General features: G+C 41.9%; 17 protein-coding genes across 21 annotated transcripts; 10 read left to right on the top strand and 7 right to left on the bottom strand.

Annotated features, from left to right (window-relative positions):
- Positions 1-15046: 15046 nt before the first annotated feature.
- On the bottom strand, positions 15047-38511 carry PDILT (protein disulfide isomerase like, testis expressed). The gene is made up of 11 exons (XM_058035817.1): positions 38499-38511; positions 37249-37455; positions 34230-34363; positions 32364-32501; positions 31673-31825; positions 30575-30700; positions 29457-29654; positions 28077-28197; positions 26530-26711; positions 23945-24034; positions 15047-15373 (listed from the first exon to the last, which is right to left on the bottom strand). Exons 1-11 carry the CDS (start codon positions 38509-38511, stop codon positions 15047-15049), a joined length of 1689 nt encoding a protein of 562 aa, XP_057891800.1.
- Positions 38512-48782: 10271 nt separating this feature from the next.
- On the top strand, positions 48783-57707 carry LOC131090121 (acyl-coenzyme A synthetase ACSM4, mitochondrial-like). The gene is made up of 13 exons (XM_058035260.1): positions 48783-48983; positions 49753-49963; positions 50402-50609; positions 51421-51564; positions 52115-52271; positions 52827-52906; positions 53873-53996; positions 54297-54377; positions 54503-54604; positions 55279-55406; positions 55505-55604; positions 56235-56354; positions 56990-57707. Exons 1-13 carry the CDS (start codon positions 48783-48785, stop codon positions 57074-57076), a joined length of 1743 nt encoding a protein of 580 aa, XP_057891243.1. The 3' UTR covers positions 57077-57707.
- On the top strand, positions 57698-69975 carry LOC131090120 (acyl-coenzyme A synthetase ACSM3, mitochondrial-like). Its single transcript, XM_058035259.1, has 14 exons — positions 57698-57873; positions 62161-62426; positions 63207-63417; positions 63848-64055; positions 64457-64600; positions 65009-65165; positions 65620-65699; positions 66389-66512; positions 67235-67315; positions 67441-67542; positions 68449-68576; positions 68675-68774; positions 69373-69492; positions 69889-69975. The coding sequence occupies exons 2-14, from the start codon at positions 62226-62228 to the stop codon at positions 69973-69975; spliced, it is 1743 nt and encodes a 580-aa protein (XP_057891242.1). The 5' UTR covers positions 57698-57873; positions 62161-62225.
- Positions 69976-74969: 4994 nt separating this feature from the next.
- On the top strand, positions 74970-82780 carry LOC131090300 (acyl-coenzyme A synthetase ACSM3, mitochondrial-like). The gene is made up of 13 exons (XM_058035588.1): positions 74970-75170; positions 75952-76162; positions 76593-76800; positions 77202-77345; positions 77758-77914; positions 78370-78449; positions 79142-79265; positions 79987-80067; positions 80193-80294; positions 81201-81328; positions 81427-81526; positions 82124-82243; positions 82640-82780. The coding sequence occupies exons 1-13, from the start codon at positions 74970-74972 to the stop codon at positions 82724-82726; spliced, it is 1743 nt and encodes a 580-aa protein (XP_057891571.1). The 3' UTR covers positions 82727-82780.
- A 5017-nt stretch (positions 82781-87797) lies between these two features.
- Positions 87798-95548, top strand: LOC131090299 (acyl-coenzyme A synthetase ACSM4, mitochondrial-like). Its single transcript, XM_058035587.1, has 13 exons — positions 87798-87998; positions 88779-88989; positions 89428-89635; positions 90037-90180; positions 90593-90749; positions 91204-91283; positions 91976-92099; positions 92817-92897; positions 93023-93124; positions 94024-94151; positions 94250-94349; positions 94947-95066; positions 95462-95548. Exons 1-13 carry the CDS (start codon positions 87798-87800, stop codon positions 95546-95548), a joined length of 1743 nt encoding a protein of 580 aa, XP_057891570.1.
- A 1243-nt stretch (positions 95549-96791) lies between these two features.
- On the top strand, positions 96792-104162 carry LOC131090302 (acyl-coenzyme A synthetase ACSM4, mitochondrial-like). The gene is made up of 13 exons (XM_058035590.1): positions 96792-96992; positions 97449-97659; positions 98052-98259; positions 98375-98518; positions 98766-98922; positions 99210-99289; positions 100035-100158; positions 100670-100750; positions 100861-100962; positions 101317-101444; positions 102142-102241; positions 103070-103189; positions 104076-104162. The coding sequence occupies exons 1-13, from the start codon at positions 96792-96794 to the stop codon at positions 104160-104162; spliced, it is 1743 nt and encodes a 580-aa protein (XP_057891573.1).
- A 4382-nt stretch (positions 104163-108544) lies between these two features.
- On the bottom strand, positions 108545-112123 carry THUMPD1 (THUMP domain containing 1). The gene is made up of 4 exons (XM_058035496.1): positions 111908-112123; positions 111409-111589; positions 110832-111080; positions 108545-110266 (listed from the first exon to the last, which is right to left on the bottom strand). The coding sequence occupies exons 1-4, from the start codon at positions 112121-112123 to the stop codon at positions 109938-109940; spliced, it is 975 nt and encodes a 324-aa protein (XP_057891479.1). The 3' UTR covers positions 108545-109937.
- Positions 112124-113694: 1571 nt separating this feature from the next.
- ERI2 (ERI1 exoribonuclease family member 2) lies at positions 113695-119086 on the bottom strand. Its single transcript, XM_058035845.1, has 8 exons — positions 119003-119086; positions 118688-118827; positions 117860-117987; positions 117565-117721; positions 116934-117034; positions 115991-116072; positions 115246-115334; positions 113695-115035 (listed from the first exon to the last, which is right to left on the bottom strand). The coding sequence occupies exons 1-8, from the start codon at positions 119023-119025 to the stop codon at positions 113695-113697; spliced, it is 2061 nt and encodes a 686-aa protein (XP_057891828.1). The 5' UTR covers positions 119026-119086.
- A 129-nt stretch (positions 119087-119215) lies between these two features.
- Positions 119216-133721, top strand: REXO5 (RNA exonuclease 5). 2 transcript variants are annotated; one of them, XM_058035859.1, is made up of 19 exons: positions 119216-119332; positions 120954-121075; positions 121950-122076; positions 122924-123008; positions 123447-123596; positions 123725-123813; positions 124621-124736; positions 125493-125631; positions 126181-126275; positions 127585-127687; positions 128268-128404; positions 128719-128827; positions 129167-129277; positions 129402-129539; positions 130029-130121; positions 130597-130816; positions 131326-131519; positions 132047-132156; positions 133513-133721. In XM_058035859.1, exons 1-19 carry the CDS (start codon positions 119216-119218, stop codon positions 133580-133582), a joined length of 2325 nt encoding a protein of 774 aa, XP_057891842.1. In that variant the 3' UTR covers positions 133583-133721. The 2 variants fall into 2 exon arrangements, with proteins under 2 accessions (XP_057891842.1, XP_057891843.1); XM_058035860.1 differs by having other exon boundaries at positions 119265-119332; positions 120566-121075.
- Positions 133722-135193: 1472 nt separating this feature from the next.
- DCUN1D3 (defective in cullin neddylation 1 domain containing 3) lies at positions 135194-160404 on the bottom strand. The gene is made up of 4 exons (XM_058035658.1): positions 160324-160404; positions 150007-150082; positions 144836-145368; positions 135194-142912 (listed from the first exon to the last, which is right to left on the bottom strand). Exons 3-4 carry the CDS (start codon positions 145264-145266, stop codon positions 142429-142431), a joined length of 915 nt encoding a protein of 304 aa, XP_057891641.1. The 5' UTR covers positions 145267-145368; positions 150007-150082; positions 160324-160404; the 3' UTR covers positions 135194-142428.
- A 50-nt stretch (positions 160405-160454) lies between these two features.
- LYRM1 (LYR motif containing 1) lies at positions 160455-171131 on the top strand. Its single transcript, XM_058035847.1, has 4 exons — positions 160455-160544; positions 167961-168119; positions 169108-169200; positions 170792-171131. Exons 2-4 carry the CDS (start codon positions 167961-167963, stop codon positions 170906-170908), a joined length of 369 nt encoding a protein of 122 aa, XP_057891830.1. The 5' UTR covers positions 160455-160544; the 3' UTR covers positions 170909-171131.
- Positions 171132-175881: 4750 nt separating this feature from the next.
- DNAH3 (dynein axonemal heavy chain 3) lies at positions 175882-227695 on the bottom strand. The gene is made up of 60 exons (XM_058035785.1): positions 227597-227695; positions 226594-226798; positions 226301-226328; positions 225633-225813; positions 224943-225132; positions 224257-224452; positions 223221-223346; positions 222255-222450; positions 221825-222004; positions 221311-221447; positions 221045-221150; positions 220300-220478; positions 219821-220005; positions 218390-218513; positions 217669-217825; positions 215781-215925; positions 215289-215500; positions 214937-215028; positions 214403-214517; positions 213815-213931; positions 213456-213635; positions 212223-212359; positions 211384-211585; positions 210698-210790; positions 210281-210391; positions 209192-209306; positions 208601-208799; positions 207476-207584; positions 207022-207135; positions 205746-205922; positions 204639-204730; positions 203997-204216; positions 203070-203204; positions 201829-201940; positions 201047-201288; positions 200333-200433; positions 200149-200254; positions 198968-199097; positions 198252-198488; positions 197761-197864; positions 196450-196744; positions 195813-195992; positions 194671-194794; positions 194426-194582; positions 193836-193979; positions 192622-193288; positions 192345-192510; positions 191798-192014; positions 190691-190873; positions 189595-189793; positions 186556-188697; positions 185330-185555; positions 184694-184938; positions 183230-183346; positions 182278-182432; positions 181375-181542; positions 180448-180590; positions 179703-179907; positions 178396-178533; positions 175882-178218 (listed from the first exon to the last, which is right to left on the bottom strand). The coding sequence occupies exons 1-60, from the start codon at positions 227693-227695 to the stop codon at positions 177865-177867; spliced, it is 12111 nt and encodes a 4036-aa protein (XP_057891768.1). The 3' UTR covers positions 175882-177864.
- Positions 227696-231961: 4266 nt separating this feature from the next.
- On the top strand, positions 231962-236610 carry LDAF1 (lipid droplet assembly factor 1). Of its 4 annotated transcripts, none has more exons than XM_058035355.1 (5): positions 231962-232190; positions 233435-233564; positions 233953-234121; positions 234514-234652; positions 235774-236610. In XM_058035355.1, exons 2-5 carry the CDS (start codon positions 233493-233495, stop codon positions 235862-235864), a joined length of 471 nt encoding a protein of 156 aa, XP_057891338.1. In that variant the 5' UTR covers positions 231962-232190; positions 233435-233492; the 3' UTR covers positions 235865-236610. The 4 variants fall into 4 exon arrangements, with proteins under 4 accessions (XP_057891338.1, XP_057891335.1, XP_057891334.1 ...); XM_058035352.1 differs by having other exon boundaries at positions 233430-233564; XM_058035351.1 differs by lacking the exon at positions 231962-232190 and adding an exon at positions 232392-232457 and having other exon boundaries at positions 233430-233564.
- Positions 236611-240367: 3757 nt separating this feature from the next.
- Positions 240368-246119, bottom strand: ZP2 (zona pellucida glycoprotein 2). Its single transcript, XM_058035816.1, has 18 exons — positions 246079-246119; positions 245929-246002; positions 245673-245756; positions 245503-245597; positions 244561-244719; positions 244207-244251; positions 243804-243968; positions 243295-243391; positions 243031-243212; positions 242491-242620; positions 242171-242352; positions 242003-242094; positions 241793-241917; positions 241352-241541; positions 240962-241097; positions 240779-240875; positions 240606-240692; positions 240368-240516 (listed from the first exon to the last, which is right to left on the bottom strand). The coding sequence occupies exons 1-18, from the start codon at positions 246117-246119 to the stop codon at positions 240368-240370; spliced, it is 2130 nt and encodes a 709-aa protein (XP_057891799.1).
- Positions 246120-249811: 3692 nt separating this feature from the next.
- ANKS4B (ankyrin repeat and sterile alpha motif domain containing 4B) lies at positions 249812-254511 on the top strand. The gene is made up of 2 exons (XM_058035772.1): positions 249812-249975; positions 253437-254511. The coding sequence occupies exons 1-2, from the start codon at positions 249812-249814 to the stop codon at positions 254509-254511; spliced, it is 1239 nt and encodes a 412-aa protein (XP_057891755.1).
- A 1670-nt stretch (positions 254512-256181) lies between these two features.
- On the bottom strand, positions 256182-266850 carry CRYM (crystallin mu). The gene is made up of 8 exons (XM_058035160.1): positions 266550-266850; positions 266202-266352; positions 265099-265161; positions 262946-263047; positions 261927-262110; positions 259946-260067; positions 259006-259090; positions 256182-258341 (listed from the first exon to the last, which is right to left on the bottom strand). The coding sequence occupies exons 1-8, from the start codon at positions 266720-266722 to the stop codon at positions 258277-258279; spliced, it is 945 nt and encodes a 314-aa protein (XP_057891143.1). The 5' UTR covers positions 266723-266850; the 3' UTR covers positions 256182-258276.
- Positions 266851-267414: 564 nt separating this feature from the next.
- LOC131090061 (cytochrome b-c1 complex subunit 2, mitochondrial) lies at positions 267415-278281 on the top strand. Its single transcript, XM_058035159.1, has 14 exons — positions 267415-267522; positions 269099-269191; positions 269322-269471; positions 269906-269970; positions 270931-270987; positions 271350-271474; positions 272806-272903; positions 273324-273381; positions 273535-273630; positions 274472-274671; positions 274970-275050; positions 275616-275692; positions 277033-277186; positions 278035-278281. The coding sequence occupies exons 1-14, from the start codon at positions 267487-267489 to the stop codon at positions 278116-278118; spliced, it is 1374 nt and encodes a 457-aa protein (XP_057891142.1). The 5' UTR covers positions 267415-267486; the 3' UTR covers positions 278119-278281.
- Positions 278282-282910: the final 4629 nt, after the last annotated feature.

The raw sequence follows: 282910 nt of genomic DNA, 5'->3' as shown, positions 1-282910 counted from the left end.
ACTGATCTTCTGAATAAACCCATGATTCTGCTGTGCTCTCATAAATGAATAGTAAATGTATTTTCATAGGATGCTGGTGGAAAATAAGAACATCTTAAAATGTACTCAGCATTATGTGACACATCAATAGTACCAAGGATGTTTCAATCTGCTTTTTCTGAAGTTATTCAGGTCTTGATTTCAAAGGCTTGGATGTGTGCAGAACATTATTCACGGCTTGCAACAACCTGAGCAAAACCTTTTTATAGGTGGCACTTCTCCAGGCACAATCTGGCTTCTGAAAAGTGATGTTTTTCCTTGACTTGTGGTTATTCCCCTCTCAGGGTGTTGGTGAAGCCTTGGTAAATAATGCAGCTGCTATCTCCTGTTGAGAAAATGCTTCCTCTCATTTTCCCTGTGTACGCGGTGATTTGGTCCCTGCCCTGTGTCAGCTGTGCTGGGGAAACAAAAAAAGGAGAAAACACTTACAGCTGTGCTGGGCAAGGAGCAGCCTGAGCAGAGAGGAGAAGACAGGCACAGAGCTTGTCCCTTGGTGGAGGGGAGAATTTTATCTCTGAGGATCTGGGCAGTCTGCGAGTGCTGGGTGAGTTCAGGTCCCTGCTAAGGATCCTCTCAAAGGAAAGTTTTCCTGTAGCCTTCTGTCTAGAACAGGGTGTGGAAATAATTTGGTGTGCAGTAGGAATAGGTTGTTTGCATAGATTTTTAATGTGGTTTTTCACACATCAGCTTTTAAAGAGAAGATTTCTCAGAATTCTAGGCACTTTTTGACAGTGCTAACTTTCCAGGTAATTATTTGCAGAATGTCAAAAACCACTTCCAAAGTCAGAGGAACAGCAAGTACAGAAGAGCTGGCTGGAAAGGCAGAACTGTGTTGAAGTAGGCCCAACTCAGTCACTTAAAAATGCACTGAAGCCTACAGTTATCTAATTTTGCAAAGAACAGAATCTCCTGGTTCAGCTGACATCTCAGTGCTTTATCTTCATCTTGTGGCTCAGGTGAGATTTTTCTAAACTTCACAAAACAGTGACTTGGTTCAGCTTTTTCCTTCTGACTATATCCAAACTAAAATAATGTAAAAAACATCTTAGATCCATTTTACATATCAATTGGTAGTCATGGTAGATTAAAAATTAAGGGTAATAAAAATTTCCTTAAATTGTGGGCCTGTCCCTGGGCATGTTTACTGTTACCCTCTCTTTTTGGCACGATGGCATGCACTGTATCTTCATTGTATTCTGGCTGCAAATTAATCTGTGGCAAAGTAAATAATTAGTCTTGTGTATTATTAAAGGCAGTGAAAAAGCAAGAAAGCATTTTTGATTCTAATGATAGCTCCAGCTAGAAGTGAGTAGGCAAAGTGATGGAAAAGGACATGAATTTTGCCATAATTTTGTTAGAAATTGAAACTGGGGAGAAGGAGGGAGACACAGAAGGGGAAAGAATATAACAAAATGAATGATGGAGTTTTGCCACTCTGTTTTTTTCAATTCATACCTGCAGCCCTACTGACTGACTGATGATTTACAGCCTTATCAGCTGGATTTTAAATTCTTCTCACATTGCAGGATTTCAGTATTCCCACATGACTGCTCTGCATTAGTGCTGTAATAATGCTGCAATTTGCTATTAATTACCATCCTGCACTGTTTCAATGATGTGATAGATTTTGGTTTAGACTGTAACTGGCCATCCTTTTTAATTACCAAGTAGGGAGGGTGTATATTTCTCTATTGGTTTTGTTTTCTGATCCTGTATTGAAATACGCTCAAAGGTTATCAACAGAATGCTTAGTGAGAGATTGTGTCTTTTAAAGACAACAGAGAGAATGAAGGGAAGAATAGGCAACAGCCTGAAACAGTAAGAGCTGCATAATTTATTAAATATTTCTAACTCCTGAGACTTTGGTTCCATGTTACAAACAAAGCCTGTCTGTCCAGGACAGAATTTTGAAGGCCAGGGCTTTGGGGATATAACAATTTTCCAAGCTCTGCACACGAACCTGTATCTGCCTGCCAGGGTATCACAAGCAGACTTGACTCATATTGAATGAGTCTTAAATATCTATTGGCATTTTAGGTCAGCAACAACCTGGTTAGAATAATGACACTTTAACTTATCAATAACTTCAGTACTGGCAGCATGTAACAGCACAGTGAGCATGGTGCTTTGGTCTGATTACCCTAAAAGATTCTATCTGCTCCTTCCTGCTCTCATCAACTAATGGCCCTCTGAAATTAAAACTTTCATCTTTATACCTTTTGTGTAACTGGGTTGTCTTTGAATGAATCAAGTGTATTAAAAATCTGTTTCTTTAAAAGGTTTCCTAATTCACATTCATACATGGATTTGTGCTACCATCTTTATGAGGCTTGGGATGCTTTTCCTGTGGAGGTTAGAGAGGGGAAGGTAAGAATGTGTGCAATTGGGAGTTAATATGAGTGCCCCAGGTGGGAGGGTGTTTTTAATACACAGAATAAAGCACAAAGATAATCCTGAAAGGGATCTATTGATATGAACTGCAGAGAGGAGAGATAACAGGAGAATCTGAAGCAACAGCCAAAATTTCACAGTGACATAGAGGCTTTAAGGAAAGTGACTTCTAATGAGTCACAGAGCTAAATCACTGAGAATTATATTAAACACTTATCCTAAGGGTTTTATTGTTTCTCGACAAGGAACTAAATTCTTCTATAAAACCAGCTGCATTTAACAGCAACTATCATACTTTTATCTGTCACAGTATGTGATGAAATACCTGAGTCTTTAACCAAAACTGGGCATGACCCAGGTCAGTGCTGGCAGCAGCTCCTGCTTGCTCTGGGGCAGCCCCAAACTCCTCAGTGCCAATGCTGCACTGGTGGCAGGACTGGTGTGAAAAAGCTGCTTACACCAGCTAGCTCTGAACATCTTTATGTTAAAGTTAGCTCACAAATGCCCAGTTCTGAATGCTTCTGAGTGCCTGTGATACAAATTGATTTAATTTAGGGTTTGATTTTTATTTATTTATTTCCCATTGGAAATGGGATCTGTGTACTCAGCAGATGCTCAGCTTCTGTCAGGAACTGAACTCTAATTAATTTTCTGTATGTATTCTCTGAGTGGTTTTCCAATGTGGATGAAGCTCTTGAATTTAAAAACACTTGTAAGATCAAAATATCTGAAAATGTGCTTTTTAAAAATCAGCTGTTCTATGAATCAGCACTAAGCTGGAAATAAAATTAGATTTTTCAAGAAAAAAAGGATCTGCAGTCATTCTCCAGATTTATGTTCCTTCACAAATCTAGACAGAAAATCAGATATTGGCAGACTGGGTATAACACTAACTAAATCCATTAAATATAAGACAGGCAGTAAACACACATAAACTGCTGACAGAAAACTTGTTAATCTTCTGGTTTGACCTCAGATGTTAAAAAAAAGGCCTCGATTTCTTCAAATCATTGGGCAAATATATTGGAGAAAAGTAATACAGGAAACATCCTGGAATATCTCCCTGTATTTGTGGGGCCAAGTTCTGCCATTCAGCATGGCTGAATCCTCTGTTATCCCCTGGGATCAGCTCAGTGCAAATGTCTGGAAGAGCTTTGGTCAAGACTCCAGTTGTCCTTATTCAATTAAAGTCCAAGAAGAAGCAGCAGCTCTCCCAGCCCCCAGAGTGCTACATTTGCACAGCTTTGGGGTCTCCTGTTCCTGTTTACTTAACAGACACCATCCAAAAGCAGAAGGTTTTATTTTGGATTGATCAGTGTGTCCTGGCTAGGTGAAATATATACTTTATAAAAGGTTTAGCCCAGGAAAATGTAACACTTGGCACCTCATCCTAACTGAATGACGCATGGAGCCAGATAAAATGCAGAGTAGGAGCTTTTGTTATACCTGTGAATAAAAACACAAGTGTAGTGGGCATGAACCCAACTTGTGAAAGCAGATCCTCTCCTAAACTCATCCAAGTGTCAAAAAAAAAGAGAAAAAATTCAAGGGCTGCAGTTTTTCTTATATATTTGATTTACTGTCCTTTACTGAGGAAAAACAACCAAAGGAGAACAGGCTGTGGGAAAACAGAGGCAAGGAGGGTGCTGAGTCCTCTTACTGTAGTCTGATGTTGTTTTCCTCTCTTATTAAAGGTAATGAGCTTCTATGAGAAATGAACAACTACCAGAGAGGATTTTTGGCAGGGGACAGAGAGGGAAGTCCCCAGCCTGCCCTCCTGGAGCAGAGCAGGGCAGGCACTGAGTGCTGCCCACACATTCCTGAATTCAGGAATCAGCTCCTGCTCCATCTGAGCACATCTCCACCATTCCTCATTTGACAAAGCACATGAACACACTGCTTCGTTTCAGATGATGCAAATGGAATAATAAATGGTGATTTCAGTCAACTGACTGCCTGGTGTGAGAGAGGAGAGTGGCTGCATTATTCTCCAGTGCTCTGCAGTGATTTTCTGTGTCTCTATTATATAGGTCCCTGTATAATTCCCTACTAGTAATTCATTTGTCTGCTTTCTTCAATTTAAAAGCACTTTGAAATAGCAAAAAAGGCGTGCATTCTGAACCATATGTGATTTTTAAAATAAGCCAGGCAACAGCTTTTAAATCTACTGTATTAAGAATCATATTTTGAAGAGATGCTGCTGTTAGCCATGGAGTTGTTCTTTGTTACAGCAATTCACAGTCAACAGATGAAGTCAGATTTCTGTAACTGCAGTTGTGAGGCCTCTAGAAATGTGCCTGACATGCAGCTATCTGCAGCTGGTGCTGTTTAGGATGGGAAGCAGGGAATGCCATCAGGAAAGTGGCAAAAAAAGAGGGAGCAAAATTCCCACCTAACGTCACTCTCTTTATTTCAGTCCTCATGAAATATATTTAGGTACCATTTTTGTGGAGAAATTTGCAAACAATAAGCAGATAAGTTTCTTTGACTCACAAATCCAAAATCAAAATAACCATGAACAACATTTGCAGTAGAGGTAAATATTAAATTAGATGCAGGGACATTACAACATCTGAGCTTCATTTAGACCTTCAAACCGAAGGTCTAAATGGCTTAGAAAAAGAAAAACACAATTTTCATACTGAAGTAATGAAAGCAGGAAATGTTTAGTATTTCATAGGCAGTATATCTGTTTGCTTACAGAGAAAGTGATTTGCTTTAATGACTTCTTAGAGAAGAGCCTCTTACAATATTTCAGTAAACTTGGTTTTTTCCCAACAGGCTAAGGACTCAACATGTTTCTGATACAATATTAAAGCCAGAGCTCACCCAGCAAAGATAGGTTTGATCAGTCAGTAGGAAAGATGTTGTTAAAGTACTTAATATTGAATTAATAATGCAATACAATATAAGCATGGGTGGGAACAAGGAAGCCACTGACTACAATGGCATTGACTGCCCTAAGAATTAAAATCAGAAGAGAGGGTTTGAAGCAGCACAGATATTAATGGGCCATTGAAGAGCAGCTGTGATCAAGAGCACATTCCCCATTTCTTGGTGTAGCAGATACTGCAGCTGTGCAGTATCAGTGCCTCTCTCCTCCACTGAGCTCAATGCTGGCTGATGACCTGCAGGATGGTGATTAATATCCAGCTGTTATTAGCAAGGTTTGCATTCAACATGGAAAAACAAATTTAGGTGTTCATTTAAACACGGAAAAAATGCTCAAGAGTTTTAAAACTGTTTTAAATTGTTTTTAGACATGTACCCCTTATTTTAAAAGGCTTAGCCTAAATCTGTAAAGGTACAAACAAGACAAAGATAATGTCCTCTCCCTTAGCCCCCATTTCAGTTTCTCCCAAGTGTGGTGTCTGAAGGATGCTGCTGTAGCAGCTGTGTCTGGAAGAAGGAGGATGTTTCAGTGCCCAGGGAGCACAGAGGTGCTGGCAGTGCTGGAGGTGAGCTGAGGTGAGCCCAGGCTCCCCCTGCCCTGCCAGGACCCTGTGATGTTCTGTCCATTGACAAAGTCTCCATGCCACCACAGAGACTTGTGGCCTGTGTGTAGTTTTCCTGGAGCTGTTCTGGGTGTGATACAAAGCTTGCTGTGAGCTTGGCAGTGTGGCAAAACAGCTGTCACCTGCAAGAATCAGTCATTCCTAACTACTAGAAGTATCTTTTGAAATTGCCTTTGTAATTGCCCTGTTGTTTCATTGAACAGATGTGCAGATCAGAGCTGCTGAAAAGACTCTTAAATAAAGTAAAAAAAATGCACAACCAAAGAAATACATTCAAAACCACTGAAACAACCTTTAAAAACGTGATCAAATTATTTTTGAGCCTGGTTCCTCACTGGAATGGACCTGACCCAGTTTTCAGTCAGACAAAACCAGAACTCAGTGCTTTGATGCAGCCTTGCTCTGACCCTCTGAGCAGCACGTCTGTGTGTGTGTGTGCCTGCAGCAAGTGATGCAACAGAGTCATGCTGCAGGGCCACTTACAGGGACAATCCAGCCTCTGTGTTCAGCTTCAGGTTCTGTGCTTTCATGGGAGAGCTGTTCATGTGAGGATTTGGGTACGATTTCTATGCCAAAAAGAGATCTTGTATTTTTTAAGTAGGGAAGGAGATGGTTGCAGTGAAGTGAAGCACTTCTAGAAGTAAGGTTGGTTATTGGGATGATGTTCTGCCTCCACCCTGCAAGGAAAACCAGTCTGGGGTTAATGGCAATGGGAGTGAGTCAGCCTTGTTGCATCACATCACCCAGCTGCTCTGAGAGAGGGAAAACATGTGAGAGGGTTTTATATCTTGAGTTTCAGTATATGCTTACAGCATTGCACAATTTATAGCATTCTCCCTCCTCTAAACATCCCCTCTCAAGATATATATCTTCTACATGGGAAGATTACCACACGATCTGTTATAAGACCGTGCATCTTTAAAGTGTCACACTGCAATATCTTGGGGTGTAAAACTGTCCTTTATTTTGGAGCACCCTTTGCTACTCAAAATAGACAAGTTAGCAGCTTGACAAAGAGAAGCTTTGGGGTTTTGCTTTTATGAACTCGCTGCCCAACACCTCACATGAGCTGTTAATTTCTTTGGTCATAAAGCAAAGACTAAGGTGTAAAATGGCTTCTGGGCAGATGTTGTGTGTAATGAAATCTTAGTCTGTGGATTTATTCTTGGTTCATTATCCAAGGCTTGAATCTGATTCCTCAGATGTGGAAAATGTTTGGTGTTCCTCTTCACACCAGTGAAAGGTGACTTTCATGTGACATGAGATGTATTTACTGTCTGCTTGCCCCATTCACACTTTTGCTATTTTGCAAACACATTCTTTTCTCCAATTTCTGTTCCCCCTGAATCTGCAGCATGAAAATACATGATCTATTGTTTTTGATGCCCACTGTGCTCTGTAAACAATGATGGGAGGCAGAGTAGATGTGACCTTTCCAGGCTAATAAGTAACTCTGTATGTTGCAGTATCCTGGAAACTTTAAAATGCTTCTAAATGTGAAGATCACAGCTCATTCACATCCCTAATGAGAGTGGGAGGTTTTATGTCTTACTGTAATTGTTTTGGTCCCCAGCCTGCAGGCAGGGTTACAGCAGGTGGCTGAAACACAAGGAAGCAGCCTGGAAAATCAGCAGAACTCAGGGGTTCTGACGGGTCTGGCCCATCACAAAACCACTGGAGCAAAGCTCCATCATGTCACACCAGGCTGCATTTGTGTGTCCTTGGGCTTCCCTTTGTTTGAGGGCTACAGAACTGCCCTTCCCTGGAGTCTCCAGCACTTTTCTGACCCCAGTGCCAGTCTGTTGTCTCCTCCATACAGAAGTGGCTCCTAGGATGAATAGGAGCCTCATAGCCTGACTTTGGAGATGCTCCTTCTCCCAGCACTGATTTCCCAATCCCTTTGGGTTTATAGTTCACCTCTCAAAGAGCAGGTGTGCAAATCATGCAGGTTTTTAAGGATGTGCACTTAACGCAAGTTAAGACTGTTCTGTGCATTCAGCACTATGAGCAGAAGGCTTTGGAAAGGGAAAGGGTTAAATTGAATTTGCTTTGAGACTCATTGCTAGGGACTGCTGAGGGCCTGGCTGAGGCACCAAACACTGCTTTTAATTCCACTGACCAGGAGTCATTTGAGCTCTGTCCTGAGTTCAGAATGAGTTTCTCTTCTCTGTGCTCCTCACCACTTGAAGCCTTGCCTAAATGCAGAGTGCTGTCAGTGTCCCAGAGCAAGAAAACCTCTGTGGGCAACTCTGGATCAGCAAAAGTAGTACTCACATGTCTATGGAAACATCTGAATTTCTGGTTGCCTTCCAGTGCATTTCTGCAAATGGCTGATATTCTGCTTCAGAGCACATAAAAAATTTAAAGAATCACTACATGCTAAGTTAAAAAAAATACAATGGAGTTCTGTGCACTCAGGGAAATTATTGAAGCAATAAAGAATAATGTGTTTGCAGATGAGGCTCCAGAACAAGCAGTGCAGAGAAAATCAATAATGTCATACTTCTTTCCAGATTCAAAATACTTGTGGAAATAGCTATGGAGTGAGAGGGGGAAAGGTTTGTTTCAATCAATCATTCTTGTATAATGCAATACTACAGAGCAAACTAACTCACTTGCTAGGGACTTCAAGAGCTTGAAAAGCATTTAATCAAAAATGTTCAGGCATTGTTTATCCTGAGAACTCATTATAAAAGGAATATGTTGTGGATACAGGAAAGGCTGAACCAGCAAGGTCCTGCCTGACTTTTTGTCCAGAGCATCTCACTGCATGTTCAGCCTGTGAGTGCCTGTGAAAGAGAGGGAGAAATGCCCAGCTGGGTGGACCTTGCTTTGTGTTGGAACATTTCTGGTGCAATATTGCACTGCAGTCCAGCTGTGAGCCCTTCTCTGCTCTCTGCCAGCTGTTACAGGTACTCAGTGCCCTGTCTTGGGTAATTTACAGTTTGAGCAGTGAGTGTATGCTTGAAGTAGGTGACAGTTGTAATGAAATTAAATGCCCTGCTCAGGAAACTTGTGGTGGAACTGAGAATTAAAAACAGAACTCGTGAATCCAAATCTAAATCATCCAAATCTTTGGGGACAGCACCAAGTTAATGCCAACACAGAAATTTTGGATTAACATTTCTCCCTGGACCTTGATTGAGAGCAGCTCAGGTTAAGGTGTTTAGGGTCAGAAGAACATTACAAAATTATAATTATGATACAATAAGCAGGGAGAAATACCAGAGCTGTCCCCATAGTAAGGTCCAGGTTCAGGAGAGCCCTTGCAGATGCACAGGAGCTCTTCAGATGTAGCACAGCAAACAGTGCTCTGACCTTAAAGCTGCTTTATTTAAATGTTACCTATTTTGAAAGTGTCCATGGAACCTCAATTCACTAGGTGTGAGGTAAAACCAGTTTTGTAGCTTTCCTGTTTGTTTAAATAAATTCTTCATTTAAAAAAAGATAGAAATGTGGTAACATGATCTTTGCCTTCCACTGTACCTAATGATGTAACAGAAATGATGGTTTCTGTGGTACACACACTCCCTGAAGCAACCTGTATTGATCTAGAGGATGTGACAGTCTCTCTCTTTTTTGAAGTCAGTATTTTATTGATGAAGAGGCAGCAATTCTAATTTCATCCAGTTTTCATGTTTTGAAATACAGGTTAATTCTGATGTGGAGCAATATGAACCCTTTATTTTTAATGTGAATGTAGAATTGCCAAAATTTGTATTTTCAGAATAAAAGTCCATTATTTCTGTTGGATACCACGATGCACGTGCTCTCTCACTTACCCTCTAACTCACACACAGAGGTTCACAAACTTAGGTCCTTTTTCATCCCAGGTATCCCTGGCTTGGTCAGAAGAGGGAACTGAAATGGTGCTTCCCTTCATCCCATGATACAGCCATCTCACTCTGTATTTACTTTTTAAAAAAGAAAAGCTCAAACCAATTCATTGCCACAAAATATTTAATAAAAGAGTACACTTCCACAAGAACCAATTAAACCAAAAATCTTTTGATGGCTATAGTCAGACTGTCTTGCTGTTTTCTTGAAGGTCATCTCTAAAGGCTTGAAGCACTCCAGGTTTTGGAATGAAAACTGTCATCTTTATTCATTTTGAGTAATAGTGGAAGGAACTAGAATTATAAATTGAGATTCAGTTCTTCCTCCTTCAGCTACTGAATCAAAAAAAGTTGTATAAGATGAGATCCATCTTCTGATTACTCAGAACAGAAATTCCAGTCTCTCATAAGGCAGGTCAAACAATGCCCAGAAAGTTTCTCCTCCTTTACTTAGGCCATTAGAGAATTAAATTGATTGCATCATTTTCAGCATCATTTCACAACAGTCAATAGTCCATCTTCCAAATTGCATCAGTGCCTTGTACCATAATACCCATATGGAAAAAGGAGCAGCTGCCCCTTCCTGGTACACAAGGCATTAAAAATTCTCCTTCAGAAAATTATTCCAACAAGACAGTAAAATGTCAGCAGTTCACCATCTCTTTTCTCCTGCAAATAGATTGTGCTACAAGAATAAAATTTTTGCTGTTGTTCTTTTTCCTTCCCCTTTGTGCCTAAATTCACCTTTGTGTCAAGAAGTTCAGGTCAAAAGAGGAGAGACATGGTAGCTGTGCTGTCACGATCAGAGGCACTAAGGGAATAAAGCAAAGTCAAGGAGTCAGCTGGAGGAACAAATTCTGACAGGGAGGAACCCTTGGAGGCTGGGAGGAACCAATCCTGCCAAAGTGCTGCTCTGCTGAGCTGGGTGTCTTCTAACCTGGAGGTTTATTTAGTGGTGGAAGAGGGAAGGATGGCCAGCCAGGGAAGGATGCTGAGTGCCTTGGGAATGAAGCAGGAAAGGCAGGAGCAACTGGAAAAGAGTTTGATTGCTTCTGGAGGGATTTTTCCTCCCAAGTACGATGTTTTTAAAAACTGCTTCACAAAGGCCAGGTGCTGTGTTAAGGGAACAAGCTGGAGCCTGGAGTTGAGGGCATTTCATCTCCTCAGCCCACAGCTGTGTCCTGCAGCCCTGAGGGTGTTGCTGCAGCACCTGGTGCAAGCAGCTCAGGGTAACCCCCTTCTGCTTTTCTGAGGCTTTTCTGGTGGATTATGGCTTGAGGGACTCCTGAGCTGGGAATTTTCCTTTCCAAGTAGATCTACAGGATCTCCAAAGCAAAAGAAAAGCTGTTCACATCTGCTGACTGAAGACAAGGTGATGCCTATGGTAAGGGGGAGCTGCTGGCAGTGCTGAGGTGTGAGTGACAGGATTTTAAACAAAAATAGGAAGCAAATAACTTTATTGGGGGAAAAGGAGTTTTGGTTTTGGCCTTCTTTATGCTGGGCTCATTAGGAGCAGCAGTTAATGTGAGTGATAGCTGGTGTGTGTGATAAGTACCCTCACTGTCATGTCTGATAAAGAGGGAATGTTCTACTCAAACCATGCCATAGCCACGTGCAGATTTCTGTGCACCCCTCATGCTGTTCCTCTGCAAAACCTGTACTATCCAAAAGGGGCAAAGTTACTACTGATAAAGGACTATCAATAGATGCTCTTATTTCTGTTATATTCCTGTTACATTCCTTGCTTGCAATGGGGTTATTTCACTACTGCTGTTGTTATGGATTGCTCTTTCTTCTTGGACTCAATTTTGGCAGGGAAATGCTGACTGTACAGTGCCTGCATGACACATATGGCAGATATAGCCAGTGCTTGGGAATGTGATAATAAACATTTTGTTTCAGAGCACAGGAATTGTATTTTTAGAAGTTATTCTGAAAAATATGGATGTATGGATCTACTACACAATTCAGCCACATAAGTTTATGCTGAAGGTGCTGACCTGAACACCAGTTTGAATTTCTGTGTGGCTTTCTCAGCTGCTCTTTAACTTTTGCAGTGATGGAACAGTTCCCTGGGGCCAAATGCTGTTTGCACTTTTGTGGCTCACCCTAAAAGTCACAAGTCCTGCTCAGAACTCAGAGTAGAAACAGTGATGAAAAATGTGCTTGCTCTCCCAAAGCTGGAAAACTCTTTGTCCCCCTGTTGCCATGGTAACACCTCCATCCACATTCCTTCATCACTGCTCCCTATTACCTTGCTCTACCACTGTCTCCAAGCAATCATTGTCTTTTCCTATCCCTGTGCTGAAGCAAGGAGAAAAAATATGTAGAAACTGAAGGAGCAGCCATAAGCACACAGAGGCAGGCTCATTCTGGATAGAAAACCATCAAAGTGATCTGCCCTGAGGACAGGATAGTCAGAAAATGAAGAACAAATTGTTGATATGAAAGTGCAGCTCTGATTCTCATCAAGTAATACATTGCATACCTTATATGTTGATGGTCTATAGATCGTTCTGGGCATAGCTGCTTTTACTCATGTCCTGAAATGTGGGGTTGTTTAGGAAAGTGATTGCCTGGGATTTCTCTGCCTGGGTTATGGCTGACCACCTGGCCAAGCTAAAGGGTTTGTGACAGAAAGCAGCTCGGCTCAAGAGTGTAGAAACAATTGTGGAGGGGGTTGAGATGAAATGCCACTTCCCAGAGGCTCTGTTCTTCAAAGTGCTGCCCAGTAATTTCATTGAAATGGGCTGGAACTGTATGGTTGAGGCTTCAGTTTGTATCTGGTGATCAGCCTGGCAGACTTTCCTTGTAGGTACTATTTATGCCACCCAAATTAGTGTGTGCATGCTACTTCTCTGAGTGAAATGAATTTTACAGGAGTATGATCTTCTTCATACAGGTCTGTACCCCTGATTTTAGTGTTGCTGGCTTGAAGTGAAATGTTTTTGGCATGGCCCATGCAAATGAAGTGTGGGCTATGTCTTATTTTGATGCAAAGATTATCCCACATAATTGCAAAGTTCTGTACAGTTACCTACCTTTAATTAGAAACATTAGCTGTTGCAAAGTGGATAATTACAGCACTTCTAACTAAAACCCACTTGGCAGTGTCTTCTGGAATGAGAATGAGGGCTGTTCCCCCATTCCTGGCATGAACATTTTACCTCTCATGGCTTGAGTCAAGGATGGTGCCCTCATGGGATGTCATAATCTCTCAGCTGTGCTCAGTGTTTATCCTGACAACATGACAATGCTGTACTTGATTGTGCTTGGGAAATAACCCAGCACAGCCTGGTGTAACATCCCCACAGTGCATACTGCACTGCAATTTTAATGGAATCTTCACGATCAGAAGAATTTCAGGGAACTGGTTTTATATCGTATTGACAGATTTCACTTCAGCTTTAGCTGAAATGTTCCCTGCTGTCTGCCACTTTTCTGGGGTTCAATAAAAATGCACTAAAACTGTTTCCCCAAAGTAGAGGCTTTCTAAATCAAGACAAAATAATTCCATAGTGGAATCCAGAGGGTCTCTCAGCAATGGCTGAGGGAGGCTTGCATTGATAGTTGGTCTTGTATGTGTGAGTTGTATGAGGTACAACAGGGCTCTGTTTGGGACTGGATACAGAAGTAGCCAGCAGCTGAGCTTCTCCCCTTTTATAAAGTCATTTCTTTATTTTCTCCTTCAGTTCTTCATACTTATATATATCTCCTCTCATGACCTTTACTTCTCCTGTCCTACCTGCATCTTGTAAATTTCCTCCCCGTGGGAGTCCCATATTTAGTAATTGGCTTGATCTCTCATCAGGCCCATGGCATCTCCTCATTCCACAAATATTCCTCACCTTTCTCACCCTGCCTTTCCTTCTGTATTTATTGTGGCACTAGAAGAACATGGGATACAACATGATGAAGATAAGAGATTGTGTCTGTCACTTGTTATCTGCTTGAGCCTGGTGTAGTGTGTGTAGAGAAGTGTGATCCACAGAAGGAACAACATGCACAAAGCATACGTATTTCGTGTTGTCCTCTAAAAGATTCCCACTGAGAACCCACGAGACTGAAAGGATAGCAAAGAATTTAATCAAATTCATTCTCTTCTCTCTATAAGCAATGGATTGATAGCATTAAGCTTTGAGAAATGCTGAGTTCCCTTGAATGAGATGATCATTGTGTTTTGCTCCAAAGCCTCATCCTACTCCTAATGTTATATTGAGTCTGCTAAATATAGATGATTTTTCTGATATTCAGACATGAAGAGAAGGTAATTAGTGGTGTTTGTGTACAAAAAAAGCTGGTTTGTGCAGGGAAACACAAACTCTGCCTCCCTCATTTCCATGACAGGGAGCAAGTGTAAAGCTGTAACATATCCTTTTCCCCTCTTGCCTCCTCAGAGAGAGGGAAAAGCAGAAAAAACTGCTTTGTTTAATCAAAACTGTAGTCAGACAAACTGGAAGGGTTGATCCAACACAGCAACTTGGTCAACTTTTAATTAAGTGTGTTTAGTGGTCAGTCATGCTCATGAACAAATAAAAATTAGAATTAGGACAATATCAATCAAATTAAGTTTAAACAATTCTTTGACCCCCAATGTGTATCCATCGGCTTAGCTCCATGAGTTGATGAGCTCCTGTCTGATCCTGTTGCTGCTGTCATCAAATTCTACAACAGGAAATGAAAATCAACAAATCAATAAGGAGAAAAAGGAGCAACAGCAAGACTCCTGCTGCTCCTGAAAACTTCAAAAGTCTAGAGAAGTTTCCCACACATAGAGAAAAATGAAACTCTGGCACAAACTGGACCTCAGCTTTTTGCACCTACTTATCTATCTTTTAAGCTAAACCTGTCCCAGGGCCTCCTAAAGCTCAGTGGGGCCAGATGAGAATTCTGACTCTCTTAAAGTAAGGAGGTCATGTCAATTTTCATTTGACTGTATTTTCGGGCATTTTGAAGTTAATGCTTAAAAACTTTAAGTTCAAAATGCAGATCTCACAAAATTCAAGACGGTGAAGAAACTTTTCCATACTTTAAATTTCTTTTTGCAACTGGTTCGGGAGGAGAATCCTCTGCAGTTCCACAGCCTTGGTGCAGGAGCTGAGGTGACCAGAAAGTGACGTGCGTTAGGAAGAGCCATGGTGCAAGTCAGGGTGGTTGGGCACTGGACCAGGCTCCCAGGGAGCAGGTAGCTCCAGTACAAAGGATCCAGCAGATCCAGTGCAAAGGATCCGGTGGATCCTGTACAAGGAATCCAGTAGTTCCAGTTCATAGAATCCAGTGGATCCAGTATAAAGATCTGGCAGATCCATTCATTGTCCGCCCTGAGGCGCCGGGCTGTGCCCGTGCCCCTCGGGCTGCCGGGCCGTGCCCCGGGCGCTGTTTTCCCTGCCAGACTCCCGGTCCTTCGGCGCTGCCGGTGCCGTTCCCGGGCCAGGCCGTGTCCCAGGGTCCCGAGCCGGGCTGGGATGCCCGCACATCCCGGCAGGTGGCGGTGGAGCCGTGGGATGGTGCGGGAATGCGGGCCCGGCCGCAAGGCCGCGGCGGCGGCTGCTCTGAGCCCCGAGCCCGGCGCTCGGTCACGGCCCGGAGCTCCTGCGGTCACCGCTCAGGGGGCTCGTCCTGAGCCACAGGGACTCATTTCACATCCTGACCATATAACTTAAATATGCTGTCCTACTAGGCTTGGATAAATTAGTAGGAAGAAGGCTACAGAAGAATAAACATATTGGGGGAAGTATTTTGCATGTTCTCAATATAAATGATAATTCAGTTCAAAGAAACCCAGTGGCTCTTGATTGGAAGAGAAGATTTCAGGCTGCAAAATTTCAAAATGAAGAGATTCATTTATCACAAGGCATGTTCTTTTCGTGTATTGCAAATTATGGTTTGCTTTCACCAATGAGTGTTCCGTAGAAGAGCATCTTCCTTGTCTTGTATGAAGTCCTCTGGTTGCTGGGGGAGCACATCCTTCAAATTTCCACACCAGTGTGTTCTTTGAGGAAACTGTCCAAAGAATTCTTATGCCATGCAGTGTCATAGTCAAAGGGTTTCAAGTAGAAAAATACACAGACAAAACTACAGCAAAGATAGTCAATTAAGTGAACATTAATAAGTGTCCACTCTCTTCTTTCAGAGTCTTAATAAAGGATTACCTGGAAATTATCAAGGACTAGAACAGAAATAGTTTAGGGTTTGCTACATATTTAATGCCAGTTAGAAAGCTGTCACACCCCACACTTGGCTCTTACAAAGTCTGTAATTGCCACCCTAAAATCCAGCTATTCCCAGAGGCACCTCATGTGTGCAGCCAGGATAAAACAGAAGTATAGATTTTTGCCATGAGCTCAGACTCTTCCAAGCAAATGTGATTTCTGGGCAAATACTTTGGTCTGTTGAAGTTACAAGACTTTGGCCAAGAGCTGTTTAGGAAAAGGATCAGGGTGTGTGGAAGAGCATGGAGTTTCTTCCTGACTCAGCAAATAGCAGTGCTTTGGAGGCAAGGAGGGTGAGGCAAGGCAGGCAGAGACCCACCAGTGTCAAACTAAGTGAAAGGAAATGATAGTTAATAGTTTTTATGGACTTTCATCTGTTACTGGTCTAAAAGAACTGTTTTCCTAGCAAACATTGGTGCTGTGCCCTGGCACACAGAGGCTGGAGGGAATGCTATCCCAGGGCGCTGGTTTAGCACAGGACTGTGTTAGCATGTGTTGGGGGTGCTAAGAAATAACCAGCATCTTCTCAAAAATGACAAGGCCAGAGGAGGAAAATTTAGGCAGAATTCCCAGATTACTTCAGTCTATAAAATACAGGCTTTGAAAAGCTCAGCCATGATGTTCACATGTGTCCTTAGCCTCTGGTGACTGGTTGTGACTTACCTGTGTTGTACTTGGCAAGAAGGCAGCATTTGTTCAAGGGGGCTCTTGCCAGCTGTGCTGGAGAAAGTGCTTTTCAACAGGATTCCAATTAAATGCTTTATTAATATTTATTATTCACTGCTTCCAGTTATTGGTAACATGCATTTGCCCAGGACAGCTCAAATGCAATACAGCATGTTGTTTCTTCCTGGGGAGGAGGAGAAAATGATTCTTAAGCTGTTTGTGTTCACTGTGTGGTGTTGAAGTGGTGATGTAGTGTGTGAACAGTGAGGTCCCTGTGCAGTAAATTCCCCACCAGGGGCTGGTGTGGAGCAGCAGGCAGGCTCCGGGGAAAGGCAGCAGCCACTGATGTTTGTTCAGCAGCCAGAGGAGTGGGCAGCAGTGCTGGCACAGCTTTAGCTCTGTCAATGTTTCACAGAAAGCAAATACTTCCAAGGTGATTGTCAGAAGCTGCAAGCTGAGGGCACATTGGGCAATGTGTGACCCTGCTGCTGCAGCAGGAACAGTTTTGAAGTTTTTGGAGCTGCCTGCTCCAAAGCCAATGGCAGAGCTGAGTTTGGCTTGGCCCCTCAGCTGTGTCCTCTCTCAGATGTGGTGACTCAAGCACAAAACGTGAGCAGTGAGGTGGCCCTGGAAACCCTCAGAGCTGGACACAAGCTTGGGTGAATGACTGACAGCTTGGGTGAATGACTGACAGCTGGTGTGGAATGACTGACAGCTGGTGTGGTGCTCCTGATGCACAGCCACAACAGCGTGGCCACGAGCCCAAATGGGTTTAAAGCTTTTCCCAGAGCAAAGGTGCAAATGAGCACACGCTCCTTGCTGCTGTCACAGCTGGTTATACCAAGCATGGCTTTCAAATATCTGAGCTGGGTAATTTCTACTGGCCAAACTCCACCTGAGTTAACACAAGGAACATTTTTATAAATGTGTGATTGTTCCTTTTTGTTAATATATCTGCATTAAATCTTTGTGGCCTTGGAGCAAACTCTCCTCTCTTTGCTGTCAGGAGTGTGAGATAAAGGAAACACAGGAGTGTCAAACTTCCTCATGAGTTTGACAATACAATTCTCTGAATGAAATGCCTGAAATACTGGCTTTAGACCCCTCTCCCCAATCATCCCATCAGCCTTCAGGCATACAGCATGCATCTATTTCTACCAACAGGAGTTTCTGACCTCCAGACATTGTGATTTATACCAATTATGCCACTGCCACCCATCAAGGGGATTATTTTTGTTTTGAACAGTCGTTGCATTTGTTTTTTATTTGTATTAATCCCTTTTAATGTATTGTTGTTATGCTAATGCCATCTGAAAGTAATTCCAGGGAAATTAAGCTAGGATTAATCTGTTGTAAAGAGGAAAAGAATTATTATAGTTCTCATTAAGACTGATTTTTTTTTCTGTTCATCTGAGCACCTATGAATGATTGTCAATTCTGAACAACATTTTTCTTCTCCAGGATTTAAGAATAGAACTTAATGAGATGAATTTCTATCTGCAAGGTGCTCAAAGCTCGTATTTTAAGCAGAATAGGCTATCACTGAATAAAAAACCACAAGTCAGCATTTCTTCAGGATGGTTCAAGTTTATCCTTTTTTTGTATTAAACTTTGTGATGCTTTTTATAATTAAGATTCGTGGCTGAGAGTGTTGCTTCTGCTGCTCCATATTTATAACCAATGCAGATTAAAGCAGCTCCATTGCTGGTATGCATTCATATCTCTTTACTTAGTCCTCTCTGTCTTAATTGATAGGGCTTATTTATGGCCAGGAGGAGATTATTCATGTGAGTGGGGCATTCAAAATGTTGGTATTCATTTACAGAAACAAGTTTGGCTAATAAATATTGATTTTTTAAAATTTTTAATGGTTTTAAGTAATATTTAGAATGTCTAAGCACGGTTATAATGATGTACTCTTTAAAATTAAACAGATTCTCTTCATGTTTAGACTAAAATAAAAGAACTAATGTTTGACTTAGCAAAGCTTGAGGAAGCAATTGCATTTCACACACTTAGGGTTCAATTCTCCTTGTGACACTTCCAAATTTTTGTTCCAGGGATACATTCTGTAGCTGACTTGAGTCAGAGGGAGAGCAAGGTAATATGCCAGGGCACTTGTTGGGCACCATGGGCTCCTCCTGCCCTGGTCAAGACTTGGAGGAACACAGTCAGAAAAGCAGAATTTTGACCAATGAAGAGATGTGACTCAGGCAGGCTTTCAGCAACTTTTATAAAGTAGAATTGCAACTCTTGTCATGTGTCAGTTCATGGCATGTGAGTCTGCACTCAGCCCCTTGTCTCGACACCACATCTGAGAGTGGCTGGAACAAAAATGAGAACATCATTTGCTGAGATGTCACATGTTTTCATTAAAATGTAATCTTGCACCTCATAATAGGATAGATAGCAGTTTCAGGATTGAGCCTTGTATACAGTGGGTAGACACAGTGAAAATTAATTTTTTTTCTTTATCTTGAATGGTAAACCCATCTGCCAGATACAGACTGGTGCTGAACGTTGCTTGCTCCATTTTTCTGGAGGGAAACTAATTAAAAGATTATAGCTTCTGTGTTTAATAGTTGTTCAAAATATACTGGTGGCTCTGCTTGCCATTCAGATTTCATCATGTTGCAAGCAGCAAAGGGAAAGCACACTGACACTTCCCTCTCTTTGGGATTCAGTTCATCTCATTCTCTTCCTAATCTGATCTCCCAGGATATCAAATGAAGGCTTCTGTGTGTTGATGAATGCCCAATGTTAAATGAAAGTCAAATTAAACCCAATATCCAGCAGTGGTCAGGTTTACTTTGCCCAAGGTCCCACTGGGAGTGTCCCAGAGAACTTGTGTTTGATATCCAGAGGAGAACTGACTTCAGTGGGTATCAGAGAGGCAGTTTTGGTACACCTCAGTGGTCAAATAATTGTTTCTGTGGTATTTGTAAATGAAGTCCTCTTAACAAGGGTGCTGAGAAACTCTCACTGCCAGCTGCAACCCAACTGTCCAGCTGGAGCTTCCACCCACAGCAAACTCAGCTTGAACTCTTTAAACCATCCCGTCTTTGCCACTAAGTGACAGTATGGTTTGGTTTCTGCTGTATTGCAGTTATATAAAAATTTTACTCTGTATTAGAAACATGAGAATTAAACTTTACTTGTCATCTTCGAAGAAGAATTTTTCTTCAGATGGCAATAACTCGGCTGTGGCTCCCATCTCTCAGCTCTACAGAGCTGACTTTTAAGCTGCAGTTTTCCTGTGAAGCTTTCAGCTCCTTCTCCCCATGTAGGTGATGTTTCTGGCAGAAAACCTGAGTGTGTGGAGCCCATCTGTGTGGGAATCCACCAAATTAGAGGGCTTTGGGAAAGCTGCAAGATGCAGGCCTTGGATACAGCAGAACTGTGATTAGAGCTAAGCAGAAGCCATGAGATAGGTCAGCAGAAAAAGTATTTAAACTGTAGAAAAGCAAGGACAAATAGAACAATGGTTTGTGTATTAACACTTGTCTAGAATAGCTCTCTAAGCTGCAGAAAGTTTATCTAGCAAGATATTAGGAAGGTTAAAGCTTAATAATGGAGCTCTGTGCATTGTGTTTTAAGGCTTACAAGCAGGTATTGTATTCAAAATAAGCAAGCATTGTTTAACCAAAGGTATCTGTGCTTATAGTGGTTGGATAGAACTGCTGTCAATGTGCTTTTGCTTTGTGTGATTGGTCAAGAAGCTTATAAAGTAAATTGTAACATTAAGTTTTTTGGCCTGCTGCCTGGAATGTGAGCTGCTGGCATCTTCCCATTGTCATAATCATGTAATGAGACTGATGCTGAAAAATAAACAGCTCGGGGCGCTTTCAGCAGCAGCCCCATCTCATTCACATCTGCAAATAGCCCCCCTTGCTGGTGTCAATCTGGTCTTCACTCATTCCAGACAGTGTCAATAAACTTCTCACCGAACCAGGTCAAAACCCAGGTGGACCATGTATAGGAATGGTGGTCTAGCCCTGAATGTACTTCCACAAGAATCCTCTTCCACCACTTAAGTGAATTTAATTGCAGTCCCAGTGAACATTAATCCCAGCAGAGATTAAACTGTGCCCATGGGGAATCAGCATAAACTGTTTTCCTTTGTGTGTCTCCTTGTTACCTCCTCATCAGTGGAGACCAGCTGACAGCCTCCTGAGGTGTGCTGCATGTGGAGCCCTATTTATTTGCAAGAACTGTGGAGTAAAGAAGTTAATAATTCACCTTAAATCTCAAAATGTGCTTATTTAATTACATTTGGATAGCAAACAAGCCACCTGTCACAACCTGCACTTTTTAGCAAACCACCATAAAATGTAAGAGGTCCAGCACTTTACAACTTTCCCTCTCTTGCTGTCTGGTGTGACAGGTGAGGGTCAGGAGCTCTCCATGCTTCCTCTCAGCGCTGTATTCTTCACTGCAGTGATGGAGCCTTCTTCCATTCAAATGGATGTTCCTTCCTTTTCTAAGTTTTCCCCATTTTCCCCCTGCTTACATAAGAAAGTGATTATTAGCATTAACAATTTTGAAACAGAGATTTTGAACACCTGTTTCTGAAATGAAATTCTGATGTGTTCTTCCTTCCCTAATTGGGTAAGAAAAGGTTTCAAATTTTCAGAATAATTTCTGCTTTATCTGGTCCTTGCAGGAAGAAATTACTATTGTCCAGCAGTTTCACCTGTATCACTTTTTTAACATGTGGTTAAGGGACCTCACATAACTAGAATGTGAGTCATATTTGTGACTTTGTGTGTTAGCCATGGTATTTTTCTAACTGGAATTAAATTTTGTCTCTATTTCTGCATTTTTTACTACTTGATAATAAAAAAATAATGAACTGTTCCTTGCTGCCCCTTTGGGCTCAACCCCTAGCTTCAGTGACATTTTCTGGAGATCACTCTAGGTATGCTTTTTGCAGTGTTAGACCCTTCTTTTTGGGAGCAGTTAATCCCCTTTGAAAACAAGAGGGCTGTTTTGGAGAGCAATCAGCTGAAATCTTGCTGCAGATCTTGTTCTGCAAAATAGTGTGGGTTTATGTCTTGGTCTGTTTGCCATGGCATACACACCTTTCTGAAGAGTAGTTTTCTTAATAATAAAGCCACTGTTTAAGAAAAATTGACAGTATTTTAAGAACCCCTGAGAACTGATCCCAGTAAAACTAGGAGTTGAATTGGATTCAGAAGAGAAGTCACACATAACAAGCCATGGAAACTAAATTCTTTACTTTTTATTTTTTTATTCAGCTCTGTATTCACTTGAGATGAGTCATTCTTCCATTGAGCTCCTTCCAGGAAGGATTCCCCACAATCCTGAGAATGTTTCTCTTTCTCTGAACTATTAAAGTTCTTTCTCTGTTATTACAGTTTCCTTTTGGCTGAAATCCTCTTTGATTGCTCCCGAAGGATCCTTTTAAAAAAAGGAAATGCAAGAGGAAAATTGCTTATTATAAATTTTCACAAAGACTCTAGTAATTCTTAATAAAAAAAATTTAAAATTTAAGATTAGTTGAAATGCAGATTTTCATCTTTTCCAACCAAGGAACTTGAGGTCTTGTTAATGAGGTCAGAAATAGTACAGCTGTTGCTAAAATGCACTTTGTTTTCAAATCTTTTCAGTGGTTTATGGCAAAGCTTAGATGGAGCTTTGTGTGAAGATTTAATATGAACTTAGAATACCATGTGTGCTGATGGGCACAAGACTGTCTTTCTTTGGCAATCTCAAAAGAAACTCCCCTATTTATGTTGTGTGTTTGTCAAAGCCCTGAGGTGAGGATGAGGAATTACCTAAAGAGGGAAGTTCATATCAAGCACTGTACTGCAAATGGTCTAATATTGCAGTCTTCTGGGAAAATGTGGTGGGTGTCAGGAAAGGGTGGAAAAAGTGAACAAATGAGAAAATACCAATAACTTATCCCTTTTGCTACACAGAGCATGGTTTTGAGTGGTATTTTCTAAGCTGACTTTTTATATTTATTCTCTTATGGGAAATGAAGCATGGAGGAGTGATAGCAGAATATACAGAGCTCAAATATTGCATGTAAAAGCCTGTGTAGAACTCAACAGATCTGCTTGAAACACAGCACTAAGGAACATGCAAGAGGCAGACATCAGGTGTAGGCTTTGGGTATTGGAAAGCAGAATTTTGCAGTGGTTGGGTGTCTGGTCCTGCTCTGCAGCCTTCTGTGTCCCAGAACTAGTTCAGTCATCTCTCTCCAGCAGTAACTACATAATTATATTGAAGCACTGAATGCAGGAGAAAAATCAAAGCCTCTGCTGGAAGTCAGTCTGCAAACTTAAAACTGTTTCTCCACCCACAGCCAGTTTTCCTACCAGCTGAAAAGAGTGTTAATAACAATTGCTAGCCTGTGGTCCCACTTCATGCTGGGCAGAAAGGGCCCAGGATTCTTACACTGGGTGGACAGTGTCTCCATTTACACATCAGGATTTGTTCTGTTCCCTGTAGTTCTGTGTGGAGCTCAGTCTCACTGCTCACTTACCACATGTCTTTTTGCAGTGAAGGGGCTGTGATTAAATAACAGGCAGCTGTGGGACAGCTCTGATTTACAGTGCAGAAAAAAGGGTCAAGGAACTGGCAACAGTCACAACCAGACTGCCCAGAGAAGGGACATCCTGTGCTCTCAGCTGTGTCCTTGTTTTAGGAGGAAGAGAAGCTGCACTGAATGTAGCAGAATGAGGTGAGCAATGGGGATTTGAACAGCTCTGACTCTGACACAAAGCTGTGGCTTTGTTTTTTCCAGCTAAAATGGTGAGCAGGTGTTGCTGCACACCTGCCAGGGTGCAGGCTCCTTTGTGCTGGCTGCCAGGGCTGCTGTGTGACTCAGGGATGACACCAGCACTGGGGATGAGGCTTTGTGTGACAGCAACAGGGATGTGAGTGGGTGTGTGCCTGCCAGGCTGTGTGGTACATGCCTGCACCTGCTGTGGGGATGGAACCAGCCATGAACTGGTCAGAAGCACCCCAGCATCGGCACAAACAGGGACCAGCAGGGTGATGGGCTGGGATGGCACCAACCATGATTCAGTTGGCACAAACAGGGACCAGCAGGGTGATGGGCTGGGATGGCACCAACCATGATTCAGTTGGCACAAACAGGGGACCAGCAGGGTGATGGGCTGGGATGGCACCAACCATGATTCAATTGGCACAAACAGGGGACACGGAGGGTGATGGGCTGCAGCCAGCTCAGGGATGTCTCATAGCTGGGAACCTGCCTGGCTTGCAGCAGATCAGGTCTGGGTCAAATTCCTACCTCCTCTCCTGCTTCTGCTTTCTTCTTTCTTTGTTCTTCTAAGAATTCAGAGAATGCCTCCAGTGTGTATTCCCCAGTATAGGCCACTTCCTGAAAAAGAATCAAAGTATGTAACTCTACACAAAATTCTGGAAATAATGGCAAAATGGGGTGGAGGATTTGGGTTCTTTAGACTGACCAAACTCTAGAATTTTGTGCTCAGTTAAGAAAGCAAGGACAGAGGCACAGCAGGTTCCAACATTATATGAAAACTGAGTGTAAAGAAGACTGTGTATATTCCTTAGAAGAAAAGGATTTTTATACTAATCAACCATTATTTTCTGGTATTAGTTTGGGATCCTGCCAGGTACTGACATCAGTGGGGTTTTTTTGTGCTTAACAATAAACATTGGCAAGATATTCTGAAGAGCAGAGTCTTTTAAGTGTCCAGCCATGCTATTCAAAACTGTTCAAAGATTTTGAAGGAAATTCAAATTCTGGAATAGTTTTGAAATGCACTATTGCACAGCTTGAAAGAAGAGGATGAAGATCAGCAGCGACATTAATTTTCTTATACTGCACCTTAAATTGAGGATTTCCTGAGGATTTTCTTCTGAGAAAGTTTAATAAAAGAAGTAGTTTCAGTGTGTCGAGGCACCATATTGTATTTTAAAGATTCCTACCAAAAAAACCTTTGCTCTCTGGAAGTATCAAAGGGTTTTTGCACAAGTTTTTTAGAAAAAAGTTGTAGAAGTTCATGTAAGTGACACTGGGAATTGTCTGCTGTTATCTGAGTGTATTTAGAAAGAGGTGGAGACCAATTCTCAGCTGGGTTAAGTTCACTCCCACTGAGGCCAATAATGTTGTGTTACTTTACAGTGGCCACTCTTACACCTGATTTGAGTTCAAAGGACTGTAATGAAAAAGCCTCCACACTGGTGAGTTCACTAAAATGGTACATTTTTTATAAACTAAAATTTTGGTATTTCCATTCAATTTTAATATAAAGTGTGGCAGTTTTGAAACTACTTTTTAATGGTTTTAATGTTTGTAAGTTTAAGTTTCTTGAGAAAGATTGTTTTATTTCTCCAGAGGCAATTAACATTCTCAGCTGAGTCTTGATTTTATCAACTTTGATGATGGTTGGAACAGCAGTTTCTCAGAGCCTGAAGATCTGTAAAGCCAGAGAAGCAGCTGATTCCTGCAGTACTTACTGGGGATAAGTGTTAACACTTTTCATTGCAGTAATCTGAGCATGGGAGTATGTAAAAGTTATTTTTCTCACTTAACCCAGAGAAACAGACAGCTGCAGGAACCTGCACTGCTAGCCAAGCACAAGATGAAATCTCTGCACTTGAGGGAAGTAGTGCAAAAACAAGGTGCACAAGGAAGAACTTGACATTTCAAATACCCTTTAATTCCAGAGTATTTTTAATTATGACACAATCCCTTAATAGTTAATGAAAGTTAATGAAAGTAAACCAGTTTACTTTTTTGTTTTTGTATTTGGTTTTTTTGCAAAATGACATTTATTTTGAGCATTTAAAGAGTTTCTGCTTTTCTGCTAGAAGACTAAACATTGTGTGAGTGTGCAGGACTGCAGTTCAATTCATCGGAAGTTGTGCATGCACATCTGAGAGGAATATCTCTCAGAGATTAAATGAGGACATGGGTAAATGTCTTAGAATTTAATTTAAGTTTACTACTAAGAAGAAAAATGAAAAGCTTAGTAATGCCTTAATTATAGTGGTATCTTTTTTTTTACTTCAGCAATATTTTCTTTTTAATTAGATAATCTACATAGATGGAGAATGTAGCTATTTAATACTTTTTTTGCCTCCACTTTCAGCAGCATTTTCTAATTATTGTGTAACACAGCTGATTGATTAGGTAGCATACTGCAAAAATCATTGGTCTTGACAACAAATATTTATTACCAGTGGAGGCTGGGATACCAGAACGAAGTAAAATTACTGGCTTAAATGTATAGAAGAAAGGTTTTGATTTGGGTTTTGTGAAAATGTGGAGGAAAATAACAGGAGCAGTAGCAACATTTTAGAGACATTTATCATACATGCTCTGGAAATAACTGTCACAAGCACTTCTTTGAAAGAACTTCTCTTGTTGTGGTTTGAAGTAAAAAGGCACTGCAGTCATTGGGAGGTGTCTGTAAATTCACTCCAAGCTGAGAGTGTTGCCGGAACCCAACAGGCTGATTGGAGATGGTTAAACAGCAGGATGTGGGGCCCTGAGGACTTGTAGTGCAAGGGAGTAAATGATACCTGACATGAGACAATAGAAGGGTTTCCCCATATATAGGTTGAGAAAATAGAAGGGTTTCTCTCATATATAGGATGAGGCAATAGAAAGGTTTCTTTCCCTCATATATAGGATGAGATAATAGAAAGGTTTCCTCATATATAGGATGAGACAGTAGAAGGGTTTCATCTCTAATTCTGGTTCTTGGCAGCAATGCCTACTCAGAAGCCAGTGCTGAGCAGAAATGACCAAATCTTTCCTAGTGACAGGACTCCTTTCTCCCTGTGACACCTGTGCACAAGCCCCCTGCTTGCTGAGCCTCCCCAGTCTGCCCCAGAGCCTCTCACCTGGTGATGGGCCCCAGCAGGGAAGAGCGTGAAGAACGGGTAGCGGTCCAGAGCCACGGCCAGGATGTCGTTTGCTGTGACATCAATCTTTGCAATCATTATGTCTTTGTGGCTTTCATATTGCTCTCCCAGCTTATCCCAGACTGGCAGGAGTTTTCTGCACTCATGGGACCAAGGGGCATCTGCAAATTTAAGAATAAAAGTATAAGGACACAGAAGTGCATGTGGTGGTGCAATCACTGGGACCTATCTCGCCCTTCAGGTTAGCAGGGTTTGTGGCAAATATCTGCTTGAAACCATTTGCCCTTCATGAATTTCACGTTTCCATGTGGTGATAACTAGTTATTCACTAGCACATTTCTGATAGCAGTGCTGCTTTAGCTCTCTGTAGCCTCTTATGACTGTAACAAACATAGAACTTGGACTTTGCTAGAGGGGTGTGCCACATAACCAGTGCAACTCACCTGAAGCCTTGCATCATTCCCGTGTTGAAATACTTGTCAGAACTACAAAATACTCCTGCATAGTAAAATGAACTGTGCTATGCTAATAAATAAACTACACTATGTTGGCTCTAGGAAGAGGAGTTTGAGTCATGGTGCTGTTTTGACTCAGCACTGCACTGATGCAGGTCACCAGAAAAGCAAACTGCTGAGAACCCAGTGTCCCTTTAAAAAGCTCACAACACAGTTGCAGTCGCTCAGTCAGGATAACAGTGCTCACACTTGGTTCCCACAGAATTAAAATTTCAGGAGCACTTGACTGAATACAGTACATTCCCTGCCTTTCATTTCCAGAGGACTTGGTTCAGTTCTTGCTTAGCTCATTCAGTTTGTTCATGATACTGAAATGTAAAAATTACTCGTGTGAGTGACGCAGCTGCAGCCAGCAAGGAGGGTGGCAGGAATGTCCTACCTTTAGGAATTTCTGGAATTGAGAGCAGTACAGCTAGTTGTCTGTACTGCTGTTAATGTTGTGTGTTTGTTTTACTGAAATTACTGAGGCACAAACTAATCCCTGCTGGCTGGTACAAGGATAGGACAGAGGTTTCTTGCTGGAAAGAGTCATGTAAGGAAGCCACATCCCTTGCAGACAGAGGAGGAAAAAAAGAGTTACAATTTCCTAAACCACAATTCCTATCTGGGATTTAATCCTAGAGCATTATAAGCAGACAATCTCAGTTAACTCTCCCTCTGCCCTTGGAAGACAGCCTGTCTCATGCTGTGCAACACGTTTCCATCCTACAGCACAATGTTCCAGTGTCCTGTTGTCTTTCAACACAGAGATTTCATATGGCCTTGACCAATATTTACTGAAGAGATCCAGTGCTACTCAGTGCAACACTAAGTCAGCAAAGGTATCACAGCATTTCCACAGATATGACACAAATTTTTCTTCAATTCTTTCCAGAAACACTAAAAATTCATTGAGGTCAGATTCTGTAAAGTGCAAAGATCAGTTTGGTATATAAGCATGAGCTTTGAATTTTTCTTTCCAATTGATCATGTTATAGCAGTTTAAAATCTGAATTCAATGACAGCACTTACAAAACATAACAAATACAGTCATGGTCTTATTGAAGATGACACTGTTGAAATTCTTCCCAACAAGCACTTTGACAGGCATCTTGTCCCAGTCTTGCGGAATTTCTTCACTAGGGAGATGTTGCTAAGCAGAAAAAGAAACATTGCTGTGAAAGTGCAGGGAACATTGAGAAACTGTACTCTGGCTTAAGTTAATGTGAGTCTGATGGGACATTACCTAATGTGCTCTGTTGCTGTCTGATAACTCTTTTCTATCATTACATCCTGGTCAGCCATGGTTCCACCTTCTCTGCCTTGAGCAGGAGCTGGGATCTCACACCCCAGGGTGGTTGGTGCTCAGAACTATTTGTCCCTCTCTTGAATACAGACTCTGTAGCAGACTGTCTGAAAATGATTTTTGGAACACAGTTGTATTCCTCGTCCTGAATTCTGTTCCAATGTTCAGAAGCTGGACTACTGCACAGTTTATGTGTTGTGGGCTTTCAAAAGTGATGTAAAACACACCAGGAAGTGTTCATTGCTGCTTAAATCTCTGCCTTCACCATCAGTCATGGTCTCCACATGACTTCTACAATTTACAGAGCAGGAGCTGGGAATTTCTCTTCTTTAACACCACGGCACAGTAACAGAAAGGCACATGTGCCCCATGGAAGCAGATCTTGGTAAGAAAGAGGCCACATCCCCTCTGCTTCCATCCTTCTGCTGCCTTCCAACACTAAATACAGGATCTACCTACTCACATTTCTTAAATTCTGCCTGCTCTCAGACTGCTTTATCTTGTCTCCCTGTAACTCACCCTGAGGAGCACTGAATAAGCACAGCATTTTAATGCATTTTTCACATGAGTGTGATGATGCCTCATTATGGCAACAAATGCTGTATTTACCATTGGGAACGATCCCCCTGGGAAAATTCACTTTGCTAAACTTGCTTTAAACAAATACCAAATGTTAATCCCCTCTGAAACCATCACTTTTTGATTTACTGGATTTTCCTATAACCTTAAAATCTGTTGCTATGATTGTTTGCATCTCTCCCCAGCAAGGGAAAGGAAATGTCTCCATTATAGTATTGGAAAGATAGAGGCATAGGGATTTTTTAAACCACTCAAATAAAACAGCTGGCATCAGTTTAAATATTGGACATAAATGATCAATCCAAGATTTACATTGGAGGACTTGTAGTCCACCTCAGTTGTTAAATACAGAGGAAGGCTCTGTCAACAGCTGTAGATGGTAGAGGAATGAATTAGGGTGACAGTAGATTAATAAACCAGTGATCACAACAGGACACTGTTCTAATTTAAAGAGGGGGTGCTCTGCCAAGTTTTTGCTGTGTTTTAGCTGGTGCAGAAGAGAGCTGTCTCATTAGTAAAGGACATACCTTTGCTTTTCCATGTAGGTAGCTCTGGCAGAAGTCTTTCAGGTTCTCCACAGTCACCTCATCTGCAGGCATTTTGTACCTGGCCTCACTGGTGAGATTGAGGATCCTCACAGCAGGAACATCGATGTCCCTGATGCGGAAATACTCAAAAATCCGTCCATTCCTTGCTTCATCAGTATCCACCAAAACAAACAGCATCTGGTGATAAAGAGAGAATCATGCACCTGGTTGGGCCTTCCAGCTTTGGTTTAGCCATTATGGAGAAATGGACTGTGGAGCTTGGCAGTGGGGAAGGATCTAACCTTAAATTCAAGGAACTGTGTTGGATCATTTTTGGTCTCAGACCAAAACCCAAAAGCTCTGTGGATTTTATTACACCTTGATCCTAGTTAATAACAAATGCTAAAGCAGCCAAAAGTACTGAAGCTTTTCCCTCTGTCCCTTCACAGTGCTTTGCTATCACATCTTTCAGTAACACTTCTAAATTACCCCCCAAAGTACTTATTACTCTTCTTCATAAATCTTAACAGGACAGAAGAGCTGAAACACCTGTAATCCATATGGATTTACCAATATGTGATATTTTACTACAAGATGAATTACTATTCTTCAGTGTCTCATGTACCTGGAGCAGGAGTAGCACCATGGAAAACCAAAGTACTTGTGTATTGTGTATACTGCCTATAACTGCATATTGCACCTTGCAATATTCCACAGCTTTTGTAGCTCCGGCCTTTTCTTTAGGCAATATTCTGAGATCCTTGTGTTATTTCCTGTTGGAGCCAGAAATTACCAGAATTTTGCTAAAACTATCTTTGGTTGGAAGATGCTCCCAGAAAATTATATTTGTAAAATCTGAAACAAGCTAATTTGGAGCAGCTGGAATTACTGCTCCTCTTTGTGGTCTTTGTGTTTTAAAAAAATCACTTCCAAGTGAAGTTTATCTTTCCGCTTGTCCTTAACAAATTCAGATAATTGTTAATGAAACTGTTTTTAAATGGTTGGTAGCGTTAGAAGATGGACTGACAGCAGTGTATTTTTACCAGTAATATCGGTGAGTGATTTTCCACTGATCTTTTGGCATTCCCATTTGCAAATCTGGATTCAGAGTTACAAACCTTTCCTCTGAATTGTGCAGCAGCAGACTGGTAGTTTTCGTAAATCTCATTGAATGTCTCCGAGTTCATTGGGGTGAACAGCAGGATGTGATTTTCAACAGGGACATCAAAAATCTTCACAGATGTCTGGGAAACAAAAGACTCAACATCTGCTCCACTCTTTGTAGGCAGAACAGTGAATCAGAGGCTCAGCATATCAGTATCCCTAGGCTCTGCTATTGCAAATTTTACTTTTTAACTCAGTTCTCAGTCATTTCCATAACCATTGGATTTTGTTTCATTGTTTTAAAGCAGATAAAGTAAGAAGAATCAGCAGCTGCTGAGAGGGTTTTTTTTTTCTGTTCCAGGAGAAACCTCATAGTTATTCACAGATTTTTACAGTCTGAAGGGACTGCGATCTTTAGTCTGATTTCCTGTATAAAACACAGAGAAGAATTGATGCTGAAAGTAAAAGGTGGTGTTACCCAGGGAGGCCCAGCTGCTGCAGCTGTGGGGCAAGACCTGGCTGGGCACTCCCTTCCCTTCTAGGTGGCATCAGCAGCTGGGATCTCCTTCCCTGCACAGGACCACCTTTCCTCATGCCACCCTACAATCAGAGGCAATGGGGTGTCCCCCAGGCAAGCAGGGATTTCCATGTCTTTCCATTCCTACCCACACTAGCAACAATTTCTGCTGGTTTCTTTCCTTCTTGCCCTGGCCCAGAGCTCCCTGTGGCTGTGTTGGGGTGGAGTGTTTGGAGCCAGGATAAGGGGCTGACCTTCCAACCTCCCACCCCACTTCTCTGCTGCAGAAGCAGCCCAAGCCTTGTTGTTGGCCCCACAGGAGAGAGGTTTTTGCATGCTCAGAACTCACTGTTCCACCAGCCACTCTTCATCTTCTCTAGGAAAATACATCTTGCCAGAGAGAAGCATCATTTGGCCTGGGTTAGACCAAGGGCTGGGTTCTGCTGGCATTTTTAGATGTGTTTAAGAGTGGCCTTGTCAAGCGAGCAAAGACAATTCTCACTCCCTAAGGTGCAGAGTAGCTCTCTGGGTCTCTTTCTGCATGCATTTCTTTCCTTCTCCCATAGTTTTTGCTAACACAGTGAAATGCACGTACCTCAATGTTATATTCAGTTACCAAATCCAAGGTAAAGGTTTTGATTATCCTTGTCAGGCCCAGCTTGCTCTGCCTACCATCTTCAAGCACTTCATTATGCACAGGTTTTCCCTGGACAAACAGTGAAGTTTGTGAGGTTGTTGGCCTTATCAACTATAGGAACAAAATGACAGGCTTTAAAAGTGAGAGTTTTATGATCCTCAGCAACTGAAATTCCATAGCTTGTAAGATGAATGTCACAGCTAGATTGCAGAACAAGATTACAGCTAAAATTCAAGGTACAGCTGACAGTTTTAATTTGTTCAGTAATGTTGACATACTGAAAGATCTTTCCTACATCTGTACACACTATCTGTGAGATGCGCTCGCTCAGGAAATCATGGGTCTGACTACTACCTAGTCTAAATATTGCTGCTACTCTGTGTAGTTTTGGTTTTGTTGTTGGCCACTTCTGTTGTGGACTGGAAGAAATTTACTGGTCAAAAGCAACACACAAAGAAAGAGGTGAATGTCTGCAAATCTCACTGAACTTTGGCAGCAAATGTTGATTAGAATGCAGATTGGAAAGTAAAGCTTTTATATCCAGATCCTTAAGCATAAAATTTATATATAACCTGAAAAATTCCCAAACTGCCTTTCCAGAGCCCACAGCTGTCACCACACCTTACCTGCTAGACTTTTGTACTCCTACCTCCTTAAACACAACGAGAGAGTTCCTTTGGACACCGTAGTTGGCACAGACCTCCTCACTGGCTGTCATCCCAAAAGGCATCTCTGGCACATCTCTGGCTGTCTCACAGAAAACTTCCACACTGTCACTGTGAAGTTCCTAGTCCCAGAAAGAGTATTTATTAAGACTTTACCCTACATCCTGCCAAGATGTGTACAAGTCAGAGCTCCAGGTGAAGCAGGCCCCTAAAACCTTGTGAAGTAAAGAGCCAAGTGTAATTGTAAAGTGGATAAGGATTACCTCTAAGTGGGGTCCTAGGAGTGCTGAGACACAGCTTGTGCTGGCTGGCCTGGGTCAGCAGGGATGGTGAGGGGTCCCCTCTGTCCTCCCTGCCCTCCCCTGGCACTGCCACCCTCTGCAGAGCCTGGAGGGATGGTGCAGCTGCTGCCCTGCACAGCTGGCAGGAGGTGAGGAGTGACAGGAGGGCTCTCTGCTCTCTAGAGGAGCTGGCTGGCACATCTGGGGCTTTTCACTGAGTGCTCTTCAAGGCAGGGACCTTGACTTCTGCATCTGTCAAGCAGTCACTGTGCTGTCCACCCTCAAACTAATAGTAAATAAGCAGGATGAAAGGCAACAGCACTTCCAGATTTGATTTAATCAATTATCTCATGCTAGATGAATAGTAATTTGTATGCTGAGACCTTCCAACACATCCTGGCACTCATATTTGTGAGCAATCTGTGAGTAATAGAAGCCCAAATACGGCTCCTAATTTCCTTGGACACTGTTTTGTTGGTTTTTACCCATTAAATTTCTGACATGCCCTAGCTCATGCTCATCTGTTGTCATTTCAGCCCTGAGCAAAGCCAGTGTCCAGTCAAACACATCTACAGGCAATATCTGCTATCAGGGTGGTTCAGGGAACTCTTTGGCATCACTGTGATAGAAAGAGCTTCTCAATTTCCCCCAGTGCTGGAAAACTGCCTCCCTTCCTTCCTAAAAGGCTGCAAGCAGATTGCTGCAAAGCAAAATTCTGGGCACTGAGCATCTTCACAGTTTGTCCTGCTATGTTCCATGTGCTCACCAGCTTTGTTACTATGGGGCAATTTGGTAATGAATCCTGTTTTCCATATCCACAGAACTTGGACTATCTGCTGTAGCCAGCACATTTGGGATATTATCAGTTCAGGTATGAGTCCAGACATTGTGCTTTAACTAGGCAGAGAGATAACAGAATAAAAGTCTCTTTAGTTAGAGAAAATCCTTGATTGAATTTCCAGATATTAAAGATCTCAAGGACACATTGAAAAAGCAGGGGAAAGCTGTTTCTATTTTACTCACTCTGACAGCATTTCTATTGACTGCTGATCACTAGCATTCAGCCCAAATCCTAAGAACCTTATTCTGCTCTGGAAATTGGTAGAATTTGCTTGAGAAAGGACTACATGTGTTGGATCATATACAGTGGTAATATTTTCTGACTTCCCATCAATGCAGATTTGGCCTTCTTCACATCAGGAAAATTTGGGGGAGTTTGGCAGAAAGCCTTTCTCTGAGGATGCAGGAAACACTGCTGTGACCAGCCAGGACTGTGCAGACGCTGCTGGAGCACCCTGCTCTCAGAAGCAGATCTCAGGGTCTCTGTGCCCAGGTACTGGTTAAGGAAATGTGCTGTGGTGTAAGATTTCCTAATTTCTGCCTCTGCTTGTCTAAAAGTGTGAAAAAATAGATAGAGACTGTTAATTTTTTCAAATGTAGACAAACTGAGGGTCTGCATTTTTCTGGTGAGTTCTTGGTCTTTTGGATGTGTGGGCTCTGGTGGTGATAGCAAGCAGTGTATCCCAAAGCTGGAACAGAACCAGCCTTTTGAGTTTTCCAGATAATTACCCTAAAGAAGCCAATCACTGCTAAATCACCAGCTTTTATGATGGCTTCAGCCTGATCAGTAGAGTTGATTAAAACAGTGCTAGGTCCTGTTCTTCTTTTTACCCACGTAATAAAGGCTGAGGCTTTTCTGACTCCTGTGGAAGGAAAAGAGGGTTAAAATGAAAATCAAAATGAATGGCAGAAATTTCTGTGCAATCAGAACAGAGGCAGTGGAGGTGCAGAGGGATGCTGAATACAAATGGACTTGGGCTCCTTAGGACTGAGGTCCAAGCTGACTGAGGGGGTTTGAGGTATCCAAGTCCAGCCTCAGGTTCTGGCCACCATTTAAACTATTGTGACTCTAGAAGACCAAGAGTGGATCAGCACAGCTTTTTCTGAGACCTCTGCAAATGGTTTTATGTCCAGTTAAATGATTAATCACACATGGAGAGGAGAGATGTGGAAATTCAGACAGGTAGGAAACCTGTCCTGCAAGATTTCATGTGTCCCAAAATCACAGTGAGCTATAAAGTGCTATCGACCTAAGGTTTAATCCAGAATGACTTCAAACCAATTGCAGATTTTATTGAACTGTTTGTTCAATTACATTAGGTGCCAAAATTGTTCCTTTGATGCTGCAGGAGGGATCTGATAGGCACAGAGACGTGCTAAAATTCCTCTGTGGGCCCATAGCATCACTTCAGTTTAGACATAAGAAACAAAGCTGAAGTGTCAAAGTTGTCATTTAGTTCTGGATTGTTCCATCTTTTGGCTTCCAAATTACTACTACCAGTTTTACTGAGATTATAGTCAGTCTGTTTATTTGGTAAATTGTCCTAAGCTTTCAGAAGTTTTAAAATATTGAGTCTCTTTAAAAATTACATTTTTAAGCTATCGTGTTTTCAGAGGAATTTGAGGTAACAAACTGAGGCTCAGGCCATTAAAATCTTAGCCCTTTCATCTCTGTATGACAGACAGGCTTGTTGCACCAGAGTAAGGGTTAATTAAAATCATACATTAAAAAGAAAAAGTTAAGTGTTAGAGTCGAGATGTATGGTACAAGTGGATTATCAGAGATGCAAGTCCAGCTACTGTGCATTTTAGCAGTCTGACAAGACCAAAATTGAGTCAGACTCTTTTACTGCCACAATTTTGCAGCAGACAGCACCGCAACTAGTTTAAAATACTTCCTTTTTTTTAAGTGAAGCAGGCAGTCATCTGCTCTGGAGTATACAGGCTGCAGAACAAAGTGCAGAGCAGTATCTAGTGGCCACATCGTGCTTCACTTCTGCTGTCCAAAGGCAGAATCAAGGTCTTGTCCCTTATGTCAGTGCTGTAGCCCCTAAGCATATTTTCTGTGTGGTTAATCTTTCTATTCAGTTCCTTTACTCAGCCTGTGGACTGGCCAATTTCTGACCTTGCAGTTGTAACTGATGATTTCACAAAGCCTAGAATTTGGCTTTCATGTTATGTCCATTGCCAGGGACACCATTCAAAAATTCCATAAAGAGTTTAATTTATTTAATTTATTAATTTATTTAAGCGAGGTCTGCAGGTTTTTTGTGCCATGAAGTTTGTACCAAGTCCTGTATGAGAAGTCACTGGGTGGCCAGTGCACATTTCCAGTTGCCAGTGCTCAGGGGCTAAAAAGCCAAACATGTACTTTTTTTTTTTTGCTGTGTAAAACATGTTTTACTCAGTGTTGCACATAAGCATTTACCAGTGAACAAAATGTAATTTAAGCCATTGTTGGTGGCACATGTGCTCCTAATGATTGGTGCTGTCTGCCTTGGAAAAAGCACAGAGCAGCAGCCAGTTTCCCAATTCCTGCATCTTGCTAGAAAGTGTGCCTGAAATAGCAGCTCTGCTGCAGGGCAACTGTGTGTGTGTTTGTTACAATTCTCTGTTCTCACTGTTTCACACCAGAAAACCTGCCAGGTTCACCAGTTTAAGAGAGGTTTTCTTGTCAATGCTGTAGATGTACTGAGAGGCTGAAGGTGGGGGTTTTGCTTTCAAGCACCTCTAATACAGGTTCAGAGTGGCACATCACGCTCTCGGTGGCATTTGTGCAGAGGCTGCTGTTTGCACAAGCCTGGGTGCTGGGAACTTGGTGAGAAATCCAATAGCAAGGAGGAGCAAGTTGCTAAAAATACTGAGATCGGGTTTCAGCAGGAGCCACTGGGGGCTCAGCAGTTAAAGATATCTTAGCACTGGGTTGTGTACAAGTTCAGGAGGCAAACTTTGAGTTCCTTTTTTTGTTTGTTGTATTAAACTTGTGACTCACCTGTATGTGCTCAGAGTACACCAACAGGTGCTTGGCCAAGTCAAGCAATTTTTATCACCTCTGTAAAAGTTCATCATTTTATGAAAAACATTCTTGTATGTACTGAAAGTGAACAAAAATGTTTAATAAGACCTGGATTTCTGGGATTGCTCAAGTCTGTGGTTGCCTTTGCTTAACAACTTTCTGTAAAATACTTCAAATTATTCCATGTTTTATTCTAAACCACATATGAGCTCCCTCTGATGGCTAAATGGCAAAATTATTTTCCTTAGCTTAGGAAGTGGATCTGTATGTTAAGGACCCAGTGAATTCCCAGTTCTTTGTTAGATGAAGTGTTGCTCCAGCTTGTTTCTGTAGGCACACTGCCCATGGGAATTGTAGTGGACCAGCAGAGTAATGGAGCAGTTTGGGGACCCAGTTCTTGTTTGGCATAAGTCATTAATGTTTATTGTAATAACTGGGAGTCAGTTGTCTTGTTGGGGTGATTCTGTACTTGGTGGAAGAAAACCAGTAATTAATTGGACTGTGTGAACTTAATAGAGAGAAGATACTCAGTTATGCCCTTGGAAGATGAATTCAGATTCAAGTTCCTGTATTGGTACAGAAGCCATTGCATATTTAACACCATGGGCAAAACCAGCTTCCCACCTTGTGTATTTTTATCTGAGCATCTATATTTTTCTTCTCAGCAGGGTAATAGATGGGTACACCCTGTCATTACAGATCATTATCTTATCAGTGCATGAGACAGTTTACCTTTGCAGTCTATGGGATCTTCCCTGCTGCCATTCACAAAAAATTTCACAGTAGGAAAGGCTTGAATATTAAATTCTTTTCTCAAGTCATATTGGTGTGTCACATCAATTTTGCCAAACTGGATTCTTGGTGCTTCTTTTTTAAGCTGTCGTGCAGCCTCAGCAAATTCTTCAGATAAATTCTGAGAAGACTGAGATAAAGTAACATCTGGAAAAAGCCAATCAAAAGCAAATGGGTTACATAAGCCACAGTGTGAAGCTTTCTAGTGGAGGCTGTTGTGTCAAGTGGTAGCTGGAGGGTTTGAATAAGGTCTTCTATGACTCAGAAGTAAATGAGGGATTATATTTACTTTCTTTGTATTGATGCTGGTTTTTCACTACTCCATATGTCCTTGAACCAACCACCTTGAACAACCAGCAACATTTCAATATTCTTCTGTTGGGAAAATATGTGGAGCAATTAAAAAGTAATTTGACTGACTATGCTGGCTAGGAGTTTAACAGAGGTGAAGGATAGAGTTAAATATTGCTCACATTAGGACTCTGTGATCAGCACTTCACTGAGGCAAGCTTTTGTAATGCAGAAAGCACTTTACCAGATGAGAGATGGAGGAGGGAAAGAGAGGAGCGGAGTGTGGTGTTTGAAAGGTGTTTGAAACATTTTTCACAAATACATGTTTGAAAGGACAGGTATTCCTCATGCTGTCCTGTGTGCCAGCCCCTCTCCAGCTCACATGGCAGCTGTGTCTTTGGGGGAAGGAGAGGGGACATCCTAGGCTGGCACTGGAGCTGTAAAGTTACATTAACATTAATAAAGGGCAAGAGAAAGAAACCAGGCACACAGACTGCTCTGCATTCCAAGACAAGTAACAGATAAAGGCCTGGAGCTTTGCATTTTTGCAATTTGGGATGAAAAACCCAAATTTTGATTGAAATTGAGATACTCTGTCTTGTTAATTTTTTTTATTATAAAGAAAAAAACTTATTTCTTTAGATTATGCACATAAAATTTTTTGTTTCTTCAATATACTTTGCAAATAGGAAAAGATGAAGAACATGCAGTTAAACTTGGTTTCACAAAATTGTTTGTTCTTTTGTGTATATAGGGGTGTTTTTGTGTATACACATGTTCAGATATATAACTGCACAAGCACATACACAAACACCAAAGCTGTTTTGTTACATAAATGTAACAAAACAACTGTCTTTTGTTCTTTCACAAAATAGCAGATGCACTTCCCTAGAACATACCTTGTGAAGACATTGCCCAGTGTGGTTATAACCAAAAAGTAAATGGACATTTCTGTAAGAGTTCTAATACATGAAAGACAAATCCATATTCTAACTCAGTGCTGAGTTACATTCCTTGCATTATTCATCATTATCCTTGCTCTGAATCCCAGCCATCAGTCATTTTCTTCCACCTTACTGTTGCAGCAATGTGAAGATTAGCATCAAATAATGCTATTTTCTCCAAATATTGAAGTGATAGTGCCAGGCCCTTCCACATCCAGTCACAGACAGACCCATCTTGGCAGAGGCTCACAGAACCCTGCACTGGCAGAGCTGCTCCAGCTGCTAATATGCCAGAGGGCTCCTGTTACTAGAACAAAACTTGGAGTCTGCTCAGGGGATACTCAGACACCATGTGATGGAGAGAAGGTGCTTCTCTAAATAAAGTAAATAAGCCTGAAGACAGCAGTCCAAGCCCAAGTTGTGTTCTAATTGCTTCTAAAATTAGTGTTTCATCAAATAAGCTTATTATGATTTTTCAAAGAAATTTTACCCAAACTTTAATTTTCTATTTCCATTTGATAAAAATGGTCTTGCGAACCTTTCCCTCAGCAGGATTGTAATTTGTTATCTCCTAGCACTAAAAAAAGGGGAGGAAAAGTATCTCCAGTTGTACCTGAATGTGCTGTAGAGACAACAGCAGAAAACCTGCAATTATGACCTGTCAATGTAAGAAATTGCGTGTCTACCCTATAAAAATACTGCTGCTTCTAGGGACACTGAGTGTTGAGCCTTTATGAAGTATTTTTGCAGAAAATGACTGCAAAGGTGGGCTATTCAATAAGACATGGAGTACTTGCAGTGCAGTTTGAGAGTGCTGATACACAGAGACTGCAGGTGGCAGGGCTGGCCCAGAACAGTCTCTGGGCTCTCCCACAGGGAGGGTGTGTGGCCCTGGACAGAGTGGAGTTGGAGCAGTAAACCCATAGCAAACCAGGATCCAGCAGCTTTCTGCTAATTCTAGGTCAGTGTTTTACACCAGAAGCAATTTCAGTACAATGATTTTTTTTTTCCCAATAACCTGAGGTTGCACAGCTGTTTTACCACAGCTGGGAAAGTGGAAGCTGAAATGCTTTTTGCACCGTGAAATAAGAAGGGGCAGAATAAACTGTTGGTGAACTCTAGAGAGAGAGTCTGAAATTTTACTAACATAAAAGAAATATTAAGCTTAGACATTAGACATTTAGGTTGATTGTCTGGGGGGAAGAGGGCGTAGGATCCATTTTTCTCTGAAATATTTTTATTCCAAACAGATATTTTAGGATGCTAGTGATCTCTTTTCACTGAATGGCTTGAGCAGTCAGAGTTGCAGCTAACTAGAATGTAAGCAGCATGTCAGATAATGAGAGTTGCTAGAGTTGGCAGCTCTGTGCTGCAGCTGGGAGAAGTGCAGGACTCCTGCAGTCAGAGACAGGAGAACTTTAAGTACCATTAACCTGCTAACTGTGAGACACAAGTTCAGTGAGAGAACAGACAGATAAAAACTGTTTCCTTGACTACCCAGAAATCATGTGGAAACATCCATCATGCACCTTTCCCCTGCTTTCCTGAGTGATTAGACTCCTCTTCAGCTCTCCATCAATTCCTTTTCATTCCACTCATTCTCTGTTTGCCTCCCAGGTGCTTTATCTTTCAAGTCCTTTGAGTGTTGCAGGAAATCATCACTCCTTTTCTTTGGAGCCTTTTCTTGAGTTTTGTTTGGCTTCCTCTGGTTTAGACTTTTATTGACACCGATCACTTCAGGCCGTGGGATGAGGAAGCAGCTGCTGGGGCTAAGGTGGCATCACAGGCTCCCAACTCGAGGAGCATCAGCAGGGAACAAAGCAGACACAGAGAGGAGGCAGCAGAGCTGTGACAAGGTCACCAGGGAAGGCAGTGTGGGTGGCAGGACACCTGTGTTAACCAGTGTGCTGTGCCACAGCTGCCAGGAGCCAGAGGCCCTTCAAAGGCTGTCAGCTCAAGAACAGCATTGTATTAACATGGGACAATGTTTCCATATCAGTAGTTTTGTAAATAAAAACAAAGATAAAGCAAGGGTTTGGAAATTGAAAGTGGGAGGAGAACCAGAAATCCTGTATTTTGACTCTTCCCTCTTCAGTGCATTGACAACCTGAGTAAGCTGCTACTTCTTTTTCATTGTGCAGTTTACTGAGCTAAAATATATTGAAATGTGGACAGACAAATCTTTTGCTGACACATGAATGCATTTAATGACCCTAAAGAATTCTTGAAGTGGGTGTACATAGAAGCACAATGAGTTAATTTTCCTTTAGCTCGTTGCTGGTGTCCTCCAATCTCGTTATTCTGTCTGAACTGGTGGTTTAGGGATTGCAGCAGACATTGTGAATGTGCCTGTTGTCCTGCCATATACTGATTTCCTGGCTGTTCTTTTCTGACATGGTCACAAAACCCTTTCAGCAGTCCCATTTCTCATCTGTGCAGGCTGCTTTTACAGTTGCACTACAGATATATAAATTTCTCTGTAGAAGAGTCTTGAGATGAAGGATAGATTCATGTTTAACCTATCAGAGTAGAAGGATGTTAATCTTGCTGCAGTTGCAAGCTTGCTTCTGTGTGCTTCTCCTGTTCTTCCAGAGTGAGATACAGCCATAACCTCCTGTGCTGACCTCTCTACTTCTTAACTAAGGTTTGCAGTTCATTTGAGATTTCCTTCTATGTAAACATCAGGGTTTATTCTCAATTTGGGTTAGTGCAAGCATTCATTAAAATAACTATGTGAGAGACACCTCCATGAGGGACCCATGCTAGTAAGTAATTCTGCTGCAGGTAACTGCAATTTCTTCTTAATAACATCACCTTCAGCTTTTGTGCCTTAAAAAGGAGATGTTTGTCTTCAATGGTAACCCTCATCTTGCCTATTAAATGTCATTATCTCAGTCCCAGGTTGCAGGAGTACTGTGGCTGACCCAGTGTCTCACTAGATGTACAAATGTTCTGCCAGGAAAGGTAAACATCACCTTCTCATAAATGGGAGTGTGCTTAGCACACAAAGCAGCAGCACAATGTCTGCACCACTTGTGTGCTTGTCTTTAGGTTATCCCCATGTTTATCTAGGATCTGAAAACTTTTCACTGGAAAGAACAGCAGCAGGCATTCTCAGAAGCCTGTGGAATCAAGCATTCACTTGGGTCTGTGTCTTTCCATGAATTCTTCTGATAACTTGGGGGAAATGGTGTTAACATGTGCTCTGAAGGCTGTGCTTTTGGCAAGTATACAAACTTTATTCTCTCTGTGATAGGCATATTTGTTAGAGTGATTGAGTCTTTTTATGGTGCTTATTTGCTTTTCTCTGCAGTGAAAGTCAACAGAGAGACTTCTATTCAGGCAGTGTGCAGTGTAAACACCGAAACTCTCCCATGCAGGCAGCACTGATCTGAGGTTTACCTTCTGCTGGTGACAAGTGCTCTGAGTTCTCTATGCTCAGAAGCATTTGTGTGGAATTTAGATCAGTTCAGTGTGGATTGGGAGATGCCACAGCCTGCAGCAGCAGAGCACTTTCAATGGAGTGCTGAGATGAGGTGCTGGGCAGGACTCACACACTGCTGGGTGATGCTTGCATGGTTTTCAGACATGTTTTGGTGCACAGAACAGATAGGAGGAGAGAGGAAGAGCGCCGGGTTTCTGGGTCAATGCTTTGTTTTCACACTCAGCACTTGCCCTGTGCACTTTGCCCAGCTCCAGAGGGATCCATGCATTGCCTGGCTGAAAGTCAGCATGTATTTATAGCAACCCTTCCTGAAGGAAGGCAGACCTGGGACACTGTCAGGGTGGAACTGACAGGTACTAAAAGGGCTTGGGAGTCACTGGGTAGAAAACGTCAAAACCGACCTCACCTGACAAATACAGTGGGACTGGTAAGTAAATAACAATGCAACAGGGAAAGGTTTTCTTATCATTGAGAGGTGATCTAAGGCACAGCCTTGAATGAAAGTTTGTAGCTCAAATTTTTCTGGTGTTGGTGCAGCACCAGAAGAAATGCTATCTTCTGGGAAGCCTGGGATTCCTTCCCACTCTCTGTCTCTGTGATCTCTAATGAGTCAGGGAGAAAAAGAGCTCAGGTCTCACATTCATTCTGGGTTTCTGAAGCTGATTCCTGGCAGCCTCACAGATTTCCTGGGTGGTCTGGGCAATATTGTTTTCTCTCACATTACCAAAGTTTCTTTAATAGTTCCGTGTTAACACAGGTTGTTTATTTAGATAGACTTTTAGAAGTAGCATATAAAAGATATGGTCTTTATGGCTTTTCTGTGCAGGTCCCATCTTTAGTCTCCTTGTGCTGTGGCAATGCAATTATTACAGCAAAGGAATCAGCTCACTCAGCATTGTGGAGTCAGGTTTCCTACACCCAGGGCAGTGTCCCACTGCAGGACAGTTTGTCACTGCCCCAGAGGCTGTTCAGTGGCATGTCCCCAAAGGGAGCCACAGAGATTGAGGCCAGTGATTCCCAGATCATGGATCAGTGCTGTGGAGCTCATCACTCCTGGGAGTGACTCCATCATTCTGTCCAGGGACTGTGGATGCCTTTATGGCTGTGGGGGAAAGGCAATCCAGGAGTTTTCAGTAAGGCCTTTGATCCAAACCAGAGAGTGATGAGGATCACTGGAGCAAGGCGTGTTTGGGGAGCAGAGCCTCATCTCTGGTTTTGGAAGATGTGGTGGGGAAGGGAAGAGTCTGTTTGTCCTTCCCTCCTGAAGAAGCCAGGGGTGAGATCAGAGAGGTCCAAGACTGCTCTGAAGAGGGGCAAGGAAGCCTAGGATAGAGCCCCACATCCTTGGAGTGCCCAAGTCCCTGAACAATTCTTCCTCCATCTCCTGTCTCTTTCTGAATTCTTTCATGTCTGTTTTCTGCTCATACTTGGTTGCAATCCTGAAGGGTGTTGCAATAACTCCCTGTTGATAATCTCTGCCAGTACCAAGAAAGTTTGTTTACAAACTCTCCTCTGACCTGGTCACTTGGATACTGTGCTTTGAGGCAGCTCTTACAATACAGAATACAGAATGACTAAGGGTTTTTTCTGGTAAGTTATTTTTCCACCAAAATGATGCATCTTCTGAGAAATAAAACAGTACACAACTGCAGATTGAATTTGGCAAATAGCTTTAAATCCTCCACAATTAGTAAACAAAATCTTCCAAAATTTCAACACTTTCAGAAGTATCTAAAAATTTAAAACACTATTTTTAAAATAATTTTCTAAATTGATTATTCTGAAAGATTAAAAACACTTGAAGTTTTACAACCTTCTTTCAGGATTAATGAAATATTTGGCATGATCCAAACATATTTCCAGTTTCCTGAGTCTGTTAGTGTATTTTAGATTTTGTTGTTGAAAATACAAGTGCTTTCATTTCAAGTTGACCTACACTACATCACTATTATTATTATCTTTATTTTATTCATTATATTCTTTATTTATGTTATTATAAGTTTTATTGTCTGTTGCTATAGTATTATACTGTATATAATAATATATATTAATATTAAAATTAAATATTCTATTCTATATAACATGTTATTGTTGCTATATTATATTATATTATATTATATTATATTATATTATATTATATTATATTATATTATATTATATTATATTATATTATATTATATTATATTATATTATATTATATTATATTATATTATATTATATTATATTATAATATTATTATATTTTACTTTATTATAATTATATATCAGCAGTAAAATTCTCATTTGGTAGTGATGCAAAAGACCAAATTAGATGCACTTCTGCAAAATTAGGATATTGCCCTAATTTTGAATATCCCTTCCAAATATGAAACAGTTTGGGGGTTCAGTTTGTGCCTGTGTCTGACACCTGCTGCCAAAGGGGGTCTGGTTGGCAAGTGTTTGTGTAATTTTAGGTTAAAGTATGTGTGGACTGAGCTCAGGGAGTTTGGCTCAGCAGAACAAGGTCAAGCCCAAGCAAAAGAAATTAAGATTTTGCTGCCTTATGCTGATCAAAGGGTTTCTGCTAGCAGCAAGCTGCTGGCCAGGGCAGATCCCTGTTTGGGGCAGCATCTGAACTTTTAGATGGGTAACATCACAAGGATCTGCCTCTTGGCTTTTGCCTTTGCAATGTATTTGATGGCCAGACCTTATAACAAGGTTAGTTATTCAAAAACCCCACCAGTTTTGTCCTCCAGGAGGAATGAACATGAACCTAAAAGAAGGACCACAAACCTGCCTCTACCTAATCAAGTGCTCCTTTCAGGGAAAAAGAACAATATAATGTAACTACAGATATCAAAATATTGTAAAAAGACAATCCCTGAAGCCCAAATGCTCACAGAGGAGAGATGCCATCCAAAAAATCTCATACAAAGGGCTGATGAAATTGCAAGAGGGAGAAAAGCACTCTCTGATTAACTTTTGTTTTGTTGGGTTTTTTTTTAATATGTTTTACCCATCAGTGCTGTGAAACACACACTTGCAAAATTAGGCAGTGGAAGCAAAGAATGCCAACTCAGCACTGTCTTATGCAGCAGACTGGTACTTAACCACCCCAAAAAAGAATAAATTACTGTAGTTATGATCAGAAATAGATACATAGAGGAAACCAAAACAAACAAGGACTACTAGGGGACAAAGCAATGGTAAAACAAGCATTCTTGAGTGCCCCAACATCAGTCACTCTCTGCAGAGCCACCAGGGTGAGAGAGGGGAAATTGATACTCACAGAACTTCACCAGGAGGTATTTGGTTTCCTTCAATGCTCTGTCAAAGTTGCTCTTTTTCAGCAAGAGGACGTGGTTCTCCTTCTTTATTTTGGGGAGCTTGGTTTGCTTTAGCTTTGCTTCATTTGGGCTTATGCTCTCTGCTGCCAGGAAGCCTGTGAGAAACAACAATAGAAGAAGGGAAAATTGATGTGTCTTCATCTTGTCCTGCCTTTATCCAGATGCTGAGAAAGAAAGAAGCAAAGGAGCATTAAGCAGTAGGTTTTGCTGCTCAAATGTCTGCAGCTGTATCAGCCAAACCAAGAGGCTGATAAGGTTGATAAGTTTGCCACCAGAGGAGCCAACTGCACCTTTCCATGGGAAGATTAAATTAATTAAGTACTTCCTCATCTTTAGTAGCGGTTGGGGGGGTGGAGAAGTTGGGAAGAAGTATGGGGAAGTTGGGTTTTCTGTGTCTGAAAATAAACAACCCAGGGAGAAGGTGAGAGAGCACAGGAGGAAACGCCTGCCTGCAGAAGCACCAGTGGGTTCCAAGTGTGCTGGTGTAATCAAACACCCTTCTCTCATCAGGGCTGCAGACAAAGCAGCAGGTCAGGTCCCCGGCACAGTATTTGAGGGCTGCTCCTCTGCCTCATGTTTGCTTGTCTCTTGCACTCATGGATCTACTAATTGTGGGACAGAGAGTGTGCTGAAGTCAGGGGGAAACTCTCATTTCTTTGCACAGGTAACTTTAATGTCAGTCACTCTTTGAGGTCTTGTCTGTGAGGCTCCCTTCTGTACTTGAGTGCCAAGTTGTACCTCAAGTAAGATACTACTCTATGGGTTAAACCAGAAGATTGTGCCATTGGTTTTCAGTAGTAACACAGTTTTCTGTACAATAAATGGAAGGGGCTAAATGTACCAGTTCATCCTTAGGCTTGCTATCAGCTGTGCATGAGAACTATGAGGCCTCCCTAGACAGCCCTTTCAGAACATTTAAAAAAATATTTGACAGAAATATTGAGATTCTGGACTGAATTTATATGGGTTCAATTCACTATGGAATTATTATTTCTGTAAACACCTGCCAGTCCATAGTTGTAGTAGAAATATCTTTGACCCTTAAACTCTGATAAAATTTGTGAACTTTACCCCCAAAGCTGTAGCTGGTAGAGGAGACCAAGCACAAAGGACATAGTATTTCAGTGGCATGAAGGACAGAGCTGACTTGAAAACAGGTGGGTCTGGATTAGTAGAATCAAGAAGAAATTCCTTCAATAATGACTCTTTCTTCTTCTTGAGGAGTATCAAGAGATTCTTTGCACCTTGTGCCTTTAGCAGACATTTTATTTAGGAAAAAGAAGAAGGAATGTTCATAATGGGGTTGATGTGGTAGCCTCCATTTTCTGTAGATGAAGGATCTTGGGGGGCATATTGCTGCAATTTATTCTGGTTTTGAATTTATTCTTTTTATTCTGTGAGTGGGGCTGGGTTTCCAGCAAACTCTTTTCTATGAGGCTCAAAAGCTTTGTGTAGTAATGCACCTTGAGATGTGTTCCATTAGTACTTGCAGAGTGTGCCTAATGAAATCAGGAGCTGTGTATTCAGGCTGCTTGCAAGATAAGATCACACATAAATACAGATTCAGCAATCAGGTACTAAAGGAGAAAAAGAAGCAGAAAGATAAGAGTCTCTCATTTGACTTTGTGGTCTCTTTCTCTTCATAACAGCTCTTTTTCAAAGAGTCTTTCAAGCAACATACTAGCAAGGTTAAAAAGCATCTCTCAGAACTGCAGGTTAAAACTAACAAGGCCGGTTTGAGCTGGGCAGGCAGTGTTTAAGCTCAGAACACAGCCTAAGGTTCCCAGAACAAAGGTAGGATGGCAAAACAATTTGCTGAGAGAGCTGGTTTTCCCCCGTCTGCCGCTGAAACAAATAGCCATCAACTTAAATCCCTCCTGGAAACCTGCTACCAGGAAACAGGCTCCATCGTGGAGAGGGTTCCTAACCTCTGTGTCCTGAAAGGAAACTGCAGAAACAGGAGGATCATACATCTGTCTGTCCTGCCAGGACAGATTGGCAGTGAAGAAAGGAGTGAGATTTAGTGGAATTGAACTGGTGGAGAACAATGTTTTCTTTTAGACACAGAGCAGATAAGATCACATTCTGTGCATTTCTTCATCAGTGCTAGCTAGCTTTGGCTTTCTTTTTGTGCTTTGTGCTTTGAGACCTGTGGGAAATCTGCCCTCTGCAGAAGTTACAGTCCAGTCAGCAGGAAACACTGGATTCAAGATCAATAATATTCTAGAGCCTTCTGCTTAGTTACCACTCACACCATGTGGCCAAGAGCCATTGAGTCAAATATGTGGCCAAGGGTCATTGAGATGTGCCTGACATGTGCACCTCCTGTCTTAGTTTCTCTGGTTTGCCTCACAAATGCAGTGATTTCAGAGTGATGCCAGTTACTGTTATTTATTGGCATTGAGCACTGGAAGCTCTCACTACACCTACTCTTGCAATAAATAATGCAAAGGTGAAAGTAAGAGCATAGAATCCCTGGGAGACAGGTATGCACTGCTGGCTGTTAAATAATGACAACATCATGGCACAAAAAAAAGTTTAAAAACAAAGCTGTTTTCATAGAACTGGGGAAAAAATCCCTTAGATGTATGGGTACACCCTTAAGGACTTAATTACACTTAAAACAAGTTTATCTTTTTATTCAGCTCCTGTGAGTGAAAACCAGTTTTCTTGACTTTCAGGGTTGGGCTTTAAATACCTGTGGCATTATCAGTTCTGTCTCTTCCACATGTACCTGTATTTTGTCTAGGAAAGACTAGGAGAAACTGGAAATGTTGGCACTTTCTTTGCAAGTTTATTTTACAACATGTATCTTTTCCAAAACTGCGCAATTCAGCTGAAGTGCAAAGCAAATGGAAGTCTTTGGCACTTCACCTTTGCTCACCTACTGTCTGTTTTGTGTTTATTCCATGCCCTCAAAGAAAATAGAACTCATAAGAAAATAAATCAGAGATTCATCAGTTTTATCAGTGCATAAATTCAGTGTGACTCGCCATCTAGTGCAGGTTTAGGGCATAACATAATTACAGAGACAGTTTTAAGTCAAGGTGATTGTCTCCTAAAACACTTCAAAAGTAGTGATATTTCATTTCTGTAAGCAGGCAAAGTAACATAAAATTTACAGGAATCCAGACGTAGATATTGATAAAAGGACTGGCAAGTGAAATTTGAGACATGAGATATGGGAGTCATTCATCAGCTGACAAAGTAAAGGACAAATATTCTAATGAAAAGCAGTGCACAATCCCTTTACAAGAAAAGGAGGAACATAAAATAATAGGGAAAACACAGATGTGTTCAAACAACCTATTTATTCAAGCTGGTTTGCATTGGTTCATTCAGCATCAGAAACTAGACAGCATCCAATAACTGTCTGGTTTTAAATGTCTTTTCTTTCATTCCAGGTGACTGATTCCTTAGATGTACCCCTGATTCCTTCCCCTCACCATCTGATAAAACATCATTTATCATGAGAACATTTCTTAAATCCTGGATTCCTCAGTGTTTGTGGATTCTCAGGTCACCTTCCAGAACATTCCATGGAAACAACAGGCTTCTTACATTTCAGATTACTTCCCATTATGAATCTGTAAATCAGGGTAAAAAGGAAGTGCCAGAATATTTCAACTTTGCGAGTGATGTCTTGGATGAGTGGGCACGACTGGAAAAGGTAGTATTTGTCTTTAATTTTATAGACATTCAATTGTAGTTTAACCCCAGCTGTCAACTGAGAACCACAGAGCCCCTGGATCTCACACTCACACATCCACACACATCCAGCAGGATGGGGAGGAGAAACAGGAGAAAAAAAAGGTAAAACCCATAGGTGGAGGAACAAACAGTTTAAGAATTGAAATAAAATATAGTAACAAAAAGAATATTAATAAAAATTATCACTATTGTAGAAGTATTCGTAGAAATAGTAGTGATGAAAAGGGAGATAAAAAAAAAGAGAGAGAGGAACAAAGAAAACCCAGAAAAGATGAATGATGCCCAATACAATTTTCCACTGCCCTCTGATGGACACCCAGCCTGTCTCCAAACAGCAATTGGAACCTCTCAACCAACTTCCCACCAGGGTATCAACTGAGCAGGACTTCCTGTGGCTGGAATATCCCTCTGGACAGTTCAGGTCAGCTGTCCTGTCGGTGATCTCTCCCAGTTTTCATGCACCAACTTGTTGGCAGAGTGTGAAAAACTGGAAATTCCTTGACTTAGTTGTTGCAAAGCAGTGCTTACTCTATCCCAGTCCAAACCAGGACATGGTGGAGCAAATCTCAAATGATACCATTTTATTAATGGTACTGGATAGCAGTGGCACCATTTTGTTTGTCAGAAAGATGGGTATCACTCCAAGAGAGGAGTTGATAAGGGTGATTTATATTGAAGTGAGACCTTTAAAAGTTTGTCTTATTTTAATATCTGCTCACATGTTCTAGGATGGCAGAAAACCAGCAAATCCAGCTTTTTGGTGGGTCAGTGATAAGGGAGAGGAGGTGAAGTGGAGCTTTGAGGAGTTGGGCTCTCTGTCCAAGAAGGCAGCCAATGTCCTTTCTGAGGCCTGTGGTTTGGGGAGAGGAGACAGAATTGTGGCAATTCTGCCTCGTGTTCCTGAGTGGTGGCTCCTGAACGTGGCCTGCATGCGAACAGGTGAGTGACTCACGGACTTGGCGGCTGCAGACAGAAAGCAAACAGAGCCTACAAGCCATCTATTAGATGAGGGTGAAGAAAATGCAAACAGGAATATTCTGTTGGGGCCTCTACAGCTGCTCTTTTGGCTAGAGGGAGAATTGGCTTCACCCACACAGGAAGCACTGACATGGTCCAGTCAAAATCAGTGAATTCAGCCAGTGAGGGCTGAATGGCTGCAACCAAAGGCCACACTTGGCCACATACATTGGAAGGGAGCTGAATTTATCATGGAAGAACTTATATGATTGGAGTCATTTATAATTCAATAGATCTGTTTTGCTCTGCTTTTAAACTGATAAACATCCATGATGAATATAATCAGTATCAACAGAGAGACATAATCAAGTCATTTTGGGAAATGCTGAGTTTTCTCAATTGCCTCTTGCTTTTTTCCAGGAATTGTCCTTATTCCAGGAACATCCCAACTAACTGCCAAGGACATCTTATACCGACTCCAGGCTTCAAAGGCCAAGTGCATTGTTACCAATGATGCCCTGGCACCTGCAGTGGAATCTGTCCTGTCTGACACCCAGTTCCTGAAAACCAAACTCATTGTAGGCCAGGGGAGCAGGGATGGGTGGCTGAACTTCAAAGAACTCCTTGCGTGAGTATCCAGCTCTTTTCTTTCCAGTTCTTTGAGGTTTTGGGAGCTGTATCATTCAGGTGACATTGCTGAGGTGTGGGGGTAATTTTCAAAATACAAATAAGTTACATTTTTGCACCCGTCTGTCAATTCCTTAATTTGTGGCCATACTGGTAGAGGTTCGTCCAATCCAGGTTTTGGGAGCTTAGTTCACGTCCTTCAGCTTCACTTAGCAGCCTGCCAGTTTTTAGAAGCTCTCTGCTTCTACTGTGACCACCAGACAAGCACACAGAGCTCTAAACAATTGTTATAAGCTTGTCTGCTGGAGCCCATTCTAATGGCTCTTGATTAAGTGGGAAAATACCCATTGCCAGCTCTTGGTGCTCAGTTCTTTCTTTCCTATACGATCCTGGTAGCTCAAAGGATCTGAATTTTCCATCAGTCTCTTGAACATTAATGACCTATTATTTGTAATAAGATCAATGTACTTGGCATAATAACCTTAGTTATTGATTTCTAGTGGAGGCTGGTTTTTCCTCATTGGTTTCTGGTTGCTGTTCCATAGTCAGCACCTGGAGTGCCCTTGCTAAAACAGTTACAGACAAAGTCCTTGAAATATTCTGTAGGTGCTCATATCTTGAAAGTTCTGGCATACAGGGCATACTCGTTACAAGCAAAATGTGTTCTCTAACTGTTCTTACCTGTGTTACCACTTATTTTGTGAGATCGTTCACTTTGGGCAATTTTCCTGTTGAACTCCTAAGCTATAAAAATGCTGTTGCCCTGGTGGAAAACTGCACATAGTGACTGGAATATGTAATTTCTTCTGAAGGGTTGCATCTGCTGACCATCAGTGTGTCAAGACAAGAAGTCAAGACCCAATGCTGATCTATTTTACCAGCGGAACTACAGGCTTCCCAAAAATGGTGCTGCAGTCCCACAGCAGTTATGGCATTGGATTTGCAGTCAGTGGCAGGTATTACCTTGCAGTTCCCCCCAGGGTCCTGATTAAGTGCTGTGATCAGCATTGAACTGAACACGAGGCCATAACATTCCAGTAAATGCAGACATTTTATGACTGTAGGATCTTGCATCTTCCTCATCTTGAAAATTAAAGGATACTTTTCCCAAAGCATTCCGAATTGGAAGCTGGTGATCAAGGGGCCAGAAAAGTAACTTGTTTAGTTTCCTGGAGAAATGAGCTGTGGCTTAGCTGATGTCTCAACTGCACCAGGTGGGGAAAGCCAATTCCAGATGATCTGTTTGGGTTCTGCTCTAGATCCAGATTCTGCAACTCAGGACAGAGATGTTTTGCACTGCTCACAAGAAAAATAAATGCTCGAAACATTAAGCAGGAGGGAAGGAAGGGAAATCAGAGAATATTTAAGACTCTTCAACTCTCTCAAACTTTCTACAGAGCCCCACTTGCTGACACCACATCTTCTAATGGAAGCCTCCTGCTGTGACCTGGTCCTGACCCTCTCACATTCTCTGCAGCACTTCTTTCCTCTCTGCTTTTTCATCAGGCAATGGTTGAAATTGACTCCTTCAGATATAATGTGGAATACCTCTGACACTGGCTGGGTAAAAGCAGCTTGGAGCAGTGTTTTTGCACCGTGGATCTGCGGATCTTGTGTCTTCATACACAATATGCCACAGTTTAAACCAGAAGTTATTGCAGAGGTAAGCGTAACAGTTTATACTGTGATATTTATTTCCATTTTACAAAAGTGAAGGAAACAAACTGGAATCCAGTCCATGGGTACCATTGCTTAGTAGCAGCAGGGATAGTATTTCCCACATCCCAAGGAATCATCCTTCCATTTGGTACCCATAGGCTCAAGGAACAAGTGTTATCCCTCCTGGGTAGGCCCTGTGTCATTGTTTGAGTGTAGAGAACAACTGGACAAAGATGCAGGATATAAAGGTCTTGGGATCACTGCTGTGTTGCCCAATATTGAATCCAAACCTTACTTCAGGTATGGACTTCCAGCTGCCTTGTGGACAGGCTGAATATGGGCTAGTATTCACAATATGGCATAAACCTGTATTAAGGTTCTGTTTTCCTAAATTTTCAGTGAGTTGCCAGAGTGCTTATTCTTCCCTTAAGGCACTTTAAACAAATCAGCTGATTCATGCCCCTCAAAATTGGCCTCCTTTGTTAATCACCTGCACATTCACAAGGTCAGGCCCAGCATTACACTTTCTTTTCAGCAAAATAATTTCCTATTTTTCTAGACTCTCTCAAAATATCCCATCACCACCTTCTGCACGGCTCCCACTGCCTTCCTCATGCTGGTCAAACATGATGTGAGCAGGTACAGCAGGGAAGGGAGGGAGGCTGGGGTACAATGCTGGGACACCTCTGCAAGCTTAGTTCCTTAGGTTCCTTAGTTCTCTTTTTCAGTTCAAGGAAACCTAATTAGCAAAGCTTGCTTGCTCTCAGTAAAGAACACTCTCTGTTTTCAAATGTGAGAAGAATTAGCCACACCATAGGCTACCTGGGCTTAGGACTGGCTCTTTGAATAGACAGCACAGAGGAAACAAAGGAGATTTATTTTTTTTTAAGCTGTCACTTCCTCTGAATTTAGGCTTCACAGTTCAATTGAAGTCAAGGTTTTGGGCAGCATTGGATCAGGGAGTTACTGGTGCACCATGGAGCTGTTCTCACATGCTTGAGAATGAAGGGAGCAGTTAGAGGAGTTCCACCTGCTGAGAGCTACTTGGCAGCTGTTCTTCCTGACTTGTTACTCTGTAAAATACCCAGCTTGTGAGAAGTGGTTTGCAAGGGGTTTTCACATCTTGGTAAGGTACTCATTCTTGTCACATAGGTCTTTCATCCTACCAAAAGCCAATCCAGGTTTTAGCAGAGTTCAGCCTCCGTGTATCTATTTATCCTTCCTTTTGCTCTAGAAAATTCTCTGTGTTATACCAGATCTTAGATGTTGGCACATAACAGAGCTTTCCACACACATTTGATGTGCTTGCTCAGATTCCTCCTTTCATGTCAGCTCTCCCAAGGAAACGCTTTTTCTCATGCATTTTCCAGCAGAAAAACCTACTTCTATTGCCACAGAGATAAACCACATCATCTGCAGTGGCAACTCAAGCAGTCTAGCATTCTAGTCAAGGTGTGCATAACAGGGTGATGATAGTCATTTCCAAAGGAGCTTGTGAAGTTTTACGTTTATTTCCTTGGAAAGCTGAGGGAGGCTGTTTGGTTAAGTCTATATACTGTTCTTGCAAGAGTTAAGAAAATTATTTCATTTGCTGTTCCTCTTAAGCTACAAGTTCCAGAGTCTGAAGCACTGTGTAACTGGAGGGGAAGCACTCAATCCTGAAGTGTTGGCGAAGTGGAAAATCCAGACAGGTGTGGATATCCATGAAGGATATGGCCAGACCGAAACAGTACGTTTGCAATAAATATAATTATTGGTAATAAAATCTTCTACCATGTTTACTTCAAAAGCAAAACTAAAATAGATTATTTGCTCTGGGTATCAATTTGTCCTGTGTGAGGTTTTAATGAAAAATATCAAAGCAGCTCACATCCCAGACTCTGATGTTCTTGAGAACCACGGCGCTTTGGTCCTGATTCAGCCCTTGTCACAACAAAGTCACAAAAAGGAGTCCTTTCTAATGCAAATAATAAAATTTACAGGATACTGCAACAAATTTTTTAAAAGCTTTAAAAAATCTGTTCTGCAGGTGACAATCTGTGCCAATATGGAAGGAATGAAAATTAAACCCGGCTCTTTGGGAAAAGCTGTTCCCCCTTATGATGTGCAGGTATGTGGCAGTTGTGGGTAGAAGGGTAAGGCAGTGCTGTGTCTCTTCTGTGGCCTGCACTGAGCTGCAGCAGATGTTCCTGTGAGCTGATCAAAGCAGTCCTGCTGTGTGTGTCCTTTCTGCAGATCGTAGATGAGCAAGGGGCTGTGGTGCCTCAGGGAGAAGAGGGCACCATTGCTGTCCGGGTGAAGCCCAAACGGCCCTTCTGTCTGTTCTCCGAGTACTTGGTGAGCCTGACTTGCTGTGCCTGTGTCTGCTCAGGCACCCAGGAGACACCCAGGGCAGAGGTCTGCCAGGAGCAGAACTCCATGCAGAATTCTCAGAAAGTCTCCCTGGGTTACGTGAGGACTTTGAGCCTGATCAGTGCATAGTTTCAGGAACAGACTGACTGACTGTAGCTTCAAAATGCAATGTGAACCAGGGGATACCTTGTTCCAGATATGTGCCATGTGCTTCATGTTCAGAGCATCACTCTTTTCCCTCTATTCCATTCCTATCTTTGTTTGAACATTATTGAAGAACAGCCCATAAATTCTACTCTTACACATCAGAAGCTCATGGAGGCTTTCCAAGGCAAAGGTATTTTATTCCCTCATTCCACTATCAGAGGTACCCCCATTCCATCAGGCACTGCAGTCAGAGGAAACCTTTGTACAGATGCCTGTCACAGACAACATGTGCACAAGATCAACAGCACAAACACAAGCTACAGCGCAAACCCCTCATATGTAGAAGATCATATGGCTCTGAGGTAGTGACACCTCAGTGGAAATATAAAGCAGTACTGAACACACTCATTTTGAGTACAATTTTTTGTTCATTTTTAGCATCACTGCTAAGGAAATGCATTACAATTCACTAACAATAAGGTGACTTTTTGGAAATGTTTGATTGTTGCCAGGATAATCCAGAGAAAACTGCTGCCTCTGTGCAAGGAGATTTTTATCTCACCGGGGACAGAGGCGTTATGGACAAAGAGGGATATATCTGGTTTGTTGGAAGAGCTGATGATATCATTAACTCTGCTGGGTAAGGCATCTCCTGTTAGATCTGCCTGATGAAATGCAGCCTGGCAAGGCCAAGGACTGGTCCCTGCTGCTGGGCTGAGCTGTCTCTGTGCTCCCCAGGTACCGCATTGGCCCCTTTGAGGTGGAGAGTGCATTGATAGAGCACCCAGCAGTGGTGGAGGCGGCTGTGGTCAGCAGTCCCGACCCAGTGCGAGGGGAGGTAAAGCAAAATAGGGAAAAATGCAAAAGAAATACCCTTTCTACTAAGTATCAACTTCCTTATAAGTACCAGGCTTCCTTGGAATTCAGTGTTGCAAACTTTTGAAATTAGGTGGGCATAAACATTTTTTAATCCACACCTTGAGAGATCTTACAATATCAGAATTATTTCTTTGCAGGGTTTTATGTGGGGAAAAAAATTGGTTTTTCAGATTAATCATGTGATCTTTTTGTCTAAGCAAAGAAATTTTGATTATTTCTCATTTACCACTAAGCATATGGTGGCAATGATATCCACAGTGTTGAATTTTTGCTTTATATTTTTCCAACCTTGCAACGTTTCTTTGACCAACTGGGACAAGATTTTAATCTCTCTTTATTTTCTGTACTAGAACTTTTTGAAAGTTTAATAATGTATAAAGTTAGAAAAAAAGTAGAAAATAGAAAAACATTCTCTTCTCCAGAATGTGTCCTTCATAACACAGCAGTTGATAATAAACAGCTAGTGAAAAGGGAAATTAAAGAAAATTATTTGACATTCTGGAATTTTGACATTCACTTTTCACAACAAATGTATTCATTTATTGCCACCTCTGGAAGTTAATGGAACCCCTTCATTTGTGGTTCACAGGTGGTCAAAGCTTTCGTTGTTTTAGCTCCTGCTTTTGTATCACATGATCCAGAAAAATTAATTCATGAGCTTCAACAACATGTCAAGAAGGTGACTGCACCATACAAGTATCCAAGGAAGGTAAGTACAGCCCAAAATGACATTGTTCCAGAACTTGTGCATTTTTTGTCTTGCTTCAGCTCTTCTTCAACATCTTTCTGACAAACGCCCCAACCAGAGTTAGATAAAATAAAAGTAGATGACAGGGTCTGCTGCAGCTGCAGCCTTGGGTTGGCTGTGTGTGTTAGAATGGACCCAGGGGGAGCAGTGGTGGTGAAATTCTACTTCATGATGGCCCAGTCTTTCTTTCATGGAATGCTGGAGTGTTCACAGCAGCTCAAATGGGCAAGGCATTCCATTCTAACCAGTTCTACCTTCAGCCCTCCTCTGACAGACAGCTAAATCAAAGCAAAAGTTCCTGCTGGCATCAGTGGGTTGGAATCCATCTCTTCTCACTAGGAAAGCCACCAGGAGCTCCCTGTCCTGAAAGCTGCAACACTCAGCTCCTAGAGATGGTTGCACATCTCCCTGCAAGTACTGTCTGTGCAGTAGCTACAAGGTGTAGTAAGGAAATTCACCATTCCAGCCCTGGTTGTGCAGCTTCCCATCTGTTCCTCCCCAGCTATCCTATGCTAAAAGTGTTTGCAAAATCTTTTGTTGCACCTGGGAAATCACCCACAAGATCTTTGGATACAGGGAGCATTTTTGCCTTTCAGGTGGAGTTTGTTCAGGAGCTGCCAAAGACAGCTACTGGGAAAATCCAGAGAAAGGTTCTAAAGAACAAAGAGTGGGCAAAGGTGTAAAAAGAGCAAGAGTGATCTGGAAAATATGGAGAGAAATTCTCCATCATGTGTACCAGCCATAACACAAGACAGAGTGGGTTGTCATGACCCAGAGAAGAACAGGAATATCAGGGGAAAAAAACTGTGGAAGAAAAAGGAGAAAACATTCTTGAGGATATGTGGTATTGGAACCACTTCTGCCATCAACCTCCAAATTTTCACAAGGAAGGAAGTGCAAGTGATTCAAACTGTGGAATGGGAGAAAGACTCAGGTGCATACAGAGGTCTAATTTTTTTTACTACAGTTCGTATAAATATCTTACTTAAAAAACAAAATGGGTGAAACTACATGGCTTTGAGAATTACAAATAAATGAGAAATTAATAAGAAAATATGTTTGTCCTGAGGTGGGTATCAGCAAATAATTAACATCCAAAACCTACCACTGTAACATTCTCAAATTCTTTCAGTGTGGAAGGGAAAATGCATCTCTTTTTAATGCTTCTCTTCATCATGATGAAATTGTGATGTACTTAAATGGTTAAAGTTGAGGCAAAAGAAGACCCAAAATGCTTTAGGTTAAGGTGCAAATGACACACAAATAACAATGGTGTAAATGATTACACGAAAAAAAGTTACTCCACAGAAAGAATTCTGCTGCTTGGTCTGTTTTGTGCCACATTCTGTTCTCATTATTTCAGAAGAAGTAAAGTCAGAGGGGTTTCACTCCAAAACCTTTATGAAGGAGTTTCCAGGTTTCACATCTCCAGGGAACAGCTGATCTTACAGTGCCTCTTATGGGAAACATGTCCTAGCAGGTGAGTGAAATGAATGAAGAGGATCTCCCCCTGCAGCTCCTGATCTCTCCTGTCCACAGCAGAAAGGTGAGGAAAATGTTATTTATCTGCACTCTTCGTCTTGATGATCACTGAGCAAAGCAAATGGTATTAAATCAGGAGTAATCATTTTTGAGTCTCACTCCTCATTCTGAGACCTTTGCCATTACTGAATCTTTTCCTCAGTTTGCTGTATTCATTTTCACCTCTATATTTGCAGGTGAGAAAGTGCTAAAAACTTGAAGGTTCTCACAGTATTCTTGGAGGATGTTTCTGTACAGCACTCGGGAATCTCAAACTGCAAATGTGTTTCATCTTGTCAGTCTTGAACATCATTTCCCTAAATATTCCTAAATATTTTCTGTCCCTCCTCTTTCTCTCATAGGCTATTGTGTAGATTTTGTCATTCTAATGCTCTGGAATAGGCAAGTTACAGCTAAATCAGAGAATTAGAGCAGACCGAGAAAGGAGAAACATCTGCCTAAGTGATTAAGGATTGTTTACAAGTGGTCAGTGTTTCTCTGCACAATGTCCAAGGATTGTGGAGAACACCATGAATTTCTGCTGCTTTTGACAAAATATCTCTCTGGGGGGGAAATCTGCATCCAGACTATTTATGTTGGCAGACAGCACTGAAAAGATTGTGTTAAGTTCTGGGTATTTGAACTCATTTGCCTGATGGGCAGATTAAATAAGGTTAAATTAATCTGTATAAGGTTCTGCTAAGGAAAAAGGCAATAGTTCCAATGTTAAATAAGTAACTTTTCTTGAGGAATCAAATGTCACCAATGCTGAAATCTGTGCATCAAAGATGTGAGAATAAACAGCTACAAGTGAAGACATGGGACAAGGGGTAAAAGACATAGGCAGGCCCATGATCTGTTTTTTTTGGTTCCTGTGGGATTCCTAGAGATGAAATTTCCTTGTAGGAAATGTTTAATAACATCTTTTGCTGTTTCACCTTTGTGAGCAGAGGCAAAGATTGCTCCTGACAATCTTCTATGGAAACATGTATACATTTAAAGCAACCAAAAGACACATAATGGGTCACATGCTTTGCCAAATCTGTAAATTGTGAAGCCCTCCAGGATTTACTCCTGCCCCAAGAGACAGCAGAGAATATTTCTGGCAGTCAGGGCATGTAGTGACATCGTGTGTTAGTTTGTTTATTACCTCCTGTTAGGAATCCTGGCAAAGAAGAATGAGAATGTACATACATGACAAAATAAGGATGCTGTTCCTGAGAAAGGATAAAGATTAAAGTTTTAAGCAAGGAGTATAACTGGTCATTAGCAACTGTCTCCAGGAATGAATTTTCAGCTCCCTCAACAATACCTGTAAAATAAGCAGAATCAGCTACCAAATTAAAAAGTCATGTAACAAAACAAACAACAGGACTAATTTTTTATTAATTATCTTTATCAAATGTTTAACCTAATTAATGGTTTGTAACAGTCTGAGAGAGAATTTTAAGTCCCAAATATTTCTAGGGTGATGTTTGCTGTGTCTTCTCCTCTGTAATGGTCAGTCCAGCTTGTTGGGTGGCTGTGATGGTGACTTTCAAAGTTGAATGTAAAATGGATCATTTTTAGCTGCAATAAGTATATTATCCATATAATGATAAAAAACTGCTTGTGGATGATTCTGGTGAAGGGCTGCCAAAACTTTACCTTTATGCATTTAGGCATGGCTTACTAGGCTTTTGCTTTATATCTACGAAGTCTGGAGCAGGTGTGTTACCATTAGGGATTTGCATGAGTGCTTTCCTTGCTGCATTTTTAATATCATCAGGCACTGGCTTTGGGAGGTTTGCAGCCTAATCTTGGGGCTGGGTATGAGCTCCCTCCCCAGCTGAGTGTTCTAGTGTTAGCATTGCCTGTGCCTGGTCCTCAGCACTGTAAAGCAACAACTGATTCAACATGCAACAATTGATGTAACAATCTCTTCCACCCCCTTTCCCACAGGGTGAATCCAGGCGGAGACAGCAGCACAGTCATCACGTGCTGTATGTCATGAGGGGTTAAAAGATATGCAGTGAAAATAGCTTGCATTCGACTGCTGAAGAAAGGAGAAGCCTGTTCATAGCTTTCGGCAGCCTTACAGTCTTTGTATTTCCCTGTAGGCTCGAGGTTCCCATCTAGGACCAGCTCTTCCCCTTCTGTTCTTTACCATACTAGTCTGGCTCTTCTGCCACGGATCAGTGGAATCACTGGCTCTAGAAGGGATTAGGTTTTCCTCTGAGGAGGGCGGAGGATGCAAGCACAGTGTTGTTATTGCTGGAAGGGTAAAGGCAGAGCTGGTGCTCTGGCGCACGCACAGCCATGGAGACATTGGCACGGCCATGTTGGAGAGCAGCGCGTCGGGGAGCACGGTGGGCGTGGCTCTGGCTGCCCGGGAGGGGCGTGGCCCGGGGCATGCTGGGAGTTGTAGTCAGGAGCGGTGGGGTGCAGTTGAAGGGGACCGTTGAGGTAGCATGGTGCCTCTGGTGGCATAGACGTTAGCAGGGTGGTTAGCAGGTAATACAACACGATATTCAGATGGACAGGAGAGAGGCTGGGGTGGTGAGGAGCAGGAAAGGCGGGGAAGATCCGAGAGGGATCCCAAGCAGAGGACGCAGAAGGGAATGCAGGGTAGCTGAGTAACTTGTGTCGAGTTCCATTGTAGGGCAGTCTGCGGGAGGACAGGGGAAGGAACACGAAGGGGCAGGGGTTGCGATTTGCACTGCTTCTGTGTCTGGGACAGGTTGCACCCTGGCCTTCCATCCCCAGGGTGAGGGAGTTAAAAGCAGTCTCGGTTTGGGAAGGGATCCTGCACAGTGAAGTGGCCCCGGACCCCCCGGATTCCTGCCACACCAGCAAGGCCAGGGAGGGGCCGAGCGCCGGCAGTTGCTGCTCTTTGGCTTTGAGCGTTCTGAGAATCACACAGAAAGCAGGCACACCACGAGACGGTCCCCCTCGGTAGCTAGGTCATAAAGCGTGACGCCCACAAAATTCCAAAATCCCACAGAGAAGATTCCACAGTCCGTGCCGTGTTGTGCAGCGCCGCACGGGGCCGAGCCGGGGCTGCAGCCGGTGAGGCACAAGCGCCAGGGCTGGGCAGGGCCCTGTGGGCGGGTGAGAGCAGGGCCCTGGCTGCGGCAGAGCCTGGCACAGCGCTACTGGCTACAGTTGCCAGGAAGTTCCGAAACACCCAATTTAGAGGGCTTTAACTCGTGATTATTGGCCTTTCTTCTGTGGACCGCCAAGAAAAATTTAGAGTTATTGTATTTGTCCCTGTCTAGTCTTGACAGTTTCATTCCCATAATAATCCGGATTAGGTGGGGTATGCCCACCGGGTTGGGCTAGGAGCAGCAGGAATAAGTGTCTCTTTTCTCCGCTTACCTGCTTTTTCTGGCAGGCATCCAAAAGATCTGATTCCGGGGGTTGCTTGTAACCATGTCAGGCCTGCTGATTTAATCCACAGCAGAGAAAATAAAAGGTCCTTATGACTGGTAAAACCCAGTGAAATCAAACAGAAGATCCCTCAATATGAGGTCCCTGTTTGGGCGCCAGTCATTGTAGTTTTCACTCGCTGCAACCTGTAGTTCAACTTAGCCGGGGAAACTGACAAAAAAAGGGATGGGAATGATGGACTTGCCCAAAAAAAAACCCCAAAAAACTTTAATAGCAAAATAACAAACATGGAAACTGCAGAGTCTGGGGACATGTTCCAAAGATGGGGGGGAGGGGGTGTGGCAAATATTACAAGGTATAGGGATTTTCTAAGGACAAGGATCCAGTCAGGAATGTGAGCTCAGGACATGACCTTATTTGTAAAAGGTACTGAAACAACTGAGAACAAGAACCAGAAACCTGATCAAATATAGGATAGATCTATTAACATATTGGTTCCCATGACCCCACTCTTCTTGCCATGAGAAGTTTTTTTCAGTGTCCTGTTTCCCATGGCCTCAGGCTGATGCCCCCTGCCTATGCTACTGAGGTTAAGCCACCATTTATTCCAGCTGGATGAGATTCCACAGTTGTTGTTTTTGTTGCAGGATTCATAGCAACAACTCCGCTAATTTTATTAAACTCAAGGTGACTGTGCTTATTCTATATACCATAATGTTAAATATTCACGTCACAAAAATACAGGTAACATGATATAAAACGAGGATGTGTGTAAGCAACCTATTTATTCAAGATGGTTTGCGTTCGTTTATCCGACATCGTACATGGGACAGCCTCCAATAACTGGATTCGCTTAATGTCTTTTCTTTCATTCCAGGTGACTGATTCCTTAGATGTACACCTGATTCCTTCTCCTCATCATCTGATAAAACATCATTTATCATGAGGACATTTCTTAAATCCTGGATTCCTCAGTGTTTGTGGATTCTCAGGTCACCTTCCAGAACATTTCATGGAAACAACCGGCTTCTTACATCTTCCATAGCTTCCCATTTTGAATCTATAATCCAGGGTGAAAAGGAAGTGCCAGAATATTTCAACTTTGCAAGTGATGTCTTAGATAAGTGGACACAACTGGAAAAGGTAATATTTGTCTTTTATTTTATAGACATTGAATTGTAGTTTAACCCCAGCTGTCAACTGAGAACCACAGAGCCCCTGGATCTCACACACACACATCCACACACATCCAGTGGGATGGGGAGGAGAAACAGGAGGAAAAAAGGTAAAACCCGTGAGTTGAGAAAGAACCGTTTAAGAATTGAAATATAATAATAATAATCATCATATTAGTAGCAGTAGTAGCTCACTGTCCACTGGTTGATGCCCAGCCCATCCCCAAACACCTCCCAGCAAACTTCCTCCCAGGTTGTAAACTGAGCAGGACCTCCTGTGATGTGGAATATCCCTTCAGGCAGTTGAGGTCAGCTGTCCTGTCCACGATCTCTCCCAGCTTCTTCTGCAGCTCTTTGTTGGCAGAGTGTGGGAAACTGGAAAGTCCTTGACTTACAGTAAGCACTGCTTAGCAACAACTAAAGCATCAGTGTGTTATCAATACTGCACTGATCCTAAATTCATAAACCACACACTTTACCACGACATAGTAAGGGAATTGACTTCATTCCAGACTAAATGAGGAGACAGTGGAAAGAATGTCAGATGATACAAATCCATTTTCCTCATGGGTACTAGGCAGTATCGGCTGCAGAGTGGAAAGCATTATTTTATTTTGGTTATCAGAAATACAGGAGTCACCCTAAGAGAGTGATTGCCAGGGATGGTTTGCTTAGTTAAGCGTTATTTTGTATTGAAGTGAAACCTTTTAAAGTTTTTCTTCTTATTATGTCTTCTTATGTTTTGAAGGCGGGAAAAAAACCAGCAAATCCAGCTTTTTGGTGGGTCAATGATAAGGGAGAGGAGGTGAAGTGGAGCTTTGAGGAATTGGGCTCTCTGTCCAAGAAGGCAGCCAATGTCCTTTCTGAGGCCTGTGGTTTGGGGAGAGGAGACAGAATTGTGGCAATTCTGCCTCGTGTTCCTGAGTGGTGGCTCCTGAACGTGGCCTGCATGCGAACAGGTGAGTGACTCACGGACTCGGTGGCTGCAGACAGAAAGCAAACAGAGCCTACAAGCCATCTATTAGATGAGGGTGGAGAAAATGCAAACAGGAATATTCTGTTGGGGCCTCTACAGCTGCTCTTTTGGCTAGAGGGAGAATTGGCTTCACCCACACAGGAAGCACTGACATGGTCCAGTCAAAATCAGTGAATTCAGCCAGTGAGGGCTGAATGGCTGCAACCAAAGGCCACACTGGGCCACATACATTGGAAGGGAGCTGAATTTATCATGGAAGACCTTGGAGTCATTAATAATTCAATAGATCTGTTTTGCTCTGCTTTTAAACTGATAAACATCCATGATGGATAAAATCAGCATCAACAGAGAGACATAATCAAGTCATTTTGGGAAATGCTGAGTTTTCTCAATTGCCTCTTGCTTTTTTCCAGGAATTGTCTTTTTTCCAGGAACAACCCAACTAACTGCCAAAGACATCTTATACCGACTCCAGACTTCAAAGGCCAAGTGCATTGTTACCGATGATGCCGTGGCACCTACAGTGGAATCTGTCCTGTCTGACACCCAGTTCCTGAAAACCAAACTCATTGTAGGCCAGGGGAGCAGGGATGGGTGGCTGAACTTCAAAGAACTCCTTGCGTGAGTATCCAGCTCTTTTCTTGCCAGTTCTTTGAGGTTTTGGGAGCTGTATCATTCAGGTGACATTGCTGAGGTGTGGGGATAATTTTCAAAATATGAATGAGTTACATTTCTGTCAACTTGCAGCACTGTGATTGCACTGCATTAAGTACATCTTCATGCAACCCAGGTTTTGGGACCCAAGTTCAGGTCTTCAGCTTCTTCTTGCTCTTCACCCTTGTGATTCAGAGTATATGTGATAGGCAAAATGTGTTCTCTAACATTTCCCTGTGATATATAATGGATTTAGCAAGACCATATAATTTGAGGCAGCTTTCCTGTTGATCTCCTAAACATTAAAAATACTGCTTCCTTGGAGGAAAACTGCATGCAGTGACCAGAATACATAATTTCTTCTGAAGGGCTGCATCTGCTGAACATATATGTACGAAGACGAGGAGTAACGACCCAATGATTGTGTATTTTACCAGCGGAACTACAGGCTTCCCAAAAATGGTGCTGCATTCCTACTGCAGTTTCGGCATTGGATTTGTAACCACTGGCAGGTATTACCTTGCAGTTCCCCCCAGGGTCTTGATTAAGTGCTGTGATCAGCACTAAACTGAACACGAGACCATAACATTCCAGTAAATGTAGGCATTTCATCACTGTAGGATTTGCAGCTTCTTCATCTTTCCTCTCTCATGGTGAAACCCTTGTTATTAAAACCTTCTTGAAGGCCAAGGCTCATTATGTGCAGAGTTGTGTCACTTGCAGGGCTGAAAGCAGAGGAGCAATAAGGAGAGCATCCCTACAAGCACACCAGAGGAAGTCAAGTGCTCTCATGTTGTGTCAACCTTTCCTGAGAGCCAAAGCAACCTTGGGCTGTTTCATTATACCTTAAAAGTTACATCTGTGGCTTGGTGCTGATTTGCTTTCCCTGAAAGTCTTTTTCATCTCTGCTTTTTCATTAGGCGTTGGCTGGGCTTGGGTCCTTCAGATATAATGTGGAATACCTCTGATACTGGCTGGGTAAAATCAGCCTACTGTAGTGTTTTTTCACCATGGATCTGTGGAGCCTGTGTCTTTATACACCATATGCCAGTGTTTCAACCAGAAATTATTGGAACTGTGAGTAATCCCCGCATCCCCAGCAATCCAAAGGTACCAGAATGCCTATTCCTCTTCCCAGCTCTTTTTCAAAACCACTCAGCTGGATGATTCCCCTCAACACTGGCCTCTTGTGTGGGGCAGAAACCTTGACTTTCCCAAGAATACTGGAAAAGTTGTAGTAGTGTTCCCTATCTCAATCAGGCTTGAGCCTGGGACACAGACACCTTGGAAACCCCCCCAAAAAACCCTTAACTGGAACTACTGCTCTCACTGGTCCTTCATTTACATGAGTGACTTCTGTTGAACAGAAAGTTCCATATTGTGCAGGAGTTGGACTGCCTGGTACAGTATTTTTATTGTTTTTATCTTGCAGACATTTGAGCATGTAAATTGTGTTAATCACCTGCACATTCACAAGGTCAGGCCCAGCATTTCACTTTCTTTTCAGCACAATAATTTCCTATTTCTCTAGACTCTCTCAAAATATCCCATCACCACCTTCTGCACGGCTCCCACCGGGTACCGCATGCTGGTCCAACATGACATGAGCAGGTACAGCAGGGAAGGGAGGGAGGCTGGGGTACAATGCTGGGACACCTCTGCAGGCTTAGTTCCTTAGGTTCCTTAATTCTCTTTTACAGTTCAAGGAAACCTAATTAGCAAAGCTTGCTTGCTCTCAGTAAAGAACACTCTCTTTTCAAATGTGAGAAGAATTAGCCACACCATAGGCTACCTGGGCTTCAGGACTGGCTCTTTGAATAGACAGCACAGAGGAAACAAAGGAGATTTTTTTTTAAGCTGTCACTTCCTCTGAATTTAGGCTTCACAGTTCAATTGAAGTCAATGTTTTGGGCAGCATTGGATCAGGGAGTTCCTGGTGCACCATGGAGCTGTTCTCACATGCTTGAGAATGAAGGGAGCAGTTAGAGGAGTTCCACCTGCTGAGAGTTACTTGGCAGCTGTTCTTCCTGACTTGTTACTCTGTAAAATACCCAGCTTGTGAGAAGTGATTTGCAAGGGGTTTTCACATCTTGGTAAGGTACTCATTCTTGTCACATAGGTCTTTCATCCTACCAAAAGCCAGTCCAGGTTTTAGCAGAGAGCTCAGGCTCTGTCATCCTATTCTGCCTTTCCTTCAGTCTTAGGTGTACTTGGAAAGCCGAGGAAGTCTGTTTAGTTAAGGTTGCTCACTGCTCATTTTAGGAGTTAAGAGAATTATTTCATTTGCTCTTCCTCTCAAGGTACAAGTTCCAAAGTGTGAAGCACTGTCTAACTGCAGGTGAACCTCTCAATCCTGAAGTGTTTTCCCAGTGGAAAGCCCAGACAGATTTGGATATCTATGAAGGATATGGCCAGAGTGAAACAGTACGTTTGCATTAATTCTTGTAGTATACCCATTCAAAGGTAAGACTACTAGAGCCATGGTGTCCTTGATAAATCAATGGAAAAGGTTAGAATCGTTTACATTATTTAAAAAAAAAAGACTTTGTATAATTATGATTATACAATTCCAGAATCAATAAGCTGCATATTCTAGATAGTTTAGACCCCTGCAAAAACATTGCCAGAGACACTTCACATCAAATAAGTTGTAGGAGATCTCTTTCTCATCTTTACTTCAAAATAACCCCTGAACACACAATTTGCTCCAACTCTCCGTTTGGCCTGTCTGAGTTTTTAATGGCAAATATTAAACCAGCTCACATCCCAGACTTCTCTGTAAGTGAACATTAACAAAACTATTAAGAGCTAGATCTCAGGCTTTCTCTCATTTTGCCCTTGAAATGGTCCCAAATTAATTGTCCCAATATTGAAATAAGATCTGTAATAATAATCTGCTGTCCTGCAAAATAAAAGTCAAGAGTTTGCAGGACAATCCACTGGCTCAGACTCAACAGAACAAAGCTCTCACAGGTCTGACCTGAAATGCCTCTCAACCCCTCTGGTGTTCTCAAAAAACCACAGCGCTTTGGTCCCCATTTAACCCTTGTCTCACAAACTCATGGAAAGATGCCTAATGCAAGCAATAACAAAATTTACAAGATATTGCAACAATTTTAAAAATATTTTAAAAATCTATTCTGCAGGTGGCACTCTGTGCCAATGTAAAAGGAATGAAAATTAAACCTGGCTCTTTGGGAAAACCTGTTCCCCCTTTTGATGTGCAGGTATGTGGCAGTTGTGGGTAGAAGAGTAAGGCAGTGCTGTGTCTCTTCTGTGGCCTGCACTGAGCTGCAGCAGATGTTCCTGTGAGCTGATCAAAGCAGCCCTGCTGTGTGTGTCCTTTCTGCAGATCGTAGATGAGCAAGGGGCTGTGGTGCCTCAGGGAGAAGAGGGCACCATTGCTGTCCGGGTGAAGCCCAAACGGCCCTTCTGTCTGTTCTCCGAGTACTTGGTGAGCCTGACTTGCTGTGCCTGTGTCTGCTCAGGCACCCAGGAGACACCCAGGGCAGAGGTCTGCCAGGAGCAGAACTCCATGCAGAATTCTCAGAAAGTCTCCCTGGGTTACGTGAGGACTTTGAGCCTGATCAGTGTGTGGTGATGCTGAGGGGCAGGACATTCTTAAGAAAGCATAGACCCAGGCAAACTTAAAGACATTCTCCCCTGCAACTGAACTCTCATAATTAATAAGCTATCTATGTTTTTAATCCTTTTCTGAACCTCCATAATATTTGGATATTTGTAGCATACTCAAGCAACAACTTGTAAAATGTAATTGCTCACTAAGGGACAAGAAACTTCTACAAGACCAATACTATAGCTTCTGGTTTTCACTCTGTCTTCTGTTGTCAAAAAGTTTTCTTGTGTGACCAAGAGCTTACACTGGATGTAGAGGTCCTATAGGTCAATGCAAACAATGAAGTTTTCTTGCAGGTGACCTCATTTCAGTTTTGATCCTGTCAGTTAAGGGTAAAAAGTTTATTTTGACATGAGATTATTGTGGCAACCTCTTCCAATGATAAATCATCTCCCTGAACAGAGTGGGTTACACATTTTTGTGGGTCACACATTTGCTTTGATGGATGGGCATTTTGATAGAGCACAACTTTTCTCTCTAGAACAGAAATCTCTACATACATTCTTTAGTGTGTAGTGCTCTTTTCCACCTGCCACACACTTCAGGCACCAAACTGCTAATCAACATGGCTTTTTAGTTGAAAACATGAAACAGTACTGAACACACTTATTTTGAGAACAACTGAAAAAATTATTTTTGTCATTTTTTGCATCACTGCTAAGGAAATGCATTATGTTTCAGTAATAATCAGGTACCTTTTCTGAAATATTTGATTGTTGCCAGGATAATCCAGAGAAAACTGCTGCCACTCTGTGTGGAGATTTTTATCTCACTGGAGACAGAGGCTTTATGGATGAAGAGGGATATATCTGGTTTGTTGGAAGAGCTGATGATATCATTATCTCTGCTGGGTAAGGCATCTCCTGTTAGATCTGCCTGATGAAATGCAGCCTGGCAAGGCCAAGGACTGGTCCCTGCTGCTGGGCTGAGCTGTCTCTGTGCTCCCCAGGTACCGCATTGGCCCCTTTGAGGTGGAGAGTGCATTGATAGAGCACCCAGCAGTGGTGGAGGCGGCTGTGGTCAGCAGTCCCGACCCAGTGCGAGGGGAGGTAAAGCAAAATAGGGAAAAAATATCCTTAAAAGAAATACCCTTTCTACTAAGTATCAACTTCCTTATAAGTACACAAGGCTTCCCTGGAATTCAATCTGTTTAATATTTTAAAAATAAGCTAATTTTTTTTTAATCCATATCTTAATCAAACTTTCAATATCAGAATTATTTCTTTGTTTGCCATTTTTATGTGGAAAAATATTTTAGCTTTCCATACTAATTAAGACATGTTTTTGTCTAAGCAATGAAATTTTGATTATTTCTTGTTTTGTCACTTAGTGCAGTGTAGCAGTGACATCCAGAGTGTTTCATTTTTGTTTTACATTTTCAACTTTGCAACATTTCTTTGAGCAACAGAGTCAAGATTTTCATCTTAATTAGGATATAACTTAAAGGGAAATAAGAAAAAAATCCCCTGCTCCAGAATGGGTCCTTCATAGCACAGCATTCTCTAGTAATCAGCTAATGAAAAGGGAAAACAAAGACAAAGATCAAATTTTGGCATTCTGAATTTTGACATTCACTTTTCAAAACAAATGTATTCCCTTATTGCCACCTCTGGAAGTTAATGGAACCCTTTCATTTTTGTGGCACAGGTGGTCAAAGCTTTTGTTGTTTTAGCTCCTGCTTATGAATCACATGATCAAAAAAAATTAGCTGATGAGCTTCAACAACATGTCAAGAAGGTGACTGCACCATACAAGTATCCAAGGAAAGTAAGTACAGCCCAAAAAGACAGGTTCTCTCATTGTACCTGAAACTGAGCATTTTTTTTCCCACCTCAGCTCTTTTCAACACCTTTCTGACAAACACTCCAACCAGAGTTAGATAAAATGAAAGTAGATGACAGGGTCTGCTGCAGCTGCAGCCTTGGGTTGGCTGTGTGAGCTTGAATGCACCCAGGGGGAGGCAATGGTCGTGCAATTTTACTTCATGATGCCCAGTCTTTCTTTCATGGAGTACTGGGCTTTTCACAGCAGCTCAAATGGGCAAGGCATTCAGTCAGCATTTCATGCTGACTCTGCAGCTTCCCATCCTTTTATCCCCAACCATATTGAAAATGTGTCTTTCCTTCAGCTGGGAATTTAAACTGATGTATTTTTGCCTTTCAGGTGGAGTTTGTTAAGGAGTTGCCAAAGACAGTCACTGGGAAAATCCAGAGAAATGTTCTAAGGAGCAAAGAGTGGGGAAAAGCATAAAAAGAGCAAGAGTGATCTGGAAAACAAGGAGAGAAATATTCTATTACCTGTACCAACCATAAGACATCAAACATGGCACATGTTTATGACCTAGAACATGTGGAAACATGGCAAAAAACAAACTGTGGAAGAAAAAGTTGACAATATTCAAACAAAGTGTAAGTACAACTCTTAGAGACATAAAATTAAAAGAGAAGTTAATAAAAATAATCTTTGTCCTGTGGTGGCTATCAGCAGCACATTAATATATTCTTGTCAATAACTACCACTGCACCATTCTCAAAGTCTTTCAGAGTGAGAAAAAAAAACAATTTCTTTTTAATTCTTCTATTCATCATGATGAAATTGTGATGTACTTAAATGGTTAAAGTTGAGGCAAAAGAAGACCCAAAATGCTCTAGGTTAAGGTGCAAATGACACACAAATAACAATAGTGTAAATGATTACACGAAAAAAAGTTACTCCACAGAAAGAATTCTGCTGCTTGGTCTGTTTTGTGCCACATTCTGTTCTCATTATTTCCGAAGAAGTGAAGTCAGAGGGGTTTTACTCCAAAACCTTTATGAAGGAGTTTCCAGGTTTCACATCTCCAGGGAACAGCTGATCTTACAGTGCCTCTTATGGGAAACATGTCCTAGCAGGTGAGTGAAATGAATGAAGAGGATCTCCCCCTGCAGCTCCTGATCTCTCCTGTCCACAGCAGAAAGGTGAGGAAAATGTTATTTATCTGCACTCTTCATCTTGATGATCACTGAGCAAAGCAAATGGTATTAAATCAGGAGTAATCATTTTTGAGTCTCACTCCTCATTCTGAGACCTTTGCCATTACTGAATCTTTTCCTCAGTTTGCTGTATTCATTTTCACCTCTATATTTGCAGGTGAGAAAGTGCTAAAAACTTGAAGGTTCTCACAGTATTCTTGGAGGATGTTTCTGTACAGCACTCGGGAATCTCAAACTGCAAATGTGTTTCATCTTGTCAGTCTTGAATATCATTTCCCTAAATATTCCTAAATATTTTCTGTCCCTCCTCTTTCTCTCATAGGCTATTGTGTAGATTTTGTCATTCTAATGCTCTGGAATAGGCAAGTTACAGCTAAATCAGAGAATTAGAGCAGACCGAGAAAGGAGAAACATCTGCCTAAGTGATTAAGGATTGTTTACAAGTGGTCAGTGTTTCTCTGCACAATGTCCAAGGATTGTGGAGAACACCATGAATTTCTGCTGCTTTTGACAAAATATCTCTCTGGGGGGGAAATCTGCATCCAGACTATTTATGTTGGCAGACAGCACTGAAAAGATTGTGTTAAGTTCTGGGTATTTGAACTCATTTGCCTGATGGGCAGATTAAATAAGGTTAAATTAATCTGTATAAGGTTCTGCTAAGGAAAAAGGCAATAGTTCCAATGTTAAATAAGTAACTTTTCTTGAGGAATCAAATGTCACCAATGCTGAAATCTGTGCATCAAAGATGTGAGAATAAACAGCTACAAGTGAAGACATGGGACAAGGGGTAAAAGACATAGGCAGGCCCATGATCTGTTTTTTTTGGTTCCTGTGGGATTCCTAGAGATGAAATTTCCTTGTAGGAAATGTTTAATAACATCTTTTGCTGTTTCACCTTTGTGAGCAGAGGCAAAGATTGCTCCTGACAATCTTCTATGGAAACATGTATACATTTAAAGCAACCAAAAGACACATAATGGGTCACATGCTTTGCCAAATCTGTAAATTGTGAAGCCCTCCAGGATTTACTGCTGCCCCAAGAGACAGCAGAGAATATTTCTGGCAGTCAGGGCATGTAGTGACATCGTGTGTTAGTTTGTTTATTACCTTCTGTTAGGAATCCTGGCAAAGAAGAATGAGAATGTACATACATGACAAAATAGGGATGCTGTTTCTGAGAAAGGATAAAGATTAAAGTTTTAAGCAAGGAGTATAACTGGTCATTAGCAACTGTCTCCAGGAATGAATTTTCAGCTCCCTCAACAATACCTGTAAAATAAGCAGAATCAGCTACCAAATTAAAAAGTCATGTAACAAAACAAACAACAGTACTAAATCTTAATGATCTTTATCAAATGTTTAACCTAATTAATGGTTTGTAACAGTCTGAGAGAGAATTTTAAGTCCCAAATATTTCTAGGGTGATGTTTGCTGTGTCTTCTCCTCTGTAATGGTCAGTCCAGCTTGTTGGGTGGCTGTGATGGTGACTTTCAAAGTTGAATGTAAAATGGATCATTTTTAGCTGCAATAAGTATATTATCCATATAATGATAAAAAACTGCTTGTGGATGATTCTGGTGAAGGGGTGCCAAAACTTTACCTTTATGCATTTAGGCTTAGGCTTACTAGGCTTTTGCTTTATATCTACGAAGTCTGGAGCAGGTGTGTTACCATTAGGGATTTGCATGAGTGCTTTCCTTGCTGCATTTTTAATATCATCAGGCACTGGCTTTGGGAGGTTTGCAGCCTAATCTTGGGGCTGGGTATGAGCTCCCTCCCCAGCTGAGTGTTCTAGTGTTAGCATTGCCTGTGCCTGGTCCTCAGCACTGTAAAGCAACAACTGATTCAACATGCAACAATTGGTGTAACAATCTCTTCCACCCCCTTTCCCACAGGGTGAATCCAGGCGGAGACAGCAGCACAGTCATCACGTGCTGTATGTCATGAGGGGTTAAAAGATATGCAGTGAAAATAGCTTGCATTCGACTGCTGAAGAAAGGAGAAGCCTGTCCATAGCTTTCGGCAGCCTTACAGTCTTTGTATTTCCCTGTAGGCTCGAGGTTCCCATCTAGGACCAGCTCTTCCCCTTCTGTTCTTTACCATACTAGTCTGGCTCTTCAGCCACGGATCAGTGGAATCACTGGCTCTAGAAGGGATTAGGTTTTCCTCTGAGGAGGGCGGAGGATGCAAGCACAGTGTTGTTATTGCTGGAAGGGTAAAGGCAGAGCTGGTGCTCTGGCGCACGCACAGCCATGGGGACATTGGCACGGCCATGTTGGAGAGCAGCGCGTCGGGGAGCACGGTGGGCGTGGCTCTGGCTGCCCGGGAGGGGCGTGGCCCGGGGCATGCTGGGAGTTGTAGTCAGGAGCGGTGGGGTGCAGTTGAAGGGGACCGTTGAGGCAGCATGGTGCCTCTGGTGGCATAGACGTTAGCAGGGTGGTTAGCAGGTAATACAACACGATATTCAGATGGACAGGAGAGAGGCTGGGGTGGTGAGGAGCAGGAAAGGCAGGGGGGATCCGAGAGGGATCCCAAGCAGAGGACGCAGAAGGGAATGCAGGGTAGCTGAGTAACTTGTGTCGAGTTCCATTCTAGGGCAGTCTGCGGGAGGACAGGGGAAGGAACACGAAGGGGCAGGGGTTGCGATTTGCACTGCTTCTGTGTCTGGGACAGGTTGCACCCTGGCGTTCCATCCCCAGGGTGAGGGAGTTAAAAGCAGTCTCGGTTTGGGAAGGGATCCTGCACAGTGAAGTGGCCCCGGACCCCCCGGATTCCTGCCACACCAGCAAGGCCAGGGAGGGGCCGAGCGCCGGCAGTTGCTGCTCTTTGGCTTTGAGCGTTCTGAGAATCACACAGAAAGCAGGCACACCACGAGACGGTCCCCCTCGGTAGCTAGGTCATAAAGCGTGACGCCCACAAAGTTCCAAAATCCCACAGAGAAGATTCCACAGTCCGTGCCGTGTTGTGCAGCGCCGCACGGGGCCGAGCCGGGGCTGCAGCCGGTGAGGCACAAGCGCCAGGGCTGGGCAGGGCCCTGTGGGCGGGTGAGAGCAGGGCCCTGGCTGCGGCAGAGCCTGGCACAGCGCTACTGGCTACAGTTGCCAGGAAGTTCCGAAACACCCAATTTAGAGGGCTTTAACTCGTGATTATTGGCCTTTCTTCTGTGGACCGCCAAGAAAAATTTAGAGTTATTGTATTTGTCCCTGTCTAGTCTTGACAGTTTCATTCCCATAATAACCGGGATTAGGTGGGGTATGCCCACCGGGTTCGGCTAGGAGCAGCAGGAATAAGTGTCTCTTTTCTCTACTTACCTGCTTTTTCTGGCAGGCAACCAAAAGATCTGACTCCAAGGGTTGCTTGTAACCATGTCAGGCCTGCTGATTTAATCCACAGCAGAGAAAATAAAAGGTCCTTATGACTGGTAAAACCCAGTGAAATCAAACAGAAGATCCCTCAATTTGAGGTCCCTGTTTGGGCGCCAGTCATTGTAGCTTTCACTCGCTGCAACCCGTAGTTCAACTTGGCCGGGGAAACTGACAAAAAAAGGGATGGGAATGATGGTCTTGCCCAAAAAAAAACCCCAAAAAACTTTAATAGCAAAATAACACACATGGAATCTGCAGAGTCTGGGGACATGATCCAAAGATGTGGGGGAGGGGATGTGGCAAATATTACAAGGTATAGGGATTTTCTAAGGACAAGGATCCTGTCAGGAATGTGAGCTCAGGACATGACCTTATTTGTAAAAGGTACTGAACCAACGGAGAACAAGAACCAGAAACCTGATCAAATATAGGATAGATCTGTTAACATATTGGTTCCCATGACCCCACTCTTCTTGCCATGAGAAGTTTTTTTCAGTGTCCTGTTTCCCATGGCCTCAGGCTGATGCCCCCTGCCTATGCTACTGAGGTTAAGCCACCATTTATTCCAGCTGGATGAGATTCCACAGTTGTTGTTTTTGTTGCAGGATTCATAGCAACAACTCCGCTAATTTTATTAAACTCAAGGTGACTGTGCTTATTCCTTCTATATACCATAATGTTAAATATTCACGTCACAAAAATACAGGTAACATGATATAAAACGAGGATGTGTGTAAGCAACCTATTTATTCAAGATGGTTTGCGTTCGTTTATCCGACATCGTACATGGGACAGCCTCCAATAACTGGATTCGCTTAATATCTTTTCTTTCATTCCAGGTGACTGATTCCTTAGATGTACACCTGATTCCTTCCCCTCATCATCTGATAAAACATCATTTATCATGAGGACATTTCTTAAATCCTGGATTCCTCAGTGTTTGTGGATTCTCAGGTCACCTTCCAGAACATTCCATGGAAACAACCGGCTTCTTACATCTTCGATAGTTTCCCATTTTGAATCTATAATCAAGGGTGAAAAGGAAGTGCCAGAATATTTCAACTTTGCAAGTGATGTCTTAGATAAGTGGACACAACTGGAAAAGGTAGTATTTGTCTTTTATTTTATAGACATTGAATTGTAGTTTAACCCCAGCTGTCAACTGAGAACCACAGAGCCCCTGGATCTCACACACACACATCCACACACATCCAGCGGGATGGGGAGGAGAAACAGGAGGAAAAAAGGTAAAACCCGTGAGTTGAGGAAAGAACCGTTTAAGAATTGAAATATAATAATAATAATCATCATATTAGTAGCAGTAGTAGCTCACTGTCCACTGGTTGATGCCAAGCCCATCCCCAAACACCTCCTAGCAAACTTCCTCCCAGGTTGTAAACTGAGCAGGACCTCCTGTGATGTGGAATATCCCTTCAGGCAGTTGAGGTCAGCTGTCCTGTCCACGATCTCTCCCAGCTTCTTCTGCAGCTCTTTGTTGGCAGAGTGTGGGAAACTGGAAAGTCCTTGACTTACAGTAAGCACTGCTTAGCAACAACTAAAGCATCAGTGTGTTATCAATACTGCACTGATCCTAAATTCATAAACCACACACTTTACCACGACATAGTAAGGGAATTGATTTCATTCCAGACTAAATGAGGAGACAGTGGAAAGAATGTCAGATGATACAAATCCATTTTCCTCATGGGTACTAGGCAGTATCGGCTGCAGAGTGGAAAGCATTATTTTATTTTGGTTATCAGAAATACAGGAGTCACCCTAAGAGAGTGATTGCCAGGGATGGTTTGCTTAGTTAAGCGTTATTTTGTATTAAAGTGAAACCTTTTAAAGTTTTTCTTCTTATTATGTCTTCTTATGTTTTGAAGGCGGGAAAAAAACCAGCAAATCCAGCTTTTTGGTGGGTCAATGATAAGGGAGAGGAGGTGAAGTGGAGCTTTGAGGAGTTGGGCTCTCTGTCCAAGAAGGCAGCCAATGTCCTTTCTGAGGCCTGTGGTTTGGGGAGAGGAGACAGAATTGTGGCAATTCTGCCTCGTGTTCCTGAGTGGTGGCTCCTGAACGTGGCCTGCATGCGAACAGGTGAGTGACTCACGGACTCGGTGGCTGCAGACAGAAAGCAAACAGAGCCTACAAGCCATCTATTAGATGAGGGTGGAGAAAATGCAAACAGGAATATTCTGTTGGGGCCTCTACAGCTGCTCTTTTGGCTAGAGGGAGAATTGGCTTCACCCACACAGGAAGCACTGACATGGTCCAGTCAAAATCAGTGAATTCAGCCAGTGAGGGCTGAATGGCTGCAACCAAAGGCCACACTTGGCCACATACATTGGAAGGGAGCTGAATTTATCATGGAAGAACTTGGAGTCATTAATAATTCAATAGATCTATTTTGCTCTGCTTTTAAACTGAAAAACATCCATGATGGATAAAATCAGCATCAACAGAGAGACATAATCAAGTCATTTTGGGAAATGCTGAGTTTTCTCAATTGCCTCTTGCTTTTTTCCAGGAATTGTCCTTTTTCCAGGAACAACCCAACTAACTGCCAAAGACATCTTATACCGACTCCAGACTTCAAAGGCCAAGTGCATTGTTACCGATGATGCCCTGGCACCTGCAGTGGAATCTGTCCTGTCTGACACCCAGTTCCTGAAAACCAAACTCATTGTAGGCCAGGGGAGCAGGGATGGGTGGCTGAACTTCAAAGAACTCCTTGCGTGAGTATCCAGCTCTTTTCTTTCCAGTTCTTTGAGGTTTTGGGAGCTGTATCATTCAGGTGACATTGCTGAGGTGTGGGGGTAATTTTCAAAATATGAATGAGTTACATTTCTGTCAACTTGCAGCACTGTGATTACACTGCATTAAGTACATCTTCATGCAACCAGGTTTTGGGACCCAAGTTCAGGTCCTTCAGCTTCTTCTTGCTCTTCGCCCTTGTGATTCAGAGTATATGTGACAGGCAAAATGTGTTCTCTGACTTTTCCCTCTGATATATAATGGATTTAGTAAGATCATATAATTTGAGGCAGCTTTCCTGTTGATCTCCTAAACATTAAAAATACTGCTTCCTTGGTGGAAAACTGCATGCAGTGACCAGAATACATAATTTCTTCTGAAGGGCTGCATCTGCTGAACATATATGTACGAAGACGAGGAGTAACGACCCAATGACTGTGTATTTTACCAGCGGAACTACAGGCTTCCCAAAAATGGTGCTGCATTCCTACTGCAGTTACGGCATTGGATTTGTAACCACTGGCAGGTATTACCTTGCAGTTCCCCCCAGGGTCCTGATTAAGTGCTGTGATCAGCACTAAACTGAACACGAGACCATAACATTCCAGTAAATGTAGGCATTTCATCACTGTAGGATTTGCAGCTTCTTCATCTTTCCTCTCTCATGGTAAAACCCTTGTTATTAAAACCTTCTTGAAGGCCAAGGTGAGCTCATTATGTGCAGAGTTGTGTCACTTGCAGGGCTGAAAGCAGAGGAGCAATAAGGAGAGCATCCCTACAAGCACACCAGAGGAAGTCAAGTGCTCTCATGTTGTGTCAACCTTTCCTGAGAGCCAAAGCAACCTTGGGCTGTTTCATTATACCTTAAAAGTTAAATCTGTGGCTTGGTGCTGATTTGCTTTCCCTGAAAGTCTTTTTCATCTCTGCTTTTTCATTAGGCGTTGGCTAGGCTTGGGTCCTTCAGATGTAATGTGGAATACCTCTGATACTGGCTGGGCAAAATCAGCCTACGGCTGTGTTTTTGCACCATGGATCTGTGGAGCCTGTGTCTTTATACACCATATGCCAGTGTTTAAACCAGAAATTATTGGAACTGTGAGTAATCCCCGCATCCCAAGCAATCCAAAGGTACCAGAATGCCTATTCCTCTTCCCAGCTCTTTTTCAAAACCACTCAGCTGGATGATTCTCCTCAACATTGGCCTCTTGTGTGGGGCAGAAACCTTGACTTTCCCAAGAATACTGGAAAAGTTGTAGTAGTGTTCCCTATCTCAATTAGGCTCGAGCCTGGGACAAAGACACCTTGGAAACCCCCCCCAAAAAACCCTTAACTGGAACTACTGCTCTCACTGGTCCTTCATTTACATGAGTGACTTCTGTTGAACAGAAAGTTCCATATTGTGCAGGAGTTGGACTGCCTGGTACAGTATTTTCATTGTTTTTATCTTGCAGACATTTGAGCATGTAAATGGTGTTAATCACCTGCACATTCACAAGGTCAGGCCCAGCATTACACTTTCTTTTCAGCACAATAATTTCCTATTTCTCTAGACTCTCTCAAAATATCCCATCACCGCCTTCTGCACGGCTCCCACTGGGTTCCGCCTGCTGGTCCAACATGACATGAGCAGGTACAGCAGGGAAGGGAGGGAGGCTGGGGTACAATGCTGGGACACCTCTGCAAGCTTAGGTCCTTGGGTTCCTTAATTCTCTTTTACAGTTCAAGGAAACCTAATTAGCAAAGCTTGCTTGCTCTCAGTAAAGAACACACTCTGTTTTCAAATGTGAGAAGAATTAGCCACACCATAGGCTACCTGGGCTTAGGACTGGCTCTTTGAATAGACAGCACAGAGGAAACAAAGGGGATTTTTTTTTTAAAGCTGTCACTTCCTCTGAATTTAGGCTTCACAGTTCAATTGAAGTCAAGGTTTTGGGCAGCATTGGATCAGGGAGTTCCTGGTGCACCATGGAGTTGTTCTCACATGCTTGAGAATGAAGGGAGCAGTTAGAGGAGTTCCACCTGCTGAGAGTTACTTGGCAGCTGTTCTTCCTGACTTGTTACTCTGTAAAATACCCAGCTTGTGAGAAGTGATTTGCAAGGGGTTTTCACATCTTGGTAAGGTACTCATTCTTGTCACATAGGTCTTTCATCCTACCAAAAGCCAGTCCAGGTTTTAGCAGAGAGCTCAGGCTCTGTCATCCTATTCTGCCTTTCCTTCAGTCTTAGGTGTACTTGGAAAGCTGAGGAAGTCTGTTTAGTTAAGGTTGCTCACTGCTCATTTTAGGAGTTAAGAGAATTATTTCATTTGCTCTTCCTCACAAGGTACAAGCTCCTGAGTCTGAAGCATTGTGTAACTGCAGGGGAAGCTCTCAATCCTGAAGTGTTTTCCCAGTGGAAAGCCCAGACAGATTTGGATATCTATGAAGGATATGGTCAGAGTGAAACAGTACGTTTGCATTAATTCTTGTAGTATACCCATTCAAAGGTAAGACTACTAGAGCCATGGTGTCCTTGATAAATCAATGGAAAAGTTTAGAATCATTTACATGATTTAAAAAAAAAGACTTTGTATAATTATGATTATACAGTTCTAGAATCAGCAAGCCGCATATTCTCGATAGTTTAGACCCCTGCAAAAACGTTGCCAGAGACACTTCACATCAAATAAGTTGTAGGAGATCTCTTTCTCATCTTTACTTCAAAATAACCCCTGAACACATAATTTGCTCCAACTCTCAGTTTGGCCTGTCTGAGTTTTTAATGGCAAATATTAAACCAGCTCACATCCCAGACTTCTCTGTAAGTGAACATTAACAAAACTATTAAGAGCTAGATCTCAGGCTTTCTCTCATTTTGCCCTTGAAATGGTCCCAAATTAATTGTCCCAATATTGAAATAAGATCTGTAATAATAATCTGCTGTCCTGCAAAATAAAAGTCAAGAGTTTGCAGGACAATCCACTGGCTCAGACTCAACAGAACAAAGCTCTCACAGGTCTGACCTGAAATGCCTCTCAACCCCTCTGGTGTTCTCAAAAAACCACAGCGCTTTGGTCCCCATTTAGCCCTTGTCACACAAACTCATGGAAAGATGCCTAATGCAAACAATAACAAAATTTACAAGATATTGCAACAATTTTAAAAATATTTTAAAAATCTATTCTGCAGGTGGCACTCTGTGCCAATGTAAAAGGAATGAAAATTAAACCTGGCTCTTTGGGAAAACCTCTTCCCCCTTTTGATGTGCAGGTATGTGGCAGTTGTGGGTAGAAGAGTAAGGCAGTGCTGTGTCTCTTCTGTGGCCTGCACTGAGCTGCAGCAGATGTTCCTGTGAGCTGATCAAAGCAGCCCTGCTGTGTGTGTCCTTTCTGCAGATCGTAGATGAGCAAGGGGCTGTGGTGCCTCAGGGAGAAGAGGGCACCATTGCTGTCCGGGTGAAGCCCAAACGGCCCTTCTGTCTGTTCTCCGAGTACTTGGTGAGCCTGACTTGCTGTGCCTGTGTCTGCTCAGGCACCCAGGAGACACCCAGGGCAGAGGTCTGCCAGGAGCAGAACTCCATGCAGAATTCTCAGAAAGTCTCCCTGGGTTACGTGAGGACTTTGAGCCTGATCAGTGTGTGGTGATGCTGAGGGGCAGGACATTCTTAAGAAAGCATAGACCCAGGCAAACTTAAAGACATTCTCCCCTGCAACTGAACTATCATAATTAATAAGCTATCTATGTTTTTAATCCTTTTCTGAACCCACATAATATTTGGATATTTGTAGCATACTCAAGTAACAACTTGTAAAATGTAATTTCTCACTAAGGGACAAGAAACTTCTACAAGACCAATACTATAGCTTCTGGTTTTCATTCTGTCTTCTGTTGTCAAAGAGTTTTCTTGTGTGACCAAGAGGTTACACTGGATGTAGAGGTCCTATAGGTCAATGCAAACAATGAAGTTTCCCTGCAGGTGACCTCATTTCAGTTTTGATCCTGTCAGTTAAGGGTAAATAGTTTATTTTGACATGAGATTATTGTGGCAACCTCTTCCAATGATAAATCATCTCCCTGAACAGAGTGGGTTACACATTTTTGTGGGTCACACATTTGCTTTGATGGATGGGCATTTTGATAGAGCACAACTTTTCTCTCTAGAACAGAAATCTCTACATACATTCTTTAGTGTGTAGTGCTCTTTTCCACCTGCCACACACTTCAGGCACCAAACTGCTAATCAATATGGCTTTTTAGTTGAAAACATGAAACAGTACTGAACACACTTATTTTGAGAACAACTGAAAAAATTATTTTTGTCATTTTTTGCATCACTGCTAAGGAAATGCATTATGTTTCAGTAATAAACAGGTACCTTTTCTGAAATATTTGATTGTTGCCAGGATAATCCAGAGAAAACTGCTGCCACTCTGTGTGGAGATTTTTATCTCACTGGAGACAGAGGCTTTATGGATGAAGAGGGATATATCTGGTTTGTTGGAAGAGCTGACGATATCATTAACTCTGCTGGGTAAGGCATCTCCTGTTAGATCTGCCTGATGAAATGCAGCCTGGCAAGGCCAAGGACTGGTCCCTGCTGCTGGGCTGAGCTGTCTCTGTGCTCCCCAGGTACCGCATTGGCCCCTTTGAGGTGGAGAGTGCATTGATAGAGCACCCAGCAGTGGTGGAGGCAGCTGTGGTCAGCAGTCCCGACCCAGTGCGAGGGGAGGTAAAGCAAAATAGGGAAAAAATATCCTTAAAAGAAATACCCTTTCTACTAAGTATCAACTTCCTTATAAGTACACAAGGCTTCCCTGGAATTCAATCTGTTGAATATTTTAAAAATAGGCTAATTTTTTTAAATCCATATCTTAATCAAACTTTCAATATCAGAATTATTTCTTTGTTTGCCGTTTTTATGTGGAAAAATATTTTAGTTTTCCAGACTAATTAAGACATGTTTTTGTCTAAGCAATGAAATTTTGATTATTTCTTGTTTTGTCACTTAGTGCAGTGTAGCAGTGACATCCAGAGTGTTTCATTTTTGTTTTACATTTTCAACTTTGCAACATTTCTTTGAGCAACAGAGTCAAGATTTTCATCTTAATTAGGATATAACTTAAAGGGAAATAAGAAAAAAATCCCCTGCTCCAGAATGGGTCCTTCATAGCACAGCATTCTCTAGTAATCAGCTAATGAAAAGGGAAAACAAAGACAAAGATCAAATTTTGGCATTCTGAATTTTGACATTCACTTTTCAAAACAAATGTATTCCCTTATTGCCACCTCTGGAAGTTAATGGAACCCTTTCATTTTTGTGGCACAGGTGGTCAAAGCTTTTGTTGTTTTAGCTCCTCTCTATGAATCACATGATCAAAAAAAATTAGCTGATGAGCTTCAACAACATGTCAAGAAGGTGACTGCACCATACAAGTATCCAAGGAAGGTAAGTACAGCCCAAAAAGACAGGTTCTCTCATTGTACCTGAAACTGAGCATTTTTTTTCCCACCTCAGCTCTTTTCAACACCTTTCTGACAAACACTCCAACCAGAGTTAGATAAAATGAAAGTAGATGACAGGGTCTGCTGCAGCTGCAGCCTTGGGTTGGCTGTGTGAGCTCGAATGCACCCAGGGGGAGGCAATGGTCGTGCAATTTTACTTCATGATGCCCAGTCTTTCTTTCATGGAGTACTGGGCTTTTCACAGCAGCTCAAATGGGCAAGGCATTCAGTCAGCATTTCATGCTGGCTCTGCAGCTTCCCATCCTTTTATCCCCAACCATAATGAAAATGTGTCTTTCCTTCAGCTGGGAATTTAAACTGATGTATTTTTGCCTTTCAGGTGGAGTTTGTTAAGGAGCTGCCAAAGACAGTCACTGGGAAAATCCAGAGAAATGTTCTAAGGAGCAAAGAGTGGGGAAAAGCATAAAAAGAGCAAGAGTGATCTGGAAAACAAGGAGAGAAATATTCTATTACCTGTACCAACCATAAGACATCAAACATGGCAAATGTTTATGACCTAGAACACGGGGAAACAAGGAGAGAAATATTCTATTACCTGTACCAACCATAAGACATCAAACATGGCACATGTTTATGACCTAGAACATGTGGAAACATTGCAATAAACAAACTGTGGAAGAAAAAGTAGGCAATACTCAAACAAAGTGTAACTACAACTCTTACAGATATAAAATTAAAAGAGAAGTTAATAAAAATAATCTTTGTCCTGTGGTGGCTATCAGCAGCACATTAATATATTCTTGTCAATAACTGCCACTGCACCATTCTCAAAGTCTTTCAGTGTGGAAGGGAAAATGCATCTCTTTTTAATGCTTCTCTTCATCATGATGAAATTGTGATGTACTTAAATGGTTAAAGTTGAGGCAAAAGAAGACCCAAAATGCTTTAGGTTAAGGTGCAAATGACACACAAATAACAATGGTGTAAATGATTACACGAAAAAAAGTTACTCCACAGAAAGAATTCTGCTGCTTGGTCTGTTTTGTGCCACATTCTGTTCTCATTATTTCAGAAGAAGTAAAGTCAGAGGGGTTTCACTCCAAAACCTTTATGAAGGAGTTTCCAGGTTTCCCATCTCCAGGGAACAGCTGATCTTACAGTGCCTCTTATGGGAAACATGTCCTAGCAGGTGAGTGAAATGAATGAAGAGGATCTCCCCCTGCAGCTCCTGATCTCTCCTGTCCACAGCAGAAAGGTGAGGAAAATGTTATTTATCTGCACTCTTTGTGTTGATGATCACTGAGCAAAGCAAATGGTATTAAATCAGGAGTAATCATTTTTGAGTCTCACTCCTCATTCTGAGACCTTTGCCATTACTGAATCTTTTCCTCAGTTTGCTGTATTCATTTTCACCTCTATATTTGCAGGTGAGAAAGTGCTAAAAACTTGAAGGTTCTCACAGTATTCTTGGAGGATGTTTTTGTACAGCACTCGGGAATCTCAAACTGCAAATGTGTTTCATCTTGTCAGTCTTGAATATCATTTCCCTAAATATTCCTAAATATTTTCTGTCCCTCCTCTTTCTCTCATAGGCTATTGTGTAGATTTTGTCATTCTAATGCTCTGGAATAGGCAAGTTACAGCTAAATCAGAGAATTAGAGCAGACCGAGAAAGGAGAAACATCTGCCTAAGTGATTAAGGATTGTTTACAAGTGGTCAGTGTTTCTCTGCACAATGTCCAAGGATTGTGGAGAACACCATGAATTTCTGCTGCTTTTGACAAAATATCTCTCTGGGGGGGAAATCTGCATCCAGACTATTTTTGTTGGCAGACAGCACTGAAAAGATTGTGTTAAGTTCTGGGTATTTGAACTCATTTGCCTGATGGGCAGAATAATAAGGTTAAAATAACCTGTATAAGGTTCTGCTAAGGAAAAAGGCAATAGTTCCAATGTTAAATAAGTAACTTTTCTTGAGGAATCAAATGTCACCAATGCTGAAATCTGTGCATCAAAGATTTGAGAATAAACAGCTACAAGTGAAGACATGGGACAAGGGGTAAAAGACATAGGCAGGCCCATGATCTGTTTTTTTTGGTTCCTGTGGGATTCCTAGAGATGAAATTTCCTTGTAGGAAATGTTTAATAACATCTTTTGCTGTTTCACCTTTGTGAGCAGAGGCAAAGATTGCTCCTGACAATCTTCTATGGAAACATGTATACATTTAAAGCAACCAAAAGACACATAATGGGTCACATGCTTTGCCAAATCTGTAAATTGTGAAGCCCTCCAGGATTTACTCCTGCCCCAAGAGACAGCAGAGAATATTTCTGGCAGTCAGGGCATGTAGTGACATCGTGTGTTAGTTTGTTTATTACCTTCTGTTAGGAATCCTGGCAAAGAAGAATGAGAATGTACATACATGACAAAATAGGGATGCTGTTCCTGAGAAAGGATAAAGATTAAAGTTTTAAGCAAGGAGTATAACTGGTCATTAGCAACTGTCTCCAGGAATGAATTTTCAGCTCCCTCAACAATACCTGTAAAATTAGCAGAATCAGCTACCAAATTAAAAAGTCATGTAACAAAACAAACAACAGGACTAAATCTTAATGATCTTTATCAAATGTTTAACCTAATTAATGGTTTGTAACAGTCTGAGAGATAATTTTAAGTCCCAAATATTTCTAGGGTGATGTTTGCTGTGTCTTTTCCTCTGTAATGGTCAGTCCAGCTTGTTGGGTGGCTGTGATGGTGACTTTCAAAGTTGAATGTAAAATGGATCATTTTTAGCTGCAATAAGTATATTATCCATATAATGATAAACAATTGCTTGTGGATGATTCTGGTGAAGGGCTGCCAGAACTTTACCTTTATTTCTTTAGGCTTAGGCTTACTAGGCTTTTGCTTTATATCTACGAAGTCTGGAGCAGGTGTGTTACCATTAGGGATTTGCATGAGTGCTTTCCTTGCTGCATTTTTAATATCATCAGGCACTGGCTTTGGGAGGTTTGCAGCCTAATCTTGGGGCTGGGTATGAGCTCCCTCCCCAGCTGAGTGTTCTAGTGTTAGCATTGCCTGTGCCTGGTCCTCAGCACTGTAAAGCAACAACTGATTCAACATGCAACAATTGATGTAACAATCTCTTCCACCCCCTTTCCCACAGGGTGAATCCAGGCGGAGACAGCAGCACAGTCATCACGTGCTGTATGTCATGAGGGGTTAAAAGATATGCAGTGAAAATAGCTTGCATTCGACTGCTGAAGAAAGGAGAAGCCTGTCCATAGCTTTCGGCAGCCTTACAGTCTTTGTATTTCCCTGTAGGCTCGAGGTTCCCATCTAGGACCAGCTCTTCCCCTTCTGTTCTTTACCATACTAGTCTGGCTCTTCAGCCACGGATCAGTGGAATCACTGGCTCTAGAAGGGATTAGGTTTTCCTCTGAGGAGGGCGGAAGATGCAAGCACAGTGTTGTTATTGCTGGAAGGGTAAAGGCAGAGCTGGTGCTCTGGCGCACGCACAGCCATGGGGACATTGGCACGGCCATGTTGGAGAGCAGCGCGTCGGGGAGCACGGTAGGCGTGGCTCTGGCTGCCCGGGAGGGGCGTGGCCCGGGGCATGCTGGGAGTTGTAGTCAGGAGCGGTGGGGTGCAGTTGAAGGGGACCGTTGAGGCAGCATGGTGCCTCTGGTGGCATAGACGTTAGCAGGGTGGTTAGCAGGTAATACAACACGATATTCAGATGGACAGGAGAGAGGCTGGGGTGGTGAGGAGCAGGAAAGGCAGGGGGGATCCGAGAGGGATCCCAAGCAGAGGACGCAGAAGGGAATGCAGGGTAGCTGAGTAACTTGTGTCGAGTTCCATTCTAGGGCAGTCTGCGGGAGGACAGGGGAAGGAACACGAAGGGGCAGGGGTTGCGATTTGCACTGCTTCTGTGTCTGGGACAGGTTGCACCCTGGCGTTCCATCCCCAGGGTGAGGGAGTTAAAAGCAGTCTCGGTTTGGGAAGGGATCCTGCACAGTGAAGTGGCCCCGGACCCCCCGGATTCCTGCCACACCAGCAAGGCCAGGGAGGGGCCGAGCGCCGGCAGTTGCTGCTCTTTGGCTTTGAGCGTTCTGAGAATCACACAGAAAGCAGGCACACCACGAGACGGTCCCCCTCGGTAGCTAGGTCATAAAGCGTGACGCCCACAAAGTTCCAAAATCCCACAGAGAAGATTCCACAGTCCGTGCCGTGTTGTGCAGCGCCGCACGGGGCCGAGCCGGGGCTGCAGCCGGTGAGGCACAAGCGCCAGGGCTGGGCAGGGCCCTGTGGGCGGGTGAGAGCAGGGCCCTGGCTGCGGCAGAGCCTGGCACAGCGCTACTGGCTACAGTTGCCAGGAAGTTCCGAAACACCCAATTTAGAGGGCTTTAACTCGTGATTATTGGCCTTTCTTCTGTGGACCGCCAAGAAAAATTTAGAGTTATTGTATTTGTCCCTGTCTAGTCTTGACAGTTTCATTCCCATAATAATCCGGATTAGGTGGGGTATGCCCACCGGGTTGGGCTAGGAGCAGCAGGAATAAGTGTCTCTTTTCTCTACTTACCTGCTTTTTCTGGCAGGCAACCAAAAGATCTGACTCCAAGGGTTGCTTGTAACCATGTCAGGCCTGCTGATTTAATCCACAGCAGAGAAAATAAAAGGTCCTTATGACTGGTAAAACCCAGTGAAATCAAACAGAAGATCCCTCAATTTGAGGTCCCTGTTTGGGCGCCAGTCATTGTAGCTTTCACTCGCTGCAACCCGTAGTTCAACTTGGCCGGGGAAACTGACAAAAAAAGGGATGGGAATGATGGTCTTGCCCAAAAAAAAACCCCAAAAAACTTTAATAGCAAAATAACACACATGGAAACTGCAGAGTCTGGGGACATGATCCAAAGATGTGGGGGAGGGGATGTGGCAAATATTACAAGGTATAGGGATCTTCTAAGGACAAGGATCCAGTCAGGAATGTGAACTCAGAACATGACCTTATTTGTAAAAGGTACTGAAACAACTGAGAACAAGAACCAGAAACCTGATCAAATATAGGATAGATCTATTAACATATTGGTTCCCATGACCCCACTCTTCTTGCCATGAGAAGTTTTTTTCAGTGTCCTGTTTCCCATGGCCTCAGGCTGATGCCCCCTGCCTATGCTACTGAGGTTAAGCCACCATTTATTCCAGCTGGATGAGATTCCACAGTTGTTGTTTTTGTTGCAGGATTCATAGCAACAACTCCGCTAATTTTATTAAACTCAAGGTGACTGTGCTTATTCTATATACCATAATGTTAAATATTCACGTCACAAAAATACAGGTAACATGATATAAAACGAGGATGTGTGTAAGCAACCTATTTATTCAAGATGGTTTGCGTTCGTTTATCCGACATCGTACATGGGACAGCCTCCAATAACTGGATTCGCTTAATGTCTTTTCTTTCATTCCAGGTGACTGATTCCTTAGATGTACACCTGATTCCTTCCCCTCATCATCTGATAAAACATCATTTATCATGAGGACATTTCTTAAATCCTGGATTCCTCAGTGTTTGTGGATTCTCAGGTCACCTTCCAGAACATTTCATGGAAACCACCGGCTTCTTACATCTTCCATAGCTTCCCATTTTGAATCTATAATCCAGGGTGAAAAGGAAGTGCCAGAATATTTCAACTTTGCAAGTGATGTCTTAGATAAGTGGACACAACTGGAAAAGGTAGTATTTGTCTTTTATTTTATAGACATTGAATTGTAGTTTAACCCCAGCTGTCAACTGAGAACCACAGAGCCCCTGGATCTCACACACACACATCCACACACATCCAGCGGGATGGGGAGGAGAAACAGGAGGAAAAAAGGTAAAACCCGTGAGTTGAGAAAGAACCGTTTAAGAATTGAAATATAATAATAATAATCATCATATTAGTAGCAGTAGTAGCTCACTGTCCACTGGTTGATGCCCAGCCCATCCCCAAACACCTCCTAGCAAACTTCCTCCCAGGTTGTAAACTGAGCAGGACCTCCTGTGATGTGGAATATCCCTTCAGGCAGTTCAGGTCAGCTGTCCTGTCCACGATCTCTCCCAGCTTCTTCTGCAGCTCTTTGTTGGCAGAGTGTGGGAAACTGGAAAGTCCTTGACTTAACAGTAAGCACTGCTTAGCAACAACTAAAGCATCAGTGTGTTATCAATACTGCACTGATCCTAAATTCATAAACCACACACTTTACCACGACATAGTAAGGGAATTGACTTCATTCCAGACTAAATGAGGAGACAGTGGAAAGAATGTCAGATGATACAAATCCATTTTCCTCATGGGTACTAGGCAGTATCGGCTGCAGAGTGGAAAGCATTATTTTATTTTGGTTATCAGAAATACAGGTGTCACCCTAAGAGAGTGATTGCCAGAGATGGTTTGCTTAGTTAAGCATTATTTTGTATTAAAGTGAAACTTTTTAAAGTTTTTCTTCTTATTATGTCTCTTATGTGTTGAAGGAGGGAAGAAAACCAGCAAATCCAGCTTTTTGGTGGGTCAATGATAAGGGAGAGGAGGTGAAGTGGAGCTTTGAGGAATTTGGCTCTCTGTCCAAGAAGGCAGCCAATGTCCTTTCTGAGGCCTGTGGTTTGGGGAGAGGAGACAGAATTGTGGCAATTCTGCCTCGTGTTCCTGAGTGGTGGCTCCTGAACGTGGCCTGCATGCGAACAGGTGAGTGACTCAGGGACTCGGTGGCTGAAGACAGAAAGCAAACAGAGCCTACAAGCCATCTATTAGATGAGGGTGAAGAAAATGCAAACAGGAATATTCTGTTGGGGCCTCTACAGCTGCTCTTTTGGCTAGAGGGAGAATTGGCTGCACCCACACAGGAAGCACTGACATGGTCCAGTCAAAATCAGTGAATTCAGCCAGTGAGGGCTGAATGGCTGCAACCAAAGGCCACACTTGGCCTCATATATTGGAAGGGAGCTGAATTTATCATGGAAGAACTTATATGATTTGAGTCATTTATAATTCAATAGATCTGTTTTGCTCTGCTTTTAAACTGATAAACATCCATGATGGATAAAATCAGCATCAACAGAGAGACATAATCAAGTCATTTTGGGAAATGCTGAGTTTTCTCAATTGCCTCTTGCTTTTTTCCAGGAATTGTCTTTTTTCCAGGAACATCCCAACTAACTGCCAAGGACATCTTATACCGACTCCAGGCTTCAAAGGCCAAGTGCATTGTTACCGATGATGCCCTGGCACCTGCAGTGGAATCTGTCCTGTCTGACACCCAGTTCCTGAAAACCAAACTCATTGTAGGCCAGGGGAGCAGGGATGGGTGGCTGAACTTCAAAGAACTCCTTGCGTGAGTATCCAGCTCTTTTCTTGCCAGTTCTTTGAGGTTTTGGGAGCTGTATCATTCAGGTGACATTGCTGAGGTGTGGGGATAATTTTCAAAATATGAATGAGTTACATTTCTGTCAACTTGCAGCACTGTGATTACACTGCATTAAGTACATCTTCATGCAACCAGGTTTTGGGACCCAAGTTCAGGTCCTTCAGCTTCTTCTTGCTCTTCGCCCTTGTGATTCAGAGTATATGTGACAGGCAAAATGTGTTCTCTAACATTTCCCTGTGATATATAATGGATTTAGTAAGATCATATAATTTGAGGCAGCTTTCCTGTTGATCTCCTAAACATTAAAAATACTGCTTCCTTGGAGGAAAACTGCATGCAGTGACCAGAATACATAATTTCTTCTGAAGGGCTGCATCTGCTGAACATATATGTACGAAGACGAGGAGTAATGACCCAATGACTGTGTATTTTACCAGCGGAACTACAGGCTTCCCAAAAATGGTGCTGCATTCCTACTGCAGTTACGGCATTGGATTTGTAACCACTGGCAGGTATTACCTTGCAGTTCCCCCCAGGGTCCTGATTAAGTGCTGTGATCAGCACTAAACTGAACACGAGACCATAACATTCCAGTAAATGTAGGCATTTCATCACTGTAGGATTTGCAGCTTCTTCATCTTTCCTCTCTCATGGTGAAACTCTTGTTATTAAAACCTTCTTGAAGGCCCAGGTGAGCTCATTATGTGCAGAGTTGTGTCACTTGCAGGGCTGAAAGCAGAGGAGCAATAAGGAGAGCATCCCTACAAGCACACCAGAGGAAGTCAAGTGCTCTCATGTTGTATCAACCTTTCCTGAGAGCCAAAGCAACCTTGGGCTGTTTCATTATACCTTAAAAGTTAAATCTGTGGCTTGGTGCTGATTTGCTTTCCCTGAAAGTCTTTTTCATCTCTGCTTTTTCATCAGGCATTGGCTAGGCTTGGGTCCTTCAGATGTAATGTGGAATACCTCTGATACTGGCTGGGCAAAATCAGCCTACGGCTGTGTTTTTTCACCATGGATCTGTGGAGCCTGTGTCTTTATACACCATATGCCAGTGTTTAAACCAGAAATTATTGGAACTGTGAGTAATCCCCGCATCCCCAGCAATCCAAAGGTACCAGAATGCCTATTCCTCTTCCCAGCTCTTTTTCAAAACCACTCAGCTGGATGATTCTCCTCAACATTGGCCTCTTGTGTGGGGCAGAAACCTTGACTTTCCCAAGAATACTGGAAAAGTTGTAGTAGTGTTCCCTATCTCAATCAGGCTTGAGCCTGGGACAAAGACACCTTGGAAACCCCCCCAAAAAACACTTAACTGGAACTACTGCTCTCACTGGTCCTTCATTTACATGAGTGACTTCTGTTGAACAGAAAGTTCCATATTGTGCAGGAGTTTGACTGCCTGGTACAGTATTTTTATTGTTTTTATCTTGCAGACATTTGAGCATGTAAATGGTGTTAATCACCTGCACATTCACAAGGTCAGGCCCAGCATTACACTTTCTTTTCAGCACAATAATTTCCTATTTCTCTAGACTCTCTCAAAATATCCCATCACCACCTTCTGCACGGCTCCCACCGGGTACCGCATGCTGGTCCAACATGACATGAGCAGGTACAGCAGGGAAGGGAGGGAGGCTGGGGTACAATGCTGGGACACCTCTGCAGGCTTAGGTCCTTGGGTTCCTTAATTCTCTTTTACAGTTCAAGGAAACCCAATTAGCAAAGCTTGCTTGCTCTCAGTAAAGAACACTCTCTGTTTTCAAATGTGAGAAGAATTAGCCACACCATAGGCTACCTGGGCTTAGGACTGGCTCTTTGAATAGACAGCACAGAGGAAACAAAGGAGATTTTTTTTTTTAAGCTGTCACTTCCTCTGAATTTAGGCTTCACAGTTCAATTGAAGTCAATGTTTTGGGCAGCATTGGATCAGGGAGTTACTGGTGCACCATGGAGTTGTTCTCACATGCTTGAGAATGAAGGGAGCAGTTAGAGGAGTTCCACCTGCTGAGAGTTACTTGGCAGCTGTTCTTCCTGACTTGTTACTCTGTAAAATACCCAGCTTGTGAGAAGTGATTTGCAAGGGGTTTTCACATCTTGGTAAGGTACTCATTCTTGTCACATAGGTCTTTCATCCTACCAAAAGCCAGTCCAGGTTTTAGCAGAGAGCTCAGGCTCTGTCATCCTATTCTGCCTTTCCTACAGTCTTAGGTGTACTTGGAAAGCTGAGGAAGTCTATTTAATTAAGGTTGCTCACTGCTCATTTTAGGAGTTATGAGAATTATTTCATTTGCTCTTCCTCACAAGGTACAAGTTCTCGAGTCTGAAGCAATGTGTAACTGGAGGGGAAGCTCTCAATCCTGAAGTGTTTTCCCAGTGGAGAGCCCAGACAGGGGTGGATATCCTGGAAGGATATGGCCAGAGTGAAACAGTACGTTTGCATTAATTCTTGTAGTATACCCATTCAAAGGTAAGACTACTAGAGCCATGGTGTCCTTGATAAATCAATGGAAAAGGTTAGAATCGTTTGCATGATTTAAAAAACTTTGTATAATTATGATTATACAGTTCTAGAATCAGCAAGCTGCATATTCTAGATAGTTTAGACCCCTGCAAAAAGGTTGCCAGAGACACTTCACATCAAATAAGTTGTAGGAGATCTCTTTCTCATCTTTACTTCAAAATAACCCCTGAACACATAATTTGCTCCAACTATCAATTTGGCCTGTCTGAGTTTTTAATGGCAAATATTAAACCAGCTCACATCCCAGACTTCTCTGTAAGTGAACATTAACAAAACTATTAAGAGCTAGATCTCAGGCTTTCTCTCATTTTGCCCTTGAAATGGTCCCAAATTAATTGTCCCAATATTGAAATAAGATCTGTAATAATAATCTGCTGTCCTGCAAAATAAAAGTCAAGAGTTTGCAGGACAATCCACTGGCTCAGACTCAACAGAACAAAGCTCTCACAGGTCTGACCTGAAATGCCTCTCACCCCCTCTGGTGTTCTCAAAAAACCACAGCGCTTTGGTCCCCATTTAGCCCTTGTCACACAAACTCATGGAAAGATGCCTAATGCAAGCAATAACAAAATTTACAAGATATTGCAACAATTTTGAAAAATACTTTAAAAATCTATTCTGCAGGTGGCAATCTGTGCCAATTTAAAAGGAATGAAAATTAAACCTGGCTCTTTGGGAAAACCTCTTCCCCCTTATGATGTGCAGGTATGTGGCAGTTGTGGGTAGAAGAGTAAGGCAGTGCTGTGTCCCTTCTGTGGCCTGCACTGAGCTGCAGCAGATGTTCCTGTGAGCTGATCAAAGCAGCCCTGCTGTGTGTGTCCTTTCTGCAGATCGTAGATGAGCAAGGGGCTGTGGTGCCTCAGGGAGAAGAGGGCACCATTGCTGTCCGGGTGAAGCCCAAACGGCCCTTCTGTCTGTTCTCCGAGTACTTGGTGAGCCTGACTTGCTGTGCCTGTGTCTGCTCAGGCACCCAGGAGACACCCAGGGCAGAGGTCTGCCAGGAGCAGAACTCCATGCAGAATTCTCAGAAAGTCTCCCTGGGTTACGTGAGGACTTTGAGCCTGATCAGTGTGTGGTGATGCTGAGGGGCAGGACATTCTTAAGAAAGCATAGACCCAGGCAAACTTAAAGACATTCTCCCCTGCAACTGAACTCTCATAATTAATAAGCTATCTATGTTTTTAATCCTTTTCTGAACCTCCATAATATTTGGATATTTGTAGCATTCTCAAGCAACAACTTGTAAAATGTAATTGCTCACTAAGGGACAAGAAACTTGTACAAGACCAATACTATAGCTTCTGGTTTTCACTCTGTCTTCTGTTGTCAAAGTGTTTTCTTGTGTGACCAAGAGGTTACACTGGATGTAGAGGTCCTATAGGTCAATGCAAACAATGAAGTTTTCTTGCAGGTGACCTCATTTCAGTTTTGATCCTGTCAGTTAAGGGTAAATAGTTTATTTTGACATGAGATTATTGTGGCAACCTCTTCCAATGATAAATCATCTCCCTGAACAGAGTGGGTTACACATTTTTGTGGGTCACACATTTGCTTTGATGGATGGGCATTTTGATAGAGCACAACTTTTCTCTCTAGAACAGAAATCTCTACATACATTCTTTAGTGTGTAGTGCTCTTTTCCACCTGCCACACACTTCAGGCACCAAACTGCTAATCAATATGGCTTTTTAGTTGAAAACATGAAACAGTACTGAACACACTTATTTTGAGAACAACTGAAAAAATTATTTTTGTCATTTTTTGCATCACTGCTAAGGAAATGCATTATGTTTCAGTAATAATCAGGTACCTTTTCTGAAATTATTGCCAGGATAATCCAGAGAAAACTGCTGCCACTCTGTGTGGAGATTTTTATCTCACTGGAGACAGAGGCTTTATGGATGAAGAGGGATATATCTGGTTTGTTGGAAGAGCTGACGATATCATTAACTCTGCTGGGTAAGGCATCTCCTGTTAGATCTGCCTGATGAAATGCAGCCTGGCAAGGCCAAGGACTGGTCCCTGCTGCTGGGCTGAGCTGTCTCTGTGCTCCCCAGGTACCGCATTGGCCCCTTTGAGGTGGAGAGTGCATTGATAGAGCACCCAGCAGTGGTGGAGGCGGCTGTGGTCAGCAGTCCCGACCCAGTGCGAGGGGAGGTAAAGCAAAATAGGGAAAAAATATCCTTAAAAGAAATACCCTTTCTACTAAGTATCAACTTCCTTATAAGTACACAAGGCTTCCCTGGAATTCAATCTGTTGAATATTTTAAAAATAGGCTATTTTTTTTAAATCCATATCTTAATCAAACTTTCAATATCAGAATTATTTCTTTGTTTGCCATTTTTATGTGGAAAAATGTTTTAGCTTTCCAGACTAATTAAGATATGTTTTTGTCTAAGCAATGAAATTTTGATTATTTCTTGTTTTGTCACTTAGTGCAGTGTAGCAGTGACATCCAGAGTGTTTCATTTTTGTCTTACATTTTCAACTTTGCAACATTTCTTTGAGCAACAGAGTCAAGATTTTCATCTTAATTAGGATATAACTTAAAGGGAAATAAGAAAAAAATCCCCTGCTCCAGAATGGGTCCTTCATAGCACAGCATTCTCTAGTAATCAGCTAATGAAAAGGGAAAACAAAGACAAAGATCAAATTTTGGCATTCTGAATTTTGACATTCACTTTTCAAAACAAATGTATTCCCTTATTGCCACCTCTGGAAGTTAATGGAACCCTTTCATTTTTGTGGCACAGGTGGTCAAAGCTTTTGTTGTTTTAGCTCCTCTCTATGAATCACATGATCAAAAAAAATTAGCTGATGAGCTTCAACAACATGTCAAGAAGGTGACTGCACCATACAAGTATCCAAGGAAGGTAAGTACAGCCCAAAAAGACAGGTTCTCTCATTGTACCTGAAACTGAGCATTTGTTTTCCCACCTCAGCTCTTTTCAACACCTTTCTGACAAACACTCCAACCAGAGTTAGATAAAATAAAGTAGATGACAGGGTCTGCTGCATCTGCAGCCTTGGGTTGGCTGTGTGAGCTCAAATGCACCCAGGGGGAGGCAATGGTCGTGCAATTTTACTTCATGATGCCCAGTCTTTCTTTCATGGAGTACTGGGCTTTTCACAGCAGCTCAAATGGGCAAGGCATTCAGTCAGCATTTCATGCTGACTCTGCAGCTTCCCATCCTTTTATCCCCAACCATAATGAAAATGTGTCTTTCCTTCAGCTGGGAATTTAAACTGATGTATTTTTGCCTTTCAGGTGGAGTTTGTTAAGGAGCTGCCAAAGACAGTCACTGGGAAAATCCAGAGAAATGTTCTAAGGAGCAAAGAGTGGGGAAAAGCATAAAAAGAGCAAGAGTGATCTGGAAAACAAGGAGAGAAATATTCTATTACCTGTACCAACCATAAGACATCAAACATGGCACATGTTTATGACCTAGAACACGGGGAAACATGACAAAAAACAAACTGCGGAAGAAAAAGTCGACAACACTCAAACAAAGTGTAACTACAACTCTTAGAGACATAAAATTAAAAGAGAAATTAATAAAAATAATCTTTGTCCTGTGGTGGCTATCAGCAGCACATTAATATATTCTTGTCAATAACTACCACTGCACCATTCTCAAACTCTTTCAGAGTGGGACGAAAAACAATTTCTTTTTAATTCTTCTCTTCATTATGATGAATTTGTGATGTACTTAAATGGTTAAAGTTGAGGCAAAAGAAGACCCAAAATGCTCTAGGTTAAGGTGCAAATGATGCACAATTAACAATGTTGTAAATGATTACACGAGAAAAGTTACTCCACAGGAAGAATTTTGCTGCTTGGTCTGTTTTGTGCCACATTCTGTTCTCATTACTCCAGAAGAGGTGAGCAATAAAGTCAGAAGAGTTTCACTCCAAAACCTTTTTGAAAGAGTTTCCAGGTTTCACATCTCCAGGGAACAGCTGATCTTACAGTGCCTCTTATGGGAAACATGTCCTAGCAGGTGAGTGAAATGAATGAAGAGGATCTCCCCCTGCAGCTCCTGATCTCTCCTGACCACAGCAGGCAGGCAAGGAAAATGAGTAGAAAAGTCTCTATCTCAAACTTAGGGCCCACAGAATAAAGTGAAGGCTCTTGGGATTGATGTGGAGAATGGATGGATCAGTCAGCAACTGCTGGGGCTAAAGCATTGAGATTTTTGATGGAATTGGTTTGGAAACAAGCGGAAAAGAAAAAGGAATTGAGAATCAGATACTGCATGTATGAAGCAGGAATATTCTTCTAATGTAAAGAATAATATGTGATGTTTTGTTTTACTATGGAGAGTTGTGGGCAATTAATTTAAAAATTAAAAATATGAGGAAGGAGGATAGGGAACTTTACATTTAATTAGCATGTTAAAATCATCAGTCTGGTTCTGACTAGCCAAGTGACTTTAATGAAGAACTCATTAATTCATAACTGGATTGTCTTTGGATAATCTCAATATTATTTTTCTTTTTTTTTTTTTGCTGGTTTGGTTTTTGTTTGTTTGTTATTGCAGGATTCATAGCAACAATTCTTATATAGTGTACAGCATCTAGACACATAGTCTTCAGCCATGAAGCTGCTGTTGAAGTTACAGAAACTAAAACTCTTGTGGACTCTGAAGCCTCCTAACAGGACTTTCCTTGGACATCCCAGGCTGCTTTCCTCTGATGTATATTCCCAGTATGAGTCCATCAGACAGGGCAAACAGGAAATACCAAAGTATTTTAACTTTGCAAGTGATGTACTGGACAAATGGTCTGAGATTGAAAAGGTAGGTGATCTTCTGTTGTGCCAATGAAATACTTTAATTTTAAATTTCATTTGAAATAAGCTGGAACTTCTTCTTTATAAAAGCAATCAGTTGCCAAGTAAAATTTGCATTAGGAAATTATACAAAAGTTCATTGTTTCTTGCTTTATTTATTGTTATTTTGTAGGACCATTAATGCACAGTGAAAGGGTTAAACTGAAATAGGATCCAGACTAGGACTTGGGTCTGGAGACAATTAGGCTGGTAAACATTTCAAGTTCAGGAAAGGAGAATCTATTGGGAATAACTGAGCTTGATGAACAGCAAATCCTGATCCTTTAGGGACAAGAAAAAAAATAGCTAATATGCCAGCTATGTCAAATACTCAGATCTTCCGTAATTTGCAGATGTCTGTGCATTATTATTTCATGGTCTTTCAGAAGAAAATCTTTTATGTTTAAATTCCTATGTTTCATAGGCTGGAAAGCGACCACCAAACCCTGCTTTCTGGTGGGTAAATGGTGAAGGAGAAGAAGTGAAGTGGAGCTTTGAGGAGCTGGGGTTCCTGTCTCGGAAAGTGGCCAATGTACTGACTAAAGAATGTGGACTGCAGAAGGGAGACAGGCTTATCCTGATCCTACCACGAATTCCAGAATGGTGGCTGGTCAAGGTGGCTTGTATGAGAGCAGGTCAGTGAGGTCAAATGGTCATTGCAAATCAGTTGAGAAGATCAAGAATGGATATGGTTTATCAAGGAAAAATAGTGTAATAATCCAGTGAGTGGACTGGCTGCCAGGCAGTCCTGAAGGGTTTTCACCAGGGGCCATAGGAGAAGTAGCTCATGCAGTGGGCAAGAAGATGCCAGAAGGCAGGGAAGAGCCATGGAAGCCACCAGGCAGGTCCACATTTCATTCCTGACAGGAGAGTACAGACATCTGCATTAATCTAATCTAAGTGTTTGGCTGGAGAACACCAGGGCAAATCTGTATCAGAGATCAGTTTGGGAATATTTAATAGCTTACGTTCTTAGAAAAGAATCAGACATAGAAAAACACCAACACTAACTTTATCTGTCTTCCAGGAATTGTCATAATCCCAGGAACATCCCAGTTATCAGCCAAGGACATACTGTACCGACTCCAGGCATCCAAGGCCGCGTGCATCGTTACCACTGACAAACTGGCTCCTGCAGTGGACTCGGTGGCATCCCAGTGCCAGCTCCTGAAAACCAAGCTGATGGTGTCCAAAGGCAGCAGGGAGGGATGGCTGAACTTCACTGAGCTGTACCAGTGAGTGTGACTGAGTGCCACTGCAGTCACAAGGACAGAGCAGACCTGTTCCCACAAGCGCTCATTTACATCAACTGCAACCATTGAAATTTTAATTCCATTCTCCTTTTTACAGAAATCAATCTGCTGACCATTCCTGCATCAAAACAAGGATTCAAGACCCAATGATGATCTTCTTTACCAGTGGAACTACAGGTTCTCCAAAGATGACTCAACATTCCCAGGGCAGTCTTGGTTTCAGACCCCTTTTAAGTGAAAGGTATGGAAGAGTTAAGCCTGGTTGAACATAAGATAATTGAAGCTGCATAGTATAGCTATTGTAAAAAAGTACTGAATAAGAAATACCAGTGTACATCCCCAGCCTTTCTCCCTTTGAAATCAGAGTAAAAACTCCATCAAATTTCTAGGGACTAGGATCACCCCAGTGTCTCAATCTTCCAATTAATATCTCTTACCCTCTTTCTGGGTATATTTTATTTTTACTTTTTTTTTTTTTTCTCTATCAGGTACTGGTTGGATTTGACTCCCTCTCAAATGATATGGAACACTGCAGACACAGGATGGATACTAACTTCAATAGCATCTTTTTTTGATCCTTGGGTTTTTGGATCATGTGTCTTTATACATAACCTACCACAGACTGACTCAGAAGTTATCCTAAATGTAAGGGAAAAACTCATGGAAATGTATTCATCTGCAGAAGGCATGCCAAAAACAATTCTTGAGAGCATCCACAGATTTCATGGGAGTTGTGTTTGAGATATTGTATTTGTTGTGTAAAGCCCTACTTTCATTTTTTATTGTATACAGAAGGGAACAAACATGCAATCCATTCATACATTTTGCTCATAGCTGGTGAGCACGTGAACAAAACTCATCCAAACACAGCATTAAATGCCTGCCATTCACTCTAGTGCTTCACATGTCCTTCTTATTGTTTAACCCTCTAGACTCTCTGCAGATTCCCAATTGATGCCCTGGTCGGTGCTCCAACACTGTTCCGCATGCTGGTGCAAAATGATCTGTCCAAGTATGTAAAAAAATTATTTAGTAATGTTTAATTTATCCTAACTAAATTAGTCATCTCATATATCTAACTGCTTGACCCAAACTAGGGCAATAATTTAGTTGAAAATATCCTTGATGAGAATCCTTGACCATCATGCAAAATTTGAGTTTTGCTGAGGTTTTTGATCAGAGAAACTTGATGTTTTCCCTCATAAATTTGAGACTTACGCTACTGTACTTGTGAGTATGAAACTGAGAGTCTGTTAAATACTTTGTCATAATTTTTGTCTACCACATTAATTGTTCAGACTTTGGGAAGGACTTCATCCTAGAAAATGCATGTCAGCATAACTGTGAGGGAATTATTTGTTGTGGCAGTTGTACCTCACCCCCTGTTCCAGTTCTCACTGCCTGTCATTGTTCCTTCCTTCCTTTTTGAACTTTCTTGCTTGGCCTTTTGCAGAGGGTCAGCAATCAGGGCCCTGGCTCAGCAGAGCAGTATTGGCTTATTTATAATCCCAGCTGACTTCAGCAAAAATTTTATTTTTCACATGTTTAAGTCTGACTGCTACTTATGGAGAGTGTTGAGCACAGAGTGATATCCTTGTTGTATTGAGAGCAGAAGGAGCAGGGCCCCTCTGATTTCCCCACTTTGTGGCACTAACTCTCCCAGTAAACAGCTCTCCCATGGTGTTCACCCTTGCCTGCTCCTGGTCTCCCCCTCTAGATTTAAGTATTGCCTTTCTTGTTTTTAACTCCCTGTGAAGATACAAATTCCTGAGCCTGAAGTACTGCATAAGTGGAGGGGAACCACTCAACCCAGAAGTCATGGAGCAGTGGAAGAGCTACACTGGGCTGGACATCCATGAAGTGTATGGCCAGACTGAAATGGTACATCTGTAGAGACAATGGCCTATTAAATCTCTGGAATTTCTTTTTGCTGTAATGTTTGCTCTAAGAACACATTCTGTTTCCTCCTTCACATTCCAGTGAATGTTTCAGTAATTCCCTTCCCTGGTAACCCCTGAAAGAACTCCCTCTCATGACTCTCCTCACAGAACCTGCCAGGAACGTGAGGGTTTGGGAGGGAATGTGCTGTAATATTTCCACAAATGTCCTTAAGCTAATTCCAAGTAACAGTGTCAGTCAAGAGGGCAGAGTTTGAATCTAAGGGAAGAAGACTGGTTAGCAGAAGACAGGAATTTTTCACAGAGATTGGGAACAGGATTATTTCAGGGAGTTTTATGATTTTGTTTATACTTACCATACAGCACTGACATATAGGATCCTATAAATCTTAATTCCTTACTTTAGAATTAATCTAGAAACTACATTTTTGAATTAAGTGGGAATGTAGCACTTTTCTTCTGAAAATCTTTGGTTTGATTTTGATTTTTTACAGGGAGTAATCTGCTCTGTTTCTAAAGGAATGAAGATTAAACCTGGATCAATGGGGAAAGCAGCTCCCCTTTATGATGTTCAGGTTTGTTGACTGCTCTTTAGATTCTGTCATGGGGGAATTTTGTTTGGTTGGATTTGTGTTTGGAGTTTGTTTTTCCATTGGACTAAAATGAGAACTGTTTTTCGTTCTAGATCATAGACAAAAATGCCAATATCCTGCCTCCAGGACAACAGGGGGAAATTGCTATCAGAAGCAAACCTATAAGGCCACTTGGTTTTTTCTCTGAATATTTAGTAAGAACTTTATTTTATTCCTTACCACCACTACCAATCTCCCCAAAAGCTCCCCAATTACATAGTGGTCCTAAAGGCTGGACATTTTTCACCATTTTATTATTTATTACCTGACTAATTTGTTTATTTGAATTGGTGGGTGTTAGAAGATGAAAGAAAATAATTTAGGATCAAGTTAATTTTTTTCTTAAAGAATAGAAATTATTTTAAACCTATTTTATTGTATCTTATAGCAATATCAGTACATCCTTGACTGAAACATTAAGTTGCAGTGCACTTGTTATGTATGTTATAGCATAATGTATAGCAAATGCATGCTCAAAATCTAAACTACTGCTTGTAAACCACTTTAAGGACAACCCTAAGAAAACTGCAGAAAGTGAACGTGGGGATTTTTATGTCACTGGAGATAGAGGGACTATGGATGAAGAGGGATATTTCCAGTTTATTGGCAGAGACGATGACATCATCATTTCTTCAGGGTCAGTCTGCACACACCCATTCCAAACCTGCCATTGTATATCCTCACATGTTGTGTTGTGTATTCTTACATGTGAGCTTCTGGCATCATAATCCTGTGACAGGAATGTATTGACTTCTTGATTTTGGAATACTTGCTGTTATTATTAGCTTTTCACAGACCTGGAGTATCGTCTCTGTGATGACACTGTATCCATTTCCCCTGCAACATCTCGTGTGTTTCAACAAAGAATGAAGACTTCAGTTGGCAAAGGGGGAATGTTTATCTAGTTTATTTTTTGACAAAAATTTAAGCAACTTCTATTGGATTCAAAGAGCTTTTGAAACAATTTATTTTTAACATGTTGAAAGGAAAGAACTTGATATGGTATGATGTGATCCCATAACATGGCACAGGCTGCTGCTGCAGACCCCAGCCACAGGGTGGGATGGAGCTCCAGCCTAAGAGCCCCAAGGAGAGGGGACAGATGGAGAAGTACCCACAGCCCCAGCAGTCCTCTGCCACAAACACCACTATGAAATGCTCCTACTTCTAACCTAGCCAGCTCTCCTATATTGCCTAAAACTTGTATAGCTGGTTATTGATTTGTTGTGGCATTGGTTTTTTTTTCCTCAACATGAAAATTTAAAAACTTTTGGTACTGTTTTTTCCAGACAAAAAGCAAGAGCCAAACCTCATTTTTCTTTTCCCTGACCTAGGTATCGCATCGGGCCATTTGAAGTAGAGAGTGCCCTGATAGAGCACCCAGCTGTGGTAGAAACAGCTGTTGTCAGCAGCCCAGACCCCCTCAGAGGAGAGGTAAGGATGCTGAATGGAGGGGGAAAGCAGTGCATTTGTCCAAATATGCAATGATATCAAGGAATTTCTACTTTATTGAAAAACTTAAAGCTCTAAGGCAATAATGTCTTCTTAGAATCATGGAATTGGTTAGGTTGGAAAATACCTCTGAGATCATTGAGTCCAGCCATGAAGCCACCACTGTCAGGTCCACAAATACACCATGTCCCTGAGCACCACACCTACTTCCATCATGGATAACCCTAGTGGGGCTGACAAGCAAAATCCCTTCCCATTTACATGCCTTTGTTCTTCTGAGTTTTTTTTCATCCCAAGGTCTTCTCTGTGGAGAACACTACTGTGATGTTTACTTTGCCCTTGTTCTTAAGCATTTGTCTATACAATTAAATTGCCATTTATGACTCTTGGTGTAGCCAAAGTTCTACTGCACTTGCCTGAGAACTAGACATGGGCTGCAGGTGTGGTAAATGCACAGTCCTGTGTCAGGATAACAGTGCTTACTGTCCTTAGTTTGAACTTCAGAGAGAAACAAAATGTCCCTTAGCTTCAGAGAGAACTCCACAGAGACACATTTTACTGCCCCTTCCTCTTGGCTGCTGCTGAGAAGGGAAAAGGGTCTTATTTGTAATGAGGGCACAAAAACTGTCCTTTGAACTTTCCCTTCTGCACATACACATGCAGAAGCTGGCACAATCATTTCTTATCCTGTGCTGGTTTCTCTGTTCCTCATGACTGTTGTGACTCTGAGCAGTGCTGCTCTCTGGTAACTGCATATCAGCCCTTAAATAAAGATGGTGTCAGGTATCTTTTGTTAATTTTACCTTACAGGTTGTGAAAGCATTTGTGGTTCTGTCCCCAACCTTTCCATCCACTGACCTGAAGAGCTTAACTCGTGACTTGCAGGACCATGTTAAGAAAACTACTGCTCCATATAAATATCCTAGAAAGGTAAATATTTCTGAGAAGAAATTTTAAAACAGGGTACCCTTCCCTAAATCTCAGGAGAATTACCATTTAGATTTTCATGATTCACTTGAAAGAGACAGCAGTGAAGATTCATTTCACTGGCTCCAGAAGACCTTTCCTAAATAACATTAGTTTAGAATGTTTTTCATGAGTTTGTGTAAAGTACTTGTTCAAACTTCTCAGAATTTTCTAGGTTTTGTATATCCCAGTCAGATCTCCATGTTCTAAGTCAGACTCACAATCATAATTCTCCATTCTCCATTTTGTGTTTAACCTTCAAACAAGCACTTCCAATGCCTTTAAGGTAGCATATGACTGAATCTAAATAAGTTTTTATCTACTGATCATCACAATTAATAAACTGACACAAGGCCAAGAGGATACACTTGGTGTTTCTTGGTAATCCCAGCACCACAGGAAAAGATCTACTGCAATGCCTTGGCTAACTTGAGCAGAGCTCACAGACCTAAGAACCATTAAAGACTTTGGGGCTGTAATATCCTTTTATTTCTTCTTTTTGTCATTCATCTCTGACCTCTGATACCATTCAGGCATTTGCCTTTCTGCTGTGAGTTACTGCACTCAGTTTGGCCAGCTGAGAGGCTGCTGTACAGATGGTTGGCCAGCTGAGAGGCAGCTGTGCAGATGTTTGGGCAGCTGAGAGGCAGCTGTGCAGATGTTTGGCCATCTAGGCAGCCCCAGAGATGGTTTCACAAGTGGCACAATGTGCTCTTTGGTTTGGCTTGGATTTGAGGCAGGCAGCTCTTACTGATGGGAGCCCTCTCAGTTTTCCACATATGCTTGGAGAGTTTTGGAAAACCAGCTCTGCAGAACATGCTGCATTGCCTTCTCTCTTTATTTTATCTAGGTGGAATTTGTCAAAGAGCTGCCAAAGACAGTCACTGGGAAGATCAAGAGGAATGAGTTAAGAGACAAAGAGTGGGGACGGATATAGCATTGTTTGGAATTTAACAGAACTTCTTCCATTCCATTAGCACTATAAACATTTCACAACTATAGCTGCCATCATTCTGATCTCTTTTTGTTAAGTGCCTGAGCATTTAAAAAAACTACAGGTAACATCAAGATGTAATATTTGTGCCTGCTTGCTGAGTTTCCAATGTCAGTACCTGACTGAATTGTATTATTCTGGGTGAAAAATACAATTTTCAATAGACAACTTCAATAGCCTTTCCCTTTGATACTTCCTCACCATCCCTCTTGCAGTCCAGCTTCTATTTGATGTTATTCTTGAGAGACAATAAAAAATATAATGCCCACATTTGAAAAGGTATTTTACATCAAATATATTTTGATTCACTATTTCCTGAGAGTTTATCCTGACATCCAAAGCTTATGGAAAGGACGTGATGACTGGTATGATCACTATATGGGTTCCAAAAATGCAACATTATGAAGAGGTTGGAAAAGAACATCTTTTCTGGTGCCACTGGATAGTGGCAGTAAAAGTCCTAAAAATGCATTGTTACAGATGGGGGTAAGCAGCTTTATTGGATAGGTTCAAAATCCACATTTTTGGTGGTAGGATGAGAACATCTTTTCTTTTGCAAGTGTCTTGTCTCTTCCAAGCACAAGCCAGGAGTGGAATTCTCAATGCAAGGCTGGAAGTATTCTGAAATAGATATGAACATAAGATCCCATCTTTTGCTTTTAAGACCCCTCTGAGGTAAATGAAATTGGAATTGAGATTATGTTCGGTATGTGAGAAATACTAGATGATGCTGTTATGCATAATGAGAAATTATTTAGTTGTAGAAATTCACAGTATGTGCTTAATGTTGCACATATACCTATATATGGTATATGTAAATATATGGGGTTTGTATGCAGTTGGCACATAAAACTGCTATGCTTGCATTGGTAAGAAAGTTAATATTTAGTTTTATGTCTTGAAATGCTTAATGCATTTCCAGAATGAGTTTGGAACTTGGTCCTTCAGATTTTCTGGATTGTGATTTTTGTGACTTTGTTTCAGTTATTTTAGCCAGTTCATTGAGCAGGAGCATTTTATAAGTGATCTACAACTTCACTTCCTTTCCCACAATGCCAAAACTTGAAATTAAGCTTTAATGAAAAACAGATTGGCCTTTAGATAAGTTTGGGTTTAGTTATTTAAAAGGATTTCAGATTGTTGCTATAAAACCAACTTTTCTGCTAATACGTGATCTAGGTCTAAATAGTAAGAATAAAAAACAAACACAATTTATAAATGAAATGTACATAAGCTTATCTGTTTGAAAAGGGTTTGTTATTGAAAAGATCAGTAAGAGAAGGGGTAATTTGCCAAGTTTGGCCATCACACTCAAGTGTTAGATTTAAGATTCAGAACTCATCATCACTGTCTGAGCTTCATCAGCTGTGGCAGAGCAACAGAGCTCAGCAGCTGCTAATTTGTTAATTACAATCCAAATAAAGTCCTTAAAATCCAAAATAAAGTTATCTTCAAAAACAATCTCACAGGCTTCTAGTGAGTGTAAAAAATTAAATCCCCCATGGGAGCAAGTCGTTTGTTTAATGTGATTCTACCAGAAGAAAAGTGAACAAAATAATCTTGTACTCAAACCTGGCTGTAGCAGGGTTTTAAACTTCCCTTTCCCTGTATTACAGCTTTGTTCTGAGAGATTAATTTTTCTCTCCTTCATTCAGTCAGAACAGAAGGAAAGCATGTTGGATATTTTAAATGTAATGTTATATTTTAAATGTAATCCATTTTTGGACAGAATAACAAGAAATCAGATTAGATCTTTAAATGCAATCGAAAAAACATTGAAAAATGTGATTTGCTCACAGTTTCAGCATCTGATTCTTTTTAAGGGCATTCAGTTTTCAAATGTGAGTACTTTTTGGAAAAGTAAGCTACTTTGAAGTGAAGTAATCAGATTTTTAAAGTAATACATTTATTTCACGTAAGTAATACATTTTTAAATATAATCTAATTATGAACTTTGAAAGTAATTGATTGTAAAGCAAATTTAAAAGTATAATCCTGCAACACGTTTCTAGGTTTTTGGTATTGGTCTGCACTGGGCTTTGAACAGACCTGGCTAGACTTTTTTCCCTGAGCCCTGGTAGTGGCACAAATTGTTCATTCCAGCAGGGAAGGGCTTGTTCAGGAGGTTTCTCTGCTGCAGCACAGCCTGCTCAGTCTGCACATTGGGTCAGACAGACTTCACAACGTGTTCTTGCAGTTCTGCAATGATTACCTGAACCTGGCCAGGAAAAAAGGAAGAAACAATCTGGTGAATCAAAGCATTTCTGTTTGATGTGTGGGCAGGAGCCTTTGCTCTGTCACACTGCCCAGGGTTTCAAGCAAACACACAGAGCCCCTCAGTGCTACCAAGGCTGTGCTCACTTTCAGGGGGGTGTGTTTGTCCTGCACTACTGCCTTGAGGAATTACTGAGTCAACCAACTGATATTCCTTGTTTCTCTAAAACAGAACTTACTCTTTTTGTTGGGCACTGGGAGTGATGTGCTGTCTGCCAGCTAAATCCTAAAAAGAGCCTGAAACTTAAATGTGCAGGCTTGCTACAGAAAAGGAGAACAGTTTGTAATGAAACTGCAAAGTTGTGTTGTTTTTCTCTGTCCAGACAAGTGGGGGTTTGTTCAATAACTGTCAAAGATGATCTCTGGGAACATTCAGAGGAAGAAACTGAGAAACACAGAGTGGTGCTCTTTGCTGCTGAGCTCCTCACCAGAACATGCTCATCCTGGACTTCTGTGTATTCCATTTTATGTATTCCATCCTGATTCCTGTCAGTCTTAAGAGAACAGCCTTCTGAATAAGGGTGGAAGATCACATTGCTGTTCTGCTGCTTTGAAATATTTCTAAAGCAATATATTCTCTATAACTTTAAATGTACCTGGGAGAAAAGGTACTTGAAAATGGTGATAGAAAAGGGAAAAATTGACTAGTCCTTATTTTTTCTATCTGCAGTGCTTTTACTGAAAGCCACAATATATGTAACTCTGTGCCAAATATTATTTTGTGAGAATGTTTTTTAATATTGTTGGTGATCAGACTAGCCAGTACTGGGTTGCATAGAGTTTCAGGATTAAATATAATCAAGGATTTCCTGGGCTGAGGTGTCAGTTCAGACTGTGAGATATTTCCATAACAGTCAAGCTGTTCCAAGGTTATGGGAACAGCAGAGGTTTAGATCATCCCTGCTAGGTCACATCTCACATTTCGTGTTACCACTCTGTAGCCCCTGCACTTCACACCATGCTGCTACAGCACTTGATTCAGAAGATGTAAGCAGTAGCTGAACTCTATGGCAAAGGCTGTATTGAGCATAAAAACACCTGTGAACCAGAAAAAAAAGAAAAAAAAAAAAAAGCAGCAGCAGAGTGTTACTTATCTCGGATTTTCCTGGTTCTGCTGTAAGCCCACTACAGGATTAGCTGTTTTAAGATGGCATAACCACAGGGTGATTGCTCTTTGAATAGGAATATAATACAGGAAGGATTTTGCAGCATGATTCTTTTGGGCACAGGATATTACCAGCTGCTTCCAATCAGTGGGAGTTACTGGTGTTACTTAAAGATCTCCCCTACTGTATTTCACTACTGAAATGATAAATGCACTGAATTACATGTAAATTCATTTTTAATTACACAGCTGTGACCCTCAAGAAAGGCAAGTCAGTACTGGAAAACACCGAGGCTGTGAGATTGGCTTGTTCTTAAATTATCTTCAAGTTTCTCTAAACCAATCTGGGTTTTAATCTAGCACAAGAGGAAGAGTGAATCTCAGGGCCAGGGTTTCAAACCATCGCTGAGTTTCAAGTCAGCATCAGGACAAATTAAGTACACACATTCCACCATCAATGTCTCACCTCTTCAGCTGATGTTTGGGCACTGTAACATCTTTCCTCAGTACTGGCAGTGAAAGCAATTATTTGGCTTTTTATGTTAGGGAGATCATAATAATGTCTTATGGTTTGTCCATGAAGGTTTGAATTCCAAACACTGAAGCACCTGAGGGAACCACTGAGCCCAAAAGTGATGGTACAGCAGAAAAGCCAGGGAATTAACGTCTTAACAATGAACGTTCAGAAGAGCAAACTGTAAAAATCAGAAGTAAACTGTAAGCCCTGTAGGCAGACAGGTCAGTGAGAGAGAGGAGGAAAGAAAACTAAAAATCCCAGTTATTACCCTGAGTTTTGTCCTTAGAAGTCAAGCAGGCTGTCATGATTACCAACATCAGCCACCAATAAACACTGACACTTGGCCTTTGTGTCTGGTCTCAGATGATTCTTTCCTTTGTGTAACTCAGACATTGATGGTTTTAATCCACACACAAAAATCTTCAAAAATTTAAAGCAAACACCACAGGAGATAAGAAAGCAGAGTTTTAATAAATGGGCTGCAATGGAGACAGGACTAGGGAAATAAAAGTCTTCTTCATTTTCCAATTTCTGAAACAATTTTGACAGAAGAAGAAAATATAAATTATGAAAGACTTGAACATGTCCTTTTCATTAAACCAAGAGAAGTAACAAATTGTGTTCTTCAAGGTAAGTCTTTTCCCATTAGCAACACACAGGCTTTTATGCTAGAAATGAAATACTAAAGCTAGAAAGTTCTACAGGAGGCATACTCAAAACCCTGTTGGAAAGCAAGTTACAGCTGCACTGGTTTTGGGTGGTTTTAAGGGGTCACAGGGACAGTCCACTGCAACAATAGCACAACAATAGCATTATCTTCAATCTGAAACAAAATTAATACCAAAAAGTTAAAACTGTACCAAAAATTAAAATTTAATTCCCCTTACCTAGTATGGTATAATGGAGAGCTTCTTTCATAAGAAGCTTCCAATCAGTATTTAAATTCAAACTTTGAGACTCAAGAAAAAAAATTTAAACAAGAAACACTTTATAAAATCCCTCAAGGATTGAGTCTTTGGAAAGAGCAGCAAAAGGCTATCTGCAGGAAATTACTCAAAAGGATTCCATTCAGTGATTACAGCATTTACTATAAATCAGTAAGTGCTGCATACACAGCTAATGTAAACACACATGTAGTTTTTGATAAAACCATCTGCAATGCCTGCACCATACTATTGTTCTAAAACAGTCCAATCTTTTACTCTAAATCATCTCATAATATTCAAGTATTTATATATGTAACAGTTCTTTCCATTCAAGTCAAGACAGCATATCTGTGTATATATATAAATATAAGTATAAATCCCTCCATCAAATTATCAGATTTACCTCGTTCTGTTGTTCACACAGAAAAATATTACCAAGTTCTGCAGCTGTCAGCTCATTTCCTTCCCAAAATCCTCTGCAACCAACTCTTTTCCAGATCTCTCTCTGACAGTAATTGCTCAGAGCTGCCTCTGTGCTGCCTTTTGGCTTCTGTAGCCTCCAGATGTAACAAAGCAGAGTCCATACATGTCAGGGTGGCCACATCTACACATACATGCACAGACCCCTGCGTTGTGTGCCAGGCACAGGGAATGTAGAACAGAGCTGCAGGAGGAGAGCAAGCCTCACCAGAAAGGTGATGCACTCTTGAGCACCCTTACCTCTGCTGAAATGTCAGTTCCACCTGCAACGAGCATTAAAATTCTTACACTTGTGGATTTTAAAACCAGGACTTCAAAACAAAACCCCTCTCCTCTTTCCAATACCCTTTCAGAACTCTAGGGCAACTTTTTTTATATGTTTGGATTACATTTACCTTTCCCTTATATCACATTTTCTACACTATCAGAGCATCATTCCCCTTGGGCTCAGATTCTATTTCACTTTGATTCTTGTTTTCTTCTTTTATTTCTTTAGAGCTCTTCTCCTGCTCCTCAGTTTCTGCTTTAGCTACCTCTGAATTCTGTTCTTCTGTCACACTTGATGGGTTTTGTTGTGCATCTTCTTTGTTGCTCTTCACCACCTCCTGCAGATTGTATTTCCTGAACAGAACATAGTCCCTCACCACACTTAGGCAACAGACGGTTTTTATTATTTCCACCACAATTGTGTATTGTGGATTATTAAGATCAACCTTGTTTTCTGGGTTGAGGCTGCCCACAATTCCTGTAAAAGAAGATGCAATTTAAAAGATACTGGGAAAACTGTTTAAGAGCATAAGCATGTCTTGTTTCTCAGAAATTGCAGTGAGATAATTGTTCAGTTACTTCAGTCCTACTGGGGGTACATTTTGAGACTCCTGCTCTGCTCTGCCATTTTAAGCAATTACAAAAATAATTGGCTATAACTGAGGGGGATCTTGCCTCCTCTCTCTTAATTTTTATCCATTCAGTAAAATACTTGACTAAGCTGGAGCTTTTATATGAGACAAATATTGAAGAGAAATAGTAACATTATTTCAATACAGCATCCAGAGAGAAAGCCTAATAGCTGTCATTTCAAAGCACATATAACTAATACTGCAGATTATAATCAACATTGTTCTCTCTTCTGCTTATAGTCTCTTAAGACATCAACACCAACAAGGAATACTGATGTCAAGTTTTTTTAAGTGTTAGAGAAGCTTTTAGAATTCAACAAAAAATGTGTATGTCCAATATGACCTCTTTTAATAGTCTGACCCATGTTGCGCATGCAATCTTGTTCTGTTTTGTGTGAAAACCATACATACCTGCCAGTTCCTTAATTACTTCTTCCCTACTCATATGGCTGTTATTACGAGCTTTGTAAACAATCTGAAAAGTACCCTTGTTAGGGGCTTTAAACCACGGCTCAAAAAACGTTTCTGTGTATTTTTTCATATCTTCCATAAAAGCTTTGCAAGTCCCAGAAATGGGCAGCATGCGCAGAATGACTCTTGTTTTCTTCTTTTTAGTGGTGTGCATATCCTTCAGTATATGGTGCACCAGGTTCTCAGGTTCTACAAGAAAAACAGTTGGGTATGAGCAACAAATAAAAAGCATTATCCCTCCTCTTCCCCTTCTAAACAATAAGCTGGGAACTTGGCTGCACTGCTGTCAGCCTCGAATCCCTTTATGTAAAGAGTTGTTTTGCTATACCAAAACTAAATCAAAGATTGTTTTGTCATAGCAGTTTCCTCTACCTTTAGCTTCTTCAATAACAATGACATTCAGTGGCATGGGCGAAGGGAAGGGTATTTGTTTGATATACACGTTACTTGGAAGCCACACTCTGTGGCCTTTTACTAACACTTTGAGAGCATTACTCAGCATCAGCAGAAGCCCCACCTATGCCCTGGGTTCTGATGAAGACCACGTTGTTGGCACCACTCTCCACCGACTGGAACCGCCGCAGCTTCTGCTCCGTCGAGGCACGGATCTGGCCAACCTCCTTCTTCAGAGCAGCCTCGACATCATCCTCATCCTCCTCCCTGTCGCTTGCAGACAGCCTCTCCTCGTGATCTGAAAACTTCACACAGGCACCGTTTGCTGGTGAGCACCGAGCAGCAATGCCCGGCTCACAGCCTGCGTTGGGCTCGCCACACAGGGCACGGCCCGGGCCGGCAGCGGGGCTGGGAGGGGGCTCGCCCAGAAAGAACCTGGGGCATTCGGGGGCATGGCGCACACACGCGGCTCCTTCCACACACACGCGGCTCTTCCACACACACATGGCTCCTTCCATACACACCTTGCTCCTTCCCCACACACGCGGCTCCTTCCACACACGCAGCGGGAGCCGATACCTCGGGGTGCCGCTGCCCGCCCGCCCGTCCGCGAGCACACGCACCTGCTCGGGCCCGTAGAGCAGGTCCCCGTACTCGCCCAGCAGGCTGTAGGCCTCCCCCACGCACTTGCGCTCGTTCATGTTGCAGGTGATGAGGATGCCGCGCATGCCGGCCTCCAGCTGCCGCCCGGCGCCGCGGGGCCGCTTGGCCCGGCCGGCCCCGGCCGCGAAGTGCCCCTTGGGCCGCCGCTTCCGCGCCGCCGGCTCGGCCGCGGCCATCGGGCAGCTCCGCCAGCACCGCCGCGATGGCGTCAGCGCCGCGCCCGCCCCGCGCCCGCCCGCCCGGCACAGCGCCGCGCCTGGAGCGGCGGCCGCGGGCAGCGCCGAGCGAACCGCGGGACCGAGCCGCCGGGACCGAGACGCCGGGACCCGAGCCGCGGGACCGAGCCGCCGGGAGCCGAGCCGCGGGACCCGAGCCGCGGGACTGAGCCGCCGGGAGCCGAGCCGCCGGGAGCCGAGCCGCCGGGACCGAGCCGCGGGACCCGAGCCGCAAGGAGCGCGGGTCACCGACCCAGGGTAGCGAGCAGTCTGTTGGCGCGCTCAGCAAACTCCTAGCCCTTGATGCCTTCGCTTCCCCCGAGCTCCGGTTCCAGAGTTAAAATCTGTGTTAGTAATTCCGCAGCTGAGGAGAGAGGAGCAGCCCTCGGTCCAGCTCTGCAACGCCGCGTCCGTGCGCTCCACGGAGATGCTTCGGCCACTTCCACCCTGTCCGAGTCCCGAAGGTGTCACGGCGCAGAGGGACCGGCTAAACCAGAAACTTTGAACAGGTAAATGGAGGCTTGGAGAAATAGCGAACATGTGCTAACGGAACAGCTGTGGCCCGCAGCGTAGCTCCTAAAGGAAGATGCCTGTGTGCGTCCCTGTCCGTAAGAGCCGCTTCTCCCTGCTGTAGCTTTCAAGCTTCTTGGACAATTAAAGGAGTAAGAATTGTTACAGGTTCTGATCTGTGGAAAAAACTGACCAAGGCAGTTGATCCAAATTCAATATAAGGAAACCACCATTGGAAGCAAACTGTGGTAGAAGTGGGGAAAAAAATAAAAGTACTTGCTGTTTTTTTGCAGGATTTTTTACAAAGAAAGACATTGCAGATTTACACAGTAATATAAAGTGAGACATTACACTACATCCTTCTTCGTTTATATGTTGAATACATCCTTACCTGATTCCCATAATTTGTCTGTCCCAGGGGTTGCACTACAAGCTAAAGCAGACACTGATAGAAAAGAAATGGGAAACCCAGAGAGGCAAGAGCACAAGAGTAATGTGTTAAATAAAGCATTTAATGAAATATCAGTATCTTATCTTTATTATTACTTAAAGGATAAAAAAACTCTGTAAGAGTTTAAAAGACTACTATTGCTTCAGGAATCACTTTTGATGTGCAACATCTTGTAAAGAGATTTTAAAATCTTTCAAAAGTTTCAAAATTTAAAAGTTGTAGGCATTACAAGTATATTTAGGAAAAAAAGGGCAAATAAAATCTTAAGGACTGGACTAGTATTTAAAATATATGATAAAACAGAAATTCAAGAATTGTACCAACAGCTGCTCATACTCTAATTTTAGCACTTATAGTTTTGCCTGTTCCCTCACACTTTATTAAGGAGTTACTTTATGATCTGCTGATATTTTTGTGTGTTTGAGCAACTTTCCTTTCTATTTATATCAACCAAGAACTGTCCTTTTTGTCCCATTCTGAGAATATATATCTTACATCATTTGACTGTCCTGATTCCATTAAGCATGAAACTTAGAGAGTTTAGGATTCAGACAAAAAATTGTATCCATTCTCAAGTTCTCATAGAGGGTCTAAGACACCAATATTTTTTGTTGGAAGAGTTCTCTGAATTACTAGGAACAGTTCCAAGAGAGGTCACAGCATCTGCATTAAAGGTGAGACCACTAGATTTCTCTTTCAGAAGCGCATATTCCCACTTGAAGTATCCACAACTTTTCTTATTTCCTCCTTGCTTGCCAACAGGACAACAATAAAATGCTCTGCCATGATTTGGGCCAGCATTTGACACAGAGAGTTTTTTGGCTCTTCGGCCACAGTTACACAGAGGGGGAGTTGATTTTCCATTTCTCACAGCTCTCACAGGCTCATTCAGATTTACTGTGGAGTTCAGAACTGCAGGAAATACTCTGGGCAAGTTTGAACTTCTCAAAGGTAAGGAGTGATCAAAAGAGGAAGTGTTCTCTTGATATATATGAAAAGACTGCTTTTTTGCTGGTGGGCATGTTCTTGGACTAGTTGGCTTTCTTTTAGGAGCCTCTAACGGAGTAGAGTAATTTCCAGTTAATGCTGATTGTGCTGGAACAGCATTTCCCTTTGCAGATGGTAACTTGAAAGCTGAAAATTTTGAAGTCTGCCTTTGAACTGTCCCTATATTATAGATTGTAGTATCAGGACTTTTGTAAACAACAGACCTCCGGGGTTCCATGGGTGCCACACTTTCCTCCAAACTCTGATTATCTGAACTTGTCACAGCCAATTGTTTTGAAATAGTTTCTTCTTCAGACACGGTTATTAGACTGTTTGTACTTGAGTCATCCTCGAGCTGAACAGAGTCTGGATTTTGTTCATATTGAGATTCTGGTATCAAAGCAACATCTTCCCAGTCTGTCAGCAGAGACAGGCACTCAGAGCTGGTGCTGATGTCCCCAGTGGAGACAGTGACTGAGGGGATGGTGGTGGAGACCAGCACCAGCCCTGAGCCCTGTGCTGGGAGGCTGGGCCTGGCTGTCCTCAGAGGCTGCCCAGTGCTCAGTCCCTGCTGGATGCCTGCTGGTGCAGGGCTGGGACATGGCTGTGCCACACCCAGGGGAACAGGAAACCTGTCAGGAGATGCTGCTGAAGAGCTTTGGCATCGAGCATGGAATTCAGTCCTTGAGCTGCTGCTGGCTACAACACAGACATCTGCAGAGGGATCAGTGCAAGGGATCTGCTGCTCCCCAGCCTGGAGATTAGAATTTATCTTGTTTCCAGCAATACCCTTGTGTTTGTTCTCAGCCAGAGGTTTTGTTTCAACATCTCTAGATGTTTCAGATCTGCTCTTACTTCCCAGTGGAGTCTTGTCAGTGACATTTACAGTCAGTGTTCTGGAAATTAAATTACTCTTCTGATGTGCCTAGGGAGTCTGTAAACAAAAGCAGATTTTGGAAAGTGAATACCCAGACATTTTGGGAATAAATGCACAAAATTAATAAGCATATCAGCCTAAGGATGTTCTTTCCAAATCACAGTCAGGATGCTGGGTTTATTATTTGAATAGCTCACCTTTCATCTGTATTCCAGGCTACAAAGCAAGTAGACAGGAAGATACAAAGTAGTGACTAACCTTATCCAAAGATTTAGTAACTTTGAGCACACATCCATCACAAATCAGCCTCCAAGCAAGACGAGCAGTGTTCCGGGAATCATCCAACCCTTCAAAAGTATGGTTATATTAATGGCTTCTGTTTAACTGCTACTGGGAATCGTTCTTATTACTGGAAAAAGGTAATCTAGGTAAGCCTTACAGGAATGACAGGGAGTTACAGAACTGTGACACTTAGTCATCTAGTTCAAAAAAGGGAATGGAAGTAGAAAATTCCAAATAATTCTCTGTGCTGAAACATCTGAAGGATTATCCATAGAGCTGAATATCTATGCACAATTTTAAATATCCTTGCTCTTTTTATTAGTCAAGTAAAAAAAAACATATTGTGTTGGAATTCTCTCACTTTATCAGGATATCCAGAGCTATCAGGTAAAATCAAGTTTCTTTATCTTCTCTCAACCTCTTTTGCATCCCAGCAATTCAGAAATTGGTCTTATGAACATACATTCAATAGCAGTAGAAGAGATTTCAGAAATGAAGGATGAGGTTAGAAATAACAAACTGATCTCAGAGCACTTTGCCTTTCTTGTTTTGATGGACAGAACTTGTCTTGTTGGACAGAACATGGCATAACCTGAAACAGTAGTAACTACTCAAGAGTAATGACTAGCTGCTTTAGGTTAACTAGAGCTAAATAGTACAATTTAGCTTTATAAGATACATATATTTATATATATATTAAAATGAGGATCATCATGCTTACCAGAATGTTCCCGTCCTTCAAAAGCTATCCCCAAATCCTGCAAAGCCCCATTGAGCCCCTTAGGCTTTCTGTTATAGAAGGCCTAAGGAGAGAAATGCAGGTGCTTAACATGAAGCATTTAAAAACCTTTTCCTAGTGAAGCAAAGCCATTTCAGAAATATCCCCTTGCAAACAATAAATCTCACAATGCAAATTAAGCAAGTTGGGTATCTGCATTTTGGGATAAAACCATAAGTTACTTACCCTGTTAGAAATCAGAATGGAAAGAAATATGAATCCCTTCTCTCAGTCTTAAGTAAATCCATTCTGTCTGAGCTCTGGAATCATTTGTCTGCACTCTATGGCTTACTTACACTGATGAAAGTCTTAACAGACCAGCATTGAAGAATACAACTATAAATAATACCTTAAGATGCAATCAAAGGCATGGGCATGAATATATTTGGCATAGGTATGGAATTTTTTGTAAGTGAAAAAAGTGAGTATTACTTCTTGCTCCTAATATGAGTATCTGATTTGATCACTGCAAAGGGGGAATATTCACACTATTTGTCTTTAGAGACCTAATTCTGCTGTCTACCTGTGAGGTACCTCCAAACAGACTATAATGACAACTTGCTACACAGCAATATAAGGCAGCAATAGAAGCACACAAAACAAAAAAAGATAGGAAGCAAGGACAGCAAAACGTGTCAGGAAAGGAAGAGCAGCTCATAAATTCTCATAATTGTCATTCTTTTATCAAACAACAATCTTTTCCTAGCATTAAGATTTCTATTCAAATTCACACAGTTCTAGGGCAGTTGGTTATTGAGCAGTAACATCACAAAATAAAGCCAGGTTACTCTGGTCACTGGGACACAGAGCATTGCCTTGTAAGCCCAGGTGCAGTCAGCCTTTGAGGTGAGTGTGGGTAGAAATGTTTGTCTGTCCATCCTCTCACCCTGTAGGTCGCTTTGAGATCAATCCAGGAATTCAGAATGTCGGGTTTGCGCAGCTGCTTCCTCCTGCACTCGTAGTGCAAACACACACCCAGGTCCCAGTCTGTGCAGGGAGAAGCACAGTCAACCCACCACTGCAGAACGGGCCTAAAATCCACCTAGTGTGGCCTGTGTGTCCCTTTATGTGGCCTAAAAACCTACATAAAGGGACACAGCACCAACACACTGTCAGCACCCTGTGCTGCTGGATGGCAGGAGGCACAGGCTGTGACAGGGCTGTCCAAGGGAGACACTGGGGTTGCTGCAATGGGACACCAGAAGAAGCAAACCCCCATTAGTAATTAACTTCAGACAGAGATCCCAATGATCTAAAGATCTCTAATTAATTTAGATACACTAAGAATGATCATACAGTTCAAAAGTAGAAAAATGTAGCAGTGTCAGACCCTGGAGTCAAAGATGCAGCAAACATGTCAGGATTCCGTGGATTTCATATTTTCAGTCTTATCCCAATATTCCATGTTTTTAATACCTAATAATAGGATTTTGGCTGCATAGAAGTGATGACACAATCTCACTAGTGCCACCTAATGTTACTACTGTGCAGAAAAAGCAAATGAAAATGTTATTTACCTGTCCATGTTACAAAGGTACACGCTTTTGCTTCTGAAGTAGAATTACTCTGACTATCTGTACTGAACATAATTTTCTTCTCCTTCTGTATCTTCTGAATCCATTTCATAAACTGTGATAAGCAAATGTTGAGAGGCACCCCTTGGTCCACTTGATTCTTCAAGGAACAGAACAAGAAGCATGTTAGTTAGAACTCACTGAAATTCATTTGAGGTTTATTTCTTTATAGCCTCTTTAAATAAAACAGTAAACAGCAATTATACAATTATAAAACAATGTTAAGTCATAATTATACCTGTGTTATGCCAGTTAGTTCTTTACAGAATTCAGAGAGAATAGGATGCTCCTGGGGCTGCACATACATGTGGAATTCAGATTCAATGGCTCCTGTTGAGGTGTTTAACAGGACTGCTGGAAATTCAACTGCAACAAACATGGAGAAGAAGAAACAAAACAAACAAAACAGAACCAAAACACAAGGCCAGAAAGGTTAAAACTGTTCACAGGAATGAGACCATTTTCATATGGGTCTCTGCCAACTCAACATATTCCATGATGGTATTCCATCACACATATTCGTGTATATATATATATTATAGAATCGAGTAGATTTTATATATATATTTATATATATATATATATATACATAATTTTATATATAAAATTTAAAATAAAAATTAATTTCTATAATTTTATATATAAATGTTTATATATATTAAGTTTTTATATATCTAAATTTTTACTATTGAGAATTTTTATATATAAAATTTTATATTATTAAATTTATAGCGATTTAAAATATTTATTTATTTATTTATATGTATGAGCATAGAGTTCAAGCATGATGCTGATAAAGCCAAGGTTGTGGGTTTTATCCCTGTATAGATCACTCGCTTAAGAGCTAGAGTTGATAATCCCTGTTGGTCTCTTCCAGTTCAGAATATTTTGTGATTCATATATGTATGTATATATGTATATGCACAATATATATACACACACTTATATTATTTATGTATCTATTATTCCATTATACTGGGGCTGAAACGCCAGGCGTTAAGAAGACCCCAACACAAGGAGGACACACAAAGACGCCACAGGTTCAGAGCCAGCTGGGCGCACTCACTGATCTCGGGCCCGCGCCGGTCGCGGTCTCCCCAGCACGTGGCCTCGAAGTCCAGGACGATCAGGAAGGCGAAGCGCTGCCCCGCGCCCGCCCGCGCCCCGCTCCGCGTCCGTGCGCTGCTCCGCGCCAGCCCCAGCCGCCTGCGGACACCGACCGGGCTCAGCGGCCGCCCGCGAACACCGACCGGGCTCAGGGGCCGCCCGACACCGCCGCGGCCCCTCCGAGCCCGAGCCCGGACACCAACAGCAACAGCAACACCGCCACCGCCGCGGCCCCTCCGCGCCCGGACACCGCTGTCGCGCCCCGGCCCCGCACCTGGCCAGGCGCTTGGTGGCCATGGCAGCTCCGCCGCCCCAGCGCGCTGCCGCCGTTTCAAAGCTCCCGCGGGCCCGCCCCCATCGCGCTCTCGGCGCTCGGCTGCTCCGGCCGCGGCCCTGGCGCCGCCCAGCGCCATCCCAGAGCCCCCCGGAGCGTGGGGCCGTATCCGGCCGTGAGGGGCCGCCTGCTGCCGCCGCTCCCGTGCGGGCCATGGCGAAGGGGCTGTGCCTCAACGGGCGCAAGCGGCTCGGCGAAGGCGCGGAGGGGCCGCGGGCGGCGCGGAAGAGGCGGAAGGCGGATGGCGGCGGCCCGGGCAGGGGCCCCGAGGTGAGAGCCGAGCGCCCGGCGCTGCGCGGGCCCTGTCTCCCTCACGGCCGCTTCTCGGGGGCGCTGGGAGTCCCCAAAGCCGTGGACAGCGGCAGAGTACCGGGAGGGTCGGGTACAGCCAGTGCCTGCTGATAACAACGCAGAATGCCCTGAGTTGTTCGCAGGGCTCATCGGGTCCGGCTCCTGGCCCTGGAGCCGTGGCCAGTCCAATCCCGCCCCGTGCCTCAGCATTGTCCGAACGCTTCTCGAACCTGGGCCCGCCTGGGGCCCTGACCGCTGCCCTGGGGAGCCTGGTAATGGCTTGGATTCTGCTCCAAGAGATGTGGGAAATAACTCATTTGGAGTGCTCAGCATTACATTTAAGGAATTTTGTTTAAAAAATAGATATATTCTCCAATATAATCTTCTCATAAACAAAGCAGATCTCGAAAGGAGCATTGTGCGTGCTCGGCACATGCACTGCTGGAGGATGCAGAGCAGCCCCACGGGGACACCTCACCCAGGGCACACTGAGTCACTGCCCGTGGGACAGGAGCCGGTGTCTGCAGCCCGTGAGATCAGCCCTGTTTGTACCCGCTTAGAGACAAATTCCTGTGGCTGCCAGTACCCTCTCCTTGGTGAATCAAAACCTCTGCTCTTTGTGTGGGTTTTTTTGCAAAGCTTTAATTAGGCTGTATTGAAAACAACGGTGTCATTACTTGTCTCAGCTTGAGAGATGAGGCACTAGCAATTACACCAGCGTGTGCTGTTATTGCTAGATGATTCTTAACCACTGGAACCACGAACGTTGTCACCTTTCTTTAACTTCCTTACCCAGTGACAAATGTCCTGAAGAGCACACCAGCTCAGTCCCATGTGGGCAGGCTCTGACCAAATTACAGCACATGGCTTGTTAGTGTGTGGGGAAAAGAACTTCCAGTGGGTGTTCGTGCTGTGAGGTTTTACATTCTCTACTGTTGTGTGGTGTTTTTCCCCCTGTATGCCTTGATGTCTTTTCATCACTTATAATAAGAATCTCTTAAAAATTTTTACAGGAGCTTTTTGGAAGAGGCCATCTGGTCGGTGGAGGTCACCAAAATGCCACATTTACTTGCTAATTAGCCTTTAGAAGAATTTGTGCATTTAGACTTAAGGAACTGCTATGCAGGAATGTGTGGCACAGTCTCCACTCATCAGCTCAGTGCTTTCTTTCTGCGTATTCCTTGGACTTTACTGAAACGTTTTTCCCTGCAGGGGTCAGCAAACTCTTGTGGCAGAGCAGATCCCACACTGTAGATAGAGAAAACCTCCCATAGAGTGAGTCCTACATGTAACACTTGTAGAGATGTTTAAAGCTCTGCAGCAAGTGGGGGAAAGGGTCAAGAGACCAGAATACTGTGTTTGAATATCAGTTGTCTCCTTATTGCATACATCTGCTTATGTTAATCTTTGTTAAATAAATCTTCAAAGTTAGAGTACCTGGGTTACTGAAATGTTGAGTAAATGTAATATTAAAGTGGGATCTGAAAGGAAACTGTTGCCCAGGATACTGCTTGTATCCAAGTAGTTTCTTTTTTCTTCCTTCTTCATGGACTGGTGTGATTACCTGAAACCTCTCTTACCAGCATTTCCCTTTCCACAGGTGAAGTCCTGTCATTTGTCAGCAGCTCTGCTGGGTGAGGACTCAGAAATCAGCCAGGAGCAGCTGTATGAGCTGCTGAAATACGCAGCTCTGGGGAAATGCCACGAGGCAGCACAGCCCAGGTACTGCAGCCAGCCTGCTCTCCTCTTCTGCCCTGGTGTGAGAACATTCCTGCAGGAATATTGGCCATGCTGGGCTGGGAGCACTCACTGTGGAGTTGCCATAATGGCAGCCTGGATTGTGCAGATAAAATTGTTAGATTTGGCCAGGAAGCAGAATTCCTCTTCTGGCAGAAATCCTACCATTCCACAGTTTTGTTTCCTGCAGTTTTGAAAAACTGAATGACTGATGTAGAACTGAAGAAGCTCCACACACTGAGAAACAAAATACCCTGTTAAAATATTAACACAAATATTATTGCATTTCACATGAGATATAATTGAAACAGTGTTCTAGAGCAGTTTAGAAAAAACAAAACATTTTAGTCACTTCTCCCTTTCTGTGGACCAATTCTCAGTACTGGAAGGGAAAGGCTGAGGAGGGCTTATAACCTTGAATGGCAGAAATGAAATTAAATTAATCTTCAAATGAAACTCAAAGCAGAAAATACTCCACTTTAGATTTTAATAGTAAATAGAGAATTATTTTGTGAAACTTATTTTGATTCACTAATTCACCAGACTGCATGACTACAGTAGAAGTTGCTGGTATAGTCACATTCTGATGCATATGAATGAGGTATACGTGTCCTGAAATGCAGCAGAAATTTGCAATAACTCTTCTTTCTCTGTCTCCTGTACTCTGTTGCTTCCAGGAATATGTGGCTGTTGGAGATAAGCTATAAAGCCTCTTCTTATTGAAGTCATTTGGCACTTTGCCATTTACTGACTTTAAAGCTGGGCTGGTTCCAACTTTTTTTTTAAGAGTGCTTGATAATTGTTTTGCTTTGATTTATATATATATATATTTAAAATTATTGTTCTTTTCTAACTGCAGCTGGTGCCGTATTTATCACCAAAGCCACCTGGCTGGGGTTGTGGTTGTTGTTCTGCACGAAATGAGCCAACTCCATTTCTACAGATTCTATTTACAGTTCAAACACCTCAGGAAAGTGTTTCGCCATGTAAGTCCCAGAGCATCCCTGCCAGTCCTGAAAGCACATCCCAGGGACAATGGCTGCAGTGGAATTACTGCCTTTTCCAAGGATCTGGCCATCCTTGACAGCAAGTGAGAGCATCTGTTTGCATCAGTTGTCAGCTCAGAACAGAGGACAGGGCTTTGATATTAGGAACAGGATTTCAACACTTACATCTTTGAAGCTTTACCAGATGAAATGTTTATTGATGTTTCAGTCCTCTGACTGTTACATATCCTGCACCTACAGGTTGCCAATTATGATAAATTGTGATAAATATCTTGAAATAATTTCAGTAATTTGGAATTTACTGTGAGTGAGGAGACTCTATAGCATTATGCTAGTCTCACTGGTTGAAAAATATCACTTTTATTATTTGCACTTATGTCAAGTTTCTCCCATTTCCCAGAAAGATTATTAAAATAATTAATTTTCTGACTTACAACATTTTTGAAATAAGATAGAAAGAAGGACTTGAATTTAAGCTTCTAGAGAGTTCTTCCTGAACTGCAGCAAATGTAAATCACAACTTAACTGGAAAGACTGGAACTAGCTTTAGCTTCTATCAAAGAAGGTCTTGAGATTTGCCTTCTTGATCATATCAGGCAAGGCAGATCTGTCCTGTAGTACAAAGAATCCTGTGTCCTCCCTCATTGGAACAGGTTTGATTTGTGTTGGGTTTGTCTACTTGCTAAAACACCAAATGTATTTCCACTGTTTCTTTTTTTCATCCTCTGAATTTGGCTGGCTTGGGGATCAATGAACCCCTAATTTTTTTCTTATCTTTGCCTGTCTTTCAAAGTCACTAACACGTTTTCACATTTTCTTTTTTCAGAGATTCACATTAGCACCTTCTGCCAACTTCCCAGTCAGCCTGTATGGAGAAGGAACAAACCTGAAACCTCAAAAGACTCCACAAGGTATTTTGTTTGGGTTTGCATTGTCTCTTTTAAGACAGTGACTCACTTTAAACAGAGATTTATGACTTTGCATCCTTTGCAATCCCAGTGTGCTGCCATGGTAAACTTGTTTAGAAAGGAAGGCATACAATGGCTTAAACCATGAGACTTCTTACCCTGACTAGTTCAGTAACTCATGTTGGGCTGATTGTCAAAATGGATGCAAAATGAGAAAGATTTTAACATATTTAATCCCAATCCCTACTGCTTTACTACCCATTCCAAGATGTATGTAATCAAAGATATACGTTAGGTTTGAGCTAAGACCCTTGTCTTTTTCTCTGACCCTCTCTCTCTCTCTCCAGTCTGTTGTTCCAGGTAGTGATCTGGAATGGTGCAGCCTCTAAGTGTTGATCTGAAACAGAAACTGAGCTTGACAGATGCTTATGTATTTTACAGGCTTGACTTCCACCAGCAGTGAGTGCACTGCTAAAAGCTCAGACTTGCAATGTGATCCCATCATTCAGAGATATGGAGAAAAAAAACAAGGCCTTACCAGCTATACTCTGACTTTAGAAGAGCAGAAAAAAAATGACTATCCCATAGAAGGTCAGTTTTTGGGTGAGGGCTGTTTATTGTTTTGTTGTGTTGGGGGTTATTTTTAGTTTTGACAGTTTAGTGATATGTTTTGTCATGAGTTGTAGAAGATCTTATTCCCAAGCGTGTTTTCCCTCCAGGTTCCCCTGGATGCAAGGGCTACATCTCCACAGAGTGTGATCAGCAGAGGACAGACAACAGCCCTCTCTTTGGTCTGGATTGTGAAATGGTAAAAATCAGTGTGTGTGGCCTTAAAAAATAGAGTCAGGCACCCAGCTCTTATCAGCTCTTCCCAAGTAAGCTAAGCACTCTCTTAAACCACTTCTGATATCTTAATATCTGCTGCCAGTCCCTTCCTTGATGGTACCAGTGCTAATGCAGCCATGGAGAGGCCCCAGCAGTGGTTCTGGCTATGAGACAAAAATAATATCCTGAGCAAAGAGCTCAGTTCTGTTGGCTCCCAGAGCAGCAGCTGGATCTGCCAGGCTGTCAGCAATGCTGGAATGACCCATGAGACTGCTGTGGAATTCCTCCTCAGCTCTCTCCAAGGTTTGGGAAAGGAAAGATATGTGCCTGGCACACATCTTTAGCATCACAGTTCCTCTGGCAGCTGCTTGGTGAAGAGTTCTCCTTTATAGCCTTGCAGAGATGCCTGTTGGGCATCAGCATTGAGTAACTATTGATACAACCTGGGCTCTGCCTTTAAATTGTTCAGTGTCTCTGGGGCCGGTGCTGTCAGCGGCATTTGTGCAGTGCAGAGAGCACAGACTGGTTCTGTGAAATCAGCACTTTCTGGCACTGTTTTTCTGTGCTGTGCTTGCCTGTGTGTTTGCTGTGCTTACAGTGCACATTTAACAATTAGGATGAAGCACAGTAGAGTATAAACCCACCAGCTGTGAGGGGTGGATCTCCAAGTCAAGGAACTCCTTCACAGTGATGCTGCTGCAGCCAAAGCAGATGTGAGAGAAGGTTTTGGAGTGAAGATTTTGGATCAGCATGGTGCTGATCCCACAACTGCCTCTGCTTCTTCCTGCAGTGCCTGACTGCCAAGGGCAACGAGGTGACGCGCGTGTCGCTGGTGGATGCGCGGGGCCACTGCCTCCTGAACGAGCTGGTCAAGCCTGAGAGCAGAGTGTTCAACTACCGCACCAGGTCACTGCCACACACCTCCCTTCTCTCTGCCTGTCACAGCTGCAGCCCCTTCACATTCAGCTGTTACACAGGGCCTTCCAGAACCCCTGGGTTTGCACAGATCCTGCTGCATTTCCCTCAGTGTTAGGAATGCAGTTCTTGCTGTGTGACTAAAGTGACCGACATGATGTGTGCAATGTGGGGCTCCCAGGCAGAGCCACTGCCACTCTGCAGTGTCCATGGAAAGTTCTGTTACAAATTAATGACACACAGCACAAGTTACTCTTCACTCATGGTTATAAAATAAGATGGAGTCTGTAGCTAAATTTGCTCATATGTAAAAAATGCATAGAGCTTGTACACACCTTTAGGGTGGGGCTCAGGATTATAACAAAAGCAGGCAAAACTCAAGGCTTGTCTTCAAAACTTCACCTGGCTTTGTCCAGGAGGTGATGGCCCAGTCCCCTCTGCTTACTTGGAAGCATCTCCTTCCACCATAGACATGCAATATTTCCTTACCTGTGCTGTCTGGTGCCAACTGCATTATTCAAGAATACCTGGGAGAAATAAACTTTTGAAACAGATTTGGTAGCACTCTTAGCAGCTTAGCTGCAGAATATCCTCTGATGTTGGAACAGAAAACAGTAAATAGCATTCTGTGATTAGCTACACTGAGTTCATATTTCATATTCATATCACAGAACCTGCTTGCAATGTTTTCCAGCATACACTGCTGCTAATGTATTGTTTTTAACTCACCCAACTTTTGTTTTGAAGATTCTCAGGAATCACAAGGAAAATGCTTCTTCCAGTGAAGACAAGACTGTCAGACATCCAAACCAGGCTAAAAAAAATGCTTCCCCATGATGCAGTATTGGTGGGCCATTCTTTAAATTCTGATCTTCAGGCTTTGGAAGTGAGTATGTTTTTAAAACTGTTTTTCCTAACCCTGTGTTACTCATTTAACACCTGAAAACTTTAACAATTGCTCTTTTTATTAATGAACACTTGTTAATTGCTTTTTATTATGAATAGCCCTATGCTTGTAAGGATTAAAAGTCAAGAACTCTCCTTACAGCTATAAAATTTGCAAGGGGCTGTTCAGAACCCAAAAGAGAGAAGTCTGTCCAGACACAGATATTGTTGCAAGTGCAGCTTTACCCCTCTGCTTCAGCCAAATGCTTCTGATAGCTCTGTTATGGGGAGAACTAAATCTCTGTGGGTGACTTAACCAATCTAAAATGCTTGGGTCATAGTTAATCTTTCTGACTCAATCTGGATTTTCTCACTAGAGTGGGAAGTAGAAAGGAGAGTTGGATTTGTTTCATTATTTCTTTTGCTCTCTTGTGAATGAGGTATCTGTCAGGGAAGAACTGGCAACTGAAATTAAAAGGCAGAGGCACAGAAAATTGTGGAGTTACTGTCCTGTTCTTAAACTAAAGTGGTGATGATTTTTCTCCTCCAGATGATCCACCCCAGCGTTATTGATACTTCACTGCTTTTTGCCAGAAGTGAAGGTCGAAGATTTAAGCTAAAATTTCTAGCCAAAGCTGTTTTAGGGTAAGATTATTACTGTACTGTCATGGTGGGTCATAGGGTCTTGATTGCTGCTAATAGTATCAGAATTATTCTTTTGTTACTAAGATTCAAAAGAAAGGAGCAGGTTGTGGCAGTAAGACATGGTAAAAAGGAATTTACTGGCAGCATAGTAAATGGGCTTGTCTTTGAGCAAGCAGGAATGCTGTGACCCAACCAGATCTGAGTCCCAGCAAAACTCACCTTCCTGCAGGGCTGGAGAGCTGTATTGAATTGTAGAACAGCACAGGCACTCCTGTTCATACAGATGAGAGCTGCTTCAGTTGGCAAGAAAGAAATATTAACACATGGAAGTCTGATTTACTGACTTCAGTCATATTTCTCAGAGTATCAGCTACCCCTGGATGGTATCTTAGTGAGATAATTCTCCCCATGCTCACAGTGAATGGTCATACTCTGCAGTGCCAAACTTCCCTGAACTGGAGGCTGCCTTCCTCTCTGTGTGCAAATTGTGAGCTGGGCCATTGGTCAAGAAAGAAGTAAAATTTAAAAATAGTCGTGCATCAGAGTAGCAAGTATCAGCTCTGCTTCTGTCAGATTTCCCCTGTGCTTGGCACTGGTGAGGGCACACGTGGGGTGCTGTGTCCAGCTCTGGGCCCTCAGGTTGGGAAGGACCTTGGGACACTCAGGAATGTCCAGAGGGGGCAACGAGGCTGGAGAGGGGCTGGGAACACAAACCTTGAGAGGAACCACTGAGGGAGCTGGGGGTGCTCAGCCTGGAGAAAAGGAGACTCAGAGGTGACCTTATCACTCTGCACAGCTGCTGAAAGGTGCCTGTGCTGTGCTCAGGTGGGGCTGGGCTCTTTCTCCAGGCAGCACTGACAGAACCAGGGCAGTCTTAACCTGTGCTGAGAAAAATATGGGTTGGATATTAGGGAAAAGTTTTTTACAGAAAGAGTGATAAAGTTCTGGAATGGCTGCCTGGGGATGTGGTGGAGTCACCATCTCTGGATATACTTAATAAAGACTGGACATGGCACTCAGTGCCATGGTTTAGTAGAGGTGCTAGGGCTGGGTTGGACTTGATCTTGAAGATCTCTTCCAACCTAGGGATTCTGTAAATTCCATAAACCATTTTGCTCAACATTGCAAAAACATTTCTTGCAGTAACTTTTGGGAATATTTCACAAGAATGCTGCTGCACAGAACTGAAATCCTTTTTGGAGAGGGGAAAGCTCTTTTGCCTGAAAAGGACCCAATTTAGAAAAGACAGGATGTTGGTCAGTGTGGAAAAACAGATAACCTGCCTGTACAACTAATTTTGATGCCCTAGGAAGGAGATTCAGTGTGAACAGAAGCTTGGGCATGATCCTACAGAAGATGCCAGAGCTGCATTGGAGTTAGCTCAATTCTTCATTGAGCAAGGACCAACAAAGGTATTTATATCTAATTAAGATTTCTGTCCTAAACTACAGAACATAATGTTGTTGTGCTTTTGAAGAAAAAAACTTCCACTCCTGCCCATCCTCCTGTTGATTTAAAAGAGAAACAAATGGAGCTGTGATAGAGGGCCCAGTTTTACAGCTTGTTACTTCCAGCCTCTATCCAGGAACCTGAATAACCTGGGCACTGCCAGCAGCCAGCATTGCTGCTGATCCTCAACAGGGGCCCTGGCTAAAGAAGGACTGAGACATTGCCAGGCTGCAGGAATGCCTGTAATTTTTCTAGATCAAAGAAGAGAGACCTTGTGTGTTGTGGTAGTGATTCAGCTGGTTGTATGAGTCCCTTGTGCTGTTGATTTCTGAGAGAACTTTTCTGGAGATGACTGCCTGTTGATGCTGTGAGTGCTGCATGCTCCAAAATGACAACAGAAAATAATAAGGCAAGAAATTAATGTCCATGTTTCTTCACTGCTGGAGTGTGCCTGCATGACTCACAGGGAAAGCACAGGCTTTTTGTCAGCTACAATTAGCTGATGAGATGAAAGCCAGCTAATAATCTTCTTCCTTCCTCAAGGTAGCAGAACTAAACTTGGAGATGCTTCTGACAGCTGAAAAACTGGCTGAGGTCTCAAAGAACAAAGCTGTGCAACAGCCCCAGGGATGTGGGCTCCAGGAACAGCTGAATGAGCCTCCACCATTATCCAAACCATGGTAATAAGATTCTCAAATATGTATCCTTTTCCTTCAGTTGAATCCTCAGTAAAATCAAACAAGTGCCTTACATTTTTCAGAAGCAATCAGGATATTCAGACAGACACAAATAATTGAAGCACAGTGCTGAAAAACTTTGGGCAGTTTCATCTCAAATTTCACAGAGTATGTCGTAGGCTTCTTTTGATGATGTGGACAAGAATATTCTTTCAAATTTCTTAACTGCATTGTAATTCTCTGACAAGCATTTCTTGAAAGTTTTTATTCCAAATACTGAAAAGTATTGTGATTCACAGTGTACTTCTCTCTGCTAGTTTTTTAGATTGTCTGCAGGTGACTGGCCAAAAACCCCTCCTTTTGGGCAGACAGGGATCAGACTCTTCTGACCTGTGTCAGAGTAACCTGAACACTTCAAACAAACAGGTGAATGGACTTAGAGTGGGTTGGTCTAAGCATCAAAATAGTTCAAAGTTGTTCTTGTTCTGGGAGTGGGCAGATGAGTCCTATTTTAAAAGCTGACTGGCAGTGCTGGTAGCAATAGTGTTAATTCCAGGTTAGCTAAATCCATTTGAGCACTTTGGAAATGAGCTTTGATCCTCTGCATCCTCTCATGACTCACCAAGGAAGAATTTCTGCCCGAGGACTTTCTTAGACAATAATGAAAATTAAAGTTGGGAGTTAAATTCAATAGCCTTGGTTTTGATCCTCTGCAGTACAATTGTCTTGTACCTCTTTGAGCCTTGTTTGCTCTTGTCCCTCCAGATCCTTCAGAGAGCCTTGGAAGATGTTCCCCTGTCCAAATTCAGTATCATTCAGTTCACTTTGGGTCCAGGGTACCTTGCATCTCACCTTCACGCTGGACTTCATGAAAAGGTATTTTTTTTTGTTTGAGAACAGTCTTTGTGCTGAGCTTGCAGAGAGATGTGATTTATCAGGAGGCACTGAGTAGTTAGTTCCTTTGCTTTGTGAGTGCCTTCTCTAATCTGTGTTCCAACAGGTGAGCAGCAAGCTGACTGACATGCTGACAATTTACGCAGGTCCTTTTGAAGAAAACTTCTGCATCAAGTCTGTGAAGAAAGAATTTGGGAGGTGTGGACCAATCCAGTCCCTTACAGTGGTAACTGAAACATTCCAGGTGAGGAGCACTCAAAGGCTGCAGACAGGCTGGAAGGTCTGAGTAAACTCTTGGAAAGATACAGATTAGAACCAAAGACATACCAGTGTTTCTGTTTGGAAAGTATTTTGTGGTAGTCATCAACTACAATCATTCAGGGCACCTAAAAAGCTGCTCCACACAATGACAAGAACAGTGCAGCTCATGTGCTGCTCAGAGGACTTGGAGTGCTGGGGAAGCTGAGGTGATTTTTGTCCTTATAAAGAGAACTGATATGTTAAGGTCTTTAATAGCCAAAGATAAAAAAAAGGGGTAGCATTAATTGAAGAGTTAATTGGAGGAGGTTTTAAACAGCTAGACTATGTGGAGTATTACATATTTTACCCTCAAACTTTTTATATTATTCTAGTTTTAAAGGAAAGCAAAACTTTATTGAGACTTGACTTTTTACAAGGGAGGGCTAATGTGTCTCACTGCTAAACCTGAAGTATTTTACTCTGCTATTCCCAGCCCTATGTCTGTATCCAATATGAAGTGCTGGAAGCTGCCCAGCTTGCTGTGGAGTGCCTGAATGGAGCTGAGGTAGCAGGATCCTGCATTAAGGTAAAGGCAAACAGCAGAAGTTATGTTCAGCCCAGGCACAGCCTCCAGTGCATCTGAAACATCACAGCAGTGTGTCTGGGCAAGTGCCTGTGCTGTTACAATCTCCCTGTCCCTGCACAGTTCAGGGCCCCTGGCAGAAAGCAAGTGGCTGGATCCCTCTTGTTTTTCCTTTTTGCCTGTCAGCAGAGGGGAGTAAGAAAGAGTTCTGACCTCCAGCTGCAGCTTGAAAAGGCAGATCCAAGTAACAGAGCTATACAGAGCATGGCATTTTACTTTTATAGTTTTTCTGCATTACAAATAGGATCTCCCTTTATCATGACTAATTACGTTGGCCTTCATTAGTCATATTTATTTCAAGTGATGAAAAAGAACCTGTCTGCTTTTGGTAATGGGAGAAAAATACTTTAAAATAGAAGCTCAGAACACAGAGCAGTGTGGGCTGACATGCTTTTTATTCCTGCTGCATCCACCCCAGGTCCAGAGACCAGTCACTGCAGCAATGCTGGACTGCAATGTTCTGATTAAGGAATTAGAACTGGATGTAGAAAATGAAGGTGTGATTTATGTGGCTGGTCTGAAGAAGTCATTAACAGAGACAGAGTTGCAAGAAGAATTTGGCCAGTTGAAGCACCTGGAAGCACTGTTCCTGCCAAAGGATCTTCAGAGTGGAAAGCATAGGAGCTGCTGCTTCCTCAGTAAGTAGCTTCACACACAGCCTGCATATTTCCTTCAAATAATATTCAGCAGCCCTTGGGACTTTGCACAGACACAGCAAGAGCTACTGAAACCCAGCTAGGCTCCAAGGGATGGTATTTAAAATGCTCCAGTGGAAGCACATATTGTTTGGAGGAGCACTTTACAGCTAAATATTTAAGAGGAAAAACCACCTGCTTAAAAAAAGCCCCAAACATTTACTTAGAAAATTCCAGAGTAACTAATGGAGCTCCAGTACTTCCATGTGAGGGGTGGCTGCTGTGCAGCTTCACACAGCCCAGGAATCTCCTCTGCAAGGTGAGAACAGCTCAGTGGGTGCTGCTGCAGCCAGCTGGCATTTCTAGTCTGATGTTTATCTGTAGCAAGATGAGGATCTGCTTGCTGCAGTGATTTGTTTCTCATCTCCCTCCTGCTCCACACCTTTAGCCCTGCCTTGCAGGTGCCAACAAGGGCAGCAACCAAAGCTTGTTCCCTTCTCTTTGCATTTCAGAATTCCAGAAAACCCAGAGTGCTCTGGGTGCCCTTGAAGCCATGAATGGATGCACCATGAAGGGTAGTGAGTTAAGAAGTAGGAAAGCCCTTGCTCCAGGTCACCTCTGGAAATGGATTTGGCAAATGAATCACAGCAATGAGAAGCAAGGAAAACACATCTTCTATGAGAAAATGGAGCAGCTGTCTGACTCTGTGAGTGTGAGGCTCTGCTGGTGTTTGTTGCAGTTAGTGAGGAGGGACTGCCCTGGGAACTTGCAGAGGTAACTTTGAGCTGACTGAGGTGCAGAGCTCCTTGTGACAGAAGGGTGTCCTTGTGCTGGAGCAAAGGAGCTGCCAAGGATCAGTTCCCACAGAGCAGCTTGAGAGATAACACCACACGAGATAACGTGATGTTTGCAGGGCACTGCGTAACAGTGGAACCAGCCTAGCTGCACAGGGCAGGGGGTGCTGCTGCCCAGGAACTGAAACCTGGCACTGGAGAGCTCACAGGGGGCACAGGGAGGGGTGAGTGCCTGTGGGCTGCACAGCAAACCAGAGCTCTGGCTGAGAGCTCTGGAGGGGCAGCTCCCAGGTGAGCAGGCCCTGTGGTTCTCCTGCAGCTGGGCCAGGTGCCAGGCAGGAGCAGCATCACTGCTGCCCTCCCCTGTGCCAGCCCCACACACTCTGAAGGATTATTGCTGATGAATGGGGGACTTCATTGCTTCTATTCTCTTATGCAGGAGCAGGATCTAAGGAAAAAGGTGAAGAAGTTAGACCAGAATATCAGAAAGCTCTATAGGAGCCTGCAGAATAACACCCTGTGTGTTGTTCTCTTTCCTGGAGTGAACAGGTAACTTGCTACCTATTTTGCAAAGAACCAAGGAAAATACAGAGCTGAATATTTTTATCTTAATCTCTTAAAAATTAAAGCCCTGCACAAGGAAGAGAAAGCCCAAAAGAGGAAGACTGAAGCTGTTGTACTTAATCTGACTTTCATGTTGGGCCAATAAAACCTCAGCCCCAAGTTCTGCCCACAAAGCAGGCCTGAGTCACAGCTGATGGATCTGAGGGTCCAGAGTTGATTAATTGCACAGATCTTATCAGTTCCCCACCTCCCCCAGAGGATGGTTCATCCCCATTGACAGTGAGATAAGTTCTGTGTAGCTGTGAGAGAATCAAGCAGAGTTTCCACAGCAGGGAGGAGTTTTTGGGGTGTTTTGTTTCTAAAACCACCAAATTACTGCAGCCAATGCCTCACTGCCAGTTGTGTTGTGGTTCCCCACACTGTGCTGCAGCCACAGCTGATCAAGGAGGTGCTTCATGCCCCTGTCCTCATGTGATGGACAAAAATGAGAAAACCCAAATTTGTTCAGAGTCCTCCAGCTTTTGTAGGAAGGAGCAAGTTGTGAATTTGAGTTGGGCTGCAGCACTGCAGGTATCAGGGATCCTTCCCTGGAGTGGGCTGCCTACATTTCAGCCCCTGGGCCTGAGCTGCCAGTGTCTCACTGTTTAATTATCAACCAGAAAGGTTCAGTCTTTCCTAAGCAAAGCCCTGGGTACTGAGGACATGCTCACTGCAACAGCCTTCTGTGCTCTCACTGTCACTGATCAGCCAAATAAAGGTCACATTACCTTTCTGCTGCCTTCTTTGGGCTCAAACTGCATCTGGTTGTGCATTTCTGAGCAGTCATTTGCTTCTCTACACCCTGTATCACCTCAGGTGCCCTGCACACTCACCTGTCACCCCACAGGAAGGTTTGAGGCAGGGATGGCTGTGAGTTCAGTCCACACCACGTGTCCTTTGCAGAGTCACTGGGCTCAGCACGATCTTCCATCACCAAGGGTGGGAATCCCACCAGCAGAACAGGTGGATTCAGGAATCTGCATCCACAGGGAGGCTGTGGGAGCCCACAGGGCTTGGCTCACACTCTCAGGCTGCTGAGTGGGTTGGATGGGAGCTCCAGCTCAGGCTGGGAAGAGATTTCTTGCCAAGTGTGAGGTTCCTATATTACTGTTTCCCTGAGGACCAACAGTTCAGAGAAGGCTTCTTGATTAAAAAGGATGCCAAATGATTGTGGGGTGGAAAAAGAATTAATTTTTCAATGTGCTGACCTGGGGGGTTGCAGCCCTCACTGCCAGCCCAGCAGAGTTGTGTGCATGAAGGCTGCACTGAGCAGAACTAACACAGCTCTTGTTTGTGTTGCAGCACACATGGATCACAACCCGGCCTTGGTCTGATGGGAATAAAAGATGATGAAGGGAGGAGTGCTTGTTAAACTGCCAAGTTTTTAAGCAAAGTCTTTTGTTAAGATATTTTTAATTACTTTAAATATTGATGTCTTTGTAAAGATCTCTTACCATAAGAACAATAGGCTTTCACTCTGTATCTTCTAAAATGTCTAAAAATAAAAGCCATTCAGAGTCTTAAAGCACAAACCCTTTTCCATTAACCCTTCCTGCTGTGGGAAGGTCGGGCCAGGCAGGCCAGCTGGAGCAGGACTGGCCTGTGGGTGTCACTCCCTGCTGGTGCCAAGGTGCCAGCTGGGGATCTCCCCTGGACAGCCAGGCCATGAGCAGGCAGGGCAGGGCAGAGGCTGCAGCAGCTGCTCAGCAGTTCACAGCCAGCCCAGGAACTGCCTGCATTGCTGGAACTCAGTGCCAGCTCCTGGAGCCGCTGCCTCCTTTCTGGGAAAGTGCTGTACTGGGGCCATGGAGAGGAGGAATCAGTGATTCATACTTCTTGGACAGTCTCCACTTTCTCCTCCTGCCCTGACCACCCCCACCCTCCCCTCACAAGAATTTCCTTGTGGCTGTGGGAGGGGCAAGGGATGTTTAAGGAAAGCACATGGCTGTGTGCACTTTGCACAGCATTGCTCTCCACGGGGAGCTGGAAGCAGGATGAGGATTTGCAGCCTCTCCTTTGCAGCCACTGCCACTTGAAATAGAGGCTGCTTGAGCATCTCTTGTTAACATACAGAATTTCCAAGCACAAAGATGCTTAGGAGAGTTTTAGACAATCAGAAAAAAATTGAAAAATTAAATGTTTGTTAAAAGGTTTGACCATTAGATGAGGGATTTTTTCATGTGAATTGGAATAGACCAAGATAAAGGTGAAATAGTTATCATTCCAAAAGTTATTAAATACAGCTGATAGTATATTCACACCCTCCTAGTTTCCAGCCCTAAGTTCACAGGGCTGGGCTGGGCTCTCTCCTTATCTTGGGATTTGGAAGTTGGGAGTTGCTGTGTGGAGGAGGAGGCACAAATACAGAAAAGCAGGAGAAAGCCCAGAACGAGCAGTGAGCAGGCAGGAGATGCTCATGTCAGTGTCATTAATAACTAATTTAAACCCACCTGAAAATTATATCTATTATTCAGCACAATGAATGCAGCCAATTTTTTCTCACACTAAGGTACTGTGGCCACTTCAGGTGAGCCTGGCATTCCTTTGGCTGCAGCTAGTGCAAGCTGGCATAAACAGTAACATCAGTGCTGCCACAGAGTGTGAAGGGGAGTGTGAATATAATTTACAGTGCCTTCAGCAGCACAGGCAGCCCCTGCTGCTGAGCCAGTCCAGCAGAGACCAGGAGCTCAGGCAGGCTGACCCCAGCACTCATCCCTCTCTAAGGATTCACTCCTGTTCAAGCTGTTCACATCCAGCACCTCCTTGTTGCAAACACTTTCACTGCAAAGTTGAGAAAAAACCAGCCAGTTTTCCTTCCACACACTTGAAAATTTTGTGGTCACCTCTCTGCCAGGACTTAGTGAGCATCCAGGATCCTGCTGGAGAAACTGACATGACAAATAAAACTAGCAAGAGTCCTACTCATAGGCATGGAAAAATAAGTAATTTGTCCCTTTTTAATTGAAAAATGTAAAAAGGACTTCAGCTTTAAATAAGACATTTTGTACAAAGCTTGAGCACAAAAAAGTGAACACCAATGTGTCGTTATGTAAACACCACAAATGTTACTGGTTTGTTCAGTAACACAGAACAGCCTGGAGTTCCCTCCCAGTGGATGAGATTTCTGTAGCTGTTCCCCTCCCCTCAGACCTTACTGGAATACAGGAAACCCAGAAGCTTTGGAACATTTACAGGCTACAGTAGTCAGGATACATTGTGACTAAAGGATTTTTTTTTGTTGTTTTTTTCTTTAAGGGGTTGGTCATTTAAATATACAGAAGTACAATAATCTCACAGGTAAATGAATGGCAGCTTGGATTAGAAAAAGCACCAAAATATTTAATATACATCTGGCACAAATTTCACAAGAAGTCAGTAATGGACAAACCAATGCTTTGCTTGTAAGAAAAGAAAAACCTCAGACTGTACTTAATGCTCTTCTTCCAAAAGGGACACAACAAAAACATTGCACTCAGGATTGCTATCAAGTAAAGACAACCTTCTTATCACACCCTATTTGCATTGTGCCTTAGATTGCACATTCCATAAGATGCTGTTTCCATTCTGTTCCAGACACCAACGGTGAGAAAATTTCATGTAAGAAAGGTAACTGTAAAACTACAAACCAATTCAGTAGACTGGGATTCAGCAGATGCATTGCCCTGGAATTCTCCCAATTTTCCTCTAGATCAGGTTTCAAATATGGCTGCATCCCCTTGAAATAAAGATCCTACATGAAACAGAATTTACTCCAGCTGTTTTCAAGCATTACATTTACACAGCACTTCTGATACTGCTGTCCCAAAGAGGAACCACGGGGCTGCTGTGACATGCAACACATTCATCATTTCCCAGAGTGAGAAAACTGGCTCATTCAGGGTGATCTCCTGGCTAAGTCTGAAAAGGCAAAACTCCCCTGGGCACAAAGAGCAGCAGATGTGACCCTGCCCACCCTGGCTGGATTGCTGAGCAGCCCAGAGGCCCAGCAGGGAGCTGAGCTCACACACAGCACACAAAGCCCTGGTACTTCCCCAGTCACACTGAGTTACCTCTCTGGGAGCAAACACTACCAACACACATTCCTGCCACAGAGAGGGACTTGAGGCTCAACCGGAGCCTCAAGATGCACAAGAAACAACAAGGCTGCACCAACCAGTGCTCCCAGGCTGACCCTTCTCCACAGAGCCCATCAAGGCCTTGTGGTTGCTTCATGCCCTCAAGACCAGGCAGTGCAAACCCCAGCAGTGCTGGCTCGGGACAGAGCCCTGCCAGTGCCATCCATGGCTCCTGGAACTTGAGTTACTCAACAACTTACAGCACGAGGCCCTCCAACCCTCCTGCCAGCCCATCTCCTTGTAAAAGACTATTGCAAACTTACACAAGTGTATTTTCAAATAACTCTGTTTGGCATGACTAAAGAAGTCACAACTTCCAAATACGGAGCACTGATCTGTGAAGTCCTTTAACTGTAACACTCTTGGGAGCAGCAGCCAGCCTGCAGCTCCACTGATCCTCTGTGCAGGTGTGCCAGCTCTGGTCACACAATCTCCACTCTCACAGGCCCAGAGAAGAGCAAGAGTCAGCAGCTGTAACTGCATAAAATGGCAACATTCAAGTAAACACACTGCTTCAACAGTAGGCAACCTTTAGTCCAGATATAATTTACAGGGCATAAACTGAAACACTTTACAGCACAAACACTGGAGATGGACTTTTTTCCTGTGTGTGAAATGACACATTATCCAAAAAGGGCTTATCTGAAGAGTGCAATTATGCAAAGATAGAAACTTATTAAAAATCAAACAAAAAACAGTATTACCTACAGAACCTGTTGGATTTTCAGAGACTGAGGATTGCAATAGTAGCAAGGAACTGCTGCAATGTCAGTGATTTAAGGCAAGCTGTTAGGACAAGAACACACATGCTCTTTTTACCTGCTGTCTCACATGTCCCCCTGTTCTCTCAAAATAGATTCCCCTCCTGATAGTGCAAGAGGTCACAGCCCAAAGCAGCACTGGAGGGATCCTGCAGCAGCAGCAGCTGCCACAGCATTGCAGGATGTGGGATTTGCTGTGGCAGGAGCTGTGCTGCAGTTTGCTCTGGGGGAGGACAGGAAGGGCACAGATGTGTTGCATGCAGAAGAACACCCCCAATGCATCAATGAACACAGCTGAGCACCAAAGCCACTCTGGCATCTCCAGTTCTCTTGAGAACACTCCAGCTTCACTCAAGAACAAGGGTTTTATCCTGAGCAGGATTCTGACCTCAGGGACAAAAAGGATGCGTGTGGCCTTTGCACTTCTGCAGCTCCCATCTTTGCTGGGTGGTTACAAGTCCAGTCCAACATGGAACAAAACACAGTATTTTTGATTAAAAGAAAAATACACTCATGGCACTGCATCAGGTGGGTTCCTAAAGCTTTTCAAGGGCAAATGAAAAGGCTGATGGCTCCCTCTTGGGGAGCAGCTGCTCCATCTTCAATTCACTGTCAGTGCAGGCAGCCTGACCAGGGAAGAGGACGTGTGGTGCCAGAAGCCCTGAGCCACAGGCACGGAGCTCTGCTCAGCTGCTCTATTGCACTCCAAAAGTAGCACCCGGGAGGACCAACTCTGGTTTGCAGCTTGACCCGGCCCCCTTCCAAAGGGTCCTTTGCATACAGGTTAAACACAGGACACCAAAAACTATGGCAAAGAGATAATACTTAACTTGGGTCAATTAAAAAAAACAGATTACTCATCCAGGCATAAAATCCCGGGATGAAAGGATGGTAGCCTTAAACTATTCAAGTCTAAGAACAAGAGGTAGAGATACCTACGTACTTCATGGTGAAGGAGTTACAGCCTTCTTTCTGTCTTACAATCTCATGGATTTCACTTCAGTTCACACTATAAAACCAAAGGTTCAATCTTCAATAGACCAGAGAGAAAATGTTAACACTGGTGGGTTTGTTTGCACGCAACAAAATTTAAGCAGACGCTTTGCTTTAATACTTATTTGAAAAAATGTGTTTTTCTCCATATTGAAGCACTGCCCTGAAGAATTTTGAGTTTCAGGTTAAGCATCTTCCTTTTTAATATGAAAGGCTAAATTCACATGCACATACATTGAGCAGAGTGGGCTCAAGGGAAGAACTGGGTGCCCAATTTACTGAGGACCTTCTAGAAAAGCATCACACTGCAGAATGCAAGGCTGCAAGAGCCAGCAACTCACAATGACTATTATTTACCAAAGAATGGGAATGATGTAACCTCAGCCAACAAACTGTACCACAACTGAGGTGCCTATTAACTACATGGTGTTTCCTTAACTTTGTTGGGCTTTTTTTGGAGACAAGGCTCATGCTGACAGTGTCACACAAAGTCTAAGGTCACTGGTCAGTGCACAGGCCTGGGAACCACGGGTGACAGGCTAGTCCTGGATCCATGGCTTCTGCAGGCTCTGATGGACACACAGACTGAAATAATGAAATAAAGTCACCCAGCAGAGCTGCTGCTGCCCCAGCACTGCCCACAGGAGCAGGGGCTGCACCCTCAGCCCCAGCAGAGCAGCCTGAGCTCCTTCCACGCTCTGAACTGGGCCTGGCTGAGACCTGTCCTGGTTCAGAGCTGATCCTGCTGGGCCAGCCTGGGGGAAGCTCTCAGCCCCAGCTGTGTCTGTGCCACCTGCCAGACCTGGGCTCACCCTCCTGTGCTCCTTTCACCAGGATTGCACAGTACTAAGAAGCTGTATTTCTCCATGTAGAATAGCACCAGCAGCAAATAAACTCACAGTTTGGTGTTCAATTCCAAGTCATTGCCTCAGTCATGTTTTATGGCCAGGATCTTTCAAACCCTTACTTGAATCAATAGATAGTCTTTGACCTCAGAAATGCACCCACACAAGTGAAAATTAGCACAATTAAGCCTCCAGTTGATCTGGAAGCCAAATTTTACAGGTGTTGCAAGCTATAATGTGGTGTAGGTGGTCAGTGTTTTATTACTAGGGGCTAAAGTTTACAGGAGTTGTATTTCTTTGCATATAAGAGAAGGCAGTCAATTGCCACAGATTGTGGATACCAGACCAGTTTTCCAGTATATTACTCCAGCTATCTATATAGTTATCTATAGTTATTTATCCCAAGTTGCAGCAGATTCACTACATGCATAAAGTTTCCTAATGCATAATCTATTTTTTAAAAAAAACTAAACAGTTGCAATGGTTTCAAGGATTTCATCAGCATCACTGCTCACTTACAGTCCTGTGCCCTACACAATGAAGAATTAAATTATATAAAAATGAAGAATGAATGTATTTGGCCTGTTCCACAGATATTCACAGTTTAACCATTAAACAAGCATATTTTCAGAGGCTCCAATATTATTAAAGACTTCTCAGAGACACACATGAACCCCATTCCCTCAGCTCAGCATTACAGAGTCCATTTGGGATCACAAAATCACCAGGCAATCCAAGAGAAGGTCTGGCAGCCCCACTCTCTGCCAGCACTGCCCAAGAGCTGCACCTCCAGCTCCTGCTTCAGGAGTTTAAACTGACACATGTCTGGTTTGCATTCTGTAAATGGTAATTAAAGGACTAAAATTAGGCTAAAGATAAGTGATACTTCCCTAGATAGATCATTTGGCTATTTTTGCAAGCTCCCTGCCCAGTGGGTGGAGCTGCTCCTGCCTGGCTGGAAGCAGCAGAACAGGAGCAGGGCTGTCCCCCACACTGAACTCGTGGGCAATGGTATGTCCTTTCCCCAACAGGAAACCAGATTTTCCCTTCCTGTGTGTTCACCTCTGCCTTTAAAAAGCAGCTGTGTTACCTCGGATACCTTAAAATGGCTGAGCCTGGTGTGCTACAGATTGATTTCCTCACTGCTGTCCACATTCCAACCACAAGATAAACACCTTCCTTAAAGAGCCTCATCCTCTGGGGCTGCTGCATGCTGGGGTGTAAATCAGAAGCTGCCATCTGGTGAGCTACCCATTTGAACAGTTACTCCTCACACTCTGGACATTTTAAATTTCCTTTGGGGGAAAAAAAATTAAGTGACGAACAAAGCATTTAATAGCTGAATGAATGAAGAGCATCAAACTTACAAATAGAGTCTTCATTTACTATCAAATCAGTCTCCATTTGGAACTTTTCCTAACAAAGCAGCCTCTGTTGGGGAATTTATTTTAGTCTTTTAAAAATAACAGCACCAGCAAGTGTCTCACCATAAATTCAACGATTCCAGCAAGAGTGCTTTGGCTGCTTTGCTCACCAAATCAGATTAAGGTTTTGCTGCCAAACACTTTTGTGCCACAGAAAGTCAGAGAAGCAAGGACAAAGCTTTGGGTGTATTTACCCATAAAACAGCAACTTCAGGGCTCTGCTGCAAAGGGACAGATTCAGCTGCATCTAAAACAGCCACATTTGTTTTCCACAGCTTGTCTCCCAGCAAGAGCAGCATGGACCAAACTCTCCTTTTATTAGATGAAAGAGATGCTATCTGTGGCTTGTGGGTTTGTTTATAAACAGTTTGCATTACCCACATTTTGTTAGTGATTTATGACCTCCAAGCCAAGCCATTGCAGGGCTGCATACCAGCAAAGCCAGACCCAGAATTTGGGTAGATCCTGCTCCTCTCTCTGCTAACCCCTGTGGGGCACAACAGATGTGCAAAGCACAACACCCTGGACCCGTGACAAGCTCACCACTTAAAACCTGTTTCCCTTTAGTTTTAAAACCCTTACATCACAAAAGCCATTAGATGCTATGGATGACTGTCTAGGCTTTTGTTTTGTTTCAGTTGAAGTTGGTTTATGATCCTGAAATGCAGCTCTGAAAATAAAAGGTGTGTAACAGAAGTGTATCAAATTCATTAAGCCAGCACTTGGCTATACAGAAAGCCTTGGCAATCAAACCTTTTACCAAAAGGTGTAAAAAAGTTGACATACTAAAATTAAAAAAGGTAGCATCAATAACCAAAAAAGTTTCAACCAGTGTTAATAAAACTCCCTTTAAGTCACAACAATTTCAACAGGCAAATAGTCCCAATACAGGCATTGTAAAATAATAAATTGACTCCTATCCAAATATTATCAAATCAGTCTAAAAATGACTCATCTACACTGCTGTCATTAAGAACACATTAAGAATTCACTTTGTCATCAGATGCCGATATTGTTGCTCCAGAAAGTGTGGAGTATTAACTGCAATTTAGCAATTAAACATATGCTTTAAAAAATTGGTTTGTCAATATTAATGCAAAAGATAGTTCCTTACATAGAAGTACTGTGCTTGCCAGACAAGTAAGGTAATACTTTAGGTATAAATCAAACAAATTAAAGCAGAATTATACCACAGTTTTCCTTGAAGACTTAGTATTTGTGTGTTGCTTCTCTCAATGTTTAGCAAACTTAAGAAGCAGAACCTTTGGTTCTTTTAGTCAAGTAAAAATATTCTCATGTAACCACAAAAATACAACTTCCAGAGAAAATGGAAGTCCATCAACAAGTCCACTTTCAATAAAACTGAGGTAGTACTGCTCTTTTATTATGTGAATGTGTAAAGAGATTTAGATATAAATCGTCATCTACCACTCAGTTGACTGACAGGTACAGTAATTTTATAAAACAATCCCAACATTTAGTTTGAAAGTCCAAAAAAAGGAATGATCTGGACTCATTCACTAGGAGTTAGCTCAAAATGGGAATTAGCCATATTACAAAAAGCTGTTGCTTATGTTGGTTTTTAGAGCCTTATTACCCAGGATTAATGCATTTATAGTTAACACTGCTGTTCATCTCGGTATAAAACCTTAAAATTATTACAGCCTAAAATTTCAACAATGTAAACAGCACTACACACAGTACAGACCTGCCCTGACAGATGTAGTATGAAAAAACTTAATCTGGCACTGTATAATTTAGCAATGTTAATTTAACCTAACTAAAAAGATCTACATTGTGCAAGAAGTATCAGACTTACTTATACTAATCTGAAGTCTTAAAAATAAAATAAAATAAAAAAAATGCTTAACTTGTAGCCAGGGTCAAATATTTCAGGGCAAGAGTAAAAGGAATAACCAAAATTAAGAAAGTGCCTAAAACATGATACAGCATTTTAGAGCCCTTTCAAAGACAAGGCAGAAAAAGGTGTAAAGTAGAAAAATCTGGAGCCTCGGTAATTTCCAGAAACATCCAGAGTTTACATTGTGTGAAGGGCAAGGAGCTGCCTTTGTCCCTGCTGCTAGGTCTGTCCGTCCGCACACGGCCCCTCTGTGTCCGAGGACAGAACACTTTTGGTTTCCTCCTCCTTTTTCCTGCGCTCCATTTCCCACTCCACAAAGGTGTCAAAGAGGCTCGGCCAGGCCTCGTCCTCGCTGTAGTTGCTAAGGTCCGGTCCAATCACCTGAGTAAAATTTAGAAACATGTTCCACGTGTCCCGGGAGATTCCCTTGATTCCTGAGGGGTTCTTGATTAGGAAGTGTAACCACTGGTCCAAAATAGGGGGCTTGTTTTGGGTGAAGACTAATTTCCAAAGGGCAATGGCTATTTCCCGATGTAGCGACCTCTGTCCTTCTTCAGAGTCCAGGCCAAACTGGAAGGTGAAACGATAGAGATCCTTGAATTTATCCTCCTGCTTGGCTTCGTTTAGGAGGCTGGGGAACCTTGCACAAATGCCATCAATGCTGTCTGCATTTATTGCTTTGCAGCCTTCAAAAAACTCCTTCCTGTCAAGCAAGAGAAGAGAAATTAGGGAGGGCCCTTCCCACCAACCTCACGAACACGTCCTGTCTCCATCCAGCTACACCAAATCTAAAAGGAGCACCTGGACAAGACAAGGTGTACCCTCAGCCCCAGACAAGGTGCACCCTCAGCCCCAGACAAGGTGTACCCTCAGCCCCAGTGGCACACAGATTTTGGCAACAGGAGCCACTGGAAAGACAGCCAGTTCCAAGGCATTCCTTAAGGCCTCGGGAACCACGCACAACCCCCAGGTCTGCTGGGGTACTGCAAACATTTCAAAGATTCTGCTCTCTGGCTATTCTGGACACTTGCACAGCCTGGAATGCCTTTCATGTTAAAGAGTGAGTCTAATTTGCCACAGAAGAAATTCTACATGTTTGAAACTAACACATTTACCCCAGCTTGATTCAGTACTGCTGATGTCTAAATGCCCATGCTCTGGGCGAGCTGTTTGCAAGGGACAGAGCAGTTCACTTCTACTTTGCTGTGGTTTTTGGTTGTTCTTTCAGCCTGCAAAACCAATGGGGAGCCACTGGTGTCAGTCAGCAAGGCATCTGCTGAGAGCAGGGGAGGGAGCACAGCATCACAGGGGCTACAACACAATGCACAGACACTGCTTGAAGCCAAGTGGGACAGGTTTAGCTCCAGTTTCTCTGATGCTTGTTACAACCAGGTGTAACAACCAGGTGTAACATCCAGCCAGGAGAGCCAGCAGGCTGACACAGGATGGGCTGGAGGGAAGAGGAGATGGAGCAGCACTCGGAACAGACCATGATGCTTTCACTGATGCAAGATTCCATCAGCACCTGTGCCATGGAACGTGCCCTTCAACAAATATAACCTCTCACAACTAATTTGTCCTCTCTGAGGAAATTAAAACCATGTTAATAATATTCATGGTAGCTGTGCAGAATCACAGACACTACTTACAATTCCTTTACCATCTTAGCAAATACCTGGGTCATCAGCTCCAGTAAATCCACATTTGCATTCCAGAGTAACTCATCCCTTTGACACACACCCTCAGCCACAAAGACTCTGAAGATGCTGTCCAGTGCACAGCAGAGGCTTGGGTCAAGGCTCTGAACACCAAAGCAATAAGCTCAAGAAAAATAAGCAGCATTACTCAAACCAATCTACATAGGGCAAAATAAAAAATTCCTTCTCTCCCTGCCAGTCCTTGCAGGCACTGTTCCCTTGCTCTTACCTGGACATTGCTAATCAAGCTGGGGGACTCTGCTGCAGTTTGGGTTTGTCTGTTGCTTAGTGGGGGGAGTTGTAGCCATTCCATTGTGTCCTGTGGCATCACACATGCTGTCATTCTGCTGACTGAGGCCCTTGTCCAGAAGGGCACACAGTACTTCAAACAGCAATCATTTGTCAGCTAGTATGAAACAGCTACAAGTGTCAAAACCCTCACATTTCCTTCCCTCTTTATGCTTTAACAAGATTACTCTTGGAAAAAGACATTAAGTGTTACACTGCTTGGACAGGAACAATTTTGTCATTCTTCCACAGACTGTTAACAGTCAGTAGCAATTACTAAAGAATCTCACATTACTTTAAAGGAAAAATTAATTTCAGTGTCCAATCTCACCAAGATCATGTTGGATACAATAAATTGCTTCTGGTAAATCAAGAATAAATTAATGTCTACAGAATCTCACTACACTGTTCATCACTAGCAGCATAATGGCCAAAACCACATTTTCTAAAATCCAGTGTGATGGGAAGGGGAAAGAAGACAATACAAAGCTTACCTTCTGCAGTGGTAGGAATTAATTTGATCAAAATGCAAGTGTTAGAAGAAATAAGTAAGTGAAGCTAATGAGGCTGTCTCTCCAACATACTGCTGACAGGATATACTTTAACATATGAAAATAATTACAAGTTCTACAAGAACTAACCTTGTAAATTTGCACATGGTAGCAGCCTGGAATTTCCAAGCCAAAACTAGTACTTTAAATTCAGTGGGATCAACACAGAGGTCATTGCAAAATCGTTCCATTCCTTCTTCCAGTATGGCATCTTCCCGCTCGTCCTTATACCTCCTGAACAACTCCCCAATCCTCTGAAGAGAAGATTCCTCTGCACTGCAAACAGAGTCTTTCTTTGCATCTCCAGAAAACGTTGGAGGCTGACTGGACTCTACAGCAGCATCTGTTTTCTTTGTCCCATTCACAAGGATGTCTCCTGAAGCCTTCCCGCAGGCTGAGCCATGGTCGTCTTTGTGGACTGCACTTCTCTTGCTGTGGGATTTGCTGCCAGAGTCTCTCTCCCCATTTTTGCTGCCAAGGGTAGAAGAAGGGTTCTTGCACTTGGTGACACACTGGCCCATGGTGGTGCAAGCCCAGCTCCTAGCACGGTCCCCCTGCCCTCGGACACCCTCGCAGCTGCTCTTCAACACATCTCACCATGCCATCAGCAGCACTCAGCTAACCTGCAAAACAGTTCCACAGTCAAACTGCTGCCTCTCTGTAAAGAACAGCTGAAGTATTAAATGTGGGATAATACTTGCCATGAAGCAGCCAACTTCAGGATATTTAAGCTTTGCATACTGAAAAGGAGCAGTGTACACAAGGCTGGAATAGGCCATAAATTTCAGGCAATTTCAGCTGTTTTACCTAGAAATCAATGCAGCTCACTCAGTGGCCACACTATACTAACGGGTCCTAATAAAGGAAATTCCTAAAATTCTTACTGCAGCATAGGTTACAAAGAGGTTGATTCATGTACAGGCTTCATCACAACAGACTACTCCAACCCAGAAATACTTTAAAGGAAATGGTTTTTAAAAGTGTACCCACATTTTATATATAGAATATAAAACACTGAAACAAAGCAGGGAAAGGAGGACAGGGACACTGATGGGACAACCTGGCAGAGACCAAAGGACTGGATCTAGACTGTACCTCCAGCAAATCAGCAAAAGGGACTTCTCAGGGAGAGAGGAGGAGGGGGCTGGCTGTTGGCTGGTTTTAGGAAGGAGGAGAGAGAGTGAAAGTTGTGTGTTTGTTTTTAAACAGAGTTTGGAATCTAGGTTTTGTACTTAAAACATACACGGAGTGTGCCTGCAGAAAGGAGGCAACACTTCTTATGCAAGAGGGTATTCAGAAATGGTTCACTGTTTCAAGTGGGCTCCTCCCTTCAGGTAAGGAGACAGACAGGGGAGGGGGCCTTCTTAATGAAACTTCTTCAGACAGACACACATGCAGATAAGAAGTAGTAATTCCAGTTCAGAGGGGTTTTTTTAAAACAAAAATTAAAATGCCAAAATGGTTTCACCATACTCTCTTTTTATAAATCACAAAGCCCTGCGTATTTGGAAAAGATATTTTGCCCAGAGAAAAGGGTTCTCCAATTTTCCTTGTTAAAACCAAGCTAACACTGACACTGCCCTATCAGCAAGCAGCCACACCAAGGACAGTCTGTTTCTCAGAAATGTCAGCTCCAAGAAAGCAATTGCTTATCACAGTCCTCCTTTACCCACTAATTTGCATTTCACCTCTGCTGTCAGTGAGGCAAAAGCTTCAAACATAAAAATTGGGTTTGCTGAGACTTTGTGTACAGCTTCCAGTTTAGAATTAGAACAAGAAAGAAGAGAGATAAAAATTAAAAAATTAAAAAATACAATAGATATCATGTCAGTTTTACTGTATTTTTTTCTTGGGCAAAGCTTTACTGAGACTGAAGTCCTCTTTAAGGCTGTAAACCAACAGCAGCAACAAGTATAGATGAATTCTCAGATATCAGGATTACAAAAATAAATCTCTCAGCCATTATACCTGTTTTGACAAAACAGCACTTGTGCAGCTTCATGAGCAAAAAATTTTGCCAGAGGAACTACAGCAGCCAAGATGCTGATGTTGACTACCCAGCTTCCCTTTCCCTCCCCAGTCCCTTTTCTTAACTCACACACAAAACTAGTAAATACCTATTTTTTAAGCAGTCAAAGGAACAAAGGTATTATAGATTCTTTCATCACAAAGCTTTAATGATTAACTTTGCTGCATCATTTTTATAAGCAAGTAAAGTCTGATTTAATGTATTCAAGAAATTTGCAATAATTTGTATTTGAAAGGATGTACAAAAATATGCATGTCAATATAAATAATCCATAAGACAATTTCACTGGTCCTCAGTACTTGACAGCTCTGTGAGTTGTGAAGCACAGCCTGGCACTGATTTCTGTGCTGCCAGGTGCCTGAGCAACATCTACAGTCCTCTCCAGTCTACACCAGTCATTATTTCATTACACCAAAACAAACAGGATATTAGTAGGCAGTGTAAAAACTGCTTAGTGATTAACTCCCACATACCAGCTTTCCCCCTCTCAATCTTTAAATTCACCCAAATTCAAATGCTTAATCTACACTAATTCTTGTTCTTCCATCAGTTTCTCAGAGGCAGCTAGCACCACACTGGACAAATTTTTCTTTAGAGAGAAGTATGCAGCTGAAAGAACAGAATAAAAAAATCCTGAGTACAGACTATCATTAGAATTTAGGTAGTATAGAAAACTTTCTGCTCAAAGATGTAACAGTAGTTATTAGCTATTGGTGATTTGGAACAGCTTTTCCCTATGGGGGAAGGTTAAGGAACAGCTGCCTATTAGTGAACAGTACTTTCCTTTAAAGTAGTCAAATCACACACATTGCAATTGACAGATTAATCCAATTAACTTGAGGAATCCCAATTTGATTTTTTTTAAAGGCAGTTTGCAAGACTGACATCCTGTGTCCATCATTTTCCTAACAAAAGTGACTCATGCTGTCATGCTTCCTAAGCAACAGCTTGTATTATTGATGATAACAATCTAATCTGCAGGTTTGCAAAGTGACATCACCAATGTGATGAAACTGATGGGTTTTAAAGTCATTTGCTGTCACAAAGAGAGCACTACAATTCACAGAGGGAGGATCTGCCAGCATTATTAGACACCTGTATGTAAGGAGGTGTCTCACTGGCAGTTTCCAAAAACAGGCAATCCCAGTAGCATTAACCCCTAGATGCAAGTTATCCACCTCCCTCACATTGTACCCCTCTAACAAACACATTTTCTGTACTCCTACTTGCCTTACAAAGAGCTGAATGCTGCTCCTGAACAGCCACTGCATGAGCACTGCTCTTCCCTGCAGTAACAGAGTTCTTCCTTCCTCCTCCCCACCGAGGAAGTTTTCAGAGCACCATCCTACTCCTTATGAACAAACACCAGAAGATACTGATGTACAGTTGCTGCAATTCCTCACTTTTCTTCTACAAGAAACTTGATGCCATGTGCCAGATACTTAGAAGCATTCTACCCCAAAAATAGCAAAACCAGCTTGGAAAAAAAAAATCCAGACTGCATCCGCTGGCAGCTTGTGCATGTATCTGGTTTTGTAAGAGAAAAGTCTTCTGGCACTCCATCAGTTACCCTCTGTAAATTGCCTGTGAGCTGGATCCACTTCACTAACGAGTCACCTCCGCTTCCTACGTGACTCAGGTTTCAAGGCATGAAAGGAACAAGAGCCTTGGAAGGAGACAGAAACAAGTGGGAGAAGCCGCCGGCCCTTTTGTTATGGAAGGCTGGAGAGAGGATCTGATTGCAGCACCAGGAGCTGCAGGGAAGGCAGAGCTCAGGGAGTGGGAGAGAGCACCTCAGGAAGGTGAAGAGAGCTGTGTGTTCAGCTGCAGAGCAAAGTGACTGTCACACAGCACAAGGACCTGCACAGAGATTTCCCAGCTGGATCAGGAATTACAAGTATTATTGTGTACCCAAAGGTTAGCCTGGATTGGTGGCAAAGCATCAATTCCCAAAAGGATCAGTTCCCAAGAGCAAAATCACTACAGCATAAAAGCAAGACATAAAAGGCAGCAGTGACCACTGCTTTTGCTATTCTACTAAAAAGGATCAAGATTCAGGGCTAAGGTTGGAATGTGCTCAGTGCTGCAGGATGCAGGGCTCCCAAAGAAGTCTATTACTCAGAAAAGCATTGAGCAATAATCTCCAGTACATATGAATCACCAAGATGCCCATGAGGCCATCCTCCTCTTTCAAAGCAGAGATCCACAATGACCTTCTCTGCACCTTTCCAGAAAGGAGTCAGCAGCTGGGAACACAGGAAGATGAGTGCTGCTGGATACAGCCAGCTAAAACAAAGTCACCCTCTAAGAACAAAGGCTGTGCAGAGCCATATGGCCCCACACACTAAATGAAAACCTAGAGAAGATTACAAAGGCCTTGGCTAATGCTTGGGGGGCTTTTTGATTTGGTGGGGGTTTTGTGTGGGACTTTTTTCTAAGTCCTGTAAGGAATTTGCAGCATTTTTCCTCCATTTTCAAGTGACCAGATCACACATAACCCAAAATTTGAAGGGAGCAAAACAAAGTGACTCAGTAATAACTCTCAATCATACAAGCACACCGTGGCACAATTGAAAACAGCAGTAATGAAGAGTGGGGGGAAGCTGGCAGGAGGACAGAAGATGCAAAGGAGATATTTAAGTAACCCAGTATTTTTCTATAATGACTGATGTTATTGTAGTACTGGAAATTATTGCATATGTCCAGAGAATAACAAGCAAAACAAGCATTATGCTGTTTAATAAAGTGTTGCATCAGAAGGTATTTATAATGAGTTTCAAAACACAAAAAGTATCAAGAGAGTAGAGGAAAAAGCTTTCCATACATTTAAGAAGACCTCAAAGACAAATTTAGGAAATCTCATAACAAAAGGGGAAACAGCTCAGCCAACCATTAAATCCCTTTCCAAGGAGCATTTCACCAGCTAAGGCAAAGACAACATAACTAGAGCTTAAGTAAGCCTCAACCCAGCCTCAGCTTTTCACAAACACTTGAGCATAGTCTAAGAATTTTACAGAACTCTACTATGCATCATCTACCTTTCAATGGCTGGGGACACATGCTGAGAGTAGGGAACATCATGGATGCCCTGCCTGTTTGCAGCCCTGAACAGATACAGAGCTTCCCACTGGGGAGGCAGGAGAGGATCACTGCCACTGCTGAAGCAGAAGCAATTGCTGCTCTGACAATTGTGCTGGACAAGTGATCTTGTGAGCAAACATCTCATACTTACATAGCTTCAGCTACACAGAGAATCATTCCACTAGCTTCACAGCTTCCTTCAGGCTCCCTGGCTTCCACATAGAATGCTGGAAGACAAAAGACCACACAAATCTTTAGCTTTAGAAGAGGCTATGAAAACCATGAAATGCACCAAATCACTGAGAACCAACTGTGCATGTAATAAAACCCTTCAGAGCCAAACTCCACTTGTTCAAAGAGTCATTTTATGAAAAACTACTTCACTTTTTTGACTTACAAAGTAGCATTAACACCATTAACTCTGCATTGTCATATAAACCATAGAACAGGTACTGAAAACAACAGACAAATTCAAATGTTTGTTTGCAGTAAATACACACTTCCAGATACTTTCATGGCTTTCAGCATGGGAGAGTTAATTCCTCATTTGATGCACTCAAAGCAAAGCAGAGGACATGCTATCACTGTCATTGCATGTTAGCTGAGCACTGTTTAATCTGTGAATGCCAGACAGCTGCTACCTAGCAAAACATAATTTGGGTCTGGAGAGTAATTCTCTTTTTTCATCCTCTAGCACATTCTTTTCCATGTTTGTTTTCCCATGTTCAGTCGAGCTGGCTCCACTTCACTTCTCTTAAATTCCCAGCTCTGCTGTGTAAGGAGGAAGCTCTGAAGGGGACAGACAAAGGTATGTCTGGTTTGGGGAGCAAGAGCTGCAGCCCCCAGTCAGCACCTCTGTATCTGATCCAGCAGAAAAACACAACAAACAAGAAATCTCTGGCAAAGCTCCCCTGCTCTACCACAATAACATAAACACTAAAACATCTCGTTTTTACAGCTCTTAGTACATCTAGGGAGCAGACAGGTGATCAAAAGCTGCCTTGCTGCATACTTACCTTTTACAGGAGATTTACTTCTTAGGAAACAAGTAGAAACATTAGCTTGTTCAGAGCTTCCTTCAGCACAAAGAGGGGGGTGAATGTAGAAAGACAACCATGAAACAACATCTTGTCACACATGCCAATCTCCATGTGAGTTTTCCCCAAACCTGAATCCTATATGTGGATTAGGAAAATTTGACTGACACATAAAACCTAGTTCAGACCAAAGCTGTTGATAGAGCTTAAAAGCCTCAAGCATTTCAAAATGCCTGGAAACTCTGGAGTGGTACTTTCACTCATATACACACACAGAGCAAAAATATATTTCCACTGAATCATTTTTAGGCATTTACTGTTGAGATGGGAGACCAAAAAGTCTACTTCACACTGGGTTTATATAGTCTGCTCCCAAACCTCATTTTCCACACAGCCAACCACCCTTTTCCCTCCTCCATGGCTTCACAGCTCTTTCAGCAGACACTCCAGTGGGTGCACAGCCAACAGGCAGCTCAACATGCAGGGGAGCAGAGGAGTGTCTGCCTCTCTCAGGCTGGAAGTACCAGCTTGAATTTCTTCCTATTCGACCACAGCATCCCATGAATTTCAAGAATTTAAGAAAATGTAGCATCTGGCACATCTGTGTTAATTTCTTTTGGCCTCCTGCATCTAAATAATTCCTTTTATAAATCACCAGGGAGGAACACAGGGCACTGTGCAACCTCATTCCCCAGGAACCTGTTTAAACATTTTACAGTTCACATTTTGAAAAATCATTGTCATGGCAACTTTTTGCAATGAACTACTTTTCAAACATATCTGTATTTCTTTGGAAGAGATCTATGATCCCATGATCCACCAAATCTACATTTCCAGTTGACTTACTGCACGTACTGGAAGCAAACCCTAATTTCAAGTTCAAAAGAAGCTGAATCTGATGGAGATCAGCCTTACCCAGCAAAAGCCAAACTTTTTCATGTTGTTTGAAGTAATTTCCATGCTGGCTGACCTATACACACACACACGGACTGGAGCCAGAAATTTTAATATGTTAGAACCTCCAGCTACAATTCTTCCCCTTTCTTTATATTTAAATTCTTGCGAGTTGTCCATTTAACCTTTTCAAAATTTTTAATGTAGTAGAATGTGTAAACTTTGACAATACAATCATGGGCTATGGAACAAAAAGTTGGTATGGGTTAGCAGTTAAAAGGTAAAGCTCTTCAAGGCTGTATTTAAAGGCTGCCACAGCACAGCAATGCACTGACTTCATCCTAAATCGAGTACAGGGAGTGCAGCAGGGAGAGAAGCATCAGCACAGTGGTGGTGGCAGAGTTTTGGCACAGATTTTGGTTCAGTTCCTGGGCCAGAGCTGCAAGGTGTGGCTGTGTCACCAACAGCCCTCTCCCTGTGCTGCTGTGGAGCAGCCCCATCCCTGCACAGTAGCTCATGAACAGCCTGCACTGCTCATTAGCACCCCTCAGCAGCCATGGGGAGGTGAGGGAGTGAACAGTGTGGGCCCTTGGGATGATGGAGGCCTTTGTTGTGCTCACCCGGCTCCTTTCACACCTGTGCTAACCCCTGGCACTTGGCTCTCCTGAGGGTCAGTGCAGGCCCTGCACACCCCCAGCAGCTTCCCCAGAGGTAAGAGCAGGCAGCCCTCTCACCAAAGGCAACTTTCTTTGCTCCCCTGTGAGTCAGTGAAGGATCAATGGCATCGTTTCCCTCTTCAGCAGGCAGGAATTGAAAGGATCAGCTCTGTGTGGAAGCTTTCACTGTACAGTTCAGAGCTCTACACCACAGCACCAAGTGTTACAGCACAAACCAAACTTCAGTCAAAGGCAGCATGTTCCAGAAACTGCTTATTTCAAGTGTGAACCTGCAGTGAAGCCCTCTGAGTGCAGCACAATGGCCCATGATGGGCTCTCAGGAGCCCAGAACACAGCTCACCACAGCCCCAACCAGCGCTGCAGCAGCACCTGTGTCACCCGGATCTGCTCCACAAATACTTTTATGCAAAGTTACTCAAGAGGAAGTCAAAGCAGGAAAGTCTTGCTGCAATTAGTGAAATTGAATTATTAGTTTGTGAGGCTTCCTGCAGTTGAAGAACCTTTCAATGAATTGCACACAGTAATGGTTTGGTGGGCAGATACATGAGAACTTTACCAATCTGTTCCAAAACAAGATAACAAAACTATTTCTGATTAACCTCAGTCTGAGCTTTGGAAACAAAACAGCTTTAGAAATGTGATCAAACTTGAGTAAAATTTGTCTCTACAGAACGTGCCTGCACAGAGCAGAAGCTAGCTGTACAGACACCTGAAAAGGAACCATGCAGAGTTCCAGCTGCCACCTGGCAGTCCAGGGGAGAACCAAGGCAGGCAACAGCTCTGCTGGAGGCCTGGAGACTTTCTCAAATGAGAAGTGGACTTCTCTGAGAAAGGGCACACTGGAAAGATTTAACTACTTTAGAAGGGAAGGCCAGGTACAAAAAAAGAATCAGAAACAACTTCACCATATTTACAGTCCCTCATGCTGGGCCAGGTCTCAGGGCCAAGAATCAGAGCTATCACCAAATCCCCTCCCAGAGGAACCCCCCCATCAGCAGGACACAGGCAAAGGTCTCTTTACACCACCTGAGCCTTGACCTGGTGTGCTGTCACTCCAAGTCCAGAGCTCACTCATCAGAGATTTTTCCATTCAAGATGGGCAGAAGAAACCTGCTTGCTGCACTCTTGCAGAGCACCTGACTCTGCAGGCACCCACAGGGCATGACACCACAGCTCATGTGCAAAGTTCAACAAGTAGCCTCAAGAAAAAGTGGAACAGATGCTTCACTGTGTGCAGCCAATTGTGTAATGCTAGCTTAAGAAAAAATAAATAATAATGTGAAAAATGAGAGGCAGAGAAAGACTTAAGCACCTTACTACTTTTTCTTATGGAAAATACATTCCTTAAGTAGCTTTTTCAGCAGACACAAATGCATCATCCTTGAATCCCTCCCTTCCCTTTACCTTCTCTAACCACACAATACCTTACTTACCGATTACTTCTCATTGTTTTTGCACTTGGCCCCATTAAAAAGTTTTCAATTGTTTCCTATTATGTGCTTCATCTTTCTTTATTAGGTGGGTGGAATGATTTGTTAGGATTATTGTATTTTCAAAGAACAAACTCAAGTCCGGTTAGCTAAACAGAATATAATTTTAGCAGGGTGCCTTCAGGTGCTTTTGTAATGTAAATAAATTAATGAACTAATTCAAGCAGCAGCAGTACTTGTTTTGAGAAGTCTATTTAAGCTATGAGCAAGACAATGGGCAGAGGGGAAATCAAGACAGCCAAATAACAGAGCTGTTCAAGATCATGCCATCAGTTTTAAGTAAAGCTGAAACCAGAACCCAAATCAGATTCCATTCAATTCCCTACCTCATACACACTCAGACATGAACAGACTCATTTATTTCACTGCACATAATTCAATCACCTTCAAAAAACAAAGGTTCAGTCACTGAGCAATTTATCTCCATCCATTTTAAAACTACCAATATTCCCCTTCTCTCTCAGGATCCTTGTCAGAGGCCATAAAAGGTCCAGCATGTACAAAAAAAAGCAAATAATCTTCTAATGAGAGTTTGTGTGTTTCTTCCCTTTTCATGTGCAAAGGGTTGTAAAAGAATAATCCTTCAGTATTTTTCCAGGGTACACTGTAACTTTTGCACAGCATGACAGACCTTTAACACCTCAGTATGTATTATGAATAATTAAAGCAGTTCATGCCAGGGGAAGAGCTACTCTGTGCTGACACAACCAGCTCACACCTCTACAGCAAAACTGCAGATTATGGGACCAAAAAAACCACAGCCCCTGGGTATTTGACAGAGGTGCATCCCACTGAAAGCATCTGGAAGTACTGTGCTACAAATATTTACCTTACCCTGGCTCAATCCATCCTGCAAATTAACCTACAGAAAATTGCAACTCTCTGCAGCCAAACCAGAATAACTTTGAAAAACCACCTCAGTCTGCAATCTACTTGGCTATGGAAAGAAAAACATTTACTTTTAAACTGAGCTAAGTGTGCACAGATTTTCTTCTACGCTGAGTTCAGCTATCAGATTTCACCTTAAAGTGTCTGAGGTGCCTTCACCAATTACACTCAGCTGAATATAATTCAGATATATATAAGTGACTCCTGTAATAATAGGATATGCTTTAAACTAATTGTAGTAAGTGAATAACTTCACATTTCTTGCTGTTCCCAACAATGAAGAAAAGCCAGCAGTCACACAAGGAAAGGAAGCCCTTCCAGCAGCTCTGGCTGTGTGCAGCAGAAAGCAGCAGTGAGAGCAGTGACCCACACAGCACCTAACACTGCAGGGACGAGTCTGAAGACAAGAGCCAGACCACCTCATCAGATCCCTGCTGGCAGCAGATGCTCATAAGGAATTTACAGAAGGCCCACTGGCGTCTCAGGGAGTGTAACACAGTTTACAGGCTGCCAGCCAAAAGAATCACTCATTGCACAGTTGTGTAGGAACTTCAGTACCAGCTGACCACAGAAATACTGGAATCGTATCTAAGTTATGTACAACAAATTGTTCTAAGTGAAAGCACTGACATATGAAAGTGCCTTAAGAGCATATGCTTGGATTTTTAAACTGCACTTTCTAAAGCAGAAAATACACACAGCCACCTGCAGAAGCCTAATTCTCTCTCCTGATTTGATTTGCAACTTCCCTATTTCAGTGAACATCAACATTTCCCACTGTACCAAGGATGCTGCAGTGTTTTGATGCTGACTGTATCAGTAGCCTCAAAGGAGCTCCTCTGAGCACTCAGATTTGGTCAGCAGTTGTAACAAAGACTCTCACCTCTCCTTGAGAAATTTGGTGGCAGCTTCAACCAACACACACTTGTTTTTGATAAATTTTCACATATTCTTGATTTCTCTTGACATCCTGTGCCCACAAGAGACCAGGTGTGTACGTATCTATACTGTATCTATAATCACCAACTCCAAGCACAGGTAACTGCTGGAAGCTGGAATAAACACATCAGACCTTTGGCACTCCAGCCACCCATTTATTGCTGACCTAGAATACTCAAGGCTTTCTGTACAGATTCATTGGCAATGAAAATATTGAACAGTCAGCACATGACCAAATCCAAGAGCTAGGACATTTGTGTTTGGGAGTCTATTACTAAGCTACATGTGCCTCCCATAATCATAGGTGCTAAGATGATTTTCTCCCTCCCTTTCAATTTTAAAACAAAAGGATAAGTCTGACTGCATTACAAATTCCAAAGTTGCAGGAGAAAAAGCATGACACACAAAAAAATGCAAAGAAAGAACTAAAAACTGTCATTTTCTGCTACTACACGGATGCAAAAATAAGACTGGTGTATTTCAGGAGCACATAATCCTTTTGGTTAAAAAAAACCCACTTCTGTTCACTAAACAGGAAAAGTGAGACAACAAACAACTATGACTGTCATACTGTCTCTGGCAGTCTGACTTTGTGGGAATAACAAACTGTGACAGGAGGTCAGGAACAGCATTCTCACATTTTGCAAAGTAAGTTTTGTCTTTCACAAAACAGATGCTGTAGACAGAACAGCATTCATAACTATTCTTTCTGAGATACTAGAAGATTACACTAGCTTACTCTCTTTACTGGAATCCTGTCTCACCACCTATGTTTTTGCTGGCTTCTCTACAGTATTCCTACTTCTGTGAAAGATTTCTTTAATACTTACATCTAAGTAGTCCCCTAACTGTCATTCTTCTGACAACCTTTAACTAAAATCCACATTTTCTGCTTCCTTTAGAGGCAGATCATTGGACCAGAGAGCTCCCCAAGACACATGGATAAAATGGAGACCTAAATGGGTCAGGTCTCAGCTTATCTTTTAGGAAAGAGGCTTTGATTCCTTATTTGCTCTGTTATGGTGAGCACTGAGATCAGAATATACAAACATCACCACATCATCACACCAAAGCCACACATGATCACCACAGAGAGCACTGGCTCTTGTGCAGGGGCACTGAGAGCTGCCCTTGGCTCTCCAGCTCACTCACCCAGAGCCCAGTGCATCCAAACCCTCCCAGGGAAGGGGAAGCCAAGGTGCCAGTGAGCAATGGAGCAGGTCTGCAAGTCCTGGCTTCCCTGATCCCTCCCTGGGAAGGTTTCAGCCCAGATCTGTAATTACCTGACTCAAGGGAGAGTCAAAAGAAAGGGGGGGAGGAGACAAGAGAGATCTCTGAGTGTTTCAAAAGACAACTTACTGTACAGAAGACACTGAGAAAATCTGCACAGCCAGTTTACTTGTGTCACATGTTTACAGGGGGTAAATTGCAGTTGGCACTTTACCAGAAAGCAACATTTGCCTTGAACATTTGCCATGAAATTACCATTGTTTCAAGTCAAGTTACTATGTCATTACTGCTGGGTAACTTAAGAGTCAAGCACACAATTAATCCTTGTCACCAATGCAGATAGTCTGCAAAACATTACAGCCATTAATCTAGTATTTTTAAAAAGGAGGAAGGGTTAAGAGACAAAAGAACTTATTAGACTTCCAGTAACCAGCAGACAAAGCCCATTAGTCAGAGGCAAATAGAGGAAAGGAAGGCAGTGAGATAAGATGCAGACCCCTAGGGAGAAGCAGCCAAAGAGAAGGAGCCAGGCAGGGAATTGTGATGAAACTGTTAAGGGGGTTCCCCCTTATCTTCCTGTGACTACCAAGTCCCTCGAGTGTTATAGATTGTTCTCTCAGCCTTCCAAGAATTCTGGCTACCAATATTCAGCTCCTCCTGTAGTTTTGAGGATGAAAGAAAGGACTGTTTTTCTAATACCCCATGCTTCTATTTTTATAATCTCTTCTTACTCAGAGCAGAGTTTTCCTGTTACATTCACGTACAGACCCAAGTGCCTAATGGAACAATAACATTGTTTCTGCAATTTGCAAGTTCTTACAAACTGCCAAAACCCCATCATGATGGATTTTATAGGGTTCAGAGGCTCTAAATGAAATTTACCAACATTTCCCTGGCACCAGTTAAGAAATCCAAGTGCTTCAGCGTGGGGCAGATGTGAGCAGTGCTGGGGCACTCTCACTCCTCCTGACCTGCAGCTGTGCATCTCTGCATCCAAACTCTGTGCATTCCTTTGTGCCATGAGGAAATGCAAGTGTAGAAGCCAAGTCTGTTCCTTCTTCCTCCATCCCCTTTCCATCTCCTTTGCACCCCACTGCCCTCATACACACACCCAACACTGAGGATTTCTTCCTGTTCCTTAAGCTCAACCAAAGCAAGCAGCAGAACCAAGCCTCTTCCTTATCCACACACAAATTTGTCAGAACACATTTTACAAGTCTATCACACTGTCTGGGAGCCCTACTTGCTCAATATATATTTCTTCAATTAATTTCAATAAGGGTCTTCCAAAAGAGCTGTTCTTAGTTTTCTCTCAAAGCCACTCCTTCATGTGATTGTCTTTTCCCAACACAATTCATGCTAAATGGAAGCAAGATATAATTATTAACAAATTTCCAAGAGCAACAAATTATAAGAACTGCTGACACAAATCATTGAGAATTTGCTATGAACACAACAACATTCAACCTCAAAATAAAGCAAGAATCTGGGCAGAAAAGGCACCTTGAAGATCCTGATTTTATGAGCTGATTGCAGGTCATACTGGAGGCTGTCAGTCTCACAAAGAAAGCAGCCAAGTAGTACCAAAGCTGCAATTCCCCTGCTATTAGGCTATTAGTTGTGTTACTTTTTTTTTTCTTTTACAGAATTACAGTATTCATGCCTACATACAACTTGCTATTAGGAAATAATCAGTTTTAAAAATCATTACCAGAGCTGGTATTTGCAGTAAGTTTGTAAAGCCAGTTGCACTTTGCTAATCTGAACTAATTCAACACAGATCACAAGCTCTCCTTTTTCTGCTGATGTGCAGAACAGCTTTGCTTTAGACTGTGAGCTGCCTGTCATGTACAAGGGAATGTTTTCCACAACCACCACGACACACCTGTGTGGGGGAGACTGAGGACAGCACTGACAAGGACATGGGGGGTGAGATCTCTTCACTTTCACATGCAATCCTAACTAAGGGACTGTGTTTCCTGTTCTGAGGATTATCTTTCACCAGGGAAACACGCAGCAGTGCTCAGATGCAGGCAAGGGAAACAAGTACTCAGACACTTTCTCCTCCTATTGCTGTAGCCCAAATAAAGCACTAGTACTGTAGCTACATATAAACTGTTTAACAAAGAGGTTTTTAAACATGAAAGAATTTGTTTAGATAATGTTTTTGCTTAAAAGTTCTCTTAAAAACATGCACGCCATGCCAGTGAGGCCTGTGATTTTCAAAAAGGTAGAGCAGCTCTGTGCTTTCTGTTTGTACAGCCATGCCTCCCTTCTTTTCAGAGCACTTAACTCATTACCCCTTTAAATTATGTGACAGACACCGTCATTCAAAAAAAGTTACCAGCTCTGGATCAATGCTGTGTTCTGACACTTGGCATCAGCCTGCTCAGTTATCAATGTAACATTTTGAAGGGCAGCATATCAGCAGTGTTAACTATTTAGAAGATAATCAATGATTCTTTCCAGCAACCACAGCACTGATAGGACAGGCATATTCTTCCAACCAATATCTGCTCAAAACACTGATTATGCAAGTTATAATTTAAGTTGTTATGAGTAGCTTATTAGTACCACCACAGCCCCAGAGAGTGATTAATGCAGATTGCAGCTTGCACAGGAAGGGTAAACACGCTCAGGGGAGGGAGGGAGAGCTGAAGCAGGAAAAAGAAGCGGCTGTGCAAAGGGGGCACGTTCAGATGGCGAGAACTGCCTAGGAAATAAATCGCTGTACAGTTTATTTCTCTGTTTTCCCCTGAAAACACGGCGAACATTCACGTTGTGGCGCGGCACGTGAGAAGGCTGGGCAGGAGCGCACCCGAACAAAGCAGCGGCTCTGCCCGGCCCGGGGGCTGCGGGGCCGCCCGCACCGACCATGGCGGGGACGCTCTGGGAGCCCGCAGGCGGCGGACACAGAACGGAAAAACCCCGGAGAGCCCAAGCCCGGGGGGAGGCGGCAGCGCCGCTCGGGGCACGGCGATGAGCGCGGGTGGGCACGGCCCGGGGCACGGACCCAGCGGCACCGCCCGGGGCAGCGCCCGCCGGGACCGCCCCGCCCGCGGCACCGGCGCAGCGCCCGTGCGGCCGCTCCCGCGGGCTGTCCCCGCGCTGCGGGGCTGCGCCTCGGGGGGCCCTGCCGTGAGGGGGCGGCGGCGCGGGGCCCCCCGAGCACAACCGGCCGCGGCGGGCACGGACGAGCCCCGCCGCCCGCGGCGTCTCCCGGGCCGGGCCGAGCCCGGCCGAGCCCCGCGGCGCCCCCGGCGCTCCCCCGCAGCCCGGGCGGACGGGAAGAGCTCCGGTCCAATTCACTCACCTCCGCGGCGCCCAGCGGCTCTGCCTCCACCGCATCACTTCCGGGCGAGCGCTCAGCTGGCGGACGCGCCGTGACGCGCCGTGACGTAGCGCGCGAGGGGCGGGGCGCGCGGCGCCGCACGCGCGGTGAGGGCAGGGCAGGGAAGGCGGCGGCTCGCGCCTCCCGCGCCCACCGGAGCGGGGGCACCCGGCGGGGTGGGGCCGCGGCACGACTGCACCAAGGTAAAGCGGGGACGGGGGGGGGAAGGCGGGCGTACACGCGGGGAGGGCAGAGGGAGGGGAAAGGCCGGAGGCGCGTGCGGTGGGCCGACCCCCCCCTCTGCTTTGCGCGTTGGTTCCCCCGGACTGCGGGGCAAGGCCGCCCCGGCCGCCAGGGGGCGCAAGGACGCCCTGCACACCCGCAGCGCCCCCCGGTGGCCGCGCCGTTCCAGGCCGTGGGGAGCGGCAGCGCCATCTTGACAGTGGCAGCGGCTGTGGGGGTGTGTGCAGGGCTTAATGACCCACAGCGGTCTGTGACCCACAGGGCTCATTGGCCCACAGTACTCAGTGAAGCACAGGGGTCATTGACCCACAGCACTCAGTGACCCACAGCAGTTTGGGACCCACAGGGCTCAATGACCCACAGCAGTCCGTGATGTGAGCCACAGTGCTCATTGACCCAGAGCAGTCTTTGACCCACAGCACTCCAAGCCCCCAGTGCCCACAGTGCTCAATGTCCACAGGCCTTGGTGCCCTCAGCCTTCATCTGTGTGACCCACAGCAGTCTGTGCCCACGGGGCTCAGTGCCCACAGTGCTCTATGACCCACAGCACTCAATGCCCACAGCGCTCCCTGACCCTCAGGAGGAGAAGGCAGTGTCTTAAGCTGCACCAGTGGTTTAGTTTGGACATGAGGAAGACTATCACAGAAAGGGTGATTAGAGGTGGGAATGGGCTGCCCACTTTGGTGCTGGAGTGTTAAGGAAAGCCTGGATGTGCCCTGGTTGGCATGGTGGTGTTTGGTCACACACTGCACTTGGTGGGCTCAGAGGTCTTTAATAACTCGCCTGATTCACAGCCCTCCATGCCCACAGCCGTGCTGTGGTTCTCAAATAGCAACTAAAAATCATGTCTATCAATGAGTTTCATTGAGTGACCCTCAGAATTAAGCACGAAAAGGGTCAGGGAGGATTTTGTCTCTGCTAGCATTAATATTTATACCTGTTCTCGAGCTTGGGAGCGTTTCCAATGCTGGGAAATATTTCTATTCGGGCATTCAGTTGCATTTGGCTGGAAGCCAAGGTATGAATAAGGTGCATAAATCTATACTGGAGCTTGTGTCTATGTTGTTATATTTCTGTATGCTTCTATATTATATAAGCAAAGCCATCCAAGGATAGCTGAGAATTCATTTTCTCTGCTAAATTTCTCATTCTGCATTAAAATCTTTCTCTGCTTGGAAGTAATAGAGAACTAAACACATAGGAGAAGAAAATGGTATGAAAGCATGAACAACAGAGTTGGACAAGATTGGAGACACATTCATATTGCTTCAGAGTTTACCTGGACACTGTGTGCTTTTCATGAGAAAGCTCAGAAATAAATAAAGCAACTTTTTTCGTTTCCCTTCCCCCTTCCCACAGTCTAAGTGAGCATTTCTGTTCTTCCTGAGGCTCCTGCAGCACAGGAGGCACTCCCAGGGCAAGTCTGTATGTCCTACTAAAACCAGACAATGCATCGACCACCTCAGACTAAGAGAATGCAAACCCAGTGATCAAAAGCAACTAGTTAAGGGTTTCCATCTTCATTTATTCAAGTGAAAAAAATTTTATAGAACCTTAATTTTGTGCAAATTGGCTTATTTGAACTGACATAGGAAACAGTGATAAAATCCATGTCCTTGCTTTTACTATTTAATTATATTCTCTTTGCATGCAGTTTGCTTTTTCTGATCAAAAGACTGCTCCATATGCAAAAGCAAGCTTAAAAGAGATCCGAGTTCAGTCAGAAATCTGAGGCACAGATAGAACAGCAGAGTTCCCATCCCAGCTGATGAACAATGTGAGTACAATGACTTAGGGAGTCTGGTTCAGAGGTGTTGATCAGGGTTTCAGATCACTTCAGTTTGCCAGCAGAAAGACACTGGCATGAGAAAATCCTAAACCCTGTGAAAGTCACCTGCTTTTAGATACCATTACAGAATATCTTGGTTCAGTAACTTCATTCTTTTTCATCAAATCTGCATATATTTATGATTGCAAGTGTAGATGGAAAGAGTGAGAAATAAATCTTTGAGTCAAATTGATGGGAATGTCTGGAAATTTGCAGGTTTGTGTCACTGGCAGAAATGAGGATGTAACACCATCATGGAAGAACATGATCTTTCATTCTAGTCATTTGTCACCACGTGGAGATGGAATACTTTGGCTGTGATTGAGGTTTTGCTAGGATTTGGTTTTGTCTGAATCTTTTAAAAAAAGTTATGAATGTTCAATCAAGAATGAAAATCAAATGAAATCTTCATTTTGCCAGTACATGCTGCATCCATGTGTGGTCAGCGTTTGCAGGGTATTGTCACAGGCCACTGAGTCATTGATTTCAGTAAAAGAAGACAAAATTACTTCTGTGGAAACTAGATTTTGAAACTTAATATTGCTGGAAGGCATGTGACTTATCCAGCTATCACAGGAACCTGTGACCCCTTCTCTGCCCCCTGTGCCACAGGAACTCATTGTCTCAGTTGTTGTCCCTCAAGGAAATGACAGCCCAAGCACACTGCTGCCTGAGGAGCCACAGACTCATTGTGGCAGACTTGCATGAAAGATGAATATGGATTACTGACCCCTGTGCTGTGGAGAGCTCTAAAAGGAATGATTGATTATCTGCTGCATTAGCAGCAGGAGAGAGACTGCAGGTTACTTTTTAGCTAAGTGGAATCATTTAACTCCTTTAAAAATCCCCAGATATGTGAATTTTTCTGGATATCTTTAAATAAACATTAGCCAGAGAGGGCATTTGAAAATAGGAGCTGTAGATTGGCACACAGGCTGGATTGTGGGCACATGGTATGAACATGGGGCTGTTCCCTACTACAGTGTTGATACACCAGGGTCTTGAATGGCATCATTTACTTCAGTAACAGGGATGTGTGCACAGCTTCATTTGGAAGGCAGTCAGCCCAGCACTTTGTCACTGTGTCTTCAGACTCCTTGCCAGTAGCAAACCAGCTGTCAAATAGAAGTTGTGTTGCTGCTAAATAAAACATTTTACATCTGAGAAGCTCAAAGCTGCCTTTTCAAATTATTTCATGCAGGGTTTTGTTCCCCACCTCCCCTGAGCAAACCCAGTTTCAGCACCAGCACTAGGTGTGTTTTACTAACATGTGCCCCAGTTAGCTGGGGTGTGAAAGAAGAGATCAATTGTTTTAAAATACCCTTTTTTCCCCATGGGCTCTTCCTTTCAACCTTTATTTCCTAAAATCCTCTATGTACTCATTGCTGGCAGACTTTATACTTAAAATGAGTAGCTAATGCTTGATTTGAGAAGACAGGATGAAATAAAATAGACTTACAACTTCACCAAAGGAGCTGTGCAGAGGAGGAGGGTGCTGGACGTGTGTTCCCAGGCAAGCATCCCTGCTGGGCAGCAGCTGAGGTTCAGCTGCTCCTGGATCTGCAGTCAGTCCTGGTGCAGCCTGTCTGCTGTCCTGGCTGTGCTCTGACACTGCACTCTTGGGGCCATTGCAGAGTGCACTTGGCAGATTCCTTTTATTATTTTTATATGAACTTTTAGTGTAAATCCTAGACAAGCCTGCAAACAGCACAATAATACTGGTGTTTCATTGATTATTCAGATTACTGAACTTTTGGGTCAAGCATCTAACAATCCAAAGGATTGTTAGATTGTTTCCTGAAAGAAAATAGTCCATGTTTATAGTCTAAGGGACTATTTGTTTTAATTAACAGTGATAAAGTTTGCACGTTCACCATGCAGTAAGCCATTAAGTGATCTCCTTTGGAGTTTGGGTACAATGGGAGGTTTCAGGTGCCCGATTGATAAGGGGGTGTGTGGGACCAGGGGAGGGTCAGAGCCCCGCGCTGCCGGCTCTGCCCACACCCAGCGGGGCTCCTCTGGCTTGGCTCCTTCAGAGCCCAAATTCCAGCACTGGGTCCCGACTGCGGCCTCCTCTGTTCCCCTCCTTTGGAGTTTGGGTACAATGGGAGGTTTCAGGTGCCTGATTGATGAGGGGGGTGTTTGGGACCGGCTCTGCTCACACCCAGCGGGGCTCCTCTGGCTTGGCTCCCTTCAGAGCCCAAATTCCAGCACTGGGTCCCGACTGCGGCCTCCTCTGTTCCCCTCCTTGGAGTTTGGGTACAATGGGAGGTTTCAGGTGCCTGATTGATAAGGGGGGGCGTTTGGGACCGGCTCTGCTCACACCCAGCGGGGCTCCTCGGGGAGGCAGCGCTTGGCTCCCTCCAGAGCCCAGATTGCAGCACTGGGTCCCAACTGCGACCTCCTCTGTTCCCCACTGGCACAGCTCCCTCCGAGCTCTCCCGGTTTGCTTTGTGGCAGTGAACAGCCGAAATTTGCTCAGCTAATACAATAGCCCCGTGCTTTCTGCCAGAAACGCCTGTGGTTAACCTCTGTGGGCTGCACGCTGCAGTAAAATGAAGGGTGGCAGAAGTTAAACAATGGGTGTGACTACCACAAGATGGGTGTTAGTGGGAAAGTGGTGTAACATCCACTTAGCATTCCAGAGATGTGAAATATAATTATGATTTAAATGCCAAAGATGTAAGTTGAAAGATGAGTAAGTACAAGGACATGAAAGCCTCCCTTATCTTCCTTTCTATCCCACTCAGAATCATTTTGCACACCCACAAAACTAATACAAGTGGTGTCACTTGATGAAATTGCACCCGATACATGACTTGTACCATCACTTACATTTCTGTCAGTGTGGGCACTGTTTATACCAAAGGAAAAATTCCAATCTCATTTACAACATTTTAAGTTGGAAGTAATTTTGCTCTCAGTGGAATTACTCCCTATTTATACTCCCACTCAGATCAGAATCTGACCCAGGCTTTGAATTTTGTCTTATTTGCTCTCATCCTCTCCTATCATAGACAGAAGTCCTCAATCTGCAAAGGGCTCCTCATACCTTCATTTATGTATCTTTGCAGAAATGGCCTATGAGCAGGTCTGTAATGATAATTGTTGACTAAATGAGCCCTGGGAGCAGCTGGTTGCTGAGTAGAGATGAGTGGCTGCTTACTGTCTTTTACATCATCCAGCCTATGTGGGAAGGAGAGCAAGAATGCAGAAGGGCAGCCCATGATGAGGGGCTCCACAGTTCTGTAGCAATTCCACCACAGAGGAGTAAAGAAGAAAAGAGTGAGATGTAGGTGGGGGAGGGGGAGCAACCAGCGGGAAAAATAATTGTTGGTTCTAGACTTTTCAATAAAATCTTTCTGAACAGATTCAAAAATGTCTAAAACCCAAGGGCAGCAGGTGTAGTCAGCTCTGAACAAAGGGCATGTGCTGTCCCAAGCTGTCACTTTGGAGATTGTCTGATGCATAGATCAGAATTGAAACCTGCATTTTAAACATTTTTACCCCCAGCATTGTTCCTTTTATTTTCTCTATGGATTACATGAAAACCTAACCTGTTTTCAGCTTCTCAGAGGTGACACCTTCAGATAAAAGCAGAGGAGGGAAGTCAGGAGAGGCTCTAGGTGAGAACGGGATTTGGGACTCTGCGTGTGCTAAGTTAACCCTTGTAACTGAACTGTTTCTTTTTTGTACAAAATATGCACCTAGCAGGGGGAAGCAGTGATTTTTCAGATACAGGTACATCTGTGCCTTTGTGTCTGACTGATTTCACTGCCTGAAATGGAGCTCTAGAGTGGATAAAGTGAAGCACTTACTCCAAACTGTTTGATGAGCTGGGACTACCTAGTTATACTATTGTGGAATTCATTTCCTAGAAATACTATAAACATTTACTGGAAGTACTGTCTTCTGTGTAGGAAGAATAATTTTCTATCTGGGGGAAAAATATATGATTGGTTAAACATGTTAAAATACAAAGAGCAAAACAAAAATATTCGCTCTTAGGAATCAGAGAAAAATAGGTCTTGAAATGATGAAAGGTCTTTAGATGACAGCAACAGTTAAGATAAGGCTAGGAATTTATAGATCAGGATTTTTTATGAAAAAGAACCACGAGCCAAATCCTGTGTTCAGGTTAGCATCTGTAATTCCAACTTTGGTGAGGGAAAGAGGGTCAGGAGCCACAGGAGCTGGTTCTGGTCAGCCACTGTGCTGGAGCTCAAGAACAGCCTGAGAAGCCTTTGGCTTTAGCCCCTCTTTTACAACTCAGAATCCCAGGAATTGCCACAGACTGCAGGGATTTGAGCACACTGCCAAATTCTGGGTGCTGCATTAGGAAGCAGCTTTTCCTCGTGGCCAAGAGTGTGCTCCCTCCAGGGGGAAGGTCAGGCTGGCTCAGTTACTCTGCTCCAGACTGTCCATTCCCAGCACACAGGTCTGATTGCAGGGTAGATTCACACACAGTAATTAGAGCTCCAGGTTGGCAAATGGATCCTGATAGTCAGATAATGTCCTGTTCCTGACACTTGTCCCTCATTGCATCCATGTACTCACTTGGCAGTGCTGCTGCACCTTCCTTTGGCACAGTGAGGTACCTCTCACACTGCACTGCCCCTTGAGCACAAGTCATTGTTTCTGTTAATTTAATTCATTACTGAAATTCTGTCATCCAGAAGTGGATTTGTCTCAGGGATATTTGTGGTCTGTCATGAAATAGTGTAACCAGTTACATGATAAAATACTCATTTACATGAAGCAAGAATAAGATTTCATTCCTTCTTCTGACAAATAGTCTTATCACACCTGGAGGCTGATTCAGTGGGCTCAGCAGGTTCACAGCTCTCTGAAAATCAAGGCATTCAGGAGTTTCCTAAATCCACAGTTAGTCTGCCTCTCCTGAGTGCTTAGATAAAATAGCTTTCATCACCTTTTCATCACTTCAAACTCCAGCTGAATCATTACTGCCATGGTATCACAAATAAGCCTCTCAGCCCCTGGAGCCTATACAAGTTTTCAGCAATATTGTGGTGATTTTAACATGTATTTCATTCACAGATTTGCAAAGATAGGGTCAGCATTGGTACAACAGTGTCTCAGGAAGGGGGATGTGTAGAGTTTCGGTGACTTGCCCAATGTCTGTTGCAAAACATCAGTGAAACAGAACCCAGGCATTCTTGTACCAAGCTTGATTCAGCAAAGCACTAAACCAAGTGCTGAACTTTGAGCAAAAGCTCAAGCTGTTTGAATGGAGATAGATTTAAGTATCTACATAAATACTTTGCTGGACTGAGTCTTCAACTTTCCACAGCTAATTATTCTTTACAGCTATTTCAGGGTTTTTTCATATAGGTCAGTATATCTTTGGATGGCAGAAATATTTTTAAATTATTTAATAGCGTGAACAAATGTCCAAATATTCAAATTTCAGCACTGATTGGTTTGACCACAAACTCCCAAAACATTCACTTCCTTTTCACACCAGGCCTTTTGGCAACCTAGATGTTCATGCACATGTTGGGGGCTTTGTCTTGTCTTGCCTTTCTAGATGACCCCAGCAACTCGACAAGAAGTTCTCGGCCTTTACCGCAGAGTTTTGCGAATAGCCAGAACCTGGCAGTCGGCATCAGGACACACAGAGGACACCATGAGGGAGAAGGAGTACATCAGAAATGAGGCCAGAACATTATTCCAAAAAAACAGAAATGTGAGTGTCCTCATGGTGCTGAATTTCCAACTTACTCTTGTCCTGCTCTTTGCACTCTGTGGTTGGAAGCTGAGAGAGGAATGTAAGGGCTGAGTTCCCAAAAATTTCATTCACCTTAAATGCTGGTGCATTTGGGTTACAGTTTAAATATCATCCCTGAGAAAACTCAAACCATTTCAGCTCTTCATTAACTACTGTAGAAGTCTAAAAGGTCTTTTTTCAGTAAAAAAGTGCCAAGAAAAAATTAAATTCCAAAGATACTGCTTGTGTAATTGAAGCAGCTTTTGATCTTTACAAAGTTAGCTAAGTGTATCATTACCCATGCAATGGCAAACAGAACTCAGCAGCTTCTTTTTTTCTTTTCAAAGCAGCAATTACTGGCACTTCTTTTAAAAGAAGCACTTTATTCTTAAGGAAGAAATTTCAAACCCTGGTAATCAAAGACCCTTCTTGTAATTCAAGATCACAACACTTATTTATATCCTATATTGGTCTGGGATTAAATTGAAGTAATGCAAAATCAAAAAAATGAATTTAAGTCATAATTCACACCACATTTCTCACTTCAAAGAGAGTTTCTGGATAGGATGATAACAGAATATACACCAAGCAGTGTGTTTCCTTTCTTCCCTGGTGACCTTGCAGAGTGATGAACAGATGAGCGTGGTTTTTTCATAGATGTAGTGGTAGTTTACATCTCTATTGTCTTTTTACAGGGAAAATACCATATTTAGGTAAAAAACTCCTTCTGCAGCCTCAGTCCTGACAGGCTCTGGGCGTTGACATTCAGCACCATCAAGCCCAGAACTGCTGAGTCCAGGAAAATACCAATGGTGCCTTTTATGGGTGTGAAAAATACAATTCATTGTGTCCTTGAGTTTGCCAAAAGAAGCTAAGGAAAGCCACGTGCTGGGCATCATTTACACTTGAGCTTCCAGTTGCTAATTACTGTACTCCTATAAAACACTTGTTTGTCTGATTATCCCAGGTAACAGATCCAAAGCTGATTAAGCAGTGCATAGAAGAATGTGAGGCAAGAATAGAAATTGGACTTCACTATAACATCCCCTACCCGAGACCTGTGAGTATAAATCACAAAGCCTTCACTGATACCTGCTGAGCTTTCCCTGTGCAACAAAACCATCAGTTTCCATCACTCTCACTGCACTGCATTTTTAGATGAGCTGGCATTTAAATGTATGCTAAAGCAGAGCCAAATGTACATTGAGATGTTCTCTATCTTTCACTGTAAATTGGAGAATTTCTTCTCAAAATAAGGAGTCAAAGTCTAAAAGGAGTTGCATAAACTAATTCCCAAGGCCTCTGAATACTTAGCCAACCAATGAATATGGAGAAACATGGTAATGGAATCAAATAATAGAAGGGAATGAGAGAATAAAAATACCTAATTACATCTGCCATCGGTACAATGATTTTTTATAGCCTATATTACTGTTAACTGTTCTCCTGGTCACAAATCAGGTTTTATGAAATACCTCTCTGTGTTGCTGCCTGTGAAGAACATGTCCAAGATTACTGAAATGCTGGAATTTGCAGCAAAGTTTTCTAGTGCACCATTCAGTACAGTTTCCTCACTGCCCAGTTACCTCTGTCAGTAATTCTTTATGCTGTCTCCCATAGAGGCATCCTCTCTACTCCTGTTGATGAGTTTATTTTCACATCTACAGTTCCCTTATCAAGGCAGTCATGGTCCAAATTAAATTGTATCTTTATCAGATGCTTGCCTAGACTATGGTCACTGTTACCATCTGTTTCAGTATACAGAATGGCAATGCACAGCTGGCAAACAATGTTCCTAGAAATGGGCCTAAAATGTGTGCTCTGCAGTGGTTTCAAAATCCCAGAGGATCTGCTCTCTCAGACAAACTGGATGATTGTTATTTTTCAGATTCTAGAAATCTCTACTGCTGCTTTAGTCAGTGCTTTTACTACTATTTGCACCTAAACACCCATCTTACAGGATGACAGCCTCAGCAACAGTAACACCTGACTGCTGCCACCTACATTTTTCAGTCATTTCAGGGCTACAGCTGCATGATTCCCACTAACAGTCTTATGAAATATAAAGGCTTTGTCAATCAAAGGAAGAGTCTGTCACCTATTGCTCCTTCTGCTTATGGAGTCAATGACATTGAGTGTGCATTATAATGTGCCATATATATATAATCATGACAGTAAAAAGGCAGCCTTTCAGTACATACAGTTTGGGGTTATTTTGTAACTTGTTAAGTAGGTATGAATAAATCACACAGTGATTCAAGACATTACTCAAGAATTTTTAGCGTTTCTAGTTCATGCTGTTCTGGAACATTGTCAGCAATCCTGTTTCATCAGGTGTCATTGCTGTGTGATACCAAGCTGCAAAACAAAGTTACTAAGGCCTTGCATATATAGGATTTTATTAAGGCCTAAAATATATGGGATTTTAATAAACAGAACAATTAGTTCTGTCATAGTTACACCACCAATTAGTTCTGAAAGTTACACCACTAATCACTCTTCAGAGTGCTCCTCCTAGAAATCTAATAACCTGGCTCGAGACAATAGAGTTACCCTCTCCAAAGTGTGAAGAAATTATTTCAAACTCAGTGAAACTTAGTCTGTATTTTTCTTCCCAACATGCACCTAACTGGTGGGATTTTCTTTTCCAGATCCATCTGCCTCCCATGGGCCTTGCCCACAAACAAGGCCGTACATTGCGACACCAGGAAAAGTTAAGGAAGATTTCTAAGCCAATATATCTGAAATCCCATGATGAAGTTTCATAAGCCACCAGTTTCATTTAAGCTGTGATGTGTAATCACATCCTTTAAACTGTGAACTGCAATCCAGGTGATTTGTGTGCACAACTGTGAATGGTGTGGTCACTTGCTCACACATTTCCTGAAGCCAAAAAGCCAATTGATCCATTGTGTATGATGGATAAGGTTGGTTTAGTATTTATTACATTTCAACCACTGACTTGTCAATAAAAGTAACACTTTTTAAGGAGTGAGCTGTGATACAAAGATTACTTTGACATCAGGACAAACTGCAGTAGGATTTCAAACTCTGTTTGTCTGCAACAGGGTTCTCTGGGGGTTTGAGGGGTCTCAGTTGTGACTCAGGATTGTGCCTTGTGTAAGGTCAGCCAAAATTAAGGAGGTCTGGGACAGTCAAGCAGACACAGTTCCTCCAGAGCTTCTGAATGCCAGTGGGAGTACAGTCACTGCACCATGCACCTGCTCTCCTTCCTCCCTGCTGTCCCTGGAGGAGAGCTCCAGTTTCACACTTCCCTTATGGGGAAGTTTTGTTTCTGGACAGTAGAAGTGACAGCAGAAGTGCCATTATTCCTTTGCAGACTGCAGAGGAGTGGCCTAGACTCTCTATGTCAGCTCTTTTCTCTCTGGAGAGGGTGTGGATGTGAAATGCAAAGTTTGGAATGCTATTACACAACTCTTGAGTAAAACATTCAGTGTTGGGTTCCTCAGGTTCCCATGTATGGACTGGCTGAAAACTCTGCCTTCAGGGTAGCACTATGGGAACAAGCTTAGGATGCTCTGGTGTCCTCACTCTGTGTTTTCACATGGTCAGCTTTTCAGCATAATCAGCACACTGGCTTTCTCAACAATTATTTTAATTTTAGTGTTAGTTTTGAACTCTTATGTTATGGATAGAACCCCAACTTTAGTAAAAGAAAGTATCTACAAGTCTCCTAAGTTTGAGGGGTATTTCTGTTTCCCAGGTGCCTCATGAATAGAAGTAAAATGAAATTAATTTTCTTTTCATGGCCTACCAGTTGTTTTGGCTCCTTTGCAGTCCTCTGACTTTACCAGGCTGTTGACATGTTCTCTTCAGGGAAGTTGGGGTAGCCTTCCATCCTTCAGGCTTGAAATACCAGTGAGACCAAGTTTGGACAAGAGCCACACTGTACTGGACACTACCTAAGCACTGAAAGGACACCTATTCCAGCCTGACTTTAATAGTGGCAAAAAAAAAAATAAAAAAGCAAATTTGACACGTGCATGTGTGTATGATTTCCTTTTAAAGTGGGAGAAATCAATGAAATCTCATTTCTGAGCTCAGAAAGTTATTCATAACTCTCCAAGCTCTAATAAACAATGACAAAGAAATATTGCTGTCTACATGAAAAGTAAGTTAGAACTGGTCCTGTGCAGAACAGACTGACAGTCCCTCCCCAAAGAATGCACTTTTAAGAGTGAAAAAAGTACAAGCAGATGAGAAAAGTATAAGAAAACAATGAGAAGAGTGAATCAGCATGGCAGGTACTGGCTAGCCCAATTTCACACTACCCTTTATGGCTCCAGTCCACAAAGGCCTCTATTCCCATATAATTATTTCCTGGGAATGCCTCATGTGGGGAGTACCAGGTAAAATGCCACTGTTCTGTCAGTGGAAGCTTTGCAAATTTACTGCTGCCAGGAAGACACAAAACAAAACTCCTTTAGCCCAGGAAAAGGGGAATTGCATTAAAAAAAGAAAAAATATTAACATGATTGCACACACTGCTTAATTCTTCATTGAAAGAAGTCTAAATAAGGCTAACCTGATATCCTAATTGTGATGCACCAGTGGAGGGATGCATCAACTGAGCCCAGCCAAAATGTGCAGATGCAAGGGGTTTGCATGGAAGCTTAAACTCACTCTTTGTCATGAATCATTTGTATCTTTTGAATTGCTGAAGTTCATGTGACTAATGAAGGTACTGATGCTCTGACACATCAGGTGAACAAACAGCCATGGAAATGAGAGTCTAAATTTACTGTCTGTGTTACAGTCACAACTCTTTCCTAAGCACATGCTGTAAGATGTAGATTATTTCCAAAGAACAGCCCTAAAATTACAGAAGATTTACACCAAATTGAAATAACAACAGGAGTTTGAGTCTGCTTCTGAAGGAAAATGCAAAGAAGCAATTTTTAAAAGGTTCAAATACCCTCAAGTAACTCAAATAAGTAACCACTTTCTGAACTGAGAAACTAGCAAGTAACAGCATCACATTATTTGAGGTGCCTTAAAATGCTGGACAGCCTAATAATTCTTCAAAGGGTTTGAAAAATTATTAACTGGTGCTTCATCCTCATTACTCTCCATCACCAGAGGGCAAAGACTGAAATTTGTTAAAACTTCAGGCTGTTCAGCTGAAGGAAGGATTAGATCAGCTCTTTTTTCAAGTCTAGAGAGCAAACCCTCTTTCATAGATTAAGTTAGTCAGTATGGAAAGGAGAATCTAACTAGAATCCTTTGATTTTGGAGGTCAAACTGACCAATTACAATTTTGAGGGAGTTTCATAAAAAAAATTCATCTGCACCTCAGTGCAGCAGGTAGGCAGACATCTCAGCTAGTACTCTTGTATTAGATGCCAAGGCCCTTAAACTTCTGTCAAGAAGTATCCCAGTGATTGCCCAATATGTCATTCCTGCACATTAATTTTACTTGCAAAACCAGGTTGTCCTAAAATGCCTCTGCTTTCTGCAGAATTTGTAATGCCCTGGATTCACCCAGGCAGTGTACACTCTGTCCTGTACTTGCTGCACCTTCTCTTACTCCCCTTCCAGTAAATACTGTCATTTTCCAATTTATCACCCTAGTCAGGAGATGCTTTAGAATAATTTACAAGAAAATGATGACATTAACTTTATATTTTTCAGAAATAAAAGTTCTGAGTCAGTTGCATGAACTGTCCTGCAAGCCCACTGGTAGGCAAGGCAGTGATAATTTGTTGACACAGTATCTGGCCTTGAATACCTAAATAACACCTCCTTTCTGCAAATTCTGTCCCTAAATCCATCCTTACTGAGCCTGTAATTTATGAAGCTGTGCTCTTACAACATCAGCAAGCACACAACCTTTTAACAAGATGAACATGGCACCTCCTTACTGAATCACCCCCTCCATGTGGTCTGGGGTGAGGAAATGCTCATTTTGCTGCAGCAGCTCCCCAGGGCAGCATCACAGCACCAAAACAGGTAAGGTTACCTGATCCACCTTCCCACTAATACCAGCTGCCTCATGTAATACCTTTCAGATGGTAGAAAAAGAAAAAGGCAAGCTGGACCTTGCTGTGTGGGCCCTACAATGTACCCATCAGAAATGGTACCAGTAACATCCCTCTTTTATCCACAGACACTTATTTGATCATACCTATACATTCATTTCCAAGAATGCCAATTAGAGCAGAGACCTGCAACTTTCACTAGTAACTCTAATCCTATTAGGCACAATAGTCTAGCTGTAGGTGGAAAAATTTGGAGTCTTTGTATTGTCTTCTGCTTTTTCATTGTATAATGTTCCCTTTAACAGCCCAGCAGTGTTAAAACCCACAGGGGTAGTACTTTCTAAAAAGAATTTTTGTACAGATCAGAGGAAGGTTTCAGTCTCCTAAGAAAATGTACAAACCCTGTCTGTCTTACAGCATCCCTAGCTGGAAATCTGTCTCTGCTAAGGGAAAATACCTCTTGCTCTGTAATGCATTTTTTCCATCTGCCTTGAGTTATTACCAAGGCTGTAAATCTGCTATTTGAAGTAATTACAAGTGGGGTTTGTGGCTTATTTAATGAGTGCTTCTAATTAACAAATGAAAATTCTAAACCTGTCAATCCAAGGATTCTAATACTACTATTACAAGGTACTTACTTTGTCCAAAATTTTTTCACATTTCTATCATGTCCAACTAGCAGCTGAGTTGCTTTTTTCTTTTTTCTAAATGCATCTCAGCCAAGAAAGGCTGTGAATTCTAATGTTTAGCCAGTTTATCATTCTCCAGGAAGGTCTAGACAATGCTAAGGAAATAAGGTTGGGAAGCTCATTTCAAAGAACCACAGAAAATTATCTCTTAAGACAGATATCCCTTGACAATAAATTCCATTACTTTTCTGTACTAGGGAGGGCAGCCTAGGAAATCATGTAGTGCTGTAATCATCAGCTAAAGCAGGTCAGCCATGCCTGATCCCTGGGAAGGGGATGCACAAGCCCTCTCTCACAGACTCCTCTCTTACCTATATATTTTTTATCATGTCTACAAAAGATTAAAATACATCTGTAATGATATTCTAAGAGATGCCTTCATATCAAATCTAAACATCAGCACACAGGCAGCATTTAGAAAATCAACACGTAACAAGGACATTGCACACATGTCACAGCAAAGTCACTGTATATTCACAAGAACCACAACTGTGTCATTTAATAAACTATCAATTACTGTTTGCTCACAAAAAGGGGTTAACAAGCAACCCATATGGTAATCTGTTACACAGATTTTTAAGTTTAAAAGTAATTGATCTCCATAAAATATAATTTAGTTAGTGGATCTGACTTTTAAAAAATGGTTTAATTTAGATGACTGTTTGCAAGACATATCTGTAAGAGGACTGACAAACCTTCATTTTAGAGTTAATTGTGGCTGGCCCAGCCTCCCTTTCAGCAGGTGGGGTGTCACCAGTCTGAGCAGAAAGATCCTTCTGAGAGCAGGGACTGAGCTGATCAATCCATAGGGAAGGATTTAACAGCCAGGTCCTGCCCTGTGGCCTGCACACAGAGCTTCCACACCAGGAGGCTCATGATGGTTTGTGAGCTCTGACACCACAGTCAGCTAATTAGTGATCTCAACTGTTGATGCAATTACAACAATTAGATGCAGACATTCAAAAATACAGTAATCACCACAATGCGTTTTAAAATGTATAATACATTTCTGTTAATTTAAATTATATGAAAACTACAAATTATCTCTCTTATGAAGTCTAAGAAAATAATTTTTTCAAGGACCAATTTTAATTAATTTATTTATAGACCTACTGAAACATGATTCTCTTCTTAAAAACTGTTTTCTGTTTGGATGAGTGTGCTGTAACACTCATAAACAAGTTTTATTTTGGTATAAATGCCAAATATCATTTAGTCTAATTTGTTAAGAGCAATTTCTTCCTCTCAGTAATTTGAAACACCTGCACATCTCTGCCCCTTTTATTAAAACAAACATCCTTTAGGTGTCCTGGCCTGACATCTTTGCTCTACTCCCACATACCAATTTGCACCCAATGCCTGGTGCTGGGCTGTTAATGAGGTGTCAGGAGTGGTGCATGGAGCTGCTGTTTACCTGAGCTCCTTCCTGCAGAGCAGCACTGCCCAACACACCCCCAACACTTCTGCCTGAGCTTGCAGCACCATTCTTAATAGTTACTGTTTTATGAATATCTGCATAAAACAAAGCAGTGGTTAATAAAACAATAATGAACTGATTCCACCTAAGGACATCACAACAGACAAATTCCTGTGACAAGAATTGTGGCTTTTAAAGAGTTGTAGCAGCATCCCTTAATGCTTGGAGCAGGATACTGGGAATTGCCAAATGATGGCTGAATCTCTGGCTGTGTGAGGCCTCCAGCAAGTCATTAAAATGCTGCAATTTGGGCAATGAAAAAAAATACAAGACCTCAAATTAGTGGATGTCTGTTTGGTGCATGTTTTTTTTTAATGTTTGCCTTGATCTTTGTGCTTCTCTTGTCCTGTGTACACAACAAGTCTAATGATGCATCTTTAGTACCTTCTTGGCATGCTGTGGGGATTAGTTAATCACTGCACAGCTCTTTGAAGATGCTCAGGCTATTTTATTTTTAATTAATGTTTGCAAGCTACTTGGGGCTTCTCTGATGAAAGGGCTTAAACAAGTACAAAATTTCAGGCAGTTGTTAGTCCAGCATGCAAGAGAGCAAGATGAGGAAGTTGGGGTAGAGTCAGTTTTCCTCACTCTGGCTGGTATGGGGCTGTGTTTTGGATTGTGCTGAACACTGGACTGATAACACAGAGATGTTTTTGTTATTGCTGAGCAGGGACGGCACAGAGCCAAGGCCTTTTCTGCTTTTCATACTGCCAGGCTGGAGAGGAATTTGAGGGTATCTGGGAGGGTGGGAGGAGACAGAGCCAGGACAGGTGACCCCAAATGAGCAAAGGGACATTGCAGACCATGTGGCATCATGATCAGTGTGTAAAGTGGGGGAGGAGAGGGGGACATTTGGAGTGATGGCTTCCCAAGTCACCATTCCATGTGATGGGTCCCTGCTCTCCTGGGGATGGCTGAACACCTGCCTGCCTGTGGGAAGCAGGGGATTCATTGTTTTACCTTGTTTGTGTGCATGGCCTTTGCTTTCCCTAATTAAACTGTCTTTATCTCAGCCCATGAGATAGTGGGGGGTGAGTGGCTGTGTGGGGCTGGGCTGCTGGGAGGTAGTAAATGAGCCTGTGGGAGAAAGAAAACAGCTCCATGTGTCAGGTACCTGGAATGTGTAGGTAAATATTATTGAAAAGAAAAGTGACATGGCTCAAGCATACTGTTCTGAAAAATGGCAGCTCCCAATACACGTGCTGTGGAGAAGTTTTCCATGGAAATTCTGACACATCATCAAGGAATGACTACAGTTTTCTAATACAGCTTGGGGAGTTCATTCTGTCTGAGGATTGGAGGATTGGTCTCATATGTTGACAACAGAATATTCTCATCTCCTCCCTCCTTGTCCTACATACTCCTGAGACACAGAGGTGGTAGGCAAATCCAAAATCTTTTTGCAAGGGTTGTAAAGTAGATTCCCAGTAAAATCAGCATCAAAACTCTTTAGGCCCGATTTCATTAAAAAAAAAAAAAAAAAAACAAAAAACAAACAAACCAGCCATACAGCCATTGGGGAGTAAAGCAGATCTTTACAATCCCAATATTGCACCCTCTCAGTCATCCAGCTGGCACAGGGCTGCCACACCTCTATTTATCCAATGTTTCTGGGGCTTGTCAGAAGGCAGTTCAATGGACAGAACATAGTTGGTCGAGTGCCCAGTGGTGGATAAGACACCTCTTCTTTCACTTGTCTTGTACACAGGGCATGAATAGATGTTCTCATGAAGAAACTTGGAACTCTCTCCAGGTTTCAGCCATATTATGGGCAAAGGATCATAGAGGATTTTTGGTAGTGATTCTCCAATTACCAAGGATTCTCTATCCCATCGTGCACCTTCCAAGAAAAGGCCTCTCACATAAGCCCCATCTTCTGGCATTTCCTTCATTGTGAGCTCCTGTTTCATCACCTAGAACAATTAAACCATTGCTTGATTTTATCTGGAGTATACTAAATCCTGTAAGTGACAGTCTGAAATTGCTCCTTTAAATAAAATAACTTTTCATCTGAAAACTCTATTTCTTGCTGCCCCAGAACACGTTTCAAGCTGTTCATGAAAAACAAAATTCTTCTGCATTTTTCTTACCTCAAACTCAAAGCCAACGTGGTCAATTGGGATGGTGTATTTTCTGGCAAAGTTTTGTAAAACACCAGTCAAAAAAGACTGAGTGAAGAAGAATCCTGAGAGCCAAAAGACTGTGGGTGGCCCCTTGTCAACCCAATCCTGAATAAAGAGAGAGAAAACAAATGTAAGAAAAAATCCAATATATTTGTGGCTTCACTGTGCCAATTCACCAGAAAAGGATGTTTTTTCAGACTCCCTCAAACAGCACAATGAGATCTAAGCCTTGATGGGACCCTCTGCATCTTTCCATCAATTTTCTGGTTCTAAAACAACCAGAACTCAGTGCTACTAGAAAAATTTCAGAAAGTAGCATAAGTATGTTTTGTTTAGTCTAGATAGTGGCCTTTAAAAACAAGAGAAGTAATTGAATTTGGACACTTTTATCAAAATACTTTTTTTTACAGTCTTGTAAACACCAATTTCCTAACATGAAAAAGGCCAAATTCTTTTTCATTCTTCACTGATCAATATCTCTTCACTGATCACTGTGAGGGCACTCACTAAGCCTACACATCAGATCCTAGCAGAGGAAATCATTCCTGTACAAAGATGTCACACAATGTCCACATAATGCAGTAGGAAAAAGCAAAACAAGGGCAGAATGTCTTCACACTACTGTAGGTTATTTTGAGTCAAAATGCTCTGATCCAGCAAACAGGAAACTCTGCCATTTCTATAAATCTCAGACACTTCTTCCTAGCTTTCTCCTCTCCTGACTTCTATGGGGTTTCACTACATCTCATTAGCTGACTATTTAAGGTACACCCAAAATTTTAAGTAGTTTTAAGAGTGCAAGGGAAATAATGAAATGGCAAGTTAAAAATAAAATAACCTGTTCAAAAAGTGTGTGAAATGGTGTCACATTTTATGAAACTTGAAAGATATTTACAGACACATATATGAAATTTCATAGTGCCTTTTATGCAGTGGTTCTAAAGTATTCTCACACCCAGCTCACTGTCCTTTCAGCAAGGAAGTCATTAAGACACCAATTCAAACTAAAATGAACCTTCTAGAAATAGAAAGATGGAAACCACCAAAAGCATCACTGGATTAGCACCAAGGGATCACGATCCCAGCTCACCCTGGGCCATTGCCCAGCTGACTGCAGTGCTGCTAATGCAGAGTGTATCTGGCCAGGAGTGTGTGCGAGCAGCTCACAGCCTGGAGCTGCCCAGGGGCTGCTGGGCAAGGACTACACTGACACATCCTCCCCATCCACCTTCCAACTGCAGCTCCCCAGACCCCTCAGGGTCAGCTGAGCAGACCTGGAAGAACTCCAAGCGACAGAGGAGATCCGACACGTAACTTCCCAGAGGCTTCAGGGATGGATAGGATTTGGCAGCCCACATGGATGGCACTTTTCCTATTAGCATGCTGTTGAAAACATCTTCCAGCTCAGAAGACATCAACACTTGGCCTTTAATGGCTTTGCCTATATTAATGAGGCTGCTCCGAACAACTTCAGTAAGCCTTGAGAGAAAACAAAGGAATTGTCATTATTTACTTCTTATTACCTGGCTAAATACCCCTCAGTCCAGCTTGAATGAAGGGTTGATAGAGGTGGTAAATGTCCTGTCAGAAATTACTTATCTCACCGGTAGTTATCAAAATTCTTACGTAACTTTAGAAAAGCAAACAAATTAGAAACACACACGGAGAAATAAAAGACAGTGAAAACTTTCACTCTAAACAAGGGAAATCAAGTGACAAGACCTTTGTAGCACTCATTGTCATAGTGTGCTGTGAATATTGGGGCCTGGGTATCACATAGGCTGCTCTCCCTCAGCACAACAAACCCAAATGTGATTTAAGTTCATACTCCAAGAATACAAGTACTATTGCTATGTTCAGGTAGTCAGCTGCAGCTTTCAAGTCTTTTTAAAAGATTCATCCAAAGCAGAATCTAACATTTTAGGGAAAAAGGCTTGTTTAAGGCTTGTGAGCAGCTAGCACCAATGAACACAAGCATATTTCAGTTTAAGAAGTACTACACCAAACACTGAGCCATACCTGTTAAATCGAATTAGCTCTTGCCTAAGAACTGTGTTCATGGACTCTTCATAAAGTACTGGGTATGCCTTCATCACTTCTTCCATATCAAAGCTACTTGGTAGTTTGGATAGGATGTCCTGTGCCAACTCTTCAACAACTTCCTGAAGTCACAAGTTTGCAGTGAATAACAAATATTCCTTTTCCCCCTCCTATATTTATTGAATAAATTCCATAAACCACTACAAATTTTTTTTTCTGTAAAACCACATAGGTATTTTAGTCCATTTTCTTAAAGATACTGTGCTTTTATGCTCTTACTTTCAGCACCATTCTGTCTGTCTCTGCATGTGCCTGCTTGCTCCTTCCTTCTCAATAATTTTAAATTTGTTAGTAATTTCTCATTTGCAACAAGGTTTTCTAAGGAGACAGGCAGGAGAGCAGACAAGCACAATCCCTTTTCTGCCACAGTGAAGGACAAGACAAAGCATGCAGCATGAGCAAAATAAGGGGAAGACCCCATGAATAACTCATCCACAAGAGAAGCTTTGCTTACAGAATATTAGACATCAGAGAATATGATCACTAGACAAGCCTGCAGGAAATGAGGCTCCATCAATCCCACTTTTCAAGAATCCACTTGTGTATAAAATACAGGATGCCAAATCTGAGAGGCTTGAAAGGTTGTTTATGTATATCCCAAAGGGGCATGGATTTGGCAAACTGAGCTGCCAGGACTTGTGGTATTAATCTGTTTGAATGCAAAGTCATGAGTTTGTCTTCCATCTTTAAAGGTGCTATGCCAAATCCATCTGATTCTCTACAGGGACATTCCCATCTGCTCCCAGAGCTACACACATGAGATGAGAGGTTGGATTACTCTGAGACCTAGGACAAGCCAGGAAAGGGCCTTTTCAGAGTGCAAATTGATCTTTCTTCCCCAGTTACCTGAGGGGACTTGCCAGCTCCCCCTGCTTCTCTAGGCAAAGTCAGGAGCACTGCATGGAAAAGCTGGTTGGTCTCCTGGTTATCCTTAGTGATGTCTGCATTTTCATGAAGCCCAAACACTTCAGGGTGTGTTGTAATTGGCAAACTTCGTATGTACTCAATGTAAGACTGTAAAACAAACGTTCAGATGCCAGACATCATATAATGTGATAGTCATAAATGATCCCAAATGGGACAGAACCTTCCCATTTACAACTAAAGATGGCACTTCCCTGTTAAACACATCCAGGAATTGACTGACTCTCCATAGAGATAAATATAAAAGTTCTGAGTGATTCAAAACCTCATGGAGGAGTTGTTATTACCACCCTCATGTAAGTGGCAAGAGAAAGGAACATGAGAAATATCCAAGGAGTGCTGGTAGGAGTCACAAAAGGATGCTGGATGTGTCATCCCTACAACTGTGGGATCTGAGCACATTCATTATCTCTGTGCAGCTGTTAGAAGGGAAAAAGAGAATGGAAATTGAGTATACACATGCCATTCCACCTCTTCCTCCTGATTGCTGCTTCAAGGTCAGACTAGTTGTGAGAAAGTGCAGAAGTACCATGTGAATTCCTGCAGGCTGACTCCTACTGGCCTTCTAGAACTGTATTGGAAACCTGCACAGGGGTGGCTTCTCTCTTCATCAAAAATGCCAGAGTATTGGATGATCTCTACATCCCCACTGGGGTATGGCAGATATTAAGTACCAGATTCATATTTCATACACAAGATACATTCTGGCATGGCTTTATGATATTATGGGGTGTATTTTCTATTTGTCATATTCAGCATTATCCAAGCACAGTGTAGGTAAGTTCTTCCCAATAATTCAGAGAATTTACACTTGTTGTCTCTCACCTCATAGGGGCCATGTGGTGGTATGTAGTAGTCACCTCCAGCTGAGAGCATGTACTTCTCCTGCTCTATGTCCTTGTTGTAGACTGTGGAAAGAAGGGACAGGAGAAGACGCCTGTCTTTATCATCTGTCACTCTGCCTCCATAGTTACACTCCCCTGGAAAAATACAAAGAAAACCAGGACAAAAAAACTGAAATTAATGAACAAATAAAAATTGTTTTGCAACAAGGTGAAACTCTAGTAAGTTGAAGTTCCAAAGCTCCAGATCTTCCAAAGTTTTTAGGATTTATGCTTTAATTGATTCAATGAAAATTCGACACTTGAACATCTAAGGGCTAAATTTATGTGTCTTGATAATGGAAGGTTTAAGGAACACTATCAGCTGGTCTGAGAAACTGCTGCTGAAAATTCTTTTTCATAAAGCTAATCATAATATTAACAAAAATCAAGAATGACAAGGCTGACAAAGGAGGTGCCAAAAAGCAGCTTGTCTCCCTGGAGAGAGAGAGAATAGAACAGCCACAGCAGCTGAGTTATTTACACACATCAACACCTCCTGCTTTAAACCCCTGAGTGTTACCACATCCTCTGGTGAAGCCCCAAGGCTTCCTGTGTCAGTCTCACACTGATCAGCAAAGGTGAACCAGAGGCTCATGGTTTTATGGTTTTATTTGATGAGCATAAAGCAAAGACCAGGAGGTTTGCTGGGCCATCAGTAACTGTAGCCATATACAAGTCAAAACAACAGTGACATCTGAGGGTTTGGGATCCGACTCCAATTGCAGTCCAACTCCAACATTCATCCAATGACAATCCCATTGTTTGTGGAAGGCCAGTAAAACCAACCAGGGTGGAATCCACTCAATTTGTTGAGAACTCACCAGTTTATCAGTGTATCAGCTGAAAGTGCTCAGCAAAGTCAACAAACACGTGAGAGGATGTAATGTCTGTACCTGTTAGATAGGTCAGAGCTTCAAATGGGATCTCTTCATATTCATTCAGAAACATCTGGATCTGTTGCATGCTGATCCTGAGGTCAGACTCATTGAATTCATATGGAATATTCCAACCTGTTCAATTCAGAAGAGATACACAGGTATTGCAGTGGTGCAATGTACTGACAGCTGGGCTCAGGAAATGCTGGTGTTGGTACTACACTGCTCCTGCAGAGCTGAACATACAACTGCCACATAGTCTAGAAGCAGCCCAGAATATACCAGGCTGTTTATTAAACATAAGCTAATTCTGGCATCACAATATCCTGAATATTATATTTTACCTGCTTGGTACTTTAAGCTAATCTGTTGCTATCTGGAAACAATGAGAATAGGAGTTTTTAATTCATTTACTGATTTCAATTTTTAATCTGCCCATCTATTAATACTGTTTGCAGAGGACATTCACAGTAACATTACAATAAAACAAACAAGCAAGCAGGCAAACAAACAGGAACATACTCCAGATGAAAGAATTCTTCAGAAAGCCAAAATCCCTAGTGCAAACCAAAAATAGGGCTATTGATGCAACTATCCTTCTTCACCCAGATTGTTGGTCACATTAGCAGTAGATGTTACATTAGACAATGGCCTCTAGAAACTTCAGTTTTACTCTAAAGCAATAAATCAGTGTCTTCATACTGGAAGTTTCGTGCTTATTTAAACAGCTGACTATTAAAATAATCACAGTGGCTTTCAGTGAAAATTTAGTATTTCCTAATAGCAACCTGTTATGAGGAAGAGAGACTCAGCTGGAACGGAAGACTTCATTTACACAAGGGCAGAGAATAAATTTTATATAGTTATAAAAATGGATTCTCTAAGTCCATACATTTCTATGCTATATAGAAATTCTATAGTTTCCTACATATTTGAAGATTACAGAAAAAGCTGAAGCACAAATCTTATGAATACATATTTTTCATTGCTATGTTATAAAGAACACACTGCAGCTACACAGATTTGTTTCACACCAAGTAAATACATGCACTAAGTTTGATAAAACAAAGTATGCACATAAGTAACAAAAGCAGAATAGAAGACATATTTTTAATTATAAAAATTTAAAACAGATCTGAATTTGATTGTTACTAAGAACCACAGTAATAATTTAATAATTTAGTAAGCTATAATTTCATGTAACTACTGTATAATATATTAATTTGGAAAAATAGTACTTTCTATTCTTCCCCAGGGTAATACTTTTAACAGCTTCAAAAGTAGCTTTGGCTGAATAAGAATCCCTGCAAATAACAGCTTATAGACTTTATGATGTTCTGTGCAATGCAGATTGCACTCTTGTAATAGTGTTAACAGTATAACAATTAACAAAACTGCCTTTTTACAGAGAGACTCCAGCAATGCATTTCAAAAGCACAAATTGTGTTTTTGAAATTAAGTGCAAAATAATCTAAAACTTACCCAGTGGGCCAAAGTTTCTCCTTTCCTGCACAACAGCATGAAAAAAGCAAAGACCAAAAAGCAGTTTTTGCCACATTTTTGGCTTTTGGCAGCTTTTAAAAAACACAGGGTCGGAGATGGGATCGTTCAGGTAGGAGCGAAGGAGGTTCACTCTGACACCTTTGGGAGGCTCATTTGTCATTTTGATGCCATTCTGGAGGATACTAACAGGAAACTTTTCTGATGGATAACTAGTTAACCACAACCTAAAAAGAAGTTTGACAAGCACATAATTAAAAAATCATATAATAGTAAGAGTAGTAGTAATAATAATAATTTTAAAATCAGTAATATAATCCTGCATCTTGATCTTAAGAAGACTAAGTTTTACTACTTGCTTAACTATAAAGATAACATCTAAATTTGGTCTAAAATGCAGGCATAAAGTAGATTATATTGGACAGGTAGAAAAGATGACCTCTTAATTATGGATCTTTATTTTACCACTGCACATAAATCATATGAATGTCATGCACATAAATCATATGAATGTCATACTCAGGCATTCTTACAGAGGTATTTTAATTTCTTTTTAGTAGCATCTTCAGCAAACAGGAAATGCTCATATTAAAAAGTGCAAAATACTAAAATTCCTACCTGAACTTATCATGGGTATTCTCAGGCACTATAACTTCCTCACAGATTTTTTCCAAGGCAGGCATCCAGCTGGTTGCAAGATGGCAGTTTTGTAACACTACCCAGGTTCCATCAGTAATAGCTTGATAAATCATTTTTTCTGCTATTGGGCCCTGGCCCTGGCCCAGTGAAACTGTTTGAACACTTGAGCTTCCCATGCTAACATCATCAGCAAATTTTAGCAAACCTGTGATGGCAAGTTTTATACATGCAAAAAAAAAAAAAAAATACAAAGTCTATCAGAAAGTAGAATATGTTATATTCATTGTTTTTATAATTTAATTAAAGGGAGAAAATACAACAAATATTTTACTCAATTAAAAATAAAAAGAAAACACAAAAAAACCCCACCTCAACAACCCAGAAGTAGTATCATATGCTGTATCAGTCACTGTGTCTCTGAGGCATATACTAAAATTTAGGGGTATAAGGTATTAATTTAAAAAAAAAAAAAAACCAAAAAAAAAAAAAACAAAAAACAAAAAACAACACAAAAACCAGCCAGGTTAAATGGCTGACCTCTTCTTTGGCCCCAAGTGTTCAGTTCCAGGCTGCACAACCGCCCTCAACTCTATTGGATGGGTACAATTGTTTATGAGAGTTGAGCTGCAAACTGGATCTTTACATCTGGCTAAAAATAGACCTCCAGCTTTGCTATGAAAATCAGTACTTTCTGGAAATACATCCTTATGGTATGGCTCCATATTACAATTCTTTTGGCAGAAAACCAGATTTAAAAATAACCTGGGTGGTTATACTTTAAAGGACATTCAACAAATGTGTTTTTAAGTGTGGCCTATACACCATTTAATTAGTAACTGAGAGGGAGGAAACTTACTGGAGGAGGGGTTGCAATAAAGACTGGGGCAAACCTCCAACACCCACTGAAAGAACTGTAATGCAGGTACAAATTATAAACTGGTCTGAATGCTTCAATCTGTTAGATCCCCAAATTGCTGCTCAGAGACTGAGACATTTCATCACCACTACTTTCACTCCACCCCCTAACAATTTTACTACTGTTTTTTATATATGGGCAGATGCCAGTGTTTGATATTCCATCACTGCTGTATTGTACTTTAAAGACATTTTAAAGATCAGATGAGGGGGCCTACACTATTAACAGTTTAGTCAGACTCAGTGACATTTAACCAGACAAAAAAAGATTTTTTTAATACCAATCTCACCTGCCATAGGATCAGCACCAGGTGATAATATAAAAATCAAAGGGGCACAACAATTTGAGTCACTGTAACTTCTTCCAAGATCAAATGTAGGTGGTTCAATGAATGTTCTTCCCATGTTTTCCACGATGAAGGTCCGCACTGCCGGAACAATTTTGTCAGGTCGCAAACACCTGAGAATAACCATGCGATCCAACCCCGTCAGTGAGTCCCAGTCATCTGGCAAGGCTTCCTCATGGGGCCTGACAGAGTCATAGAGTGGCTTCCACTTGGAGGAATTGTCTCTGACATGTTCCATTAGTCCCTGCAGGTTGGTCAGGCAAGATGCACGCACGATCTCGGCCCATGATTTGTTAGACAGCCAGTCTGGAGCTGGGTTGGGGTGAGGATTATCGAGAGCAACACCTCCTGTCAGGAGGAAACGCCAAACTGCATCATCTATCTGGCCTTTTCCCTTCATAATGCCTATTGTTAGAAGGAAGGAGAACAACAACTTGTCCTTTTCAAACAATGAACGGCAGACATTATTGTAGATGCTCACTGTGAAATGCTCAGTTATATTTTTAATTCTCTCCTTTAAACGTCCACTCTTAAGACTTTTAGCAATAGATTGAACATACAAGTTAATGAACCAAATCAATGAATACTGGTACATAGGTTCAATGTTAGCCAAGTCAGAGATGCAGAAGAAGATAACAGCTGAATGAACAGCAACTGGCTTATATCCCATTCGAGTAGAATCTATTTCCTTCTCAGTTACAGAGGCAATTTGTTGCTTTTCAGAGATTTCTTCAGACAACTGCTTGGATGAAGACAAAATATTAATTGCTGTTTCATCCTCTAAGATGTTTCCTTCTGAATGGGAAAGGACCTCCAGGATTTTATCTTCTAATTCCTTTAGTTGTTTCTTATTGGCTGCACTTTCTAGAATGAGTTGGTTTTTCTTTTCTTCTAGCTCAGGCTTTTCCTTTGCAGCTACAATTCCAAGAAGCTGGTCCTGAAGACCCAAAGGTGTAATCATGAAATTGAGTAGACAAACTTTCACAGCGACTTCAGGATAATAATGAGGATTTCTTAAGTGGGTTGTCATGTAAAACCTGAAGTCTCTTGAATATTCAATTATGTTTTCCCCTAATTTCATGTATTCTACTCCTTGTTGTTTGAATGTTTGCTTTAATAAAATAGGTTCTAAGAAAGCATCTAATTCTTCACCAATATTTTCTAGCAAGACTGGTGTTCCAAGCTGAAGAGCAGTTTCTAATGTCCTCACATAATGTGTGTCAGATAATTTGATAACTGACAGTTTGTTCGTTTTCTCCATATTTTTTATCCACTTGTTAGCTTGCCTTTGAGGATCTATCATTAAAGCCCATCTTCTTGAGTTAGAAACAATTACACCATTGTCAATGGAAAAAGAATCAACTGGCAGTCCAGCAATCTGCCAGGCACGGATTTTGACTGGATCCCCTAATGTATTACTTAAGCTGAAATCACTGGAGCACGGAATGTTCTTTTCAATGCACAGTTCCTGCCACTGCTTTTGACATTGTAGGCGATAATCAACAGTAAAGGCTCCCAAATAAGCCACAGTTCCTGATGACAACAGCACATCCCCCACTAGATCTATGTACTGAATTCCTAACAACCGTGCAGCTTCTGTCCACCTGTCCTTCTCTCCACCCAGACCACTGATCAGCTGCTCAGCTCTCACCAGCTTTAGTGAACAACGTTCAATATTATTCTCCAACTCTATCTTTTTGTTATTCATTTCATCAAACTCATCTTGCAAAGCTTGCAGGCGATCAACAACCTCCTTGAGTTCTGCTTGTTTCACCTGCAGCTTCTGCATTTGAACGTCCAGGATGGCTTCAGCCTCCTGCAGGCGCACGCGCTTTGGGGCCACCACTTTCTGCACGCGGTCGTAGACCTCCATGGCTCGCACCCACTTGCACAGGCCTTCACAGGCAGACGAGACGTTTTTTACAACGTCTGGCTGAAAATCTGGGTGATTCATAAACTTCTCTCTAATTTTCTTCATTATAGGAGGAGGAATATTATCCTTGTCATAGGTCTTTAGTCTGTCAAGGAACTTAATATCTGAAAGAAGTTTCTTGGCTGGCCCCCAGAAGTCTTCAATCATTTTACCTATATGGCAAATAAGACTAAAATCAGGCTCAATACAGGCATGTTCAAATTGAAAAAAATACTTTGAAACATAGTATGAAAAATTAACATCAATGATAATGCAATGGAATTTTACTATGCGAAGACTATTCAATAGTTTGAGAAAATCAATACCTAAAGGAATTAATACAAGACCTTCAGCATAACTAACCAATGTCAATATTTATTAACTGCATATTAATTTTAAATCAACTAAGCACATTGAGGGTAACAAATTACTATACAGTCTTTCTTAGCATCATCTATTAGATAAATCTGTAACTGCAGAACTATTCTTTCTTAATCTAGATAAGATCATTTTTGATGAAAGGCATTTGTATAATTCTTATTTTTAATTGAAGGGTTGAACTGTATAGGCATAAGGTAGAAGAAAGAAAAGGGTCTCTTTCCTACCTTGCAAATCCTGCACAATCCCACAATAGCAACATAAAACCACACAGAAAAATCTCGTTAGAATAATGTGTGGCAGAGGTATAACCAGAATTCCCTCTCCCAGCATAACTGATAGTTTGGAAACAGGCATTACAAGGGGAAACACAGGCAGATGGTGCACAGCACACCTCCAGCACCCAGAGTTCCTCAAGGCAATGCAAATCTCAAGGTTGGGTCCAAGCAAGTTGAAGAGATGACTTTGTGCTGGTGTCTGGGATCATATTTACAAAGCTTGTACAACAGCGTCAGGCAAGGGCAGTATGTTAGCACGGCAAAAGCAGCTCTTCACTACTCAGTGTACTTGTCACTGCCAGCAAAATGCACCTCCAGTGCACACAGCTGCGTTCATGCCACAAGAACCTCACCAGCACACCACAGCAGCACCCACCCATTCCTGGGCAGGAATAACAAAAGCTGTGTCATTACCGCTGCCACTGGGGTCGGGTTTCCTCTCTGCCTTAACTGCCCTCATGACACAGATGCTCTCCATGACCAGCTTGACAGGACCAGGTGGATTCGTCATGGATTTCACAAGAGTGATATCAGAAGGATTCAGGGTGTTTAGAGCTGCCTCTGCTGCCTCCAGAGCTGGCATAGCCTCTGCAAGGTCTGCTTCACATTCGTCCTGTGAAAACATTGGACAAAAAGCTGTAAAAACCTTCACCCAGTACCAGGCCTGCAGCCTGATCACCCCACTACAGCACAGCCTCACAGAACCTTCTCTCTTCTTCAATACCCATTAACCAGACTCTTCACAACATTGTGTTTCTAGGAGAGAAAACTACTTGCACAATTTGACTGCACAGTTTAAAGAGGGAAGGTTTGTAGATAAACTAGTAACTTCCATAAACAGAACCGATAGTTGAAAAAGTCTTTTCAAGAAAAGACAAGCTTTCAAGATCAAAGTCTCTCTGGTTTAGCAATGAGAATGAAAATAAATATTAGATACCGTTGTTCTTATTTAAATCTCACACTGCTGATCAGGTGAAAAATGGATACTGTGTAGCTTAAATTCTTTATCATATATTCTGATCTCAGCAATTATCCATTTTAAATATCACTGACATTTCCAACTAACTACAGAAAAAATACTGAGGAATCTTGAGACTTCCCACAGGAAATTCTGTGTTACAGACATCTGGCTGTGGCATTACCTCTAAAGTTATTCCTTATAGGACTACATGCAGCATTTGCCAAATTAACTCAGCTAACTGTAAATTAACTGTCTTTGGGTCTGGAAATAGTTAAACTCATTATTCAATCTGCTGAAAATGAGACTATATTAGTAGAGAAATAAGAGCTATAGAGCTTTTGGAATGTGAACTAGAAAGGGAAGCTATGCAGGACTGTGAGATGCAGTCAGACTCCAAACAGCCTGAATTTACTGTGTTTCTATTAGGAGTGTCATTCATCATCTGCAATTTTGTTAGTCTAAGAGCTCGGCTCACCCCATCAACACATCATCACAGCTCCCATTTACTTGGAACCCATCCTGCTCCAGGCTCAAGCCCTTGTGCTCTACCTTAATACCCTGGGCAACAGCAGCTGCATCATTGGCCTCTTTTTCATCTGCTGACACTATTGCCTTTTTTGCATCTACTTCAACTGTTTCCTTTTCAATCTTGACCATCATTTTATCTGTTTCTGCAGATGTTTTAATCAGTTCAGGCTGAAGGTCAGTCAGTTCTTTCTGCATGTCTGCAACCTGATGAATACAACAGGAAATCAAGAGGAAATCTGTTCAAGCATTGCATGCATTTCATATCTTGATGTCTTAGGAAGAAAGATTGGAAACCCCTATAGTAATACAATCTAAAAAAGGATATTTGATTTAAAGAATTAGTTCTCTAGTTTATTTTTGCTAAGAGCTGTTTCATTTAACTGTTTAGATTTTAAAAGGTATATTTATCATCATCTATACAATACACTTGCTTTTTTAAGATTCATTAATGTCGATGATGAACATTATATTGATTAATTCTATTTTTCCCTCACAGTCACTTTCAGATAATGAAAGTTTAAATAATGCTTTAGTGCAAGGTGGGAAACAAAATCCTAAAGAAACCTGGAATGGAACACAGAATTTGTGACAGCAGCAGCTGCAAACTGGATCTTCTTCATCCAGCAAGTATCTGGCAGCCCCTTTAGTTTGTATCTTGGAAAGATCAATCCTTGGATCCCATGGGTTGAAAAAGGAATTATTTATCTGGAACCTGATCAATTTCCTACTTGGAATCTACTCAGAAATTAATGCTTAATATTGTCTTACCATGTTTTTCAATTTCTCCCCTATTTTGGAAAGGGTAATAGGTACAAGAAAGCTGAGGTGGATTCTCCATATAAGGTTTTGAGAACATAATTAAATTTATAACATTTATTCCTTCAACATTTAATGAGTACCTTAATTTTAATTTTATTTTCTATTAAGAGCTATAATCCAAGATCACAGTTTCTTCAGCTTACTAAGCAGAAAACTTTTCCTGCAGGCTTTCTACAGAAAGCTATCAATAGCATCATGAATATAGTGAAGAACAAATTAATAAATTTTCTTTTTGTAAGTTTCAACCATACAGACCCCACACTGAAGTATGCCTATGGCACATATTCAGCATCTTCATCTGAAACTTACTTGTGAAGCTGCAAAGTCGAGCTTTTCAAGTCCCACAAGATAACGAGTCCTCATCATGTCAACTTCCTCCCTTTTTCTGTTCAGCAGGGCCTTGAAGGTGAGAATCAGCTCCACGTAGGAAGTTGGTGTCACGTAGTTGTGTCTGCGCAGCGTCGCGTAGTAGCCAACAGAGAGGTCTCTCACACTTTCTTGGAAATATTTGCACACTGACACAACCCTAGGGAAAAATTTTCCACATTACTTTGAAATACAGTCTGTCTTTAGGTCAACTCTCAAAAAATTACTCTAAGCTTATGAAGTCATATTAGTGTTAGGGAAGGCAGAAATGTATTTTCCCCATTATTAGAAATATTATGGACTCTTCTCTAAGACTGGTGTGGTTTTGAGAAATATCAGATACATATGTCTCAGTATCTTTGACTTGCACTGAAATCCCAGAGTTGGCTTAGCTTTGTCCATTTATAAGGACAGATCAAATACACTGGGGGCACAAGGGACAGGGGAACAAACTTTTGCTTCACATGTCTCTTGAGAAATAAACTCATACTCTTTTCTAACGTCATCTTTGAGCTCAATATCCTCTAAAAACTTGTTAGCAACCATTTCCAAAGCATCTGTAGGCCAGGTTTGGAACCAATCAATGGTGCAGCAGTTTATCAGTGAAGGGAACATCCGTAATCGATTCCGAAATGCATCTCCAATAGGACTCATGGCTGCAAAAATAAAAACACGATCATTACCTAAGTTTCTTAGCAGCTAGGAAGCAGAAAAAAAAATAAACCTAAAAAAAAAACATTCTAAGAAACAACACATTGTATACAGACCTAAGACAATATGCAAATTTTTCTTCACCCTTTCAATAAAGAAGTTGTACATAGCAAGGGGCGTGGCTTCAATCTTCCTGTTCTCCATCCTTGCTGCAGCTTGCATTTTCTCAACAATTTCAGCTTTCTCATCCGCTGGAAAGATATTAGGCACGTCCCCAGTATTTAAAAGCATGTTGATATCTTCCACGAACGATTCATCCTTTATTTGATTATCGCAGAACAAAAAGGACAGATTGCTGTTACCAACACCTGCTTTCAGCATGACTTGTTTAATATCATCTTTCCATTCACTGATGCCATAGGACTTGGTGATTTCGATCTGGAAGAGCTCAAAGGAGTGCATGAAGGTGGCGAGCTTGGTGGCGCTCTGCCGGCCGCTCCCGCCAACGCCCACCAGCAGCAGGTGTCCATTATCCTGTTTCAGTACCCTGCATATCCTGGAGATGTGCTCAATGGCAAACTGGAACATGACCAGGGACATGGGGGCCTTGCTGATATTGTTGTACTCCTCAAGGTAGTATTCCATCACGCTTGTCAGCTGCTTTAGGTCTGTGATTTCATCATAAATTCTGACAGAAGTGCTTGGCTTTAAATAGTCTCCAAAGAACAGGGCACGAATATTATCATCAGTGACTTTTCCAGTAGGTGAGAGATGACCCAGTACCTAGCAAAAAGGCAAGAATCAACAGATAATTCTAGCTATTAGAGAATTATTTTCCTTAAAGTCATAATAATCCTTATCTACATAGCATTAATATTGCAGAAAGCACTGCTTTTCATGTTCTAGTTACAACCTTGGTCTGGAAAATAATACTGTAGGCTGACATGCAGGTTTCCATATATGCATACCTCACAGAGAGATCCTGCTGTCAAATATAACATAGTTCTAAAAAGACTTCTCAGAAAGGGACCTACTACACCCATTGGATCATCCAAGGAATTATCTTGGGTAAAAGCACAGATAAATGCTGTGCAAGACATTTATTCCACTCCAGGTGGTCCTCTCTACTAACTCAGAATCCCTCAGAAGTTATGAATCGTTCTGATATGAATAATCAATGCTGAATAGAAGATTGTCCAAACTTTTTAAATTCACTGATCAAAATACTGCAAAATGCCTCCAATACTGATTTAATCTCAATTAAATAAGCTTAAGTATTTCTGAAAATGCATCAGTATCATCTTGGTCCCAGCACATTACACAAAAATACCTTATTAATGTTCTGCTTGAAGCTATTTAATGTTGTCTCTTGTACCATCTGAAAGAAAACATTCTTGTCATCATCATCAACCAAGCGATCATAGAAAACTCTGTAGACCTCATGAACCCATAGTCTGATCAGTTTATCTCCATCCTGAAAATGAAAATACAAAAGAATGGGTAAATATAGCTCAGGCAGGATTTGTTCAAAGAGAAAAGGTTAGAAATGTCCATCTGGACCCTGCTATACCTTGTACTAAACTCAGTGGGAATCTTTCAGTCCCAAGCTATTCAGCACATGGCCCAGCATCTGCTAACTTACCTGGATTCCTCACCTAGTTACCATCCTGTCCTTCCTGCCAACATAAACCGGTACTTTCATGTCAAAGCACTTTTTCTCTACTGGATCAAATCAAATAGTATTAACAAAATGACAGCTCTCTCCCTCAGAGACAGACAGAAAATACATAACAAGGAATTCAGGGACTGCTCTGATCTTAAACCTTGCAAATCTATTGAAATCATAGTTCATGTATTATAAAAATAATTAACTTTTTTCACTGCTCTCTCCTACATCAACATAATAAAATTACAACTTACTTGCAAATGAGTGTGTGGACAGAGCAGAACTCCTTTAATAACCCTGGAAAAATCCCGTAGATTAAAGACATAGTGGGATTTTGAAGGAGTTGGGAGAAAATTATCAACTGCCAATTTATACAGCACTGACGTCGCTTGGACCATCATCTTACCCAGCCTTAAGAAGGAAAAGAAGTACAAATTTAACTTCTGCAGATAAATCACAGGGAAAAGACAAAAGTGCTACAGTAAATTGATCCCATTACCTTAGAAATGAAGCATCAAAGCCATTGCTGAAGTGCCAGTCAGTAACTGCAGTAAAAATCCTGGTTAAAATATCATCATTGAAAGCAGAGATAGAGACAATATTCAAGTGCCGTGTGAAGCGTCCTGGAACACACACAGAAGGATGCAGAGAGATTTAAATGGTGGAATATTTTTCCACTTTTCAGCTTTCTTCTTCTAGGATTGCCTGTCATTAAAAAACATTTGAATCTGGCACCAGCTTCATGATTTTGTTTCTGGCAAATTTCTGCCCTAGCAGTGAAGCAAAAGAAATATAAACTGGACTACATTTTCTATAAGTATTTAACTTAAAACAACTGTTTTGAATATGTAGAACATGAATCATCATTACAAGGCTATTACTCAATTTAAAATTTCAGCTCACATGAGCCTTTTGATTATGATGACACAGTAAAACTTTTACAAAGTCAAGCATCTTGTTATTGGCTTTCACCTAAAAACAATCATTCTACATGAGTAGATTTTAGAAATTTAGCTGTATCAGAAGACTTATTTTCATAAAGCCTCTAAGAACACACACAGTTATACCTGTATCACACTGTTTATAAGAAGCAAAGTAGCATGAAGTGCCCTATAACAATGCAGCTGTATATAGCCTATAATAATGAAACTGCAGGTACATTAGGGCATTTATTTACATAATTTTTTCATTAGAAAATATAACCTCCCTTATGATGCTGTGACAGGAATCATGGACTTGCAGGTAACATTCCTGTAAATAAATGCAGGCAGCCTACCTTAACATCAGGAGATACAACTTCAGAAGAGACTTTCCAGAGACATGGCAAGCAGATGTATTCCCTCCCTTTTCCAAATTACAGAAACCAGAAAAAATCTCCATCGCTAATTTTAGAATAACTTCTGTCATTCAGAGCTTAATCAACTCTAAAAATTGTTTCTAATGGTGATTAATCTCCCTCTGTTAGAGGTACAGATTTGAACTTGAACATAACAGACCTGAACTTGGAATAACCCACTCAGTGAATGCACCTGTAGATCCACCAGTTGTAGATAAATGTTGAATTTGCCATCAGCAAACCTGAACCCACCCTTTAACTTCAGTCTGCTAGACAACCACCTGCCATAGTAATGTATTTCCTACCTGTAATGTCATTCCTGCCTCCCCCAGGGGGACCCATAGCTGTGACAAGCAGGACATCTATGATGCTGAGGTGGGATGAATCCTTCCTGTCGTACCAGTGCCCGTGATCGATCCATTGCCTGAGAAGCTCAATAGCTGGCTGGGCTCCATATATCTCCTTTTCAGGCATGTTTAGGTCATCTATGGAGAACAGAGACATTGAATAAAAAAACCTCAGTGTTTGGGAATTCAATTTTTTCTAAGAAGGAAAAGTAACTGTACTAGAGGTTGTAAAAGGCTGTGTGTTGTTATTCCTGCTGCCCATTGAACTAACCAAAATCAAATACCATTACACCTCACAGGCATAATTAGGGTGATGGCTTAACTAATTGTGGCTGGTGATTTTATGTCATGTCATGTACCACTGCAACTCTAAGAACTATTCTGAAGACAACCACCAGTTAAACCTCCCAGCAAGGGCAGTGCTAATCCTTTGGTGATCCCTCTGGGCCCCTTCCAGTTCAGGAGATTCTAGGATTCTCTGGGTGCCTGAAAAAAGCACTAAGGTAATCCAAATTTACTAGTCTTGGTGAACCACTTCCTTTGCCTAAAACCAGAACAAGAATTATTTTTAAAAAATGAAATAAATATCTCTTACCCACAAAAATTATAGCTTCTTTCCCTGTTGGAGGTCCAAACAATCCTTTTCTTCTTCTGTCCAGCTTGGACATAATAATATCCTGGGTCTGGTTAGCAGATGTTCTTGCAGAGAAGTTGATGAAACTCGGGATGTATTTTTCCTTTGGTAGTTTCAGTAGAAAGTTGTTTGTTATAGCTGTTTTTCCAGTGCCAGTGGGACCCACAAAAAGCAAAGGGACATTATGATCCACATATGTTTGAAGAAAAAACATTTGTCTGGCAGTTTCCATTGTTGGAATGATTAGCTCAGATACCTGTTAAACAGGAAAGTAAAATAAAACATGAAAATCAAACATCTAATACCTTAATCAACATGACTATTTGCAAGCAACTACAGGAAACCTGTAGCACATAAAAAGTTGTATTTTAAAAAGTTCTGCGTTTTAAAAAGTTCTATTGTCTGAAAACCTAAGCTATAACAATGTTCTAGTAAATACCATTGCCCCACTTTCTTGTTCAGGGCTTATACAGTCAATAGCACAACCAGTATTACCTATATTATGGTTCACAGACATTATATAAAGCCTGGAGAACTACAGAGTTAAATATGGCCTAGTTCTGTTCCCCTACTGTGCAAAGGGAAAGGAACACTGGTATGGAAATTTTTTTTCTCTTTCTCATTTTTTACTTATAATTAGCAGCTGTGGATTTGATATCAAGGAAAGATTTTTGGCAGCAGAATGAAATGCCATCTTGCATCTCTCGTGTATCTAATAGACAAGACAATGGCAACTACAGTGGAATGAAAAGTTGAACAAGCTTAAGTTATCTTGAAATTTGATCTGCAGATCTCTGCTGTGCTTCCCTTCCATTCAGTTCACAGCTGCCATCAAAATCTGAGTGCCCCTATTTGGAATGGAGGGGATCCAGGACTCTCAGTACTGTTCCCCACATCCCAGTCTCTTTGCTTGCTTTCTCTGAATAATTCATAGTACAATGTCATGAGATCAACCACTGAAAACAGAAATGAAGGAATGGAAATTCAGGCTTTGGCTTTTTCCCACCATGGTTTCCCCAATATCAAATGCTGTCAGAGAACAAAGCAGAACCCAAATTTTAACCACCAGGAAACCTCAGGGCTCCATGTGCACCTGCAGTGCTGAACTTCCAGTGTTAGTGCTACCAGAATTGAGACAAAAGCATGAAAGGGAGCTCACAGAGACTAATGAAATGTTGCAAAGCAATCATCAAACAGCCTAATATAATTATTCATACCTCTAAATTATTTATTCAAATAATTATTTTGCATAATAAAGATAGCAATGTGCACCTTAGCCCCTGGGGCGATAACTTGCTCTTCCTTTGTGATGTAGTCTGTCCACATGGCCCACTGCCCATGGCCACGCTTGTTAAAATAGAAGTCAAAAACAAGCCCTGTTAATTGAAAAGCACAACATAGGAAAACCCACTGATTAAATTATAAAAATAAACTTCACTGATTTCAGTGTGAGATTTCCAAAACTGTGATGTAATGGAAGTTTTCTAGTACACAAGATACACCCCCACCCCCCCAGTCTCAGCCCCCAAGTGCCATTATCATCACCAAATTATTTTAGGTCAGATTCAGCCACAGTGTTTGAGTATAACTGGAGGCATATGCTACTCCAGGTTAAAAGAGCCAGGGAAGGGCACCCAACTGTGCAGCCCAAGGCCTGGCAGATGGTGGCTCTGCTGCAGACTAAACATCTGCCAGGCACACCAAGTGCCAAGCTTTCTTACTGCTTTATAAAAGGCCAGGTAAGCACAGTTATGAAGAAGCACCTTTTTCTGGGAAGATATTGCCTTTGTTAATCTTCACATTTTTAGGGCGTGGGTTTTGCTCGTTCATTCCATTGAGCAAGTTGCGATAAAATGAATCAAATTTTCTTCTGCTGTCTCCGTCGATGATCCCTCCAATTGTCCACACCAAAGCAAAAAGGAAAAGGCCCTGTAGCCATGAGGTGACCTGTTGAGCGGACATGGTTTCACTGTCGTCTTCATCACGTTCCTTAATTTCATCTAAAACAGATATTTTGAATTTTAGTTAAAAGCCAGTAATAACCAGAAATCCCAATGCAAAATGCAATTTTGCAAAAGTATCCTGAGACAAAAGTAGAGCTCTGTCTTCAGTGGAATGAAGCCAATCTACAAATGGAGGATATTGTCTGTGTAAGATACTGTTTACAAATAAAATTGAAATTAGAAGAAAAATAGCCCTCTTTTCTTCAGATGGCAGCAAACAGCAAGCAAAACACAGAACATACTTGCAAGATCATGTTTAGTTTTGTAATGACACAACTTTCCAAATGTGAAAGCTCTGTATGCAAAGAACTATTAATAATACTGATTAGTGAGATCACTGACTGTGTTATATGAACCCAACAGTTCATATACAGTTTGGTATTTCCTTGCATCTTATAGGCTGCATTTTGTGCTGAGACATGAGAGGGGAAAAAAAGAAAAATTGAAATAAAAACCAGGCAGCTTAGGGTACTTACCAAGGAGAGAAGAGTAGAGTTTCATCAAGCTGCTACTCAGGTGAAGAGAGGACGTCTTCACCATGAATTTGCAATGATGGTCAATAAAATCTAAACAGGGCTCAACTAGCCACATAAACAAGTCATCAACCTACCAGGAGAAAAGGAAATAGCTGTGTGACAATGCAGGACTTGCCACATTCCCCACTGTCCCTCAATTCACCCTCAGTCAAACATAAGGCATCAGAAATTGTCCAGGTTGGCAGAGAGATCAGGAAAGGGCTCGTGTGAGGTGGTACTGAAATGTTCACAACATCACACCATCACTGTCTGATGGTGAAAACAAGATGCTTGCAACACAGAGAAGTTTTCAGCAGGAATTCTGTTACCCAGTTACTAATCCAGACAGCAGAGCAGAAGCTCAGCCTAGAGAGACTTCTGTTTTGTTTAGGGAACAACAAAATTATTCCAACAGAAACAAAGGCAAGGGTTTCATCCTCCCTTAAAGAGAGGCCCCATACAGAGGAGCCAGCACAGATACTGTGCCACAGCAGAAATTCCAGCATGCTGGGGCTGACTGGGGCCTGTAGGAGTGCCACAGCATGTGGGTAAATACTGACCATGGCTGGTGATATCTGCTCTGTGAACTCAAACTGGAAAACAGGACAGAAATCTTGACCTAACCTTTTCCCAGGGACTAGTACTCAGAGAGATGCACTAAAGGGTCAGGCTATCTGTTGCTTAAGGAATAATTACTTTACTCTGATGAACTAAGAAAACTATGAATAAAGAGCTCTTTAGTCTTGGTACTTCTTTGAAATTTGATTCTAATTTCCTGCAAAAACTCAAAGCGGGTCTTCTCAAATCACATAAATAAATTTTTTACAGCTCCACTCCTAATATTATTCCAACTATTTTACTAGATTTGAACGACCAATAATAAGGATTTAAAATTTTCATTAAAAGCTGATTCTCACCAACACCTATTTTTATTTGCATCCACAGAAAACAGTAGAATACACAGCACGAAGAGCTGTCCTTCATACAAGCAATGAGGTGAAAAAGGCTTTGAAGACTAAACTGTTATTGGTAATAATAACAAAGTTTTGATTCTGCATGCCTGCCTTCAAGTGGGCAAACTGTGAATGTCACCTTATAGTTCATCTTCTAATTAGACCTGTGCAAAAAATGAAGTCTCGCACCAGCTGTCGGTGTTCTTCCTCCAGGTTTGGAGGCAGAGTTTTCAAATAGGAATCCTTCAGTGGCTTCCAACCCAACTGCTGTGGGTCCATATAGATCATACCACACCTGGGAAGAACAAACACCTGTGGTAAGGGAATGCATGTGCAAGGTGGGACAGCTGAACCTTGAGTGCTCTCACATTACCTGCTGACAGTTGCTGGAGATGCCTGCTCCAAGTCTGCTGGCTCAAAGATTAAACTCATTTTTGAGCTCATCTGAATTATTTCACCACTCATTAAGCATAACTGGAAGAAGAGCATCACATAAACATGGTCTAGTCATGTTAGTGCTGATCATACAGTGAAAGCAATGTCTGTCATAAAATCACTGAACTTTCCACTTAGTGTCACTTCTCATTCATTCATTTGTATCCTTACAATACATGATATTTCATGACCTTGTCTCAACTTTTCCATGTCTTACTGTAAGGCTTGCAGAGACACAGAGAACAATTAACTAACTCGAACTTTAAATAATTCTGCAAGAAAAAGCAGTTATGACCTGCAGCTTTTTAAAATTCACTTATTTTCGAGGTAATTTAAGCAAGTTCAGTTTTCAGTCACAGAACTGAGTCCATGTATTTCAGTTTCCTAAAAGGGTCAATAAAAAAGCCTCAATGATCAGCCTCATTTCAATAAAGAAAGAGGAAGACAAGGCTTCTAGGAAGAAGTAATAGATTAATATTATCTAATACCATCTAAACCCACTCACACAACTGGGGAAATAAAGCAGTGCTTTTAGGCACATCAGCCTTTCCTGAATTTCACACCTCCTTTGACTAATGCAATAACAATATTGCTACTACTAAAATTAAGCATGTTTATTCAAGGATGAGGGCAGGGGCAAAAATTAGGCTACCTTTTTATTATCATCCAGCACAGTGTTCATGTTCTCTATCCAAACTGCATCCACAGGGCCATCAAAAATAATCCACTTGCGATCCTCTGTGGTAGAAGATGCTTGTTCCCTGAAGGCCTTTGCAAGAACTCCATCTGACCACTCATGACTTACAGGATCAAAACTGCCATACAACTGCCCCATAGTAATGGCTTTGGGATTAATAACTTTGTACTCAACAGCAAACTCATCCATGGCGTTTGCTGTGTAAAAAGGCAAATACATGAGCTTGAGAATTTGATAGGTTAGTTTTATTCAATAGCTGAACAGGATGATTCCTGAGGATCCTACTCCAGCTGCTCAAAGCAAAAAACCCAGATATGTGGCATCTAGGTAGAAGTAAATAGGAAATTCCCTTACTTACACAAGGCAAGCAAGAAGCCTGCTGTAAAAAACACATATAAAAAGAAAAAGCACAGCAGCATAGATTTCATATATTCATGGGAGCTACTTACAATATCCTATCAGAGCTAATTTTTTCAAGAGTATTATGCACAAGTAAAATGTCTAAGAAAATGAAGAAAAGCATAAACACATTAGTATGGCTGACTGTTCCAGTAGATATAGAGAAAAATACTATCAGACAAATATGCCAGACAAAAATAGTTCAATTAATAGAAATTTTGCAATCAAGAAAGAAGAGTATAGGACAATTAACAACCTGGGCATATCTCAGCAAAGCAAAAATAACAGTCATAGAACTGACTTCATTGAATGAGAAGCTTGTGGCTGGACAATGTTACCTGCACACAGATCAGCCAGGGCTCCAGCCAGTACTTTGTATGAACTGGTTTTCCCACTCATAGGATCTCCAACAATCATGAAACCATGGCGCACCAGCATCATTTCGTACACCTGCCAGGGACAGGAGAGCCACTCCTTAGATGGCACAAAAGAAGTGTTATGTGAATAAAAATAGAAGTTTCCCTCCTGCATTCAGATGTGGCACAATTAGATCTCTGCACTCTGCTGGCTGACCAAAGCCTTAATCCAAATCAGAGGGCAGTCATGCTTTTATCGCAATTCTCACTGAAACTATTTGTTTTCCCCAGGCATCCTCCCTTTCCCCTTGCTAAATGTCATCCCTCAACTGCAACAGCACTGTACAGGGTGTGAGGGCACTAACCAGACACTGCAGATCACAGCCCCGAACTGAAATCAGTGGTTACCAATGAATCTGGCAAAAAAGGACTGAAACTACAGCTCTGAGCATCTGGCATATGGTCAGTCCCATAGAGGCTGATTTTGGACTGCAAGAGTGGTAACTTCTTTAGTCACCCCACAAGATCCTGTCAAAGCTCAAGTCAAAGCAAAACCACCATCAAGCAGACCTGTAATAACCCCTAAGCAGAATTTTTTTTATAATGTTAAGGCTGATTTTTCCTACTTTAACTTCCTAACCAGTTAACACTACCCCTGTTTAAATGAAAGATACAGTATGGTTTAGAAAGCAGCATAGGGCAAGTGTGAACATAAGGCATTTTTACTAGGCCACACATTTTTACCCTTGCCATTACCCTGTCACTAGGCTGCACAAGAAAAAAGGTTAAGTATTGTTTAAAAGGTCCCCAGCAGTAGTAAATAGGAGGCAGTGGGAACACAGGGCTGGAAGCATAAGCAAGGTCCCCTCTTTCAAGACTTCTCAAGGAGACTGTACAGAACTGAGAACAGAGCCTGACTCCCAGTCCAGAATTCTGTTCACTAGGCTACACTGCCTCTGTCAGTCACAGATTCAGTTTAATTTTCTATCCTGAGGCACAAGCCCTACAATGTGGCTGCACACATTAGCTCCTTCACAGACTGAATTACAAAATCACTATGACCAAAGCAGGCTTTTATTCCATGATTTGTACTCTGTAAAAATACCCCATTTGTAATATTCCATTAATTGGTAAGGAAACTATTAGCTATTCATCATGACATAGACAGTGAATGAAGAGTGTGCTCTCATGCTTTTCTTCCCCAGAAGTATGTGAAAATAAACCTGAATAATTTTTCCAATGAACCACGGCACTGGTTGAAGATTCATTTTTTCAATATTTTCAGTTAGTGCCTTGATAAATACATCATAGTCTGGTGTAGGAAGAACCACTCCAGGAAACAGGTCAGATATGATACCCTGTTAAGCAGAGACAGAATTGAACACTATTTAAACACAGGTTACACAAAGAGAAAATTCCTAAGTAAAACAATATTAATACAGATGACAGGGGCTTAAAACCAGATGTCCTCAGCTGGACAGAACTAACTTCTAGGCAAACTGTAGCCATGGAAGCATTCTGCACACATGAAACAGAGACCTGTGTCTGCAGTTTTCATGAACACCTTGCTATTGCTTTAAAAATTTGCCCCCATGAGGATTACACAAAATGATGTGAAAGTAGTTGAACGAATTTCAGTGATTAAAAGTGTTCCAAAACTTCAGAGCAGTGACTCTGGCTGTGCTTCTACCCTAGATTTTAGTCCTATTTACTGCTTTGTAACTTAATTAATTTGCTATGAAAGCAGAATGCAAACAGAAACATCACCATTTTTATTCTGAACTCAAATTTCTAAATGACCTTAACTTAATTATCCACATCTATTTTGGAGCACAAAGCCAGAAAACAAACTTCAAAGAACGATTTCTGTGAATGAAACAGCCCAAGATGATTTTTAACAATATATCATCTAAAACATTTCATAGAATAACTTTAAGGAACCATTGAAAGTTTGCTTTTTAAAATAATCCTAACAGAACTAGAGAGTTCCTCCAGATCAGTGGACTGAAATAACTCTACATATAACTCTACAAATAACGTGGCATCATCTAGATCAAACTGTTCCAAATTAAGATAATGACTGTTTCTCTGAGTTCTTATAACAGATCTCATCATCATCAAACCTAAAACACACTGGCCTGATACCTTACCTGAAACAATGGCACATCCTGGGACAAGAACTTGGCCAAATTAACATCCATCAGAGCCCGAAGCAACAGCACACTTTCATTTTCAGTTGGGTACTTCAGCTTTAGGTTCCCTGCTGCTGTCAGGACAGATTTCACCGCACGCATCCCATAATCGTAGTGGTGCTGGGACGACAACTGCTCCGAGCACAAACGGTAAGTGGCAACAATTTTCTGGGCAAGACTGTGGATAATAAAATATAACGTAGAGGGAAAGTATCTCACCATGCAAGGAAAATAATTCACCTTCCTATATACACCAAGTATCTGCAGTGATTCTAAGACACAGCAGCTGAGAAGGTGGCCCAAGGCACCTGGAAAGCAAGACTGTGGAAAAATGCCATGGTACAGGATGTGGGCATCATCTAGGAATTCTGTATCATATTTTGATACATTTTCCAAGTGATTCTGTGCATAAGTGCACATCTGGCAGAATGAAGTGGAAAATGAGAATTGACAAGAAAGCAGGAGATTAAAAAGTCCTTTCTAGAGAAACAAAATATGGACAGCCTTCCATATATGCCTCAAACGCCTCAAACACACATGCCTTAGAGAGGAATGAGGTATATCAGACTCAACTAAGGTAGAAAATTCAGCATGTCTTACCTCTTAGAATCCAGAAATCCCATTGAATAAAGTGAAATTTCCCCAATCAAGGCATAATCTGGGACCATCATGGCAACTGTTCGGAACAGCGCCTGTAAGGAAAAAAGTAAGATATCAACTTTTGACTGGGGAATACTGTAATAAATTGTGCCTGTTTAGTAAGAATAGCATCTCTCCATAAATTCATGAATGCAAAGAATTCATGAATCATCTGAAATCTGAGATTGCTTTAGAGTTCTATTCTATTCTGATCTTATCAAGAGGTTCAAGAGGTCTGTGCTAAGCACTGCAGTAACAAAAGCTTAGAAAGAGTCAATTCTAAAGAACTAAATAGAGGAAAAGGGAGGTGACATTCATCTCACTGTCATAACAGACAATCCAGAACATGATGTGGTTAATGCTTTGTAAAAGATCATTCAAAGAATTGTGGCAATGTCAGAAAAAGAATCAGGACCATAGAGTCTCAGCAACTCACAAAGTTATAATAAATTTAAATTGTGATTTGGATCACCAAACCATTGTAAACCCAGAGAATTTCCAGTTAGGGAAGGCACAGCTAAAGCTGTAAACTGGTACCAATACAATTAGTCTGAGACCTTTCTTCTGTGCATTTTGTACAACCCTAGCTGTTTACTAAAGCTTGGTGAAAAGCACAGCAGGATACACTTGAATGGGTTGTCAGTGCTGGTTTTGGCTGGGGTAGAGTTAAATTGTTTCACAGTAGCTGGCCTGAGGCTGTGTTTTGGATTTGTGCTGGAAACAGTGTTGATAATTCAGGGATGTTTTAATTATGGCAGAGCAGAGCTCACACAGAGAAAATGCCTTTTGTGCTCCTCACCCCACACATCAGCCAGGAGAAGGGGGATGCCCAAGGAGTTGAGGGGACACAGACAGGACAGCTGAGCCAAGGGATATTCCAGAGCACATGGGGTCATACTCAGCAGAAGTAGCAAGGGAGGGGAAATTCAGAGTGATGGCATTTTTCTTCCTTAAGCTAAGCAACCATTAGACATCAGTTTATAATCCAATTGATGACTTTTTTATTATTATAGACAAGAAGTCACAAATTCAGTTTAATTTCTACAAGAAAACAGGATTTCAGATTACCTTCAGATTATCAGGCAACTCTGCCCGTCCAGCATAGCCAGGATTCATGGTAATAAACACAGCACATGTGGGGTTAAGAGAGATCTCTGTCCCTTCAAAGATGAATTTTTTGAGTTTACGGATTATAGCTTGCTGGATGCTAAGTATCTGCTGGGCAACTACAGATAATACTTCAACCTAATACAGAACAGATTGGAAAACATAAGACACTTGGAGAATCAATATAAAATAGTTTTGTTTACATATTTTGATGGCTGTATTTGCATTCTTCCAGGGAAAAATCGCCCTGATTTTTGTATTAGCTGTCTATGGAAGGGATCCTCTGAAAGTTAGTGCCACTATTCTCTACTCAACTAACAGACTGATCAACAAGGGCTTCTAAAAGCCTCCTCAGGGAAATACCGTGTGCCTGAATGTAGTCATCTAAGTTAGTTGGACAGGAACTCCCTCTGGAGGCCTCTAAAAGCACTTTCCCTTCAACTCAGACACAGCTTAGGCTCTCCAGAAAAACTGATTCACTCAATGCCCAAAACTGAGGGTAAATAATAGCTAAGACTTGCTGATTGTTTGAAAGTATCAAGATAACAGAATATTGGAAAAGAAATGCTAATGCTTGAATTCACTAGAAAACAATCTGCAGCTGAAGAACAGAAAAATTAAGGACTTAATACTAATACATACAAAATAGAATTTGATGAAATTTCTACATTTACTAGTATGTACTTAAATGGAATTTCATCAAAGTAATGATAAAACTTATCCAAAGTCATCAGTGACCAAATTAAACAAAACCAAAATGACCAGAGTAAGATCAAGGGGAGAATAAGATATGTCAGTTTACACAGCTTGATAATCAGGTCACTCAGTTAGTGACACTCAGCTCTGGTTATTACAGGAATTCCTCCACTGGGATTTGTCCATCCTGTGCTGAACATAGACAAATGCAACTCCACACCTGTAGCTTGATTTCTCAAGGAGAAGACAAGAAATTTCTTTCCCAACAAAGGAGTAACACATACAAAAGAAAAAATTGTAAAGGAACATTTTTTCCAGCTAAATTGACCCAGAACACAACACTACTGCAACACAGCACAGGTGGGCATGTGCTTCTAGAGCAGGCAGCAGAATGCCTATTTCTGTGTCACTAATTATCAAAACAAAGAGGCCTCACCACAAGTAAAAGCAGAAAATTGGCAATAATGCTGTCATGTCTAAATCTAAAACTTCTTATGTCTTAAATTGAAGCTTTCTCATTTTATTTGAGTTAAAACATTACCTCAATTCTATTGAACTCATCAAAGCAGGACCATGCCCCAGCTTGTGCCAGCCCCTTAAAGAACTTGCCCATTGCCTTGTAATCGAGGCCATCAGAGCAGTTAAAGACAACACACTGCAACAAAAACACACAGAGCATTTCTCAGTATTACCACAAAAGTATTACCTCTATAAAATTCTTAGCATCTAAAATGGGAAGGGATTATTCTTGCTAATTTTGGATTAAGAAAACAGGATGCCATATAGACACAGTCCTAAATGTGAGCTTGTTACCAATATTCCCATGAATGAAGAACAGAATCCCAGAATCATTAGGCTGGGAAGGACCTTTAAGATGTTTGAGTCCAACTGTAAATGAATAGCTACAAAATAAGCAGCACTTGCTTAAGAATGGCATTTTAATATCTACATACCCAAACATAAACAGTAGAAAGCAAAAAAGGGAGTTTTGGTACCTGCTTAGCTATAGCTTTTGCTAGATCTTTGGTTGTTTCTGTTTTGCCAGTCCCAGCAGGCCCTTCTGGAGCACCACCAAGACTTAATTTCAAGGCACCCATTAATGTCCTACATTATCAAAAACACAGGCATTAGAAATAGCAATCTTTAACATCAGATTATTTCTGAATGGATTGACATGTACTTTCCTATACAGGCTCTCCTGAAAACAATTCACTTGTTTCTCTACTGACTTCACAGCTTGCCCTAAAAACCTAGTATTGTCTCATAAGTGATTCCTAATTGTGAAAGGTCATATTTGGCCACTTGGCCTAAAAGGAATGTCAAGGCTTTTATTACATGCATCCTCCTTGTATACCCTCAATTACACAAGCAAATGAACAGTGCCATGAGCAAAATGGTAGAGTCTACAAAAGCACACATTTCCCTCAAGTGACACTTGAACTGGCAAGAGCTTGAAGCTGGCTTTATAAATTCAGCCAATCTTTACAAAGCATAAAGCTTGTTAGAAAAATGGATGAGAAAGCATAAAGCTTGTTACAAAAACCTGGGAATCACATTGCTTTCCAAGTGAACATCCTACTAAAATGAGATCCCTGTTAATACTGGAGTGATCTGATTATTTTACAAAACCATAAGGCTTTGACTCATGTCTTGAGGGTTCACCAGAAGTGAAATATGAAATGCCTTTGAATATTTTAACCTTGAGGTCTGAAGTATTTCCATTAAATCCTCTTGCAAGCCAGTGGAGGAACAGGAAGCTAACTGCATTCGAGTATCTGTGAAGGGCTTTTTAATTACCTCATTTATCTTACAGGCAGGCATATCCAAACTGTGTGCCTTACTTCAGATAAATTAATTGACCAGTGCTACTGTAGAATTCTTTGCAGTTCCAATACCATGTGCTGCCACCTCTTTTCAGAAGCACCTTCTTGGATACAGTAGAATCTATTACTCTACTGGTGTAGCAGGCTATACATTGTAAATATTTTTACCATATTAGGGCAAAATCTACAAGAAAATGTTAGCTTCTGAGGTTCCTCCTATTATTAACAAGGAAAAAGGAAGTAAACACAGATCAATCCAGAAAAAGAAAGCATTATTCATAGACAGTATGTCCTTACCTGTAACATCGATCTGTCAGTGGGGTTATAACCAGACGTGGTGAATTGCCCAGGTACTCATAACCATATTTCATTTCTGTTGTGATCATTCTCACTGTCACATCCTCCTCTGTCCAGTAGTATCTCAGCTGAGAAATCCACTGGAAGTCATTCAGATCTGTGACTTTGTCTTCAACCAATTTTGAGACCACATCACGAGCTGCAGAGTAAGACACAGATTGTTTTAAAAAATCTAGACACTTCTGCTGAGGTAGTTTACTTAACTTATAAGTAAAGTAGCATTTACTTAGAGCTATGTATGAGTAATTCAACATTTAGAGGCTGGTTTTCATGTTAGAGAGGAATTTGTAATTGTTTTGCATAGGGAATCAGTTTAATTGTAACTAGATTCCAGTGTCTGTTCTAAGTAGATGCGAGACCCTTGTGCAGTACTGAACGACCCTCTGAATTTCCCAAAGAGCTGAGCAATAACTCTGTAAAGGCTGATTCAATTTAGAGAAAGCATTTTAGATGCTTCTCTCCAGCAGTCCACCCAGGTGCTGACAGCAGCACTGCCCCAGCTGCCCCAGGGGAGCAGCAGCTGCTCATTACCGTGCACATCAATGACAATGAGAGCCCCCAGGGTCAGCCGGGCTCCACTGGACAGCTTCCCTCTCACCAGCTCAACGATGTCCTTGATCTGGACATTGCTCTTCTCCAAGAAATCCTGCCACAGAAACAAGCACAGCCATTAATGGGATGCTGGAGCCAGCAGTTCCTAAGCCCCCGTGGGTGCAATCATTGGAGACAGCCTCTCTAACAAAACATATGAATGGTAGTCTGGGCACCATACAAATATTTTAAATTCTCTTTGGTATACTGGCATTTTATTTTAACATGAACACTTCAAAAATATTTATGGCCTGAAAGAAGGCTTATAAGCAGAAGGCTTATCTTTCTTCCTAATGGAAGTGACAAAACTGTACAGAGGGATAGGAGCAGATATTCTTTGTTTAGCTTCCCTACACAAGAAAGGATGGGCATATGGGACCAAGTCCATTAGCAACATGGTTTACTTTAAACTGGTGTTGGTCTACATGATGTCCAGAGGTCCCTTAAATTCTGTGATTCACTGTTCTGTGATTCCTTCCCTTTTTTTTTCAGCTATGGATTATTCAGGATACTTTCTCTGAAAGTAACAAACATTTTAGTTCTGTCTGGATATATTGGATAAAATCTTCATCTGGTGTTAAACAATGCAGGCAAGTTAAAGCTAAGATATTCAGTAAGGATACAGAAACAAAAAGGCATTATTAAAATGCACTATTGGATGTAAAGTTTATTAATATTTTTCTATTTCAACATTTAAAAAGCAGCCCAAACATTCTGTTGACAGACTTAATCTCCAAATAAATCTTCATCCACCCAGCTTAAGTAGGATCAAAAAAAAGCCCATTGAATTAAATAGAAATTATTTCCACTACTTGAGCATGTGTTTGAGTAAAGCCTCAGTGAAGTGATAGTTAAAACTGCTGTAATGACAGAGGCACCATGAACACATAAGAAAAGTTTCTTGCATGAAATAAAAAATTTGGCTGCTGCATCTTCCTCACCACAAGAGTCAAGCAATAACCAGAAAAATCAGTGGTTAATTAATCAGAGTTCAGTGCCTAGAAATAGAAAGTTAGAAGAAAATCTTACTTGTAAAGCTTTTTTCCTTATAGCCTCAGACACTTCTTCTGTCCAGTAAATGGATGAAACACAAATAACTGCCTGCCCAGGCCACTGAAGTACCCACTCTTTCCGAGGAACCTTAAACCAAAAGAAAAATTTCAGACACAAGATTTCATATAAACACATTAGATTATGGCACTGAGAAAAATTACTTTCCTCAAATGTCTTTTGTCTCATGCTGTAAATAAATGAGAACAGCATCTAAAGCTTTAATACTTTTTCTTCCTGAAATTCAGGACTAAAACTTCAAATTGGCACTATTGAACAAGAAGAGCTGGTTTCCACTTAGTTTCAAACATGTTTCCTTGGTTAAGAATTTGAGCAACCTATTCATGTATATTTGTTTGTGAAATCTAACTCATACCATAGTTTAGGAATAATTACCTGGCTATATCCTTTTATGCCCTCTTGAAGAACTTGTCTGACACTGGCCAACATCATTTCTTCTACTTGCAGAAGCCATTTTTCTACCATGCCCTTCAAGAAAGAACACTTAAGAGTTAATACACATTTCCTGACTGCTATCTTCTTCTTCAGTGACAAATTATTTGAAATGTGTTAGGCTTAAACATGCTTTCTTCAGATCTGGGTGTTGTATATAAAAAAGTAAAGGTTGAAATTATCCAAAATATGACTGGTGATACTGTAGTTTACACAGTCTCAATGCAGGTATATAAAGACAACCCAGTAAAGAAACTAGATAGGTTTCATATAAGCTGGATATGTTTCATATAAGCTTAAACAAAAAACACAGATTGCATCATCAGGTAAGCCTGCTCATTTTAACTCAGGGCATGCTTTATTCCTACAGGATTAAAGGAAAAGAGTGTCTGTAACTCACAACATGCCCCACCTTTCAGAGGAATTTACTGCAAAACTGGTATGTCTCACTCCTTTTTGCAGGAAATCCTTTTTATCCTAGAATACCAGTCTGCACTCTCATTTCCTGAACTCCTTTCATGATGTGATCCCAAATGGTTTAAACCTAATTCCCTCAAAAACATGCACTTTATGCAATGTATTATGTATGAATCTGATTTCATATAGTAAAATTAAAAAAAAACATTTACATTTGCTCGCACTGGATAGATTTTATCTATGAAAGGAACCACTTCTTTCTCAGAACTGATCATGCCTATGATCTCCAGATCTTCTGTGAACTCCAGTTTAGCAATTCCTTCAAAACACTTCTTCAAATGTGGCTGTACTCGAAGTGGATCCTTTGTCTCAGACAGTATTTCAAGCAGCTCATCATTAGACAGGAAAAAGAATCTGCCAGGAAAACACAATTACTTTCCAATCATGAAAATTTCCATTAATAATCTACTAATACAATTTGGTTTATTATTGCTTAAGATACCAGTGTATCAGAGAGGAAATTATTATCTCAAATCCCTTTCCTTAAGCAATTTTTAACATTATAAAACTCATCACATCTGTTTTTTCAGAATTTCAAAGCAAAGGAAGAATAAGGGTTCTCAAACTCAGGGAGGGAAGACCAGATGGCTCCAGCCAGCCATTAAGTACCCTGTAAAACCCATGAATCCTGCTCCTTGTGATCATGAACAACTCCCACACATCACACACCTCTAAAGAGGGTGGGGCAGGGACATAATTGCATATCAGCCATGGGAAGGCTCCTTCAAAACTACCCTGTAGGTAATAATGCCTTTCTAATCCAAGTTTACATTGTGATAGACAGATCATGCCTCCCCATCCCCACCTGTTCTGGCATTTCACAACTGAGGAAAATGAGTTATGTCTAGAGATGAGAACAGCTTTTCATTTTTTGCTGCATGTGACTGTGTCCCACATATGTTTATAAAATGAGACTTTTAAGTTCAGTAGAAATAGTTTGAAAGAGCTTATAGCTTCTTGTTTCTAACTTAGGCCTGTTTCATTAATTTACCTTGGGAAAAATAATCTTTTCGACTCCAGGTAATTATTCAGCCCCTTTTGAATGTCCTCTAAGAGAGTATTTGCTTCCTGAAGTCTGTCTAACATCTTGGGTTGTTCAGTTGCTACAAGTACCTTTGTGTCTTTCACCTTTATAAAAACAAACACATAACAGAAACTGCTTAAAATTGGCTTAAGTTCTACATTAAAATTGTAAGCATCAATCACATATACTGCAGGAGACTAAAATGCTCTAATTCTTCTCTATAGTATGCTTTCATGGTATTAAATACATTTGCATTATTGGATAGTTTTGCTTTTCAGATTGTCAATTTTACCAACTTGAAATTCATAGACATTAATGAAGGAAATGTCAACAAATAAGATCTTTGGCGCTTGCTCCTGTGTTGAGCTTGCTACATTGTTTTCCACTCACAAGTAAGTTTTATCAGAGACACAGCACATGACAATTATTCCCTGTTCTCTCCTTCTGATAACACTCCTCTTCAGAGAGCTCTGTTCCACTACAGCCCCATCATTCTGAGAGTCTGAGCTGTTGGACAGGTCTCAACGCCTACTTAGCTACACTGATTATTTCAACACCTTTACCATACAACCACACACTCCCAGTGTTTTTGACACACACCTCAGCTTACACCACCACTGTCTGGCCTCTTACTCCACTTCTTATTTACAGGAATTGAACAGGTTACCAAATTGCACTTCCTCTTTCCATTATCTTAACCTGAACATTACTGTGACAGTCCATATTCACTAAATTTTTGAATAACCATGCTAATAACCTATTACAGAATAATCACATTAAAAAATCCATTTAGTTGCTCCAAAAACATGTACACCCTGTAAGTCTAATGCAAACTCTCTCTGTATCCAGACAAAGCTTTGTACCTTGTCAGTGAAGCTATTACCACATCCTGAAAGCACAAATCATTCATCTTTCTACCTAATTCTGACCATTTAGCCATAAGAAAGCTAAAACATTTAGAATTCGTTTTCCTTGAGCTATGATTCACCCTTCAACACCCAGCCTGTACAGAAGTCTCAATAATTATGTAATCTACAATTTCACTGCAAGACTAGAATATGTTGGACTTTAGTAAAGGATTTTTCTCTCCTTCAATACAAATACTCAACAGCAGAAAAGAACAGTGTATGCACATGATATTAATAATCATGTTACCAGGTGTGCATAAAAATGCACAATTCATGAAATGTTAGCACTTACCACTTCTGTCATAATGTTTTTCCAGTATGAATCCACAATCTTAAACTTTCTGCCCTCTTCAGGCATTTGAGCTATAATATCTTCTGAACTAAAAATTGGTTCCAAATACAACCATGTTGCCTGACATTTTAACCAGCTATCTATAATATCTTGCATTAAACACAGCTTATCTTTCCAAGCCTGCAATGAAAACATTTAGTAGTTAAGCAAAATCATGACAACAAAAAAAATCAAAAAATATGAATATGTGTTCTTAGTTAACAACTGTCTAATGTCTTTTATCATGTCAAAATACCTGAAGCACTTGAGGAAAGCTTATTTTGAGACATGCAAGCTCAGTCAAACTGGCTTTTCCTTACCAGACATTCATCTTCTATTGGTTTGATGAAGGGAGAGCCACACACTGTCTGAGTCTTGACAATGTGATCATCCAGCAAAAGCTGGATGTCATCCACTGACGTCAGGATGTTGATGTCCTGTGAACACATATTTTGGTAAGTCAGATGGCAGTCACTGTATTCCACCACTCATCCTGCTTCCCCCTACTCTGTCATGTGAAGATATCACATGGAATCTCTTCTGTACACCTGTTTCAAAGGTCCAGACAGAGATTGTTTTGTGATAGGAAGCTGGTGCCTTCTGACTCAATCTTTTGCACTGTGACTCTTCTTTCTTCTGGGCAAGTTAAAATTTTGCTATTGTCCAGCTTTCCATGCAATACTAGGGAAGTCCTCAGACTCACAGATTTGTTAGGATGAGCATGTGAGATTACAAGCTCTCCAGACACTTAAGTTCACAGTGGGTTAAGTGCTCAGCTGTGGGTTAAGATACAACTTTCCATTGGGACACAATGAATCAGCAGCAACATCCCTCTAATATTTCTCAATTGGTATTCAGAGTCAAAGTAATTATTTTCAGATATATATATTGATTTAGTGTTTACTTACAGTATCCCTGTACTTGGACAAACCAAAGTGCACATTGACCCACTCTGATTTCATTTTCTCAATTGATTTCTGTAAGGAATACTCCTTACTTGCAGCTGCTCCAATAGGTTCTATTCTAAATTGAAAGGAAACATACATTTTAAAGGTTTTTGTAACATAGCTGAAGAGCAAAAAAAAAGCAGTTGTAGGTAGAGCTGCATGCCAGACTACCTTTCATAATAATTTCTTAATAATATCACAGACTCTTTCTTCAAGGAATATTTTTCCACTTTCAGCTTCACCAAATTAGAGATATTGACATTAATTGGAAGACAAATACAGACAGAAAATTCTAAATCAGCAAATAAAGTGATTTAGGAATACAACTGGATTTTTATCCCTCTGTGCTACAAGAACTGACAGTTCACACCTTGATAAATATAGCCGATTTTACAGCATGTTCTTACAGCACACAAAACCCCAAAAGAACTAATATTTGGTATCTGATCTATGAAATACAAAGTCTAACAAATGAGACTAGATTAAACTTCTTACTCTTCAATAAATTTTGAGAGTCCACGGTCCAACATGTATTTAAGGTTAGTGTTTTCATCTGGATTGATCTCACATCCTACGATTTTACCAATCTGAAAATAAAGTAAGAAATAAATCTATTATCAAGATGCCTTTTTGTAAAATACTTTCCAACAGCAAGCAACAAATTCCAACCAAGTATTAGTCCAACACCCTAATTTGCTTTTCTACCACAAATTATTAATTTAAAGAAGCTTTTGCCTGTTATGTTACAAATTTCAAAACTGCATCTATCATGTCACAGGATAAAAGATATTGGACTGACAGTTTCTATGGAAGAATATCTCCCCAGCTAAAGCAGAGTTTAAAGTACCTGCTGCCAGTGTCTCTCCTTCATTCCACGATTGCAGACAATGGACAGGACAGGAAGATGCTGTTTAAATTTATCAAGCTTGAATTTCATGGATTCTGCCATGCGCCTAGGCACAGGCACATCTGGGAAGCTCTTGCAGAGCTTGTACATGGTCCTCCACATACTTCCAACCTCTTCAGTAACTTCATCAGCATTCAATTGCAGAAGAGGTCCTGAATACAGCAGCATAAAAAAAGCACAGCAGGCACTTCAGCACAAGGAGATCCCCAGTGTGGTTTAATTACAGCTATTTTTCATCATTGTCCTTTAACTGGAAATCAACTGTGTTACAAAAAATTATCTTCATGCAAAATCCAAGTCAGTAACTCTATTTCACACTGCTTAACAGCATTTATTCCTTAAAATTATTTTCTCATGACTAATCAACCCTCTCAGCTTCTACTTAACCAACTGCAAATAACACGTTTCTTCAAATGAACATCAAAGCCTCACCATTCATCCATTCCTCAGATTTGATATGGAAAGCATATGCTGTTACCCAAAGCTGCTCATAAGGTTCTTTGGTTGTAATTATAGACTGCAAGAGAGGAAATTGACTCTTCTCCTGCCCAAGCAAACCTTCTTCATAAGTAATACCCTTTAGGGGGAAAAAGAAAAGTATGTTATTCCCATCAAAAATTCCTGTTGTTGTTTAAACTTCTGAACAGACAATACACAATTATTTGACATGTCACAGATCTGTTGATATAGGCCTGTGGATTTTAGGTGCATTAAGTAACAGTGTTCTTGAAAATTCCCCTGGTCCTTTCACAGAATCATAGAGGTATTTTCCAACCTAAACCCTTCTAAGATCAAGTCCAATGGTTAACTCAGTATTTGAGGGCATCTTTTACTACTCAAATAAATTTTAAAATACAAATCCATTTTAGAATACAATAATGTACCATGGAATTCAATGAAACAAGGCTCACAAGTTTCCAATCCACAGTGAAATCCAAATGTAAGCCCCTCAGCTAGAGAGGCTTTTAGGATTTTTTTGAAACTTGTGATTAGATTTTTTCTTTTACAGAATTATCTGGGAGCTCCCACCAAAACAGGTGTTCGTTGCTGTTTTTATTCATGGTAAAATATGGTCTTCATCCAAAAGATTTTACAGAAAAAATCAATGTGCAAAGATTTAGATTTTGTAAAAGTATTGCTGTCTTCATTTTACAGGTAGGGAGGTGAAGCACAGAGAAATGCTGTCTGAAATGTAGACACTGAATTCAGATTGAGTCCTGAGTCTGTGCTTTTATAATGCTAACAGGCCTTTCATAAAACTTGTAATCATTCAATATGAGCTGCAGGCACAAAAAACATAAAGATTCATATTCTCAGATAGTATTTAAATTCATACATTGACTGAGCTAATTGTCATGTCATTTAAATGGTGTGGATACACCTCTCATTGCAATCATGTATTAAGAAACTTGGGCTTAATCAGTTCTTCTGATCTACCTATAACAGCATATCCATGCTGTAAACTCACACTAATTAAATATACTAGATGCATTTAAATCAGATTAATAGTGTTGATGTGCAGGACTACCAGTTTATTTAAATTCTAAACTCAATTAATTGGTTCCATTTTTTTCTTTTGAGTGGGACTTAATTAAAATCTTGACCCTTATGGCTCCATATATGGAGAAATTTAATTCTCTCACTGTGATTTAGAAGATTAATTAAGCCTCACAATGCCTGTGGGATCTCTCAAAGACAGCCCTTCTAATTTCCCAGCAGAGTCACAGCTGAGACAAACTGTTCAACTTAGGATGATACAGTAAGTTGGAGAGCCCTAAATAAAATCTAGACATCTTGGTCTCCAGTTTGTTTTTTAGCATTTGAAATTCATGTTATGTGTTAAAATGTATATTTAATGCCAATCAGTGTTAAATAGAAATCATACAAACAGTTGAAATACATTTGGGTTTAATTAGAGAACAAGCAGAGGGGCTGAAAACACAGCTACAGTGCACAAATCATGATTCAGGAAAAATGCCAGCTCCCTTACATTCTGCCTCTGCCAACACTGCCAGAAGAATTGTTTTCTCTAGATAGCATCTTGGTACTACTGACTGCTTGGAAACACTGAAATTCATTATTTCAATTTTTAAAAGTCCCTGAAATACTTTTTCCCAAAATTTGCTCTTCAAGTCAGTAGTTGGGACAAACCAGCATATAGGCACATGAAGATATTTGCCACATCTTGGTGAATTTGGAAATTTTAAAGCCATCGTAACAATATATGGCCAGAACACTGAAAAAAAATCAGAGCAGGAACCAAACTTTTGCTCATCCAGTGCATTGTAACCCACTCCATACTCAATTAATAAATACTAACCTCAAATTCTGTCAGAGCATCAGCTATATTCTTATTTAACTTTTCCAACATCTGAGTATTCTTCCTCAATTCTTCTGCAGTCACAATATCTCCCCGCTTTTTGAAGCTTTCTAAGTCTTTATTATAAACTTCAAGAATTTCCTTAAACTGAGAACACCTAAGATAAAGATAGCTAAGGTAATATGATGTTGTGTTTCATTCATTCCTTTTCAGGCTTCATTTATTTTATTAATTACAACAGGCACTGTCACATGAAATCTGATTCAAACACAGATGCCAGTGACAGCCCACTAATCACTTATATCAATATTATGCAGTTAACAGGATTAGAATTCAAGGCTCATTTTCAACCCTCACAATTGATTTACTTTACTTACATTTGCTACCTCTACTACCTGGAGAAAATAAAGGAAGAGTGAAAACAATGTAACAAAACTATGTGTACTGCTGTACTAATCAATATATCAACATAAAATTATGAATATTCTGGACCAATCCTCCATTCCTCCTTTCAGATCTATTGAAGTGTAGGGATACTCAAATCCACCCTTATCAATAGTAATTTTCAGAAATCTCCATAATACTACAAGCTAGATTTATTCCTTACTTTCTCAGGTTTCTTCTAAGTTTTCCTTCTTTGAAATTATCTCCCTTCTACTCATACTGAGATATTTTTTTTCTTTAAAAATACCCAGTGAAAAAAAATTACTTAACACCATACCTTTCAAACAATGCCCTCTCCACCTCAGCCCTCCTGTCATTCAACATATTTTTAGTGTTTTCAAATATTTTCTTTATCTCATCAAGCCAAAGGAAAACTGCACTGTTCAGGTTTATGTCCTCATCTAAAATAAAAAAAATAGTCACCTTTAAGAAAATACCCTTTAATCAATGATTTAATAGAATGGTTATTATATAATAGAATGGCTACTAACAAGCAAATAGTTAAACTATATTTAGGAATAAGCAAAGAAACTGGTGGCTGGATTATCTTTACTGCAAAGAAACTCTTCCCTGAAACAAGTCTGATTGACAGCAAAACTGTAAAATCAAGTTAAGAATGTGAAATTACCTAAATAAGATGTTAGCTAGGCAGAGACAGTTAGTGAGAACAGGTATTCCAGAATATCAATTCCATTCAACTACACACAGTGAGACCACTCCTAACTAAATGTATATTATACCTACAAAAGTTGAATAAATGTTTAAACCATTTCTAGTCCTCAATCTGTAAATGCTGAATTATTCACAAAAGCTAGAGCATCACAACTACAAGGTGAGCACACATCTCCATATTCATACTTATTTGTTTGCTCAGTGCACTCAGGTCATTACAACTAATGTAGGACACATGTTTATAAACCCAGCTACAGAGAAAATGTGATTATCAAATACTTAATTGCAAACACTCCAGTCCAAAATGTAACAGAAAATTGTCCTGGCTTCCATAGGCATCCTAATTTTCATCACAAATAAGTCTAATAAACATGAAATATCCTTGTTATTTCTATCATTGTCTGATCCAAGGTGTATTCTGCTCAAGGAAACAGTACTCTCCTGACACTAAAAGAGGTCTGCATTCATTTAACTGCTCTCCCTTTTTAGGTGCAGCAAATAACAAACTGCATCTGTGAATTACATTTTTGCTTTGGATAAAAACATAAACTAAAAGTAACTTCTCCAGATGTATCCTCAATTTTAGAGAACAGCCTTCATATTAACTAAAAACAGCAAACCATGACAGCAAAGCAACTAAAGGCCTGTTCTGATCTAATCCTCAGCTGCAGAGATGCAAGTTCTCACACTTTCAACATGCTGTCATAGTGCCTTTGGACATGGCTTTTTGGATGGCTTTTATGTGGAGAATTTTTATTTAATAACACAGAGGTGTAACATCATTTGGCCAGATTACAGAATATTGACCTGATAATGCCTAAAACAGGTCAAAAAGCTCTGTATATGTGCCATTCCTCTAGCATTCCTTGCTGCACTGGTACATTTTGGCCTCTACTGAATTATTTTTATTTATTTTCTATCTCTTTTGGAACTTTCCACTAGCACCCTAGAAGATGCAACATTTAGGCAGGCAAAGCTCATTATTTATATATAAATATTCTCATATGGAAATTTTATATTCTGTAGTCAGACATACCAGAGAGATCAGCATAGTCCATGAGGACTTGCAGCCTTTGTGCTGCTTTTTCAAGATCCTTTTTCAGTTTAATAACAGTAACATCACTGGATTTCTTTAAGAATGCTTCAGATTCCACTAGCTGTTCAGTGCTCTGAGGCACCTCATTCATTCTCTTTGCCATAAAGTCAAAGTCATCACAAATTCTTCAACAAAAAAGAGAACAGACATATCACTGGGATTGTAAATGAAGAGAGAGGCAAGATCTAGTAAAATGATTTTGCCTTTGAAAAAAAAAAAAATTAGATTTCTTCATACATTGAACTTTTTTTCCCCCCTGTGAGTTCTATCCAAAGTTCCCTGCTCAGCCAGGCTGCCCATCTTGCACTTGTCTGGTCAGCACTAAAAGCCCCAGCAGATGAGTAAAGGTATCTCATATATATACAGATACACAGCAGCAATGCAGGCAGACACCAAGAAGCACCCATGCAAACAGGTACCTTTGATTTAACCGCCTGTTTTCCATCACTTCAAATTCAATCAATGTGTCTTTGAGATTCTGGGTCCGACTGCAGAGTTCCTCATTCAGTTGTAGAGCATCCAGACAGAACATGGCCAGAGGAACAGTGATATCCATAGAAGCAATCTCTCCTTTCAGTTTTGTGAAGCTGTCAATCTTCTAAGAACAGAATATAATAAATCTGTTATTTTTCCTGAAAGTCTACAGCTGAAAAATCTGACACAACTAATAGTTTCCATCCAACAAACTGGATCATTTATTATAAACAGAAGAAGGAAAAGTCATTTTTATCTTTCCAGAGACCTGAACTTATCCACAGATTCCAGGGCTGAAAGCTTTGCACAGTAATTTGCCATAGTAGGGAAGACCCCAAGCTGCCTTTGGGAAGCATTTATCCATATTCTAACTCAGGGATGCAAAGGGAAGAATAGTCAGGGCTGACTGAGGACAAAACATTTAAAAGACAAGCAAGCTGCAGATTGACCAAATACTCTGGGCAGCCTTTCTGCTAAGAAAGAACAACAAAACTGACAGAAGAAGGTTATAAAGAAACCTCCTCCTACACTTGCACAGCAGCCCTAAAGTAAGGGGCTATATAAATTGAGCACTCCCTAGTATTCCCAAGGGTGAAATAAGTGATTTGTTCTTGAGGCAATAAGTTAGGAAGTCATGTGTGATGTTTTAGCAGCTGTATGGACATGCTGCACTTGTCAGGAACACATTACCTCAGTTAAAGCATCTAAAGAAGGAACTTTTTCCAAAAATTTTGAGACATCTTGCCGTGATTTGTTGTTCAAAAGATTGCTGTACTTCTTGTACACATTTAAATACCTTAAACACAGAAGACCACAAAAACAAACATAAGTTTCTGATGCAAGGTTTCTCTATAGAAAGAAACATAAAATACACTCAAATTTTCTATTTAGTCAAATGGACAGGGCTATGAAACTGAGGGTTTGGAAGGGCAATGGAGTTACCAGCCAAAACTTACTTCTGTGGACCAACTATGTTGCTTTCATAGATTTTTTCAAGTTTGTTTATATACTCTAAAAACAATGACTCTTGTGGCTTGACTGTATTAAGAGTGAGATCACCTCTTTGTAATTCCGGAAATAGAATTTTCTCTACCTAAAGGAAATCATTACAAACACTGTAACAAGACACAGAATAGCAAAATAAATTTTAAAAAAGTATTTTATTACCCATTCCCCTACCACATTAAAAGAATCACTATTTGGTAAAAATAGTGCAATGTGAAAATGCTCTGATCCATAATTAACACTTGGTTACTCATAGTGAGAAAACTATATGAAAATCAAAGCAGTGCTTCAATATAACCTGAATCTGAAAAATGTCTTCTATAACCAAAAGGCTTGTACAGTTCATGATTCACAATCCTCATCTTTATCTTCTATGTCAGTCTTCAGCCTCATTCATAACTTTTTATATTATAGCTAGTTGTTATAAATATTGTATTTTGTATGCAGCTATAACTTATCCAGCACCTTTGGGAGCTCCTCAGAACTCTGCAGGATCTTCTGGAAGCAATGACTGATTAAATCCCAACATGCTGGCAAAGGTGGCTCAAAGACAATATCAGGCTCTTTCACACAGAGCTTCACTATGAGTATCTGAGATAGGAAGAACTGCATTCCTTGATATGGCTCTTCAAAGTCATTGCCACCCTTAGGGAAAAGAAGGGAAAATTTACAAAGAAGTGAGCTATAGGAATAAAATGAAGATCATTCAAGCAGTTCTTGACCATGCAAAAAATCCACTGAGTATAGAACAAGCCTTTGAAGGATACAGACATTTTTTTATGGAGGCAAGAGCCATTTGGGACATTTTACCCTTCAAAGAGCACTAGGATTTTATGGTTATATGAACTATCTCCATGTAAGACAGAAAACTATACATATACCTAAAAGCACATACCTTGTGGATCATAAAAAATGCAAGAAGATCTTCTAATGAGTTAATAACCATTTCACGCAATTGTAATGACATTAGAGCTGCCACGGAGCTAAAATAGCTTTCAACTTTCTTAGAGGAATCCGAGTCCCTTTGAGGAGCAAAAGGAAGCCACATATTTTTCTTATCAATAAAAATAGATGCACAAGTTGGAATCCACCTACAATGAAATAATACAAAGTTTTTAAAGGTTTGTTAGTCTTACTTTGCTCCTTGCAACGAAATCTAAACTCAGAAATCATCCAAAGAATGAGTAAAATCCAAAGGGTTAGAAGAGACTTCTTAGATATCAAACAAAACTATACCTTCCAGGACTTAGAGGAAACCTGAGTTTTAAAGCTAAGGATGCTTATTATAATGGACCACTATGATTTGTTTAAATTAATAGTAATAGAAAAAACAATAGTAAATTATATTGTTTTATTGATTGCGAAACAATATTCAATTATTAGCATTAAATGAGAAACAAGTTTGTAAGATATCGTGAAACAATATTCAATTATTAGCATTAAATGAGAAACAAGTTTGTAAGATATCTCAGGCAGCAGAATACAAATACTTTCCATCATGTATCTCATATATTCTCGTTCTTAAATTGACTGATTTCTGTAATTTAAAAAAAAGATTTTCCATCATCATTTTTACAGATATAGACTCCACTCCTCTCATGGCCAGAAACCTTCTGAATTCCAGTCTCCATTTATTCATAGTTTATTACTATTTATTCTTGCACAAGCACTCCTGCAGCTCCAAAGGCTCTGACAGTGTCCCAGTGTTTACACCTCTGAGGGCTATTCCCTGCTTTGCTTTGGCACCCTTTGGCTGGGGCTGCTGTCATCTCTGTCAAAGATCTGTTTTAATAATGGGCCTTGATGTAGGTCAGACCCTGAGATATTCTATTTATCTACAGCTACCAGAGCTGGCACTGACTTGTGCTGAAGGATGTCCCGAGCTTCCAGGCAGTGCCTCCGAACGATGCCCTCGAACTCCGTGGGCAGCAGTGGCAGGCGGCCACAGAGCACCTCTGCCGTGCGAACAAAGCGCAGGTGGCTGTACCTAGGGGAGGGGAGCACACAGCAGATCCTCAGGGAATAATGTTTAAAAAAAAAAAAACCATCCATGAAATATAGTCAGGAAGGTCTCAAGCGTGTTAGAAACACTAAAAATGTAATTTCATTTGTAAGTATCACTCCATCGCCAAGCAATGCAACAAGTGCATTCCTGACTGGGTTTTTTATCAACAAACATAAAGAGTTGCATAAATTTTTGTTGTACTTGCTGTATTTAAAACTCCTAATTCTTTGCTAGAATTGCTTTCTCCTTTTCCTAGATTCATTGGTGTATCCAGTTCTTAAAGAACATACAGAATGAAACCAACTGCTTCTATTCCATATTATTAAGTAGCTATCCTGACTACTCTATGGGGAAAAAATTGAGATTTCAGCAGCATGGCAAATATCACAGTATGTAACACACAAGCTTAAATTCCTGTGAATGTTTCTTAAATGCAAAACCAGCTCTCAGAATTACTAACAACCATCTTCCTAAGATAACACATCTCAACTTTCAAGTGTCCCCAGGACAAATTCAACTACAAATATTTGAAAGATACTCAGTTTTAAGAATTAATTTCGTTCATAACAGCAACCAAGATGAGAATTCCAAATCATCATTTACTTGAGCACTGGATCTTAATTTAGGCATAGCACCTTTTAACAAAGGGGATGATCTTTTCATATCATGTAAGACATGTTCATTCAGTGATTGCAGGAAACAATCATTTTATGCTGAAATTCTTAGAGGCTCAAAAAACAAGAACTATTTAGAAAATAGACATATTTTACCACTTTCTATCTAGTGGCTCCCCCAGGATTGTCTGTAGAGAAGTCAGCAGATGCACTCTAAGCAAATCATTAAAGAAAAACATGCTACATTTCATTAAGGTCCAATGAACAAGCCATCTTACTGAGAAAGCCAGAGCTCTTGCAAAACAGGCATCATTGAATTCACTATGAACAGATTGCTTTCATTCCAACTTTTTGATTCTTCGTAAGAGCTGTGCCATGGGACTGGTGCACAGATAATTCTCCGGGGAAAAGGGCGTGGGGTGCTTTGAATAGAAAGTCTCTTCCTCTCAGCTGGATCCAACAAGATATAATCAACTAGAACAAATCATATATATCAAGGTTAGACTGCATATGTAGCCAAAACCTACATTCAAAACCACTGTATCTTCATAGTTCAGGAAGAAGTAGAATTCTGCACATTTAAAACTAATATAGTCATACAGTTATTTGTATGTTTTTAGCATAAATTACACCACAATAAACAAATCACAAGTTTAACTCTAGAATTATTAAAGGGGGGGAAAAAAAAGATAATTGGTCCAGACTCTAAAAATAGGAGACAGGAGAAACAATTTTTCATTCCATCTCTCCACCTGATGGGATGTAAGGTTTCATAAACAGGTATTTGTTGAAATTGTTGAATGCCATATAGCATGAAAACAGGTTATTTTCTTTCTGAGATCTACTGTAGTTCTATTGACCCCAAAGGAATTCTCCATGGAATGCTAAGAATAGAAGGAGATTTGTTTTCAAAGTGCAGTAAATGTCTACACAGTTAGAACTGCTCAGAGATTGTGAGTCTTACCAATGGCTTTCATGATGCTGATACGATAATCATTCCTAATCTCTCCTTTTAAACGTGCCAGGTATTCCTCTGGCTCTGGGCCAGGAAAAATGTGAATTGGAAAAGGTTTTAAAATTTTTTTCACCACTTCCTTATCCTGAGGTGCCAGCATGTCTTCTCGCACTCCATTATGGATGTAGTGACAGTACCGCTAAAAAATGTTTAAAAGATTACACTTATTGTATGAATTTTGCGACAGATAATTAATTACTACAAAGTGTTTTTAGCTTTTTCTATCACTTTTCTGTAATTGAAAGATGTTTGAATAGAATGGATTTTGGGTATCTATCTATGCTCCTTTTAAAGCACTGACATCTTTTACAACACTTCCACTGGTGTTGATGCAAGCACATAGACCACTGGAACTCAGTTCAGCATATTAACTTACTGATCAAAAAAGTACTAGAGAACAACATGAAAAGTTAAAAAATTGGGAAGATACTTAACTTGCAAAGCCTTTACAAAAATCAGAGTAGCTACAAATGAAAGAGTTGACAATATTTAACAGCAGTTTGCTATACTGAGTATTTGCATCTCCTAATCCTCATGTACCGCCTGCTTTTCTCAGCTTCCTTTCAGTAAACAGTTTCTAGATATCTTTCAGATGATTACTGCTGCTACTTTCATCTTAAAAAGAAATTATATAAATACCTCTAAATCATCACTTGAAGGTATCTTTTCTCGCTTACTTATCTCCTTCTCATGTAAATCCATGAGAGCAAATTGTTCTTCTGGGGTCAGTGGCTGGTTGTTTGTATAATTTATGACATGCAGGTCTGGTGTATGAGCAGGTACACTCAGTGAAATGCGACTCACACTCTTTAACAAAGAACTTTTGAAAAAAAGAATACAAGTTTAGTCAATAAAGAAGCAGTAATGTATGACACAGATTATATAAACCACTTGTGCTACACTGAGGACAAGTATGACCTATGGAAGTATTTCAATTATTCAATAAAAAACTCTCATTAAAATTGCATAGTATAATATACTACTTTAACATAAAGGATGCAAGCATGCAAACCTCACAACTGCCCAGTATCACTCAGAGAGGCAGTATTTTATGAGCAGTTCTATCAGAGTCAGACATACTAGGACAGTTATTTAGGTTGCCCAATATCATAATGTATTTTCATGTGATTATCTTATTAAAATCTTGTGACTCAAAAGCCACTCTTGATGCAGGTACATTTTTTGTGGGGCCTTACCTTCTCATGCTTGGATGCTTAACACAGCATTCAGTAAAAAAAATATTAAATCACAACTGAAACCAGATTTACTGTAATAATCTGTATCTTTAAACCATTACAGTACATTACCTGTCAGAACTCCATCGCCTCTTTTTCCCTGCAGTTTTAAATCTCAGTTAAGAAAAATCACAGAGACATAATTTTCAAATAAGATATTTCATACTGGTGAAAAACAGAGCTAAGATAATTAATCACATAATGAAATAAGAAAAAAAATGCAATGTCACAGAGAAGCACTGTATGTGATTATTTGGAGGGATGAACCTAACTAGTAAATGTGAAACATTTATTGAAGTTATGAATGTATTGGCAAATTTGTCTATACTGACTCTGAACTTATAAACACATTCAAATATGGATACACAGTGAAGGCTGTGATATCTCTATCATTGAAAAGGACTTCATTTTTTTAATATGCTTTAATTTTAAATCCCGTGCAGTAAGAGTGTAGTTATTAGCTATGGAGTCACTGGGGCTTCGGTAGTGCGGCTGTTCTTTGAAGGGAGCTGCCAAAGTCCATGATGTCTCCTGCATCAAAGGAGGATAACGACTTTTCTCTAGAATAAGCTGAAATTGGAAAAACAAAAGGAAAAGTTTTACAAAGCACAGAAATTTAAAAAGCCTTCTTAGGGCTAGAACAGGATTAAACATCAATTAGTACAAAAACCAAATACATAGGTCAGACTGGCATTTGACCATCCATTCATTTTTAGATCACTGTGTTCTCCACATGAATAAGGATAATTTTACAGAACACTTCAGTCATACTCAGGGTTTGGGGCTTTTTTTTTGCATAATCAAGGTATTTTTTTATAAATAAGAGAGGAAGGTACATTATCTAGTTCTTTCTACTCCCCCCACATCTCTATCTTGCTTCTTTTCTTCTTATATTTGCTTAGATTTAGAAAATTCCTATTCCTTAGGCCTCTGTTAATTACCTATCTACTTTGAACACTCAGTCCTTGTAACAGCTGAAGAATAGTACAAGTTAACAAATTCAGCTCTTGTCTTTCTTTCACATCACAGTAAGGATTCGTAATAGGTTTCTTTTGTCTGTTCATTCCATGTTTTCTGAGGTGACTTATTGATGGACTTTTCATCAGTCCTGATGTCTGAACTTTACCAAGATAGCTCACAGGCAAGTGGGATGCATGTCTCAAAATACCCTCAGAGATAAAAGTACAAGAGATACAATGAATATAGCTGGAATCATTGGTTCATTAAGGCTGGAAAAGATCTCCAAGGCCATCAAGTTCAACCTTTGACCTAGTACCACCATACCCACCAAACCCCACTGCAAAGAATGGGAATTTGCCAGCTCATGGAATGTGTGCATACCCTGGCAGCAGGGGAGAGAGCACATACCTCATACAAGCCTGGAGTTTCATCTGAAGCAGAAGCAAATGAAGTTGTGCGCTGGAACGGTAATTTCACTGACTGCTTTCGACGACTCATATTGCACATGGAATTGTTTCCAGACTAGACAGAAGTGAAAAGCAACTTCAAAGATGTTTATGAAATACTCTGTTTCAAAAAAGATCCATGAAGAAGGAACAGAGTCCTTCAGTTTTCATTGAAAATTCCATATGGCAGCTTTTTGAATTTTAAGGAAACAGCCATTCTTTGTGGTGGGCTCCTCATCAAAACATGGTTTTTGCAGTCATTTTATAAAACTTCTAAACACCAATAAATGCCAGTTTAAAAAAAATCTTATTTTTATATCCCTGAAAACTGCTTAAAATTAGTTAAATACTTTAAACTATACTAAACTCCCCATGTTTGTAACAGTACAAACTCTGGACATTAGAATGGTAAATCCTACCAGACTGACAAATTGACAATGAATCAGTCCAAGTTGTGTGAACTCTATTACTGGGGAGGGGAAAAAAACCCTCTAGATTTTTTTAATGTCTACAAAGAGCCAATTATAGAAGAAGCTATTACCAGGATGGTGCTGGGAGAACAAATTGCTCACAAGTACTCTGCAAAATGTTGTACTACAAATGTCAGGATATCTGACATGTTTTAGGACTATGTTTCACCTCTTCAAGGTGACAATACTTTGACATGGCCTCCAGGATGCCATACAAAGTTCTGTCAGGATATATTCACAAAATTATTAAACCTCACAGTGTTTAAAATGTTTTTGGATGGCAACTTTCCTTAGTATAGGCCACAGCCTCACCCATAGTCTGTTCTGAGTTTCCTAAATTAAACTTGTTTAGGAGATTCCCAAAGAACAATTTCCTGAACACACAGTGACACTATGAGAAAAAGGAGGCGGAAGTGTGTTGTATCTGAACACGAGTGAGTTAAATCACCACGGAAGAGGAAGTTATTACCCAATACAATTATGTTTGAATAGGATATCATTTTTTTAAATTATTTTAACACACTTTCAGCACATGGTTATTGCTTTCTGATGTATCACTGAAAAACAAGGCTGCTGGAACCTAGTTTCTAGCGGACAAAATTGTGCCTTCCGCAAAGTAAAGTCCATTTAGAAATAAAATTTGAGCAAGGACCTATTTGATTTAACTCCTTGGTATTCCTCAGCATGCCTGCACACACACAGAAATAAAGACATTATCACTGCCAGACATAACTCATTAAAGAGAGCATGAATTCCTCTTGATTAATGACTAAAGGATTGGGCCTTAGGGTACTTTAAAATGAATAAATGATGCAGTTCATTAGGATATCCATTCATTCATTCTTAAAGGTAGAAGAGTCATTAAAAAAGCCATCGTTCATCCTAAAACAATCCTGACTTATATGCCAAGTAACATTTCAAACATCTAATATTTGAACAAAGAAATCCTTAATAAAAAGTATGTTATAAAGGATTAAGTCCAAAGAATATTTAACAAAAACGTGTGTCTTTTAATAAGCCTTCTTCCAATATCAAACCACTAACCACCAGTAATGGCCAACTGCATCTGAAGTTTTGACAAAGTTATTGATCCTTCACAGTCACAGCAGAAGGAACTTACCCTCAGGAGACTCGGGCTCTCTGTTGGCTTTATTTTCTTTTGATTTTTCTGTTTGCTTAGAATTTTTTGGTCCTCTTCCTCAGTGTGAACATCCTTGTTACATGCACTGAAAAAAAGAGGTTCATTTCAGGTACTACACAAGGTGTCCATCAGCTTCTATCCCAGTTGCCAGGAAGAAGAAAAATCAGCTCTCACATTCCTTGTTTACAGCAATAAGCTCCCTCTTCCTCCAACCCCCATGCTCTTTTTCTCACCATTCCTCTCAAGCTCACTTTTCACCTTAATCTTTCTAACTCCCCCCAGATATCCTTCAAGCAAGACTTTCTTAAACCCTGCCCTTCCCACTTTCTCCAACACCAGTTTCCTCCCTGCTGCCTGTTCTGTTCTAATGTCCCAGGGACCCTAGGCCCCCCAGCTGTGTTTTACAGCAGAACCACACATTAATTGCCAAGAAAAACAAGCCCAAGTCAAAATGAATGGGAGAGGAACACCTGCATGCCTCACCCAAGCACAGGATGCACAGGTGAGCAGGGTAAGGGCAGGTAGTACCTGCAGGTGCCCTTGTTACCAGTCCCTCTGCCTGTCACAGCCTGGTGAACTGCTCTGACACTGCCTTTCAGTCCTCAGCTTGGTTGCCCCAGTTACAGCATAGCTGGTGCTTGGAGACAGAATTCCCTCCTCCCCCAGCAGCGAGGAAACAGCCCCTTTCAGTGTTGTGCCAAGCTGTGGTCAGGGAGATTCAGTTGTGGAACAATGAGGAACTGTACAGGCTCCTTTTACCTCCAAAAGTTATGAAAAAATGTAGTCCTGAGATACCTGAGATATTCTAACTCTTGCATGAAAGCACTGCACAGAGCTCCCAGAGCAGTAAATGCTTTATAAACCCAAATTTTCTTAAGAAGAATTGGAAAAAATATTCAAGAGTCCAAACACCTCTACCACTTTTCCAACATTCAGAATCAAACTCCATGAAGATGTGAACACAGCAGGTGGGATAGTATCAATTCCTCTAAGCCTGTCTACATTTGCCTCCCACTCACAGTCATGACTACATCCTGAGTCTTCCATCACATTCTTCCACAAATGGGAATTACAACCATCCAACATGAAATCTAGCATAGTCTCTTAATAGCTACCCTCAAGAGGGCCTTGTACATCTTCTACCAACAGAACAAGAGTTCAATTTTAAACCTTTTCCCATCATCTTTGCTATTTTTCATCCAATTTTCTGTGAGCTGTGAGAATGGCTGACATCCCTGAGTTAACAGCACAGTTTTCCTTGTGCCTTGCCCTTATACCACCTACAAGTGGAACATTGTTGTTGGCCACTGTTCTTTAAACACGGGCCAGCAGTGTGGGGTACAAAATCAGCACTGCTGCTGCTGCTAATTGCTTGGTAATGTGTGCTGCAAGTCTCCAAATACTTCAGTGCTGGTTTGCAACATGAGTATTTTCCTGCTAATTGGAGCTGACACTGGCATGAAGACAAGCTCAATTAAGCAGCAGTTAAGAGTAACTACTGTTCCTCTGTGCACATCAACTTGGATGCTCATATATGCATGCCCTTCTAAGTTGAATAACTTATCTCTGCTGCTTGAAAAACATTAAAACCAGTTGTTTTTTATAGAGGAAGATTATATATGAATTTTTAGCAGTAGAGATAATTATGCATAGCAAGAAAATAATTTACTAAGAAGTATGAGACTATCTTCAAAACTGCAGCTTGAAAACAGCCAGAAATTTAAAATCTCCAGTATACTTTAAACTCAGCTCCATTAAACTTTATAGTGCCATTATCACTGAGTTATGTCACTCTGGAATTCTGCCAGTAAGTTTTCCCTATGTTCATTTTTTAAAAAGCATACAAACCAACAAATTTATTATGACATACCCTAGTGTACCAGGAATAGCAATCCACTATGCACTTTAATAATATATGAGATTAAGACAGTAACAGCTTAAGCAAAATACACTTGCCTTGACCATCCTCTTCTTGCAGGTATCTTGTGCTAGGCTTTTAAACTCCACACAGTCCAGATATGTGTTAATATGGAAATTCTATTCCCTCTGTCTACACAAATCCTGGTATCTGCAGAGATCATTGAAATCAGCACCTCAAAGACACAGAGCTCCAACAGTCTGATAAATCTAACCCCCCATACTTCATAAAACCTCTTTTTGCATTAATTTCCAAATGAAACACGCTGTTTATTTTGTTGCCTTTAAAAAAATAATCATGAAACCGTTAACATCCATTTTGTAATACCCTCATAGGTGGCACCAATTAAACGATTAAAGCTGGGATGAGAAACATGAATATTTCACTCATTTCTGATTGCACTTTACAACATGAAAAAAATCAGTGTAGCAGAAGCTGGGACTTCACCGAACCTCAGGCTTGCCTGTGCACACCCTCATGATGGCTCTGGAGAACAGCCAGGCCCAGCCATCGTGGGACACACCTCAGCGAGCATCGCTGCCGAAAACAGTCCCTGCCAAAGCCTGAGGCACTGCAGCCGCATTGATTTTGCTGAAAACCCGGCTGAATTCCTAACGCAATCGCTCCTCACATGGCTCATCTCCCCGAACAGGTTTGCCACGTGCGCACCAAAACACCCGGAGGCAGCAGGACAAGGTGGGACCGTGTGGGAACAGCCACCGGGACGGGGGAAGGTGGCGGAGCCGGGTGAGGCGTCCCACAGCGGCTGTTCCAGCGCTCCTCACGGCGCCACCGAGCACTCCCGGCTCCCTGCCTGCCAGCCTGGGGTCGGAGGCACTACAGACACCCACGGAGCGACTGCTGCCACCGGGGCCGAGCAGCCTCTGCGCGCCTCCACAGCGGCACGGAGACCGCAGATACCCTCATTTCCCGGCCTCCATTCCAAAAAGCTCCAGGCTGCATGTCCTAAACCAACACAAACCTCTAGGACGGACACTCATGAGGGTGTCCGGACTGAGCGGCTGAGGTAGGGCTGGGGTGAAGGGCAGGACAGCAAGGGGGACGCGATACGACGCCCGAGGGGCATCAGGCACCGCCGCAAGCACCAGCGGCTTTTACAGCCTGACCGAGCGCTGCACGCCCACGGCCGCGCTGCGCCGCCACAGGCGGGCCCTGCCCGGCCCCCGCGGGGAGGAGACAGCGGCGGGAGAGCGGCGCTGCCCCAGCCCGGCAGGCCCGGCAGCCGGGGGCGAGCGGCCGAGCGGGGCCGCGGCCCGGCGGGCGGCAGCCGCAGGTGAGAGGGACATTGCCGGGGCCGGCGCCGCCCCGCTCCGCCAGCCCGGGCTCCGGCTCTGCCCGGCTGGGCGGGAGGGCCGCGGCCCGGCAGCGCCGCGGGAGCGGGGCCGTGTCCCCCATTACCTGCGGGGGACACACGCCGGGGAGCCGCTGTTGGCCGGGGCGCTGGTTCGGGGGGTGGCTGCAGCGGTGACCGGGGGGTGAGCGCTGTGCCCTGGCCGCGGTGCTGGGTGCCGGTGCAGGCCGCGGGCGGTGGCGGAGGTAACGCCCGGGCTCGGGCGCGCCCCGCGGGCAGCTCCTGCTCGGCGCTGCCGGGGCTCACCCGCTGTGTGTGACAGTGTGTGACTGTGTGCCCGGGAGGGCCCGGGTGTGTGCGGGGGCACGGCAGGGGCCCTGGCTGCTCGGGGTAGCAAACAGCAAAATGCATCCTTTAACCTGCCCCTTGTAAGGGTCCTCCTGCAACAACAGCCGGAAATTTTCAGGGAGATTGAATGTGTCTGAAATTCCCTGAAACTGACATAACTCAATATGTGCAGAGCGTCTGAAAGATTTTGCCTTAATGCGCCGAGTTTTGAAGCTGTGTGGGGTATGCTCTCGATGCTGAGCACAAGGATACTCACAGAAATGAGTGTCATTAGTGTGTTACTGGTTTCCAGAACCCTTAGCAACAAATTGTCCATGCCAGTGGTTAGAAGTGATGTTTTTACTGGTAAGTGAATACCCTGACAGGTAAGCACAGGGTTAATGTTACAAAGGAAGAAGGTAAGAGTCACCTGTGTCTTGCTACTTGGCTGTGGGAGTTTCAGAAGAGCTTGCAGGGACAAGCCCGCTACATTAGATGTGCTTTTGTAAAAGTAATGATTTAGACTGAGTATCACTTCAGTTGAAACCTGCATTCTCTTTTATACAAAGGAAACGTTTTCAAAAAGCATCTGTATGAGCCTGTTACTAATTGTACCTTAATTTTAAGGGAAGTTGGATGGCAGAGTGAGAACTGGCTGTTCAGAAGAGGTCGTGGCTGAGGATTAATAACATGTCTAAAGAAATGCAGGAACTACAGAAGCAATGGCACTCCGTGGTGCAGACCATCCACAGCAACGCAAATGTGGGTCTGGATTGTAATTTTATATGTTTATAAAGCTCTTCCTTTTGTAACTGTCAGGATATCACACCCTGGTTTATTTAAATTTAAATCCCTATTTTTTAAATGAACACTGTAAGGCCAATGGGAAGGCCTGTCCTCCCACACCTTCAGTCAAGAAAGAGGAAAGCCTGTTTTGCATTTTTGTGTTTTACTGGCATAACCCTTTGAGATAGTAGAGCAAGGCCTCATGCTTTTTGAAGAGAGGAGAGAGGTGCTCACTATTCCAGCTGCAGACTGACAAAAGATCTATCCTGCCTGTGGTTCACAGATCACTACTGCAGCAGTGATCTGTGAAAGGTATCTGACAAGATATTTTAGAAAATCTAAAATGTTTTTCTTTCATCTGCAGGTTGTTGCCTTTATGAATTCTCGTGTTGGCCAATATTTAGATGACCATCCTTTTGTTGCCTTATCACTCCTGATGTTTATTGCAGTGTCAGCTGTTCCTGTTGGATTTTTCCTGGTTTTTGTTGTTACAACAGCTGTAATGGCCTGTATTGGTGTGATAGTCATGGAAGGTACTGTATACATTCATGGATGTACTTACCTATTCCCTTTTAATGCATGTTATCTTTTTCCTTTTTATTTTTTCCTTCTGGAAGTTTGAGTCCTAGCAATTGAGGATTTCTGTGTGTAGTCCCTAAGTCTCAGCAGTAGTAAAACCCTTAATACAAGAATAGTAATCTAATTAAGTGTAGTCTATACAGAGGAAATCCTATTTTCCTTTCTAATCCCAGCCACCAGGATATGCCTAAACCAGTTATTTTGAGCATGCATAGCTTTTAAGGAGGCTACCCAGATGAGTGAGGAAGATAGTTTTCCCAAATTGTTTTAAATTGTGGTTATGGTAGTATGTCAGCTCCTCTATTTGTATATAGACTTGTTTAAGTAACAGAGTGATGTTTTTTAGGTGTTGTCATAGCCATAGGGGGCATAGCCCTCCTGTGTGTGCTGTGTGGCCTGGGAGCCCTGTCCCTGGGAGTTTCTGGAGTGCTGAGTGTTTCTTACGTTGCACTTTCAACTCTGGTCAACTACTGGTGTGCATCAAGGTGAGTATGGATGTCCTTAATCCATGCTTGGATTTCACACTCTGCATTCATTGCTTCATTTTTTTTTCCTAAATGAGCCATTGTTGCTTAATTTACCAATGTTTCTTGAATGCTTTGAATCTTGGGCTACCCTCATGGCTGAAAATGCAGCATGCAGCTGTCTGGTCATTGAGAGGTACTCAAATGAGCATTAATTCATGCCCTTTTTCCTGTTTGGTACAGAAGAAACAAATGGTCTTTAAATGTGACCGTGCTAACAAAACATGACATCAGGCAGTAAAATACACCTTTGTCTCACTCCAATGTATTGCTTTAAACATCACTAAAATCTACTGCCAAGTTGAACCTTTTGCAGTTTTTCCTTCATGATGACCCAGGTATCTCTGCTTACCTGCATTTGTAGAGTAAGGGAGCAAAATTCATTGTAGATTCGGGATAGGCAGAGGAGCACTTAAAAAGGACAGTGTGGCCAAAATAAAAATAACAGGTTTTGTAGGATAGTGCACTGTGTGAGTTGCCAGTTGTGCCTCTCAGGACTTTGGAGACCTGTTTCAGTCAGCATTGGCTCAGCCAGGCAGCTGAGAGCAGGAGGCAGCAGCAGCAGGCTGTGCTGGAGTGCCACCTGTGGCCCCTGAAATACCTGCCAGGGAAAGAATCACTGTGCCATGGGGTAGAGCAAGAAGAAAAATCCCAGCTGCTGTCTTGTAGGCTTCCTCAGTTAGCTCCTTCAGCACAGATGTGTTTGCACAGCTCTTGAGGACACACAAAGCTGCCTGAGATGGCAGCAGAGTGCCAGAAGCATGGTGCAAAGCCCAGTTTCAGGGCATGCTGCCACATCCACAACACTGCCCACCAGCTCCAGAAGATTTCTATTTTCCATAGCATATCCAAATGCTCAGTCCATCCTACACACCAGCCCCATTTAACTACAGCTTTGATGTTAAACCAGGTAACACCATCTATTTTTTGTTCCTCTGTCTTTTGAGAGAAGCTTAGGTGGACCAGCAGCAGAGTAAAACTGTCTGGGACATCTCAAAAAGCTCTGCTTTTTTGAGCAAAAAAATTAAAATATAATCTTAGGGAGGACAGACAATTAAACCATTCTTTTCTCATGTACACAGGGCTCAGATGAGGAAGCAAGATGCTAATGGAAGTTTACCACAGAAGCAGCCTGGCTTGGATCTTTCTGCCAATACTGCAAAGAGTGAATAAGTAGATTTCTCCCCATTTTATAGGCACTTAGCTGTACAAGCTCAGCATTTGCTATGTAATTGTTTACTCATTAACCATTCAATCATTGTGTACTCCTGGAAAGTGAGAAAAATCAATGTACATCTTACACTGGCACTGTAAAAGGGATCTTAAACATAACCAAGAAGCAGCAGTGCAGTGGTAAGAGTATGTGCATGATGGAGTGTTCCACAGAATTTGGTAAAGGGATGTAATAATAGTTGGCACTGTTAAGTCAATGGCAAGGTGGACAGAGAGGGGAGGGAGATATTTGGTTTCTCAGATACTGGAGTTCTGAATGTACTCCCTTTAGTACATAGCAGTGGTCATTTTGATACAAAAGTATCACAGTTCAGAACAGTAGAAACACATTTTGAATGTGGAAAAATATTTGTAAGCCTTAAACTTTGTTAAAGTAGAATGAGTACACCAATGCTTTATGTTCATTATAAAGGGAAAAGTGGGTTTGTCATATGTCTGGTCTAAGCTTTTTTTCCTCCCTTTAGATGTTTTGTTATTCCAAAGGGATATTTTACTTATTCTTATTACCTCATCATATCAGGGGTATGCTTAGATCTTGTTTAGGTATTTGAATTGCCTGGTTTGCTTCTCAGTTGTAACTTTGGGTATGTTATTTAAACTTTTTCATTTTTGCAAATATTATTATATTTTTAAGCATAAAGTATCTAACTATTTTAGTTTATTAAAGTGCTGTTTGTTTAACCAAATTGTCTTATTAGTCTGGTTTATTCTACAGTAAAGATATGAAAAAAATTGCTTTGTTTTAGGAAGGCTACAGTTGGAGCTAAGTTTTCTTAGCTCCAGTTTTCTCTTTGAATAAAGTATTTTATATGGCCAACATTTCTAAGCTACAAATTGCAGATTACTCCCCTTCTCATGCCTATAAAGGAAATGCAGATGTCTAAGGTCTAAATTAGTTTTACTTAGTTTTGCATGAACCAACCTGCTGCTTGACCAAAACATGGACTCAGAGCCTACCTGAGCTGTAATGTGCTTCACATTAGTAGTGATGGTAATAGTTTCAGCTCTTAGGCTAAGCTGGCCCCACCCTTCAGCTGTAGAGTGAAATAATCCCCAGAAGATTTCCAGGAGCCCTTTCTTTTAATGGCACATTAATTCAGCAAACAGCACAAAGCCTCAGAGCCAGCCTGCCCTCAGGCAGCTTTCCAGGAGGCACCTCCAAAGGCAGAGCAATAAAGCCATTGCACCTGCCTCAAGTTACAACACAAAACCTTGATAGCACAGCTCATACACAAATACACAGCTGAATCCTTTCCCCTCATCTTCCTTTATGCCCTCATCTTCTGAAGGGAAGAGGCATTACTTAATAAAATCAGCAGACACTAAAATAAGTTCATCCAGTCCCACTCAGAGTCTGACCCAACATGAACCATTTCCCTCTGCATTGTAAATGTGTTTTGCTTTATATAATTCCTTCTGTCCTCAGCACTTAGCAGGAGCTAAAACTGTGAATTCTCAGCTACCTGCAGGTACACTTGGAACTGTTCTGCTCCTGCTGCCCTGACCTTTGCATGCTTATCAGCCTGTCATTTCAAGGCTTCTTGCTGTGTCCTTGCACCAAGAGCTGCTTTTTTCTGCAGTGCCAGCAGCAGAGTAACATTTTCAGTTGAGAGATGCTGAAGAAAAAAACTAGGTCAGCATAGAGTAGGTGTTTTACTGGAGACAGTAAGGCATCCCTTAAAAGGAGGTCAGGGGTTGTTTTCTTCTTTGAATTATTAAAGACTGCAGTAGAGATAAGAAGTCCTTAGCAAGACAGGATCCTGCCAAGTCCCCTTTTTCTCAGTTGCTCTCAGCTTTCTGCAGAACACCACCAACCCCACAAGAATCTGGCAGGAGACTCCCACCCCATGGCCCCATTCCCAAGCAGCTCCTCAGCCTACTCAGCTCTCAGATCTGGTTCCCTGGCCCTTACTTTAGGCATGCACATGCCTTAAGAGGCAGCCACTCTCATGGCCCTACAGCCTGGGGGCCCCCAAATATCCCATATCTAAGGAGATTTGGGGCAACCAATTGTGATATGGCTCCTGAAGCAGCTGCTTGAGCTCAGGCTGCGGAGTCAATACTGCCTCCACCTGCAGCAGATTCCCCAATTCCTCTGCCTTCTTGTGCAGCACCATCATCCCCACCTCACCCTGCCCTGTGTTGGAAGAGAGGAACCTCTGCCTGAATGCAGCAAAGGAATAATATGTACTTAAACTTTGCAGATCACTCTTGAATAGGGAGCAGAGAGGCAGCAGCACACAGAGGAAGAGGGAAGGAAAGCATGTGGCTGGGCTGTAGGGGAAATTATGTACAAAATAAGGGACACAGTCCTGTGTTTTCCTTGATTTAAATTAAGGGGCTTCATCCAAAGCACCCCTGCAATGTCCCTAAAGAGCATTAAATGAGCCAGCCTGAGAGAACTATAGTTAACCCTCCCAGAAACCAGGGACAGGTCTCCTCTCACATGCCACATCTGAAGTCTTACCCTAGGCAAACAATATCAGCCAGGGGCAGAAACCAGGCAAGGACAACCTTCCTTTTGACCTAGATGGCTTCACCACATGCAAGCTCCTTGTCTCACCTCCTCAGGCAGTAAAAATAGTACAAAATACTATTGTATTCAAAGAGTCAAGGGAAGTCAAAAGAGCAAAAGTAAAGCTCTTACTGCTTCCCATTCAGAAGGTAGCTGAGTTATTTTAAATACCTTCATTAGTGCAAGTCTGAAGATTCACATATGTAAGATATGGAAAAAAACTTAGCTTATTGGAATGTTAACTAGCATATTTACATGTCACTGTAACATTTTTTAGTAAACTCCAACGTCCTAGAGCAAAGGTTCAAACTCCAATAAGAAACAAGAAAACTTTCCTACCTGAACACACACAAAGATCTTTTCCCCGCCCTTCAGAACAAGAAGCATGGAGAGAGGGAATATTAAGATCAGCTCAATTAGGGTCAGAAGAGCTAAACAGCCATACAGTGAAGTACAACATACATTTAAGTACATAAACCCTCTTCATCAAGGACCACTTACCTGGCTTTTGCAGAAATACTTCATATTCCAGCCAAGTGCTAAGTCAACAAGACTTAAGTATAGCAGGTTGTTTGCTGGACAGTAGCTTAAGTAACCCTTTCAAGCCTAACTTCTATCAGGCCAATGACAGAAACTGACTTTTATTTAAGTGGCTCTAATGTGAGATTCATAGTTTCACTGTTTTTATATCATTATAATGTTGATTAAATACTAGCATAAGGTCTAATGACCATGTTCATCATGGTCTCTACTCCATGCTCTCTTTGCATGAAATATACATTAATACTTGGAAAATGCAGCCTGAAGTCTACTGCATTAATGACAGCTCACTAATAATGCCTAAGTGAAGCAGGGGCTGTGGCAGACAAGCCCACAGCCTGTGCTGTTTGTGCACAGCATGTTGGACAAGTGTCAGGGTCTGGCCACTGACTTGATCTGAAACTGCACACTGAGAGCACAGAGCTGGACTTGTGATGCTCACTCTCCCTGCTCACACAAAGTTACCAGACAATGTTTAACCTAAGGCTGTTACACTCCTACTACAGCAAAGCACTTTCACTCTGTCACATGCAATTATATTTTATGCCTCATTTCCTTGACTATGCAAGGCAACATGTACAAAATACAAAATAAGAACTGCATGAAAAGCTCCCTCACCTCAGGTGGCAGTGTTACAGCTACAGACAGTGCTGTCAGTATTGCAGACAAGACAGCTTTCGCTGTACTCACACTTTTCCTCCCCCAGTTTGAGGGAGGAAAATTTGTCACCCCAAGTTACACACTCCTGGTGCTCCTATTAAGTGACCAATGGAACTTCCAGCCATCAGAAGACCAGCTCTGGCAGCAAGAAATCTGTTCCACTTCAGTTTTTCTAGTATCCTTCTGGGCTGCTGTACACAGAAAAGGGAGGCTTTACTGTATATCTTCTTCAAAGACCTTTTGTAATTATCTGATTCCCATAAGGGCAAAGGAGTTTAGCTTGGTTTTAACAGTAAAGTTTTAACACAAATTCTGGGTGTTGCTAAATAATGTCAATAAAGCCAGGTTTTACTTTCCAGGTACAGTGCAGGGCTCATGTTTACAAGAGCAGCTGGAGAAGCTACTGATCCTGCAGATACTGGCACAACATGGATTTATAAAAATCCAATTAAATGGAATCACAATTGTGAACAATGATAAGCAATTCAAGAAAGGAAATTGGCTGCAAAGTCCAACAGGAATTTAGCATAGCAACATTCTGTTGCAGAACAAAGATGCTCAGGAAATTAAGTATTATGGCAATTGTTAAGGACAAACATACAGTAAGGGGACATTCAGAGGATGAACAGTGTTGACTTGCATAACTAGATACAGGAGAGAGAATACATGACAGACAGAATTCACCAAGATATTCACCAGAATACTCCAATTTTATTTGGAAATGCACACTAATGTACCACAGTTACCATGTATGCTCTTCTCTTTAGGCATTTAAGAAAAGCCAGAAATAGCAGCATTGTGGCCAGAGAGAGAACAGCAATCATTGCAATGCCAGCCCATGCCTCCTTGCTCAGGAGAGTGCTCAGGAGAGTGCTCCCTGCAAATCAAAGGGAAGGGCAGTTAGTGAGGATCTGTCTCCACAAACTAAGCCCAAACAACACCCCCCAGCACCCTCTGGCTCAGTACCTCGGGCTGCAGGCCACTCTTCTGGCACAAGGAGGACAGGGCCTCCCAGGCTCACCACAGCAGAGTTCATAGCTGCCATCCCACTTTCTGCAACAGAAACACAGCACAGGTGAACCCTGCAGTGCAGGGGGTTATCTTGGATCAGTACAACCTAAAATCCTCTCAGACATTACCTCTCTTGCTTCTGGATGGCCTTGGGCATCTTGGGATGCACAATGGGGAGTCTGGGTGAAAACGGTGGCAGATCAGAACGCTGCAGTGGAAGTACACCTGGGACAGAATGAGAGGAATGAGACACCTCTTCCTTTTGAAACAGCAGCTGCTCTTACTACTGTTCCAAGTCCAATGTCACCTACCAGGCCAGAAAGGGCTTTGTCACCAGAAACAAAAGCAAAAGTCTTCACTTCCAGCCTTTGGCGATAGTTGGCATAGCTGACACCACGTCCCACAGGGTGGAACACAGTCCTGTAGCTGTCTAGGTCATACTCACAGCTGCCAATAAATGCAAACCCAGTCAGAACATCAGGGTAGAGAAGATTTGGGTTGTTGGTGTTGACTGCTTTAAGCAGCAGATTGAAGTTCAAGGCTGAGGTGCTGCCTTCTTCCTACAAATTCCAGCATTCCAGGGCAGCACTTAGAAGGCCCTCACACTTAAGGCTCTCTTACTAAAGAGGGAGCAGGGGAGAATTCGGGACTCCTCACACCCACTGCCAAAGGTGCTTTCACTTCTGTGGTGGGGCACTCACCCATCTACAACAATATTCCACTGGGGCAGGGATCCTGGCTCCTGGGAGGCCGTTGCCCAGCAGTCATCCAGCACCAGGTGCAGGCTGGGGTCATTGCGGTTCAGGACCTGAACTTCCAGGAAGATGGGCTGGCGCAGGTACCTCACTATGGGATACTGATCCTCACGGTAGGGCTGCCTGTACGAGTCCTCTGCAAGAGACAAAGTCACTCATGTTAAATAACTCACGGTGCAAAGAGGGTCTCAAGGTCTTCAACATCAGCTGCTTGAACAGCTCTGTCCAAGGGCCACAGATTTGGGGTATCTGCTTCAAGCAGCATGGATGAGCAGAAAGGAAGCACACCAGGACAGAAGTCCATACACCGGAAGAGTTCACTCATCCACCCTCCCCTCCACAAGCTCCAGATACTTCCCAGCCAACTGAGCCCAGAGCCAGCTTTACCTGGGTAGCTTAGAAGAACTAAGGAGAGGGAGCCTTGATTCACTGAAGGAGGTGGAGGAGAAAGGTTGTCTACTTTTACAGTGAGGGAGGCATCACCATTGCTGAAGGAGCAGATGACTGTTAACCTGTAACAGGGAAGGAGCAGGTAAGTCATGTACTGTTGTGTGGGTAATACAGTACTGGATGGGCTAAAGATGCTTCCAGACACACCTGAGTTCACTGTCCCTTGAGATCCTGCCCAGGGGAAGGTCTGCCCATGATGACCTCACCTCATTCTCATAATGAATCTGCTCCCCATCAAACTGCAGGTAAATGACAGCATTAGTGAGGGCATTTCCTATGCCTGAATCCCACCCCACCAGCCCTGGCCACACTCACCCAGTGCCTGGTCCCACACCCGTTCAGGGGGACGTGGAACCGAACCCTGTCATTCAGAGGTGACCTGTAGGCTGGCCTGCACACAGGATCCCTGAGCCTGAGTGTATCCAAATCCAGCAGTGGTGTGGTACTCTCAGCCAGGATTTCAAAATCCATGTAGCCATCCTGGGTGCACACAGCAGCTGTAACAGAGGTTCACAGAAGTTGTCATCGAGTCAGTGACAGCTCTGTCTGCCAGGAGCTGTTGGTAAGGTGACCTAATCCAACACAAAGTGTAACAATGAGCCATGTTGAGGGAGCTGCAGGAGTCAGTCTCTTACCTATTGGTGTGTGCTTCTCACAGGGGCACTCAGGCTGCATCACCATTGCCACAGTCTCCCCATGGAAGTGAAAAGCCAGTTTCAAAGAGGGCATGTAGTACTGAAGTCCTGAGCAGCTCTCCCCACGTAGCTGAAGGACAAGAGAGATTCCCTTAGAGTGTGACAAGAGCTCTTTTTAACACATCCACCTGTTGGAGCCAATTAACAAATAAACCAAGCCTGAAGAGCACTCTGGCCACAGGGGAAGCTCATTTGCATTGCTCCAGGCATGCCAAATACCTTCCCCCTCCAAGAAGAATATTTTCACCTCCATCTGTTTTTGCCAAAAGACTCCAGGAAACCCAAGTTACCTTGCATGATGCTTATCTATTACAAAGCCAGTTTGCATTCATCTTAAATCACACCTGCCCTCAGCCAGCCACAGGGCATGACTGGCTCAACTGATCCTTAGTCATGGTCAAAGCCACTGTGCCTGCGAGTTTCAAAACACCAAGGAGGTGTGATCACACCAACACCTGTGATCAAAGGATCAGAACTCACCCTGGACTTTAGGATTCCCTTGCTAATATACAGCCTGATCCCTCTCTGTGTGTCCAAAGTGATTCCATTTTCCTGAAGCTGATCCATGGGGATGGTCTTATTCTCTACATCCACATCCATAAGGATGCCTGGAAAGGCTGGGATGACAACAGTCATGTGTGTTGCATTACAGACTGCTGGACCTGCAACAACATCTTGGATAAATATAACATCACTTTCCCTGGAGCAAAGTGGGGTCAGGTTCTGGCTTTTTCCATGCATTACCTGGAGCACAAAGCATCCTTGACTCCACAGTCAGCCTATGCTCAGGAGGGCCGTATGTGAGCTTGAATGCCACAGTGTGGAGCACCTTGTCATTGAGCTGACAAAGAAGATGGAGCTCTATTAGACAGTGCTGAGCTCTGATCCATCACAGGACCAACCCCAGAGGGCCACACACTGCATCAGGTTCAGATCTACAGCAGCAGCTTCTTCCCACCTCACCCTTTCTAAAAACAGCTGCTGATCATGAGACTGCCAGTCAGATATTCCCAGGACTGGCTATAGCTGGAATTCTGCTTTTGGAGTCTCCCACTCACTGTGCTGCTGTCTGAGGGACACACTGTGCCTTCCCAGATCCTTGTGCCAGGCAGTTCAGGGACAGCTTTGCCCACACCAGCTCAGCCCAGCAGTGCATCAGCCTGACAATGCTTTCCACAGGTCTACAGGAGGGAGACAGTGCTGCCCAAACAGGGGCTGGGTAACACCTCAGTGCTGATTCCCCATTCACATACCTTGTAGGACACAACTCCAGTGGCAGCAAAGGCCACCTGAAAGACCAGGTTGTGGCCATCAACTAGAAAGTTATAGCCTTGCTGCATTGCTTGCCCCAGGCTTAGCTGATGTATTCTGGTTCCATCATCAACTGACAGATTCCAGGGCATTGAAGTTGCTGGAAGCTGCAAAGCAGGAAATCAAAAGGCACAGAAGCATCAAAGCATTAGATTTCTCTCTGCAGGGCTGCCACCTCCCAGGCTTTACATTCAACCCTATATTGACAGGGCAGAACTAAGCTTCCCAACAAGATGCAAGTCCATCAGAGAGGTCCCTGCCCAAACTTGGAGATATCAGGCACAGCTTATCCCAAAACCCCAGGTACTCCCCCCCAGCTCCCTTCACAGGGTGGAAGGAACATACCTTATGCTCATCACTGAGACTTGAAATGAGTCCTGGGAAGGTAACCTGGAACACAATGAGAATCAGACTGCAGGAACTTGCAGGGCAGTAGCCACACACCAAAATCTCCACTACAGCTTCCCGAAGTAAGCTGCCAGCATCAGCTGCCCCTGCAACAGGGCTGGAGCCAGACTGGGTGCATCATTAATGCTTTGCAAACCAGCTCTCCAAAGAGCCAGCAGCCAAGCCAAAGTGAACCTGCAGCCAAGAGAGCTCCTTGGAGCTACCCCCAGATCCCAGACAACTCCAGGAGACAGCCACCCTGCTTTGGAAGCCTCAGAGCAGGACCTAGAGCTCTCCCACCCCTCTACTTACTGCCATGAAGTCTTTGGTGCAGTTTGTAGCACCAACAAACACAGGAGCAGTGACTTCATCTACAGGAATGCTGTCACAGTGAGTGCTGTAGGTGATATTGGTCTCCTCTCCCATTGTGTCATTCACCATCAGCTTCAGCCAGAGCTGGTGCTGACCATGCTACAGACAAGAGACACAAATTAGAAAGAGGCTGCAGAAATCACTGCAGCATGAGGGCACTAAAAGCCATTGAGCCTGAACTCTAACTCCAGAGCTGGTTTAGGTGTTTGCACCAGGACAAGGTGACTTCTTGTTTGAATAGCCCAAAGGAAAAGTATGAGCTCTTTAGGAAAGCAGGGGGGCACAGGGTTAGGTTGAAGAGCAGAAGATACAAAGATAACTGCAGAAATCAAGGAGAAAACTCCAAGGAGTAGCAGGATTTAGTGCCAGAGTCAGCTGTCCAAAAAAAACTAAGCTAATAAACAGCAGAACAGAGTCCTGTGGTATTTCAAATACTTAAAAGCAACAGATACAAGTAAAGCATCTGGTTCTGGCCTCCCACTGACTACTCTACCTCAACAGCTATGATCAGCATATGGTGTTAATTGTCTGTCAATACATTTTAAATAGATTGGTGCTCTGAAACTCTTGAACATGGTCCATCTCCCTACAAGAAAACCTGTCAAGTAAATCAAGTCCTCTACAGAAGAGCAAAACATTTATGACAGGCTGAGGGATTTAATGCATAGTTGAAACAACAAGAATTTCAGTAGCTTCAGGTTTGGTTTTCTTTTTCATTTTTGGCATGAAGTGTTCTTCTATAAAAGTTTCAGATTATCAGAAGTGTAAGTATCCTCAGTCTTGAGGAAAATTAGAAACATTATTAAACCCAGTCCTGTCCAGGGAAAAAAACTAAACCTCTAACTCCATCACAGCAGCTTCCTAGGATGAAGGCCCCCTTACCTGCAGGCTGGTGCAGTTGACAAACAGGACACTGAGTGTCAGCCTCTCATAATCCACAGTGTGCTCACAGGACAGGATCTCCTCACCTCTCACATCTAGGAGGGATGGGGAAGGTTAGCCCTGCAGCAGGCAGGTGTCAGCCAAAGGGCCAGGGCAGCAGCAGTACATACCAACAACACACACATGCCAGGAGTAGTTGCTGAGCTCTCTGGAAAACTCCACTTCCATCCCATGCCTATGGCAGGTCACATTCTCTGCAGAGCAAAGGCCACCATGAGCTCCAGCAGACCCTCCTGGAGGCACACACCCTGCAAGCCCCAGCCTGGCAGCCTCCAGAGCCCTCCCATGCCAAGGCAGAGGGCAAGCAGCTCCAGGCAAGCCCAAACCCACATCCCCACCACAGCCAGCCCAGAGAGAGCACATTACCCAAGAGATCCTGGACCCCCAGGCCATCAGCACAAGGGGCTAAGCACAGCAAAAATCCAAACAGGAGCAGCAACCTACAAGGAAAGAGAATCAAGTTTGAGAGCAGCAAGGAAAGGACACAGCTCCCTTTGTACCCCAAACCGCACTCACCACATCCTTGAGGTGCTCCAGCACTGCTGCTCAGACCCCATCACTTCAGGGCACCACAAGCTTGGCCTGGAGCTGCTCAGGGAGGGTTTTATAGGCCCTGGGTCTGGCTCACACAGGTGCCACCTCTCTGCTGCCCAGGGAACAGAGCACTTGCACCTGATGCTCCTTGAGTGGGGGCTCACAGGAGACCTTAAGGTAATACTGAGTCTTTAACAGGGGTTGCTCTATTTTGAAAGCATCCTTTTCTTGCGCTGATAATGTGTTCCCTTTATCCCCATGTTGGATATTTCATGGAAAAATGCATGTCTGTTTTGGTAGTTATTTTTTTAATGGGGTTTTCTGTGCCAGCATGACAACATTTGAGACACCAATGAGCTCAACGGGGCTTTCCTTGGGACTATTTGAAGCACTGGTGAAGATATCATGGGGGAAGAGATTTCTGAAACCAAGGAAAATGTTTTAACAAAGCAAAGAGCCTGAATGCCAGGTCAGGACTTCTACTTTTGAGCACTCACAGCAAAAACTGCAAAAGTCTCTGTGATACAACAGATAATGTCACTGCTCCCAGCCCTGCTGTGTGCAGGCTCTGCAGGGGATGCCCTTGGACCCAGAGCAGAGCAGCAGTCACATCAGGTTGGTGTCACACTGAGCCTGGCGTGGGTGACCCTCAGCCTGGTGTGGGAACTGGCTGCTCAAGAGGACATCCAGCAGCAGCGTGTCCTGAGGCACAGAAGTTTTCCCTCCCTAAGAAGTGAAGAAATAAACTCTTATTTTTGCTTAAAATGTTGTCATCATCTCTGAATTGTGTAGCCACGATTACCCAGTGTGACTAATTCCATTCTTCTCTGAGCCCATTAGCTCCAAAGATCTCATTAGGCCAGCAGAGCCTTCCTTGCCTCCCCTTGCATGGCCTTTACCATACCACATTTGGTGCTTTTAAAAGTTGCAATGAGGAAATGTTGTGCTGGGAAACACCTCATGCAAAACAGATGGCACAACAACATCACTGTGCAGGTTTATGCTCCAAGTTATCTTCAGCAACATAACTGGTGGTGCTGCAGCCTTTCAATCTAAATAGTTTGTTTAACTGGCAATATTTTATTTGAGACAGTTCTCAAATAAATAGAGTATAACCATATATACAGTGAAATCCAAAACCAAATCAAAGCTGCTGGTTAAGTAATTCATTAGTTTACAACACCATGTAGCATCACAACAGAGTTTCTCATGGGCCTGGTAAGACATGTCAATTGGAAGTGGAATGGTTCTGAAGTTCTTTTCACACACAGAAAGAAAAGCTTCATTCTAACTATCCAGGGAGTTTTAAAAGTTCACAATTTTGAGCTTTAGTCTGAAAAGAATAATCTCCATTCAGGCTGAGAAATTTACCTCATTTGATGTTGAATCATTTATTCCATTTCAAGTTGAGGTTTTTGGATGGGACAACAAAGAACAAGTACCAGGAGTTTAGAAACAAATGAAGATTTTGTTTGGTCTTTTCTTTTTTCTTTCTTTTTTTGTGATGCCCACTTTTATGTCAGAAATAATAATAAAGCTGGCAAAGTCCTGCAGCTTCTCCCCAACTGACATGGGTTTTGCTTCACCTCTAATTAAAACTTGCAGCAATAGTTTCCCACTTAGCATTGTACTGGGAAAATTTAAAATCAATATTTTCAGATGCTAATGGCAAAAATCACTCTGAGATCAACACTTTGTGTGCTGCATTAATTAAGAGAAAAGCAAGTTAAGGTACTTCTGTAGTAAAAACTAAGGATCTTGAAAATTAAAAGGACCCTTCTGCCACCAAATCACTTTTCATGAGTGTATCATGTTTCCTTTCTCCTACCAGGCACTGGTGATAAAGCAGTATGTGAATGGTGATCATTTTACCCCTGAAAAAAGGCCAAGTAAAAGAAATAAAATTCAAAGGCAATAATAAACAGCTGATCTTTTATATATATTTACATGTATTACCTATCTTTGTTCTGCAACAGCTAGGTTTTCTTGTAGCTGTAAATTTAGCTGTGTGCTGAGCCTGGTTAAATAGAAAACAGAGTAAATGACTGCATCTAATAAAAATTTTTATTAGAAAAGTATTAATGCAGTGCAGGGAAACTGAGAGTAAAACTGTCTTCTAAAGTGGGGATGGACACTGGCCTGGGTGAGGCACAGCCCATCCTGACTGCTCTGGGAGGGCAGGACAGCACCAGGGACAGTCTGGGTGACACAAGGGACAGCCAGGGCTTGTCTTTACCCTGACCTGGAGCTCTTTATTCAAAGGTTCGAACCATAAGGGACAGACAGAGCTTTGCTTTACCCTGACCTGGAGCTCTTTATTCAAAGGTCCAAAACTGCCACTGGCTCTCCTTGTCCTCATGGGAAGAAAAAGGTTGGTACAAGTTCATTCCTGAAGAGCTCTTCAATGCCTGTCTGAGAAAATAATGAAGAGAGAAAGCCCATTTTGAGAGGTCTCTGGTGTGTCACAGGGGCAGAATTATGGGATGTAAATGAGGTGGCAGAATTCCATTTGGGGATTGCACCAACTCTGAGCATGGAGCTGGTTTGTGATTCTCTAATGGGGGCACAAAAAGCAACAAAACCCCACTGCTAATTGCTGAGGGTAGAGTCTCTGAGATTCAGGTTAATTCAGTGAGTCACAGAAAACAGCTTGGCAAAAAGTGATGTTTGTGTGGCAGCTCTTGTGAATGTGGCCAGGAGAACCCTGAGCTCACAGCACTGCAGGAAGCTGCAGCAACCTCTTACCAACTTCTCAGCTGCTGTCTGAAAACTGGCTTTTTATATGACTTGCTCTTTTTAGTAATTCTTTTGAACTTTAAGTTAGAATTAGTCTAATTCAATAAGTTTCTGGTTGTAGAGGTAGCCCTTAATGCCACTGAACTCAGGGGAAGTGTATTCTAAACCAAGAAATCTTTGTGATGGGGAATGGACCATCTATTCCCAGGCAAGGACCACAGTGCCCAGCTGGGGCAGTGGGTGCAGACCCATCATGTTTCCTTTTCTGGAATTCCTTGTGGTATCCTGAGGAAATCCTGCACAATTCTGTGTCTAAACAGAGATTACAATATCTGTCAAAGAGTTTTATAGTTGCCAATTTCCTGAAGATCTCCTGATGAAATGTAACTCACACACTGGTTTTGCCAGCTGTGACTTGCAGAGCTGTTGGGGGTTTTATCCAAACATCACCCTGTGCATCATTTACAGTCTGCATACACAAAATGGTTCCATGGAAGTGCCTGGTTTGTCAGGGGAGTGACTTGTTTTCAAATACAGCATCCCAGTAAAAGACGGATTACAAATGGCTTCACCAGGAAAGGTAACTGCTCCTGCTTTCCTCCCATCAAACTCAGGGATACTTTATTCCTTGGCGTGAGACCTGGTCACACTGACAGTCATGGCCTTTAGAAGGTTATTTTGGAAGTCCTTTTGCAATTCCCACAGAACAGTCAGGCAAAAACACTGAGAAGATGACTGGATCCCCTCTCTAAGGAGTCCATTATGCAACAAACTGAACATGGCAGAGCCACCTTCCAGGAAATGAAAGCATTCCCCACCCACAGCTCCAGACGAAGAGCCTGCAAGGATGAACTTTGCCTCCCCATTCCCCTCCTCACAGGGATGTCTCAGCTTGTAATCATTAATCAGCTCTCCCGTGATGGAAGAGTGACTGTGCAGCCTGGATATTGCTCAGGAGCTGCTTTGGGAGCTGCTGAAAATGTCGAGCAGGTACCACAAAGCAGCGGCCGACGGCAACGTGGACCTGCTGAAAGAGGCCACCAAGAAAGACCTCAACACTTCAGATGAGGATGGGATGACTCCCACCCTCCTGGCAGCCTACCACGGGTACCTGGAAGCTCTGGAAGTCATTTGCAGGAGGGGGTAAGTTCAGCCAGCCTCAAAACTGCAATTCCTGCCTCGTGTTTCCAAGGCCCCGATGACCTCCGGCCCAAAAGGCCGAAAGTCACAGGAATTCCTTTAAGGCACTGCCAAGGATTGTTTCTTTAGAGGCTGTGGTTTAGGTCCAGAGCCTGCAGGGAGGTCTCTGTTGTTTCTCAGACAGGGGGTGAGGAGCCCTTCAGGTGTCTGTCAGTGAAAGCAAATCAGCATCCACAGGAACACATCAGGTCCTGCAGGGCCCTGGCACCTTTCCTTCCTCACTGGAGAAGGTTACCAACAGCCTTTGAGGATATCTTGAGACAAGATTCACAGAGAAATTCCTAATTTGAAACAATTTCAGCAAAAAGATATCTCCCATTTGCTTCCAAAGTGCAGTTAGTAGGCACTTGTGAAGATTTAATGCTGTCCAGAGGTGAGTCACAACAGACAGCCTTGAGGCAGTAACATCTAAAATGGTTATTTCTGTGCTTTTTTAACAACCACCATCAGGTTAAAATGGAGAATACTGATTCAGAAGCCGTGATAGGACCTTTGTAAACCATAAAAAAAAAAAAAAAAGAAAAAAAAAAGAAAGGAAGGTTTTCTACAGGTTTATTTTCTAGTAATAAAATGTCTGAATCATTTAAATGTCTTACATGGTTAGAATGTGTTATTGAAGTGGTAATTACCTCTCCACCATCAGTACTCTATTGCTCAGAGCCTACCTTTTAAGCTGTGGTTCTGTAATAACATCTAATTAAAGAAAATCTGCTCTTGTGTAGAGATAGAGTTAATAAAATGTTCTTTTCCATAACAGTGAACAGATTGCAGGGAACAGCTGAATAACTATTTGGATGTATCTGAGTTTTCTTTTATTAAAAATTGAGTTGAAATTTTTTTTTTTCATAGATTTGCTTTATAGCTCATTGGGCTCAGGTGTGGCTGTGGTATCACAATGAAAAAGACCTTTGGACTGCGTGGTTGTTGCCGTGTCCTCAGGAGAGGCAAAAATAGATTGAAAGTTTTTCAACTTGTGCAATTCAGGCAGCTCGCAGGAAATACCTGTCAATAATGTTTGTCCCTGAACACCTGCAAGCCAGAACAACTAGATAAGGAACAAATAGAAGAATTTTCTCCCACATAAACTGAAAGAAATCACAGCAGATAACACAACGATCAAAATTTCTGTATATTTGTTATTTTGTGTATTTCTAAGTATTTTTCTTGGTAGAGGACAGCTTTGGAACAGTATCGCCTCAAAATCTTCAAACATATGTGATTACCTCTATTTTAATCTAAGATTTCTTGACACAATCAGGAAGATGTGTGTGTCAGAGGTATGGCTGCATTCTCATTGTGTTTTTGGGGAGAAGCTGAGTTTTAGAAGATGTTTGAGCTCTTCTTCAGTCAGTTAAGTTACATGTTTTCATGTAAGTTTACAGTTAACAGACACATGTTTTCTTGTGAGAAAGTATTTTAATTATTTTTAACAAATTCATCCTTTCCTTGAAGAGATTTCCTGAAAGAGGCTCTGAGGCACAGGGCAATTTTCTTTAGAGTGGTTACAGATTTTAGGACTCTCAAGCTTTAGCCCTTGGAAATTTAGCAATAAACCCTTTTCATCTTGAAATAATTTATCTTCCTAGGCATCAGGAGACATTTTCTCTGCTTGCCTTGCAGGTACATGAATAAAGGCAAGACCAAATAGAAGAATCTGCTTTGTTTTGTGTGAGCCTTCTCCTTGGGCAAGCAGGGAGCATGAGAAGCCAGAGCAGATGCCAAACCTTGTGTAAAGTCCCCCTGGGCTGGGAGCAGCCCCTGGAGTTTGTCAATTGTTTGAGACTCAGAGGCTGGCAGGTTCCAGGGGGAGCAGAGACCACAACCAGCTCTGCAGGGGGATGGATGACCCGGCCCTCCCCAGCTCAGGGTGCCCAGGCAGATCACAAATGTGGGAACTGAGGAGCCCAGCACGCCCAGCCACAGCCAGGCAGCTCCCCAGGCACAGCCAAAAAGCAGAAATACGAACACATGGCTGCCACATGGCTGAGAGGAGAAACTCTGATCCTCAGCTGCCACCTCCTCGTGGCCAAGCCTGAGCAAAGCCAGCTCTGCTGGACCCCTGAGCTCAGCCCTGCCTGGGGCAGCTCAGGCTGAAGGCTGTGCCCAGACCTGACCCCCAACAAACCTGGCAGTGCTTTGCTGCAGAGCCCCAAAGGTAGAGATGATGGCTGGAGGACATTTTGGGACAGGATGTACCATGTCTTCCACAGTACAGCTCGGAGTCATTGAAATGCTTGAACTCCCAAGAGTAGAAATTTTCCTTGCAAATCTGATCCCTGGCTCTGAAGTCAACAAAGATTTTGGGCTTCTGTGGCCACCCCATTTTTTGGTCACAAGAGGACACAAACTCTGTTCTGAGCATTGCCAAAGCTGACCTTGTCAAATGTGTATCTAAATATTCAAGCTGATTCTTGTCTGCAGGCAGCAGTTCAGTGTGAAGTCAGTGCAAGAGTTAAAAATCAAGCAATACTTTTCACTGGCTTTAAATTCATTTGAAAAATGTGGCATTTTATTTTCAAATGAACTTCTGCCTTTCAAACCACCATGAGTAAAAGCAGCTTACAGAGAACAAAGGAGTTGACAAACAATGGCATCTATCTGGGCTTAAACTAATACCAATGGAGACAAATGGGTAATCAGGGCTTTACTCTGGATCATTTACCTATTACCTACCTAAAAAGTTACTGCAGGAACTCATTAAGTGTGTATCACTGTTGCCAGTGAGGAAACCTTCTAACATTGCCCTCCATTTGACATGCAAAAGGAAAAAAATCAATCCATGGAAATGTTCTTGAAACAATTTTGCCAGTAATTCCAGTGAGAATAAGTCAAAGCCTGAGCCCACTTTTGGTTGCCAGACCCTGGGATGACAAAGGAAATGCCCTGGCTCCCTTATGGGGAGATGCAGTCACAGACAGCCCTGGGAGCTTGTGGAACTCTCAGGTCAGGAAGGAGAGCTCATGGCACACTCACAGGGCAGGAAGGAGAGCTCATGGCACACACACACAGCCACACTCAGGGCAGGATGAGAGCTCATGGCACAGACACAGATCCACATTCAGGGCAGAATTAGAGCTCATGCCACACTCAGGGCAGGATGAGAGCTCATGGCACACACACAGATCCACACTCAGGGCAGGATGAGAGCTCATGGCACACACACAGATCCACACTCAGGGCAGGATGAGAGCTCATGCCACACTCAGGGCAGGATGAGAGCTCATGGCACAGACACAGATCCACACTCAGGGCTTGTGGCAGGGGGTGCAGCCCTGTCCTAGCAGCTGGGGCCAAGCTGAGCCATTGTCCCTGGGCTGTTCTCCTCAGAGCAGAGCACAGTGCCACGTTTGGTGTCAGAGCTCAGTGTGAGTACCCAGCTCACTGTGTGCTGTTTTCCCTGGCAGGGGTGACCCTGACAAGTGTGACATCTGGGGGAACACGCCCCTGCACCACGCTGCCTGCAATGGCCACATCCCCTGCGTCTCCTTTCTGGTGAACTTCGGGGCCAACATCTTTGCTCTGGACAACGACCTGCGCACCCCGCTGGAGGCAGCTGCCAGCAGGGACCGCAGGGAGTGCGTGCAGATCCTGGACAGGGCTGCCACCGAGCAGAACCTGCTGAACCCAAAGAAGGTCTCCAAACAAAAGGCACAGGCCCAGAGGAACGTGGAGAGACAAATCAAGGAGTGTGAGAAGCGCCAGGAGAAACACCAGCAGGAAATGAACAGGAATTATATTAAAGAAAAGGTTGGCACGGTGAATTCTTCCAAAGGAACGCACTCCAGGGTAAAGCTGCCTGGGCTATTTGCTTCAAATGCCACAAGTACTTTAACCAAAAACCTGAAAGATACCTTGAAACTCAAGACAAAAAAGACAACTGACAGCACAAGAAAGCAGGAAACACAAAGGAATGACCAAGAGGATGATATGGGTAGGAAAAGTGTGATGCATTTGTTTGATGAGAAAGAGGAGGATGAATTATTGAATGACCTTGGAGAGAAAAACCTTGCTGATAATGACAGTCAGCTCTCCATTTTTCAGCGGCCAGGTCTTGGCAAGATTGTGTTTGGAAGGAATTTGGCTGCCGAGGTAAATCCTGAAACTGTGTCTTCTGAGAAAGAAGGTATAAGAGATACAATAGCCAGTGAGCTCTTTCAGTATGAAAACACTGAGAACGGCAGGGAAGGTGATGCCGAAAACAGTGCTGATGTCCCTTGGAATGAAGAAGAAGTGGTTTGGGATGATGAGGAAACAGAGAATACACCCCTTGAGGTATTTCTGGCATCACAGATGCTGGATGAGTTTCTTCCAGTCTTCATGAGGGAAAAAATTGATTTAGATGCCCTGATGCTATGTTCTGATGAAGATCTACAGAGCATTCAGATGGAGCTTGGGCCAAGAAAGAAAGTCCTGAATGCTGTGAATAAAAGAAAAAAGGCACTTGAGAACCCTGGAAAAACTGTAGATACTTGCTTATAAATTATAATATCTGTTGTTGTTACCTACACACTGATTCATTAATTTTCCCTTTTTCCAGTGTTTAACTCTTTTCAGAAGTCTGCTAAAGCAAAAGGCAGAGAGGTTACCAAATGCTTTGGGAAGTACAGAGGGATAACATTTTTTCTCTCTGGATGAGTAGTTTTGGTGAACAGCACATTTTCTGCCAAAAAGCAAGAATGTGAAGTTAAAAACCAAAAAGCTTTTTCTCCCTGAACTGTTTTTGTGGATTGGATTTCTTTTGGTCCAGATAATTTCAAATACCAGTGAAGGCCAGGCCAGCTGCATTCCTTAATAAAGCCCTTCCTTTCTTCTCCAAAACCACAATGCAAAGAGCATTCTCAGAGCCTGAGAGCTTTGAGATTTCTCCATTTGCTTCTGAAGGATCAGAAAAACCTCTCTTCCTAGTACTGGTGTATGTTAGGAAAGGAATCTGAATCTTGATTTTAGCTCTGGTTTATTGACTCTAATCACCTCTGAATTAATGTAAATAAGACTAATTCACTGTAAGCTTCATGTATTTGTCAGTAAAGTTTTTACTTCTGTATTGACAATAATTTAAAAATACACAAAGTAGCTTCCCAAGAGATGTTCAGTGTGAGTTGTATATTCCTTTCTTGTCTCATTAGACTGGATCCAATTGCCAGCACCCATCATGTCCTAAATGTCATTGAGGCTGCAATACTTTTAACTGCAAGAAACTGAGGTTTAACTTTCAAAATCTTCGATCTATTTTGGTATATCCCCAGCTTGGTTCCTATAGGCTGCATTTTCCATGCAAAGTCCCAGAAATGAGGATTCATATCCCACACCATTTTCTGTGGGTTGTTGTCAGCCTTAGCCTGAGAGCTGTGCATCACACACAGCTCATAAAAATAAAAAAAGAAAATGAGCTGTGCTGCTGTGGAAGCTGCTGCTCTTCCCACTCTATCTGGAGGCATTCACAGCAGGGTTCCTCAGTTCCCCTGGGAAGCCAGCACTATCAGATATAAATTAAGCACTCCTGTTGAGCTTTGTGAATCTAATAAAGTGCTTTTAGCAGCCATGCTATGGCTAAGATCACAGATTTTGCATGCACATTCATTAGCAGAACATTTATCTTTAAAGCTCTTTTTATATCTTTCCATTAGCCAGCTATGATTTTTTCCTTAGGGCTCTGCTGCATTTGTGGATGCTAATCCTGGTTAATGACCTGGTTTTTTCATGTTTCTTCTTTCCACTTCATTTTGTGACTGTGATTTGTATATTACATCTTTTATTGGATGGACTTTATACTGCATTCTTCCATGCTGGGATTCCTGCACACAGAAGGTTGATATGTTCTTATATTAAGCAATCACATCAAAGTCCTGTTCTGTGCAACCTTCCATGATGGCTTTTTGCACTCATGTGCTTTGCTGTTTTCAGATTTTACCAACCCCTTTGCTTCCTTTAGAGTTTGGGAGCACTGGAAGCCCAGCTGTGACTCCTTTCAGTTCAGCTGGAGAGATTTTATGTGCCACATGTGCAATCCTAGAGCAGAACCCAAACCCAAACCATACACACAGGCAATCTCACACAACACTGCTGTCACTGCAACAACTTGAATTCTTTCTTTCTTTCTTGTCATCAAATAAATCAACCACAAACTAGAAAAGAAATTGACAATAAAATGAGTGTCAAAGACAAACAGCAGTATCTATTTAATTTTAATATAAATGCAAGTTACACAATTTCATGATCCATTAGTTTGTAAGAGACGGAAACACAGAAATTGATGCTAATATTTCCCCTCAGAAAATCTAAAGGTGGCATCCAAGCAATTCCCATTGTAGCTGAACTTCATAACATCAGAGGTACAATACTGAAGCCAGGCTCCCAAAATCTCCCACTGCCAATGAAGCTGAGAACAATGTGGGTTTTCAGAACCAGGTCTTTGGACTGGCTCCATTTATTTTTTAAAGTGCATAGTCTGTAGGGGAGCACATGTGAAAATAAACTGGACTTATCTTCTTCCCAAACACTACATCTCACTTCAAATTACAAATCTGGTATAACACTGGCCCAGAACTGGGATAATATTGTTATAATTATTAATTGCAAGTTTCTGTGGAGTCATTGAATAATGGAGCATCATCTGCTTTCATGTTTACCTCAGGTTAGTGTAGCTCTGCATGAAGGAACCAAGAAACTAAGTCAACACAAGCTTCTGAACACTTCAGAAATGACAGAGAAGAAACAAGACATGTAAAAACAGAAGGGTAATTTTGCTACAGTTAAAACACATAAGCTCACAGAGAAATTTCTGTTGTTTTTCCTGATGGAATAAACAGGATCAGTGGAGTTCAGTTTGGATCCACACCAAACATCCCTCAGGCCTATCAGTGGTCTGGTACCTTTCTATGCTACCTCTGCCACTTAGTACATTTTCCAACCTGCTTACACCAGGCTTACAACTGGGAGTATTATTTACATCACACCTGCACTGTACTCATTAACCTCTTCTACACCTACCTATGCATCCTCTAGGGCTTTAATGCCAGCTGCTCCTGACCCTGCTTCCTGTTGCTCTGCTCTATTCTACTGGCATGTTATAAAATGTCATCCTACTCTTCCACAGCAGGAAGAAACACTTAATAGCCTGCATGAAATAATGTGAAAATGGAAATAAAATTTCACAAGGCACAACTTGTGAGCCTGAGACAGGAATTTGTTTCCAGGGCAATAGCTGTTTTTCAGCAGATGCTCACTCTTTTGCAAGGCAGTTGCATAACAGCACAAAACTGGAACTTTTCCTTATGTGACTGGGCTCCTCTGCCAGGAAAGGATAATGAAAATTCCTGCCCCAGCTAATATCTGTGATAATACAACAATTAACAATTGAAGCATGGTACAGCCAAACTGAAAAGATTTGCCTGCACACTTGAAATCAGTTTGTGTGGTTCCAGCCTTCAAGAAGCTTAGCAAAGCAACTCAGAGGCACCATAGATTAACAGCAAAATCTCCCTACAGAATTGATATAAAAGTTAAATCAGAACACATATTAGTCCTCACATTCTGTGTGACTCCTTGCAATGTGAAAATGGCAATATCCAGTGAGGCAGGTACTAAGGGAGGTACTAAGGAGAAACCTAGCAGTAAGGAGGTATTATTTTATTACCCCCACTCAGAACTGTGCCCTCAGTGAAAAACCACTGAGGGCAAAGGAAGGTGGATTGCAAGGGGTGAGAAAATGATGACTTCCAGTGAGCTGAAAGGGAAGGTGTGTCCAGGAGCCAGAGGAGGGCTGTGTGCCTTGGAGCCTGAAGACAAAGTCACTGTCACGGGAGCACTGAAACCCACAGCTGCATTTAAAGTACCCTCACAGGTAAATATGATGCCAGAGCCCATTCTACAAACTGATCTATTTTACACCAGAATGAATTATCCCTCTAAAAAACCACAAAATCTACACACAGGCTTCTGCTACATAAATAATTAGAGAGGAAAGGCATTGATTCCAGAAAGATACCCTTGTTAGTATCACTGCAAACATCTAATATTTGCTGTTACAAAAGAGAGACATTTACTAACAATACTGCAAGTATCCAATATTTGAAATTAGAAGACTTTAGAAATTAGTCTATTGCTGAAATTTTACTTTTCCTTCTTGAGTGTTCTAGAAGGGCCACATGTAGATAGGATTGGTGCCTTTCTTGTTAGCCAGGATGCATGGAAACTAAGTGCAAACGATTTTCTTGGCCTCACTGGCATTGTAGTCTTCTCTCTTTAGTTACCAGCTGACCAGGCATCATAAACAAATTTTGCTGCTACTGTGTCTTCAACTGCCATCCCTGAAAAAGAATTGAAGTTACCTTCAAACAGCTATTCAGCTGTACAAATTTTGCTTCAGAAGGGAACAGGAAGACTCAGGAGATGATCTAACTGGAGAGGAACAGGAATTATTTCCCATCCCAAACACCTACAGTGTGACATTCAAAGTCCATAGCCATCATGCGGTGTTGGGTGTGTTGTATGAAGTTAATGTAACAGCAGGAATCTAATTTCCAGTGTTCATATCACAACTGGGCCCTTTTGGAGATGTCATGTATCTCAGAGCAATGCAATTCATGCCCAGTGGCACCCTTTCCCCAAGGCCAGCCCCACAGGACAGTGTCACATTGTCCCAGGTCAGACAGACCCCACGGTGGAACAGCGGGGCAGTCGGGCTGTGCTCTGTTAATAAATGCTGCACTCATGTCTTCAACAACTGTGAAATGGAAAATGGACTGCTATTGTTTGCCTGCTTTCCTATCACTTTTCATTACATCAATCCTGCTAGATAAACAAGAAGGGAAATAAAAAGGGAAAATGCAAATCAGAGTCTACTTTCTTGTGGACAGTGCAGTGCCACAGCGGTTCTGAAGATGATCAGCAGCTTTCCCACGCATGGGGGACCTAATAAAGAACAAGGCATTGTTTTCTGTCAGACTTGGACACAGGAGGGGCTGTTCTTACCCAATGATTTAAACACTGTTGTTTTCTCAGGCAGGGCTGGTTTTGTACCCTTCAAAACCTCCCCCAGCTCAGCAAAAATCTCCGCCTGTGAAAAAAAATACATATTTATACAAAAACATAATACCCACACATACATTAAGAGGGAAAAAACCCTTTTCTTCTGAATGACTTCAAAAGAAAGAACTCCTCCAGTGCTGCATCCCAAAACTGATTACTTTCCATGGTGAAGCAGATCAACATTCAGACAAATTATATAGAAACTGGACAGAAATCAGAGGAGCAGAATGGTTTTCAAAGAAAAACAGCTGGCAGACTTTCCTCAGTAAGTTTTTTTACAGAGGACAGCTTGTTACTTGTCCAACAAAACACATGGGATTCCACACACATTACCATATCTGGAGCTCTTATGTTAAACCTCAAAAGTGTAAATCATATTTATTCTGCAGACACATTAAAAGAGAAAAAGAAAACTCCACTGAAGCTCAAAGAGTCCCTGCTGGCAAATCTGTGCAGATCATTGTCTGCTTGGCTTGTGTGGTCCATTCTTTGGGCTGGTCCATTCAGTGTCAATCACACTGAAGCCTCAGGGGAAGAAAGTTACAGGTTTTAATAAATAGATTTGAAGAATATTTATGATGACCAAACACTCCAGGAAATGTAAGTCTTTCAACAACAATACATTGTTATCATCAAAAGCCAGTGCTGAAAACATGCTACTGTAATATGGTGTCAAAATGGCAGATACAGAGGTTGCATGGTTTGGTCACAGACAGAGCAATTGCAGTTTTTAACCAGTTTATCCTTCAACCCCTGCCTGGAAAGCATCAACAATTACATTTGATGCCCTAAAGGTTTCAGTGCAGGTCATCATCAATACCAACTCATTTCAAATGCAAGCCAATTGCCACAAAAATAAACTCATAGTTTCAGAAAGCCTTACCCCTGATAAAATAACATCTCCTGATTCTGTAAGAGCAGCATCTCTGGAATCCACAAACAGAACAGAATTCTTCATCAGCTCATCATCCAGTTCTCTCCAGTCTGGTCTGCTTGCTCCAACAGCTAAAACAACAAAACTGATGAACTTGGGAGCAATGTTTCAAACAAATTCCAACCGCATTTTGTTCAAAAGACACGTGTGAAGTAACAATCAACATTATTATGGAAATGTAATGTACAAAAATTCCAGTGTTAGCCTTGGAGAAATACTGATTGATAGGACAACAAAAAAAACCCATTCAAGATTTGATATGTCAGTAAAACAGCTTTGTCAGAAGAGTCTGAGTAGCTGAGGCAAAAGAAAATCCTCTCCCTTTGTCTGTTACCTTTTATAATCAGATCATTACCAAAGGAATTTTTCACACCTTAATTAGATTACCACTTACCCAGAGAAACTGAAAACAAATCATGGAGCTTAATTTTTTTTACACAGCACCAAGATCATCATCAACTTGTTTTGGGCTTAAAAAACAAGCAAACAAGAAACCAAACAAAAGCTAAAAGGACTACCCAATTATACTGTATTCAGGTATTTTTTACATACCCAGCTGTTAAGGAACAATAAATTTGCATTTGCCACATTTGCATTTGTTGCTCAAATGCCTCTCCAAACAGTACAAATGCTTCAATGAAGGGTAAAAAAGGCAAGGAAAGGAGAGAGGTCTTTGTGTCTGTGTTGCCTCAGTGGACCTTAATTGATTTTGTTCTACTTCTGACTTCCATGCAATGACACAACAACTGTCAATGACAAAGGACTAAATTGAGTTTGAAAAATTGGTAGGAAGCTGCTGGGATGTGGGACCTTTCTTTAAATTGCTCCCTTTGAGAACTTGCTTTTGTCTTATTACCAGGCTATCTGGAAAGTGCACAAGGTCATCTGAAAAAGACCCACAATTAATGAAAATAAACAAACAGAGGCACATCCAGAGACTCCAAACAATAGTGTGGCAACATCATTACAAGGCAGGCAACAAAAAAAGCACCACTCCAAACCTCACTATAATTAGAGGTTAAATTATGATGTTCTTAACTCAGTTACTGCATCTTCATAACTCAAGTAAAAAAGTAAATTGGTGTGATCAACTCCAAAAGAAACAAATAGAGGAGATTACAAAATTGGTGGAAGAAAAGATGACACCACCAGGGTAATGTAACAATGAGCAGAAACTACTTAGAAATAAGAACATTTGTATGGGTTACTTAAATAGAGAGGAAGGTGAGAAAAATGACAACATGAGAACAAAGATGATGCGCCACTGTCATATTTTCTGGAAAAATCCCCTTGCCCAGGATTCTTCTTCTGGGAAGCTGAGAAGCCTTAGAGAAAAAAGGAAAACAATATTATCTCATTTGCTTCTCCTGTGTTTTGCTGCTTTGGAATGTGGTTTGGACGTTGTTGACCAAGAGGTGATTGTGTCATTGGTTTCATGTGAATTGTTTTAACTTAATGACCAATCACTGTCCAGCTGTGTCAGACTCTGAGGAGAGAGTCACAACTTTTTCATTAGTATCTTTTAGCCTTCTGTAAGTATCCTTTCTCTATTCTTTAGTATAGTTTAGTATTCTTTAGTATAGCATTCTTTTACATAACATAGATCATAAAATAATAGATTAGCCTACTAAGAACATGGAGTCAGATTCATCATTTCCTCCTCCATCTGGGGAACCCCGAAAATGCCACAATGATGCACCACTAAGAGAAAAGAGCACATGGGAAAAGAGCAAATCCCATGCTCTAGCAAAAATGGATTATGCAGGCATTCTGACTCCAGGAGGACAGGCCTGGGAAAAGGGGTCCTCAGTAAGGTGGAAAAGTCAAAACGTAAAGAACATTCATTCCACGGAGCACAGAGAACAGCTCCTCAGCAGATGGTGATGCTAAACAAAGTGACAATAAACACCTGCTGTACACAAGAACGTACCATTGATGTGGGCACCTGGCTTCACCCAGTCCCCGCAGAGGATGGGAGCCGTTGCCATGGTGACTGTCACGATGACATCGGCCCCTGTCACCGCCTCCTGGGCGGAGGCGCAGACCCGCACGGGGCCGCGGGCAGCGCCGGCGAACTGCACCGCCCTCTCCTTGGTGCGATTCCAGACCCTCACCTCGGGGAAACACAACAAAACACACACAGCTCAACCTGCAGAACTTCTCCTTGCTGAAACAGAACACTTGAATTAAGTTTTCACTAGATAGTTAAACATCTCCTAAAGGCTGGAGTTTTTTTTCCCCTTTAATGTTCTTATCATACAAGTGATTGAATTCCAAGAGTGTTCAGCAACATTTGAATGCCTGTCTTGTGATGCTAGAATAACATCTCCTTGTAGAGGAGATTATTCTTATAAAATGCAAATATTTCTGAAAATTACATTTAAGCGAAAGTCACAAAAAACTTATCCAAGTATGGCATATACAGTAGGATCTTCTCAGACAAAAAGCTATCTGAAACAACTTTGATTCCAATTTTTTTTCTTTTTAAATATCAACATTTGAGCAAGAAATTCCTCCTGCTCTGACTATTCTTGGGTTCTGCAGAAACAGAACCAAAATGTGGTTAATCTTAACTTTTATGGTGGATTGACCATGGCAGGACACCAGGTGCCCACAAAACTGTTCCATCACTCTCCTCCCCAGCAGCACAGGGAGAGGGAAGAGAAAACAAGATGGAAATATTACTGGGTCAAGATAAAGGCGGTTCAATAGAACAGAAACAAATGTTGCAGAGACAGCCTTGATGCTGTGTGAGCACTGCCCAGAAGCAGCCAAAACACTGGGGTGTTATCAGAGCCCTGAGCTGCCAGTGCACAGAATTGTGAAGGCTGCTCTGGGAACAGGAGCTCCATCCCACCCCAAGCTGATACAACTTCACTGGCTGTACTTTCTTTACAATGAATCCTGCTAGAGAAAAATAAATGTATCTTCTTAAGAAGGGTCTGTTACCTCTTTAAATGTGAACAGTTCTGTGAAGATATCATAATGGCTGTATGCTTGAACACCAGCTCCCAAAATGCACAGCACTTCTGCAAAAGGTGGCATCAACAACTGAACAGGATCACAAATACAAAAAAAATCAAAAGAGAATACGTAAGGATAATATATTAACAGGCATTACAAATATATATCAAAATACTACAAAAGAAAGCAGTATTGCTAGTCCTTTTAAACAATAAAAAAAAGTATGTAAACAAGTATTCAACAATCACCATATATATTGTGCCTTTCTTTTAATGCACAAGCAAGCATCAGTAGCACCAAAGCACATCTTGGCTTAATTCCAGCGTTGAATTGTCTGACTTGAAATTCAGATTTAAGATGCAACAGCATGAACAGCAAGTTCTGGGGCCTCTGCACACTCCAATATTAACACACCCATGTGGCTGACTAAGTGTAAAAGCACAGTGCTGGTGTTCTGCACTGGCTGAAAGCAGGGCTCAGAACCCCCAAAACCATCAGGACTGAGAGTGGCAGCTGCACAGGTAAACTGGCCCTGGCAGCCCCACATCAATCCCCCTCTTTGCATTCACTGGAGCCATAAATCACACCACAAGCATATCCTGGCACTGCAAGAGCCATAATACAGAGACATGGTAAAAGTAGGGATGGTTCTGAGGAACAAATAATAAAATTCAGTTCCACAATTGTTTTTGGCTCTCTGTTTTAGTTCTTGTCTGTGATTCACCAGTACTTGGCAAAGAGGAAGACAGAGCTGCTGGAGCCCAGCCCTAACTATCCTTGTGTCTTCTTTATGCATTTGCTGTGGCCACTCACTCCTGCCTAAAAAGCTTTAGAATTGTCTAGGCTCTCAAGGTTTATTCTGCTGCTAACAAATGGAGAAAAATCTCATTGATGCCATTTCCCAGTAGTAAGAATTTGTTTTAATGTGCCTTTTAGAGGCTGTGAAGCCCAGATTTCAAAGGTCCTTTGCGTAAAAGGGGTCTGTGAAAAGCAAATGCCATAAAAACAAGATGACAAATATGAGCTAAACTCAAACACTCCTGAAAATTTCCAAAAGAACACATGACAATGAAAGACCTGATCTTGAAGTATCTTCAGCAGCCAAGCTCCTTTGAAGCCAGCATGCACTGCATAAAAACCATAGAACTGACCAAATACAGAATGGCCAAAATGAATGAGGTCCTGTAACCTCCTGTCCAAGGAGTTCATTGTAAATCATTCTGTCCTTTGGTTCAGGAGAAGCTCCTGGGGACAGGTCCTTCACTCAGTTTTATGCCAGTGTAGCTCCATTGCCATGGATAGAGTCACCCTGGCATGAACTGCCCCTCACAAAACAGTGAGATCAGCCTTCATTCTGATGCAAAGCTGAGGAGTGACAAACAACACTATTTTTCAGCTCTGGCTCTCTTCTTACTGCCTCAGGCTTTGAGGTGAAGGCTCAAACCCTGCTGTGCAATGCATGGCCATTTGCTCTCTTCCTGATGTTAGCAGCCCAACCAAAAACAGTTTTTCTAAAAGAAACCCAACACAAAAATTTCCAGCTGAAATGGCAGTGACATAAAGCAATGCACAGTCAGATACAGCTCACCTGGCTTTAGACACTGAAATGTATGGCCATGGTCAGGGACAGTCATCTGGACACCTTCCAGTGACAACAGAGACACTGACAGACACCTTTTAGACAAGTTATCCATCTATACTGGGCATCATCTATCTTAAAAGAAATGGAAATGTTCTTTTCCCCTCTTTTTACAGGTCCAGTGCCACCCACCTGTCCTGTCCTGACAGCAGAAGGCATCTATCTAAATAAAATTCAATATATCACCACAGCTACATCACTCAAAGCTATAAAGGGGCATGTTAAAACACAAACAAAAGAAAGAAAAAACAGTGAAAAACAGCTCAGTGAATTCCTAGAAGAGGAAGTCACAAAAATATAGCTCAGGTTCCTTCTCCAATCACACACAAAGTGTAAAAGCCAGACACGACTGACTCAAAACAGTGAATTTAAGTTTTCCCTCTAAGTGCATATGTTATGATAAATCTAATTTCAAGCTGTATTGGATGAAAAGACATTTGCATAATTTGTTCTAGCTATTTTATAATTCAAATCCCCACTTAGAGAACAGAAGACACACCTTGGTAGCAATGGCAGAAACTGCAGCTGTTCGTTTTGCTGTGATGACACTGCCATCCATGACCTTTAAAAAATTCAAACAGACTGAAGTGAACACTGAAAAATGAATAAATACCAAACTCATCCAACTTGGGAATGATGTGATGTTACAGATATAAAAGATATACACATGTAGAAGTCAGCAATTATCATAGGCAACCACAAACCATACAAAGTCACATTTAAATTGGACAGCTCCTCTGTTTATCCCAGTTCTTCCACATCATTCCATCAGCACAAAAGGAGTGAAAATGATCAGAGAAGAGCCACCTCTAACTCACCCAGCTCCTGAGGCACTGCACTTCCCTGGCTCTCCAGCACAGGGAACACATGGATGCGACTGAAACACTCTGTGCTCCAGGAAGGGAGCAGTGCAAGCTGGCAGTGATTCCCCATTCTGTCCTGGTCTGTACAGAGGGGCGACAGGGAACCATGGAATTCCTCAAACGTGCATCACACATGGGACACTCCCGCCTCAATGTGCATTAGCTACTGCATACATATTAATTATGAGGCAAAAAACTCAAGGGGTTTGGTAGAAGAACCCAAGATAGTTTTCTTGACCGGTTTTGTCCCTGATTAATAAATGATTAATGAATCATTTATTAACGATTAATAAATTATTATTACTAAATTGCAATGCAAATAATCACTATTCCTTAAAAAAATCTGAAATTATCTAAAGAAAAAGTAATCAGACTCTGAATACTAGTCCCTGCAATGCAAATTGTAGATCTCTTTCAATTTGAGACATAAGATGGTTCAAGATCTGTTCTTTGCCCAGCAAGGTGGGGGGGGGGGGGGGGGGGTATTTTTGCTTTCAAATGCAAGATAAATTCTTCTAGTAATTTCTCCCTCCCAGTTACACTCTGAGCAATCAGATTCAAATCACAGGCTTCAGTAAATAGCACAGAGAGTACAGTTTAACAGAAACGAAATATAGACAGCTTTAAGCCAAATCCTGTTGGCAAATTCAGGCCAATTTACACCAGCTCCAGCTTGCAAGAAGCAGAAGTGAGAACGGACAGCATGAGCAGAGGAGAACGCAGGACACACGAGACTTACAGCTTTCAAAGTGCCATTGCTGGGCTCGAACAGGAGCACAGTCGCCTGGTGGGAAGGCACGGAGGAATCCTTCAGGTGCTCATAGAAAGTCACCAGCTTGGTTGTCAGCGCGTCGTCCGCAGCGCTGTACGCGGGCATGACTCCGAGGTACCTCGGGGGAGAATTTCCTGCGTTACTCGCGCACCGCTACCACGGGAGCTCACAGCCAGCGACCGTCACACCGCTACCGGCCGCTCAATCGGCAACTCGGTACCGAGGGCCTTTTCGGATGCCCCGAACCCGCCCGCCCGGCCCCTGCCCCTGCCCCCCGTTGCCGCCGTCCCTCGGGCAGCCCCGCCGAGCCCTCACCCGCCGTGGCGGGGCACGGGCAGCACGGTGCGCACCGGCTGCACCACGCCGCCCGCCGCGCCCTCGGAGAAGTTGGCCAGGGCGGCCTCCAGCGCCGGCAGCAGGAGGCTGGCGCGGTGCAGGTGCTTCTCCACCTCCTCGGCGCCGATGAACACGGGAGGAGTGGAGCCCATGGCGTGAGCCGGGCGGACGGGACAGGACAGGATGGGATAGAATAGAATAGGGTAGGACAGGACGGGACGGGATGTCGGGACTCCGAGAGTGCGACACCGCACACCGCCCGCACGGCCGCTAAGAACTCGCCGGGGCGGCCCCACTGCCGCCGGCCCCGCCGCGGAACCGCCCCGCGGAACGGAACCGCCCGTCCCGGCTCCGCCTCCGCGCCCCACGCCCCTCACGGGCGCGGCGGACACCGCGATGTCCGCGCTGAAATCCGGCTCGACTGTGGCTTCGGTGCCCTGGGCATTGTTGTACCCGCGGGCACCGCCGCTGTCCCGCCTCACCCAGGCGGCGCTTGGGGGGAAGGCGGCTGCGAACGCCACGGAATGGCCCTGACATAGGTTGGGCACAGCCAGCCTGGGGTCCCGCGTCCTGAGGGACAGCCAGCGGCAGCCCGCGCCCCGAGGCATGGCCCCGAGGGTCATTCCGGGGCACGTTCCCGGGCACATTCCCGAGGGACCGTCGCACCGAGACCCCGCGCGCCGCGGGGTGTCACGGCCCGCAGTGCCCGGGAGGGGGCGACACCCCCGCAGGTTCGCAGCCGCCGGTGCCCGCGCGGTGGCGCTGTTGCCGCCCGGCGCGCCGCCCGCCGGAGCAGTCGAGTTCGGGGTGCGCTCGCTGGAAGGTCAGCGCGGCGCAGGGCGTGCCGGGAAGGCGGGGTCTTCCTCCGGGACAGCCATCTTGTCCTGGCCGGGGCCGAGGCGAGGGTAGCGGGACGATGAAGGGGTTTCCGGTGGCCGCACGCTCTCTCTCGGTGAGCAGGATCCGAGCGCGTTGTGCGCGGCGCGGGAGAGGCGCAGCTGGCAGTGACAGCCGTTGTCTGGGCCCGGGGGCTGCGGGCGAGCCTGACCCCGGCCAGCCCGGGGCGGTGAGCCGGGCGGGGGGCGGCGGGTGGCGGTCGTGGCTGCCCGGCTGCCCGCGGGGTCGGTGTGGGCTCCGGGGCTGGGGCCGGGACGGCGGGCGGGCGGCGCGGCGGGACGGGACGGCGGCTGAAGGTCAGACAGGCCGCGGGCCGGGCCTGGAGCTGCGAGCGGCGCCCCGGGCTTTGGCAGAGCCGCCCCGGCAGCGGCCCACGAGGCACGGGGAGAAGGGAGGTGAGGGGGATCCCGGTGCGCTGCTGAAGCTTCAGCTGCCTGGGATGAGGTGGTGCCCTTGGCATTGGCGCGTCCTGGAGGTGAGCAGGGGCAGAGGGCTTGTCCTGCCCAAAGCTCTGGCAGAGCTGGCGGACAGCTGGGTGGAACTGTGCTGGATGTGCGCTGGAAATGCGCTCCAGCGGGACGGAGAATGACCTCTGAGTGACAGCGTGTCAGTCAGTTTTAGATATGCGGTAGTGGTTCATAAATAAACAGACTTAGAGTTTCAAACTAGGTGTCTTACCAAACCCTTGGAGGAAAGGTTGTTTCCTAGATTCATACAGTGAGCAGTAAAGCAATGGGAATTACATCACTGGCATCCGTACAGCCCAGTGCAGTGGTGTTCCTGTCACTCGGTTTTCACCCTGAGATGCATGGGAATTAAGTTATCTTCTAATGTTAAAACAAGAGTAACATGTAAATATACTGGTATAAGCAACTTCTAAAGTTCATGGAAAGTAATAGCATTTCAGATTTGAAATCAGTAATCTTGTCATTTCTGTTGCCAGCTGCTGAATGCAGGGCTCTTGTGGTGTTCACCTCTTTCCTGTGAAGGGCTGCTTCTGGTTATTAAAATCCTGGAATATTAGAATCATGGAATGGTCTGAGTTGGAAGGGACATTAGAGATCATGTCATTCCAGCCCCCCTCCCATGGGCAGGGACTTCTTACACTAGACCAGGTTGTTCCAGGTGCTATCCAACCTGGCTTTGAAGACTTCAAGGGATGAGGCATGCAGAAGTTCTCTGGACAACATGTTCTAGTGCCTCACTACCTCACAGGGAAGAATTTCTTCCTGAAATCTAATGCAACTCTATGACAGTTTAAAATTATTTCCCCTTGTCCTGTCACCATGTGCCTGTGTAGAAAGCCCCTCTTTATCTCTTTTAAGAGCCCTTTAGGGTACTGCAAGGCTGGAGTGAGGTCTCCCTGGAACCTTCTCCTGGCTGGAGACCCCAGCTCTCTCAGCCTGTCTGTGTAGCAGAGCTGCTTCAGTCCTTTGGTCATCTTCATGGCCTCCTCTGGACCTATTTTAAGAGGCCCATAGTCTGGGGACTTGCCTACATGCCACTGTTTTTACTCCAGGGTTTGAAGTCCTTAATTGTATTTCTACTTTAAAGTCAGATTCTTTTTCAGTATTTAAGGAAATGTGATGAACTAATTAAGGGAATCCATTCTCTTATGCTTTCTCCTTTAGAAGAGATTTTACTCACTGAAAGTAGCTCCTAAAGTTTCATCTTCACCAACTGCAGCAAAGGTGAAATTATGTCCAGACTCCCAGGGTCTTGAGGTCAGTATAAAAATACAGGTTGGTTTAATCCTCCCTCTGTTTTAAATTTATTTTTTAAAACTCAGTCAAAGCAGAGCTGTGATAGTACTTCCACTGAATGAAAACAAAAGTTTTTTTCTTTTTAATACAGATCACAAAATTACCAAATGGCTTAGTTATTGCATCTCTGGAAAACTTTTCTCCAGTTTCAAAAATTGGTGTGTTTATTAAAGCAGGCAGCAGATATGAAATCAACAGTAACCTGGGAACTACTCACCTGCTTCGTCTTGCATCTAATTTGGTAGGTGTTTATTGCCTTTGTTATTATGTTGACAGTAGGTGAAATGGTTTATTATTGCAAAAATAAATGGTGTGATAAAATTTAATGTAAGAGATCTTAGGAAGTGGAGAACAATGTAGCGTGGTACTTGGTTATGTGGTTCAGTGCAGGAGAAATGATAGTGTGTCCTGGAAGATGGGAAGTAATACTCATTTATAATTGTGCTTTCCTCTGGGGTCTTAAACTATATATATATACTATATCTGTGTCCAAATATACACATAACTAATTCTATTCAAGCTGCAGTAATAATTAGTTCAGGTGATTGACACAAACTCAGTTTTGTGCATGTGTGGAATATTTCTGAGTAGTTTCTCTTACTGCTGCCATCAACTCAATATCTGTGTTTTAAACAGCTAGAATTGTAAGTTGACCTTTTTTTGTTTGTTTAATAGACTACTAAAGGAGCTTCCTCCTTCAGGATCACTCGTGGCATTGAAGCTGTTGGGGGCAGCCTGAGGTTTGTACCCACATAGAAGGATAATCTGTGTTACTGAGATGCACAGGAGCTCTGGGACTGAAGGAAACATAAGACAATAAACACAAAATATGTAGGTGGATAAGCTCAGCAGGGTACTTGAATAGTGAATGTTGCCAAGGAAGATCTTTAACTTTTTGTTCTGTTAAGCTTCAAGGATGAACTCATGATTTGTATCTTAGAAACACCTTTCAGTAAACAGAATATAAATATTGTGCTCGTGGAAGAAATATAATTTGTCTAGGAGCTTAATTTTCTTTCTGCCTTTGCAGACTTTGAGAATAACTTTCCTAAAGTCAGTAGATTTCTTTTTTTCCCCTCCATCTTTTGTGAATAGATTGCAGCCTTGGGAGCAGTACAGACAGTAGTTAGCTTTTGTGAATTGGGGGTTTTAAGCCTAGAAAACAAGACTTAAGAGGAATAAAAGAGGGATTGCACTGTACCTGCTTTATTTCAGTGTATCTTGAAATAATCTAGAAAGATCTTTTTATCTGTTTGGTCAAAAATAGTGTTTTATGACTCTACCCTTTTTCTGGTCCTGTCAGTAACAAATATGTTGAAGGAAAAGGACAGGGTCAGCTATGTTTTCTGCCCAAAGAAAGTAATTTCTAAATCACTTTGTTTAATACATAGGCACTTTTTTCCCCATGTTTTGCTGTTCAATCTTATTTGCTATTTTACCTTGAATTATTGTGATACCTTAAATTCTGATGGTCACAAGACACTTGTTATTGCTTGAATATTATTACTTGAATACTGAAGATGTGAATTTTAATTGAGTCTGTTTCTGCTCTGTGTGTGTTTAAACAGCATCCCAGACAGATTTAAGGTTAAGTAGTTACTCCAGTCTGTACCTTGATTAATTTGATCAATGGAGAGTATGTGTGAAAATTCACTTCTGTGTTCTTTGCTGCAATGGATTTTGGTTTTTTTCTCATGCAGTGTGCACGCAACAAGGGAGAGAATGGCTTACTCTGTTGAGTGTCTGCGAGACCATGTGTAGGTATCTGGGTGGGCTGGAAAGGGAATTACTGCCTTCTTTCACACTGTTTGGTGGTGAAGACCTGTCATTTTACAGGGTGGGAGGAATATCTGTTCTCATGCTTTTGTAAAAAATCAGTAAATTACTATATTAATATTCAGCTTCTATGTCATGTTACTGAGCATACAAATGCTACAGAATTGAATTATCCTACAGAATTGAATTATCCTACTTTGTACAGCAGTGCTGATAATTGCTCTGGCCTGAGTGATGTGTTTTGTTGTTGATGTGTTGCTTGCAGATTAATTTGAATTGCTTTCAACTGCAGAAGAAGCACATGTTAGTTTAGTTTAATGCCTTTGTACCCTTTTTTATCTAGTGATACAGTGATGGAATATCTCCTGAATGTTACCACAGCACCGGAGTTCAGACCATGGGAAGTAGCTGCTCTTCAGCCACAATTAAAAGTTGATAAAACAATTGCACGTCAGAATGTTCAAGTTCGTAAGTGTGTTTTTGATCCACTGTATTGGCTCTGCAGGAATTCCTTCAAAATGAAAAAACAGTTTCCATTTTGCTCTGTCACATGAACATTGAATTTTTCTGCTTATTGATAGGTATGGTCTTTGTGGTGTTATGGAACTTTTCTTAATACACAGATCTTTCCAACCTGTGGTAACATTTAGCAAGTAACATGCTGAAGACATCTTATCCCATTCTCCTTGACAGCTTCCATTTTACATTTTTAATTCTTTTCAAGTACAACCAAAGAATGTGCATGTCATAAGTGTTGTTGACAATATATTTGCAGAAGTTTGTGTTCTGAAAACCATATTTAGGTATTACTCATAGGTGTGAAAATAGTATCCTACAGACTTCTTGAATTTGTATGGTTATTTTGGTATAAAAACAATATGTATTTTCATCACACTGAAAATGTGTTTCAGCTTTAGGGTTGTAAATTTAGATTTCTGAGTTTAAGGGAAAACAAAGAGGAAACACAACACAAAGCCTCAGTCAGGTCAAACCTATTCCTGTATATCTTGTGTTATTAACTCATCCTCCAAGATCACCCAGGTAGTTCTACTCAATAAACAATAATTTGTACCACTCTGAAGCATGTTTACCTTTGTACCCATTGAAGGTGACAGTGTAATGTTGGAAAAATCTCTGCCTCATACTGAAGTGCTTCTGTTTTTAAAATTAGTCTTTTTTTTTTTAACTTATATCAACTGCAGGTTTGTTTTCATAGTAATGCAATATTTTCAGTTAGTTATGTTCAGAAACAACTATAAAGAAAGGAATCTTTCTCTTGAGGAAAAAGTGTGAGCAAATACAAGGAGAATATCAAAACAGGAATTACTAGAATGCTATTGGAATGCAAAAAAACTGATGAGAAGATACTGGCATCCTTCATCTGAGCAGGGAGATAGATGAGACACCTCACAAAGCTACAAACATTCTAGAGAGCCTGTTCTTTCTCAAGAATAAGGAATGCCTACAGTGAAGATGATAATTAATAGGATGCTGCTCCTCTTCTTCTAAACACTGATTGCATTTATAGCTCGCTGTTGAAGCCAAAGTGTTGAGCATATATGTTACTATATATAAGTTTATTTTGGTTACTGCTTAGAAAGTTAGAGAACAGAAGGCCTCAGGCCAGATTGCTCTAGCCCAAGGATTTGGAAACTTCCCTATGAATTGGATTATTCCAGACCTGCTTTTGTAAATTGTATGGTCCTTAAAGTGGACCACAACTCCTTCATTTAGTTTCGTTCATAACCTTCATTACATGTGGATCTTGTGTTAATTATCTGAAACTTTGTTCCTCTCAGGAGTGCTGGAAAAGTTGCATGCTGCAGCTTATAAAAATACTCTGGCAAACCCCTTGTATTGCCCAGACTACAGAATTGGAAAAATTACTTCTGAGCAGGTAGGGTTCTTTGTATTGTGCTAAATGTCTGTTTCAGTTTTTTGTCAGGAATAGGTGGTGAGAGAAAATTAATTTTATATATATACAGTCAGTATTTACTACCTTATTAATCTGGTGTTGAAATAATTTATTTCCATGCAACTTTTAATACTGGGTACAGAACTGATATTTGCATTTAAAAAGATGGTTAATGTCAGTGGCTTACTGTTGACAGTAAGGCTGTCAATGAAATGCAGGTGTTCTTGTATATAAAAGGGTTTTGTAGTTGTCACTGGGAAATGCAATAAAATTACATTCTATAGACAGTTCCTTTTGGAAGCTTTGGAATTTGCTCTAAGAAGTATAAGGGGCTATGTCAAAAACACACATGATTTTTGTTCTTTAAACAAAATCCCCTAAAATTTGAATTTACTGTTGCAGCTCCACCATTTTGTCCAGAACAATTTCACAAGTTCAAGAATTGCTCTCGTAGGAATAGGTATGTATGTTCCTGAGTGAGCACTGCAGGTCCTATGGGAAAACTGCAGGAGAAATTGGAGTTCTCTGTAGGAGTGAACTGTTACCATAGGCTTCACTTTTATTTAACTGCTGTAGCTTTTCAGTGTCATTGCAAATATTTGTTGTATTGCAGGTATCTATCACTCTACCTTAAAGCAAGTTGCAGAGCAATTCCTAAATATCCGAAGTGGAGCTGGTACTCCTGGTGCAAAGGCTGTTTATAAAGGGGGTAAGGATGTTTCTTTATGTATTCTGAGTGGCTGATTTTCTGTTTATAAATAGTAGTATTCAAAGTTACAAGTGAAAACTATACAGTTGCACTAAATCTGGGCATTGGAAGTGACAGTTCAGATGCATATCCCATTTAAATAAGCAGAAGATTCCACCGTGGAAAGTTCTGGGATAAAACTGAACCCAGCTCTTAACAAAGTTTTACCTGGGACATTATTTTTTTCTATAAAGTGAAAAATAAGCTGCCAAATGGTTTCTCTTGGCAGTTTTGCTAAAATTCCTGTAAGAGTAGGTTAATGGCTGTCAGGAAATGGAGGCAGGATTTCTCTTTAGGAAGATGTGTTAAATGTTGTAAGTCAAAGCAATGCTTAGCCATTTCAGAGCAGTGTCTTGTACCATTACCAACAGCTATTATTTAGTTGGAGTATTAGATGTGTCTGTAAAGACATGAAGGGGAAAAAGAAAGTTTCCAGCATTTAATATTAATGTTTGACTGGAATAACTTCAGTTTCTATAACCCAGTATAAATATTATTATGAACAGAAGGTACACTATTTTCTGGGTATTTGTTGAGTTTTATCATCTCACACTGTGTGTGGTTCAGGGTCAGGTTCAAATAAAGCACAGTAAGGTACTGGGTCTTGTGCTAGCAAGAAAAATTTTGAATGTTAGACTTTTTAAAAATTACCTTCAGCCTCATGCTCCCTTCCTGAGGAGGCATGCAGTAACTTCAGGCCTTGCTCTTCTCTTATTAAAGGGAAATGTTTCTTTCCATGCCTGTGAATGTACAGTAGTTTCTAATTGAACACTCTATTACCTTTTTTCTGTTGTATTTCTAGGAGAAATCAGGAAACAGACTGGTGATAGCCTTGTCCATGCTGCTATTGTAGCAGAAGGAGCTGTTGTTGGGAGCCCAGAAGCAAATGCCTTCAGTGTCCTTCAGTATGTTTTGGGTGCTGGGCCCCTTATCAAGAGGGGAAGCAGTGTTACCAGCAAATTGACCCAGGGTGTTGCTAAAGCAACCAGCCAGCCATTTGATGTAAGTTCAAAGGATTTTGGAACTGTATTCTGATTTTTAAGTAAAATGTGTATTATCTTTTGCAGTTGTGCAAAACAACACGAGAGGTCACTGCCTTCAGCTCGAATCTTAATTGGTTCATTCTTGCACACATTACAATGTATCAGGGAAGGGCTTCCAGTCTGATCTGTCCTCAGCACAGATGAAGTTTAGCTTCTTGAATTACAGTACTGTAGAGCCTAATAGTAATTCTTTTCCAGTGCTTGATGCTGAATTACTCTGATGCTTAAAACAATTAATGATAATGTTTGTTTTGCAGGTTTCTGCATTTAATGTTAATTACTCTGATTCTGGGCTCTTTGGGATTTACACCATATCCCAGGCTCCAAATACTAGGGAGGTGAGTTGCTGATTATAATTTAAGCATTAACAACATAACCTTCAAAATAGTGATTTGAGATAGTGACTGATTCATCTTAAAAAAGAAAAGGACATTAATATGATTTCCTGTATAAGAATGCTGCATATTCAGTTATGACTTAGCTCTGTTAGCTGAGAATGAGATTTGCTTTGTGGGAAGGACAGATTCATAATATGAACTGAAGTTAATAAAATGCCTTGAATTGCTGACTGTAATTGCTGATATACATTTGTAAGCCAGAGTATATCATGAAGAAGATGCTGTCTCTTGAGGCTGGGAGAACTGAGCACTTACATGAGAAATGGTGAGACCATATAAATGAATGCTGTGGTGCAGTTAAAATCTATACTGGTTTTTGTGCATTTTTGGGAATATTTTACAGTGGTTTTAGTTTTGTTATAAAACTGCTCAGAATTGTGTTCAGGCAGACAATCCTTACATTGTCAGCTGCTCTTCCCTTGAAGTTTCCAAGATACCAGAAAATAGAAGTAATGTGTTGAAATTTGATGTGGGAAGAAATCTTAAATGATTTAATTTTCCTCAGGTCATTAAAGCTGCTTTGAACCAGGTGAAGGCAGTTGCTCAGGGCGGTGTCACTGATGCTGATGTCACAACAGCAAAGTAAGTGTGCAAAGAATTCTCATGTGTGTAAAAAGAATATTCTTAACATGCAGCTACTTGTGAAAGATGCAGACTATTCTGTACAGCTGAGCTTATCCTGTAATTATTTCCATGGGGAACTACTCACAGTCTTGCATTAAAACTGAGCCCCTGTTCATATTTTTTTGAAATCTCTACTGATTCTTCAGTAGTGTTACTTCCTAATAAACACTTGTTAGAGAAGTGTTAATATTTTCTGAAGACTGTTTCAATGTAAGAAATTAGCAAGTGTCAGCAAGTGCTGTCATTTTAATCATACTCTGTAATATTAAGATGTGTTTAAATTAGAATCCTAAATTGCATTATTTAGGTAATTCCCTTTACAGTTACACTGAGCAATTCCCAAAACAATTATAATAAGCAATCTGTGCCATCTTCAAAGAAAAAGAGTAATGAGGGTCTGCAAGTGTGAAATACTGAATTAGTGATGGCACACCAAGTGCTGGAAATACCTGCCCCTAGGAATATCTGGGGGAGGGGGTTTCCAAGTAATGCTAAACTGCATGGAGCTTTTAAAGCTGCAGTTGTGCAAAACAACATAGTACAGAATTGAGTAACAAAATGAAAATATTGTGTGTTGCAGGTATAAAACACAAGACTCCATGTAAAGCATAGTTACCCAAAATATGATAGCCTAGACATGATTGTTTCTGCCTTAGTCACTGGTAGCTAAATGGTGGATTCTGGACTTCTTACGCTGGGCATGATTTGTTTTGTGTGTTGTGGGTTTTTTTGTTCTTTTTTAACAAAGCTGCCTAGCATTAAGGAGTTACATGCAGTGCTAGTGTGGCTAGTTTTCTTTTTTTTTTTTTTTTTGTAGTTCCAGTTCTGGAATGGCTTCATACATTTCCTATATTCCTCTTTTTCCTTTATTGAAAAAAAAAAAAAAAACAACCAAAAAAACCTACAACAGAAGCTTGAACATTTACATTCATTATTTCTTTGTCACTTAGGACAAAATTGCTCTGCATGCAACTATTCTTGATGAGAAAATTAGATATAAACTTGATAGTTTGTCTAACTGCATTGGTTACCTAGACAGAAACAAATCCTGAGCTAGAGATCTTCTGACTGTGTGGGGAGACAGAGGTGTTCAAGTACCTCTCATTTTCATGCTTGGATTGTTTGTGATGCCTCTTTCCTAACCATGGAATCCTTCCCTATTAGAAAAGGGAAACCTTTCAAAATAAAATCTTGAAAAGTTCAAAAGGACCAAAACCTCATTGTATTTATGGGGTGGTAGGGAAGGTAATAGCAGGGCTTCCAAGCTTGCTCATTCTTGATGCTTTCTTTGATGGCAGAAATCAGCTGAAAGCCAACTATTTGATGTCAGTGGAGACCTCAGAAGGGTTGCTGAATGAAATTGGCTCTGAGGCCCTGGTTTCTGGCACACACACATCCCCATCTGCTGCTGCTCAAAAAATCGACTCTGTAGCCACTGCTGATGTTGTGAATGTAAGTATGTGTCAGCAGGCACAGGTGCTCCTTCATCACTGTGTCAGGTTTTTTATGGAAAACTGATGCTCATTTCTCTGTGTTTATAAACACACACATATTCTGTCTTTAAAAATAGAAAAGGCAGCTCATTCACAAATCCCAGCTGGGTATCTTTTGATGTCTTTACTTACTTTATTAACAGAAGACTCTTTAATGCACGGTAAAACTAGTGTAGCTGGGAATTGTGTAAAATTCTCATCTTCTTCACTAAAATTTACCAAAACTGCCAACTAATATTAATGGTAAACTTCATATTAGTTCCAGTGCAGGTGATTCTGTGTCAAGGTTTTTAGGATTTCTGAGTCTGGAATAATGGGTGTGTTTAATAAAACAATTAAGCTTTCAGTGATAAATAGGTGTAACTTTGTTGCTACTGCACATTATCTTGTTGCTTGTATGTGAAGCTAATTTCTAAAAATCTATCATAAAGAGAAATTCTGAGATAAAAAAAATTTTTTCACAGTCATTCTTATTTGTATTGCAGCAACTAGCAATAGCTTTAGTAGGAATGAGATACATTGTATTTTATGGTGTAATAATTATTCAAGGAATAACCATTTTTAGAGTTCATGCCTTTTATATCCAACTGGATATCTGCCAGTTCTGTTCACATTATAAAGTAATGAGGAGCTGCATTAGAAGCAATTAGATTTATACAGCAAAAGGAGGCTTGTTTACATGATGGTGTGTTATAGTAGTGCCAGGATTTGTTCTTTGTTTTAGTAACTTGAAGCTGATGAGTTGAGTAGCATCAACTCTGTTGTAGTGAATATTTCCTCATATCCACTTTCCTGATTTATTTTCAGGCTGCAAAGAAGTTCCTCAGTGGGAAGAAATCAATGGCAGCTTCTGGGGAGTTGGGAAATACTCCTTTTCTTGATGAGTTGTAAAAACAAATCTGGGATGGATGTGATTCAAGATGAACCTGAGCTCTAAGTCACTTATGTTCTAAATGAATTACTACTAACTTGTTATTTATGAATTCAGTTCTTTCAGAAGGTTAAGTGGAGTAATTGTGGGCTTGCACTCATCAAATAAAGTGCTGAGTTCATACATTTTGTGTAGAAGTTTTTTTCACTGAAAATGGTGTATAAAAGGCTGGTAAATCTGGCTCTGTACAGTGGAGGTAAAAACCACAGTGCAAAAACAAGATGAGTTTTGGTCAATGTAAAAAAAACCAAATATGTAAAAAATGATCACTGCAATGAAGGCAAATGCAGTAATTACCTCTGGTTAGCCATATATTCTTGTATATTCAGGAAAAGCTCTTGATACTTTGTCTCTACTATCCTTGCATGAATTAAGTTGAGACTTGCCTTCAAACAAAGCTTGCAGTTCCTGCTTGTCTGGGACTAGCAGAGATTTTGTTTCTCCATGGCTTCTCCACAAGTGGCACTGGAAGAAGCCTTTGAGGGGATTAGGCATGTGCAGCTATACATAATAGGACATAATCTCATAGGACATATTTTTTTTTTTAATTCTAGGCATATATTAAAAGGAAACAGATACAATACATCATAAGAAATTGAGGGTTTGAAGAAGCCAAGTTTTGAGCTGTTCTGAAGCAAAGCCAAGTCTTACAGACAGGATGTATGTGATACACAAGGGCAGGAGGAAGAGGTCTCAGCATGAAGGAGGTCAAACATCTCTGGCTTGGAATGCAGGATTACACAGTGCACCAGCATCATTGTGGGGTGCAGCATCACACTGTGCCTGCTCAGTGTCTGACCTGTACCAGATATTTGCAAATTGCTGGTAGCATGAGTGAACTCACCACACTAACTGTGAAGATTTATACTGAAAAACATCCAAGTCTATATCATTATCACTACTGGACCCAGTGTCATCTTCATCCTCAGTGTTTTCACTCATACTGGAAAGACACAGCATGCTATTACTTGATCATGCAGTAATTCCCATAGGCATTTAGTTAGCTTTATATGGGAGCTTCATTTTTTTCAAATGCTTGTTCTAAAGACAAGTTCTTCAATTCTGAAGCTCCTCTAGTATCAAATATTATATTGTCCATTGTCCCTTGTGTACTCTTTCCTTTGGACTTTCTCTTTGCTCAGTCAACAAAAAAAACAAGCTCTTCTTTTTCTGCTCTTTCAGCATAGTAAATGATTTATTTAAACATAAAGGTTTAATCTCTTGGAAAGCCCCTTGCTGTGTGAGCTTCCTTTCTGCTGTTCTAGCCTAATTATCTCATTTTAATACTTGTGTTCCTTTGCCTACCTCTGAGGTTTATTTCTGTTAAAACTCTGCCTCAGGAAAACTTGGAACTGCCTTGTAACCCATCTAGATTAATTCTGCTGCCTGTGTGGACCACCCTTAGCACTGAGAGCAAGATCTTCTTAAAGGCTGTTTGCCATGGCTCTCATGAAAAGTGCTTTTTTCCTCTTTAATTTTAAAAGTCCTAATCTTTAATCACTGTTGGGAGTTCAATTGATTAAGAAACAAATAAGCTTTGTACAGGATTGTAGCAAGAGCTCCATCTTGGTACCATCACCTGTTTGTGTCTTAATGTGTTTTTTACACTAATGTCCATTACAAATGGGCATGACCTCTGACTTCAGTTTTATTGCCAGCCAGAATTCATGCTCACAGAGGAGAGAGGAAAGGACCTTAAGAGACATTGTCAGGAGCAGCCAGAGGTTAAGCAGGAGGTGCCTGCAAGAGCTGAGGCATTCCAGCAGACAGCAGCCACTGGAGATTTTTATGGAGAGGAAAATCTCCCTTGCACCACTAACTTATTTTGAGGAGCCACACACATCATGCAGTCCTGTTTCTTCTTGCTGGCATGGAGAGTAGGACATGCTTGCCTCTGTGCCAGTTGGGTGAGTAACTGCAGGATTTTAAGACATTAGTACCTCCCACTACCTCTCTTAATTTCTGCCTCCTCCTAAAGTCAGCAGAGTGGCACCAGCTTGTTCCCACTACAAGCAGTAATAAAACTGTTCTTTTGGGTTCCAATTTGAAACTTTTCAGATTTTACTCATCTTAGTCAGATGAAGGGAAAAAAAGTCCATAAAGATAAAATCTAATTCACTGCAAGAAAAGCTTCTTAGTGCATTTGTGCATCTTTTCTCAAGCCCCATACTCTGTGCATTGATATTAATGCCAAAATCAGGTGCCACTTGTGTTGTCATTGAGAGATGGAGCTTCTACAAAATGCTACATTTTTTGCAAAATTTTACAGCTTTGGTCCTAAACAAGCAACTTCATCCTAAACATGAATTGAACAGATTCAGCTGTTTGTGGGGTTTTTATTTTTTGTGTGGGGCATGTGCAGAGTTAGATCCAGGTTCCCCAGGAAGCATGCTCAACTTGGTTTTTTTGTTTCCAAAAACTAAGAGCAGCTACAAAGGAACAATGTTTGCTACAAGTCCTCAGCCCACTTCACACCCTTCAGTACTTGCTGCAGTAAATCAAACACATCACATGCTGTAAATAGTTTGATTCCCTGTAGTCTTTATTGAAAATGCTTTTGCAGCTTGCCTTCTTCAAATTGTTGCCAATAAAACTGTTTATTTTCACTGATGCATATTCTTAATATTCAATTATTAGTATTCTATTTTCGATATTCAATTATTAGTATTCTATTATTAATATTCAATTATTAGTATTCTAATTATAGGTGGAGAAAAAAACCCAAAAAAAACCATCAAACCCAAACAAACCAAAACCCAAATCATTCTCATATTTACACTTCTGTATATCAAAGGGTTTTTTTTCAGGGAATGGATGAGTGCTATTACATCCTAAGAAAATAATAATAAAAAAGTATTTAGTTCAAATTTATGCTCCAGATTCTTCCACTGAGTTTTATACTCAGATCAAAAGTGCAAAGCCTTTTTCCTAAGGCTAAGAACTCCACTTGATGCTTTTTATTTCATCAAGCAAGTAGATATTTCTTCCTGGTACCTGCAATTCTGAAGAAAGGACTGCCCAAACTATAAAGGCACTGCTAGGAAAATTGTTCTAATTTAAAGATATGCATTTTCACTGTACAGCCAGTAAATTTCTAAATTACTTCATTACACTCCAGTCTTTGCTTCATAGATTTCAATGTTAAGAGACAATTTCATGCTGGGAATTACCATAGCACACTATCATCCCTGAACTGCAGTTCATGAGTTTAATGTAATTGGGCTGGGGACCCATGTGAAGCATTCACATTTACAGAGCTTTCAATTTCAACTTTAATACAGGTGTCAGATGTTCCACAAGAAACCTTTAATAACTGGTAATAGTCTGCTAGCTCTGATATGGTTCATTTCAGGTTTAAAACATTTAGGAAATGAACACCTGTGTGGATTGTTAAAGCACAGAGATTAGTCTATTGCTACTTTGTAACTACTCTGTGTAATAAAGAGAAATAAAAAGCAAACAATAAGGCAAATTAATTTCAAGCCTTGTGAGGATTTGTGTTACTTGTAGAATGAAATTACTTGAACAATAATACACTGAATAAAGAATTATATTATTCAAGTCTAGTTGCTATATAAAGGTAATAGTCAAAATATTTTTTGGAAAAAATCTGCTGGTGAATAGGAAATCTGTTTTTGCTGGAGAACAATGTATAGGCTTAAATCTTGATCTAATTATGGAACAGTCACCATAGCAGCTATTTTAAGATCACAGGTATTTCATCACAGTGGAATGCTGGCACTGAGCTTTATACAGTTTGTGCTAGTTTCTTTTCTCTGTAATTTTGAACTGAGTTTCTTTTGATCTGTATAAGTGTAAATAAATCAGAGACAGGCTCAAAGCATAAATGCAGAACAAGGATATCTTCAATGTAATTAAATTTTAATATCACTATTGGTTTTTTTTACCTGGTTTCGCTTTCCATCATTAACTGCAAAGCTTTTTTCCTCAAGGCTTGTTATCTGGAGATATGGCCCACCCTGTACTATTGTGAGGGCTAATCCTTGTTCATCCATCCCAATCTCTGCCATCAAAGCTGCAATCTGGGTGTGCTGAGAGAAGTCTTCCAGTGCTGTCAACAGCCCTTTGAAAAGTGAGAGGAAAACTTTACTAGCTGAAAGTGTGATATCATTCTTCAATAAAAGGTTTAAGGAGACATTTGAGAAGGTGCTGTCCCCATTCTTGGGTATCCAAACAGTTAAGGCTCTCATCCTTAGTTACTTCCTTAGACTGGCATTGTGTGCTGAGCTGCTGCCAAAAGACGACATAAACTTGCTTTCTGCAAATAAATACACTGAAAGTAGTTTTTACTTAGAAATTTATTTCTTAAAAGGTCACACATTTTGCCAAGAGAAGGAGCAACAGTGCTGTTACTTAAGTATTCATTACCAGCAGCAATGTATTCAGGGAAGGTAGGGAACAGGACACAACAGAACAGAGGAGTTTCCAGCTACGAAGGACTTCAAGAAAATACAGCATGCCTATAGCAAATGGATTTTTTCAAATCACTATTTCTTCCATGCACCAATTTCTTCTGGTTTAGAGGGAATAATTTCAGCTATTTTTCATCAAAAGCCTTACAATTTTCTCCACCCTTAAGAAAATTTGTCAAGTAGAGGTGATTTCTATGGGAGTTAAGTACAGGGCTTGTCCTCCAAATAACAAATCCTACTGATTGCTGTTGAACACTTTAAGATTACTGATATCTCCATTTTGTTTGTACAGTCTGTCATCTACGTGAAATACTTACAT

Source organism: Melospiza georgiana, chromosome 16 (genome assembly GCF_028018845.1).
Source record: "Melospiza georgiana isolate bMelGeo1 chromosome 16, bMelGeo1.pri, whole genome shotgun sequence".
Classification (NCBI taxonomy): domain Eukaryota; kingdom Metazoa; phylum Chordata; class Aves; order Passeriformes; family Passerellidae; genus Melospiza; species Melospiza georgiana.
The sequence above is the reverse complement of the archived record's forward strand: the minus strand, read 5'-3'. Positions and strand labels throughout refer to the sequence as shown.

Bases quoted from the DNA above. Each gene is read 5' to 3' on its own strand.
- PDILT (XM_058035817.1), bottom strand. The intron at 34,364-37,248 runs GTAAACTGTCTC...TTCCTTCCACAG, and splicing joins AGATCCCATAGACTGCAAAG to GAGTCAGAAAAGCCTCAGCC. The intron at 31,826-32,363 runs GTAGGAGTACAA...TTGTTCCTATAG, and splicing joins CTCTCGTTGTGTTTAAGGAG to TTGATAAGGCCAACAACCTC.
- LOC131090121 (XM_058035260.1), top strand. From the start codon at position 48,783: ATGAGAACATTTCTTAAATCCTGGATTCCTCAGTGTTTGTGGATTCTC. The intron at 51,565-52,114 runs GTATTACCTTGC...CTTTTTCATCAG, and splicing joins GGATTTGCAGTCAGTGGCAG to GCAATGGTTGAAATTGACTC. The intron at 54,605-55,278 runs GTGAGCCTGACT...GATTGTTGCCAG, and splicing joins GTCTGTTCTCCGAGTACTTG to GATAATCCAGAGAAAACTGC.
- LOC131090120 (XM_058035259.1), top strand. From the start codon at position 62,226: ATGAGGACATTTCTTAAATCCTGGATTCCTCAGTGTTTGTGGATTCTC. The intron at 64,056-64,456 runs GTGAGTATCCAG...TTTCTTCTGAAG, and splicing joins AACTTCAAAGAACTCCTTGC to GGCTGCATCTGCTGAACATA. The intron at 65,166-65,619 runs GTGAGTAATCCC...CTATTTCTCTAG, and splicing joins AACCAGAAATTATTGGAACT to ACTCTCTCAAAATATCCCAT.
- LOC131090300 (XM_058035588.1), top strand. From the start codon at position 74,970: ATGAGGACATTTCTTAAATCCTGGATTCCTCAGTGTTTGTGGATTCTC. The intron at 80,068-80,192 runs GTATGTGGCAGT...TCCTTTCTGCAG, and splicing joins TTCCCCCTTTTGATGTGCAG to ATCGTAGATGAGCAAGGGGC. The intron at 81,329-81,426 runs GTAAGGCATCTC...TGTGCTCCCCAG, and splicing joins GATATCATTAACTCTGCTGG to GTACCGCATTGGCCCCTTTG.
- LOC131090299 (XM_058035587.1), top strand. From the start codon at position 87,798: ATGAGGACATTTCTTAAATCCTGGATTCCTCAGTGTTTGTGGATTCTC. The intron at 90,750-91,203 runs GTGAGTAATCCC...CTATTTCTCTAG, and splicing joins AACCAGAAATTATTGGAACT to ACTCTCTCAAAATATCCCAT. The intron at 95,067-95,461 runs GTAAGTACAGCC...TTTGCCTTTCAG, and splicing joins CATACAAGTATCCAAGGAAG to GTGGAGTTTGTTAAGGAGCT.
- LOC131090302 (XM_058035590.1), top strand. From the start codon at position 96,792: ATGAAGCTGCTGTTGAAGTTACAGAAACTAAAACTCTTGTGGACTCTG. The intron at 97,660-98,051 runs GTCAGTGAGGTC...TCTGTCTTCCAG, and splicing joins GGTGGCTTGTATGAGAGCAG to GAATTGTCATAATCCCAGGA. The intron at 100,751-100,860 runs GTTTGTTGACTG...TTTTCGTTCTAG, and splicing joins CTCCCCTTTATGATGTTCAG to ATCATAGACAAAAATGCCAA.
- THUMPD1 (XM_058035496.1), bottom strand. From the start codon at position 112,123: ATGGCCGCGGCCGAGCCGGCGGCGCGGAAGCGGCGGCCCAAGGGGCAC. The intron at 111,590-111,907 runs GTGCGTGTGCTC...GCCTGTGTGAAG, and splicing joins TGCTCTACGGGCCCGAGCAG to TTTTCAGATCACGAGGAGAG. The intron at 111,081-111,408 runs GTGGGGCTTCTG...TTTTTCTTGTAG, and splicing joins CATCAGAACCCAGGGCATAG to AACCTGAGAACCTGGTGCAC.
- ERI2 (XM_058035845.1), bottom strand. From the start codon at position 119,025: ATGGCCACCAAGCGCCTGGCCAG. The intron at 117,722-117,859 runs GTATAATTATGA...TGTTCCTTGAAG, and splicing joins AACTAACTGGCATAACACAG to AATCAAGTGGACCAAGGGGT. The intron at 115,036-115,245 runs GTTAGTCACTAC...CAGACTCCCTAG, and splicing joins TTACTAAATCTTTGGATAAG to GCACATCAGAAGAGTAATTT.
- REXO5 (XM_058035859.1), top strand. From the start codon at position 119,216: ATGGCGAAGGGGCTGTGCCTCAACGGGCGCAAGCGGCTCGGCGAAGGC. The intron at 125,632-126,180 runs GTGAGTATGTTT...TTTCTCCTCCAG, and splicing joins CTGATCTTCAGGCTTTGGAA to ATGATCCACCCCAGCGTTAT. The intron at 130,817-131,325 runs GTAAGTAGCTTC...TTTGCATTTCAG, and splicing joins TAGGAGCTGCTGCTTCCTCA to AATTCCAGAAAACCCAGAGT.
- DCUN1D3 (XM_058035658.1), bottom strand. From the start codon at position 145,266: ATGGGCCAGTGTGTCACCAAGTGCAAGAACCCTTCTTCTACCCTTGGC. The intron at 142,913-144,835 runs GTTAGTTCTTGT...CTTGCTTGACAG, and splicing joins ACCATGTGCAAATTTACAAG to GAAGGAGTTTTTTGAAGGCT.
- LYRM1 (XM_058035847.1), top strand. From the start codon at position 167,961: ATGACCCCAGCAACTCGACAAGAAGTTCTCGGCCTTTACCGCAGAGTT. The intron at 168,120-169,107 runs GTGAGTGTCCTC...TGATTATCCCAG, and splicing joins TATTCCAAAAAAACAGAAAT to GTAACAGATCCAAAGCTGAT. The intron at 169,201-170,791 runs GTGAGTATAAAT...TTTCTTTTCCAG, and splicing joins ACATCCCCTACCCGAGACCT to ATCCATCTGCCTCCCATGGG.
- DNAH3 (XM_058035785.1), bottom strand. From the start codon at position 227,695: ATGTGCAATATGAGTCGTCGAAAGCAGTCAGTGAAATTACCGTTCCAG. The intron at 217,826-218,389 runs GTATGGTGTTAA...TCTTTATCTTAG, and splicing joins GAGAGGGCATTGTTTGAAAG to GTGTTCTCAGTTTAAGGAAA. The intron at 207,585-208,600 runs GTAAGGACATAC...TTGATAATGTAG, and splicing joins CTGACAGATCGATGTTACAG to GACATTAATGGGTGCCTTGA.
- LDAF1 (XM_058035355.1), top strand. From the start codon at position 233,493: ATGTCTAAAGAAATGCAGGAACTACAGAAGCAATGGCACTCCGTGGTG. The intron at 233,565-233,952 runs GTGGGTCTGGAT...TTTCATCTGCAG, and splicing joins CCATCCACAGCAACGCAAAT to GTTGTTGCCTTTATGAATTC. The intron at 234,653-235,773 runs GTGAGTATGGAT...TCATGTACACAG, and splicing joins AACTACTGGTGTGCATCAAG to GGCTCAGATGAGGAAGCAAG.
- ZP2 (XM_058035816.1), bottom strand. From the start codon at position 246,119: ATGGGGTCTGAGCAGCAGTGCTGGAGCACCTCAAGGATGTG. The intron at 244,720-245,502 runs GTAAGGGGGCCT...TCTTGTCTGTAG, and splicing joins TCAACTGCACCAGCCTGCAG to CATGGTCAGCACCAGCTCTG. The intron at 242,353-242,490 runs GTAAGAGACTGA...CCTCTGTTACAG, and splicing joins TGAGAAGCACACACCAATAG to CTGCTGTGTGCACCCAGGAT.
- ANKS4B (XM_058035772.1), top strand. From the start codon at position 249,812: ATGTCGAGCAGGTACCACAAAGCAGCGGCCGACGGCAACGTGGACCTG. The intron at 249,976-253,436 runs GTAAGTTCAGCC...TTTCCCTGGCAG, and splicing joins GAAGTCATTTGCAGGAGGGG to GGGTGACCCTGACAAGTGTG.
- CRYM (XM_058035160.1), bottom strand. From the start codon at position 266,722: ATGGGCTCCACTCCTCCCGTGTTCATCGGCGCCGAGGAGGTGGAGAAG. The intron at 263,048-265,098 runs GTGTGTCTTCTG...GATCCTGTTCAG, and splicing joins TTTCTGCCATTGCTACCAAG to TTGTTGATGCCACCTTTTGC. The intron at 262,111-262,945 runs GTAACAGACCCT...TGTTTCCCCGAG, and splicing joins AACTGTTCACATTTAAAGAG to GTGAGGGTCTGGAATCGCAC.
- LOC131090061 (XM_058035159.1), top strand. From the start codon at position 267,487: ATGAAGGGGTTTCCGGTGGCCGCACGCTCTCTCTCG. The intron at 269,192-269,321 runs GTCAGTATAAAA...TTTTTAATACAG, and splicing joins CAGACTCCCAGGGTCTTGAG to ATCACAAAATTACCAAATGG. The intron at 275,693-277,032 runs GTAAGTGTGCAA...CTTTGATGGCAG, and splicing joins GCTGATGTCACAACAGCAAA to AAATCAGCTGAAAGCCAACT.